Source organism: Papilio machaon, chromosome 26 (assembly GCF_912999745.1).
Source record: "Papilio machaon chromosome 26, ilPapMach1.1, whole genome shotgun sequence".
In the NCBI taxonomy this organism is placed as follows: Eukaryota; Metazoa; Arthropoda; class Insecta; order Lepidoptera; family Papilionidae; genus Papilio; species Papilio machaon.
In genome coordinates, this window is record NC_060011.1 from 765,901 (window position 1) to 1,054,258 (window position 288,358).

Here is a 288,358-nt window from a genome sequence, read left to right on the forward strand (position 1 = left end):
ATGTCGTAATTTCTGTTGTAGTCGTAGAGCCTAACATCGATAATCCCAAGCCGCCATTAAGTTTGAACCTTATAATACCATAAAGTTTCGTAACGGAGTTTGTACGGCAGCCATTATTATATCGTTAGAGAGATTATACACATCATTGCAACATGCTGGTCTATAGCTCAGTAACTCAGTTAGGAAATTGTTACTCTTTAAACTGTGTACTGAAACAGTAGAAGCCCACGGTTTTAATTTACTGTAGTAAAATACGATACTAAAACTGTGTTCATCGCAATTAAAAGAAACATCACTATTCAATCTGAAATTGAGAACAAAGCAATGAGTAAATTATAAAAAAAAATTGAAGATAAAGTTTACCAACAAATCATGTAGCGGTCGTAATTTTTAATATACTTATTCAATCACACGAACAGATCGGAAATAAATGTCGCATTTGTTATCAATTTTATGAACAACTAGCGCTCGCTCGCGACTTCGTCAGCGCAGAATTTAAAATAACAGCCTAATAAATGCCGGCGTGCATCAGCTACCTTCCCGTTAAAGTCCCGTCAAAATCGCTAGAGACGTTCCGAAGATTACCCGGAACAAACGCGGCCTAACAGACAAGAGATAGACAAAAAAAAATAGAAATTGGTTATCTATATATATAAAAGAAAGTTGTGTTAGTTACACCATTTATAACTCAAGAACGGCTGAATCGATTTGACTGAAAATTGATGGGGGAGGTAGCTTAGAACCAGGAAACGGACATAGGATAATTTTTACCCCGTTTTCTATTTTTTATTCCGCGCGGACGGAGTCGCGGGTAAAAGCTAGTTTGTTATAAGCTAAGCAAGATTGTCAAGAACCATCATGTGTACGAAATATTTTTTCTTTAGATTTTTCAAACAGACATTCCAATTTTTTTATTATGTACAGATTACCCGGGTAATCCCAAAACAGTATGGAATAAATAAATGCACTTTAAAATTAATTCGATTTGCAAGCTTATAATCCTTACTAATATTATAAATGCGAAAGTAACTCTGTCTGTCTGTCTGTCTGTCTGTCTGTCTCGCTTTCACGCAAAAACTACTGAACCGATTTAAATGAAATTTTGTACACAGATAGTCTAGAGCCTGAGGATGGACATAGGCTATATTTTAACGCGAAAAAGGGGTTGTAAGGGGTTGAAAGTGGGGGTGAAAGTTTGTATGGTATTATCGTCATTTTTACAGGTAGAAGATTGAAACTTATTTTCAAGGCTAATTTGATAAAGATAAATATGAAATTAAATTTTTGGAAAAATTTTACCCCCCCAAGGGTGCTAAATTACAATAGGGGATGAAATTTTGTTTGGCAATATATTCGGTTTTGTTGAATGTTTTCTTTAATATGTTTTGCTATTACCCTTACCAATAATTAGTCTAGAGCCTGAGGAAGGACATAGGGCACATTTTAATGCGAAAAAGGGTTTGCAAGGGGTTGAACGTGGGGGTGAAAGTTTGTATGGAATTATCGTCATTTTTACAGTTGGAAGCTTGAAACTTATTTTTGAGGTTGCTAATTCTATATAAATAAATATGACATTTGAAATTTGTAAAAGTTTTACCCTCAAGGTTGCAATGTAACAAAACGGAATAGGGGATGACAGTTTGTACGGGAAGATGTTTATGTGAATTTTTTGTAAGTTTAATATTTTTTGGCATTTTTATCAGTTTATGTAAAAAAAACAACAACAACATAATTCTCGACCCGTAACCCAGAGGGGTAGGCAGAGACCCAGGACCTACATTTGGCGCGGTCTGGGCACACCTCTTTCTATGTTCTTCTACATACATCAAAGCATAGCACGTTGGTTAAATAAAATAATTAGCTCAAAAAAAATGCTACCCAAAATAGTATTTCACGCGGACGAAGTCGCGGGCACAGCTAGTGAATGCATATAAATAAAAGTGGACCTAGCACGAATTTTTGTGACAACTGCCTTCGTATCGTCATCGTCAATTATGTTAAAAATTGTATGACATTTTTGGTGTACTTTATGACCGATAGGTACACAAATTTTGTGAACAACGTGATGGCGATTGTCACAATTATTCATACTAGGCATATAGTATACTAAATGCGCAGTACATTTCGTTAAATTGAATCTTTATTGAGGTTAATAACTGTATGAGTAATGTACCGTTACAGTCCTGTCTTTTAAAAGACGGGCGCGTTTTGTTTTACCGTCGATTCCATCTGAAGTACAACAATGAGGCACATTTTGGTATGTAACCTTTTATCTTTTAACTCTAATACACATCATTTATACTATAAAATAGAATAATCCAATTGATATTATGAATTTCTATACGCAAATTACAAAAAGTGAGTAACCATTTTTTTGGATAAAATAATAAAAATCAAATTCCATTTTTGCACACATTTAGTTTTAACTGTACAGACGGTCGTTATCTAATATATAAAATTCTCGTGTCACAGTTTTCGTTGCCATACTCCTCCGAAACGGCTTGACCGATTCTCATGAAATTTTGTGAGCATATTCAGTAGGTCTGAGAATCGGCCAACATCTATTTTTCATAACCCCCCCCCCCCATTTAGTTTTTTTAACTGCGCGCGGATGGAGTCGCGGGCGACAGCTTGTATCGTATATTAATTTGTAGAAAACATTATAACTATCTTTAAAACTTAACAGTCCTCAAATTTGCCTACACAAGTTAAAACTGTAAGTACATTCCGACTGTTCAGTTAACACTTACATGGTTGTTTAACTGATTTAAACTAATTTTGCTTTCCGAATTTAAAAAGGCAGTTGACCTAATGTATTTCAAAACTATGTACAGCTCCTGCCTGCCTGCCTCCTGCCTTCTGCCTCCATAAGGAGGCAGGAGCCTTTTGACAGGTTTTTGCAATCAATAAAAAAAATTGAGGAACTCACTATTGTAATTTAGCCTGGAATACGAGTATGTGCAAAAAAGAGTACGGTCTGTAGATGTAAATGTTTAAACACCTTATGAAAATTGTAAATGTAATACTTTCTCTTGTTATTATTATTTGTTCTTTTGTTGTTGTTATTTTCTTGTACATGCAATTGTAATTAGTTTTCTATGGGACTGACATGTTCATAAGAATCAAAGTCCCTATAAAAAAAAGAAAAAAATGTAAATGCCTTTGTTCTAAAAAAAACTACGTAGAGAAAACCATAAACCTATAATTTAATTTTTAAATTAGTCAACATATCTTATAAACTTTATTAATTCCAGATTTATCTATCCATTGTAATATACTTCGTATCAGCATTTCCAAGTCGATCTATCCAAGAATTAGAACAACAATATCTATTTAAATTAAATCGGCCATGGCGTACTCCAGATATACCGTCAGACTTCCCCAGGAAAGGAGAGTATCCTTGCAAAGATGGGATTTGTAAAACGAAGGAACCGTGTGAAGATTGTCAAGGACCGTTACCATTAGATATGGGATGGGATGGATTAAAATTTAATAGATGATTATTGTTTTATTTCAATAACTCCAACCATCTTGTTTGTTGCGGGCTATTTTTTTTTATAAATATAATAGAGTACATTCTAGCGTTAGACACACCAAGGTAATCATCGACGCCCATGACATCTGCAACACTAGGTAATGTTTTTCTTTTAGAAGTATGCAATTTATAACAAAATACGGCCACATAATTTTTCTTTTTTTTTAATTGACAAAAACGGAATACAAAGGTAAAAATTATAATAATTACAAGCGTATTTTTTCTAAACCACAAGATTCAAACAAGTAAATAAAACTTAATAAAAAACAAAAGAAAAACTAAATGTTAGTCGCAAAATTCTTCTATCTATATAATATTAACTATATAACTATAATATTACCTCTATCCGGAACAATTCCCAATGTTGCTATATTATCGAAATAAATTGTAAGTTAATCTAGTTAGCCAGGCCCAAATTTCGAAACTTTACTAGATTTATACCATGTGGTAACTTGCATTATAAAATACCTTAGTCGGACTGTGGCTGTCTGTGAAAAAGGTTGGTGCGCGAAGCCATTTAAAAAAAACTTTCCCGCCATTCATTTGCCGGGCACAAGGACATATGAGTTCTGCCACTACATTATAAAAGATGTGCATAAATATTATTGATGGACTTAAATCAACAAGAACACAGGCGAAAACTTAATCAATGTGTTGAACATAAATATCAACAGGAAAATGACAGGGACATGTTGGTTAATATTTGTGTTGTATTTTTTATCTGTGAGCGTTGGTGACAGAAGATCTGAAGAGGGATATCCCAGAGGACTCATGTCAGTTTGTATGTCCATAACATGATTTATGTTTTAACTTTTCTACCAGCACATTTTTTCTTTTTTAATTAAAAAAACATTCAAATAACGATTGCAATTTTTTTTTTGTTTAGCTAAAGTTATTTTGCTTATTTAAAAGTTTACGATTATTTTGTATACAAGAAACAAACAGAATTTTATCAAATCTATATATATAAAAGAAAGTTGTGTTAGTTACACCATTTATAACTCAAGAACGGCTGAATCGATTTGACTGAAAATTGGTGGGCAGGTAGCTTAGGACCAGGAAAAGGACATAGGATAATTTTTACCCCGTTTTCTATTTTTTATTCCGCGCGGACAGAGTCGCGGGTAAAAGCTAGTTATTTTTATAAAAAAGCTTAGCTTAGAACACAAAATTAAACACACAACCTTGATAGGATATTGCAACCTTTTGACTGACCTTCTAATCCATATGAACTGTTTCCTTAAAAGAATACACATCTCGTAACAAACGACCACGCATTTCATACTATCTTGAACCGGTAAACTACACCACGTACATTCCATTGATGATATGCATTTGTATGTATTCTAGATTGAATGTAGATAAATCTTGAAAATTAAAGATTATATTACTTTTAAAATAAGTAACTGAAAGTTATAAATATCGCTAAATACATTATCTTACTAATTTTATAAATTCAAATGCTTAGATGGATGGATGGAAATGCTCAACAAATCTAGATGAAATTTGACAGAGATGTAGAACATACTCTGGAAGAACACATCGGCTACTTATTAAGTTTTTTTAATTCCTTGCGGACGAAGTCGCGGGCAACAACTAGTAATTAATAATTTGCAATCTTACGATGAATTATCTAATTTGAACTGTGAACTGAACTTGAAATCTGTGAATCATGGCGCGCTTTTGATTTGTAGTTAATTGATAAATAACAAAGATTTTTTTGAAGATTTTATGGCCTTTTTAAAGACCATAGACAATTTAAAGCAACAATTTTTTTTTTAAGCAAATTATATGTTATCAGCCAGCCAGTAATTATGCCCGGCAGCGTACGCGTTTTGAGGCTATGACGACATAGTTAATTAATTCCACTGCATGCTTTCATGTAAAACTGTTCTTGGAAATATTGCCGGCATAAATCTAGTTTTAACTGCATCTCAGTAGCATCTTATGGATTTTAAATAACCTTACATGAGGTTCAGACGATGAGGAGCAAAATGAAATCTATGTATATAAAATCTATCTATCTATTATATTCATTGCAATAACTTCATTTCACGTTACTGATTTTCATTATACTTTCTTTAAATTTATTTTAATTTTAATTATCATACTTATCTAATTTTATTTTATATTAATTTAAATTTAAATTAAATTTATTTTAATTTTAATTATCATACTTATCTAATTTTATTTTATATTAATTTAAATTTAAATTAAATTTATTTTAATTTTAATTATCATACTTATCTAATTTTATTTTATATTAATTTAAATTTTAATTAAATTTACTTTAATTTTAATTATCATACTTATCTAATTTTATTTTATATTAATTTAAATTTAAATTAAATTTATTTTAATATTAATTATCATACTTACCTAATTTTATTTTATATCAATTTAAATTTAAATAAAATTTTTTGATCCCACAGACAAATTATGTTATATAATTTTGTGGGACATAGTTCTATTTTAGGTTTTTATTGTGTTGTAAATAAATAAATAAATAAATAATAAATAAATAAAAGAAAGTCGTGTTAGTTACACTATTTATAACTCAAGAACGGCTGAATCGATTTGACTGAAAATTGGTTGGCAGGTAGCTTAGAACCAGGAAACGGACATAGGATAATTTTTACCCCGTTTTCTATTTTTTATTCCGCGCGGACGGAGTCGCGGGTAAAAGCTAGTAAGGTATAAATTAGCCAATAATTTCTTAAATCAAAAATGGGGGACATTACGACTAACTAAATTAATATAACTTATCTCCCTAGGTCCAGGTTCGACCAAGCCAATTACCATCCCTCGGAGTCAGCTGAAGTACCTGTTCTTCGTGGTGCAAGGCAAAGGCGGGACCAGGCAACGGTATAGTTACTGGAATGCCAAAAAAATAGCCACAGACCCAAGGATAGACTTTAATAGGTGGGGATTTGTTTAGTTTATAAACGTTTTCTTACATTAGGCTCTTAGACAAGCTTTAGACCCTAATCAGTCATAATCAACTGATATAGGATCCCACCCAGGAGCTAGTGGTGACAAGGTTTTAGTCAACCTTAACAGTGGCAGATGCCAGCAACAACAACATCGGTTGCACGAATTGGCCGGCTCGCCCGATGAAATACCACGACCACACAGAAGACAGGCGTGAAGTAGAAGAAATTTCGTTTAGTCTGATGAGAGTGGTGCCGGATGTCTAATTTTAGTCCTCTTTCCCTTCCCACCCCTTTTCCTTTAAGGAAAGGATGGGAAGGGGAGGTGGATCTGATGGAGGTGGAGATGCATGGGAAGGTTAAATATTCTCTTTTTGTGCGTCTCCTCCTTCGTCGATTGAGGATAGGCAACGCATCTACAATTGCAAATGTCTATGGGCAGCGGTCGCTTCGCCATTTCGACGAATTCATGTGGCCGCTTGCTCGTTTGCCACCTTGTAATATACAAAAACCACAATCATGGATTAAGTCTTAAAAATTATTATTTTTTCATTGAAAGCAAATAGTGTCAGAAATATTTCTTCGTATGTGGGAAAGAGAAAAAAATATAATACCGACGTTCGCAACTTATTTCGACTCTTTTGTCTACTAGTATTAATAAGAAAAATATGTTTTCGTTTCAGGAAGACAATTGTTGTGGCTATTGGCTATTTAGACAGTACCAACTTTCCGATCTCTGCGATGTTTGCCAACGAGTACGAGGCGAGGGACTACAACGTTATATTGGTGGACAACCAGAGATTCGCAACTGTACACTATTATCTGTTAGTAATAATTATTTAAAATAAATTATGGCGTATACTGTCTGAAGTTTTTAGCAATTACTAACTTAATCGCTTGCGCATTCGTCCTTTTATGAAATAGTCTTCTAAACACGTTCAATCTTACCGTCTCGCAAGTTATCTTTATTAGTGATGCAACGGATGTCTGTTTCCGTTTCCGCAAGTGCGGAAGTTCCGCGCGCTTTTCAACATCCGTTTCTGCTTCTGTTTCCGCAACTTTTATAACGGAGATAAAACGGAACTTTACGACTTCTGAGAGATCCAATTGCGCGGCGCGAGACGCGCAGTCCGTGCGCGGCCTTTCGGCACTTGTCGCATTTGTTTGTTTACGTACTTTTTCGTTAATTTAAGCGCGTAATATTTTCTGCTGCTGTTTGAAACAATCAGTTTCTCTTGCTGGAGTTAACCAATGGAGATATCCAATGCCTTAATAAATTAAAAACGAATACAAACTGGTTTTACCAAAAAAAAAATTGTAAATATGTTTTTTTCATATTATTTACACTTCTGTTTCCGCTTCCGCTTCTGTTTCCGTTTCTGCTAAAATTTATTTTTGACATCTGTTTCCGTTTCTGGTTCCGCTAAGACACTTCCGTTGCATCACTAATCTTTATTATTTATGTACTTTTTTCTTTCAGAGCCACCCGTCTGATGCGTCCCGTGGGCTTGCATGTCGCCCAAATTCTAGCTCAGCTCACAGAAGCAGGTCTGGATCCATCGAAACTCGAGATCTTGGGCTTCAGTCTAGGAGCACACACAGCCAGTTACATAGCGAAGAACTTTCAATTCTTAACTGGAAAGAACATATCTCGAATTTACGGCTTAGAACCTGCAGGACCTTGCTTTAGAGATTTAAATAAAAACGACAGATTAGACGCTTCAGATGCTGATTTCGTCCAAGTTGTACATACCAAGCTAGTGATGCAACGGAAGTGTCTTACCGGAACCAGAAACGGAAACAGAAGTCAAAAATAAATTTTAGCAGAAACGGAAACGGAAACGGAAGCGGAAACAGAAGTGTAAATAATTAAAAAAAAAAACATATTTACAAAATTTTTTTTGGTAAGAACAGTTTGAATTCGTTTTTAATATATTAAGGCATTGGATATCGGTGTCCTTTAGCCTTCAATATATGTATTTTTACTGTGCTGCAATAAGTTAAAATACGTTTTTTTTTATTTATTTTCAGGAAACAAAATTACACTATTTACAAATTAATGTTCGCCAAACCACTCGTGTTGATAAACGACAAATATATTTCTTTATTAATACGTTCACTGCTGACCACTCGGATTCGAGTGGGCAGACCTATTAGTAGCGGCGCCTCCCCCTCGGATCCGAGCGAGGGGCCCGTTCACTTTGTAGTAGCCAGTAAGCCGCCGGCGTTTGAAGCGAGTCTATGTTGCTTTGTGTGGTCACTCTGGCAATATAGTCAACTAACGAAAAAGAGTATTAGTTTCATTCTTACAGTGTTGTAGTGATTAGTACCACGTTCGTACGGAGGCAAATATACAAATATCTTGTATCACATGAAGCTAAGGCTGAACTTAATGTTATGTATGTATATTTTTTAAATATATGTATGTCCTGTATGTGTGTGTACGTGTGTTTGTATGCGTTTATGTTTATGTGTGTGTGTATACGTGTGTGTATGTGTGGGTGTGTATGAAATGTTAAAAGATCTTGAACCGAGAAGATAAAAGCTGGTTTTGATTAGTATCCTTACATGTTTTACTCAATATTCTGGAATTTGATGAAAAACTTGACTTTGTCAAAATCTTGTAACATATTAGTACACAGAAATGCAATCGTGGAACAAATATCTACATATTAGTGAACTAAACCATTGCCATCCCTAGCGCTCAAATACAAAAAACATTATTAATTTATCTATATGTTCAAACACTCCCAGATATACTAAATAAAAATTCACCATAAAAAGTTTTGGCTCCCAGCTGTTACCTTTTTTTATTTTGTAAACAGTGAATGTGTTAAGTATCAAAAACACCAAATCTAGATTAGAAAAAGATATAATAATTAGGCACTTGACTTGCAATCTGCAGGGCCTGAGTTTGAATCCCGCTATGTAACAATGTGTTTTTCGATTTAGATATTTACATTTATCCGACGTTCCTACGGTGAAGGAAAACATAGTGATGCTGCCTGCACATATCTGAGAAAAAATTTAATGATATGTGTGAAGTGAACTCGCTCTGGGCCAGCGTGGTTGACTATGGCCTAGTCACCCCTAATTTGGGGTAGGCTCCGAGCCCCTCAATGGGGATGTATAGTGAGCTGATGATAATAATGATGATGATATATTACATGGTTATCACTTATTCAAAAGTACATTTAATAACTCGTAAGTATGAAATAGTCACATTTTGCCAGTTGTCAAATTTTATATGGACAACAACTAGACAGTTTACTCCAGCAAGAGAAACTGATTGTTTCAAACAGCAGCAGAAAATATTACGCGCTTAAATTCACGAAAAAGTACGTAAACAAACAAATGCGACAAGTGCCGAAAGGCCGCGCACGGACTGCGCGTCTTGCGCCGCGCATTTGGATCTCTCAGCCGTCGTAAAGTTCCGTTTTATCTCCGTTATAAAAGTTGCGGAAACAGAAGCAGAAACGGATGTTGAAAAGCACGCGGAACTTCCGCACTTGCGGAAACGGAAACAGACATCCGTTGCATCACTAATACCAACATTGACGCATTCGGAATGGCGGCTTCCATGGGCAAGTCTATGACACGGTAATAATAATACCGTGAATGAGAGAGATACAGTTATACACAATTCCTGTGACGTGACAAAGACAGGGATAACTATCTTCCGTCCCTTTCTGCGTACCAGGGTTTGGGCTTTGTTTGGAACAAAGGTTGTCCCCTACAAACAACCTAGGTTGTCCCTAACAAAGTTTGACATTCGTGCTATTTTTCGAAAATTGTGAGTACTTAGTGGCTGTAATTGTGCAAAAATATTTTGATATTACAGTTTTAGTAAGGTAAAGTTTATAAAACATGGTATACTGCTGTAATGTTGGTTGTAAAAGCCGTAGTGAGCGAAAAGAGAAAAACATAACCTTTCACTCGTAAGTACTGAAACTACGCACTTATTCACATGTATTCATACAAAATAAGGAAGAAAATACAAACTAGTTGTTCTTTACAGTCTTTGTAATAACTAATATGTTAAAATACGGGTAAAATCAGCTAAAATAAAATAGTATTTTTCGAACATTATGCGCCCAAACGCAGATGTCATTTGTGTCAAATAATATACTGTAGATCTGGGAAACAAGCGGCCATATTAAACTTCTTTTCAAATTGGTTGGTTATTACCCGTAAAAATAATACCACCATCTTGTTGTAAAAATTACCCTGAATTTAGGGGAAATAAATTATAGTATGTATAATGTATATAAATGAAACAATTCACATTTTTTATACTATTTTCAACAGATTTCAAAAGGAGTTTTTAATTCTGGTATATGCTGTATTTTTAAATATTTGATACTTTCTTATCCCGTTGATTTTAAAGAGTATGCTTTTTAATTTGTCCCATGTAAATTTTGTTTCTTAGAAATTACAATCAAAATAGTTTAATATTAAGTAGTTTTACATGTAGTGTTCACTGTAATGATATACAGAGTAATTTAAAATTATATGACTATAATATTGGTATGTTTTTTGTAGCTTTTTATGAAGACTTAGGGCTTCGTGCATATCGAAGAAAAATAGGACATCATTTGAATGCTCGTCTAATGGACCTAAGACTGAAGAGATGCCGCGCTTTGTTGAAGCGGTACGCGGGAAAAAAATATCGGGAAATTCTTTTTTTGGAGTCACTCAAGACATCCTTGATTAAGGCAGCCGCCGATATTGACATGGACCTCGTTCGTGCTGTGATAGACGACTGGCCGAGCAGATTGAAGGCCTGTATTCAAAATCACGGATGTCATTTTGAATAAACTTTAGTGTCATAAGAATCTATGTTTTGTTAAGTTCATTTTGGTATATAAATGGTCACATAATGAATAAACTTGTTTCAATTATTTTATATTAAACATGTAACAGAATTTATGACCTGACTAAGTATTACTAAAAAAATCTGTTTATGTAATCTTAGTCACATAAACAAAAATTACGCATTGTTTTTTATATTTATTACGTTTATTAATTACAATTTAATTGGGAATATATAAATTGGTATATATTAAATTATATCGTAATTATTCATTTTCGGGACAAAACAAATAACTGGTAACCCCAATCCTTTTACATATATATAGGTATAGTCTATAGTACTCTCTATCTGTCCCTTACGGGTGAACGCGCATGCCATATCTATATAATTCTTCATCTGAGTCCATGGGCCATGTCGACTTCTACGTCAATGGTGGGGAGTACCAACCTTCAGACTTGAATTTATTTCCTTGCACGGGAACTTGAAGTCATTTTAAAGTGCTCCCACTTTGGCTGTCAGCTTTAAAGAATCCAACGAGATTTATAGCAATCAAATGCGATAGTATTCAACAGGCTAGAGACGCGAAATGCTACGACAGAGTCCCCTTGGAAACGAACTTTATGGGGCCGAAGGTCGATGTGACCAAGCATGGGATATTTTACCTATCGACTAGTAAATATTTTCCATTTTATTTGGGAAAGAACGGACTAAAAGAAGAGTATGCCTCGTGGAGGACGATAAGTGATATTAATGATAGTGTTGGAACAGAGGTTTTTGTTTAACATTAAATATAATTATTTCATAAAAAAAATGATTTATTTGTTCGTTTTATTTGTTCTCTATCATTTTACAATCATACTGTAATGTCTGATCATGTTTCGTTCGTGTCGTCCATTCTTGTGTCGTGAAAAGGTTTTTAGCTTGATTTTTACATTTAAAAATAAAATTCACTTTTTTATTCATACTTTATAAAACTTTTGGATTGATTTTAATTTTTTTTCAATTTAAAATTAAATTTTAAGGAATTGGCTAAAAGCTCGGTTTCCATAGCTAAAAGTGAAAAAAGTAGAAGTTGTCGCAATGACGCAAAGCCTGACATAAGCGAAAAACCTTGACGATCTTTCTTCAATTCAATCTTTCAAAATGGTGCTTATATCTCGCGGGTTTCTTTCTAAATTAAATCAATTATAACTAAAATGTCGTACAATTGAAAACAGTATTGAATAGAATTTTATTTACGGACTGTGCTTAAAAAATTTGCGGTTTACGTTTTCGTTTCGTGAATTTTTGGTGAAAAAAATCGACATCGGTGTACCAAATCAATCAATCTATGATGTTCAAAATCTTGTTATTTTAGGCGTCTTACGTAAGTATAATTATTTTTTTATTATTACACGTGTTCATTATATATAACATAGTATTAAAACTTGATTCATTTAAAGATTTGGTTCGTTCAAAGTCTTGATAAGTCGTCATCGCATTTGCGCTGCCTATCGTGGTTTTAAAATCAGTTTTACGCTTAATTACGATAATTGACTGATGGTGCGTTTATGAAACCTGTTTCCTAGAACATATAATGTAAAGTATCCACTATGTGAAAAATTATTTATGAAATAGTACATTTAGATCTGTTTATTTATATTTTATGTTGCCGATAAAGTTGGCAAACAAAACATTCGGATGATACAACAATTATAATATACAAGTATGCTGACTAATTAATATTCAGAGTGTGTTTATACAAAAAATATTCAATAACCTTGACTGTTTTATTAACATGTACTTTATAATATGTATAAATTCAATTAAAATGTAGGAAACATTTTATATTGTTTTAAACCAATATTAAAAAGTTGTTACGTTTATAACTTTAAAAATTAAATAGTATATATAGTATCAGTTTCACTTATTTTTATTTAATTCTAGCTGTTGCCTGTAACTCTGTCCGCGTGACATAAAAAAAAACATTATAAATAGCCTACATGTTCTTGCAGACTATTTTCCAAATTCATAAAGATACGTTGAGCTGTTCCGTTGATACCTTCAAACAAACATCCATCCATCTAAACATTCGCATTTATAATATTAGTAAGATAAGTAAAGTAAAATTATAAGTGTCTCTTATCAATACATATAAATAAAATAGTAGCATCTATATGTAGTATAAAAAATCTATAAATTACACTTGATCTATATTTCTAATAATGAAAAACCAATTTTTACAAATTTTCATCTATCTATATCTGTCTGTATGGCCACATTTAATCTGGACAATATACAGAAAGGCTGAACTAATTTAGATAGGACTGATGCATGATAATACAGGTTACTTTTTTAAATTCTGTATTGACAAAGTCACTAAAAAACATTTAGTATAAAATAAAACAATTGAATGTGAAATAGAATAATTACTTTATAATTCTCTTAAGAATTAATGGCATATTTACTAATATCAATATTTCTTTGTATTTAAAATATAATAATGAATAATTAGATCTTTAATGGAGGTATAAATATCACCAGTAAAATAAATTCTAACAGCGGTAGATCCGCAACAACAATGTTTGTTGGGTGCACGAATGGGCCTCGCTCGGTGAAATACTACGAAGGGGACACACAGGAAGGAGAAATATCCTCTTTCTGTGTGTCCCCTTCTCGTGTTGATTAAAGTTAGGTGTTAAAGAATAGCAAAAAGATTTTATACAATATTCAAACCGAAAACCTAATGATATATTTTTTCTATTATTTACTTTTGATATCAATACATAGTATAAAACAAAGTCGCTTTCGCTGTATGTCCGTATGTATGCTTAGATCTTTAAAACTACGCAACGGATTTTGACGCGGTTTTTTTTAATAGATAGAGTGATTCTCAAGGAAGGTTTGTATGTATAATAAATGCATAATATAGTAGAGAAACACTGATAAATTTAAAGTTTTCTAATGTGATGTCGTAAATAAGCACGTTTTTTTGCGCTTATATTGCAAACGCTGGCTGAACCCTACGAGATAGACCAAAATAATGTACTACAGTATTGTTCACCTTAAAAAGTTCAACAAAAAAGTCCGCGATGGTATATGTCTATCTCTTAGGGATAACCCAGCATAACCATTTTTATTCTTTTACGAAGTGATTTTAAACAATACAGCATTAATCCTTATCCATTTAAGTACCTTAAATAAATTGTGCATTTATTCTGTAGTAGGTATATTTTGCATTGCACCCGTGCGAAGCCGGGGCGGGTCGCTAGTATGTCAATAAAAATATCTAGTCAAAATTTGGATCCAGGACGAAAAAGTTGTTTTCATTATATTCATTTTATAGTTATCACAACAGTAGGCAAGGCACCTGCATTTGCAGATGTCTATGGGCAACAGTCGCCTCGCTGTTTCGGCGAATCCAGTTGACTGTTTGCTTGTTTGCCACCTTTTGATATATAAAAAAAATTAGAATAAAAGGACACAATATTTCCCTTAATCTTATACAAACTAACAATAGTTTATATCTTTTAATTTAGAAATGAACTTGTATTTTTGATTCTAAAAAAATTTATTCATCAACTCCCTGTCCTTATATCACTCTATGTTCGAGCACCAAGTTTTCTTCCTCCAGATTTATTCACTGTCTTTTCATTTGTCGCTTCCTAAATCAACAAAATGTTTCACACAATCCATCTATATGTTCCTAGGCCTATAATAAACCAGAACAATTATTTCACATATTGAAAATCAACAGCCTGGGTCGCTAAGTGACAAGTAAATAAGTTTTTCATTGTCTGTTTGGACAAAGATAGAGAAACATAGGAAAAGAATATTTCTATTTGAACCTTGTTAGTTAATTCAAAGAGTATCACTATTAAGCTATATGCTGTTGTTTTTTTTTTTGTCAAGTAACTAGCTGTCGCCAGTGACTCTGTTTGCGCTGAATTATAAAAGAAAATATGTAGCCTCTGTGTTCTTCCAGACTATGTTCTATATATGTGCCAAATTTCATCAAGATCTATTGGACCATTTCGAAGATACCTTCAAACAAACATCCATCCATCCATCTAAACTTTCGCATTTATAGTATTAGTATGATTATTTAGTAGTGGTAAACCCTGACTTCACTAACTTATTTAATTTACATGTCACTCATTAGGGTAATGTATTTTGCACATACATAATTTTGTTTTTATGTGTGTGAGTTTGTATTTTATAAATTTCATTGTGACTGCCTTGAGTCTAAACAACTGAACCGATTTTGAAGAATGAAGTGCCATTTAATTTTTCTTCTTCCACAGAGCGTCATAGGGTATAATGACTTTGGCTCAAAACATGTATTGTGGATATAGGAAGTAAAATTCTATATTACAAGTTCTAATCTCATTAATTGCAACTTTTTTTACATTGCTTAATTTTTCATCAATTTTTTGAGTATATTCTAAAATAACATGAGGGTTTTTATTTAGTTTTAATTGAAATTATAAAATCCTTGTTTGAGCAGCCAATAGAAGGCGCTCTCAATTTGATTTATTTATAATTAATTTTTTTTCCGTTCTTATCAGTGGAACGTTGTCCATACTTCCCTAGAATAAATCAAACTGTGCAAAAAATCCATGCCTAACCATATGTTATCATTACTCAAACACCTACATCTATCTATCTCTGTTAATTTCAAAGGGAATGTATGGATTGAAAATAATCACAAGTTTTTCAACAGTGGAAACCCACAGCGATACTCAGATGTGTTGCTTTAATTTTACATTCAATCAGCTACTAATAAAGATATCAAATAAACAAACAGGTGGGCTTTAGACGTGGCGCTTGATCAACTATATCTAGAAATAAATAACGCGCCAGCTGACAATGACTACGCGTCACACATGTCAAATACTCCGCTTGTCAGTGGTGGAATGTCAGAGGAGAGATTATTTATTTCCGAATGGAATTTATGTTTAATCTCTTATTAACTAAACATCTATATATATAAAAGAAAGTCGTGTTAGTTACACTATTTATAACTCAAGAAAGGCTGAATCGTTTTGACTGAAAATTGGTGGACAGATAGCTTAGAAACAGGAAACGGACATAGGATAATTTTTACCCCGTTTTCTATTTTTTATTCCGCGCGGACGGAGTCGCGGGTAAAAGCTAGTATGTAATAAAAAGTTCTACCCTTTGTTCAAATATTAAGTACATGTAAAAATGTATATACATGATATACTAGCTTTAGTCCGCGACGTCTGTGCAGAATAAAAAAAAAGATTATTTCATGTGTTATTCGAGACTATGTTCTATATCTGTGCCAAATTTCAGTAAGATCTGTTGAGCCGTTGCGGAGTTATCAAATGAATACGTCAATAATACGTATCCTACGGGAACCTCCGGTTTATGTCCTTTCTGACTATTCTACATCTGTGCAATATTTCATCCAGATCCTTGCTGGAAATAGTTTCTAACATCCATCTAAACATTCGCATATATATTAGTAAGATAGGATATGTCGCATACAGTCGTCTTTATAAGCCACCTCTGTCGAATAGCTTAAGGCTACTAAGAGTTATTACCCAGTCAATAATATTAAAAAAAACATTATTAATAATCAGTTTAAACTACAACGTCACAAGAATAAACATAAGCTCGAAAAACTTCAGCCAGTCAGGTAAAAACGTAACATAACACTCGAATTTGTACATAATCTGTGAAGCAAGTAAAGCGTGTAAACTGTTTCTGAACTGACACAAGTAATCGTATTAACTTAGCGATGGCGTAACTTTGCCTCCAAGCCAACACATCACCTTGTGATACCTGACTCATACACATAACAGTAGGTTTACATTGCAACACATGGACAAAATCGTATCCCTTTTATTCTCTTTGAAAAATCAAAGATAAATATTAACTTCTTATCCCAATCTTTTTGTCCAATGTTCTTTTCCCTACGAAAGGCCGATATAATATGTCCTACATTCCATACATTTTTATTCTTTGAGTTCATTCCCTTACACGTATTCTTTCATACTTATAATTCTATGAGTTTGTTTAATTTGGTGTCGAAGGCTTCATTTTAGTTCTATTTCACATCCCACCCTTTTCTTATAAGGAAAGGACGAAAGGCCAGTGGATTTGACGGGGGACGGGACGCATAGGTAAGGGAAAATATTCTCTTACTACATATTCAATTGCGGATGTCTATGGGTTGTGGGCGCTTCGCTATTTCAGCCAATCGGGTGGCCTCTTGTTCGTTTCCCACCTTATAATAAAAAAAATGATTTATTTGATATTGAATTCTGTTAAGTCCTCTCTTCAATCTGCATTATGCATAGATTTACTCTCCGAGGCGTTGTGGCTACTTATGATTTAAACGTCGCTCAGAAAGCCTGATTTATTACAGTCCGCCATCTTGGACTGTATAATGTATTCTGTGATAGAGATCTGGCTCGAAGGACCAACACGATAAATAAAAATCTTTTATATCTTAGTGGTAAGAAAAATTAATAACAATATAGAATTCAAGAGTCATTTTTCTTCTAACGTTTTACTTCTTTTCTTTAGTAATTTTTGTTTTTCTAAACCAGGGATCCCCAAACTATTTTGGACAAGTGACCCCTTTTCCAATATAAACTGTTACCACAGACCCCCATGGCCAAATTATCTACTTTTAATATCAATTATTATTATTAATTCTGACTTAGGTAAATAGAAGAAGACAGAGTGAGAATTAGCAATGCTTTAAGTTCGATATCGACCCCTTGTTCTAAACAAAGTAACTAGCAACATATCCATATATATATTTTCATAAGTAAAATTTGTTTACAGTGTTTAGTTCTTGGTTTGGAATGAAGTACATATTGACATCGTTAGTATCATACCAAAGTGTTATTACATAGTTTAAATGAGATTATCTTAATTACATTACAAATCTGCAATTACTAAATACAGCACTCTTCTTAAATTGCATAAAATTGATATGTTACAATATTTTGTACGAAAATGGAACTTATGGTGTTGTGATAAGGTATATTATCATTATCTATCTGTTTCGCGTGACACACGCAACTATTAGGTGAGTTTTGCAATAAAGTGCTGAGCTGTCCGGGTTCTGTTTTTAGCTATGTTTTATGATCAACTATGACTACGAATTTGGAGACTTGCTGTCCAATGTCAGAGAGAAAAGATGGAAGATTGGAGATTGTGAATCTGTCAAGGTTTCAATAATAGAGGTTTTAATAAATCTATGGTTGGTATCATCGTCAATTTTCTTTAAACGATAGTTGTGAGAAAACTTTTTTTTATGTTATAAAGATCCGTGTCAGAAAAAAAAACACCAGGTCAAGAATTTCTCCTGCCAGTACCTGCATTTTTTTATTGTTTTCTTAATTTTTTCTTTCAATATACCTGATCTACCGTTGTTTACATTATTCACCATCATCATCATCACCTCCCTGGCCTACACAAGGTTTTATAAACTTTATAATTTTGGCTTAAGTTTTTACGGCCGGACCCTTGTCGCCAACACTACATTGGAGTAATTTACATTACTATTGAGAGTAAAATAAACCACACGAATTCAACCTAGATTTTCGAACCAATGCGGAGATGATAATATTACTTTTTCTAATGTAAATTCGACTTTGTGTGAGTCAGAAATATCTCGTAAGGGCAAATCGCCAACACTGCAATGCGAAAATCTTTCGCTCGTTACTTATAAAAGAAACAAATATAATGATTCAGAAATTTCAAAATAGCTTGGAAACTATTTCAAATATAAAAACGATAAAAAGCATAAAAATGCAGTCAAACCTAGATAAGCGAGAGACCAATGTACTCCAATGTTATTCTTGCGTGTAGAAATTTTTCTGTAATCTAAGTTTTGATGGAGGTCGTTTTCATTACCTGACAATGACTATTTATTTTTTATATAAAGCAAACGGCCACCTGAATTCGCCGAAATAGCGAGGCGACCGTTGCCCATAGACATCCGCAAATGCAGATGCGTTGCCTACCTTTAATCAGCGGAGAAGAGGACGCACAAAAAGATGATATTTCCCCTTCCTATGCGTCCCCTCTTCCACCAAATCCACGTCCGTTTTCTATTAGGAAAGGATGGGAAGGGAAAAAGGACTAAAATTAGGCCTCCGGCACCGACTCTGGCTTGTGGAGCGTATCCACAGGTTCGACTGTATAATATAGGAAAAAAAGTCTTTTTTAAAAATTATGCTACAAATTAATTAAAGTTATTTAATTATCGATTACTTGTGACTAAATTACTAAAATTGACCTACTAACTCTTAATTGGTTACGAATTGCGTCTAAATTTGCTAGCCCGCCAAAACACTTATGACATCACGTATCCTTGCACAGACTATACAGGCCGTATTACCTCAGCGTCTCTAATTACGTCTTATCTTAAGGCATCTGATGTAATACTGGCCAAATACAATCATCAATGCTCATTATGTGCGTCTAAAATCTAAATTTTAAATTTAGAACACTTTTGTCATAATAATAAACCATAGATATTTTTAATTTTTTTATGAAAGAAGAAATCAAACGTAACTGAGCTGATATATTTTGCCACTTTATAGAAAAGTCCTTGTTAAAATAATATAGGTATATTTGCATTGGTTTTAATTTACTTTAACTGTAAAAAAATCGTACAAATGTTGATTTCAATGACTAGGGCCGCTAAAAGACGCAGCAAGATGACGGAGCAAATCAGTTGCCTTGTAATTATTGTCTATACTGACTGAATACACGACGCGCGTCGAGGAACCAACGTCGTATGTATGGAGCGCGCAACGCGTTCTAGCGACGCAACCATAAAATTTAGTTTTGACGATTTCTATTGCCTTGTGGATGAAGAGCCTAACGATTCCATATTTAATTCTTAATCTATATATATAAAAGAAAGTCGTGTTAGTTACACTATTTATAACTCAAGAACGGCTGAATCGATTTGACTGAAAATTGGTGAGCAGGTAGCTTAGAACCAGGAAACGGACATAGGATTTTACCCCGTTTTCTATTTTTTATTCCGCGCGGACGGAGTCGCCGGTAAAAGCTAGTGTTTTATAAATCGAAAATAAAAGAAATTCAATTATACAAAGTAATGTACATTTTTCACATAAACAGCGGGTTACAAAAAGTTATTAAAATTTTTTTTTTTTAGTATCAAAGTTAATAACACCTTTAGCAGCTCTAGTTTATTAAAACACGCCACCAAATTACCTGCAATGCGTCTGTTAACCTCAATATTATGATTAACATTCATTTTGAAAGATTAATTCAAAATGTTTATTAAAGGAAATTATATACTTTATTTTAAAAATTCAAATGATAACGTAAAATTATTGTGGGTTTTCAACACGTATAAAACATAGCAGTTATACGCAAATTCGCCATCGCGGAATTTAAAAAAAATCTAGTAATAAATATAGCCTAATTGACACTAATAACTTCAATCATCAAAATCTGTACTCACATAAAACTTACTTAAAGTTATAAATGCGGAAGTTTAAATAGATGGATGATTATTAGAAGATATCTCCAGAACGGTTGCATGGATCTCTCATGGAATAATCTAGAAGTACGCATAGGCTTCTAATATATTTTTTTTAATTCTACGCGAATGGTGACAGCTAGTATTAATAAAAAAGTTACCCTTCTTTCATTCTTTGCTTACCCCATAATGTTAGGAAAATAAATCAGTACATTATCACTTTAGAGGTATATGATTACAAAACACTTCGATAGAGCATTTTATCAATAAATGATAAGACAAACGATCGCTTCTTTTGAATTCTTGCAGTTGCTAGATATGTGTCAAGGTGCGCGCGCTTTTTGACGTTTTATTTTTTTAATTTTCGTAAGTGCGAAGACAATCGTCGTGCCAGTGTTTTTTAAATGTTTTTAAATTTAATTAAAAAAAAGTTTAAAATGCATTTTGGTGTGTTAGTAGATTAATAAATTAGTGGATTTTGATGCGATGTAATTATGTGTACGAATGAGTGCGTTCGTTTAGTTTTTTAGTGAAATTTTTATTGTTAATTTTGCTTCAAAAATGAAACTGAAAAACCCATTTCGACTCTTATCTTTGAGTATGTAATTTTGTAATAACCTACAATGTGTATTGTGTGTTAAGTGCCACAAACTCTGTTAGCCTAAAAATGTTCCCACCGTTGGCCTCGAACCTAACCTAATTTGTTATGTTTAGTTAGTGGTGACTACTCCATAGTCAACCACGCTGGTAGTGCGGGTTGACTTCACACATAACTTTGAATTTCTCTTCAGATATGTGCAGGTTACATCACGATGTTTTCCTTCACCGTAAGAACATCGGATAAATGTACATATGTACACAGTTACGACTTAGGGACCTTCAAGAAAAGAGCGTATACCTTCCTTAAAGGCCGGCAACGCATCTGCGATTCCTGTGGCGTTGCGGATGTTCATGGGCTTCGGATCAAATAACTTTCGGTCCATTGCTCGTTTGCCCCCTTCTCTTATAAAAAAAATAAAAAACACATTGTTGTATGACGGGATTCGAACCAAGGAACTGCAAATTACAAATCACATGCTTAAACCCTGAGCCACCGATGCTTGATGTTAAGTTTCAACGCCTTGATCAACGCCTTGATCAACGCATTGAATATGTTCACAAAATATGTTCAGGTTGTGTTTGTTCACAACAATGTTTCTGACTAAACGTACTTCTTGTTAACTGTTGATGAAAGGTAATTTTTATAATCCCATCATAATTGATACAATCCGCAAATGAATCATATCGCTGATAATGTTATCAAATGTTTACTGATAAATTTACCTTATCATTATTCTAATTTAATTTTAATTAAATCGTAAATTACTTTTATAGTATAACATATTACTAGGCAAATATACAAAGAAAATATTTGTATGTTTGTGAAGTATAAAGTATGACTGTTTTATCTACAACTAGCTGTCGCCCGTGACTCTGTTCGCGCGGTATTAAAAAAAGCGTAATAAGTAGCCTATGTGTTTTTCCAGACTATGTTCTACATCTGTGCCAAATTTCATCAAAATCCGGTGAGCCGTTCCGGAGATACCTTCAACCAAACATCCATCTAAACATTCACATTTATAATATTAATAAGATTGTTTTGCACTTTTGCACACACATGACTTATTAATAAACAATAGAGTCCTTAACACAAATGTTACTCTTAGTATCTGTTTCCACTAGGACGCAAGCTATTAGCAGTTACGATCACAACAGTGGAAATTTAACAAATAGTGGTTACCGCTTTGTGCAAAAAGGCACTTACGTTGCATGTTTAATTGTTACAGGTGAGATAAGATGGGTGCTGGGAGGCTGTAGTGTGAGAGAAATGTCCAACCTGTCGAGCGCGAAGCACGCGCCAACAGAGCCCGCGCAACTAGAGACCAAAAGTTAGTATGAAGATTTAATTATCTAGCCTTATTGCAAATATCTTTAAAAAGGTAGAGATGTATTTTTCTCTGCTTTAAATAATTAGAAATTATTTAAAAAAAATTCCAATCGAATGTATTCTCACTCGTCAAAACATACCAGCGAAAAAAATTACCCTGCTGTCTATGAGCGAAATATGAGCAAAGAGATTTATTACCTTTCATTATAAAGATAATCCTTTAAGGATTGGAACAAGTTGCCGGCGGCAGTTTTTCCGTCCAAGTATGACGTGGGGACCTTCAAGAGTAGAGTGAATAGGCATCTATAAAGCTAGCGCGTACCATCTTTAGACCATATCATCACTTCATCAGGTCGTTTAACAGTTGTAGACGCCAGCAACAATATCTGTTGCACGAATTGGTCAGCTCGCCCGGTGAAATACCACGACCATGCAGAAGACAGGCGTGAAGAAGGAAGCAATTGCGCGTACAGTCTGATGAGTGTGGTGCCGGAGTCCTAATTTTAGACCTCTTCCACTTCACAATATTTTCTTATTAGGAAAAAATGAGAGGGGGAAGTGGATTTGGCGTAAGAGGGGACGCATAGGAAGAGGTAATGTAGTCTTTCTGTGCGTCCCCTTCTCCGTTGATTAAAGGTAGGCAACGCATCTGCATTTGCGGATGTCCATGGGCAACGGTCGCCTCGCTATTTCGGCGAATTCAGGTGACCGTTTGCTCGTTTGCCACCTTTTCATACAAAAAAAAAGGTGGGATCGTGATGAAGTGCTAACTTGTTCAAAATAAAAAAGCCGAACCTGTACTGATGTCATTAAGAAAGAGGTAAAACCAGCATTTTCCTCAAATTATAAACCTTGATTGTATACAATATCTTTCCTGCAAAGAAATTTCCTTATCGGTGACAATGGACAGTCAAGGTATTGGAATAACTGAGAAGTAAAATACGTGACATCGGAATACAGGAAATTTCTAGATTATTCGATCATTTATCTCTCCAATAACTTACTTCGCTGGCGCAGCGACCCAAAGTGGGTCTTGGCCTCCGACACAAGAGATCGCCAGAGTCGCCTCTCCTGTGCCTTCTCCTGCCAGACCATCGCTTGTAGCTTCAGTAGGTCTAGCTTTCAATACGTTCTCTACTAAAAATATAAATTAACTAGTTGTCTCCCGCGACTCTGTGCGCGCGGAATTATTTTATTTTTATTTATTTATTTAACCTTTTTTATTCCAATATTTGGACCCCTTTTTGAGTGTATCCTCCAACCTTTTCCACCTGCCCTATCATAACTTAATTAGTAGCCTATGTGTTCTTCCAGACTATGTTCTACATCTGTCTAAATTTTCATCTAGATCCGTTGAGTCGTTCCGGAGATACCTTCAAACAAACATCGACCGGAACGGCTAAACGGAATGAAAATTCGTTCAATATTTTTTCAAGTTTATCTCAGTTAGACAGTCAAGGAAAGAGGATTTTAGTTCATACATTCTTTTTAATTTCCGTAGCGGGCGACATCTAGTCTGTTATATAATAACTAAATAGTCCCACAAAATAGCAATTCGCATGCGCTTTTGGCATCGATTAATGGTAATGTCTAGATATTTGCATATTTCGACTGTGCACAAGTTAATTTCAACAGTTTATATCTACGTTGTCTATATACAATTATGTATTACATACATTAAGTTTGTAAATCGAATCTAAAGTACCGATAGCTTAGTAGTTAAGGGTACCAACTGGATCACATGAGGTCATAAGTTCGAATCTCACGAACCAATAGTACAAGTGTTTGGAACAAGCAAAAACAAGTTCCTATTAAATTATATTAATCAAAAATAATTAAGATAATTAATTATGAGATAAAGCTAAAGGAAATTCAATACTAGCTCTATATTATTTTTCAAGGTTACAAACTTGATAAATAATATCAATCTACCCGCATAACAGGAATATGATTTACTACATACCGGATAACTAGTCGTAATATTTCCTCAATAGACTTCCGATAGTACATATTGATAAGCGAGTTTTTTTTTTAACTCGTATACAGAATAAAAATTATCTCTGAATATAACAGAGAATTAAATCAAATGAAAGCACTAGATTTTTAAGCATCGCTCGAGTCATTTAAGCAATGGACCGTCACAATTAAATGGATAGATATGTGAAAAGAGCATCCTGTATATCCTATCTTCACTCTCAGAATAACTATGTTCACAAACAAACAAATAATGAGATTGAATGTAGATAGCTACAAAGGTAGAGAAGGACCGAAGAAAGTATGAAATTCAAATATGACAGCTGGTAAAAATGAATGAAAGAGTTGTACATAAAAAAGAGAAGGCTGGTGTTTGAAAAAAAAAAAAATAAGTAAATATGTATATATATATATATTATATATATATATATATAATATTATAAAAAGTAAGTTGTTTCCCAGGGTCTCGTCGTCGCGCTGGTGGTAGGGCAGCGGCGCTCCGGCGGGCGCCTTCCGATTCAGACTGCTCGGGCGAGACCGCCTCGTTGTCCGCGGACAGTGCGGAGCGCGCGCCCCGGGCTCCGCCCCAGCCCACGCGTCAGACTAAAACTAGAGGGTAAGTAACAAAACAAAACGGTAATCCTGTCAACAAATTTAATCAATCAAACCTTATTGCTGTAAATAGCATTGTTAAGTGGACCCCTTAGTGTAGATTTATATAAAAGAAATCGACATTAAGGGTTCGTACATAACCAGTTAACAACTTGAATGTTGTTGTACTACTGTATTATAATCGTATTTAGGGAAATAAAAATAAGTTATAATGTTTCACAGAAGTCGTAGACGCGGTAGCGAGTGGGAGGTACTAGAAGGTCTCAAAGACGGACAGCGGTTTGAAAAGCGGCCCGAAGTCTTCAACGGCTATCTTCACAAGAAGAGGAAATGGCCACTGAAAGGATGGCACAAGGTATAGACCTGTATAATAGCAATTGGATAACTTATCTTACTTCTTATTTTTTAAATGCGAATGTTTAGATGTATGGATGGATGTTTGTTTGAAGTTGTATCTCCGGAACGGCTTAACGGAAAAAAAGGATTAGACTTTACTAAGGAGAGATGTATAGGAAGTACTTGTATACAAATATCCTATAGGCAACAGTCACTTGTCTATTTTAGCAAAATGAGGTGATCGTTTGCCACCTGAAACATCTGATCCTGGAATATAATCTACTACTTTTGACAGTGGTAGAACTTTCTAACAATAATATTCTTCTGGTGAAATACTACAACCACACAGAAAACAGGCGTCAATTAGAAGCAATTCCGCGTAGTCTTAGTGCGTGTCGCAGACCTAATTTTAGTCCACATTCCCTTCCTACCCTTTGCTTATAAGGAAATCATCTAAATGGGAAGTAAATTTGACGTAGGAGAGAACGCTTAGGAAGGAGAAATATCCTATTTCTGTGTTTCCTTCATTGATCAAAGGTAGGGAACGCGTCTGAAATTGTAGATCCATAGGCAGTGGTCACTTCGCTTTTCGGCGAATTCTAGTGGCAGCATGCTGGTTTGCCACCTTATTAAAAAAATGGTAGATTCAAGTCAATATTATCTTTTCAGCGTTTCTTCGTAGTAGACGGTGGTATTTTAGTATACGCGCGGTCGCCGTCAGATGTGGCGCGCGGCAGGTTGCACGGCTCAGTAGATGTTGGTCTGTCTGTCATATCGGCGAAGGCACGACGACGTCGTATTGATATTGACGCTGATGAGTTCATTTACCACCTCAGAGCTAAAACTCCTGACGTCTTCAGGACCTGGTTGAACGTTCTTAAGGCACATAGGCAAGTGAAAAAATCAACTAAACGCGTATTTTTTTGTCCAATTACAATTTGACTTCAATTTTTTGTTTTTTTTTGCAAAAATTGTTTATACATGTCTTAAATTTCAAACTAGCTGAAACTGTTTTTCAAAGCTAAAATCAAAATAATCTCATACCTAACATACCGAAGTTTCAACTGTCTAGTGATGTAGGGACAAACATTCTATTTTTTATATAGATAAATGTATATTTCAGGTTGTATCGTCAACATTTATTGACTTTTGGTGCTAGAGAATCTGTTCCTAAAATCCATGCGCCTTTAGAAGACCTGCCTACTGAGACTTCGTCACGTAAGTGGTCATTTTATCCATTAATTTTTTTTCAGAGATTTTCAACCTTATTAATGAATGAATAAGGTTAATTTTGATGTAATGAGCATGCTGTTGATTGAATATCCAATAAAAAACTTAATAAATGTACATTATTAAAAGCACTTAGTGATTCTGAAGAAATACCTTAATAATTGTGATATATCAAACCTTTTTTTCTATAGATTGTATTTAGTTTTTTATTATTTTTTTAAGAACACCTACAACTGTATTAATTATGGCCACTAGTTAATTTTTGTAATATCAATTTTAATTTTGCCACAATAAATCTTTTACAAATCACAGATTGGTTAGCAAGGAAAAGAACAAGGACTATATGTTCTTCAAGTGACGGCGATCAAATCGATTCTTTAACATCATCCATACTGTCAAATTTGATCCCACCCAAAGCTATACCATCCAATACTTCACTCGTACACAAAACTGGTATTAAAAACAAAGAAATAACATCACTAAAATGTATTTACTCAAGAAAGAAAACCAATTCAATGGATAAAAGAATAGTTTGCTGTTTCAAACGTGTTGCAAATTCAAAAGAATTAACTAATAACAAAATTAAGGAAGCGAACATAAGTTGTATTAATGACGGAAACTCTGATGACGCACAAAACAATCCAGAAGAAATGCTCATGCATACCACAAACCTAGACGTTAAATCACCTTACCTAGAATCTTTAATGAGTATGGAATCACTATATTTACCAAAACAGAAATCGAATTCTAGTTACAGAAAAACAATACCTAATTTCCAAATAATTTACAAAAGGAACGAAGAAAATAAACTCGCCAAAACATCTAAAGATGCAAACATAGTTAAAAATGAACCAATAGTATTTTGTTTTACACATAAACATCGATCTTGTAGAACTAGTGCCAAGGCCCCGCTTTTAAAACGCAGCAGAAAATCTACTAATATGGTTAAATACAGAAACGTATTAACCGAACCACCTCTCAAACAACCATTGAATAAAAGAATGCTTCTCGGAAAATATAAACTAAAAATTTCCCGACACTCAGATGCTAGACCGGCGAGAGTAATACTTTTGAATCAAAACCATAATGAAGCTAGTAACGAGAACAATACAAATATAAAAAAAGACGAAATCGTCGATACTGAATTTAATAAAATAACTGAAAAACTAGTCGAAACTGTATTTGAAAATTATAACAAATTTGAAAATTATAGATCCGAAGATCATATAAGAAGCTTCATCAACCGAGTTATAGCGGAAATATATTGTTTCAGCTGCGAACAGATCGATGATCATCCAGTTAAAGCATTATTCAAATGTCTTCTAGAATACTGGATACAGAAAAGTTCGTTTCCACATTTAAAAGAAACAGTTAAAGCGGTTAAATCTATAAGTAAACCATCAAACTATTATTTTACTAAAGACCAAAAGACATCAAGTCTATGCGTCAAGAATCAAAGCAAAGAAACGCAGTGCCACGATTGCTATGACACTTTACGAAAGAAAAAGTCTAAACATTCAATAATCTCCAATCCAATCGGTTTGGTAAAACTGCCTAAAACGGAAAGCTTTAACAAAGAACAAAAGATTCTGGAGTTGGAAAGAATGATAAAGAACACTGTTTATTACTGTGACAACACACGTACAGAGCCTAGAGAAAGCAAACAAGACGATATACAAATAACAAAAATTTTAATCGAAAACATTGGCAAAGACAACTCAAACCAATCAACAAATAAATTCAATAAAATGGCTAATGAAGGTGAATTAATAGAGTTACAAAAAGTAATAAACTATTTACTAAGTGAAACCTCACTTCCAGTAGATATGGCAAGAGAGATTTTCAAAGCATATTTAAATATTCTTAAAAATGAGAGTGTCGATGAAATGTCCAGCAGTTTATCTATGGATATTCCCAAAAATATCGAACCTAAGTCCTATAATTGCGACGTTCTAACTGATTGCGTACAAAAACATATATCTAAAAACATAATGACTCAAAGTTTTCAAGATAACATATCGTTTAAAGATCACTTATCCCTTACTAATGTTAGTGAAATACATTTATATAATGTTCTAAATAAAATAACATTTAAATCTGACAATGTTAAAATACCATGGGATCGTAACACGCAAAAGGAAAAGATAAAAGAAGCTATGCTAGAATATAGACAATTTAAAGATCCAGAATCCACATTTAAAATTCAACCTGATACAAATGAAGTTAATAACAAAAGCAGAGTTTTATATCTCTCACAATATAATCTAGGACATATTACGACGGACAATGTCCCGCTGGTAAAAGAGAGGATGTCAATTGCATTCAAAGTAGACAATAACGCAGAAGCAGCAATTTCTAAACCAGACTATGTTTTACAGAACAGCGATGATCCATGTAAAAATATTCCACAACCTTTACTTCCAATATTCGATTATAAAACTGATTCTGACAGATTATTTTCTACAATCATCGATCCTAAAATAAATTACTATAAATATCCTTATATGGATTTTAATTACAATACACATGAAAACATAAGTATCAAACCTTTTTGCAGTAGTGAAACTTTATCTAATGAATGGTTTAAGAAAATATACGAGAAAAGATGGGAAATTAATGATATGGCGTATGTTATAAGTGACAATTCTAACATCACTAGATTGTCTTCTGATGTGTTTAAAAAACAATCCAATGTCTTAACTCTTGTTGAAAAAGAGGATGATTTGCCAAATACTTCAAAGAATACAGATGAAGTAGTTAAGGATTTTAAAGAAAAAGTTAATGTTAATTCTGCTGACAAAAAAGAAGATTTGCATTCTTTAAAAAGTAAATTGTCAGATATTATTGATGAAGAATTTAAAAAGTTATTATTGAATAAATTGAGCAGACTTTCGGAAACTATACCACCTTTGCATGAAGATATTTACAAATTATATCACAAAATTTTGGACAAAATAGATATTACAGATACAAAATCCACAGCTAATGTTAAAAATGAAGACAATAATAATAAAAAAACAAAGAAAGATATGGCTATTCAATTCGAAGTAACAAATCCAATCGATGAAGCAATAAAGAAAAATAACGTAACTGTTAACACAACAAGTTTCACAACACTTTTAAAAACAACTAAATTTATGGATGACAAAGCAGAAAATACTCAACTTTCTGATAAGAAATTAGAATTAGAGAATTTAAAAAAAACAACTGAACGTGTTAATAAAAAAGCAGAAGTAAAAGTGACCGTGCTAAAGGAAAAAAGAAGCAAAGCTGTTTCAAATCAAAAATTATATAGACTGAAATGCACACGAGATTTTACAATGAACACACCTATTAAATTAAGAAAGAACGAGAGGAATAAACGTACAAATATAATAGTGACATTAAAAAAGAAATCACCACATAAATTTGATAATAAAGCATTAAAGAATCTAAGAAAAAACTTAATTAATGATAGTCAAAAATCTAAAACATCCAACCCTACCAATGCTCACGAACTGAAGAATAAATTGTCTAAAGATTATAAATTTTACCAGCAATACTTTAATAGTAAATACAAATTTAAAAAGTACAATTCTATTGTAACACCCACAAAATTAATCAGTAATGGAGACCTTAAGACATTGTACCGATGTTCCAGTGATCGATATCATAAATCGGGTTTGTCAACCTAAATTCCTTAATGTAAGAGTATTAAAAACTTTAGTTTAGTCTAGTTAGACTAAAAGTTACATACAGGATGTATTAATATACCAAACATTTTCTTTAGTAGCTTACTGATTACTTTGATTACTTGTCTGAGTACCTAGTTTGTATGTATTTCGTTATAAAAAACCGATAGAATATCAGTTAGTCATAAATTAATTAAGAACGGCTTAACTCATTATGATTGTCGATGTCGGCACCGACTAGTTTCGAATCCGTCGGTGGTCCATCTTTAAGGCGAGATTTAGATAACTTTGCGGTCGCGTCGCGTCTCGCACTGGGTAGACAACACGTCCGAAACTAGTCGGCGCCGACACCGGACAATCATACGTGAGTTAATTCATTTATTATTATGTCTCACGAAAATTTTAATAATTTAATATCTAGTAGTTTATTACATATGAATCACTGGAAGTATTTTGTACAATTATTAAAAATGTTTTTGGATATATAGCACGTTATCCTGATTATTTAGTAATTTATACCCTTATGTTATTTGTGTGTAGATAATGGTTTTATTGTTTTTCTCCTTGTAATGTTGATTTCGTTTGTAGCATGTACAGTGGCGGTTAAAATTAATGTAAAATCAAATTTTATCTCCAATTAACTATTGAATTGTTCTTAATTATTATAATGTTTTCCTTTCTTTCGATTAGTTCAGTACACAAAACATTTTCGAACCTTTTTAATCCCGGCATTTTATTTGACACCTCTGGTATAAGCCCAAACCACTGATTTCCGATAAATGGATAGGTTACTGCTGTTAAACGTGCCTATTGATGTTACGTGACAGTTAATTCTTTCTATATTATTAGTTAGAATCCACACTACTGTTACTATCAGCACCAAAATTACGAAAATCGAATAGGCACAAAATACCACGTCTCATAACCAGTCCATTAATAGAGATCAGTGGCCTAAACAAATGTCACATACTTTATTGCCCTTTCTAATCTCTTAACATCTATAATCTGCCTTATCTATTATATTTTCTTTTTATGTCATTTCTAAATGATTATTACTTATTACTAGTTCTGACGTAATCGGTCATGTAATATAACAACGGGTGATTTTTTTTAATGGTAAATTTGACCGCCACTGTGAATTCCCCAATATCTTGCAGGGCTGGTTAGCCCGACGGGTGCGCCACTGCGCGGCCCGCAAGCCGGCTTTGTATCCGGCACCCCTGGCGGACGATTGGCTACTTGGATTATAGGTATGGTAGAATAAAAAAAAATGTTTTTCGCTTGTCAAAATGTAAAACCATAAATAGGATCTATTGTCAAAATTACAACACACAAAACGCCTGAGGGATTTTTTTTTGTTATATCTGTCTAGTTTAACCCCCTTTCCTTGTATATTGTATGCATGTTTATGAAATGCTCGTGTTTGCAATTTTAATATTTTATTGGTACTTTTAATGTGTTATTTCAAAAACGTAAATTGAATTAATTTTAAAACAGCCTGTATATTTCAAAAGAATGACGTTTTTCAGACAGCTGCAACGAAGAAAACTTTATCTTAATATCACTTATATTGCGAAATCTATTTTTCTAAAGTTTCTAAGTTTTTTATTATAATCTGTATTCGATGAACGATGTTTCGTGTACAGATTCCGGTGGTCCATTAGAGAATGCATCTCGAGAGCTAGGTCAAGCACAGCTGTCCGTACAACAGCTGCAGAGACTTCTGGATGCGCTTGAAATGCAGCAGCAGGTGCATCATGATACAGATGTGAGTGTATAATCGAATGTAAACCAAACCGAGGCATAAACGCGTCGTGTACGTATTTACAACGGGTGAACACCGCGTGGTTTGATGATGAAAGAAAAAGGAATGGGGAGAAAAACTAACTTTTACTCACCACAGATGTCAGAATTATCAAAAATGACAGTAGCAATAAATATACCACAGATATACAAAACAACACTTTATATACAAAATACTCTGTGGGCGTAGTCATGGCAACGACTTCCGTCAAATTTTACTTGAAAAAATTCAAAAATAAGTTATTTTTTTAAAGACAGAGAGAAAGACTTAGATGGATGGATGGATATAGAATTTGTTTTTTTTTTTTATTTGCACGGTCGGAGTCACAGGCTACAGCTAACTTATATTTTTTACTTGTTTCACTTCAGGTATCACTTGAAGGTGCTTCTCCTAACGTTAAAAAGGACCGACGTAAGTTCGGTTTAAGAAAAAAGAAATCAAACAGTAAATGTGCTTCCGTAGAACTACAGCCTCCACACATTGATCCATCTAACTCTCATATGGTAAGCGAATTTCAACCTTACTGCTATATACTTAAGTAATATTATCATCAGCTCACTATACATTCCCCACTGAGGGTCTTAGAGCCTACCGTAAGTTAGTGGTGACTAGGACATAGTCAACTAGTGCGGGTTGACTTCATACATATCTTTGAATTTCTTTGCAGATTTTGCAGACTTTGGACGTATAGTGAGCTGATGATGATATATGTATGTAACTTAATTTTTTTTCTTTCCAGGCTCTGTCAGCGTTGACAGCGCCCCCTTCCCCAGGTGGTGGAGCCTCCTCCGTCCCCAACTCGGCTGCCTCTTTGCCTATCGGTGAGTCCCCTACATCCCCTCCTACAACGCATTGTGTGTGTTAGTCGCTTCTCTAGGTGTATATGTGCGCATAATAAATTGATATAATAGCTCTAATATTAGATGTCGTTGTTCTAAATTGTATTATTTTTTCTTTTTCCACTGGTATCATTGGATTTATGAATCGTTTTTTATAAACAACTAGCTTTTACCCGCGACTCCGTGCGCGCGGAATAAAAAATAGAAAACGGGGTAAAAATTATCCTATGTCCGTTTCCTGGTTCTAAGCTACCTGTCCACCAATTTTCAGTCAAATCGATTCAGCCGTTCTTGAGTTATAAATAGTGTAACTAACACAACTTTCTTTTATATATATAGATATAGATATTACTGTTTGAAGGATAATTTCTAGGTTAGGCGAATTAATTTCATGTAAATACTTGTATCTTACATCTTACTATCTTACTAATATTATAAATGCGAATGTTTAAATGGATGGATGGATGGATGTTTGTTTGAAGGTATCTCAAGAACGGCTCGACGGATCTTGATGAAATTTGGCATAGATGTAGATTATAGTCTGGAAGAACACTTAGGCTACTTATTAAGGTTTATTTTAATTCCGCATGGACGGAGTCGCGGGCTATAGCTAGTAATGTTATAAAGAGGAAATATTTGTTTTTAAAAATTCTTCCACGGTTGTAAAGCTACACTATCCCCGGGTGACATAGGCTATTTTTATTACTAGATTTTTTTTTATTTCCTCTCAAATTAAGTCGCGAGCAACTGCTAGTATATTATATTTGTTATGCGCATATTTGTTTGTTTGTAAACTATATATGTTTGTTTCTAGTGACAGTGTTGTGTCGTGACAAGTTGAAATACCCTTTGGATAAAGGCACATTTCCCGCTTGACAATGGAAACCTAACTTTATACCAACGTAGTTATTCTGTTTTGATGTGTCTTGTTTTTTTATATTTATTTGTGAATGAATAAATTATTTATTAAAATATAGTTTTGTTTGTCTAGAGTTTAGTATTAAATGTTGTTTTTGACTATGTCTTCTCGAGGATTCTACGAGATTGGTAAGTCTACGTCGGCCATGTTGCAATATGGCGTCGTATACACGTCTCTGTCACACATTGCACGATAGAAAGAGACAGCATGTGCGTTCGATCATGTTTGTAGATGACGTGCGGTAGACAGTTCGCGCTATATCCATCTGTCAGAATACTTTTGTTGCGTCGTTTTTTTTTTAAAAAAGTAAAATTAATATCATTTAAAAAAATGTTGCATGTGAAAAAATATTTTCAAATTCTAATAAATTAAACATTTTTTTTGTAGTCAAATGTCTATTCATTTGTTTTCAAAATTATTTGACAAAAAAAAAACTAATTCGCTTTATTTTGACGGACATCGATTTTACATTATTTAGAAAAAATCATCAGGAAATTAAAAAAAAAAATACAAAAATTCTAATTGAAACTTTTTCTCGTTTTGCCTTCCAGCGTTTCTTTCGACATTTCTGGCCACCACTTTAGTTCGTAAGACTGATTTTTTATTTTATCTTTCTACCCCCATACACGTCTCCCTTTCACGCATGATCGGTCAAGTCACAAGCAAGCGATTTATGTCTTTAATGTCATATATATAAAGTATAAAATCGAAATTTAAAGATGCATTTTAAATTTATTCTTTAAAATAGACATTACTGGCAACACATTCAATAAAAAAATATGATTAATGTCTATTTTAAAAGAATAATATTGCATGTTTATTATTTTAAATTTATTCTTGCGAAAATTGTATTAGGAATTTTACATCTATTTATTTTATATAGGTTAATATTTTTTTAAGAATGCCTGATATTAAATTCACATTTTTAATCAAGCAAAAGTATTAAAATTTCACACTTTAATATATAAATGAGAGCTACATATATCAATTTGTCCTAATTTCTGATTACACGTTGGTTTCTGAGACCCAAAAAAAAAATGGGACCCATCTGCAAGCACTTCCTTTCGATTAAAATATTTTTTATCAAAATCGGACCACCAGGGGCGGAGTTTCGAGGTAACACATATATATTAGGTCCTTACATATGAAATTGGCGTTTTGTATGGGAGGAACAAAAAGTCGAATATTTTTAATATAATATATTTAATTAATCAAAGTATGAACCATTATTTTCTATGCACTTTTGCCATCTCATAGGTAGTTCATTGGTCCCTTTACTAAAAAAACCAGTCGGACGGGAATCAATAAAATCTTTGAAGGCGATTTGGACTGCCCCATCGGAGTTGAATTTTTTCCCTTGCAAGGAGTTATCCAAATTTCGAAAAAAATGGTAATCTGTTGGAGCAAGGTCCGGGGAGTACGGAGGATGTCTTAGACTTTCCAATTGAAGCTCTTCTAATTTAGTAGCCGTCTGTTGCGCAGTGTGTGGTCTAGCGTTGTCGTGAAGCAGCAGTGGCGTGGAGCGATTGACCAGCCTAGGTTGTTTAGCCGCTAGCTTTTCCATCATGGTTTGCAATTGCTGACAATAGACATCAGCCGTAATAGTCTGGCCAGATTTGAGAAAACTGTAATGAACAATACCGGCACTAGTCCACCAAACGCTTACAAGTAACTTTTTTGGGGTTAATTTTCGCTTGGGGCAGGATTTGGCTGGCTGGCCAGGATCCAACCATTGCGCTGAGCGCTTCCGATTATCGTAAAGAACCCATTTTTTATCACAGGTAATGATTCGGTTTAAAATACCTTCATTATTGTGCCGGTTTAGTAATGTAACGCAACAGTCGACGCGCGTTTGCCGGTTTGCTTCAGTCAATTCGTGAGGTACCCACCTTTCAAGCTCTTTAATCTTCCCAATTTGCTTCAAGTGAATTAAAACAGTTTTATCACTAACATCGCAGCCTGCAGCTAACTCGGACGTGGTTTGCGATGGATCCGCTTCCACAATAGCCTTCAACTCTTCATTATCAACTTGAGTCTCAGGCCGTCCACGGGGCTTGTTCTGCAGATCGAAATTTCCAGAACGAAAACGTTGGAACCAAAAACGAACTGTGTTTTCTTTTGCAACACGACCGCCATACACATCATTCACCCTTCGAGTCGTTTCCGCAGCACTAGTGCCACGGCGGAACTCGTACTCGTAAATAATGCGATATTTTAAGTTTTCCATTTTGTAAAATGAGTGACGCAAACAGAAAAAAACAGAAGAAAAAAAACAAATGAATGACGGTCATCGAACCACAAATACATGAGTCTATAGCTGTACAAATTTGAATTTGGAATTCCTTACCAAAGAGGAGAAATTCGTGATTAAAGTGGCCAGTACGAAAAACGCCAATTTCATATGTAAGGACCTAATATAAAAAAATACAGTCAAATTGATAACCTCCTTCTTTTTGAAGTCGGCTAAAAACAAAACACATCGTCATCCATGTCATTATCTTTAACAAAATAGAGGTAATATCTTTTAAAATGGGGAATTTTGGTCTGAGAAACCTACAATTAGGCAGACACTTTGTTATTTTTCACGTCGCTTTGGAAACGCATTTAAAACTTTATTATTATTTTTAATTATTCCTCAAATGTAATGCCTTATTTTGTCAATACTCTGCCATTCAACATATTGAAATAAAGTTATTCGAACCTGCAATTATAGTTTTAAAAGACGGATGCTTAACCACTGAGCCAGCTTCTTTGATATTGACACACTTTTAAATTGTTTACTCCACATCTATAATAATCTTAGTAACTGGGTTATCACTGATAAGACGAGATAATCTCAAGATTTAGTTTATCTCAAATATTCCATACAATTTTGAACTCTAAGTTTATAGTAGTAAATTTGATTTTTCAATAGACAACGGTCAGATTATTTGCAGTATGTTTTTTTGAACGTGAAGGAAGTTTTCATGTTTTCTTATAATAAGTTTGTCTTTTTCACACAGTTGTTATTGAAAAAAGATAGCAAGTTTGGTTAATTTTTCACAGGAATTTCGTAACAGTTATAGTCTATTGCGCAATGAATTCATAAATTTTATTCATTTTAAAAAATTAAAATAAGTAATAATTTTTTTTATAATATTGTGATGATGTAATTTTATTTTTTTAATATATCGTGTGTTTTTTTGAAAATGACATTTGATAGTGGTGTCATAGTGCCCGTAGGAAAGATTGTTTTCAATTATTTAATGAAATTACTAAGAGAATGCGAAATGGATACATGTAAGTTAAATTAAATTAAGTTTAACTTAATATTTCAATAAGAAATAATTAATAAATAACAGTTTATATAAAGTAGATTTTATTAGTACATTTAAATAGTATTTAGGCCTAATTTTAGTCCTCTTTCCCTTCCCACCCTTTTCTTATTAGGAAAGGATGGGAATGGGAAGTGGATTTGGCGGAAGAAGGGACGCATAGGAAGTAGAAATGTCCTCTTTCTGTGTGTCCCCTTCTATGTTGATTAAAGGTAGGCAACTCATCTGCATTTGCGGATGTCTATGGGCAACGGTCGCCTCGCTATTACGGCGGATCTAGGTGGCGTGGCCGTTTACTCGTTTGCCACTTTATGATATAAAAAAAGCATATTTTAAGAATATAGTTATTTATCATAGTTATTTAAAAAACACATTATATTCATCCAGAACATTAATTCTCCCCACATTTAGTATTTAAATTTCGTTTAGTTAGTATATTATGTTTTAAAGCCCATTGTATATATCAAAGTTTAATATCTTATGTACAATATGACTATATTATAGGCGTAGGTTAACAGTAAGGTTCCACTGACGAAATATGTTTCCGCAGTGAGAACCCAGTGTAAAGTAGTACCTAGGTAATCTTGATAGATTTCAACTTCTAGAAAATACTAGAATTACTTATCTAATCGTAAGACTATAGCAATGAAAACCAAATTTAATATTTTTACATATCGTCGTTGGATTATATATGTTGCTGTGTTTTTTTACAGAAACATTTATTAAAAACATGTTGCGATCTAGATTTTTTAATATGGCAATTTACTTGCTACGTTACAATAAGTCGAAACACACTTTTTCAAGATATTTTTTTCACAAACTTTCAGCATTTAAAGTGTTTAAAAATGAACCTTTATGTTGTTTAGCATGTGCGGCAACACGTCCGCAGTCGTTGCCGGGCGCGGAGGCACTGGGCACCACTGGAGGTGCTTCCCTCGCCAGCCTTACTCCTGATCACCAGATCAGAGAAGATTTCACAGTTCTCGCGAAAGACCTGGTTGCCAGCTTGAAGGGGATAGTCGCTACTTTGGTAAGTAATAAGGGCGATTAGGGTGGGGCCCTGATTGTCTTGATCTCGGGAAGACGGCAACATGGTATGGTTCTGTGTTCCCGTAGTTAGGTAATTGCGTTGTGAATGTCAAATTTCATCGAAATGTTTAGAAAATACAGTCGAACCTTGATAAGCGAGAGTTTAAGGAACCGCGATATTTTTTCGCTTGTAGAGGTTTCTTTGAGTTTCTCGCTTGTGGAGGTCGCTCGTCCAGTTCTCGCTTGTACATTTGAATAGCTACATTGATATGTCAGGTTTGCGAGAGAGGCAGACTGCGGGCGGTGGCGGAGGCGGGCGAGAGCGCAGGCGGGGCGAGTCTAGCCGCACTAAGATCAAATCTATCCACAGCTCTTCACCAGAACTCCGGTGAGCCGACACTCACGATACAGATCTTTTTCCACTGACCAACATATTGATATCGAACTCATTTACTTTACATCAGAGATAATATGTGTTTTGTAAATTATAACTCTGTAATCACAGACTTATTAAACACAGATCTGTCTGCATCTTGAATTTAAACAACTGACTTTTTCAGCCAGTGAAATATGTAATAAACAATTTGAATAATTTATTGACAAATTTTATTTCTGTTAGTAGCAATATTCTACCAACGTTTGATACAAAATGCTTCTTGATGTAAATCAGCGATATCTTAAAGTGGGTTTTTAATACTAAAATCCTTGTTTTTCCATGACGAAACCCATGTTTAATACAATAAACCAGGGATCGTGAACCTTAACATATCGACGTATTTTTTCTGAAAGAAATCTTTGATAAATTCATAGACGTGCCGTCAAAAAATGTTGACTTTATTATTACTTGATGTGTCAATTGTGTTCACTCCAAATATAAAACTACACTTCTCACATTTCCGGTAGTGCATTTTATGATTATGTCCAAAATGTTGTGTCTTGTACCATTTGTTCGCAACCCCTGCAATAAACAAATCTCAAAGTACACACTTGACAAGTTTTTGACTATCTATGTGTATCTGTGTGCCTGGTATTTAATTAATGACTGGAGAAGTTTACAACACAGAGCTGCGCTCGCGTCTCTCCCGGATACATGATGCATCAGACCTCGCAGAGATATCCTCTATGGGACATAACTCGGAACAGGTTAGTCGACACAATTTCACCAGAATAAAAAAAAACTTGAGAGGTGTCAAGGGACACCCGGATGGAACGAAGTTCCTTTCGATTAATTAGTGAAGGAACCAATGTTTATTCTATGAATATAAAACTTAAGTATTTTATTTCTATGAATTTTCGTTATATATTGTCACGTCGTTGCCATGGTGAAGTAGCGCTCATTCGTCGTTAACATACTTACTATAGCAAAAAGTGTCGTGACAACTTTTCGTAAGAATTTTTTCCGTCTAGCCCCCTTTCACAACGCGCGATAAGGAACTTCGTTACAAAAACTTAATTAGTAGTAACTTATGTGTTCTTCCAGACTATATTTTACATCTGTGTAAATTTTCATCAAGATCCTTTGAACCATTTCGGAGTTACCTTTCAACAAAGATCCTAATATTTTAAATATATTTTGTAAATGAAGGCTTGTACAAGTTTCTATCTCTCTAACTTGTTAATACATAAAAATGTATGCAGCTGACTGTACCAAGGAACCGCAATTTTTTCTCGCTTATAAAGGTTTCATTAACTTGAGTGTCTCGCTTATGGAGTTCGTCCGTTGGGATTGAACAATGACTGTCTATTATCCAGGTTCGACTGTATTTTAGTGACGAATCAAAGTGTAATTTATTTTAGGAAAAGTTTTTGAAAAATTTTATTTACGAATATCCCGCTGCTGCCTTGCGCCTGTTACCGCGGTCATTTTTTTAAACAAACCTTATTATTAAGTTTTAGTACAGTTATACTTTTTTTTGCTGTTGTTAATTTAATATACAGTCGAACCTGGATAAGAGAGAAAAGCGCAATATTTTTCTCGCTTATAGAGGTTTCTCTAACCTGAGTGTCTCGCTTATGGAGGGCAATGACTCTCGCTCGTAGAGGTTTCACGCTTATGACTCGACTATATATATATATAATATTTATTTATAGAGTATGTCTGTACAGACTCGTCAGTTCCAGCAGTCACTAAGCTACAGTTCCTCCTGTGTATCAGCCTCGGAGTTCTTCGATGCTGAAGAGCATGAGGACTTGAAGCCGGAGATCATTGACGCTGACGAGGTAAGCTGTTCTAGATTTCTGCAAAGTAAACACACCATTATTTATTTTATTGTTTTATATTTAACTAGCTGTGGCCCGCGACTCTGTCCGTGCGGAATAATAAAAAAAAACTTAATAAGTAGCATATTTGTTCTTACAGACTATGGTCTACATCTGTGCCAAATTCCATCAAGATCCGTTTAGTCGTTTCGTTTACCTTCAAACTTCCATCCATCTAAAAATACGCATTTATAATATTAGTATGATTTTTTTACAATTTTAGAGACGTGAGAAGAGTTAATGTATTAAATTCGCCAGTAGTACACACATTAAGACATTACATATATTTAATTTATATACAAAAAATGAAATTGAAGTATCTGTATGTAATAACGAAAAAAATATCATATTTCTTACAAATTAACTGATTACGAAAAACCAATTTTTGGAATTTTACGTCTGTATGTTCGTAAGGGTGCGTTTGTTCCTCGTAATCTCCCGAACGGTTAAACCGATTTCGACAGGACTTTGACGAGAAGATAGCTAATAAAGACGGGCATGTTAAAGGCTAGTTTTTTTCCTAGGTTGTTGAAGTTTTTTAAATAAAATTGTATATATTGTAGGCGGGTGTGATAGAGTTGGATGGCGACTCTTCGTCTGAGGCTGGCTCTCTCAGCAGCGAGGAGGGCTCTGCCAGCTCCGATAACTCTGAGGCCGCCAGTCAGTGTAAATAACATTGTAAACATTATTGCTTTTATATACTATAGCTTATATATTCCACTTTTCATGACCTTTTGGACCCCCCCACCTTTTTTAACTTCACGTGATTATTAGATATAACAAAAAATATTACTAAATAATGATAAAAATGCTTATAAAAGCAAGTAATTAAAAACAAATACTGTATCTCTCTCTCTTCCCATCTTCTATATCTCTTTTTATCTCTCTCTCAATTGACATTATATTTGTTCAGTGGTGACAGCGGAACCAGTCTCCCTCCTGACTACAAACGGCAGCGTGTCAGTGCGGGGGGTGACGGTGGGTGCGGGAGGTGCGGAGGGTGGGTGGTCGCGACGTACCCGGCTGCCCAGCCCGCGTCCCACACCCGGTGGACCCAGCCTCTGGAATCTGCTCTACAAGAACATAGGCAAAGATCTCAGCCAGATCTCAATGCCTGTTACTATCAATGAACCTCTCAATATGCTACAGGTGAGCAGATCTGAAAATTAATAGTGGTAGTGTACGCGTAACAAGGGGAATTCTCTTTTTGTGTGTCCCTTTCTCTGACAATTAAATCTACGGTCAACGGTCGCTTCGCTATTTTGGCGAATTCAAGTATTTCTATTAACTCTTAACTCCAAAAAGATTGAACGTATGTAACTTTTAGTGTTTAACTGGATATTTATAACATTACAAAAAAATGTAGATTTGATTTTTTTACATGTCGCTATTTTGGCGAATGTTATTCCTATTAACTATTTTTTTTCAATATTAAAAGGTAGCAAACGAGCAAGCGGCCACATGAATTCGCCAAAATGGCGAAGCGACCGCTGCCCATAATCATTCGTAATTGCAGATGCATTGCATACCCTCAATCGACGAAGGAGGGGACGCACAAAAAGAGAATTAACCTTCCTATGCATCTCCATCAAATCCACCTCCCCTTCCCTTCTTTAATATGTTTAATATTTTCAGAGGCTGTGCGAAGAGCTAGAATATTCAGAATTACTAGATCTAGCAGCTAACAGTGATAGTGGTGTGGAGCGCATGTCTCTGGTGGCGGCGTTCGCAGTGAGCGCGTACGCAGCCACCGCACACCGCGCCGCCTCTAAACCATTCAACCCACTGCTGGCAGAGACATACGAGTGTGTCAGAGAGGACAAGGGCTTCAGATTTATAGCTGAGCAGGTACAGTCAGGACACTTCGCGGTGTTACACTTACAGAAAATGGACAAAACGAAAAATAACCAGTTCGGTAGCAGTGAGTTCTGCAACGTCAGTGGCTCAGGGGTTAAGCACTTGACTTGCACTCTGCAGGTCCTGAGTTCGAACATGTACCAATGTGTTTTTCGATTTTAGATTTACATATGTACATTTATCCGACGTTCTTACGGTGAAGGAAAACATCGTGATGCAACCTGCACATATCTGAAAAGAAATTCAAAAAAAGTGTGAATTCAACCCGCACTGGGCCTGAGTTGGATATGTCCTAGTCACTCCTAACTTGGGGTAGGCTCCGAGCCCTTCAGTGGGGTCGTAAAGTGAGCTAATGATGAGTTCCGCAAACGAAGACATAATAATAAAAAGCAATTAGTAGTGTACTACTGACGAATTTATTCATATAAAATAGTAAAAAAGATTTATTCCCATATCTAATCAACTAACTTCTACCTAGGTTTCCCACCACCCTCCTATATCTGCGTGTCACGCGGAGTCAGCCCGCTGGAGTTTCTGGCAGGAGGCGCGAATCCGCACCAAGTTCTGGGGCAAGTCCATGGAGTTCCAGCCTGCAGGTCGCGTACACGTGCGTCTGCATACCACCGGAGACCATTACACGTGGAACAAGGTAACTTACTGGATCACTGACCCCCCCAAAGTTGTCAACATGGACCCCCTACTGTTCGTACAAGACACGACAGGGGGTGTAAGATGGTAGGAATTTTAGTTGTGGATCTTCAAATGAGGAGTTAAATTGAAATTTTAAGTAGATGGCGCTAGAGTCAAGGGTGACTGCCTTTTTTTCTTTTTTAATATTGTATTTATTTTATGAACTAGCTTTAAAAAAAACAATAACTTTTTAGAGTTCAATTTGATGGAAGTCGCTGCTATGATTACAGTTTAACCAATAAATTCTACATCTCTGCCAAATTTCAACGAGATCCGTTAGGCTATTCTGGAGATGTGTAATATATATTCATCCTTCCATCCATCCATTTATAATATTACTATAATGTATTTATGTATGTATGTATGTTTAGGTGACGACGTGTGTGCACAATTTGTTCGGAGGACAGCGCTGGGTGGACCAGTACGGTGACATGCACATCGCATGCACCGGCACTGACATCACTTGCAAACTCAACTTCGTCAAGGTAACTATGACAACCAGGTGTTACGTCATCCGTGACGTCACATCACAATAATAAGGACTACTAGTTGTCGCTCGCGACTGCATCCGCACGGAATTAAGAAAAATAATATGCTTATGTGTTCTTCCAGACTATTTTCTACATCTATGCCATATTTCATCTAGATTCCTTCAAATAATAATCCATCCATCTACACATTCGCATTTATAATAGTAAGATGAATGTAGGCTACAATATAGTAATAAATTGGCTTGTATATAGCGTCACAATCCATACACGAACCTTCATCATAGACAAAAAACTTCAAAATACTTTTAGTGACTTTTATTGACATAGTTTTATAACATAAGGTATATATATTTTTTAATTTCACGTTTATCTGTGTCAAAATTTTGCGCTAAGTAACTAAAAAAAGTAAAATGACCGCCATGTATGGATTTTGACTTTCTCTGTTTACTTTTTTGTTTTTGAAATGGAAACTAAATGTACGATATATCATGTAATTTTTCCATTTTATGATTCCGAACCAGGAAACTGACATAGGATAATTTTTACCCCGTTTTCTATTTTCCATTCCGCGCGGACGGAGTCGCGGGTAAAAGCTACTCTATATATACAAAAGAAAGTCGTGTTAGTTACACTATTTATAACTCAAGATCGGTCGAACTGATTTAGCTGAAAATTGATGGGGAGGTAGCTTAGAACTAGGAGACGGACATAGGAACTTTTTTATCTTGGTATGCATTTTTTTATTCCGCGCAGACGAAGTCGCGGGTAAAAGGTAGTATAAGATGTATATTTGTATATTTCAGGCAAGTTCATGGTCGAGCAGCCGTCACGAGGTTCGCGGTGCGGTGTCATGGTCAGGAGGTCGGCTGCGTCTTGCAGGTCGCTGGTCTGAGACCCTCACTGCAGGAGACCCACCCAAGGCCAAGTGTCTCTGGAGACCAGGTACAGTCACCTCCGACCGAGGTACCACATTTACAGAAATAAAGCACTGTTTGTTAAATTAGTAAATAATATATATCAGGGAAAGAAAACGAATCGAATGGTTGTGTGTGTGTGAAGTAGATTTGGCGGAAGAGGGGACGTATAGGAAGGGGAATATCCTCTTTCTATGCGTCCCCTCTTCTGTCGATTAAAGGTAGGCAACGCATCTGCAATTTCGGATGTCTATGGACAATGGTCGCTTCGCTATTTCGGCGAATTAAAGCCGTTTGCTCGTTTGCTAATTTTTGATATAAAAAATATTATTCAAATCAGTAGGGTAAAATATTCCGTCAACTAATTCTCTTTGGAAAAAAATATTAACAATATGTTATACATGTTATACAATATGTTGTTATACAAGTGTAAACACATTGTAGGTGCGATGCCGCCGGAGCACGAGGACTACTACGGGTTCACGAGGTTCGCGATGGAGCTGAACGAGCTGGAGCCTGGCATGAGAGAACTGCTGCCTCACACAGACACCAGGCTCAGGTAACTACAGCACTCATAAATATCTCTTAGTGTTACTTTAATTTAGGAAACAATAGCAGAGGAAAATCAAAATCACACTTTTTGGTCTAAAGTCGAACCTGGATTGGTGAGAGTCCAATGTACCTTAATATTTTTCTCGCTTTAAGTTTCTGAGCCACCGAGAGCGTCGATGGCTCAGGGGTTAAGCACTTGATTTATAATCTGCAGGTCCTGGGTTCGAATCCCGCCATGTACCAATGTGTTTTTCGATTTTCGATTTACATATGTACATTTACCCGACGTTCTTACGGTGAAGGAAAACATCGTGATGATATGTGTGAAGTCAACCAACCCGCACTTGGCCTGAGTTGACTATGTCCTAGTCACCCCTAACTTGGGGTAGGCTCCGAGCCCCTCGGTGGGGACGTATAGTGAGCTGATGATGATTTAAGTTTCTCCGTTATCCAGGTTTGACTGTACTATGTTTAGCTTTGCAAAATTTATGACCACAGCTTACATCGATGTTAATTATGGTCCTTCGAGCAGGATCTTGAGCAGGTTTCCTAAGCGTAGTATACTTTCAGACCGGACCAGCGCGCGCTGGAGGAAGGTGATGTGGAGAGAGCTGAGCAGCTGAAGCACCAGCTGGAGCAGGCGCAGCGTGAACGCCGTCGCGAGGCTCCAGAACACACGCCCGCCTGGTTCCGGTCAGTTTATAATGTGACGGACATTATTGTATACGTTGATGACGTCAGTCGTGACGTCTACAATGTAGATACTACTTACTAATATTATAAATGCGAATGTATGGATGGATGTTTGTTACAAGGTATCTCCAGAACGGTTACAGATCTCTCTGAAATATGACATAGATGAAGAGCATGGTGTAGAAGTCTGGCCTACTAGTTTTTTTTTAACTCCGTGCGGACGAAGTCGTGTGTGACAGCTAATAATTAATATAACATAGACGAAAGATTTGTATTTTTGTATATAACGAATAAGTTCAAAAAATACTGGAACTATTTAAAAAATATTTTGTATTAGAAAGCTATATTATCACTTAGTAACATAGACTATATTTATAACTAACAGTTGTCTGTGATTTCGTCAGTTCAGAAAAAAAAACTAGCCTAAAACATGCCTGCGTACATCAGCTACCTTCCAGTCAAAGTACCATCAAAATCGGTCTAGCCGTTCTGGAGATTACCTGGAACAAACGTCTTACGGACAGACATACAGACTGAAAATTTTATATCAAATATAAAAATTTCTATTTTATTACTATATATTGTTAGGAAGAAAACCGACACAGTCTAGGTCTATCGTCGCAACACTGGACCTATCTATCTAGAACAGGGATCCCAAAACTATTTTAGACAAGTGACCCCCTATTCCAAAATGAACCGTTACCACAGACCCCCCACGGCCAAATTACCTACTTTTAAGGTCAATTATTATCATTAATTCTGACTTAGGCCAATAGAAAAAACAGAGTGAGAATTAGCAATGCTTTAAGTTCAATATCAACCACTTTGGGGATCCCTGATCTAGAATATCAACGCTTAAGTCCTCACTCTACACCTGACACTTGGTTTTAGTAAAAAACAGGCCATTCGTTTTTAAAGTACTATTTTTAATTCCACGTGGATGAAGGGTGAGGGGAGGGGATTTTTTTTATATCAAAAGGTGGCAAACAGTCACCTGAATACGCCAAAATAGCCGCTGCCCATAGACATCCAGAGTTGCAGATGCGTTACCTACCTTTAATCGACAGAGGAGGGAACGCATAGGAAGTGGATATCTCTTTCTGTGCATCTCCCATCAAATTCACTTTTTCTTTCCATCCTTTATAAGAAAAGGGGTGGGAAGAGAAAGAGGACTAAAATTAGTCCTCCGGCACCACACTCATCAGACTGTATGTGGAATTACTTCCACTTGATGCCAGTCTTCTGTGTGGTTGTGGTATTTCACCAGTCGAGGCCCATTTTTGTATCCAACATGTGACATAAGTGACATAGTGTGTTAATATTTTGTTACAGTAAAGTGACGGAAGGGGGCGAGGAAGTTTGGGTGTTCACGGGAGAGTACTGGAAGGCGAGAGACGCTGGCTTCCCTTCACTGCGCGCACCCGCCATCTGGTGACCGCTTCTCTCCATACATGTATGTAACTTTCCATACATGTATAGAATTGTGTACAATCAGGGAATTTAGTGGTATTATATTTGAAAAATAACTATTGTTTGAACATTTCAGACAGTTTTAGATGATGCGGAAAAAATTACTAATAGTACATTTAAATGTGTCTACGTTTTTTTTATATATTAAAAAGTGGCAAAAAAGTCATCTGAATTCGCTGAAATAGCGAAACAACCTCTCATAAACATCTATAATTACAGATGTGATGAAGTAGTATACGCACAGAAAGAGGATATTTACCTCTTCATATGCGTCTCCTCCTCTGCCAAAATCAATTCCCCTTCCCATAATTTTCTTATAAAAAAAGAGTAGGAAGGGAACTTGGCAGTTTTCTGTAATAATATAAACCAAGCATTGGATTTTCTGCATTGAATACTAACTATAGGGATTGCTGTAAATCAAAGGTTTTCTGTAAAAAAATGTATAACACTAGCTGTCGCCCGCGACTTCGTCCGCGTGGTGTTAAAAAAAACATAATAAGTAGTCTATGTGTTCTTCTAGACTATGTTCTACATCTGTACAAAATTTCATCAAGATCCATTGAGCCGTTCTGGAGTCTTCATATATTCATCCATCCATCCAAAACATTCGCATTTATAATATTAGTAAGATTTATTTGATGTTTTTTCTCATTTCAGCGTATACCACCTTGCGAGATACTCTGCTAGCTTCTTAGCTTCGGCACACGATTATAGTCTTTACTGTTTCTTAACTATTCCTTATATTGTATATTACATTAGCTTGAAGATATAAGGACGAGATTTCTGTAACATTGATACGCAGCTTCTTTTCATATTAGGCTTTTTAGGAGTTCCTTTGTGCAGATTTAGTAACAGAAAGCGCAAACTACGTAAATTCGTAATAAATCTACATTAAGGGACTCCCTTAATGGCCATTTAATGAATCTGAGTGTGTCAGGCACTTATTAATTAATATTACATTTAATGTTGATTTATTTTATTAAATCTGTTTAATGTTACTTAAAAATATTAACTAAAAGTTTTGAAGAATAACTAATTATTGTCTGTGGTCATCCTCTATCATGCCTTAATATATATGACGTTGAATAATAAGGCAAATTAAAAGAGGTTTTCTAATATTTTATAACATTTTAAAACATCCTGTAAATCTGTCAATGCAATTTATTTAAACTATGTTTACTGTAATTTTGTCCATAAGCGTCAACATTTTGATGCACTGTCTACCTCATAAACGTAAAAAGCGTAATAAACGTCGTAAAAAAATGTATTTTTCAATTTTGATTATTCAATTTTTTCTTATTTATAATAAACTATTTCTCTTAGTGGAAAAGGGAATTAATAATCTACGATATAAATACAGTGTGTTTATAAATCGCGGCTGTGAAATGTAAAATGTTCATTGGTTTTTTTTTAATGTATTTATTCGTTCTAAACTTTATTTTCCTAAAAAAAAAAAATAGGAAGCAAAAAACAGTATCACTTACAACGTCAAAGACGTTTTGGCACAACAGCCATATTAATGCCAAACGATACAATCGTCACGGAATAGTAAACCATTTCTGACAGCTGTCAAAGTGACATAAGTGACGTTAATCAACAAGTTTTATTTTCTTTGTTTTTTTGTTGCCTTTAACTTTAAAGGCTTTAAAAATGTGTGAATTTATAATATCGAATAGAATAACTAACGGCATTACATAAAGTAATATATCTACTTATCTAGTAATACTTACCATGGGATTCTGAGACAAAAATCTATATATAAAACATATCTCTGTCATTATCTATATATATAAAAGAAAGTGGTGTTAGTTACACTATTTATAACTCAAGATAGGTCGAACTGATTTAGCTGAAAATTGATGGGGAGGTAGCTTAGAACTAGGAGACGGACATAGGAACTTTTTTATTTTATGTGCATTTTTTTTATTCCGCTCGGACGGAGTCGTAATTAAAAACTAGTCTTTAATAAAACAGAGATAACAGTATGTTTTAAATATAGATTTTGTTCTCAGAAACCTACGATTAATGATAATTTAAATGCAAAATTAACGATCATTAAAAATATTGCAACATGCTGTGAAGTGTCAATTCGTAATCTCGGAAGGCTGTTATCATTTTCACTGCACAAAAGCATTAATATGTCGATTTTAGTACTACATGGAGATAAATAAATATAAATTAATGTCTCCTACGAATAAGGGTCAATATACAAATAGACTACTTTTCCATTTTAGTCCTCTTTCCCTTCCCACCCTTCTTATTAGGAAAGGATGGGAAGGGGAAGTGGATTTGGGGGAAGAGGGGACGCATATAAAGGAGAAATATCCTCTGTCTGTGTGTCCCCTTCTCTGTTGATTAAAGGTAGTGATGCAACGGATGTCTGTTTCCGTTTCCGCAAGTGCGGAAGTTCCGCACCCTTTTCAACATCCGTTTCTGTTTCTGTTTCCGCAACTTTTATAACGGAGATAAAACGGAACTTTACGACACCTGAGAGATCCAAATGCGCGTCGCGAGACGCGCAGTCCGCGCGCAGCCTTTCGGCACTTGTCGCATTTGTTTGTTTACGTACTTTTTCGTGATTTTAAGCGCGTAATATTTTCTGCTGCTGTTTGAAGCAATCAGCTTCTCTTGCTGGAGTTGACTGTCTAGTTGTCCATATAAAATTTGACAACTGGCAAAATGTGACTATTTCATACTAACGAGTTATTAAATGTGCTTTTGAATAAGTGATAACCATGCAATATATCATCATCATTATTATCATCACCTCACTATACATCCCCACTGAGGGGCTCGGAGCCTACCCCAAATTTGGGGTGATTAGGCCATAGTCAATCACACAGGCCCAGAGCGGGTTGACTTCACACATATCATTGAAATTTTTCTCAAATATGTGCAGGCAGCATCACTATGTTTTCCTTCATCGTAAAAACGTCGGATAAATGTACATATCTAAATCGAAAAACACATTGGTACATGGCGGGATTCGAACCCAGGACCTGCAGATTGCAAGTCAAGTGCCACGAGCCACCGACGCCTAATAATTATATCTTTTTCTAATCTAGATTTGGTGTATTTGATACTTAGCACATTCACTGTTTACAAAATAAAAAAAGGTAACAGCTGAGAGCCAAAACTTTTTATGGTAAATTTTTATTTAGTATCTGGGAATGTTTGAACATATAGACAGATTAATAATGTTATTATAATTATTTTAAAAAAAAAACACATTTTTTGCATTTGAGCACTAGGGATCATCATTTTGAGCACTAGGGATGGCAATGGTTTAGTTCACTAATATGTAGATATTTGTTCCACTATTGCATTTCTATGTACTAATATGTTACAAGATTTTGACAAAGTCAAGTTTTTCATCAAATTCCAGAATATTGAGTAAAACATGTAAGGATACTAATCAAAACCAGCTTTTATCTTCTCGGTTCAAGATCTTGTAACATTTCATACACACCCACACATACACACATGTGTCATAGCATTGTCACTACATTATTCCCACAACAAGAAGAGCTGGACTACGAAATACCCGCAAACGCCGCCGAAGTCCCTGCGATCACGAACGAGGAATTCGTAGGCGCCTACAACGCAATAAAGAATAAGAAGGCGCCGGGTATGGATCGCATCCCTAACGTAGCTCTGAAGGCGGCAATGAAGGGAGAGCAAAATGGGTTTCAGGAGGTATTTAACAGTGGTCAGCAGTGAATGTATTAATAAAAAAATATATTTGTTGTTTTACAACACGAGTGGTTTGGCGAACATTAATTTTTAAATAGTGTAATTTTGTTTCCTGAAAATAAATTAAAAAAAAACACGTATTTTAACTTATTGAAGCACAGTAAAAATACATACATTGAAGGCTAAAGGACACCGATATCCAATGCCTTAATAAATTAAAAACGAATACAAACTGACTTTCGAAAAAAAAATTTTTTTGTAAATATGTTTTTTTTATTTTTTACACTTCTGTTTCCGCATCCGTTTCCGTTTCCGTTTCTGCTAAAATTTATTTTTGACATCTGTTTCCGTTTCTGGTTCCGGTAAGACACTTCCGTTGCATCACTAATTAAAGGTAGGCAACGCATCTGCATTTGCGGATGTCTATGGGCAACGGTCGCCTCGCTATTGCGGCGAATCCTGCCCGTTTGCTTGTTTGCCATCTTAATATAATAAAAAATATAGGAAAATAAGCCGCATAGACCTTTTTACTTTAGCAATAAAATACACATTTACATTCTGTAAATGTGTATTTGTGTTCAGTACATGTTAAGTAAACTAAGAGGTAGATTTTAACATAAAAAAGTTAAAATCATCAATTAGTTACTTTGGCCCTTACATAGGACACATTGATATAACAGTAGGTCTCCACTGCGGATTCATCGGCCGTGTATTTCTGACAAAATCTCCATTGACATATTGTCATCTCGTGTTTTGACAAAAATGACAAGGATGACAATATGTTCTATACAGAGATGTGAAGGCTGTTTATATGACTGGCAGTGGAAACTAACCTTAAACAGCTATAAAGCTTAACTATCTAATAATAATAGTACAAATTAATAGTGTTGAAATTAGAAATATTAACATGCCATAAATACAGGATGTTCCTTTTTATGAGTTTTTAATTTCACAATATTCGTAGGATAATGTGCCTTATGTACTATGTTTCAAAGGTTAATATAGATTAGCTAGCAATTAAAACTCCATGTAGTACTGTGGATTTCCACTGCAGTTATAATTGTATTAATATTGTTGTCTCTTTTTTTCAAAGTGAATGAAAGAGACAGTAATATAGTACAAAAATCAGTGCAGTTTTAAGGTAACTTTGCTTGCTACGTCTCAACGCTTTCGATATAAATTTCTTCTCTATATAAATATAAGATATATTCGATGTTGTTGATAGTTGAAGGTAGTATTTATTAATGTGGATTTTCATTGATGAAATTTATAGAAAAACATAAATAAATTCCTTAAAAATAACTGAGATTTAATTTATGGTTTTGTAATCGTGTTTCCGCAGTGGAAACGCACGCTTAGTTTTGTATATAGTGTGGTTTTTATTGTTTGTAATATTGACGCTTCATTGACAATTTTTATCAGCCTGTATATATCTTGCTCTCTTTTTCATTTGTGGATTTTATTATCTCCTAATTCTTGAACTCTTTTTTTTATATTTGTTAAAAAACTTTTTTTTATAACTGTCATTGTTTAACTGACAGAATATTTAAACCTTGAGTTTTAACTGTGCAGTTAAAACTGAAGGTGTACAGCGGACTTTACTACAGTCCTGTAAGTGTTCAGATAAGTTTTTTTTATTAAAAATAAAATATTTAAAAAACTAACATGACATTTTTTGAACATTTTTAATATGTTAGTTATCACATTTTTTTTTCTAATTTTTTAAGCATAATGAAAGCTTAAAAAGCTTAGATTTTTTCGTTATTTGTTTGTTCTAGTCAGACTTGTGAAAGTATGATTTTTAGAACTGGCGTAATAATTTTTTTTAGTAATGTCAATTGGTATATTTCATTTTATTTGTTTTTTTTTTTTATCCTTTCACTGTAGTGAAGCTACACTATCCCTGGATGACATAGGGTATGTTTTTTTAGTTTTTTTTTTAAATCCGCGCGGACAAAGTCCCTGGTAACTGCTAGTTGTTTTATATAATTAGTGTATTTTTAGTGCTAATTATAGTGGATTATTTGTAAAAAAAAAAGATTTTTGCGATAAAATTTGACAATGAAGCGTTGCATTCCTTTTTGTACAAGTACGGGTTTTTTTTTGGTTGTTTTTTTTTTATAGTAACCTAAATCTTTAAAATATAATAATGTCATTTAAAGACAATAAGCATGTTTCTTGTATAATATTATTATTAATGTTACTGTTGTGGATAAAAAATATTGATATAAAAAAATTGCAGCTTGTATATTTAAAATTTAAAAAAAAACATCACAATGCTATCATATCTGGCCTATTTTGAAAGCAATATTAAAGGTTGCAAAGTTTCGTTTAATATAGGTGTTTTTTTTTAAATGAAATAAAGACAAAATCACACCTCGTAATATGTTGGCATTCCAACTATTTACAAATGTTATATTTCTTTTATTTTTTTTATGAATTTGTTTTTTAATTGTTTAATAAGTTTTATAATGCAATTGTGTTTGATTGAATCAAATTATATTTTTAATGTTTTAATTTTGTTAGCTTTGGCTGTGTGATCAAGATACCTTTGCCCGCTTAGCGAAAAAAAATGCAACTGTCATTAATGTCAAATGTTGTTTTTTTTTTACTATTTTTATTTAGTTATTTAATGCAATGTAATCTTGGATATCATGTACAATTAATTCAATGCTTTTTTTAAAGTACTTAACTGTTGTAATTTTAATATTGCCAATTATTTAATACAATTTTTACTGGTGCGTTGTTTTTTTTTTTATTGTATAAAATTTTTAAGCTGTGAATTCCAGTTTTAACGTAATTCGATTGGTATTGTTAAGATTTTTAATTAACTTTTATTATAGTTATGGGTATAGGAATTATTGGTGATATTTGTAAAAATATTTTCAACGTATTTTTATCTAATGCTGTAAAAGTGCCTTTATAACATTTGTTTTTATGTCCAAGAGAAAATTAATAGGCTCTAAATAAAAATGGTTTAATTTTATATAAATAAACATACACACATGGTAACTAACGAGAGTAAATACATATGTTTTTTTTTTTTGCTTTTTACAATAAAAAAAAACCTGTGCCCTTTTTAATATCATTTCTATTAATCAATTTAGCATTATCATATTCAAATCAGTACAAATAAAATATAAAATAATGCTTAGTAACCACTTTAAGGAAATTTAAACTTTTTTTTTTTACAAATGTGATTTTAATAATTTTCGTCTATATTCCAACTTATTTTAGAGTCGTATAATTTTTACAATGTTATAAGGGCGTTTGCTTCTACATATATGAGGGCCTAGTACAAATATTTTCAGTACGTAATTCCGTAACGTCATCTACAAAATATGTCAAAATTTGTATGAGACGATACCATGGCAATTGTCAAAAATATTCGTGCTAGGACCTTAATTTAACAAATCGATTTGTCAAAACAAAAAGTCACAAAAGCAATAAATAATTATCATTGAATCAATCTATGTAGTGTTGATAAATGACAAATCAGTTACGAGTTATTAATTAATTAACATTTTTCAATAAATTTACAATAAAAAAGTGTCCTTTATACATCTAAAATGATGTTCCATTTTCGAAAACAGCACATTTTTTTTAAATGTCAAATGTCATTTATTAACACTGCCAAGCCAAATAACCTAATTAAACTGACTTACTAAAATAATTTTAAGGAAAGTTATATACAATATAAAATGTCTTATTTATTAATAAAGGCTTCTCAATAAGTAACTATAGGCTAACGCGACAGCAAGTTACCGTGCTATTAAAATTTTGTTATGTGGTTTTGTTTACTAGCTGCATATAAGAAAATAATAAAGAAAAAATCAAGTTAATTGACTTTTATTTACTGAAATACCATTTTTATATTACCCGTTTTGGTTGAGTAATAAATAAATCTTAAGATATTCTTAAAGAAAGTTCACAACCAATGGGAAATTCAACTATGTTAAACACACTTCATTTAACTTTTTTGGCGAAGTGTTTCCGTGTAGACATGACAGACTCGTTATGTCATTCATATCAACTAATACCAAAATAATCGTGTGTAAAAAATATGATTTCATAATTTTCTTTTACATTTTTGAATTTAACTCTTTTGTAATTTTTACATGGTAAGCAAAATATAACATTCTCTTTGGTAAGCAAATGTTAAATAAGTATTATTGTAAAACGGAACGTAGACGTACGTTCAGAAATCTTTAGTCTTTGCTTTACAATAAAATTAATGTTTTTATAGAATTTAAATTAAGTAACAGTTTTATCATAATTGTGTGTGAAGAAAATAGAAACACATTTTTTTTAATATCTATCAATTTTAAAAACACACTATAAAGAACTTAAAACATATAAAAAAAAATTCTCCAAGTTTCAGAACGCATTTTATCAAACAATGATTTGGCAAGTTGATTAGAAATAAAGAAAGAAAGAAAGGATAGTGCTAACAGCAGTTTTTCAATAATTCTAAAGTTTTAAAACTCTTTTTATACCATTTTTTTACATTACTAAAAGTACAAAAACTAAATGTTACGTAATTCGATAAAGTGATACTTCAATTCAAACAGGTAAACAGTTTGAACTTAGCGCTCTAGATTACACGTTATTTTTATCTTATTTGTTTTGTATATTGTCATTATTAATATTTATGTAAGCTATCATGTTAATACTTAATATATTTCCTAAGTTAGTTACAACAGTTAGGTTTTATCCATTGAAGTATGCAGGTAACTGACCTAAATTTATTAGTCACATAATTTTTTTTATGTTATTTTTTACGTGTAGGGTATTATATAAACATAAATAACGCATGTTACACTTACAAGGTTGCAGAACCTCAATACTATAATATTTTGTCAATAATTATAAACATTCGTAATTTAACAATGTATAGGTTAGTTTTTAATAGAAAATTAAATTGGTTGTTAATCAAAGAAACTCTTTTCCGACTCATAAATCAGTCAAATTAAAGTTATACACTAACATCTAACATAAACACATTATTTGTAATATATTTATAGAATAGTATCTAATAAAAGTAGGTTTCCACAACTCCATGACTGGTGCAAATAGCCTGTATTTAATATGTTCCAGTCTGCAGAATGTCATCTGCGGCAGTAAATGTGAAGTTCCACTACGGGCTGACAACATCAGACCCGGATACACATCCAGTGCTGATTGTGGGCCAGGCGACACATTTGAATACATTAACATGGCAAGATGTACGGTGTAAACTTGAACCTAGAGTTACTGAAGAGGTATGAATGATTTTTTTTAATTTCTGATTTACTAGCCCGCAACTTCTTCCGTGCAGAATTTAACAAAAAAAAATAATTAGTAGCCTATGTGTTCTTCCAGACTGTTATAGATCTATGCCAAATTTCATCAAGATCCATTGAGCCGTTCCGAAGATCCGAAGAAGAAACAAACATCCATCCATCAAGCCATCCATCATCCGCAAGGGCGGCCTTATCGCTTATAGCGATAAGGCCGCCCTTGCGATGTTAATTAGTATTTAGTAATTTTTCTGTATAATTTGTATTAGCAATAAGAGTTAATAAATAAATAAAATAAATCCATCCATCCATCTAAACATTTGCATTTATAATATTAGTAACATAGATATTTCAAGTGCTTCATTTCTTCAGCCTATGCCAGTTTGTCGACAACTCTCTATAATTGATAGCAGTAATCTTCAAAGTATAATTAATTTAAGTTTAAATACATCGGGAGTAAAGATACACTGAAGTGTCTTTTTGTATTGACAAAGAATTAAATTCACTTCCCACTTATGATTGAATACTAATAAATGAGCTGTAATTCAGCTCATATCTATGTTGCTAAGTCAAGTTTTTTTGTTAATTTCATTGTAAGCATGAAATGGATAGGAAATAAATGTCCTTGACTGTACATATTATAAAAGTCATTGTAACTCTTATGTTTTAGTTGCAGTGACATTTGTCATATTGTCTCTGTTTTATTCAAAGAGACCGTGAAGTATCTAACAGACAGCAGTATCTTCCGTTATTTTTAGCCGACTTCAAAAAGAAGGAGGTTATTAATCCGAGTTTCTTGCTTATGGAGGTTGTCCTTTAGTACCAGACTATACATATCAGGTTCAAATGTATATATCGACGCTGGAAAGCATAAACGCTGTAACCCCGAAAGTATGAACTTTACAGGAGAGCCAAAAAATGATAACTCGTGAGCTGATACGCCTACAAGCATGCGGTATTTAGTAATGTTGTGTAGTTTGTGCTAACCTATAATAAAATCATTATCGTTTGATAACTGTTGAAATTATTAAAGTGTGAAAAACATTTCGCGATTTCAAGGGTTACAGCGTTTATGCTTTCCAGCGTCGATATGTCACTGGAATTTAAACTTACAGAGAACAAAACTAACAATTTATATTCAGGTATGGCAGCGAGGACTAACAGTAGTATCTGGTGGTGATTCTTGCGAGCTGTGGCCGCGTGGAGCATCACTTGCCGCACTACCCGCAAGGCGCTCCCGTCACGCTGCGCCCTCTAGAGGACACGCTCTCTCCAAGATTGTAAAGAACGGACAGCGTGGTAATGTTAGCGAGGAATTTGTTGTGGTAAGTTAATAGACTTGAAGATACTGAATCTGGTGTATAAATGTGTGCTTGTGTACAATCTAGAAACCAGTTTCTTTTTTTTTTCATCTCACGTGGGTTGCACAAGGTTTTATAAACCTTAAAGTTTAGACTTAAGTTTTTGCGGCCGGTCGCCTGCCTGTCGTCAACTCTAACTTGGGAAAAAAAAAACCCTACTTGGGAATAAATCTTGGGTCTTAAAATTAAATATAAAAAACTAGTTTCTTCTATAGTTAAAAAAAGTAAAATAAAACACACTTTATTAACCAAAAACAAAGCCAATTACAATTACAAAGGATATCAAAAAAAAAGGAATCGGAAATATACTTAGTAAGTTCTGTTATTAACTAACACTATTATTTAGTTGGTATGTCGCAAACAAGACGTACTAGCTAGTGCGGTGGCGATCGCCCGTGCTGTGCCTCAGTACTCTGCTCGTACTGACTCCGCCCCGCTGGGCTCCGCACCCGCACCTCCTGAGCGCAGAGACCTTACTGTCGAGATTGTACTGGTCGCTGATGAGAAACGTGGTAAGTTAATACTAGGATATATATAATACTCAAATGTCCTTATTCGAACAACCAAAATATCGATAATCCGTACCCTAATCCATTAGGTCAATGTTTCTCAAAGTGTGATCCGTATAGATTTTCTTATGGGTTCATGAAAATACCGATTGGAACCGAATGTATCCATACGTAAAAGAATTACCAATACTAGAGTCTAGAATAATCAAACCTAGACTCTGACAAATACTCCACTTCCTAAAAGGTTTCCGAAGCCAAAAAATTTAAGAACTGCGTTATGTTTTTGGCGATATTTTTTGTAACAGTGGTAGAGTCCGTAACAGTATTAGATACTGCACAAATGGTCACTTCAAGTGACACACAGAATACACACTTCAAGTGTAAAGTGCGCACTTGCAGGGCCAAAAATAATGCCAAATTGTAGTCCTTGTTCCCCTTATTACCAATTTCTTATAAAGATGTGAAGGGAAAGTGGATTTGACAGGTGAAAGAAATATCCTAGCATCTGCTATTAACTTTCAACAGAAGTCTGGTCATTAAATTGTTTAAACTTTCGTGAGACATCATAATTTATTAATAAAGAAACGGCTTTACTCACGTTTGATCGTCCGGTGACGGCACCGACTAGTTTCGGAGCCATCGTGGATCCTCGAAAAAACACTCGCCCTGAAGATGGACCCCCGATGGGTCCGAAACTAGTCGGGGCCGTCACCGGACGATCACACGTGAGTTAAGCCGTTTCTTAATTAATTAAGAAGTCTGGTCTTTATCTATTTTAGCTATATAAAGTGACTGTTTGTTTGTTTGTCACCAATTTATATTTTAGAAGGTGAATCCGATGAGGAAGAGATGGGTGTTGTAGATTCTGTACTGCAAGAGAGAAGTCTGAGTGATGGTGAAGTGCGTACACTGCAGCGGTTGGCAGACATGACCCGTCTCGCAGCTCGTATCACTGATACACCTGCTAACATCATGAATGTAGACAATATTATTGAGGTAAGTGCACTGATCTCTGATAAATGGATTGTAGACTGGTGGAATACCATAACCACACAGAAGACTGGTGTTATGTGGAAGTAATTCTGTTTAGTTTGATGAGTGTGAGTGCCGGAGGGTTAATTTTAGTACTCTTTCCCATTTCTTATTATGAAAGGATGAGGAGGGGACGCATATGAAAGGGAATAGTTCTTTCCTCTGTCGATTAAAGGTATGGGCAATGGTCAATTTGCTATTTTGGTGAATTCAAATGGCCGATTGCTCGTTTGCAAAATTTTGACCAAAAAATATACTTGTATACTTGACAAAAACAATACTCTCAGTAGCTTAGCCTTTAAACTTAAGATAATTTGATGGTTTTGAAAAAAAAATAGATTATTTTTGACTGAACATTGAATTATTTGACAGGAGGCATTTGCAGTTGCCAAATCCCTGAATATAGCTGAACCAACAGTGATCAGGGGTGAGGAGCTGCTCGCCAGGGGTATGGGCGGACTGTATGGGGTAGGGCGTGCGGCAGCGCAGCCCCCAGCCCTGGTCTGCTTGTCGTACCGAGCGCCCGGGGCGTCACAATCCGTGGCATGGGTCGGCAAGGGCATCGTATATGACACCGGAGGCCTCAGTATTAAGGCAAGGGTATGTTTTATTATTGTCATGTCTGCTTGTTTAGAGTCCTTTTTCACTAATGATTGCTATCTTTATGTATTATTTTCACTGGGAATGTTTCTATTGACTACAATGTGAGCTCCGGTTATATGTCAGTTACTTACCATTGGTTTCTGAGACCAAAATCTCTGTAAGTAATATAGTCAAAGATAATAATAATAAATAACTGCTTTATTGTAACACTCATATATACAATTATGTGGAAGCCTTGGTTCCTGAACTAGGGCAAAGCTATGTGTTTCAGGAGACAATCCCTTTCCCCCCCCCCTATCATTAAATTGATTTTACATTTAGTGACAAAAGAAAAGAAAAAGTAAGCATTTAAAAATAAAAAAACTAAATTATGACGAAAACCAATGACAGGTATATTATCTTGGACAAAATAGATATAAAAGTATGTTTTAAATAGAGATTTTGGTCTCAGAAATCCACGGTTAGTGGAAAATGTGACTAAAAATTATTTGTAACCACTGACTGTTGGTTTATTTTATAGCTTATTTATTCAGTTTTCTTTTTAAATTGTGAAACAAGAAAATGAGAATGGGTTTATGTGAGAAACAGACAAAGTGTAAACCAATAGCTGCAAAGATGGATAGTTGTCATGGTAACGGCAATTCTCAGCTAATGACGAAGGTCTTTGTTGTCATTTGAATATTTGAATTTAGATATTTGCTATTGAAAGTTTTACGCAATCTATATATACAAAAGAAAGTGGTGTTAGTTACACTATTTATAACTCAAGATCGGTCGAACTGATTTAGTTGAAAATTGACGGTGAGGTAGCTTAGTACTAGGAGACGGACATAGGAACTTTTTTTTTATCTTGTGTGCATTTTTTTATTCCGCGCGGACGAAGTCGCGGGTAACAGCTAGTTATATTATAAAGTATGTTTATATTTTAACTAAACATATATATTGAGAAGTAAAAGGTTAGCGTGGTATGGACATGTTATGAGGAGGGAAGAATCGCATGTGGCAAAGAGAACGTTAAGTATGAGTGTGGAGGTACACCGGTAGAGGTAGACATAGGAAGAGATGGATGGATTGCGTGAAAGATGACATGATCAAGAAGAGGGTGACAGAGATGACGGCAGACAGATTCATTTGGAGAACGGAAACTTGGTGCACCGACCTTACTTAGGACATGGTCAAGGAGATGATGATGATATAATTTCAGAGTTCAATGGTTGGTATGAAGGGTGATTGTGGTGGAGCTGCAGGGGCTTTGGGTGCATTTGCTGCTTTCGTAGCGGAGCAACCAAATATAAACATACATTGTGTACTTTGCCTCGCTGAAAATGCAGTCGGACCTAATGCCACAAGGTATCTATGTAAAAATATTGATTGATAACTGTATATAATTTAATATAAAATCTATATTTTTTTTCAGACTATGTTCTATATTTATGCCAAATTTCATCGACATTTGTTGAGTGGTTCCGGAGATAACTTCAAATAAACATCCATCCATTTAAATTAAACTTTAGCTTTTATAATATTACTAGCCAGACGACCGTGTCTCCGTTCGCGCGGAATTAAAAAAAAACTTAATGTGTAGACTATGTTTTCTTCCAGACTATGTTCTACATCTATGATAAATTTCATCAAGATTTATTGAGTAGTTGCGGAGATATCTTCAAACAAACATATATCTAAACATTCGCATTTATAATATTTTTAAGATTAATTTATATTTACTAAAGATTGTACTATTATCTTAAAAATATTATAAATGCGAATGTTTAGATATATGTTTGTTTGAAGATATCTCCGGAACTACTCAACGGATATAGATGAAATTTGACACAGATGTAGAACTTAGTCTGGAAAAAAACGTAGTCTACTTATTAAGGTTTTTTTATAATTCCGCGCAGACGGAGACGCGGTCGTCTAGCTATATTATAAATGCTAAAGTTTAGTTCAGTTGCACGTTTATTTGAAGTTATCACCGGAATGGCTGAACAGATCTTGAAGAAATTTAGCACAGATGTAGAACATAGGAAGAAAACATAGACTAGCTAGATTTATTTTTCAATTCTGTGCTGCTATATATTATATATACAACAATAATATAACTGTCTATATCAGTAATTGTCAAATTTATTTCTTTCACCGCCCCCTTTGTAAATCAATTATATTTCAGAGCCCGCTAATTTTTATTCAGCCCTAAAACATAAAAACCACAAATTCATTACTTTAATTAATTTCAATGCCCCCCATTTTTGGGCACCTTATCGCCCCCTCCTAGGTTTCAAACGCCCTCAAGAGGCGTTATCGCCCACTTTGGGAAACACTGGTTTATATGAAGATATACAACTATAGATGACAAGTATACATAAAAAAAATGTTTTTTTTGTCATTTTCAAGATGACAACTGTATACATTGAATGTTACAGACCAGATGACATCCACCGCCTGTACTCGGGACGTACTGTTGAAATTAATAATACAGATGCTGAAGGTAACATAATTTATTTAAATATACATCAAGCTACGACATAAAAGAGACAAACAGAGATAATAAAAGTAGCATTGCGGCTGAATTCGCCGAAATAGCGAATCTATACCCATAGATAACCGCAATTCAGATGCATTGGTTATCTCTAAACAATGGAGGGGATGCACAGAAATAGAATATTTCCCCTTCCTATGTGTCCTATCTTCTGTCAAATCTTCCCCTTTCCATCCTTTCCATAAAGGGTGGGAAAGGGAAAGACTAAAATTAGACCTTAAATACTACACTCATCAGACTGTACGTGGAATTACTTCTACTTGATTCCTGTCTTCTGTGTGGTCGTGGTATTTCACCAGATGATCATCCACTGTTAAATGTTGTAACTGAGGTTTGTGATCTCTGTCTACCTCTCTGAGTTATTAGCGTGAGTTATCTTGATGTACAGGTCGTCTAGTACTAAGTGATGGAGTGGTGTACGCACAGAGAGACCTTAAAGCTGATATTATTGTGGACATCGCCACTTTAACTGGAGCTCAGGTTAGTTTATAATATGCGATTTTTTTTTATCTTAGTCCCCACCCCCTTAGATAATCCCCCTTCTCTCTGATCAGTATTTTAATACATCAGCTCATTATACATCCCCACTGAAGGGTTCGGAGCCTATCCTAAGTTAGAGGTGACTAGGACATATTCAACGCAGGCTCATTGCGGGTTGACTTCACACATATCATTGAATTTCGTCTCAGATATGTGCAGCATCACGATGTTTTCCTTCATCGTAAGAACATCGGATAAATGTACATATGTAAATTGAAAAACACATTGGTATATGACAGGAATTGAACCCAGAACCTGTAAATTGCAAATCAAGTGCTTAACTAAACGGAAGAATAACACCATCTAGCTTATTTTGTTAACAAATTATGTTTACATAACTCTGGTAGTTAATAGTTATATAATGTTTTTCTTGTTAAATTAAGACGGGATATATAGAATGTATTCTACGTGGCTAAATTGTATGCAACTTTAATTGTATCACTGAACTGTGCAGTGCCAATACAAACATTATATGTTTAATGGTACCAAGTATACAATATATAAATGTAAAAATGTAATAAGTTGAAAAATAATAAAAAAAAAAAAAAAAAAAAAACTGAAACACTGATGCTCTCATCTTTCATTAAATCAATCCGCAATAGGCCAGGACTAAGATCTGGTCACATAAATTAATTAAGAAACGGCTTAACTCACGTTTGATCATCCGGTGACGGCACCGACTAGTTTCGGACCCTTCGGGGGTCCATCTTCAGGGCGAGTGTTTAATCCGAGGACTTCGATTGCGAGACGCGACGCGACCGCGAAGTCCTCGGATTAAACACTCGCCCTGAAGATGGACCCCCGAAGGGTCCGAAACTAGTCGGTGCCGTCACCGGACGATCAAACGTGAGTTAAGTCGTTTCTTAATTAATTATGATGTCTCACGAAAGTTTAAACAATTTAATCTAGTCACATATTGGAGACGGATGACCTGATGACTGAAGTATCTTCCAGGGTACAGCAACTGGGAAGTATCATGCTGCGATAGTATCCAACTGTGGACGTTTAGAGCATCGGTGTGTGGTTGCTGGTCTCCGATGTGGGGAACTGGCACACCCGCTGCCATACGCACCAGAGCTACACTTCCCGGAGTTCACCAGTGTTGTTGCTGATATGAAGAACAGTGTTGCGGTATGTTACATTATTATTATTTATTTATTTATCTATATATATAAAAGAAAGTCGTGTTAGTTACACTATTTATAACTCAAGAAAGGCTGAATCGATTTGACTGAAAATTGGTGGGCAGGTAGCTTAGAACCAGGAAACGGACATAGGATAATTTTTACCCCGTTTTCTATTTTTTATTATTCCGCGCGGACGGAGTCGCGGGTAAAAGCTAGTTTACAATACATGATAACCTAAAATAGAACTATGTCCTACAAAATTATATAAAACTAGCTTTTACCCGCGACTCCGTCCGCGCGGAATAATAAAAAATAGAAAACGGGGTAAAAATTATCCTATGTCCGTTTCCTGGTTCTAAGCTACCTGCCCACCAATTTTCAGTCAAATCGATTCAGCCTTTCTTGAGTTATAAATAGTGTAACTAACACGACTTTCTTTTATATATATAGATTTGACTGTGGGATCAAAAAATTTAATTTAATTTATTTAATTTTACATGTCAATGGAAATAGAAACGGAGAGGTGTGTCTGGACTATGTCAAATTGAAATCCATGATCTCTGTCTACCCCTTTTTAGTTATGGGTGTGATTATATAATACAATTATACTTTATTGTGCACTATCATGGAGTTAGAAAGAAAGTACATCAGGAATTTAACACAACTTTGACAGACAACCTTTGGGTAGAAATTAAACTAAGTAAACCAAATCGGTTTCCATACGAACAGTGAAAAGAAATAAAAATAATAACAATACTAAAATTAATAAAAAATATTAAAAAAATAGATTTAAACTAGCTGTCGCCCGCGACTCCGTCCTCGCGAAATTGAAAAAAAAAACTTAAGTAAATATAACGTGAAATACAGTTTTAGAATTTATTTTCTAAGAAATAGAACACAGCGCCATCTATTGGTTGTATTTGCAACCTAAATTTTATCGATGAATCAACGTACACCGCCATCTATGAGAACTTTATAAAACTAAACAGTAAATAAACATTTGCTTCAGAAACAATTAATTGATACATTTTATTCGTTTACATTCACGACATAAGCGAATAATTGAAATGATAACTATCATATACAGTAAGTTAGACCAAAATACAGGTACATGTGAGATTTGATTGAAATTGGTTCAGTAGTTTTGGAGTTTATTGGCAACATACATCGTGACACAAGATTTATATATATATATAATACAAAATTTCGATAATTTTATATTATAGGTATTTATATTTACCTATAATATAGTTGATCATGTTATAGCCAAATTAGAACTGCAGATAGTGAACTTTGACATGTTTTTTAAACGATTCAATACTTTTACTGCATCAAATAGAGAGAGATAAAGGGTTCCATAACTTCACAGAGTACACAGTGAACGATTTTGAGTATGTCACTGACAAATTAGTTACTGATTGAGTTCTCAGAAGTCATCAGTAATAAAAATTATATTATAACGTTCACAGGATCGTAATAACGCGCAACCATCTTGTGCTGGTCTCTTTGTGTTGTCACATCTCGGCTTTGATTTCCGCGGAGGCTGGCTACATATAGATATGGCTGCGCCTGCGCACTCTGTAAGTAATCCCACACAACATATATACACCTAAAACCTAATTTTCAACACTAAAAAATTACTAGTTATAGTAAAACATTAATAATATTTTTATTTTACATTATTAACGTCGGTGGCTCAGAGGTTAAGCACTTTACTTGCAATCTGCAGGTCATGGGTTCGAATCCCGCCATGTACTAATGTGTTTTTCTCGATTTACATATGTACATTTATCTGACATTCTTAAGATGAAGGAAAACATTATGATGCTGCACATATCTGAGAAGAAATTCAATGATATGTGTGAAGTCAACTCGCACTGGGCCTGAATTGACTATATCCTAGTCAGCTCTAACTTAGGGTAGGCTCCGAGCCCCTCAGTGGGGATTTATAGTGAGCTGATGATGATGATGATTAATAATATTAATTTTTCAGGGTGAACGAGCTACAGGTTATGGAGTTGCGCTTCTAAATGTACTATTCGGAGCTCACTCCTCCAGCCGACTGCTGCGTGCTCTCGCTCCACCTGCGCAATGACGTCACACACCCCCCACACCCCCAACACCCCCAACACTGACCCACTGGTGACAAATGTCACGTCACAATACTATGTCATGTCAAAAATTCCCTAACATTTAAAATAAACTAACACCCCATTATAAAACACCATTAACAACGACCCCCTAAACTCGCATCCCTAATTTTTCATCATTTATACCCACCCCCTGCTCACCTTACCATCATTAAACAAACATACAGTCATACAGATCTAAATCCTTGTTGAATTATGTCACCACCATGTGAGACAAGAACCCCCAAACAACCCTTAAATATAACTTAAACTTTGTCTTAACATTAGGCCTTTTAAAATTGTAAGCAATAAATTAGAATAAAGTTATATCAAGAAAATTAATCAAAACTAAACTAAAAAAAACTAAAAACTTTAAAATTAAACTAAATTTGAAATCATTTGCCTTTAAAATAGTATTTTCAAGATTTTTTTTTTTTTTCATTTTTATAGACTGGAAATATAAAGTTGAAATAATATAATTAAGTATAAAATGTCTAATAATTAAATAATAAATCATAATAAAATATATTATAAAAGTACAATTATTTTGAAGTTATTTTAAATAACAACAAGGGTTTTAAAGTATTCTTTCATTGGAGTTCATATAAAGTTTTGAAGACCTGCTAAAAAAAAAAGCAAATATTATAGGATTTTTATCAAAATAGTTTTTAAGAGAAATAACATTTTTTACTTAGAGATAGGAAAGAAAACAATTTTTTGCCCAAAAAAAAAATTAATATCACTAATTTTTTTTTTATGTTTAATATAGTTGATAATAAAAAAAAAAGATTTTTTTGAACTTATACTAAGTTGAACCTTTAGTTGTAGTTATCTAAAAAAACGTTTTTTTTTTCTTTAAACAATTTAAGGATTTTTTTTTCATCGTACAATAATCCAAAATAAAGGCATAATGAATTGTTTTCTTCAAGAGTAATTTTTTTAACTCTTTTTTTATTCATCTATATGCATTTTTCACTTTTTTGTGCATTTTAACATATTGTACATTTTTTTCAAGTTTTCTTGTATTTTTTTTATTATTTTTAATGATATACGAAAACACAACCATGTGTTCAATAGAGCCAAATGTATTAAACATGTTAGAGTTCATTTCTTTAGCATTTTAGTAAAAAATTGTATCAAAAATTTTGAATTCAATAATGTATTTCGGCTTTTAATATTTTATTTCTTAATAAAATAACATTTTCAGTAATTTGTATTTTTTTTTACCTCAAATCTATGTTACTAATTGTTGGGAATTATAGGGAGTTGAAATGAAAGAACGAATAAATTTGGTTATTTGCGTTTATGGGTCAGTTCACCGATAATTATGTTGGATAATAACACTATTCAATGTATATAAAAGCAGATAAAATCCAAACTTTCCTTGTATACAATACAATGTAAAATTCCGACTTGGTCATCAAAATCTGAATAGACAAAAAATAAATGCACCCAACGCGCCTTATACATGGCAACATTACAACTTTTTGGCAAAAACCTCGTATTAACAAAGAATATAGCGCCTTAACATGTAATTTTAGTGATAAAATTAATCCATAAATAAATTCTGTTCGACCTTACATTGTTAAAAAAATAAATTAACCTTCGTAGTAAAAAGGTATTACTTTCGAATTATATTAACTATTATGACTGAAAGATTAATATAAAAAGCACTACTTAGATAAAAATGCTTAAAAACAAAGCGCGTACAAATTACTTATTGCTCTACGCTGGCAAATGGCGCTGTCGCACCCGATATGTAGTAAAAAAATATTATAGCAACACTAAAAAATTTGGAAGAGACTACAGTTTTTATATAATACATACGCTATTTCATGACTTTAAAACAAATCAGTTGATCGCAAACTTCTTAGTCGACGAACATACGATCTTCAGAAATGAATAAGAAATTGTATTGTCTAAAATCGTTTTATTGAAATGGTAAGGCGCAGACGATATTCGATTGTGCAATTCATAAATCCCTGACTCCGGTGCCGTAGTTTGCGCCGCCCGCCCTGTTCAGTGCGTCCTTGAATTGATCGATGTCTATTTCAGCTTGGCTCTCCAACTGCAACTCGACTGCAAAATTCTGAAAGAAAATACGAGAAATAATTAAATACTTACTCACTACAGAATATTGACTCCTAATTTTTTTATGTGAAGTAAATAGTGCATGAAACGAAACGTTCTTGGCTAACGGTAAAACGATTGACAGCTGACAATTGTCATCTGTCACGCAAGTTGAACGTTTTCAAACGTAAACAATTTGAATTCGATGAAAGTAAATAACATAAAATGAAAGAATTACTAAACAAAGTGCCGTGTAGAAAAAACCAACTAAATACTTTATTAGATTTGTTCGGAGAATATGACGAACCGCTACCATATTCTATATTTATCAGCGGAAGTATGGCGACCGGAAAAACTTTGTGCCTGACCAATATATTGGATTATTTATGTTATAAACAGATAACCATAGATTGTATTGAATGTTATTCACCTAAAATAATCTTCGAGACGATACTTGCTGGTCTACAAGACGAAGATGTTGAAATAAAATGTGAGTCATTGTCTGACCTTACGAATTGTTTGAACAAGTTTGGTGACGATAAAATGACTTATGAACCTATCATTATCATCTTCGATCGAGCTGAAAGACTGAGGACAATGGATCAGACATTAATGTGTACATTTTTACGTCTGCGCGAATTCTGTAATCTCAATATATGCACTGTTTTTGTAACGCATTTAGCCTACGACAACTTTTACTTTAAAATAGGCGCTCTAGAGCCGATACAGATATTCTTTCCTAATTACACAAGAGATGAATTATTCAAAATCATTATTTCAAATCATAAAACATTCATAGATGAAATGTTAAGGCAACATAATATAGTAGAGGACATATTAATTGAACTTAATGAGAAACAATTATTTGCAAACTTTTTAAATGCATTTCTCAGTGTATTCTACAGACCTTGTCGAGATTTGATAGAATTACAGCACATGGCACAAATAAATTTCATCAAATACTGTGAACCAATAATAAGAGAAGAAATCAAAGCTAGTGATGTAGACAGACTTTGGCGACACATAACTCCTGTACTAAAATCAAGCTTAGCACACTTATATCTTAGAATCAGCGATGGCAAACCTGTTTCACCTAGCAAAGAAAACAAAACTGAGCTACAAAAACTCTACAACTTTGAGAATTCATTAAAAGAGGAACTGATGTCAACAAAAACATTTGCACAAAGTTTCGAACTCCCTTATTATGCCAAATTTCTTCTAATAGCTGCATATCTCGCTAGTTACAATCCTCCGAAAGAAGACAAACGCTTATTTATGAAGAATCATGGGAAACAACGAAAAAGATTACAACAGGTCAAAGCTAAAGCAAAAATAACTGAGAAATTGACTACTCAGCTCGGGCCTAAAGTTTTTACGCTGGATAGACTGTTAGCAATATTCTATGCTATTCTAGAAGAAAAGATAGGTCTAACGAGTAATTTATTAGCTCAAATAGCAACACTTGTAGAATTAAAATTGATTGCGGGAAGTAAGGAGATAGATTTAGACACAGCAAAGTACAAATGCATTGTTGGATATGATTTTATTAACGCTGTAGCACAAACTGTTGATTTTAATGTTAGCAAATATTTATATGATCTTATATAAATTAACAAAGACTTGAAAACTGTGAGAGGAAAAGATAAGAAAAGGTTAATCTACAGTTTAGTTGAAATCAATAGAAAGCAGGTCGTGCATTTTAATATGTTTGTTACATTTAAAAAAAACTATATATGTCTTACAGTGTGAGAAAAGTTGAGTATTTTTGTTACATAACATTTACGCTATTTATTTTATATTTTCTTAATAAACATTGAAAAAAAAAATGGCTTTTATTTTTATACATTTCTGTAATTAGCTTTAGATTTTTATTTGGTTATGGAACACAATAGTTGAATGGTAGGATTCGTACCTACGACCGTAAGATCAGATGCTCCCTTAACCATTATGCCCTTAATATAAATCCAGTCCAGCGGTCTAATCCTTGCTGAAAATCAACTGTAAAATTGTAAGACTGAAATGCACTGTGTGACAGTACACATTTCCAGTTTTAAACGTTGATTCCGTTCGCTGGACTGGAATAATCTAAACCGGGCATTAGGGTATAGGCACTTAAGTGTACAGCTATGTGCAAGGTACTTACGGATATGATGTCTTTGACGATAGCCTTGTCGGTGGACATCTTGGCGCGGTTAATGACCGACACGTTAGGCCCCACCCACGCCACGAACATGAACTTGCGCCGCTTCGACATCTCATCACCCATTTGCAACCTAAACATTCAATAAAATAAACAATTACCTGACTTAAAACTAACGAACCGTAGTTTATGTGAAAGTACCCTTATTTTAAATTACAGTCGAACCTGGATAAGCGAGAATCTCCATTCGCGAGAAACTGAGGATAGAGAGTAACGTCTCAAAATGATAAAAATATCGCAATCTCTTAGACTCTCTTTTATCCAGGTTGTACTGTACAAGAAAGCGACGACAAGAACATTGTAATCCCAACGTAAATTTCATCAATGTGCTTCCAATTTAACCAACGTTAAAATCATCACCGAACTATAGAAAGATCTAATTAGTCGTTTAAAACCACCACAACTCATTCCATCACCCACTTTCTGGCCATGCCTTGGTATGACTTGAGAGCAGGATCCAAGGGTTCGACCGCTACGCCCATTTGGGTTACCTGAGATATCCGAAGGCGCGTTCATCGTCAGCGAACTGTTTGCGGAACTCGGTGAAATCACTGCCGCGCGCCGAGCACACGATGCGGGAGCCCTCGAATTTGAACACCGCCCTAGCAACAAACACTACAATTAGACCCCTTTTCCCCCGAAGCTACTAGTTTTAGTGGAATAGGCATTTAACTCACCACTCTGTGGGCGTGCCATCGGAGCGCACGTCCTCGTACGCTGCGCGTATCGTATCCCGGTCTAGGCCGGTTGTCATGGCGACCTGGTGGACAAGAGAAGGCTTAACATTTCTATAATATTAATTACCTAACTATCATGATCCTAAAATTGAATGATTATTGCTGTCAGAAGAGCTTACAGGAAGCTCTATTGAAGTTTCTTACACTTTAACTTCAACAGGTGCAACTTAATTTTATCGATAGTAAAAACTACCTTTGAGGATGAAGAAACCTCAGAATGACAAGATTCAACATCCTGTACGTCATCACTGGGACAAGAAATGTCTTCCTTTCCCTCTTTTACGATAGCGTATAGTTCATCTATACGTTTCTTCAGAACACATACATCGCTTTTGATATTCCTCTTATCCGTGGATTTCTCCTCCAGTGAGCTAATTTTCTCGGAAAACTGAGATACGATACTTCGTAATTCCTCCATATTCTGATTGAGAACTTCGAATTTTGTTAAAATATTGTTTTGATTATTGGACAATTTTGCTATATGATCTTTGAGTGTTTGAAAATTACCCTCCACATGGTCAGACTGGCCATTCGTATTCATATTAGTTAAATTTCACGGAAATCTTAGAATAAATTAAACTTTGTACATGATTCAAACAATACTTTACAATTCCGAGGTTTTAAGACACAATATTTTTTATTTCATTGTTGATTTTGACGTTTATTACTTTTTTTTGATAATTAAGTCAAAATCTTGCCAGATTTTAATGGAAAGATCGTTTTGACGAAGGTTTTATCTACAGAGTAATGAAAAATAAAAAGGTTTACCAGTTGAAACTTTACACGCACCACATGAAAATTTATGGACATAACTTTGCCTACCCTATTAGCATTTAAAGCGCGATGTTACGCCTTTTTTCTTTAAAGAAACTCATACAAAAACATTAGTATTGTGTAATTTGTGTAGCACCTATTTGAAAAAAAGGGATCATAATTGTTTAGGAAGCGAGAACTCAGAAATTAATAAAACAAAAGTTCAGAGATCCAAAGCAGTTTATTTGTTTTCTACTCTACATGAAAGGAATGCAAATAAGCTGAACTGTCGCCTCCCCGTACAGTGGAGAGTAAACAGGTGGAAGTCATTACAGCACGCCGCCGCGAAGACGGAGCACCAAGTGAAGAGTAGACTCCTTCTGGATGTTGTAATCGGAGAGTGTACGACCATCCTCCAGTTGTTTGCCGGCGAAGATAAGACGTTGCTGGTCTGGGGGGATACCTTCTTTGTCTTGGATCTTGGCTTTAACATTTTCAATTGTGTCTGAGGGTTCAACTTCGAGGGTAATAGTCTTGCCAGTCAAGGTCTTGACGAAGATCTGCATACCACCACGGAGACGGAGTACCAAGTGAAGTGTGGATTCCTTCTGGATGTTATAGTCAGAGAGTGTTCGACCATCCTCTAACTGTTTGCCGGCAAAGATCAATCTCTGCTGGTCTGGAGGGATACCTTCTTTGTCTTGGATTTTAGCCTTAACGTTCTCAATGGTGTCTGAAGGTTCCACTTCAAGTGTGATCGTCTTTCCTGTTAAGGTCTTGACGAAGATCTGCATACCACCACGGAGACGGAGTACCAAGTGAAGTGTAGACTCTTTCTGAATGTTGTAGTCAGACAATGTGCGTCCGTCTTCCAACTGTTTGCCGGCGAAGATGAGACGTTGCTGGTCTGGGGGGATACCTTCCTTATCTTGGATCTTGGCTTTAACATTTTCAATTGTGTCTGAGGGTTCAACTTCGAGGGTAATAGTCTTGCCAGTCAAGGTCTTGACGAAGATCTGCATACCACCACGGAGACGGAGTACCAAGTGAAGTGTGGATTCCTTCTGGATGTTATAGTCAGAGAGTGTTCGACCATCCTCTAACTGTTTGCCGGCAAAGATCAATCTCTGCTGGTCTGGAGGGATACCTTCTTTGTCTTGGATTTTAGCCTTAACGTTCTCAATGGTGTCTGAAGGTTCCACTTCAAGTGTGATCGTCTTTCCTGTTAAGGTCTTGACGAAGATCTGCATACCACCACGGAGACGGAGTACCAAGTGGAGTGTCGACTCTTTTTGAATGTTATAGTCTGATAGTGTACGACCATCCTCCAACTGTTTGCCGGCGAAGATGAGACGTTGCTGGTCTGGTGGGATACCTTCTTTGTCTTGGATCTTGGCTTTAACATTTTCAATAGTGTCTGAGGGTTCAACTTCGAGGGTAATAGTCTTGCCAGTCAACGTCTTGACGAAGATCTGCATACCACCACGGAGACGGAGTACCAAGTGAAGTGTGGATTCCTTCTGGATGTTATAGTCAGAGAGTGTTCGACCATCCTCTAACTGTTTGCCGGCAAAGATCAATCTCTGCTGGTCTGGAGGGATACCTTCTTTGTCTTGGATTTTAGCCTTAACGTTCTCAATGGTGTCTGAAGGTTCCACTTCAAGTGTGATCGTCTTTCCTGTTAAGGTCTTGACGAAGATCTGCATACCACCACGGAGACGGAGTACCAAGTGAAGTGTAGACTCTTTCTGAATGTTGTAGTCAGACAATGTGCGTCCGTCTTCCAACTGTTTGCCGGCGAAGATGAGACGTTGCTGGTCTGGGGGGATACCTTCCTTATCTTGGATCTTGGCTTTAACATTCTCAATTGTGTCAGAAGGCTCTACCTCCAAAGTGATGGTCTTGCCCGTCAAGGTCTTCACAAAAATCTGCATACCACCACGGAGACGGAGTACCAAGTGAAGTGTGGATTCCTTTTGGATGTTGTAGTCAGAGAGTGTACGACCATCCTCCAACTGTTTGCCGGCGAAGATGAGACGTTGCTGGTCTGGGGGGATACCTTCTTTGTCTTGGATTTTAGCTTTAACGTTCTCGATAGTGTCTGAGGGTTCAACTTCAAGGGTGATGGTCTTTCCTGTTAAAGTCTTGACGAAGATCTGCATACCACCACGAAGACGGAGTACCAAATGTAGCGTGGATTCCTTTTGGATGTTATAGTCAGAGAGTGTACGACCATCTTCCAACTGTTTGCCGGCGAAGATGAGACGTTGCTGGTCTGGTGGGATACCTTCCTTATCTTGGATCTTGGCCTTTACATTCTCAATGGTATCTGAGGGTTCTACTTCTAATGTGATAGTCTTGCCAGTCAGGGTTTTGACGAAGATCTGCATACCGCCTCGCAAACGTAATACCAAGTGAAGAGTAGATTCTTTCTGGATGTTGTAGTCAGAGAGTGTACGACCATCCTCTAGTTGTTTGCCGGCAAAGATCAATCTCTGTTGGTCTGGGGGGATACCTTCTTTATCCTGGATTTTGGCTTTGACATTCTCAATGGTATCTGAAGGTTCAACCTCCAATGTAATGGTCTTGCCAGTCAAAGTCTTCACAAAAATTTGCATGCCTCCTCTCAAACGAAGCACTAAGTGAAGTGTCGATTCCTTCTGAATATTGTAGTCCGAAAGTGTGCGACCATCTTCGAGCTGCTTACCCGCAAAGATAAGACGTTGCTGATCTGGGGGAATACCTTCCTTGTCTTGAATTTTGGCTTTTACATTCTCAATTGTGTCTGATGGCTCCACCTCTAGTGTGATAGTTTTGCCCGTTAGTGTTTTAACAAAAATCTGCATTCCTCCTCTTAGACGGAGCACTAAGTGAAGGGTAGATTCCTTCTGGATGTTGTAGTCTGACAGTGTTCGTCCATCCTCAAGTTGTTTACCCGCAAAGATCAATCTCTGCTGGTCTGGGGGGATACCCTCTTTGTCTTGGATTTTGGCCTTGACATTTTCAATTGTGTCCGAAGGTTCAACTTCTAATGTGATGGTCTTGCCAGTCAAGGTCTTGACAAAGATCTGCATACCACCTCGGAGACGGAGTACTAAATGCAGGGTAGACTCTTTCTGAATGTTGTAGTCAGACAATGTGCGTCCATCTTCCAGCTGTTTGCCAGCAAAGATCAATCTCTGCTGGTCTGGAGGGATGCCCTCTTTGTCTTGGATTTTGGCCTTGACATTTTCAATTGTGTCCGAGGGTTCAACTTCTAATGTGATGGTCTTGCCAGTCAAGGTCTTGACAAAGATCTGCATACCACCTCGGAGGCGGAGTACTAAATGCAGGGTTGACTCTTTCTGAATGTTGTAGTCAGACAATGTGCGTCCGTCTTCCAGCTGTTTGCCGGCGAAGATCAATCTCTGCTGGTCTGGGGGGATGCCCTCTTTGTCTTGGATCTTGGCCTTAACATTTTCAATTGTGTCCGAAGGCTCCACCTCTAAGGTGATGGTCTTGCCCGTCAAGGTCTTCACGAAAATCTGCATCTTGTAATTGTAATCTGTAAACAAATGAACGATTCTTTTAAATATTTTCATTATAGAAAATACTTATAAAAATAACCAAGGCTTTCAGCTGATATTGGGTTAGTACTTACGAAATATGAATAAATACTGACCAATTAAAGTAAATTACGTTTCTTTGATGCTAATTTTATTTAATTTTGCAACATTTTCTAACTATAAGGGAAAAGAAGTAATTTGGGTTACAGATGTGTCATTGATCATTGAATCATTAAAAATTCTTGTAATATCTTGTAGAATTTTTTTACAATTCAATATACCAGACGGAGAATTCAAAGTATTTTCTTACATCAATCGTTAAAAAGAGAGTAATACTGCAGTGTAAAACGCAAACAATGACTTTCCATAACACAGAACGAACAAAAGAAAGATGGCGGATCAAGTGAGGTTCATATGTTAGATATTGTAATAATCTGATTAATCTAAGTATGTTTGAAATTAATTTCAGATATTATTTATTCAATTACATACCTTGAATTTAAAATATAAAGAAAGAATTTGAATTCAGTAACTAATATTTTACCATTATTTTATAATTGAAGACAAAGAAATGAGATTTTTAAGTGACTAACACTGGATTTTATTAAATTATTAGTTGATATTCGCGTTTACATTTTGAAATTTATTCGGAAACAGAGTTATTTCATCAGAAAAAGCGATCAATACCTTGAACCACGTCAAACAAGATGGCGCACAATGAATTCAAATGCGCAATAACATTTTCTAACCCAAATTACTTTAATAATAGTAAAATACAACAGGACTTACCTTTTCACTAGAATTTATCCAATAACTAAAATTTCTAAATATTAATCAGCAACTTTTAAAAATTATACAATGATCACAAACGATGTCTGTCACACGTCTTGTTCCTTTTTCAATTCTCTCGTAAATGCAAGTGCGGGAGGAGGACGGACGCTTTTATACAGCACAAAAATGCGTCGATCAATACGTTGTCCGACACGACGAACCCCGATCAAAGCCGATCAACTCTATCCTTTTCTCGCTCGATCACTAGGAAAATGAGCGAGGCAGTTATATTGGAATGTTCTAGATTCAACACGAAGTTCTCCTTTGTGACGCACTGTGGATATGTAATGTTCATGAAACCAAAACAAAATATTTTTCTATATTGTTTTTATTTTATTTTATAGATATATTACTCATAAATCACGATAGATTAGAAATAACGTTTACTTAAATGTAATTATTTCTTACGGTTACATTTTATCTAATTATATTAGCGTACAATGAGAATCTTAAGTTATTCTTATTTAAGTTGTAATCTAATTAGTTGAATTAGTACATATAAATCACATTATAAACATGTAACAGTTTATATTTATAGTAGACAAAAGAAACAGCGTAAATCCAAGTTTTACGTAACTTAAAACAATAAAACCTCTTTCAATAACTTATCTGTACACAGTATCGAGAAAACAAACTTGTACCAATAGGTACTGTGAGAGATGTTAGCAGGTGTTAGGGTTCGCGAATTTACATTTTTATTTAATTAAATTAAAGCGCAAATAGACTAGCTTTCATACCGATAACGTGGTAATTCTTTTAATATCTTGTACTGACAACACTTTGGGATGTATGGGATAAACAAATTAACGAGGTGGAAGTGAGAAGGCGGTCAGTTGAACATTCGAATATCGGGCTGTCGAAGAGGAAGGTTGTGTGAGAATAAAAGGAGTGATTTTTAATACCTGAGTTTTCTTCAGTATATTTACTTAATATCAGTATCACATAATTCATTATTACTTAATACCAGTTCAGTTTATATATCAGAAGTGACACGCTAACCAAACTTAAAACGTAAGTACACGCCCATGGCTATTATTATTTAAATTTTGAATTATATTTCTTATCGTGTTACATATGAATAAAAATTATTATTTTACATGAATCTAAAATTTGCTTAATGCTTGTGTTGTAATGTAACCTGTAATTTATATATTACCAATAAAATTGTAATTGTGTAATTGTAATTGTAACCTACTAGGAGTGGGCGATACAAATCGTATACAGATACGGAATCTAGATATTGGTACAATATCCAAAAATCGCTTACTGACTCGTTCGAAATCTATGTGTTACAATCTATATATATAAAAGAAAGTTGTGTTAGTTACACCATTTATAACTCAAGAACGGCTGAATCGATTTGACTGAAAATTGGTGGGCAGGAAGCTTAGAACCAGGAAACGGACATAGGATGATTTTTACCCCGTTTTCTTATTTTTTTTTATTCCGCGCGGACGGAGTCGCGGGAAAAAGCTAGTATCTGATATTTTAGATTCAACGAATACTCGCTCACTCGATTTACCACTACGCGATACGATACGCGTCGGTCGCATGCGAGTGACAGAGCGCGTGAGACACAAATATTACACTAGTTAGAGCAGTACAGCAATACACAATATCAGATTTTTGAACGGATTGTATTATTATTGTTGAATGGACAGACCAAATGTCAACAAAGCTTAGTTTCAAATAAATATTAATCATGGTATCGATATCCATGATTTGTTTAGATTTTGTTTATTTACGCTTGAACTCGAGCGCATTGTTTTAGCAATATTAAATATTCATTATTTAATTGTGTCGGAATAGTTGCCGAAGTAAGTTTCCTTCGCGACTTTTTATTTACGAATTTAAACGCAAGCTCGACCCTGTAGGACTCACTGGTGTTAAAAACCTGACTAAATAAAGCAACAATAATTATCTTACACAAATTCTTCAATTATATTTTAAACTTAAAAATAAATAAAACCGAATACATTTTGTATTGCCCGCCCAACCGTATAACTCAACAATAAATTGATTTGATACTAAAAATGAACCTTTAAAGTAATTAGTATAGAAATAACTTCTAAGAATACGCTATTCGCAATTGGCTCTTCAAAATGATAAATACAGAAATGACCCCTACCTATCCTACTTAGATATATACAATACCGTATTTTTTTCTGGGAATTGTTATTAACCTACCTTCTTTTTCTGCGAGTTTTAAGATCATGGACGAGTCACCAGGACGCTCGAATCGAGACTCCAGTCGGCGTACACTGGAGACACCCAGTCGAGAGGATCGCTGACGTAGGCGAAGCGGCTTAAGTATTCACAATCGGAATCGACACGGAGACGAGCAAAACCTTCTGCTGGGTCGACAGAGGGCACAGATGCTGGAGCAGGAGTTACGCCGAGAGCGTGAGCGACTCCGTGCGACGGAGGACCGTCGTCGATCATCGACACGATGAGTCAGCGAGCGTCGCGAGCCCTCCGGACGTCGGGAAGCCGAGCGTCGAGTGGAGCTACGTGCCAGCGCGCGCCGTGAGCTCTCCAAACGTCGGGAAGCTGAGCGTCGAGTGGAGCTACGTGCCAGCGCGCGCCGTGAGCTCTCCAAACGTCGGGAAGCTGAGCGTCGGGCAGAGCCAGGTGCCGAGCAACATAGCAACGCAGAAGAGAATATAAGGTCACGTAGTCCATCTTTTTCTAACAATGATCTTGTTAACGTTTTAAAATTGATGACAGAGGATCTGTCGTCACAGCCACATAAGCAAAATGCACAGTCGTCTCAAAAGATAGAAACATATTACCTAATTTTGACCCTTCAACTAAAAATCAAGGTATTGATATATGGCTGAAAAAGATCAACGAATGTGCATCCGTATATGGTTGGGACGACAGAACTACTACTCACTTTGCAATGCAGAAACTCCAAGGCCTGGCTAAAATGTGGTACGAAAGCTTAAACTCTATTCTTTTCAGTTGGAACGAATGGCAGGATAAATTGATAAATGCATTTCCTTGCGAACAAAATTATGGCCAGACCTTAGAAGATATGCTAAAAAGAAAGAGTAAATTCAATGAGCCTATTGAGGTTTATTATTATGAAAAGCTTGCTCTCGTGAATCAATGTGATATAGTAGGAAAGCGTGCCGTGGACTGCGTTATTCACGGCTTGTCAGACAGGACTCTTAGATCAGGTGCTTTGGCATTACGTTGCAATCACCCTGACCAACTTTTGCAGTTCTTAGTGAGCAATAAAGATACTTTTCAGCCTTCAGCGGACCGCGGTCATTTTCGTAATAAACTTTTAGACAGTACACATCAGACTTATAACCAAAACCAAAAACCTAAAGTTATAGCTAGATCGGGTCAGCCTATTGGCTGCTATAATTGCAAGGAAAAGGGGCATAGCTTTTTACATTGTTTAGGACAACCTATATTGAACCTATATTAAAGTGCCAACGATGCAACAAAATCGGTCATACTATAGAAACCTGTTTTAGCAAGTTAGGGGAAAAGCCAACGGATACTAGCGCTACTATTTCAAAAACAATGCGTATAGATTCTGTCGAACAAGATACTAGAAACACAACCTCCAAGTTTATAAAAGAGGTTATTGTTAATGGGGTGCCCCTACAGGGGTTCATAGATTTTGGGAGTGAGGTTACTTTAATTAAGGAGTCGGTAACCATGGAGTTAGGCTTGTTTCATGATAACACGTCGTCTCAAATGAAAGGTTTCGGTAATAGTGTTGTACAATCTCTTGGAGAGTTGTCGCTCGATTTGAGTATAGACGATGTCAACGCCAGAGTTATTTGTAAGGTAGTGTGTGACGACTTTTTGGAGAAGCCTTTGTTAATTAGTCAGACTTATACGGAACTTCCCCATATAGTTGCTCATAAAAATGCTTCGGAATTGAAATTCTTTGATAACTGCGATAAATTACCTTTTTCTGATGTTGAAATTGAAAGTGGAAACTGTTTAAAGGTTCGCGCTTTAGGAGCTGTTAAATTTTGGGGTCCTATTTCGATCAGAGCCAGCGTTGATTCTACCATTAGTGGCAGTATTTTTCTGAGAAATAGTGTAGCAGGAAAACCCAATCAACAATTTTCAGTTTGCGGAGGACTTTATAATGCGACAAATGGTCGTGTAAGTATATTTGTAATTCCCCATGATAATTTCTGCTTAATTCCAAAGGATAGTATCTTTTGTAGAGCTGAAAAGGCCTATTTAGTTAATAGGGTTGTTTTTGAGACACTTGAACAAGTGAGTGATCCTGCTGATAGTAAATTCGATGAAAGTCAGGTTCGCATTTGCCAAAATATACCTGTTGATACCGAGAACCGATTGCTTTGTTTGCTCCGAAAGTACAAGTATTGTTTTGCGTCATCTTTAAGGGATCTAGGTTGTACTAACGTTGCCCAAATGAAAATAGAGCTTAGCAGTCAACGTCCTGTTGTGTACCGCCCGTATCGATTGTCACATCATGAGCGCTCTCAAGTCCGTTCAATGGTAGATGAAATGTTAGAAGCAGGTATAGTGCGCGAATCATCTGATTATGCTAGTCCTATTCTGCTTGTGCGTAAGAAAGATGGGTCCATTAGAATGTGTGTAGATTATCGCATACTATAGCAGGCAAACATCGCCGGAAGAGAAGAATTTCCATTCATATGAATTAGAAACTTTAGCAGTAGTTTGTTCCCTACGAAAGTTTCGAGTTTATTTGCTAGGGAAAGACTTGTAAAATTGTTACAGATTGTAGCGCCTTTCGGTCTACTTTTACTAAACGGGATTTTATTCCTAGGATAGCGCGCTGGTGGCTGCAATTGCAAGAATTTAATTGCACAATTGAATATAGGGCCGGAACAAAAATGGGTCATGTTGACGCGTTATCCCGTAATCCTGTCGTCGATCCCAATGAGGATCAATCTGCTAATCCTCTAACAGTTATGCCTATTTCAAATGAAGCCTGGTTACATACCCTCCAGCTTGGAGATTCAGAACTTAGAAGGATTAGGGATATTTTGGATAGTAATCTAGATCAGAAAGGCTTGCAATATATTGAGGAAAATTATGTGGTCAAGGACAACAAATTATTTCGTTTTGTAGGTGAAGACAAGAAAAATGTGCGCTAGGTAGTACCTAAGGGTGCGAGATGACAATTATGTCGAATGAATCATGACGAAATCGGTTATTTTGTAGTTGAAAAGACTTTGGAGCGATTAAAGAAAAGCTATTGGTTCCCAAAAATGACACGATTCGTTAAAAAAAATTCGTGAGCGCCGGTATAGAATGCGCATACGCTAAAAATAAGCAAAGTGGTAGGAAAAGTTTTCTTCCTATAACAAAAGTGGAGGTACCTTTTCATACACTACATATTGACCATCTCGGACCCTTTGTTAAATCCAAGCGAGGCTTTTCTTACCTATTAGTAGTCGTAGACGCTTTTGCAAAGTTTTGTTTTATCAGACCGGTTCGAAATACGCACACTCAAAATGTAATAAGGGTGCTAGAAGACATATTCAGGGTATTTAGAACTCCTGATCGCCTCGTGAGTGACCGTGGCAGCTGCTTCACGTCACATATGTTCAAAAGATTTTGCCTAGATGTAGGTATTAAACATGTCCTGAATACTGTCTCTAGTCCCCGTGCAAACGGGCAAGTCGAGCGATATAACCGCACAATTCTCGACTCTATGAAGGCTTTCAGCGTAAAAGATGGCGAAAAAGAATGGGACTGTCATTTAGGAAAGATTCAGTGGGGACTAAACAACACTATACAAAAAACGACCCGACGGACACCAGCCGAAGTGATGTTTGGTACCTCTATGAATGTTTCAGCTAACCCTATACTTAATGAGATTTCCAATGAAACCCGCGAATTTACTGATTTACCCACTATACCCCAAGAAGTTAAAAGTAGGACTGACAATGAACAAATTAAGCAAAAACGGTATTATGATAAAAGTAGGAAACCTGCGCACGCATACGCGGAAGGCGACCTTGTAAAAATTACTAAAACGTGCCTTTATAATGAAGGGCAAAGTAAGAAACTCATGCCGTCGTATATCGGGCCTTACCGGGTTACAAAGATCTTGGGTACTGATCGATATGTAGTAGCTCCGGTACCTGGTTTATGCAATACTCAGGGCAAACGTCCAACTACTGTTGCTGCGGATCGCATGATGCCTTGGATCCATATGGCTGCGCTTGATGTAAATGAGAACTCTGAATCTGCTTCCGACACATATAATGATTAGATATACTTAGTTTATATTTTGTTGGCCCTTGAGAGGCATGTAACTACAGAAGGGTTTTATTGTTTCAGATTGGACGCGAGAATCGATTGGTTCGCGTCTGATCAGCTACGAGAAGGCTAACCGTTCCTCTTGCTTAATCGATCGGCTTGAGTGAATGGTTAGTAAAGTATCCCTCTATTAATCGATCATCGACGGATGCGAGAATCGATTGGTTCGCATTCAAACTGCTGTGACAGAGCTACTCGTTCCTCTTGCTTAATCGATCGGCTTGAGCGAATGGTTAGTAAAGTATCCCTCTATTACTCGATCATCGACGGATGCGAGAATCGATTGGTTCGCATTCAAACTGCTGTGACAGAGCTACTCGTTCCTCTTGCTTAATCGATCGGCTTGAGCGAATGGTTAGTAAAGTATCCCTCTATTACTCGATCATCGACGGATGCGAGAATCGATTGGTTCGCATTCAAACTGCTGTGACAGAGCTACTCGTTCCTCTTGCTTAATCGATCGGCTTGAGCGAATGGTTAGTAAAGTATCCCTCTATTAATCGATCATCGACGGATGCGAGAATCGATTGGTTCGCATTCAAACTGCTGTGACAGAGCTACTCGTTCCTCTTGCTTAATCGATCGGCTTGAGCGAATGGTTAGTAAAGTATCCCTCTATTAATCGATCATCGACGGATGCGAGAATCGATTGGTTCGCATTCAAACTGCTGTGACAGAGCTACTTGTTCCTCTTGCTTAATCGATCGGCTTGAGCGAATGGTTAGTAAAGTATCCCTCGACTAATCGATCGTTGAGGTAATTTTGAAGTTTATCGACTAATCGATAGTCGATCACCAGGTATCCTAATTAATCGATCGTTGGGATCTTAGTTCTTAAGATAAAACACAATTAATCGATCGTTGTGATATGTATCTGACCAATAATTAATTTAAAATCTCAAAAGCAAGTATTTGTTATGATTTCTAAACTATCTCTAATTTGAAGTTGCTTTTTATTTTTTGTTTTTTTAGAAGTATATACATACTTACAAGGCATTTAATTTTGTAAATTCTGTTAGTATCAACAATAGTTAATTTATAAATAATCAACGAAGGAAAGAAAATTTGTGTATAATATTATAATTTATAATACTTCTAAGTAAATAGTCAATATAAACATTTCCAGTGTCAAAATTTTTCTATGTTATTAGCATATAATTCGAATTCATTTTGAAATGTATTTGTGTACATGATTTGTGAAGTTTGTTCAACTAACCGAATTCCGAATGTTAGGGTTCCACCGGGTACCGTATGCGGGGACGCACACGACATCAGGATGGTCGAATGTTAGGGTTCGCGAATTTACATTTTTATTTAATTAAATTAAAGCGCAAATAGACTAGCTTTCATACCGATAACGTGGTAATTCTTTTAATATCTTGTACTGACAACACTTTGGGATGTATGGGATAAACAAATTAACGAGGTGGAAGTGAGAAGGCGGTCAGTTGAACATTCGAATATCGGGCTGTCGAAGAGGAAGGTTGTGTGAGAATAAAAGGAGTGATTTTTAATACCTGAGTTTTCTTCAGTATATTTACTTAATATCAGTATCACATAATTCATTATTACTTAATACCAGTTCAGTTTATACAGGTAACATATTTCTTTAGAAACATACATGAAAATCCAATCGATAAGCAAAAAATTGATTTTTTAAAGTTATTGTCAAATAATAAAATTCAATAATTCTAACGATATTTAGGTATTTTATATAGTCTTCAGTTAACGGTACTTACCGAAGAGATTTTTCGGTGTATTAAAAAAAGCAGTCATAAAACAATTGAGCTTGGTTATTATATTAGTTAGTTTTTATCATTAATTATTTACTTTTTATCATTATTACTAGTTAGTTTTCATTATAACAATTTATTGCATCATATTTATAGGATATTAACATAAATGAGTCATAGATTTTAATTTCCTGTTTAAAACATTGTTATTGTTAAATTTTAACAGTTTTTTTTTATCCCAAGTGAAAGACAAGTAATAATGTTCTCTATATATAATGTTGATAATTCAACTCAATTCTGTAATCCAGAGTTATAGGCAGAGTTTAATAAGCGATTTTCTTCGAGAAGCTTCGATTAAATTGTTTTGCTGTCTACAGGACAATCTTACTTCTTACTATCTTACTGATATTATAAACTAGCTGTTTCCGGCGACTCCGTCCGCGCGGAATTAAAAAAAAAACTTGTAAGTAGCCTATGTGTTCTTCCAGACTATATTCTCCATCTGTGCAAAATTTCATCAAGATCCGTTGAGCCGATCCAGAGATACCTTCAAACAAACATCCATCCATCCATTTAAATATTCGCATTTATAATATTAGTAAGATGTGTAAGTTTGGATGGATGTATGATTGTTAGAAGGTTCCTCTGGAACAGCTGCATGGATTTGGATGAATTTTTGTGTAGATATAGAACACTGTCTAGAAAAAGATGTAGACGCTACTTAATAAGATTTTTTTTTAATTCCGTGCGGTCCGAGTTGCGGGCAAAAACTAGTGAAACATACATACACGTGAGATGTTTTTGCATGTGCAAATACGGAACGTTCACCTTCCCGGTGTTATGGAGGTCATAGACATTGTTTCTAAAAATGAATTTTGCAGCGAAACGGGTTCGTTCAAAGACAAAGGACTTTGTTTTGTAACTATTTTTTTTTTTGAGTTTTATGGCATAGCTTCCTGCTATTAGTTTATAAACAATAACAGCCAATGCCGTATGTAAATAAGAAAAAAAATGTACTTTATTGGAAATAAAGTTTTTTTTTTAAAGTTGTTTGCATGATAGACGCTTATTTATCTATGTAAATTAAATTTAAAGGTTACATTATTTGATAAACATTTATATAAATTGAAATGTAAAACGTCTAGAAAAAAAATATGTACTTTATGCAAATTTGTAATGACTTAGGTATAAATTATCAGCCGATCAGTTTTATTGGCTTATGAAAAATATATAAGATATTTTTATGTATCTAGAAAGTTTAAAATCCGATAAAACATTACATGCTACAAGTTTACAAAAACCTAGCATTTTAACCCTGCAGTTTGTACGGTGTACATAAAAATACAACGTAAATATAATTAACAAGAAGGTTAAATATGGCTGGCTACAAAGTTAGAGGTAGGCCGAAGAAAGTATGGATGGATAGTGTGAAAGAGATTATGCGTAAGAAAAGAGTGAATTGAGATATAACGGCTGATAGAGATGCATAGAAGAGTAGTCGAGTAGTAAAACATAAAGAAAAAACTTGAGAGGTGTCAAGGGACACCCGGATGGAACGAAGTTCCTTTCGATTAATTAGTGAAGGAACCAATGTTTATTCTATGAATAAAAAACTTAAGTCTTCACAAGAAGTACATTTTATTTCTATGAATTTTCGTTATATATTGTCAAGTCGTTGCCATGGTGAAGGAGCGCTCATTCGTCGTTAACATACTTACTATAGCAAAAAGTGTCGTGACAACTTTTCGTAAGAATTTTTTCCGTCTAGCCCCCTTTCACAACGCGCGATAAGGAACTTCGTTCCAAAAAGAAAAATAAACTTAATAAAACTAAACATTCTTTGTTCAAAGTACGTTAATCTAGTTTTTATCGTTTCAACGTGACACGTTATTTATTTATACGAGTTCACTATAAACCGTTAATGCGTAGACAACACGCATTTCTATTATGCGCAGTAAGAATTCTCAGTGAGGAGAAAATAATATTTTTTTCTAGTAGGAAAACAACATTTTTTTATTCAATTTCACAGAATAAACGTCATCGTTGTAACGATGTCTAAGGTCACCTAATGCCTCTTTTGCTGTTTGTTAATTTATTTTACATTGAATTAATTTAATATATTAGAATGATTTAAAATGTAATAATAATTATTATTGTATGATTATTACACTAGATTTATGGAATGACAAAATATAGATTAAGAATATCAAAGATTATTTAAGAATATTAAAAATAGAAATAAGATGAATAAAGATATCAATCTATATATATAAAAGAAAGTCGTGTTAGTTACACTATTTATAACTCAAGAACGGCTGAATCGATTTGACTGAAAATTGGTGGGCAGGTAGCTTAGAACCAGGAAACGGACATAGGATAATTTTTACCCCGTTTTCTATTTTTTATACCGCGCCGACAGAGTCGCGGGTAAAAGCTAGTTAGACATAAAATAAACTTCGCAGTACAGATTTAACGCCTCAGCAGGGCACTGACGCATCCCCACATGATTTACTTTTTGAACTTAAAAACTAGTGGACAAGATTTTTATTTGCGATTTTCTTCAAAATTCAATTTTTGAGGTAATACTTGTAATAAATCACGACGATTTCATCAATTTGGTATGATATTACAAAATAATGCTTATACTTATATCCTTTGCTATTTGCCACCCGTTAGGGACATCCGCCGAATTTGGGACGCCAGTAATGTCTAATAAACAAAATACGCATAATATCAAGAACGGACATATATAAATTTAGATGTAGATGTATCAACTATACCAATGGCCTCGTAAACTCTTCCTTGAATTCAACTATGCGTAGTACAGACTAAAAATAGTCATTTATTACGACCCAGTCTAGCAACGTTATTAAAATCAACAGAATTATAACTGTTATTGGCGAATCCATATAAGTTTGTGTACGTATCCATTACCAAAAGGAGCGATAATTGTGTCAAATGAATATTGTAGGAAAATCTTTCGAGAAAATATGTACTGCAAATATTACTGAGTAATAACAGATTGTAAGAAATATGTCAATACGATTTAATTGATTTTGACGTCATACAACGGTGTTCGACGCAAGTCATGTTTTCTTTTGCCTTTTTTAATGTTGATAGGTATAAAAATAAACATTAAACATTTTAGAAAAAAAAAAAAACTTTTTATCAAGCTACTTAACACGATGAGCTGTCTCTAGTTTAGACCGTGTTAAATTTTTAATCGTGGTTCGTTTTATTTTACTAAATGAGACTGAGAATTAATTTTGTTACTTCTGTTCCGTGAAACTAAATTATACCAAACAAAGTATGAGGTTATCTGTAAAACATGGAAAATGTAGGTTAATTAGTTGTACCGTGGTACGTTCCACTTTTACTTTTTTATCATTAAAATGTTAAACCAAGCATGTCTGTTACTCGATAAAAAGGGTGTCTTGTAGTACAATAAATTGCCGCTAGATGGCGTTATTTCACAATTAGCATACAGAAACATCGCATTCCGTATTGTACTCGCATCTATGTTAGATGTCGTTAGAGACGTTGCAGTTGTCCAAAATAATTTTTTTTTAAAAAATGAAGCAGGTTCGATATACGCATACGAATATTTCTAGTGAAATTAGTTTGAGACGTCGCAATTGAGTGAAAAATTTGTCAAGAAATCGCAGATTAAAAAACAATCACGATCCGTTTGTGCCCGAGAAGCGTGAAAGACTTTGAATTCTCTTTCTTGCATCACTTTCTTTTCAGTGAAAACAAATTAATACGCTATTGTTATAAATTGGACCGTGGCAATGATAATTCTTTCCTATAAATTAATTAAAATTACTTGTTTTTTGTGCTTGTGCTTTTTGATTGTTTATTGGTTTAAATATACGTTTAAGTGCTTCTGAAATCGTACAGAAAAAGGTTATAAAACATAATGACCGTCTATATATTATTATCTTTCATTCGATTTAAAAAAATCGCTCTAAGTAGTGACATCTTTTAGTGAAATCTAGAAATGTTAAAATGAAATTGAAAGGAGAAACTATTAAGAGAATTTTCTTCGGATAGATGGCGTTATTTATAGTTATAAGATCGTTAAAAGTAAAGATTCCTTAAATTAGTTGAAAAGTCATTAATAAATGTTTGCTCGTGAAAATAGCATAATTAATTTTACTTGGAAAATAGTTATCGGAAAACATATGTATTATGATGATTTCGATGAAATTACCTATATGGTTCGTTCCCTCCTTTTATAGTCTAATTAAATTTAGCGAATTCGTCATCCTTAATAAAGCTATGAATTGAGTGTTTCCTTATTAATAATATTGAGAACAATGCGAAAATAATGAATAATTGTTTTCGTAATTAAATAAAGAGCATTCTGCTATATTGCTAGTTTTGATGCCGTGGTTAGGTCTGTATTTTATTAAATAAGGCTAATTTTGTTTCAAAAAAGGTATTTCATAACGATTTAAAATAGGTTGACTAGGCTATATAGTGGAAATGCTGCTATGGAACTATTTTATTTAAAGTCACCAATGGTCGAAGTCATTTGGCAAACGTCAAAATGGCGCCAAATACAATAAACAGCTGTGGTTTACCGGTATTATGGCGGGCGTAGTAGTCATGACTTTTATGAGAAACGGAATTTGCGGTAAAACTATTCAGTGTACCTAGCACGAAAATGTGCGAGAAAATATTCGTAACGTCATCTACAAAATTTGTATTATATTTGTACAGCGGGCGTAAAGTACAAACGACAAATTTTGTACAAGTCTTCTTTGGTTGGATGGATGTTTGCTAGAAGGTATCTCCAGAATGGCTGTATGGATCTCGATGAAATTTGGTTTAGATGTAGAACACAATCTGGTAGAACATGTAGGTTAATAATCCCAGAAATGTGCACGGTTTCCATGGGATACGTTGATTTATAATATACTAGCTTTTCCCGCGACTCCGTCCGCGCGGAATAAAAAAAAAAAAGAAAGAAAACCGGGTAAAAATTATCCTATGTCCTATTCCTGGTTCTAAGCTACCTGCCCACCAATTTTCAGTCAAATCGATTCAGCCGTTCTTGAGTTATAAATGGCGTAACTAACACAACTTTCTTTTATATATATAGATTTACTCGAAAACTCCGTAACGGTTCAACACATCTAATTAACATTTGGCACAGATATAGAACATAGTCTCCAGTTACACATGAGATATATTTCCCCTTTTTATCGAAGCGTTACGAAAACGCAAGTATTCGTGATAGACCCTCTGAAGTTAACACTAAAGATTACGATTTCTGTATAGCGTAGCGGTAAATAACACTATTGTTTAACTGTTGACATATTATTACGTTTGCATTTCTAACTAGCTGTCGCCCGCGACTCCGTTCTCGCGGTATTTAAAAAACTTAATAAGTAGCCTATGTGTTCTTCCAGACTATGATCTACATATGTGCCAAATTTCATCATGATCCGTTGAGCCGTTCCGAAGATACCTTCAAACAAACATCCATCCATTTAAACATTCGCATTTATAAATCTATATCTATATATATAAAAGAAAGTCGTGTTAGTTACACTATTTATAACTCAAGATCGGTCGAACTGATTTGACTGAAAATTGGTGGGGAGGTAACTTAGAACTAGGAGACGGACATAGGAACTTTTTTATCTTTTGTGCATTTTTTTTATTCCGCGCGGACGGATTCGCGGGTAAAAGCTAGTTTATAATATTAGTAAGATATAAAATTCCTAATAAAAAGTGACAGCAGACATGATTTGTCTCAGAAACCAAAAGGAAATGTACATTCTGATTTAATTGAATCGTCTCTCTTGAGCTGGCATTTAATATATGACACATTCAGGAATCATGGCGTTACTTTAGTCACATTGCGGGCAATTCGGGTTAATGCACACTCGTATCCTGTTTATCTTTATCATACCTTGAACTGTACCACACATTAGGGTGTGCTTTTATTGATATACTGAGCGAAAACATGTCTCATGTAAAATCAAACTTCAACATAATAAACAGATAATCTTAAGATTTTTGCTATGTAAATAGCTGTCGCTTGTGACTTTACGCGCGGCATTAAAAAAACTTTATAAGTAGCCTATGTTTTCCCCCAGACTATGTTCTACAACTGTGCCAAATTTCATCAAGATCCGTTGAGCCTTTATTGAGATACCTTCAAGCAAACATCCATCCATCTAAACATTCGCATTTATAATATAATATTAGTAAGATAGCAGTTTCCTGCAGCTACGTCCGCGCGGACTTAAAAAAAAATTAGTAATAAATATAGCCTATATCACAGAAGCATAGCGTAGCTACGCAACAGTAAAAGGTTTTTTTATTCGGTTCAGTAGTTTCGAAGCCTATACAATGCAAATAAACAATACCAGCTAATTCGACATAACAAACACTCAACCTAATGTCGGGCATGATTTCATATGCTATTTAAATCAATATAGAATATTAACTTCTAGCATTAACCATCTATTATTTCTGTTTAAGAGACTTCTTTCCCCCCTTTTTGTGCGGGAAAGGAGAAAGGCGTTCAACTCTGCGAATGCGTCATACGTTTAAATTTATAAACGTGTATTGACCTTGTAGTGTTACCAGGTTACGGGATTTTACCAAATTTATTGCGAGTTTATTATTAATATAGTATTAGCTGTCGTAATCTGGTAATACGTGGAATAAAAGTGATTATCTGTATAATACTATATGGTTCGGATAGTAATTAAAAAATTATACTTTTAAACGTATAAAGTAAACAATATAAAGTAATTCAGTACATGTTGACTAATTCCCAAAACAAGATTGTGTAAAAACACAAAAGTGCTGGCACAAAATTTTAATTGGATCAAGTAACAGCTCAATGTTTTACGTTTGCTTACTTACCTAATTTTACTGTAGCCAAGACACTAAACTGTCTTTAAATATATCATAAAATATGTTATTAAATCATAAATTACTAGCAATTTTCGCAACTTTTAACCGCCAAGATATTCGAAAAATATATTACTAACTCAGCACCTTACGTCTGCAAGTCAAAACCGCGTGATGTATAACTTTTAATTAGTATAATTAAAGATCATTTCACACGGTCCATAAGGATAGCAATTGGGCTATCAGATGCGGGACTAGTGAAACTAGTTTCCATTATTTTAGGGAATTTATTTACCGCATTGGGTAATACTGAGTAAAACTTGCATTTTCTATCCAATGCCTTAAAAAATAAAAAAAATCTTGCATTTTCTCTGTAAAAAAAATGCTTCACAAATCATTAATTGATAAAAAAATGGGACCCATCTGCAAGCACTTCCTTTCGATAAAAATAATTTTTATCAAAATCGGACCACCAGGGGAGGAGTTTCGCGGTAACACATAAAAAAAAATACAGTCGAATTGATAACCTCCTTCTTTTTGAAGTCGGCTAAAAATATCGACAAACGGAACTATACAGTGACTTTACATTACTAACGGAAACTCCGTTATAAAGTATCCGTTAATCTTATTTACTAATCAGTAGCGAGTCATTAATTTGCAGTAATCTATCATAAAACATCAATCCATTACAAGATGCAATGAACTACTGAAATACTTTCATTGCATATTAGTTCCTTACATTGAGATTATTAGATACTTTGATATCATTTTCTATATATCCTAATAAAATAAAGTTTTTTTTTTTTATTTTTTTTATAAGAGAAGGGGGCAAACGAGCGGCGCGAACACCGAAGTGAAAATAAAGTTCATGATATTGCTGCAAGATTTTGTAACTTTACATCAAGATTACAGTTATAGATTTGTTAAAACTTTGTATTCAAAAAAGTCTACTTGGAATTAAAGGTAGCTCAGTCGTGCTAACGTAATTGTATTTAAAAAATTAACCTACTTCTTTGTTTCTGTTAACAAAACAAAGGTTAAGCCGATCTATTTAGTTTTTATCCTAACGAAAAACATTAACCACACCATGTATATTTTAAACATTATTTGTAACTTAAACACCTATTCATTGAATTTTTATTGTACATAAAAAATTATGATTGTTCACCTTTTACCGCTCATTCTCTATACGTCATATTTAAAGTTTTTCTGTGACGACGAATCTGGAATACGTTAACTTACCTGAAAAAAAAAGAAAACATTTTAAAATGTAAAATTAACATTAGATCGACTTGCATACCCATATTATAGGTATAAACTTTAAGGAACAGATAGAATAAGTTTTTTATTGGCACTATAACGCCATCTGTAATAACCAATGCTAAAAACAAAAATGGCGCGTAATATAGAATTCATTCACTTTACTGTGATTTGAACTGTAATCCTTTGGTCTGTACAGATATTACTATATTTACTGGCTTATAGCCGCCTGACTAACATTGTATATACGGGAAATATCGTAATCCGTTTTATCTAATCCGTAATCAATACTTGAAACACATCGCGATCAATGATGCTAGCATCATTAATTGATAAGTATATGTTTTGTGGAAACTTTTTTTATTTATTGCTAAGTACCGGTGACTTTGCGGCAAAATTAAAAGTCTTTATACATGTGGTTCGACAGTAGAAACCAACAGTTAAATAAACACGTAACCAACATTCAAAAAATGCATATGTCTTTCCAAACGACTCGTGTCCTTAACTCTTTAGCATGAAAATATTTATCTCAATGTTAATTCGTACCGAACAACCTTGACTCGGAAAGCTTTAAGTCTGCACATGTAATAATTTATTTACAACATACAGTCACCAAATTGCACGATTCGGTTTGTGATCCAAAATCCGATTAATTGCCTCTTAAAAGGCATTTAATCTTTGACAAGTTTAAATTTTAGATATTTTCCTCCTTCTATTTAATGGTATAATAACATCGTATTAAAATAATATAGTTTTAACAAGACTACAATTTAGCTTTTTATCGTCTTATCTTTTCCCTAAATTGGGAAAAATCTTTATTGTGTCAACACATTGCAATGTCAGCTGACAGAAACAGATTTCACGTTATTATTTTGAAATACAAGATGGCTGCGCGACGAAGAATCCTTTTCATATTTCATATATTTTATTTATGCAATTATAGTCTATATTCCTTTGCAAAACGGTTTAAAATCGTTAGTATAATTAATCAAATGAGAGACAATACTCGTCCGGTTTGGAATGGCACTTTCCAATGCTCCAATGTTTTTCTTTTGCGAAGTGATTTTTAAAAGTAGGTGATAAACAATATCTGAACAGACATTTCAACAATGAATCTACATTTATTTCAGGATTATATTTAACTTTCTATGGAATAATTATTGTAAGCTAGTCATTAATTACCTACAGACTTACATTATGAAGAAGTTATTTTCGCTGAACCGTATTTTGAATTTAGTACCTATGTAAGTTGAATAACGTATTTCAATTTTTTTTACTACAAATTATCGTTTTTTTTTTTTTAATTTATTAAGGCATTGGAAAAAATTATCGTAACTTCGCCCAGATTTGCCATTACAATGTGTTCAAATTTCATTTAATATTAACTAATTTTATTTCTAAAACTGGATCGTCTCGACCATAGAGGATTTACGAGTAAGTAAAATAATTATCTAAAGCATTAGAATCTGTGCATCTGCGTGGGTCGTTACTCCTCACCGCACAAGGAACTGTCTGTCTGACAGACAAAGCGCTGCCTGTTTCGGAGAGGGTATCTGAAAGTGCTTATTTCCGGACAATCTTAATTGTACGGATTCTGTATTGACCTTTTTTTACAGTCAAAATAAAATAAAAATAAAAACGTAATTACAATAACCACTATCTTTATTTATTGGATGTTGTTTAAAGATTGAGTAGTTTACGATAATGGTAGACACCATGTCAAAAGATATGTAACTGAATGCTAGCATATAGACGCTGCGGATTACCACTTTGAGTATTTTTTTAAAATTAATACAGTTGCTATAAAAAAAGTTTTTTTTCGGTCAAACTGCCACGTAACAAGCAATTATTTTAACACTTCTCCACGTCAACGTTACTTAAATGTATTTAAAAATAAAATTCTAAATCAAGCTTTATTTATATTTAGTGCACGAGTTTCCAAAGTAATTATTTACATTATCCCATGAAAGGAACCCATACGTCGGAGATTTTGTTCTAAATATATCGAATACCGACCGTACGCGGCGTTAACGAAGTATTAGGGTGGTAACACCTAAAATAGCAAAAGCAGTGTTGCCAACCGCGCTGCACTCTCTGGGTTCGAGGTCATTGGTGTTCTAATTATGAACTTTCCCTACTATTTTAACGCAAAATTCTATCACTTAGCACCACATGGTAAATTCAAGAACATTATAAATTATATACTAGCTGGCGCCCGGGAATCCGTCCGCGCGGAATTAAAAAAATAACTGTTGTTCTTCCAGATTATGTTCTACATCTGTGACAAATTTCATCAAGATCCGTTTCAGAGATACCTTCAAACAAACATCCATCCATCCATCTATCCAAACATTCGCATTTATAAAATGTATTAGTAAGACTAGCCGTCTCCCGCAACTGTAATTTTTCTTTTAAATATTATCCTATTTATAATATATTTTAAATATTATTTATTATTGGGGGGGTAAGGGGAGCGGTATCAATATCTCATCCGACCCAATTGTCAACCTCACCTGCACGCGCCGGATGGCGACGGAGACCGAATGGTTTCCGTGGTGCCCCCTGCTAATCTACAAACGAGGCTCTGACGACCGATCAATGGCGGTATATCCATATCTCCTATCAGTTTAGTAGATAGAAGAGGCTATAGCAAGCCTTAGGACCTAAATAGTCTTTAAAAAAGTCTAGAGCGAATGGAGGACAAAGACATGGAAGCAAGATTGAAAAATTATCTACCCCAGGAGGGTACCAGCGGTGCTGGAGAATCCCTCCCTGAGAAAATCTCAGGCAGCCCCATGTATTCTGGGGGGGGCACAGTTTTGCGGCCAAACACAAAACTCTCCGGAGTGGCTGACCAGGCTTCGGAGGCGGAGAATGCTACTGGATATAAGAAGCACATGGTTCAACAAACCCTACACAAAAGCTTTTTCAACACGCGCCCTAGGGCAAATTCATTAAACAACCTTAATATTGGACTCCAAATTAGTGAACCCAATACTAGTAGTACAGAAACCATGCCTCCAGAATGGCAAAGAGTTCCTATATTAAGAAATAAGAAAAGACTAAGAACATCGGATTCACCGCCAAAAGAATTTTCTTTAGAGAATAGGTTTAGCTCTCTATCGACTGATGTAGATATGCCCGGCCCTCCAGAAGTCACTAGAAAAAAAGAAAACAAACCACCACCCCTTATATTATATGGTATAGAAGATATAAACAAATTAATTGAAGCCTTTGAGTCTGTAATGGGACGAACGGACTACTCACTAAAAATTATAACCAAAAACCAATTAAGAGTAAATTGCACAACAGTAGAATCTTATAAAAAATTAATGACCTTCGTGCGCCAAAAAGGATTAATAGGACACACATTTACACGTAAAGAAGAGAGACCATATAGAATTGTAATAAAAAATTTACATCACACAACACCCCACGAAGCAATCATAACAGAAATTGAAAAATCAGGCAACAAAGTTAGAGGTGAGATTATTAATGCTAGAATTGGACCAAATAAAAGACCTTCGACAACTTTCTTTGTAAACATTGAACCTGGTGCCAACAATAAAGCAGTTAAAGATATAAGAGTCATATACAATACAATTGTAGCAATTGAAGATCCCAAAAAACGTAAGGTGATAGCTCAATGTACAAAATGTCAACAATATGGTCACACGAAAAATAACTGCTTAAGGCCATATAGATGCGTAAAGTGTGCAGAGGCACATAATACTGCAGACTGCCCTAAAAAAGACAGAAATACTCCAGCAAAATGTGCCCTATGTCTTGGTAGCCATCCAGCTAATTATAAAGGGTGCGAGGTTTATAAAGAAATCCTATCGCGGAAGTATAATGTTAAAAAACCAGAATCTCTCTTGGAATATCAATCAGAAAAAATTCCCAAATTTAAAAGTAAAGACAGCAAACCATCTAATGTAGACGAAAGTGAGTCGATCAGAAAATATTCTACCAACACAAGAACATATAGTGAGGTCCTTAGAAACGAACAACAATGTTATGCTAATTCAACCAAAGTAGTTGAGGAACTACTTATCAAACAATCTGAAAAGATTGATTTACTCCTTCAACAAATAAGCAACCTTATGGGGCTTATGACCAAGCTAGTTGACAAATTACTACAATGAATTATTTAAAAATATGTATCTGGAACATAAATGGTCTCTCGCCTAATATAGATGATGTAAAACTTCTACTTAATATACATAAACTTGATGCATTGCTTATATCGGAGACACACTTTACTGACAGAAGTCTCATAAAAATACCTCAGTATAGCATATATTCTACCAATCATCCAGATGGCACTGCCCACGGTGGTACTGCAATTGTAATAAAAAGTTCCATTAAACATCACCAATTACCTAGTTTTAGAAAAGAACATATACAAGCGACAACAGTTTGCATACAGGACAAAGGTGGCGAATTTAACCTATCATCGATATATTGCCCACCAAAACACAACATTAAAGCGAATCATTTCAAGGAACTCTTCTCAACTTTAGGAAAAAAATTCATTGCTGGTGGCGACTGGAATGCCAAACATTCCCACTGGGGATCTAGACTCATCACCACAAGAGGTAGAGAACTAATGACATGTATATCTACCAACAAGCTCATAACCCTATCGACTGCAGAACCAACGCACTGGCCGACGGACTCAGCTAGGCTACCGGATGTAATCGACTTCTTCGTAGTTGGTGGATTGCCGAAACTATCTTTCAAGATCGAGTCATGCTTAGACGGATCATCCGATCATACTCCTGTTTTACTAACAGCTAGCACTACTGCACTTCAGACTAATAAATATTCGCCACTATATAACTCTTTTACAGACTGGTACTCTTTCCGCGAAATAATAGAGAGGGATATAGAACTAAAAATACCACTCAAAACATCTGAAGATATTGAGAGGGCTGCCAAAAATTTAACAAATATCATACAGTCGGCATGCTGGCGAAGCACGCCCGAAAACCGACCTACAAATGGTAAGTTTAGTATCCCTATCGAAGTGAGAGAAAAAATTCGAGAAAAAAGAAGACTACGACGTGTGTGGCACCAAAGTCGGTGTAGCAATGACAAAAGAGCACTTAACAAAGCTATAGTAGACTTAAAGGAAGCTCTCAAAACCGCAAATAATTCTGTTATGCAGACGTATCTGGAATCTCTTTCTCCAAGTAAGGCTACAAATTACTCTCTATGGAAGGCTCTTAGAGGAATGAACAAGCCACAAAATAGAAAGCCTCCAATAAGGAGTGGCCAAAACACTTGGGCGAGAACAAGTCTCGAGAAGGCTAAAGTCTTCGCAGATCACCTGGCAAAAGTATTTGTGCCGAATATGCCTGAAGTGGGGATGGATGAAACAGACATTGAAACTATATTAAATCAAGATTACCAACTAGACTTACCCATTAAACACATAACACCTAAAGAAATCCGGCGTGAAATACAAAACCTAAAGAATAAAAAAGCCCCAGGGTTCGACTTAATAACAAAAGAAGTTCTAATACAGCTACCGAAGAAAGCTATAATGTACATAACCGCACTCTTTAATTCCATTCTAAGAGTCAAATACTATCCTAAACTCTGGAAAATATCGCAGGTAGTGATGATTCATAAAGAAGGTAAACCTGAAAATGAGGTCTCTTCCTATAGGCCTATTAGTCTGCTCACAGTGCTTTCAAAAGTATTTGAAAAACTTCTCCTCCGAAGATTAATGCCCATACTACACGAAAAACATGTAATACCAGACCATCAGTTTGGTTTCCGACAAGAACATGGAACCATTGAACAAGTACATAGAGTATGCAACAAGATAAGAAAGTCACTAGAAGATAAAGAATACTGCTCATGCGCATTCCTAGACATACAGCAGGCATTTGATAGGGTTTGGCACAGGGGACTGCTATGCAAAATAAAACAATCTTTACCCCATACTTTTTATGAAATCTTAAAATCATATCTTTCCGATAGAATATTTCAAGTCAGAGAAAATGACAGTACGTCCTCATTCCACGATATCCAAGCAGGTGTACCTCAAGGTTCGGTCTTGGGTCCAGTCTTATACACTTTGTACACTGCAGATTTCCCTGAAAGTAATAATTTAACCACAGCAACATATGCGGATGACACAGCTGTCTTGGCCAGTCACAAGGACCCAAAGACTGCTACTGTAATGCTCCAGAATGGACTCGATGAAGTAGACAAATGGTTAAAAAAATGGAGAATAAGAGCCAGTGCTTCAAAATCGGTCCAAGTGACATTTACGCTGCGCCATGAAAACTGCCCAGCAGTTAAACTAGGAGATCAAGAACTTCCACACAGTGACGTCGTCAAATACTTAGGTATTAGACTGGATAAAAAACTCACATGGAGAGCACACATTATAGCAAAAAGAGATCAACTTAACATACAATATCGAAACCTTCAGTGGCTCCTAGGAAGAAGGTCTGTTCTAAGCTTGGATAATAAGCTTCTACTTTATAATGCTGTTCTCAAACCAATATGGACATATGGGATACAAGTTTGGGGTTCTGCAAGTGCTTCAAATTTAAACATCATACAAAGGGTGCAAAACCGTATACTTAAGAACATCTCGAATGCCCCCTGGTTTATTAAAAACTCAGAGGTGCATGACGTACTAAAAGTGAACACCGTCCAGCAGGAGCTCAAAGTGATTGCTGAGCGCTATAAAGCAAGAATTGCAAACCACTATAATCCCCTGGTTGCAACCTTACCTAAATGTGACCACAGAAGGAGGCTTAAAAGGGCCACTATTATGTAACAAACAAGACTCGCTAAGGTCTGTTTAAAAGAAGAAGTTTCTTGATGGAGAAATAATTCTGAAAAATTACTCGTTCCTCATATCTGCTTAAAGTTTTAAAGACTGATTGCAGATGCAGCTTAGAAAAAAAAAAAAAAAAAAAAAAAAAAATATTATCCAGATCCGTTTAGCCGTTCTGAACTTACGTGCTAACATTCAAATATCTTTCGTATTTATAATGTTTAGTAATTTTATCTTACTAATATTATAAATGCGAATGTTTGGATTTGGATGGCTTTATGTTTTTATGAAATTTGACACAGATATAGAACATTGTTTAAAAGAACAGCTAGTTTAGTATGCTTAAAAAAAATGCCATAAAACTTATACAATCTAGTTACTGTCCTCTTTCAGAAACCTGGTAAAAATATACACAAGTATAACATTACAATTAAACATTTTAAAATGTCCTAAATTAAACTTTATAATTAAGAAATAATAATTAAATAACGTTACAAGGATAAAAGCAAATGTTGGTGACATCAATGTCTGAAATAAACAATTTAATCATCGAGGCTATATTGTTTATTGTTTTCACGCTTGCCAGTATATGCTTACAAAATTTACCTTAAAATTTTATAATAACAGGAAAAAATAAAACATGTTGTTACTTGATTTCAAGTTAAGATTTATGTTTAAAATTTACAAGCGATTTGCCATTTTTTTAAAGTATAATAAATGACATAAGGAAAAGGTTAAATGGATGAATTTTTTACTAGTACTAGAGAACGGCAGTTGTATCAATTTTTAATGTAGAAATTCATATAGAATTTACAGGTTATGCAACAAAAATTAAAAAAAAAAACAAAACATATTAACTTTTTAACCGTAACACTATCTAGCAAAGGAAAGTATTTTTATTGTCGAACTGGTTTTAAATGGGTCTATTAAATTTACATCATTATCAATTGAATGTTTCGTTCACCTTTAAAACAACCTCATTTTGGCATCATTCGTTTAAATTTGAAGCAGTTCTTACCAAAAATATATGATATATAGATACGGAGCAAAATACTAAGGCGAGAAAAAATGAGTCTTTTTGCTGAGATAAATTTCTTCAGTGTTGTCATTTACAATACGAAATGACGTTTAAAAAATTGACTCTCGATTAAACGTCAAACTCGTATGAAACACTCCATCTATAGGTTAAATCCTTGTTGAGTTTTCAACCTTATTGATATGACAATGATCTGTACTTGGTTACTCGACTTTGCCTAATAAAGTAATATATCTAAAAAATGTCTAATTAAATGATATGTCAAATTGTCAATGATTGTAAGTGGGTTTCTGAGTCCAAAATATATTGTTTTGTCTGTTTTGTCAAAGATAATGACAGGGATGACGACACGATATGTTGTTACAGCGTTTTTGTTCTTAGAAATCCACGCTAAATCTGGTTAACAATCATCAGCCTGTCCTTATCACTGTATCAATTGGCTCATGATTTGTTCAATACCTGGTTCCAACTTAAACTCTAAACTTAACCATAGCCAAACCGCTCTTTGCGCTAATATTCGTATATTTTTAAATACAGTTTAACTCACTTAACTTCTATTTATCTAATAATTTTCATACAAAACACATTAATAAAATATTCAAATAAGACCGCCATGTATTAAATTTAATTATTAATTCCTCTGTTGATTAGATCTAATTTGGATCAAACCGAAGAATATTTAGTGAGATTGTAAATTCAAATAATTCACAATTTGACGGTGACATACAGATATATCACAGTGTACAAACGCGTCTCCTTCAGAACCACGTCGACCTAACAGTACCAGTACTTATATGGTTATGAAACTCGGACAAGTCCATGTACGTTATATTCAATTATAGTATAGTGTACTTTAAGAAATTTGATACTGGTAAATGTGAATTAATCACATTATGATTAACCTTTAAAACTTTTTTATGGAATATCCAGATGGATACGTATAAAAAGCACTATATTTGGTTACATTCTTCTTCTTCTTCGTACTCTTCATTACTGAAGGTCGTGCTCATCTTGAAGTGCCTTCACTGATGTGTCGACGAGCTTCTTCCACACCGCTCTGTCCGCGGCTTGTCTCATGGCGGTCGGAATGTTAAGTCCCAATATTGTCTGGACTTGGTCAGACCAACGGATAGGCGATCGTCCCCTTGCTCTTTTACCCTCGACTTTCCCTACCACAACCAGTTTGTCCAGATTTGGTTACATTAATTCTTCTAAAAAATTAAAATTAAAAGGAGATTTAGTACCAAGAAAATAAAAGAGAAATTTCTGCATAAATAACCTATGAAAATTGTAAGATTTACGCTAGCTCTCCAATAATAAGTTTTCGAGACCAATATCACCGTTTAAAACATGTTGTTATCTTTGTTTTGTCAAAGATGACAATGATGAAGTTTTATACATAGAATTTGGTTTCAGAAACCAATAATAAAATGGTTACAACTAAATCCTTTGCCTCTATATGCCTCTATGCCGTCAATGAAAACTATTTGATCTTTTACTTGCAACATCGCTCTAACTTTAGTATGTTTAACCCTTAAACCCTACACTGCCTGGCGTACACAGTATTCCTACACAGGGGTGACAAGGCACCCCAAAATAAAATAGTTAGTAAAGTGTAGAAATAAAAACAGTTATAGAAAATTATACTTTTATTTATATATATTGACATTATGAGATCACGAATCAGCCTTAAAATTTTACATTACACATCAATTTGAGCACTTTTGGCATACTTCAACTTGATGTTCCAAGCAAATTGGAATTTTGCACTTGGTGCACCTGGTCTTGCTCTTCCGATCCCTGTTTCTGGGACAGAAACCACAACGCCCCAGTGTGTGACGTTCAGACCCAGAAGAATCGACAGGCATGAGTTGCTTGAGAATCGCAGCGATACTCTCCTTTATATCCCTCTTCAAAGTTGGTGTTTGTAGGCGCATTTTCAAATGTTCATCTATAAGATTCATTCTTTTAGAAAACTCCGACGAAGCTTTATGTCAGGCTTATTATTTGCTTTTGAGCATTTGTAGAGAACCCAAGAGTTAATACCAACTCCATCCAATAACCCATAGAAAATGCATATTGGCCAACGTTTGGTTCTTCTTTGGACAGAGTATTTTTTAGCCATTGCATCGAACACATCCACTTCTCCCTTTGTTTTATCATCAAAATTAATAATTTCTGGAAGCTCAACTTCAATGTTGTTATCTGGGGAATCTATACGTTTATAATAAAATAATTCAACTATAGAAGTAAGCTTAAAAAATAGTTTGGAAAATTTTTAAAAACTTACGTTGTTCCTACACTGGGGTGCTACAGCACCCAACGACACTCGTGCACAAATCTACAACAGCCGGCTGTCGCCGCAACATGGGCCAATCCGTGGCGTGTAACCTCAAAGTAAAATACGCGGAAAGTCAAACACGTGCATTATTAATCAACGAAATAAATAAGAAAAATAAACCTTGTGGGGTGCTGCAGCACCCCGAGTAGGGTTTGAGGGTTAATTAAATTAAGATATAAAAAAGTTTGCTTAATTTTTATTTGCTATAACTGTCAATTAAATAAGCATATTATCGTTGCTTATTGATGCAAAAACACATTTATGGACTTCCCAAAAATGATGCGGTGAAAGGTCACATGCAGTACCACGAAATATTACTAACATTGAAAAATAAAACCTTTCACTATTAAAATACGACACATTTTCCTTTAACTAGTACATTCATCGTATTGAATTAAAAAAACAACTTATCAAGACGTTAAACCATAGCTCGATTGCAGAACAAAAACGTCCATAGACAACGCAAACGTCATTCAAAACTGGCTTCTATTGGTTTGACATAAGGTGCAATAAATTTAGAACAGAAAAGCATAAGCGTGGGTAATTGATTTGATCGGTTTAAAGGCAGCTCTAAAATAAACCTCGTTCGTGCCGGAGCAAAGGCGAGACGTCTGGAGGCAGCATTGTTGACAGTAACACTTTTATTGTATTTACTATTATAAAAAACGTCTTAACTTTCATAAACCGGTTCTTTATCTAAATGGAAAATCAGCAAGCGAATCACGAAGTTAACACCGCTTACCATAGACATCTGAGATACAGATGTGTTGCCAACATTATTAAAAAAATCTACAATATTATGGAAAAGTAGAAATGTGTTAACTAATAATTAAAGATTTGTATTATGAACTATGAATAATAGAAGTTATGACACTTTAGAAATATTTATTTTAAGGCTTAGACGCCAGTGTGTCAGACAGATTAGTATTCAGTGGCATTCAATGTCACGCATTGGTCACTAATCATTAAATGTATTTAAATAAAGATTCATTTGCACGCATGTTTTTCATAGAACTTGCAAGTGTGTCTATGGCAAAAAGCTGATATTTATGTGGTAAACATAGCACATAATTAGTCTAGCCATACTTTAAACTGTCGTGAAAATTGTGAAACTGTTTGATTGTATACTTTTTTGCATAGAATTCTCGGTGAAAAGCCGGTTATTTACCCCGCTTTAGTTCGAAGATGTCATAGTGTAGTTGATAATGTCAACGACATGTTCTCCCTCTTTCTAGCAGCATACTCGATCGTGATCTTTTAAATTTTTTAAAAAAGTTTATAGGCAATTATTGTTCTTATGTAATATCATAATATTGAATAAAATTTTGTTTCATGTAGATACACAAACTTAAAAAAGTCACACGTTATTTTTTCTTGTCTATGGTCTCAGATCCAAGTATGATGAGGCAGACGTAGGTGTGGGGTCATTGACCTCGCAGGCGAGATTTGATTTACTTCTCCGGGTACTCAGTGATTGGGCCAGCGTGTTTGGTGCGATCCCGGATCTAGATCGATAAGATTGTCGTAATCGACATTATTTTCGATTACGATAAGATTGTCGTAATCGACTTTATTTTCGATTACTCGATTAAGAAAACACATCTATTTATCATGTCATCGATCTGATGGAAGGTAATCGAAAAGAAAACATGAACTTCAAATCATAGACAATGTTATTGTTTTTTTAAATTTCTGTTTGTGACGAAGGAATAACTGAGCAATTATTATTCGTTGAAAAAATACATTTGTTACAGTTAATTTTTCTTCTATCTGTCGTAATTTATGACAAAAATACATGTTAAGCATTTTAACCACAGAACGTTTATATTTCCTTTTTAAAACACTACACACAAACAATAGCCCTGCATTTAGCATACGACAAGGAAAACAGGAAAAAACGTAAACACAAAAAGCGGCGACGACGTTCTGAAATTTAAAAAATAAATGTACAGCTTTTTTGTTTATTAAAAAGGCTTCTCGTTTTGGAATGGTTATATAAAAAAGACTCCCTGGAATTAGTTATTTCACCGTTTATTCCACTGTATAAAAATGTTTCTATTAGTAATATAAAATAGAGAAATTGTCCGCTGCTTTAATCCATTCTGTTACTAAAAATAATAACCTAAAATTTGTCTCATCTAAGACTAAAAATTTAAATTTGTCACCAATTAAATTACTTTTTTTCTAGCTAACGGTAGCCCGCGACTCCGTAAGCGAAGATTTTTTAAAACAGTAGCCTATAATTCGCCCGCGTGCATCACCTACCTTCCGTTAAAATCGGCCCAGCCGTTCCGGAGATTACCGGGAACAAACGCGGCCTTGCAGACAGGCATACAGACAAAAACAAAAATAAAAATTTAAAGTTTTTTTATTTAGCATCTACACAAATATATCTGTACGAAGTGTATATTTAATTCGATATAACAAACACTCCAATTTTTGTTAATATATTTAATATTGGCTAAACTGTAATTGAGTCAAAATAAAGTTAGGTTATGTTGAACCATGAAGTCCATCCTTACCATCTCAATTGATCCAATCTATTTTCTTATACATTTGCTTAAATGCAACACTTATATGGAACATACATAAATGCCTTTCGTTGACGTCATCAACCTGTTTACCAAATTAGATTAAATCAAACATGTCTTTATCTAAAGTGCTTTTAAAAACTACAATTGAGTCGCTTTGATTTTATTATTTTTATCTATGTATTCTTATTAAAATGATAACAAAACTCGTTAATTGTCACTTTAGGTTCACGAACGGAACATGAATAACAGAGATACTCCCGAGCGATTTTAAAAAACAGGTTATGACGGATGAAATAAACATTTCCCGCGTAAACGTAACGGGATGTCTATAGAGTTGTAGAGATTGTTGAGTTTTGTCTTTTTAATTTTTAAATGAACACAGACATTCTAAATTCAGACAAGTACACTAATTTTCAATATTAATTGTTGCTTTTATATTTTTTTTTTCGTGATCCTCCGACGTGTTTTGGGTCGGAGACTTTATTTACATTTTTATTTATTACTTATAAATATTAGTACTGAAATCTTCTACTGTTGATTTGTATTACCAAGAGTTACCTGTATAAAACTTTTGTTATCTCTGTCTTTTTCAAAGGAAATTAAAACGATGCAATTTTTTTTAGGACACGTATTTCGATAGTGAAACCACACTGTTACATATGCAATTAACAAAACGTAATCTTACGATATTGCGTAAGAAATAGTCGTATATTTTTTGATGTGAAATGATAAAAAAAACTCTACCTACACAATTTCACGAGATATCCGTTAAAACGTAGGCGACGGAATTTAATTGCGCATATGTTTAACGCAGTTAATTTTTTATGTTCGCCATAAAACCAATACCATGAAGTAAGCACACGACATTCTGTATAATATTTCTTCTCCATAGATACATCTAATATATAAAATTCTCGTGTCACAGTTTTCGTTGTCATACTCCTCCAAAACGGCTTGACTGATTTTGATGAAATTTTTTGTGCTTATCCGGTATCTATGAGAATCGGCCAACATTTATTTTTCATAACCCCCCCCCATTTTTTAACTGCGCGCGGACGGAGTCGCGGGCAACAGCTAGTAATCTATAGATGGAGCGTATAAAATCGGCGATATAATTTTGACGTCTAATCGAGAGTCGATTTCCAAAATTCATTTTGTATTGTAGATCATTGAGGAAAGTTGCTCTAGCAAAAGGCCTCCGGATACCTACAGGTTACATCTATGTTCTTATCTTTTACGCCTAGTATCAAGTCAACAGAGCCAGCATTGACTAAGGCCTAGTCACCCTTAATATGAAGTAGGTTCAATTTCCTCATTGGGAACGCGTATGAGTTGTGTATAAAGTTAGCCTTGAAAAATACAAAAGACAAAGACATTGTATCTCATGTGAGAGAAGGAGAGAGACCAAAATATGTACTGTGAATAAAAAAACCTATAATAAACATAGATTATAACAATAAACATATAATAAAATTAATAAATACTGGCTGAATAAATAAAGAAAACTTAATGAGTAGTCTATTTGTTTTTCCAGACTATGTTCTACATCTGTGCTTTATTTCATCAAGATCCGTTGATCCGTTCTGCTGATAATTTCTAACAAACATCCATCCATACAATCACATTTATCAATTTGGTATCGTAATTTTTTACTGATATCAAAGCTCAAGTCGTGTTTGAATAGTAAATAACTTCTATATTTGATTTGAGAGGTCTGCTTTTTATATTATACTCAGTAATAATGATCGTACCTGTCAATTTTTTAAGTCCGCGCCAAATTAATGTAGATTGTATAAAGACTTTTGCATAATTTTGGCGTCAGACGGTTACTATGTCGTAAGTTGTGAAACCTTGTTATGCAAATTGTATTTTTCGTCCAATTTAATTAAAAAGAAACGCAAGAGTAATTATTGCAGACCTTTCGGTGCCATTTTTTATTTTATTTACTACTAGCTATTTATATTATGCCAGTGTTGAAATAGTTGCAGTTATTCAATCTTATTGTCTTATCTTACTAATTTAGATGAATGAATGGATGGATGTTTGTTTGAAGGTATCTCCAGAACTGATGTACGGATCTCGGTGAAATTTGGCATATTCTAAAACACATAGGCTGTTCTTTATTTTTTTAATTCCGCGCGGTCGGAGTCGCGGGCCACAGCTAGTATTAAATAAGATTATTCGAAATGCAGATGGAATAATTTTAGGCAGGATTTTGTAGAGTCCTTAAAACTTATTTTTAGCAATTTCTTTTTCTTATAAATGGCTAGTAAAAACTCTTGATAACTATAAAAAAAGTCAATTCGGACTTCTCTACGTGCATTTTCTCATCTTCCATTGTGAAATTGAACACTTAATTATGTACGTACTAGCTGTGCCCGCGACTTCGTCCGCGTGAAATACTATTTTGGATAGCATTTTTTTGAGCTAATTATTTTATTTAACCAACGTGCTATGCTTTGATGTATGTAGAAGAACATAGAAAGAGGTGTGCCCGGACCGCGCCAAATGTAGGTCCTGGGTCTCTGCCTACACCTCTGGGTTGCGGGTCGAGAATTATGTTGTTGTTGTTTTTTTACTTAAACTTATAAAAAATGCCAAAAAATATTAAACTTACAAAATATTCACATAAACATCTTCCCATACAAACTTTCATCCCCTATTCTGTTTTGTTACATTGCAACCTTGAGGGTAAAACTTTTACAAATTTCAAATGTCATATTTATTTATATCAAATCAGCAGCCTAAAAAATAAGTTTAAAGCGTCTAACTGTAAAAATGACGATACTTCCATACAAATTTCCACCCTCACTTTCAGCCTCTTATAACCCTTTTTTCGCGTTAAAAAGTAGGCTTTGTCCTTCCTCAGGCTCTAGACTAAATATTGGTAAGGGTAATAGCAAAACATATTAAAGAAAACATTCAACAAAACCGAATATATTGCCAAACAAAATTTCACCCCTATTGTTATTTAGCACCCTTGGGGGTAAAATTTTTCGAAAAATTTAATTTCATATTTATCTTTATCAAATTAGCCTTGAAAATAAGTTTCATTCTTCTACCTGTAGAGATGACGATAATTCCATACAAACTTTCACCCCCACTTTCAACCCCTTACAACCCCCTCTTCGCGTTAAAATGTAGACTACGTCTTTCCTCAGGCTCTAGACTAAATATTGATAAGGGTTACAGCAAAGCATATTAAACAAAACATTCACCAAAACCGAATATATTGCCAAACAAAATTTCATCCCCTATTGTTATTTAGCACCCTTGGGGGTAATTTTTTTACAAAAATTTAATTTCATATTTATTTATATAGAATTAGCAACCTCAAAAATAAGTTTCAAGCTTCCAACTGTAAAAATGACGATAATTCCATACAAACTTTCACCCCCACGTTCAACCCCTTGCAAACCCTTTTTCGCGTTAAAATGTGCCCTATGTCCTTCCTCAGGCTCTAGACTAAATATTGGTAAGGGTAATAGCAAAACATATTAAAGAAAACATTCAACAAAACCGAATATATTGCCAAACAAAATTTCATCCCCTATTGTTATTTAGCACCCTTGGGGGTAAAATTTTTCCAAAAATTTAATTTCATATTTATCTTTATCAAATTAGCCTTGAAAATAAGTTTCAATCTTCTACCTGTAGAAATGACAATAATTCCATACAAACTTTCACCCCCACTTTCTACCCCTTACAACCCCCTTTTCGCGTTAAAATGTAGCCTATGTCCATCCTCAGGCTCTAGACTATCTGTGTACAAAATTTCATTTAAATCGGTTCAGTAGTTTTTGCGTGAAAGCGAGACAGACAGACAGACAGAGTTACTTTCGCATTTATAATATTATAGTAAGGATTCTATGAGCTAGTTGGAATGCGTCTTCTAGCACGCGATTTTCTCACGGAGACAATAAAAGAGCGCGTAATTACACAGATTAAAATGTACAAACTAGTGGCTCTTTATTTGAAAAATAATCTGAGTGAAAAAGAGAAAGTTTTAAAAATATTAAATGAGACATTAAGCACTGCTAATAAAAAAGAAAACACAAGATTATTATTTATGAAAATCAGTGAATACCTCTCTTTATTACCATAGAGAAAATTAATAATTTCTTGTTTACGAGGGAAAAAAGCTAATGCTCAATAGTCAAACAGCCAACATGCGTGTCAACATTTAATTATTAAAAATCTCCTAAAGTATTTGGTAACATTAAAACATTACATTAAAACAAAATAAATATGACAAAAGGCGTTATTCCTGCATAAATCCAGACGGAAATCACATTAGCCTGTGCTCAACGGCACGCCTGCATAGTATATCTACGAAAATGCACCCAGACATTTGTATAGTACACTGCCTCACCCTCCTTTACGTATCAATATAGACGCAGGCAACTTTACTCATACCTATACGTTCATTTTAACACATCTCTTGACTCTCCTTTTCAATTAAAATAAATATCAACTAATGACTGAAAGGTAACGTTTAGCTTCGCTATTTTTAAGTGATAACTTAAGCTTAAATTATTCGTAAAAAAATGTTTGCTTGATGCTCTACTGTAATCCTTAAAAGGAGGAAAATGGACCACTTACTTTTTTAGGGCCATTTTGCACGATGTTTTCGTATTCCAATCCCTCCACAGACATATTTCTCACAATTATTAAAAAAAACCACAGACACTAAAATAAAGGTGTTCGTTTTCTTATTTATTTTTCGATTAAAGCACACGACTTAATTTTCTTATTTTATTGGAGACTGTGGTGTATAGACGTCGCGATAACACTGAGTTAATAGTTTGTGTAAATCACAGTCTCCCTTTAAACTATTTGGTAGAATTAAGCGTTCGAGTCAAAATGTAAGTTGTGCCGCCGGCCGGCGCGAGTGCAACAACCAATACAACACGCCCACACAGCCTCCCTTGCTCCCCAACGAGTGAATACATACACCCGTGGCATGCGTACATATACATAACATAGTACAGATATAGTGCCTAGATGTTAAATGTAAGGTGCAGTTCACATACGACGATTTCGATTTATTTTATTTTACATTCCGTTTTATCTTATAAAATGTTGCTATGAAATGTGTTATTTACACGTTTTCATCGAATTTTCCTACACGTTAAAATATAAATGCTTGCTCTACGCTTAAAACGAAAAGCAAAAGTTTGCATCTATTATATCAATTTTCTAGTATGATCCTGATTAAAACAAACGTGTATTTATTTAATAACGGTTTTTATGATTTAAATCGGGAAAATTTAATTTTATAAAAGTGTGGAATGAACTTAGAAAAGTTATAAAATTATCTTAGACGAGTTCTAAAAATATTTTTAAAAACATTTTCAACGAAAAATTTAATCTTGAAACGAAACGTAGTATTATCGAAACTGACATTTCCGAATTATATTGCCAGCTTCGAAGTTTAACCAAAACTGATGGTAATTTTTGGAAACAGGATTTTTTTTATTTAATAAATAAGATTTCATGTTATCTTGTCACAAGTCCGTAACACGGAAAACTTTAAATACTTATTGAATGTATTCGTAATCGAAAATGAGGAATACCAAATAGGTAAAATTTTATATTCATTTTTAAAAAATGCTTGATTTTCTTTTAGTATTAAATACACTTACAATTGCAGTGAGTCTTTTATCGTTTTAAGTAATCAGTTTCAAGCTTCTGGGGAAAAAATCAAATCGCAGATTCTGTTCAACAGCTTTGGCAACCTTCTTTGCAAATATTGATTTTCCTCGCGCTCAGCAATTTGTCAACAAATAAAATACCGTGAGGTTTTATATTTTATGATAACTTAACCATAACAATAAATGAATAAGTATTAATTGACAATATAATTTTAAGTGAACTGAAAATGTGCGAAGAATTAAAGTTACTGAAACAAGGGGCAGAGGCCAAATTGTTCATATGCAAATACCTCGGAAAACCGACTTTGATCAAAGAAAGATTTAAGAAAAACTATCGTCATCCTGATTTAGATTCTACGATTACAAAAGAAAGGATTAAAAACGAAGCACGATCAATATTAAGATGTATTTTAGCGGAAGTTAAAACACCGGCATTGTATTTGGTAGATTTCGATAGACGACGAATTTATATGGAGTATATGGAAACCAGTATTACGGTAAAAGACTTTATTATAAACGTAGTAAAGAATGTAGAAGAAAACGAGGATATTTTAAACTTCATTGCCAAAGTAATCGCTGAATCTGTGCGAAAAATGCACGATAATAACATCATACACGGCGATTTGACGACTTCTAATATGTTGTTAGTCGAGATAACACCGACTAAAGTTAAAGATGATGCTAAATGGTTAAACCACGAAAATCTGGAGTTGGTGATGATTGACTTTGGCCTATCTTACATAGATTCTAGTGCAGAAGACAAGGGTGTTGATTTGTACGTTTTAGAAAGAGCTTTTATAAGTACACATAATAATTATCCGAAACTGTTTGATAAATTTCTGGAATACTATAAAAGTTACAGTAAGAATAATGTCAAAGAAATATTGAGTAAGTTTGAAGAAGTGAGAGCGAGGGGCAGAAAGAGAACAATGGTAGGGTAAAACAGAAGACTAGTTTCATAGGACATATATTTTATTAGTAGGTATCCATTTTTGTATGCAACATATCTGCATATCTACAGTAAATGAGTATCACCTTTTTTTTTTTTAAATTTTATGACCCGCTAACATACAGTAACATAGACAAAGGTCTAACCATAGACCTATAGAGGTCACATCTTATTTGGAAATGAGTGTCATTCATAAACTATACTCTAAGGAATATATAGAATCATCATCAATCTGCCCTTATCCCTATGGAGGGTCCGCACAGTATGTACTCCTTCATACATCTCTATCAGCTGTCATATCTGAATTTACCCCCTTCTTACACATATCCTCTTTCACACAATCTATCCATACTTTCTTTGGTCTTCCTCTACCTTTTTAGCCATCCACATTCAATCTCATTATTTTTTTGTTTATATGAACATCATCTCTCCACATAACAGACTTTAAAATTATGGTTAATCAACATCTATAAGTATATATATAAAAGAAAGTCGTGTTAGTAATACTATGTATAACTCAAGAACGGCTGAATCGATTTGACTGAAAATGGTGGGCAGGTAGCTTAGAACCAGGAAACGGACATAGGATAATTTTTACCCCGTTTTCTATTTTTTATTCCGCGCGGACGAAGTCGCGGGTAAAAGCTAGTAGATAATAAATTTCCACTTCTGCAGTACATTATTATTGTATAATAAGTATGTCCTTTTATCCCCATTAATCAATATTAGTGAACATTTTAATATGTAGTATACTACAATGTAAAAGTTATGTTATTTTATTAGATAAAGAAGTATATTTGGTCTTATAAGACTTTAATCATTCTTGTTAGAAATAAGATAATTATTATTGTGCATTTACCAATGTATGTTTTAATAAAGTATACCTTTGAAAGGTTTTTAAGTTATTGTTTAATTTTAAATATTTATATACCCAATCCTAGTAATAAATGTAATTCCAAGTTGTTGCAAGGTAAATAATTGTTTTTTTTATATTTTGAACAGTTTTGAATAAAACAAAACATCATAGTCCCTTTTTAAAAAAGAAAATAATATCTTGATATTTAGGTTAATTAATTCTTATCTTACCTACCTTTTTTTTTAATTAATAATATTTTGGTAATAAGAATGATCTTTAATGAGTCTTAATAAGTTGCTCGATTAAAGAAATGTTGGAGCTGTAAAAAATGTTATATGAAGTTTTGTATACTTATGGGCAACTCGGGAATTTCTAGTGCTACAAACATTTTAAAATTTTGTTTTCTACACATTATTAGCTTAGATCATTGAACTTGGGAATTCCAAGAGAGAACTAAGCTATTTACCTAAAATCATCAAAATTCTTCCCTGAAAATTCAAATTCCATTAATGTCAGAAAATGTGATGCCTTTGCCTTTTATAAAATTAAAAAACGCATCTATCAGTCATCTGTCATTGGCATTGCGGATAACCTCAAAAAACTGTTTACAATTTATTGTATTTATGAAATAGAATTTACTTAAAATGAAGCTACCTATAAGTCAGTTATCACAGTTTATTATACGACAAAGTAATAAGAAAGCATTTTTGTCTATAAGTAAGTTGATCAGTTGATATTGTATTACAAGAATTTTATAAAGAAAAAAATAACAAATGTATTAATTTTAATTTTTAAAGGATGTTTAAGTACACAAGAAGCTACAGAGCGTCGGCATCGTCTCTTCACTTTAGAAAAGAAGCGGCAATTAGAACTAGTTGGTCGAATAGAAAAAATTGAAGTAAAATACAAGGGTTTACCAAAAGAATGCACATTGGTTATGAATAAAGACATTTCTACACCATACGATTGTGCTAAACGTACGTAATTGTAAATAATTATATTGTAAAAAACTTTCAATTCATGCAACGTAACATTATAACTTTTATCTAACTTTTAAGCCAAGTTAGATAAAAGTTACAATATTTCTGCAGTAAATAACATTAGGAATAAAACCTTTGTGGTATAATACTTATACTAAATAAATTAATAATATATGGTATTCCAGATCTTGGAGAATGGCATATGGAGAGCAGTGCTTTGGCCTTATTGGATAGTTCTGTACACTGGGACATGCATAGACCTCTATCAGAGAGTTGTACACTGGAAGTAAGTAACAGCTGTAGTACTACTAACTTATTTGGCTTTGTAAAACACCTGCAGTAGTTATTTCTGTGAGAAATTATAAATGGTATAGAAATTACACGCAAGACATGATTAGAGTCTTAGTTATACTTTAGCCCAGTGATTGTCAAACTTATTTCTTTCACCGCCACCTTTGAAAATCAATTATATTTCAGAGCGCCCCTAATTTTTATTCAGCTCTAAAACTTAAAAACCACAATTTCACTACTTTAATTAATTTCAATGCCTCCCATTTTTTGGGCCTCTTATCATCCCCTCCTAGGTTTCAAACGCCTCCAAGGGGGCGTTATCGCCCACTTTGGGAAACACTGCTTTAGCCTATTGATTCAGCTAAATTTGTCACATTATAGATTTAACAACAATTCTTGTAGGTAACAAAATTTACATATTAAATAGTATCATTTATAGGCAGTTTTATTACTGACATGTCGATTCTCTTTTTCACTTGTTTAAAAAAAATATATAATGTTTATTCCATTCAGTTTCAGACATTTAACATAGCAGAGCCTCAGCAAGTGAACAAGGCATTCTGGCGTACTTGTTCATTAGTGCTGGGAGCCTGTGCATCTGTTGCATTTAAGGATAATGTTACAGTAAAATTGCACAGCTTTCCGGGTCCCGATAGTGAGTATATCTAAGAATTTACATACATCATATAAAATAGCTATAAAATACAACTGCAACTACTTCATGCATACTTAGGTATAAAAGGCAAGAGAGGTGTCTCAGAATTTGATGACCAATGCACCATTTTTTTTCTTGTAAACAAAGCAAATTATCTTACTAATAAATGCAAATCTTTGAATGTATGGGTGGATGTTTGTTAGAAGGTATCTGCAGAACAGCTCAATAGATGTAGGCCATAGTCTGGGAGAAAACATAGGCTACTAAGTTCTTTTTTTATTTCGGATGGAGTCACAAGCAACAGCAAATATTCAATAAAGTTCATAAAAATCATAATTGTTTCTCCACCAGTTCGCAGTGGTTCATTTATCTACGATGTAGATCTTCCCACATTACCTGATTGGCAACCAACACAACAAGAACTTCATACATTAAGTGCGGAGTATGTTAAATTAACGAGAAGAAATGATTTGATAGAAAGACTAGAAGTGGGAGAGGCGTTAGCATTAGAGATGTTTTCGGATAATGAACATAAAACCAAACAGATACCAGATATAGCTAAGGCTAATGGTGAGTTTTTTTATATACAGTCAATTCTGGATAAGCAAAAAACCTTTACAAGCGAGAGTCATTATCAGGTACCAAAGGACTACCTCCTTAAACGAGACACTTGAGTTAGAGAGAAATTTCTATGAGCGAGAAAAACATCGCAATCCTTTAGATTCTGACTTATCTAGGTTCGACTGTAATTAAATATTGCTTTATATATATATCTTTATTTTTTATTCTAACTTAATTATTTTTCTATGTAATATACAGGTAAAGTGACACTATATAGGGTGGGCAATCATGTGGATATATCTAAAGGGCCTTTAATAAGTAGCACGGGACAGATTGGTAAAGTTACTGTCTCTTCAGTACACAAACTTTTGGGTAAGTTGATACAGGATGTTTTTAAATTCTCCCTTATCCAGTTACAACTTAGGGACCTTCAAGAAAAGAGCGTATACCTTCCTTAAAGGCCGGTAATGCATCTGCGATTCCTCTGGCGTTGCGGATGTCCATGGACGTCGGATCAAATAACTTTCAGTCCCTTGCTCGTTTGCCCCCTTCTCCTATAAAAAAAACACAGTTACACTACCACGGCTTGAGACTAACCTAACCTAACTTACTAGCCTAACATGAGTAGGCCTTAGTCAACATTGACCCAGTGCGGGTTACTTAAAACACACACATATTAATTTCTTCATAGATATGTGCAGGTTGCATTTGTATCTTTCTTTACTATAGAAGATAATTTGAGTTTAATTTTTTATGATTATTTATATTTAACCAGGATCATCGGAGAGTGATGTAAAGCAGTTGTATCGTTTCCAAGGTGTGGCGTTGCCGACTGGCGCCATATTGAATCATTTCGCCTTCTCTATACTGACGGATCGTGCAAAGAAATTGGTAAGGCTTTAAAACTTGATGATTTTTTTTTCACTATTTGTAGGCAAGTAACATAATGTTATATAATATGCAAAGTGTGAATGGATAGTTATCTGTGGTTCTGACAGCACTATAATGTTAACAACCAGGTTAAAAAGAAACATTTGATAAAAAATATTGTAAAATTTATTAACTTAGTGGACGTCATTCAATCCTAAAATATTTTTTCTATATTAGCTAAGCTAAGAAGGCGAAGTATTTTTTTTTTATTTTATATTATTGTTTTTTTTTTTCAGAATTCAGCGAGATCACCAATAAATCCATTTGGGGAAGGGAGGGATTTTACTCCACAGAGTATGAAAGCGCAAGCTTGAAATTATTATGTCAAATGTATAGGCTTTCAATCTGTAGCTGTCTCGCTCACTCTCATAGATTACTAATACGACTATCTCTTCCTTGCAAGTAAGAAGTAGCATTGGTCAATTTTTCATCATTGCATTTTTGGCGTAAAATTTATAAATGATAAAATTGTGGTGTAACTCAATTAAAACTTTAATTATTATCAAAAAGCCTATACATCAACAAAAATTTAGTTTTTGTTTAGGATTTTAGATCTAGGTTTATATAAATAAAGCAATAAGATATATTTCACCGTTTTTTTATTATGTATTTGACATTTGTCGGTGGCTCAGAGGTCAAACACCTTTTGATTTGTAATCTGCAGGTCCTAAGTTCGAATCTCGTCATGTACCAAAGTGTTTTTAGATTTATATATGTACATTTACTGACGTTCTTACGGTGTAAGAACACATTGTAATGCAACCTGCATATATCAGCAAAAATAAATTTCACAGATATGTGTACTGCGGAGGGCCGTTTGGACACGTTTAATGGAGGTCTGTGATCTCTGCCTACCCCTCTGGGTTACATGCGTCAGTTATGTGTATGTACAAAAACTTTTCCTATTACATAAATACACTTATTTATTTTTATTGTAACCTAGGGTCCCTCTGCTGTCAAATGTGTAGGATGCTGTCAAATGTATAGGATACTGTCAAATATATTTAATTTTAAATCTCTACATAAATTCAAGAAGTTTTCTGTTTCTTGGGATCAGTAGGGCCTTCCTCATTTTCATTCTGGAATATCGGCTGAGGCTGAGTCTTTTTATAAGCTGGGGCGACCCAGAATGGATTCTCTTCTGCCTCTTTGGCATATTTCAGGATAGCCTCTCTTGGATCCTGTTCATCATCTACTCTCTTACTTAACCCTAGGTTCCTGATCACGAATGAACTCAGTGTACTTCCTGATGCCGCTACCCTTCCACCTTGACCTGATGTGATCGGTAAGTCTGGTCGTCTTGATTTAACAGGATCCAATCTATCCTTTTCCATTCTCTTCTTACTAGTTCTTAGTTTCTCTTGTCTGAATAATGGTAAAGCATGAGGTGTGATAATTTGTTGGGTACTGACGATTCCTACGGATGATTTCTTTCTATGTGTTTTAACTATACACAATTTAGCTCCTCTTAGACTTCTTTTTTGATCGTAATAACATTTTATAGTACCATTTCCACAACCTACAAAGATTTGGTTCAATTTTGCGTGCCATATTGATTTTATAACATGAGATTTGGATACTTCTATACTTGTTACGTGTTTATACGTCTTTGTGTCATAAAATAACAGTCTACCAACATCTTGATTCCTTTGTAAAGATTCTCCGGTGAATATCAAACTATCATCAGGACTAAATCCACAGTCCGTTTGTTCATATCTTGAAAATAGATCGTTGAAGACGTTTAGAGGTTTTTTGAAGTTTCTTAAATCCCATAATTTTAATGTGTCATCGTTTCCTCGACTTGCTAATTGTGTCCCAAGATATGAATAGCAAATGCTTGATATTTCTGTTTGTTTTTGATGTGCATCTCTTAGTAATGTTGTGGTATTGACAAAGTTCCGTCTATGGTCCCACATCTGTATGGAACCATCGAAGCATCCGCAAGCAACTGTGTTCCCATCTCTTGAGAATGTGCAAGCGGTAGGATTGGTCCTTAAGCCTCCTTGTTGACGAGGTTTTATGACGGATTTATGTTGTTTCGGGTTCTCTGTCAACCATAGACGGAGTGTGCCATCTTGTGAGCACGTCATGAACTCTTCACGAATGTGCGGATGCCAACAACCACTGTTTAGGGATGCTGTGTGTCCTTTCGTTCTGAAAAATTTAATTTATTTAGTAATTTAACATGTATTACTAAAGTATGTATAATTTTTCTAATCTTACTAATATTATAAATGCGAATGTTGAGATGGATGGATAGGTATCTCCAGAACAGCTCAACAGATCTTGATTATATTTGGCACAGATATAGAACATAGTCTGGAAGAACACATAGGCTACTTATTACGTTTTTTTAATTCCGCGCAGACGGAGTCGGGAGAGCTAGTACAATATAAATAAATTCAATGCTACTAAGGTTTTTTTTTTAGTAATTTAGACAAAATATGAAAGCCATTTCATAGTGTGGGAACTATTTTTTTTAACAGCGTAATAATATAAAAGTAATGTGATAGTAGCAAATAAACGTAACAGTAATTTGATTAAATTTTTACTCACTTTGCCATATCCGTGATATATTGGTCACCCTTCACACATTCTAGCACTTCAAAGCCATCTCTATCAAGGACCTTAGCCTGCGCTGCACCGCTGACTACTAGGATGGAGTCACCAGTTGCCGAGTACTGTAGAGCTTTGATCGGATGATTCTCACAAGGTTGTAGTGTTCTGAAGGAACGCATTGATGAGTCCATACCTGTTGAAAAAAAAATCAATTTAGAAATCTATTTATTTTGTGGAAAACATATTATGTCTAGTAATTTTACTAGTCTACTATTAATTTCATTTCCCAATAAAATAACCATAGTGTATCGAATTAAAAAACTATTCTAATTATATCTTTTTTTTTAACTAAATCTAGTAGAAATCTTACTAATATTATACATGCAAACGTTTGGATGGATGGATGGATGGATGTATGTTTGAAGGTATCTCCAGAACGGCTCAACAGATCGTGATGAAATTTGGCATATATGTTGAGCATAGTCTGGAAGAATACATAGGCTACTAATAAAAGTTTTTTTTAATACCGCGCGGACGGAGACGCGGGCGACATCTAGTCTAAAATAAATAGTAAAAAGTGTACTTGCCAGCAAAATCCCAGAAAGCTACATCATAATCTACTGATCCAGTTGCCAATCGTGCTCCTGAAGGATCCACAGCTAGAGCTACCACTGCTTTACTGCCATGAAGCATTTCCACCTACAATATTTAATATCATTGAATAGTTATTCATTAAATTGAATATTATTCTTACTACTAACCTACCATTGGTTTCTCAGACCAAAATCTCTGTATAAAACATATTGTAATGGGAATTTTCGTCTTAGAAACTCACAATTAATATTACAAATGCGAAAGTTTAGATATATGAATATTGAACATAGTCTGGAAGGACACATAAGCTACTAATGAAGCTTTTATTTAATGCCGCACAGAGTCGCAGGCAACTGCTAGTTTTCATTAAAGTGACTACACAGAACACTGTAGTGGTGTATAATTTTTTTTGTCATAAAATTTGCATGTAAAAGTTAAGATGGGGGCATTCAATGTGTTAAGTAACTAAAAACAGATGAAAGTCTACTTTTGATGCCAAGGGTCTAATAAAGTTAATAAAGTATTTATTTACTTATTTATTGTACCTCATGTGTGTTTGGTATCTTTTTTTCCAAGCTAACATCATCATCATCAGATCCACTCAATTCATCATAACTGTCTTCTTCACTGTTTGATTCATTCCTTTTAGAGGTAGTTTTTACTTTAGAGGTACTCTTTGTATTTCCTTCTAAAATTTCTTTAGGTATTGGTGGTCCTATAAGTTCTTCACTATCGTCTTGCAACCCCGGGGGAACGGGAGGACCGATGTAGCTATCATCTTCACTCTCAGAGTTATTTGATACTTCTTTGTTAGTTTCAGCATCTATTTTATTTTTGGTGACTTCTTGAGCAGTTTTCTTTGCTTGTTCCATCATTTCTTCGACATTAAAGTTCTTTGCTTTCTTCCCAAAGTTTTTAATACCCATAATTTGGTGTACATGTTGATTTTCCAAGTCGTCGGCTATCTCTTCAATTTCTTTTTGCTCTTGAATTGGTATTCTACCAAACGTACCGAATCCCGATGTCGAAGCATCATCTTTTGCTGGTTTGTTTATGTTTAAACTGATTTTACCGAAGGATATTGGTTTTTTATTCATTTTAATCTGAATATTCAAAGTTTAATGTTGTTTAATTGGTTATGTTTGTCTGATAAATACGTTTTGCGTAGTAAATCTTGATATCCTTACAGTAAGTAAAATATGCAAACATTAAGTTCTACTACAGAAATAATTAAAACTATGATAATATGTTATATGCAATAATATATAAATCATAAACATCAATTCCATTTAATGACCATCAATAACAAATCAATAATAACTTTATAAAAATTGATTATGAAATTGACTTTGTCAAATGATGACATGTTAAAATAAAGAGTAGGCAGTGTGAAATTATTTTCACCAAAGTAAAATTAAATACTGAATTTGATTATAAATTAAAGCTAGAGGCTGTGTAACAAAATTAACAAAAATGATTCCTTTATTTTATATTGAAACTTTATTTTAATACAAATGTTGTGTGGCATGTTGTACTTTTGTGTGCTCTTTGAAAGTATAATAAGGACGTACGGACAATTTTTTTTTTGTTTTGCATACAATTCTATTCCTTATTGCGAAACGATTAGTATGGTTTTTAGATATAAAGTTGCTTGAAGTCGGTGGTTATCGACAGATTTTGTAACGTATATGTCAGGCAATAGAATACAAAATAACAAAATAAAGAGCCTTAAGTTTTAAAATAAAATACCAACAAACAACAAATACTCTACTCAGGTCTACTTAACATTCTTAAGCATTGTTAAAATAACTTCATGTACATTTTCAAGAAAGTTATTAAGTAGCAGGTGCCCTGAATTCTTTTGCATTGTACTGACATAGCATTTCTTATTTGGTTTAGCTTAATTAAAATTATTTATGTTCATTCTGTTCAGGGCTGGAGAAGCGACCGCTCGTTCAGGATGTTACTCAAATTGCTCTTGTTTCTCTTTGTTGGGACGGCTCTCGGCTATGTAGATAAACGTGAGTATTAACTTAATATTTTCCTTACTTGACTATATACTTACAAAAAGTATTTAAATACTTTTAATCGGCGTTCTTTTTTTAAAATTATCTTCAATTATTTTTAATTTTCTGCGTATCAAGTTAGTGAAATTTCCGGTTTAATACCTATCTATAATGTGGGTAGATAAAGTAAAATAAAATAAAATTGAAATAAAGTTTAATGAGCCAGTTTACAATCCAATTAATTAAAAAAATAGAGACGATTAAGAATAGAAGAAAAAAAAATTGTGCAAACGAACATTGAAAATAATATTTTTTTTTTCCAGAAAGCCCACCTCAATGGAGTAATGTTTACACTGTGAAAGGCCTTCTGGTGATTCCTTATGCTGAATTACATGAACCATTTTATGCTTGGTAAGAACACTTACTATCTTTATCCAGAGGGGTATGCTAAGATCACAAACTTCCATCCTACTTTTTTTTTAATATTTGGGTTAATTTGTATTCATATTTATCTTACTTCTTATCTCATTATATCTTACTAATATTGCGCTTTTATAATGTTTAGATGGATGGATGTTTGTTTGAAGGTATCTCTGACTCAACGGATCTTGATGAAATTTGGCATACATGTAGAACATAGTCTGAAAGAACACATACGTTGCTAATTAAGTTTTTTTATAAATCCGCGCTGCCGGAGTCGCGGGCGACAGCTAGTGATTTGATAAATTCTTTAAATTCAAATAATAACAAGTTATTTGAAATGAAAATGACTTTAATTTATATAATGTGAATAAATTGGAATGTTGAAATTCCACAGATATAACTGCTCGGTTAAAGTTATTTTTATTATTTTTTAACCTAAAGATTTGTATTTTAATTCTAGTCCAGATAAAAGCAATAGAAATATTTGTTTTTTTTAACAATGATATTAAATGAAGGAATTTGTATATGTAATTAAATTTTCACCAAATGTTTATTTAGGTGTGAAGTTTCAGTTTTTTGTTTAGTGAGTCATACTTTTATATATGAAGATATGAACATATTAAATGGATTCTTACGTCAATATTTTTTCAAATATATTACAATAATTTGCAGTAAGTTATTTATAATCTTTGGTAAATTCAATTCTTGTTACTTAAGTTGACCAAAGGTTGGAAAAAAATACTGACTCATCTTTTAAAACAAATAATTACTTAGCTTGCAAATTTATCTAGATCTAAATAATATATTTAATATCTAGGTTAACAATTTTAATTATGTATACTTTTAGTCATGTTGATTTATGTTAATTTTTCTTTTATTATGAACTGCAATTTTCATAATTTTATAATTTACAATGTTATTTGTGTGGTTTATGATTTGATTTATTCCTTTAATAATATTTTATCTATTATTGGCATTTTTACCTTAAAATATTGTAGTTAAAACAATTTATATTCAAACTAGCAGGTGCTTGCGAATTTGTCACCAAAGAATACAAAAAAAAATAAGGGAATTTAAAATAATATAGCCTATAGCACCCAGGGATAGTGTAGCTCTCAACAGTGGTGATTTTTTTCATATTGTGTCAGTAGTTTTGGATCCTTTTACAAAGAAACAATCAAATCTTTCCTCTTTTTCCAATCTTACTTCTAACTAATATTATAAATGCGCATGTTTAGATGGATATAGCATTGCCAGGCGTCCGGATAAAGACAGGTAGGCTTTTTGATTGTGTGTCCTGCCAAAATAAACGGTTTTCCGGCTTTTGTTAGGCTTTTTACATTTCACAAACGAGAGTGTACCTATTAATACTGAGACAAAATCCTAAATAATATAGGGTCTGACCTTTCTACCCAAATGTCCGGCCAAACTGGCTGGTCTGTCCGGCTAGTAGGTTTGGCGACCTGGCAACCCTAGATGGATAGATGTTTGTTACAAGATATCTCTAGAATGGCTCAACAAATCTTGATGAAATTTGGTATACATGTAGAACATAGTCTGGAATAACAATTAGGTTATTAATTATGTTTTTTTCAATTCCATGCGGAGTCGCTGGAGACAGCCAGTACAATAATAAATTTAGTTGTCTGTCTACAATCTCGCAGTTAGTCTCTTATTGCAAAAGGTCTTAGAAACTTTCTCGTGTTACTCTATCTAGTGTTGGCTTAAGGTCGTTTAAAGGACAATAGACAGGGCAATGCTCTGTCTGTAAGATTATAACTCTATAAACGTTTATTAATTTAGTTAATATATTGACATATTCTGTTAGTTTGTGTTCTAAATAAGTATGTTTATAATTGTGGTTATCTTGGGGTCATAGATACTGTAACGGTTATTTACTCTCATTGGCTAAAGTAAATAGATATACATAAAGCTGTTCTTTGACCTTTACATGTTTATATTTAACTAGTCGCTCATTGGTTCCAATTTGAACGTAATTCATAATGAAATGTATTTTTTTTTTAATTTAAATATCTTTTAGTTCAGATACAAAAGTTTTTACTTCATGTATTAAAACATACCAGGTGGCCAATTTGTTTAGACCATTAATGTACGTTTAACCTTTGTGCTATCTACAAATTACGAACTTCGTGAAATCTTAAATGAAACAGTATTGTTTAGTACACAATTATTATATTTCATAAAAAAGGATAGATAATAAAACAGGAAATATAAAAAAGGAATAAAAGTGATAATTTATATTAGTTTTTTATAATGCTTTGGCAGCCCAAGATTATTGCGCTGCGCAGTGTCCTCGCTCCGCTTCATATGGTATTGGGTCCTGCGCAGCTAGCGTTGCCAGGCGTCCGGATAAAGCCGGACATAGGTAGGTTTTTTGATTGCGTGTCCGGACAAAATAAACGGTGTCCGGGTTGTCCGGCTTTTGTTAGGCTTTTTACATTTCGCAAACGAGAGTGGCCGAGCGCCGGCGACGAGAGTCGACTGACGGTCGTGTCCGGCCATTCTATCCAAATGTCTGGCCAAACTGGCTGGTCTGTCCGGATATTAGGTTTGGCGACCTGGCAACCCTATGCGCAGCGAGTCGCGCGAAGTTAAGAGCCGCCAAGATATTATGAAAAGACTTATAAATTTTTATGTTAGTGGGAGCACTGCGTCTGAGCATCTTCCGCTACGTTATGTTTAACGTATGTTTAGCCTTACTGGCTGTCGCTCGCGACTCTATCCGCGCGGAATTAAATAATTAACCTTAATTAGTACTCAATGTGTTCTTCTAGACTTTGTTCTACGTCCATGCCAAATTTCATTGAGATTTGTTGAGACTATCTGGAGATACCTTCTAACAAACAACCACACTTTCGCATTTATAATATTTGCAAGATTAGTAAGCCTATGACGGATTGAACTAATAGTCGCGATCGACCAGTTGCCCTCCTCTGATATACACAATATTTGTTAATTTATTAGGTAGGCAAAATTTGTTACATTTTGCGTAATCTTTATGTTACCGCAGAACTTAACTGCATGTGACAGTGATATGAATACATATTGACATCCCTTTCGTTCTCATTTATAAAACAGAGACAACAAGCGTCACTTTCGTGGGGTTTGATAACAATTTTCGCGTGAACATTCATCTTTGGTCTATCCAAAGATAATTAAATGGATAGCCATATGTTTCGATACAGGTTTGTTCACAGTGTGAACTCATCGTTCGATCAACACATTGTTTGACGGACGGACAATTTCAAAGAATTCTCAGTATTTAATAGGTTTGTTGACATACAATACAAAACATCCTTTATTCCTGTTTATGAACCGTTGTTATGAAAACTATAGAATTCACAGGTGCGAAGAAAAATTGCATAAAAATGTGTTGTGAACTCTATTAATAGGTTAAGTCAGCTTCAGTTGGGTTATGAAAAATCAATTTTTTTGCAAAAATATCTTCGTTGCAGGCACGATGGTAAAAATGGCAAATCTCGTATCGACTACTACGGCGGTATGGTTAAGACATATCAATTGTCATCCTCTGTCTACCCGAAATATGGCACTTCTATAAAGGTGAGGATATTTTTTTATAAAACAAAAGGCAGCAAACAAGTAAGCAGCCACCTGAATACGTCGAAATAGCTAAGCTACTGCTAGCAGTAGATATCTGCAATTGCAGATGCGTTGACCATTAATCGACAGAGGAGGGGACGCACAGAAAAACGAGATATCTTCTTCCTATTTCCGATAAATTCACTTCACCTTCCCATCCTGTCCTTATAATAAAAAGGTTCGGAAGGGAAAGAATAAGTAAATGTTTCAATTTCATGATATTCTACAGGTTGGATCACAAACAGAGGTAGATCCCGCAACAACAATATTTGTTGGGTGCACGAATTGGCCGGATCGACCGGCAATATCACGACCACACAGAAGACAGGCGTGAAGTGGAAGTAATTCCGCGTTTCGTCTGATGAATGTGGTGCAGGAGGCCTAAAATTAGTCCTCTTTCCCTTTCCACCCTTTTCTGTTCAGGAAAGGATGGGAAGGGGAAGTGGATTTAGTGGAACAGAGGACGCATAGGAAGGAGAAATATATTCTTTCTGTGCGTCCCCTTCTCCGTTGATTAAAGGTAGGCAACGCATCTGCATTTGCGGATGTCTATGGGCAACGGTCACCTCGCTATTGCGGCGAATCTAGGTGGCCGTTTGCTCGTTTGCCACCTTATTATATAAAAAAAAAAACCTGGACCTAGGTTACAAATTCAGTGTATAACCACTACGCCACCGATGGTCTTAGCTCTTAGTATATTCTTCTCTTGCAGGTGGCTCCTGTGACAACAGAGAAAGAGTTGAACAAAGAAACATGTCTTCAAGTGAATGGTACAGAAGATCAGAATGTCAACATTCAATCAGTACTTCCTGATATGACGGACTTTAAGTTTGTTGGTAAGGAAATTTGATTACAGTTTCACTCAGAGTTCAATTGTCCTTTAAGCAGTGTTTTAGTGAAGATTTATAGAACTGAATCTATGCTAAGGAGTAGCTTTTAGTGATCATTCAATTGCGGCTTTAATTACTTATTATCATGTACTAGCGGTCGCCCGCAACTTTATCAAGGCAGATAAGAAATAAAAGTAGCCTATAACATGACAGACGAATGCATCATGTGTACGGAATATGTTTTTTTTTAGATAGTACATACAGCTATTCCAATTTAATTAATATATATAAATATTTATTCAGGTACAGAGACAATGCAAGACGCGGATACATCTAAATGGCGTATGGTACAAACTATAGGTGACAAAGTGAACAAATATACAATGTGGGTTAAATATAAGAAGAGCCTTCGTGGTGATCCATTGCCCATTCCGGTTAGGTAATACATCTGTATATATCGTTATGATATTAAGGGGCTGATGGGCTGTGGAAGCGTGGGTGTGAATTGATTGAATTTGTTAGTGGAGGAAATTTCTATTCTGTATTTTTCATTTATCTATTACTCATTTTTGGACTTGTGGTTTGACTTTTAATACAAGGTCAAATATTTTACAGTCTACTGTTTATTTTAACGGAATTCAAATGAAATTTTTGAGAGAAACTTTTACAGAATTTTTAATATCTCCATCCTTTTCCCATTTCAAGATCCCTCCCTGCAATACCACGTTGAAGTTATTCCAACTATAGTCTAATGATTGTGCGTGTTGGAAGACTCATTTTACTCCTCTTTCCCTTGTCTTGTTTCTTATGGAAAGCATGGGGAGGGGAAATGGTTTTGACGGAGGAGAGGACTCATATGAAAGGGAAATATGGTATTTTTTTGTGTCTCCTCAGATGATTACAGATAGGTAAAGGATCTGTAATTGTGGATGTCTATAAGCCACTATTCATTTAGCCGCTTGCTAATTTGCTACCTAAGGAAAAAAAAATTGTAATTTTTTTGGAGATTTTAAAAGTAAATTTCAGTTTATCTTTGGTTTTTTTATATTATAAGGTGACAAAAGAGCTATCCACCTGGTTCACTTAAAATAGCGAAGCGACCATTGTCCATAGACATCCGCAATTACAGATGCGTAGCCTACCTTTAATCAACGGAGAGGACGCACAGAATGGGAATATTTCCCCTTCATATGCGTCCCCTCCTCATCCTTACCTAATAAGAAAAGGGGTGGGAAGTGAAAGAGGACTAAACTTAGGTCTCCGGCACTACACTTATCAGACTGTATTCAGTCTTTTGTGTGGTTGTGGTATTTCACCAGATGATGCCTATTTATAGATGTTGTTGTTGCTGGTGACTACCACTGTTAGAGTGGCTAGTTAAGTTAAGGTGGATTGAAACCATGTATATTTTTGATGTGAAACATCTATAGGCTCACTTGTAAACCGAATTGTTGGCGTGGCGACGCTTGCCGTGGCGACGGGTCGCCACGCTATACTGAGGTATACATATATATATTATCTTTTATGCATATTACTTGTACACACGATGTTTCACATCTGCCAGGCGTCCCATGACGGCTCACATTTTTTTTAATACTGTTTTTCTTTACAGGTATGAAATGAAAGGTTTCAACTCTCTGTTAGGTTCCCACTACGACCATTATTACTTGGACTACAGGGATTATAATGTTGAAGATATTGACCCCAATGTCTTTGACGTTGATCGTAGTGAGTATAACATTGTTATCTCTGTTTTTTATTAATAGAGTGAAAGGGATGGTGATATTTTTTATTGATATGTTGTCATCCTGAACGTTATCTTTGAAAAAATAAAGACGTTGAACAATCTTTATGAATGGAAGGGCTATAAGTAGTGTTATTTTGTGCCTACTTGATTAACGCCATTTTGACGCTGATAGTTGCTGTTGGTATTAGTAGTTAAGATTCGAACTAAGAATATAGATAGTACTAGCAATCGTTCAGGAATCCGTCCGCGCGGAATTTAAAAAAAAAACATAATTATTAGCCAATGTTTTCTTCTAGACTATGTTTTACATCTAAGTAAAATATCAGAGAGATCTGTTTAGCAGTTCTGGAGATTTGTAACAAACATCCATCCATACATCTACATGTTCGCTTTTATAATATTAGTAAGATTAACAGTCAGTAACAAAAACAGACGTTTTCAAGTCGGAATAAAGCAAAATTGTTATTTCCAAGCAAGGACCCTTCCATTTATAAAGATTTAGGATTTATTTTTATAATTTTTTTTGTGGTATAAATAATACTTTATTTGTTTTATTTATAGATATGAAATGCACTTCGTTCCCGGGACCCGGATCTCGTCACTTCGCCACATTCAACCCGATGAAGGAATTCGTGCATCCCGTACACAACGCGCACGTTGACAGCGAGTTTGACAGGTGACAGTGACACTGACACTGACACGTCTGTAGTGTTTTATAATCTTTGACATTTATCATTCAGTCATAGAGTATGCCAAGAAAATCACTTAAAGTTTTTTTTTAATTTTATAGACTTAAAATTACTGATTTGTCAATTGATAATTTAAATTTTTTGAAACTAGCTATAGACCGTGAGTACGTTCACGCGGAATTAAAAAAAAACATAAGCCTATGTTTTCTTCTAGTTTTTGTTTTTACATCCGTGACAAATTTCATCTTTCGATAATTTCATACAAACATCCATCCATCCATCCATCCATCCAAATATATTAGTAAGATAAGAAGATATTAATGATAATTGAGTGTTAAAAATATAATAAGGAAATGCAAAATGTAACTTTTCTTGTTGCAATGTGAACAGGTTCAAGACGAAACACAACAAGAAGTACGCCAGTGAGATAGAACACGTGAAACGTCTAAACATATTCAGACAAAATCTCAGGTAAATATTATTATTACCTATTTTTACATTACACATTCACACGAAAAAAATAATTGTTAATTTCCTTTCAATTGTATTTATTTTATTGTATACTAGCTTTTACCCGCAACTCCGTCCGCGCGGAATAAAAAAGATGCACACAAGATAAGAAAGTGTCCTATGTCCGTCTCCAAGTTCTAAGCTACCTCTCCATCAATTTTCAGCTAAATCAGTTCGACCGATCTTCAGTTATAAATAGTGTAGCTAACACGACTTTCTTTTATATATATAGATTAACTTTTTTTTTTGTATTTTTGATTGGTTTTTTCTTTCCGGTGTATTATCAGATATATTCACTCGAACAATCGTGCACGTCGTGGTTTCACATTAGCTGTGAACCATCTCGCAGATTGGGCGGAGGATGAACTCTCTGCATTAAGAGGCAGGAGATATAGTGGACCTAATCCATTAGGTGAGTGCTAACATCAGCTCACTATACATCCCCACTGAGGGGCTTAGAGCCCTTTTTTTTTTTTTTTTTTTTTTTTTTTTTTTTTTTTTTTTTTTTTTTTTTTTTTTTTTTTTTTAAAGAGGGGAATGCTTTATGCATACGACATGCCCCGGGGGGGACACGAAGTTATGCGAGATTCTCTCCCCTAGTGGGAGCATACCCGCTAAACCACCTCTGTTCCTCCTGCGCATTGGTGACGGGGCTACGGGCACGCTTTCGCACTCCTCCGCGGCCCCGTCTGCGCTAGCCGCCGAAGCAGCTCCACCACTGGGGTGGGTGAACCCACCATCCATCCTTTAGGGGAGGCGCGCCGGAACGATACGCGCCATCCTCCTTGCCCTTCGAAGCGGGTGACAGGTCCCCCCGAACCTGCCACCACGGGGCTATGGAAGCCGGAGAGACGAGGTTTTACCCCCGCCTCCCCAGCCACCATCGGCGGGTCCGATGTCGGGCCCCGCCGTTGACCCTACGGGCCGCGGAGGGGCTGGGTATGCCAGTACCCCTTCGCGGCCCCACCATACACATCCGGCCACGAGGGCTGCAGGGGGCAGGATAAACCAGTACCCACCCGCACCCCCCGCGGCCCCACCTCCTGGCATGCTCCGAAGCGGACCCCACAGTCCGCCTCTGGCAGCCTCCTCCGGGTGGGTCGGCCCTGCACGCTAGACCAGCCCAGTCCGGCCCAAGACAGCCGGTCCTGCACGCTAGGCCGACCCTGGTTCCTCTTAGCTTCACCGTGGGAGGCAGCCACGGTTACTAGAGCCCCACCGCCACGACAAGGCGGGAACCGTTGGTGGGGAGGGGCTTAGAGCCTACCCTAAGTTAGGTGTGACTAGGACATAGTCAATTCAGGCCAAGCGCGAGTTGACTTCACACATATCTTTAACCCTTAATAGCCTGATTTACGGAAGTGATTTTTTTGGAAGTAATATTTTGGAAGTAATATGTCATAGATAAAATAAAACAATAATGACATTTGATTTTTTTTTCATTTCGTTGGAAAGAATAATATACAACAGTAAAATACGTACAGCCAACCTATAAAAAAAACTAATAGTAATGTGAACATTCGGTTTAAAAGGTTGGTATCAAAATTGAAACTCTAGGTTATTAAGGGTTAAATTTTTGATGTAGATGTTTTCTTTCACCGTATATATTGAAGGGAATTGAGAAATACCGTTACCACGGCAACACATTTTTGTCTGTTTCTGGCTTAACTTTTTTTTTGAATTTACTTACTCCCTAAATGTAATGGTGTGAAAATATATATACTAAAGCGTGTCGTAAATATATAACTTTTTATTACAATAAGAATTATAGTCAATGCTGGCCAAGTGCGGGTTGACTTTCTTCTCAGATATGTGCAGTATCACGATGTTTACCTTCATTTTATATTTTGAAGGGAAACTATCGAAGGAAAACTGTCTAGGTTTTTAAATATCACTTTATTGGGAGCTTCAGCTAAAATAAAACTACGTAAATTAGACATAATATAGAAGAAGCATCAAACTCTAGTACACCGGTTATAATGACGTCTACTTCACCAACAATTTCAAATATTCATTAAGTTCTAGTACTCGCTTGGAATTTTATTAGCGTAGAAATTAAAAAAAAATTAGCCTATAACTGGAACTAAATCTACACTAAAGAGTAGCATTTAGTGATCATTCAATAGCGACCTTAATTACTAATTATTATGCATTATCTGTCGCCTGCGACTTCGTTAAGGCAGAAAAAAAACTAGTCTTAAACATGCCCACGTACATCATCAAAATAGGTCCAGCCGTTCCGGAGATTACTTGGAACAAACATCTTGCGAAAAGACATACAGACAGACAGACCAAAAATAAATTGTTTTTCTTTAACAGCAACGTAAATATATTAAATATCAATCCGGTTATAACGACTTTGTATCAGATAAATAAATTCAGTCGTTTTAATCGGTTTAAATGACCGTCATTATAACCGATTGCAGGTCTTCAGTTCCCGTACGGTGAGACGGAGCTGGAGGAGATGAGTGTGAAGTTACCTCCGGAGTTTGACTGGAGATTGTTTGGAGCTGTGACACCTGTTAAAGGTAAATTATGTCTAGTTTTTAATTAATAATCACACTAACTGTTGGTTTCTGAGATCAGGAGGATGTGAGGATCAGGAAACGATGTGAAGGAGGATTTGATGGAGGAGGAGATGCATAGGAACGTTAAATATTGCCTTTTTGTCGTGGATTGAAGGTAGGCAACGTATCTGCAATTGCGAATGTCTATAGGCAGAGGTCGCTTCGCCATTTCGGCGAATTCATGTGGCCGCTTGCTCGTTTGCCACCTAGGTAATATAAAAAAAAAAAGATGGATGTCTTAATAAATCTTGATGAAATTTGGTATACAAGTAGAACGTAGTCTTCTTAAGTTTTTTTTTACATTCCTTGCGAATGGAAACGCAGGCGACAGCTAGTAATCTATAATAATACAAGCTGTAACCTACGTATCCGTACGCGAAGAATTAAAAAAAAAAACATATTTAGTAACCTATGTCTTCTTTCAGATTATGTTCTACATGTATACCCAATTTCATCAGCATCCATCCATCCATTCAATGTAACACAAAATCTTAGTAATCATTGAATATTTTTAGATTATCCTTATTTATGGATTAGTATGATTGTGTAGACCAGTCAGTGTGCGGGTCGTGCTGGTCCTTCGGTACTGTGGGTGCAGTAGAGGGAGCTCTGTTCCTGCACAATGGTGGACATCTCGTGAGGCTCTCGCAGCAGACCCTCATCGACTGCTCATGGGGGTATGAATTTAACATATAACTCCCAACTCAATATACATCCCTACTGAAGGGCTCGGAGCCTACCCTAAGTTAGGTGTGACTATAATCCGGTCGCAGAGCACGAAGAATTTCGTACAATGACCTCTCTACCTACTGACAGAGGTTACAAACGTTAGTGCGGTTTACATGAATTATTTGAAGGAGAAAGAAAATTTACCAACTTATAAAATATAGTTATTATTATTATATAAATTAATTATTTAGATTTAATAATACAAGTAATGAAAATCTAGACAAGTATCTAATAATAAAAAATCAAAAATCAGAATCTGATTCCTCTGTTTCGGAGTAACTGTTTTCCGAAGACGTCGCGCCTGTCACATTTATTACAAAAGAATCAACAGTTTTGTCAACATTATCATCTAGTCTAGCTAATTTCGATTCCTCTTATTAAAAATTAAACTTATAGTCTCCAATAAAAGGTTTACAATCCCTGAGGACGGCGTCCTTTGTTTATGTGCGAGCGAGACTCATTGTATTTACGCGGGAGTGACAGAGACAGGTAATGCGAATTCAATGTACGAAATTCTTCGTGCTCCGCGACTGGACTATAGACCATAGTCAATGCAGGCACAGTGCAGCTTGACTTCACACATATCATTGAATTTCTTCTCAGATATGTGCAGCATCACGATGTTTTCCTTCACTGTAAGAACGTCAGATAAATGTACATACGTAAATAAACAAGTTTTGTCGATTGAGAACAGCGCCATCTAGTTATCCATACTAACATTACTACATTTAAGTTGAGTACAGCGCCATCTAGTAAACAGCCTTAATAATAATACGAATTTTTCGAAAACAGCGCCATCTATCGAACAATAACACAATTCTATTTTTTATCCTTTTTAATGTTTGTTTTAGTTACGGCAACAATGGCTGCGATGGAGGTGAAGACTTCCGCGCCTATCAGTGGATCATGAAGCATGGTCTGCCCACTGAAGAGGACTACGGAGATTACTTAGGACAGGTACAGCAGTACTCAGAGTTGTTATTTACAGTTGAAAGTGGTAAAGCGAGAATCTAAAGGCTTTGATATTTGTTTTTATATGTTTCTCTTTCTTGATTTTGTCCCTTATGGAGGTCGTTCGGTCGGACAATGATTCTCGCTTAGAGTTTTGTCGCTTCTACAGTTCTCGCTTATCCAGGTTTTGACTGTATAATTAAGTTAGTCTCTTAGTTTAGGTTTTAGTTTTTTTTTTTTTTTTTATTTAAAGTTATTGTTTATGTTTAAAATTAAAACTATTATTATAAAATTAATTTAATTTTATTCTAAATACATATTTAAAGACTAGTTTCCATAACTGTAATATTTTTTACTATAAATAAAACTAGCTGTCGCCCGCGACTCCGTCCGCGCGCAGTGAATAAGCTTATATGACACGTTCGTAGATTTACCATAGCAGGGCCATCTATTGATTACTTACTCAACCCAGTCGAAAGGTATCGACATCTGTTAGAATCATTTGGAGTTAACAGATAATTGTGACTGTCAAATAATAACAGACAAATAATTAGCAATAAATTAAAATTGCGACTATAATTTGAGATTTAAACTATCCTATCTCTCAAGTTGGATCGAACTGCACATGGTGTGCGAATTTTATTATAATCGGTTAAGTAGTTTAGGAGTCCATTGAGGACAAACATTGTGACATGAGATTTATATATATTAAGATAGTTTAACCGAAATATAATATATTTTATTTTAAACATAATAAAAATCAATTTTAATTAATAAATATTTAATATTTCAGGATGGTTATTGTCACGTTGATAATGTGACTTTAGTGACATCAATCAAAGGTTGGGTAAATGTTACAACAAACAATGAGAACGCACTACGTGTAAGTAACAACAATCATCATCATCATCAGCTCACTATACATCCCCACTGAGGGGTTCACAGCCTACCCCAAGTTAGGTGTGACTAGGACATAGTCAATTCAGGCCAAGTGCGGGTTGACTTCACACATATCATTGAATTTCTTCTCAGATATGTGCATCATCACGATGTTTTCCTTCACTGTAAGAACGTCGGATAAATGTACATATGTAAATCGAAAATCGAAAAACACATTGTTACATGACGGGATTTGAACCCAGGACTTGTAAATTGCAAATCAAGTGCTTAACCCCTGAGACACCGACGCTCTTTAACAACATTATACTTGTAATTAACTAATAGTGGGTTTCTGAGACCAAAATTTGAAACATATTAAATCTATTTTGTTGTTTTTTTTTGTTTTCAGTAACCCACGATAAGAAATTGAGAATTTAATATGATTTTGTTATTAATGAAATTTAGGATAATTTACAATTAGCAAAAGAATTGAAATTAAAAAAAAATTCAAGTCGTGTCACTTTTTAAGTAAATTTCGTTACATGATAGAGACGGAAGATGTAAATGTATGGTAGTGAAAGAGAGATAGATACATTTTTGTCATATTGTTAAATAATATGCCTTCTAAGGTACTAGTTGATGTTCGCGACTCCGTCCGGAATTGTTCTTCCAGATTGTGTTTTATATTTATGACAAACTAGCTTTTACCCGCGACTCCGTCCGCGCGGAATAAAAAAAATGCACACAAGATAAAAAAGTTCCTATGTCCATCTCCTAGTTCTAAGCTACCTCCCCATCAATTTTTAGCTAAATTGATTCAGCCGTTCTTGAGTTATAAATAGTGTAACTAACACTACTTTCTGAATATATATCGTGAGGTGAAAGGCTATTTGTTTTAAACGACATTTTTTGCGATATTAACTTATATATATATACAGAATCAGGGAATTTTTCTGATATAGATTTCATCACGATCTGTTGAGTTGTTTTGGAGATATCTTCAAACATACATCTTAATTTTCGCATCTATATATATAAAAGAAAGACATGTTAGTTACACTATTTATAACTCAAGAACGGCTGAATCGATTTGACTGAAAATTGATGGGCAGGTAGCTTAGAACCAGGAATAGGACATAGGATAATTTTTACCCCGTTTTATATTTTTTATTCCTCGCGGATGGAGTCGCGGGTAAAAGCTAGTTTATAATATTAGTAAGATATCTAATTGTTTTTTTTTACAGTTGGCGATATTTAAACATGGACCAATATCAGTTGCTATTGATGCATCCCACAAGAGTTTCAGTTTCTACTCTCATGGTGTTTACTATGAACCTAAATGGTAATATATATATATACTACTAGCTTTTATCCGTGATTCCGTATGTAAGGAATTAAAAAAATAGTAAAAAAAAATGTGATCCGTCATGGGACGCCTGGCAGATGTGAAACATCATGTGTGTACATATATATATACAGTCAAAACCGTTTATGGCGACATCGTTTAGAACAACATACCGGTTAAATTGACCAAAATCAAAGGTCCTGGCTGAATGTTATATACATATCTTTCCTATTAATACCTGTCACCGGTTGTTACAACTATCGGTTTTTACGACTCAATATGAGTAGTCCCTTCGATGTCGTTATAACAGATTTTGACTGTATATAATATATATATATATATATATATATATATATATGTATACCTCAGTATAGCTTGACGACTCGTCGCCACGGCAAGCGTCGCCACGCCAACAATTCGGTTTATAAGTGATCCTATAGATGTTTCACATCAAAACTTATTAAGTATGTGTTGTGTGATTATGTTCTACATCGATGTCAAATTTCATCAAGATCCGTTGATACCTTCTAATAAACATCCATCCATACATCGATACATCTATCCATACATTCAAACATTCGCATTTATAATAAAAAAGCTCAGAAAATATTTATTACATTCATTGTCATAAATTCTTTTCTCATTACTGATTTAATTATACTTTCTTTAAATTTATTTTAATTTTAATTATCATAACTTATTTACTTTTATTTTATATTAATTTAAATTTAAATTTTGGATCTCACAGTCAAATTATTTTATATAATTTTGTGGGACATAGTTCTATTTTAGGTTATCATTGTATTAAAAATAAATAAATAAATAGACAATAATAATAATATTAGTAAGATTACTTAATATTTATTAATAATTTTATTCGACTGGTAATAATTTTTCGAATTCTTTACATTTTGGAAGCAACCATTTTGTTTTTAAATTTACTTTCACAAGATAAATGCATTTTGATGTAATTTTTTTTTTTTTTTACAGTAAAAATAAGATTGATGAATTAGACCACGCTGTCCTGGCGGTGGGTTATGGTGTGTTGAATGGTCAGAAATATTGGTTGGTCAAGAATTCCTGGTCCAATTTGTGGGGCAACGATGGTTATGTACTTATGTCGTCTAGAGATAACAACTGTGGTGTGGAAACTGCACCCACTTATGTACTCATTTAAGATAAATTCAACTCTATCTTATTGTAATAAGGCTTAGATTGCAATGATTGATAGTCGAAGGTTTTTGAGACCAAAAACCTTGTATGAAACAGATTCTATTAGCTAAGTCTTTTTTATTAAATAAATGAGATGAAATATGTTTTTTTTTACAGATATTTTGGTCTCAGAAACCGACAATTAATATTAATTATGAATCTCATATTTTGAATATATTTGTTTTTAAATGTGTTTTTTCTGGTTTGTAATAAGAATAATACCAAGTAGGTTGTAATGTATTTTATTTTGGTAACAGCGCCATCTATTGGGATAGTTTGGAATTGGAGCAATTACTTTAGTTTGGAATTTCTATAATAGATGGCGTTGTAACTAAATTGTAATAAAACATCTGAATGCAATAAACCTTAAAAGTAAATTGATTCTTGTAGTAATCTTAGAGGTATTATTAAATAATTTCGTTATTACAGAAATAGTTTGATTTTCAAGTTCCAACTATTATTATAAGCTTTTTTTTTCCTTGTTCATGACAAAAGTATTTGAACATTAGTTTTTAGGAAGTAAATGTGTTTTTATACTTTGTTTTGGTAAACACTGGCTGTGTAGTGAATAAAGTTTAAAACGGAATTTGTGTTTTATTTGTATTATGAAGTTTTTCATTTTATTGTTAAAGCAATCTTACTGCTTACTAATATAAATGCGAATGTATAGATAGATGGATGGATGGATGTTTGTTTGAAGATATCTCCGAAACGGTTCAACGGATCTCGATGAAAATTGACACACATATTGAACATAATCTGGAAGAACACATAGGTTACTAATTACGTTTTTTTTTTATTCCGCGCGGACGGAGTCGCGGGAAATAGCTAGTACATTTAATAAAAAAAAAAACTCAATCAGATATGCGATTTCACTGTTATATTTTGTCATCTAGACTTATCGTTGGTTTCTAAGACCAAAATCCCTATAAAACATTGTTATCTTTGTTTTATCACAAACTTTTTCTTCCAGACTATGTTCCACATCTATACCAAATTTCAGACGTTCTGGATATACCTTCTAACAAACATCCATCCATCCATCTAAACACATCTATCTTATATATATAAAAGAAAGTCGTGTTAGTTACACCATTTATAACTCAAGAACGGCTGGATCGGTTTGACTGAAAATTGGTGGGCAGGTAGCTTAGAACCAGGAAACGGACATAGGATAATTTTTAACCCGTTTTCTATTTTTTATTCCGCGCGGACGGAGTCGCGAGTAAAAGCTAGTTTATAATATTAGTAAGATAATGACAGGGATGATCGTGCACTAAGCAGCAATTTATACAACTCTGCGATAGAAAAATATTTTGTAAAAACCAAGCGTTATTTTAAATTATATTTTCACTTCGACATTGGAGTTCCAGGGTTAAAAAAATATAGAGTTCATGTTACAATGGTTTATTATAGAGATTCAATGGAATTTGAAGTTGTTTGTATGAGTCTAGTGAGGGGGGACCCACACACACATTCCTCCTGTTGCTATCGTCTCACCGGGGCACTCATCTTGGTATATACCTTTTTGGTACTGAATAAAAATAATTATATTAAAATTCCTATGATACGGAATAGAATTCAAGATAAACAATTGTAAAAAAAAATACTTCAAAATACAGAACAAGAGACAGTGCGATAGATTTAGTATTAAAAATAACTCATGTTGTTGGGTGCCGCTGTACGATGACTTTGAATGGAAATAGAAAGAAATTTTATGATAGATCCCGCAATAATAATATTTGTAGGGGTCCACGATTGGGACTCGAACGGTACAATACCACGACCACACAGAAGACGGGCGTCAAGTGGAAGGAATTCCGCGCTTCGACTAATGAGTAGTGCCGGAGGCTTAATTTTCGTCCGCGTTGCCTTCACACCCTTCTAATATATAAAATTCTCGTGTCACAGTTTTCGTTCCCGTACTCCTCCGAAACGGCTTGACCGATTCTCATGAAATTTTGTGAGCATATTCAGTAGGTCTGAGAATCGGACATCTATTTTTCATAACCCCCCCATTTTTTAACTGCGCGCGGACGGAGTCGTGGGCGACAGCTAGTTTTCTTATAAGAAAATGATAGAAGGGTAAGTGAAATTTCCTCTTTCTGTGCATTTAATTCTTCCATGATTCAGGCAACGCATTTGTCATTGCAGATGTCTATGAGCAGCTTTTTAGGCGTATTCAGGTGGCCGCTTGATCTTTTGCCAACTTACAAAATAATAATTACTTTCCTGGCATAGACTGCTACGTCTCACTGGTGCCAGTTACTGTTTTTATTATGCCAGTTATATGCCAGTGCTGAATTTGAACGCTACTGTCCTATTGTAAACCAGACATTAGTTTGTTTAAATTTCTTACCGTCCAAAAACTCCAGAAAGGATAATCTGGCAGCCATTTTCTTTTCGGCGTTGTCGTTTTACGATTTGCATTAAGATAATATCCTTTATGACCGAAATTAGTTTCCTCAGATAAATCGTGACGTAGTATTTTCTTATTTATTTTTTCTTTTTGATTTGTTGAACTTTTATTCAATCCCAATGTGTTGTACAGATTTTTCACATAATTTGCTATATTTCTATATTTTTTCTTATAAGAATTTAATTTCTTATATTTTGTATTCATCCAGTTTATTAATTTAAAAGCGTACGGATTGTTCGTTTGATTTTTTGTATTTATAAAAAAATCTTTTGAATTATCACTTCTATGGATGGTATATTTTTTATCTGTATTTTTGTGAAACCTGATTAACGGCTTGTAGTATGTCCAATCTAAATTGTGTCCGAAATTTGTTTTCTTGCCGTGCGGTATAATACTTTTCACTAATACTTTGTTTAAAACTTTATTAAACGTATTTAAATCCTCAATTTTATCAATATCATTACTATTTCTTTCGTTAATTAAAATCTTTGCTTTTTCATCACTTTTTACAACAGTATGTGGTAATTTTTTTAGTTTTTCATCTAAATATTTTATCAATTTCTTCGCAATTTTCATATCATATGGATCTTTTATTCTTTCTATTTCTAGATTTGAAATTAAACGTGCCATAGATAATATAAAAACAACACATAATATTGCATGAAAGTCTTTTTGTGTGAACATTTCTATAACTAATGTATGGAGAATGTATGTTTTAAAATGAGTTCTTTAATTTTAAAAATAAATTAAGCGTGTAATTTAATTAACTTAAAGATTAATAGATAAATGGAAAAAGTTATGCTACATAAATGGTACCTACTCTGTGATGGTACACGCGACTTCGTGCTCGTAAAAAACTGTCTTCGGGTACCATTTTAATTATTTAGGCTAATTATTTTACTCAGCAGCATAAAAAATATTTTTAAGCTTCTAACTGTAAAAATTACGATACTTCCATACAAATTTCCACCCCAACTTATAACCCTTATTACCCTTTTTTCGCGTTAAAAAGTAGCATACGACCTTTCTCAGGCTCAAGACAATATATGTACTAAATAACATTAAATTCGGTTCAGTAGTTTTGGCGTGAAAGCGAGACAGACATACAGAGTTACTTTCGTATTTATAATATTAAGTAAGCATATCAACTCTATGATGGTACATATAGGAACTATAAATAAACAATATTAAAACGACGCTATGCTTAAAGCAAGTTGGTTGACTTTACACATATCTTTGAATTTCTTCACAGTATGTGCAGCATTACGATGTTTTCTTCACCGTAAGAACGTCGGGTAATGTACATAATAAGTAAATCGAAACCCGAAAAACACAACGGTACGTGGCGGGATTCGAACCCATGACCTGCAGATTGCAAGACAAGTGCTTAACCACTAAGCCACCAACGCTCCAATTTATAGTACTATTTTATTATTATGTTATGTATTGATAGGTAAGCAGAATTTAAATCCATCCATCCATTCAGCCTCGTTACGCCCACTGCTGGGCATAGGCCTCCCACAAAGATCGCCACGAGGATCGGTCCTGTGCAACCCGCATCCAGGATACTCCCGCAACCTTGACCAGATCATCGGTCCATCTTGCGGGAGGCCTGCCCACGCTGCGTCGACCTGTACGTGGCCGCCATTCCAGTACTTTGCGGCCCCATCGGCCGTCCGTTCTGGGGCAATATGGCCGGCCCATCGCCACCTAAGGTTTACAATTCTTCAAGCAATGCCGGTTACTTTGGTTCTGGTTGAATTTATATAATAGACATTTATTGGCAGCCAATATTTAAATATTAAAAAAACAAAGGAACAGTAACACAAATCCGTGATTCTAATTACCATGAGTTTCTAATGATAAAAATACGCTGTAACCCGTCTGAAAAACCATAAACAATACGTCAAACTGACGGCGGAAATTATCTTATAATGAACTAGCTTTTACCCGCGACTCCGTCCGCGCGGAATAAAAAATAGAAAACAGGGTAAAAATTATCCTATGTCCGTTTCCTGGTTCTAAGCTACCTGGCCACCAATTTTCAGTCAAATCAATTCAGCCGTTCTTGAGTTATAAATAGTGTAACTAACACGACTTTCTTTTATATATGTAGATAGATATATTCTGAGAAATAAATAGAAATAAAACGAAAATAATACTTTAAAGTATATTTATTCTTTGGCAATTTATTTAATATCTCCGATAAGAATTCCCTGCCTAAATTCATTTCTATGTTATCAACGTGTGCAGAACTGTGGAATGGATCCAAATCAAAATAAGTTTGTGGTCTATTCGTTATTTTCTTGTTTCTGGGTTTTTGATTTTGTTTTTTTAATTTATCCACGTATTCTTTCATGTTGCACCATTTGCAAGTATCGGGATTTAATTTTAAATATTTACGCGCGACCGCCATCTTGATTTTTGTGTCATTTGACGTTATTGGTGTTGGTATAATTAATAATATAGATATAGTTGCACAAATGTGGATAAACATCTGAAAAATATTTTTAGGTTATAAAAAACAACAGAAGACAGTCGTTTTTAGATAATTAAAAGATTTTCATAAATACAGTCATACCTTTTTAACCATTTACGGATTTACTGGAAAGAAATCTGCGGTGAAGTTGATTTTTTGCGTTAATGTAAGCTTTAAAATTGTAAAGTTTATGAAATTAAAACTGTTCGTGCATGAAATTGATTTTTAATACTGTATTTTACTTAATAAAATTTTTATTATTAAATCAAAGAGCAAAATTACATTTCACTACAAGCTGTCGTGCATAACCATATCCGAAACACGTGTACAAAAATATATATAGTCATCCCTCTCACTCTATTAGAAAAGAACAGAGATAATAATATGTTTTTATACAGATGTTATTTCAAATCTTCGAATTCACAAGAAATGTGCAAAATGGCGGAAATAATAATGTTTTGTCAGGTGTATGAATGCGCTGTTCAGTTTGTCGTGAAATATACAATCGAAGATATCTTAAGATAGAAATATATGACAGGGAAGACATGACATATTGAAGTAATCAGAAAATAAGGACGCTCTCTAAATATTACGGTCTTCAAAAGCTAACGCGTACCTTTTGACAGAATCCGTAGAAATTCCTCTATAAAAACATATTGTTATTTTTTTATATTGAAAAAGTTAGCGCTTGACAACGATTCCACCCGATGGGGTGATGATGTGGTCTAAAGATGGTACGCGTTAGCTTTGTAAATGCCTATTCACTCTACTCTTGAAGGCCCCCACATCGTACTTGGACGGAAAAACTGACGCCGGCAACTTATTCCAATCCTTAGCAGTACGCACAAGGAACGATGATTCAAACTTTTTCGTTCAAACGCGCGGCACGTCCACTACATAAGGATAGATTCCAGCCGTATGTCTGAACGTCCGATGGTAGAATGGTGATGGTGGAATTATATCGTGTAATTATACAGTAATTGTGTAATCTTTGTTTTGTTTAAGAGTTGGTTTCAGAAACCAACGATAAGTATAGAATGTATTTGTAGTTAGCATAGTGCAATGTAAACTTGCTGTATAACAAATGTACGTGTCCAGGGTAGTTTGTTAACGGGGGCTCGTTAACGAAGTCGCGTCGAGACGCCGGGGAGCGCGTGACGTAGGGTCCAAGTCACATGATAATGACAACAAAAAAACTTTATAAGATTGAATATTTTTGTCGCCTATATGACATTATCAGGTCACATTCCAAAATATTTAATATTTATCTATGAGAAGTGTTTTTTTTAAGAAAAACTTTTCACCGAATAATTGAGATTGCTCACTGCAGAAGCTACTTAAAAGCACATTCTTGTCTCAATTTTTTAAGAGATAATAAGAGTAATGACTCGGGTTTCTGTTTATATGTTTCGGTAGTAGACATTGATGTTCTCACTAGCTATTTTTAATTTGAATTTTATAAATTTCTTTGTGCCTATTTGCATAATTACCCGTTCTTACATCTATGTACATTCAAGGGTATTTTGCTGGGTAATGCCAGTCCAATTTCAGAAGTGGACATCTGATAGAGAAGAATAGGATTAAATTAATCTTACTAATATTATAAACTAGCTTCTACCCGCGACTCCGTCCGCGCGGAATAAAAAATAGAAAACGGGGTAAAAATTATCCTATGTCCGTTTCCTAGTTCTAAGCTACATGCCCACCAATATTCAGTCAAATCGATTCAGCCGTTCTTGAGTTATAAATAGTGTAACTAACACGACTTTCTTTTATATATATAGATGCGAAAGTTTACATGAATGAATGTTTGTTAGAAAATATCTCTGGTAAGGCCTAATGGTTTTGATGAAATTTGGCACAGATGTAGAGCAAAGTCTTCAAGAACACATAGGCTACAAATTTTTTAGTTACGCGCGGACGACGTTGCGGGTCGATAGCTAGTAATTAAATAAATAGAACTTGACATTACTTGACAAACCGCTCATCGCTTATGTCTTGTTCGTTGCGAAGTGAAGTAACGTAGTAGCCTATTGTCTTAGTTTGCAGTAGGAGTACATCTTGCTGTCAGCTCAGTGTTCTTAAGAAACATTCAACACAATTAAAAGTATGGCGCGAATTCTTTAGTTTATGTCATTTATGAACATTTGTACAGTTTAATTAAGACAATATAGAGTTTTGTGACACACACACACACACATAGAGTAGGATAAGGACAAGGGGCCGCTGAACTTTTTTTATCATCACCCCTCCTATATACAGTGCAACCTCGATATAACAAATCGGAGGGGAACAAGAAAATATTCGTAATATCAAGCAATTCGTTGAACTGAGGTTTGTTATGTTGAGGTTAGATTGGTCTAAAATTCGTTATAAAGAGGTAAAAGACACATTCCTCTACGTCTTTGAACTCGCATGATTTTAATCTTTTACTGTTTACATTCAAACCACTTTCTACTGAAAATTTATCTTTAAATTTTAAAATTGTAGCCAATGTACTTGCGGGAATCGCGAACTTATTAGCTATGTCTAATTTTTTCGTCATGGGATTTTGGTCAACATAATTAATGATGTTTCGCTTTTCTGCGACCGATAAGGAACACCTTTTACGTTTCTGAGCCATTTTAACTTAAATCTTTAACAATAGTGACGAGCAGAGGTGTTTACATTACTTTCCATCAAAACAACAATGATTACTGTACAAACAAAAGCGTGTCGAAACATGTCGAGACATGAATCACATTATAAGATTAAGAGTTATATTATTGGTGGAAACTTTATATAAAGGTTTTGGGTTGGCAAAATTCGTTAATTAGAGGTATGAATACTTTTTCTTGATAGTTGAAAATTCGTTATAAAGAGGTTGTACGCAAAGAATGTTCGCAATGTAAAGGTATATTTTGTATTGACTCTTATGGACAATTCAAGGGGATTATGAAAAATTTGTTAAATCGAGGAAATCGTTATATTGAGGTACGTTATATTAAGGTTGCACTGTATTTTATCAAAATCTCTATGGACTCCCCGTAAAGTTAATTAAAAAAAGAAAATTTGTATATTACAACAAAAATAAAAATCTATTACATAATTTAATGACTAGCTATTTAGTGACTCCGTCCGTTTGCTAAAAAAAAATGTGTTATTCCAGACTATGATCTACATCTATGCTAAATTTCATCGAGATCCGTTGAGCCGTTCTTGAGATATCTTCAAACAAACATCCATCCATCCACCTTTATAATATTAGTAAGATTATAAGACATTAACGTTAAGGTAATCGTAATTTCTCCATTTTGTTGTTAAAAATATTTCCATATAGATTTTCAGTGTTAATTGTTGAATTTAAAAATAATAAAACATACAAAATAAGGTAAGTGTGATTTGCGTATTAAGGACTGTTTTTTCTTCGAACCACAGTCGCCTGGCTCAGATCGATTTCTTCCAAGTAGTCGCATAGAGATCTATGTAGACCACTTTGTCTACCTCGGATTTAACATTTTACTCTATTTAGTTGGTTGTTAATTACAGTACATTTTAAATTGTTATAGTTATAGTTTATAGTTTTTTAAATTGCGCGCGAACGGAGTCGCGAGAGAGCTAGTTTCTATCTAAATTTTTCTTGTTGTGACGCATACTTCTTAGTATATATGGTCTTGGATTTTACTAACTTAATCGCTATAAGTTTTTCTAAAACTAATCTAACTAATACAAAGAAATAATAAAGAACTGTTAAGTTGATTACTGTTTAAATTGCGTTGTAAATAGAAAGTTAAATGAAGAAGTATTTTATCAGTTGGCTAACGTAGCAGAGTCAGGAAGCGGTGCAGCGGCCAATTGACTGCAGAGATGTTGGTGCAAGACATACGTTGAAGCGGGTTGTTATATTATTATTTTTAATCCGAAAATAAAAATATTTGTAAAACTACTTTATTTTTTACTTTATCAATCTTATACATATAAAAGAAAGTCGTGTTAGTTACACTATTTATAACCCAAGAACGGCAGAATCGATTTGACAGAAAATTGGTGGGCAGATAGCTTAGAACCAGGAAACGGACATAGGATAGTTTTTACCGCGTTTTCTATTTTTAATTCCACGCGGACGGAGTCGCGGGTAAAAGCTAGTAAATAATAATCTTTGAATGACCACTCAAATACTCGCAATTGATATTTTTTGAAAAACTAATTGACAAAAACCTGCTCCAAACGACATATCTGTCACCTATTAAGAAAATTTGTGACAATCGCCTTCGTATTATCATCAAAAATAATGTCAAAATTATTATGAGACTTTTGTAGAACTTTACGCTCGATTGGTGCACAATATTTAATACTAATTTTGCCGAAAACGATAAGATGTCGACTGTTAAAAATATTCGTGCTAGACCCACTGATTTTTCGATTGTTTTACAGATCGGATTAAATTAGAAACAAATGAATTAAAAATGCTATCTTTGTTTAGCGAGAAGTTTGAAATTGATTTTAACGTACGGCTTTTTAATTACTAAAGCAGTGTACTCGTAGTAACTTGAACCAATTCCTTCATAACTGAAGGCGTGAATTTGCCGTTCAATTAGATGTCTCGCTTCGCCTCATTGTCTTTGCGACGTTAACACTCGAACTCGAGATGGCTTGTGGTAGTCATTGTTTCTGATTTATGAAAATTACTCTTTAAATCTTTCTACGAGTTTTAGATTTAATTTACTAACTCGAATGACTCAGGAGGGTAATATTTTTCATGCGTAAATTTTTGATATGTTTTTACTTAATTGGACAGTTTTATGAAGGTTTGTAAGCAAAACTGTACACTGTACTGATAGTTCTTTTACCTACACAAATACTATTTAACTGAACAGTCCGACAGTCCAGTAAAAACTGTGCAGTTAAAACTGTAGGTGTGTAGTAGGTTTTAACAACTGAATCGATTTAGATAGATAGATCGTTTATTATTATTTTAAGGTATTGAGCAGCAAGACAACAGTGTTATGGCAACTGATTAAATATGTAGACGGTTATGTTAACACTGTCTTAAAATTTGTGTTATAACGCATCGTTATTCCTGTGTTTTTCAATGACAATGATAGGAATAAATAGACATTTTAAACAAGCGTTTTGATGCAGTAAGAGATAAAAATTTTTAATATCTAAAAGAAAGTCGTGTTAGTTACACTATTTATAACTCAAGATCGGTCGAACTGATTTAGCTGAAAATTGATGGGAAGGTAGCTTAGAACTAGGAGACGGACATAGGAACTTTTTTATCTTGTGTGCATTTTTTATTCCGCGAGGACGAAGTCGCGGGAAAAAGCTAGTCACGGATAAAATAATAATAGAATAGACAATTTGATTTCAGTTTTTGTACTCATAGATATAATTAAATCAAGTTGTATATTAATTAAAATTGTAACTGATAAAAGAAAACATATAAATGAATGGATAAACGAATCAACGAAACAGTTCAAACAATTCGTTTTCTACAAAGCCGTATTGAGATATTGTAATTGGTTTAAAATTGGGCTGTTTCATTTTTTTTCCAATTACCCGTATGTAAAAATGTATTAAATCCGTTATCGTTTCCGTTTCATTGTTTGTAATAAATAAAACATTGTTGTCTCTCTTTTGTTAAAGGGTATGAAAGGGATAACAGAAGTCTGTTCTATTAATCTATGGCTAGTTGCAAAAAAGAAACATGTCAAATACAAGCAACCATATAAATTGCCATCATAACAAGGGGCTTGCGAAGACAGACAGCATAATAATGGATCATATTTTATCCTAAGCGGCTCGTTAAAGGGCAAAGGCATCGTCATTTTGGAGCCAAGATAAAAAGTAACAGATTATGTATACGTTTTCAAACATTTAAGGTTATTTTATTTAAATATTAATATTGCATTGCATTATAGATTTTGTAAATACTGTAGATTAAAAAATTTAGAAATAAATAAATTTTAACTATTTTTTTTTGAAAACCAAGTTTGGCTTTTACAAGTTCGTTTAAATGAGATCAATGGAAAAATGCACTTTAATAAGTTTAATTTATTACTCTGCCTAGTCTCAATTTAGTGTGAGAAAAATCTATATACATAATAAAATTGGAGTGTCTGTATGCATAAAATATTGTAAAAATTATTACATTTCATACTTATGATATATTTGGGTTGCTGTAACGAAAAAAAAATTTGTATGTCTATTTGTTTTCAAGTCCGTTTTTGTTCTGGGTAATCTCCGAAACCGCTGGACCAACTTTGACAGGACTTTGACAGGAAGCTAACTGATGCATGTGGTCATGTTTTAGGCTAATTTTTTCTGCGCTGACGAAGTCGCGGGCAATAGGTAGTTACTTAATAAAAATGTTGCTACAAAATAATTTTAAGGTTTAATTAATTAATTAATTAATTATAATGGTAAAAGGCTAAGAGATCGTAAAAAAGTCAGTTTTACGGTTTAGCTTTATGAATCAACTAGCTGTTGCCCGCGACTCCGTCTGCGTGGAATTAAAAAAAACGTAATAAGAAGTCTATGTGGTCTTCCAGACTATGTTCTACATCTGTGCCAAATGTCATCAAGATCCGTTGAGCCGTTCCGGAGATACTTTCAAACAAACATCAACCCATCCATCCATCTAAACATTCGAATTTATAATATTAGTAAGATAAAGAGATGCGGTGGATTCATTAACCCTTTTTCTATCCAATTAGGTTAATAAAATAATCGTTACTTGAAACTGATTTTTGTGTGACTTCAATTTGTACGATTTCAATTGCATTTTTTAAAAAACTAAATCAAAATACTAAAAAAGATTATTTTGTGTATATTTTTTTAGTACATAATTTGACAAAATTTCATAATATCGCTAGTGAGTATAAATAAGAAATGTTTTCAATTTTAAATTGACATACCTTTATCTCGGAAAAAAAAAAAAAAATATTCGTATCCTCGTTCTATGTTGTAACAGAAATGTACAGTTATGTTAACCGTTAACATTAAAAAAAGAAACAATCTATGGTCAATAACTGCGACTAATACAATGCTATAAAGAGTACTTTACACATGCATCGATGTTACTAATGCACTATGGTTTATTCAACATTGTTTTAGGTTTGTATGAACGTAAATTCCTATGTTAGTCTAGAGACAAAACGACTGCATCGATTCTATCGATCGTGATGTTATTCAGTTCGTGTTTATCTACAGAGTGTCATAACAAGGCAACAAGATTATTCAAAGGAAGCAATTTCGCGTTTCGTCTGATGAGTGTGGTGCCGGAGGCTTTTGTCCTCTTTCCTTTCCCACTTTAATCTTATTAGGAAAGGAATGGGAAGTGGATTTGGTAGAAGAAGGGATGCATAGGAAGGGGAAATGTCCTTTTTCTGTCCCCTTCTCTGTTGTTTAAAGGTAGGCAACGCATCTGCATTTGGAGATGTCTATGGGCAACGGTCGCCTCGCTGTATCAGTGAATCCATGTGGCCGTTTGCTCGTTTGCCACCATATGATATAATTCCCATAAAATAGGAATAACAGCTACAAGGTTAAATTCAAAGTAAGTTTTTCTCAGTCTGTTTAAAACAATACGATTGGAAATATAGATATGGTTAAATAAAGTCTTTTACGAATATTTTAAAGTTTTAATAAACAATATTTAAAACAAAAAGTGTGTAATACTCTTTAGAATCTTTGATGCGTTTCGTTGAACTTGGAATACATACGTCGATGACTCCTATGTAGACTATCGTAAGTCCCAATTTAGCGGTTTACACCTTGTTTTATGATTTTTAAAATTAACTTGTTAAATACAAATCTTATTTCTTACTAATATTACATATGCGAATGTTTAGATGGATGGACGGATCAACGGGAGGATGGATGGATGTTTGTTGGATGTTATCTCCGGGACGGCACATCGGATCTTGATGAACTTTGGCACAGATGTAGAACATAGTCTGGAAGAACACATAGCACTATTTTTTTAATTGCACGCGGGCAGATTTTCGGGCGACAGCTAGTTTCTATTAAAATATGGAAGTAACGTTAAAAATAAGAACTATAGAATTTGGTTGTCTATTATTTTTTCATGTTTAATGCGTCGTAATCATATCACCCCTAACTTGGGTAGGCTCGGAGCCCCTCGGTGGGGACGTATGCTGATGATGAAGATGATGAATCATATTAATGTTTAAAGTTTTGTCTTGTAAAATTTGCTTTTTATACGTACGATAATTTACGTAGGAGCCATCGATTCATAATTTATAACAACACCATACCATGATCTAGACCTTAGTTCTGATAAAGTCGTCGCTATGGACAGAATAGAATTCAGTGTAAACGGCAGACAATACTCTGGTAAATAAGTTTGGTAAAAATGGGAGGGGACATAGGGAGGAGAAATATTCTCTTTCTGTGCATCTCCTCCTCAGTCAATTAGAGGTAGGCAAGGCATTTGAAATTGTGGATGTCCATGGGCAGCGGCCGCTTAGCTATTTCGATGAATTCAGGTGACTCGATTGTCACCTTATGATATAAAAATATATATGTTTTATACAAAGAATTTGTTCTGAGTGACCCACGGTTAAACATGTTTACTCCAGTTGGTGCTGATGTAGATTCTGACGTCTCTCTCAACGACTACCTTCGCAATGTACTCAATCTACGCGGCACTAAGTACATGTGTCAAGAGGGTGGTTGTGGCGCCTGCATTGTCGCTGTTACCACCGTTGATCAATTTGGTAACAAGAGGACGTTCTCTGTTAATTCTGTAAGTACTAACTATATGATAATGCCCACTCTCCGTAGGAAAATTACAGGTAATTATTCCCTTTTGATTTATAATTAATTATATTTATTTAATAAAAGATGGTAAACAAGCAAGCATAGATTTCTCTAAAAGATTGAAGTGTCCGTTGACTGCATCTGCAACAAGTTTAAAATTTCCAGATGCGTTGTCTACCTTCAATGTACAGGAGGAAACGCACTCCTGCTCCACCAAATTCATCCTCTTCCTATCCTTTCCTTAATAGGAAAGGGTGGGAAGGGGAAGATTAGAATTGGCAATACATTCATTATACGAAACGCGATATTATAGCGCGTTTGAATCATATCTTCTGTGTGTTATTGCACCAGTAGAGCAGGCCATTCTTGCTAAGCAGACTTTATAATTAAAAGTGTTCATGTTGTTCAGTGCTTAGTATCAATAACATCGTGCGAAGGATGGGAGGTAACGACAGTGGAAGGTATCGGTGGCAGGGGACGTTACCATCGCGTGCAGAAGACGTTGGCGGAGTACAACGGCAGTCAATGCGGGTACTGCAGTCCTGGATGGGTTATGAGTATGTACAGGTAATGTTCCATATCATTCTGAGTCGACATCCTTGTATTTGATATTGGAATAGACTAGTGCAGCTAACTCTGTTCAGTTTTAAAAAAACATAATTAGTAAATCTTCCAGACTATGTTCTAAATTTATAGCAGCGATATCTGTTTAGCTGTTCTGGAGATACCTTCTAACAAACATCCATCCGAGACATCTAGACTTTTTCATTTATAATAATAATAACATTGGCCAAAGTTACTGAAAATTATTGATGAGGAAAGTTTTTAAGAATTTGATTCAGTTTTATGTGTCTTTAAGTGTTAAAAAATACATTATTTTTTATTACAGTTTACTAGAAGCAAATAATTATAAACTGACCAAAGATGAAATAGAGAAATCATTCGGTAGCAACACATGTCGTTGTACAGGATATCGACCTATTCTTGATGCTTTCAAGAGTTTTGCCAAAGATGTGCCTGACATTGAAGACTTAAGTCTTTGTAAAGACAAAGCTTGTAGCAGTAAATATGATGATTGGTGTTTTATAGAAGAAAAAACTATTGAAGATAAAATAAAACAGATTAATCTAAAAGATGGTAACGTTTGGTACAGAGTATATAAAATAGAAGATGTATTTGAAGTAATTAAAACTAAAGGAACGAATCCTTATATGCTAATCAATGGTAACACAGGAAAAGGTAAGGAAAGATTTATTTAACTGGTCTTAAACTAATAAAAACTAATGTTGTAGACATATAGTCAAACAAATCTGGCCGGACGACGAAGGTGCTGCTATCGCGGTCACAAAATATACAAAACCTACTTAGACACAGAAAATGCTATAAAAAATACAAAACAACTAGGGTACACGAAAATGTATAGCTGCGTCGCTCACTCTAGAATAAATTATTATTATTATCACTCGCTTACACAATAAAATGGCGGCGATTTGCGTCTCTGGTTCTCTGTGAAGGTACAACAAGGATCTTGTGATACTTTTGACATTGACAGAGTGGCGCTAGAGAGCTATTATAATTTAATTTTACTTATTCCCACCGGGTCAGATATCCTCATCAGTCTAAATAACACATATTGAAAAAAAAAACATGGGACCCATCTGCAAGCACTTCCTTTCGATTAAAATATTTTTTATCAAAATCGGACCACCAGGGGCGAAGTTTCGCGGTAACACACATAAAAAAAATACAGCCGAATTGATAACCTCCTTCTTTTTGAAGTCGGCTAAAAATACAAATACACCTCACTCGTTGAACTTGGGTCAGCCGTTTAGACTACAGAAGGTAACTATGGGATTGAAATCCATTTAAAAACAAACATTTCTGTGAAAAATCTATCTTATCATTCAGGTATTAAGTAGTGAGTGAGAGGAGTAATTTTTTGTATATTTTTTAACATAACAGAAGTCACAGTTAGAAATTAAAGACACAAATAAAATTATGTATAAGTACTTGTTACAGGTGTTTTTCCGATTTTAAGATATCCAAAAATATTAATTGATATAAGTTCAATAGACGAACTGAAAACTTATTACATAGATCAAAACCTTGTAATTGGTGCTGGTATGTCTATAACAAATGTTATGGATCTGTTCAAAGAAATATCAGAGAAGAAAGAAGAATTTAAATATTTAAAGAAAATGTATGAACATTTAGAATTAGTTGCTCATATACCCGTAAGAAATGTAAGCTCCATCTATTCTCTCTTCTCAACTAAAACTTTAACCATTAAGGCCTTTTGTACACAACGCAATGTAAATCGTGGAAATTAATATTGTATGGTTGCTTCGCGACAATCGCGTTGCGCGCTCCGTTCAACGTTGAATCGTCGACGCGAGTCTCTTCGGTACAGGCAGCCTACATGTCAATTGTTTAGATGTTCTCCGCCATCTTGAAATTTGCAGCAAATTTTCTCACGAAATTCTTAAAAAACAAATTACTAGCGACTGTATTTTGCAATGTCAGATAGAAATTTAGATGTTTAGCGATTAATATGGCCAGTTTACGACGATCTACATTGCCTTGTGTACGAAGGGTGTTATTTTAAACCAGCGGTCGACCGCGACTTCGTCAAGCCAAAAAATAAATAGCCTAAAATAGCTTTTTCTCAAACTAAACAATCCTTTAAACAGTTATTAAAAATTGTAGATTTTACTTATTGACAAGTTTTTAAATTTTCAGATCGGAACTGTTGGAGGTAATTTAATGTTAAAGCATAAACATCCGATATTTCCTTCAGATATTTTTCTACTATTTGAAGCTGTCAGTGCAACAATTGCAATTAGTAAGTAGTTTAATTAAATCATCCATCCAGTGATATTTGGGAAGGCCAACTGGGCTCCGATCACTCTGTCATCTCACGTATGCGCGTAGATAAAGATCTTCAGAAGCTACAGGTCCGGGACTCGGTCGGGACGGCGCGGGATCGGGAGAAAGTGGAGACTTTGGTTGTCGGAGGCCAAGGCCCACTTCATGTCACTGCGTCACCCTAAATAACTAAAAACTTGTATAGATTTTTTTGTAAAATTTAGTTATAATTTAATTGCACGTTTGAACTTTTTCTTTAAGATTGTCTTTATTACAGGAAACGACAAAGAGATAGTTGAAATGGATCTACAAAAATTTCTATCCACAGATATGAGTGGAAAGATTTTGACAGAAATAAAATTACCGCCATTGTCATCGAATTATCATTTCGTATCTTTTAAGGTATTATTTATTCCTTTTTATAAAAAAAAATATTAGAAAAATTGTAACATGTGTTAGAGTTATTTTTTTCTAAAGCCTTTCATAGACATTTTTGTTTTGCACATTCAACTATTTCAGATCATGCCGCGATCACAAAATGCGCCTGCGCAAATCAATGCAGCATTTCTTTACGAATTAGACAGAGTCAAAGAGACAGTGCTATCTTCGACTATAGTAATTGGAGGTCTATCAGTTAAATTTGTTCACGCACAAAAAACTGAAGATTACTTGCGCGGAAAGAAATTATTCACAAATGAAACATTGCAAGCAGCGTTGAGAGTACTCGAGAAAGAAATCATCGTGAAAGAAATGAAGGGATATTCAAAAGCAGAATATAGAAAGAAATGTGCTTTGGGATTATTTTATAAGGTAAGGAAAGGTAATCAAATTTTTAACTGTTTTTTATAAGATACGAGTACTTAATGATTCCAAAATTAAAATGTTATTGTTGAAATTATGTACAAAATAAAGCCATTTACTTTATTGTTTTTGTTAGTTTATAAATAACTAGCTTTTACCCGCGACTCCGTCCGCGCGAAATAAAAAATAGAAAACGGGATCAAAATTATCCTATGTCCGTTTCCTGGTTCTAAGCTACCTGCCCACCAATTTTCAGTCAAATCGATTCAGCCGTTCTTGAGTTATAAATGGTGTAACTAACACGACTTTCTTTTATATATATACTAGCTTTTACCCGCGACTCCGTCCGCGCGGAATAAAAAATAGAAAATGGGATAAAAATTATCCTATGTCCTATTCCTGGTTCTAAGCTACATGCTCACCAATTTTCAGTCAAATCGATTCAGCCGTTCTTGAGTTATAAATGGTGTAACTAACACAACTTTCTTTTATATATATAGATATATATATAAAAGAAAGTCGTGTTAGTTACACCAGTCACCATCACCACCACCAGTCGTGTTAGATTTTAATAACCAACTAAAGTGGCCCCAATTTTTGTCAAACAATAAAATTTTCACCTTTTTGTTGATCAATTTTTTAAAGTTTTTTTTGTAAGTTTTTTTTAAATATGATAAGGTAGCGAATGAGCAAGCGGCCATTTGTATTCGCAAAAATAGCAAAGTGGCCGCTGCTCACAGACTTCCGCAATTGCAGATGTGTTGCTTATCTTTACTCGACGGAAGAGAGAACTTACAGAAAGGGTATATTTCCCCTTCTTATGCGTCCACTCGTCTATCAAATCTACTTCCCTTTTTCATTCTTTCCTTATAAGAAAAGGGCGGAAAGGGAAAGAGGTGTAAAGTGAGACCACGGGCACGCGGTTTTATCTCTGAAAACGTGTTTCTTTTTAAAGGGATTACTAACGCTAATAGCTGAAGACAAATTGAAACCAAGGTATCGTTCAGGTGCTATAGATTTAAGAAAATCACGTCCAGTATCAAAAGGTTCCGAAGTATACGATACGAATCCCATTCTTTGGCCCCTGAATGAACCAATGCCGAAGTTAGAATCACTTGTACAATGTTCTGGGGAAGCTTTGTACTGTAATGATGTTGTGACTGAATCAAATGAATTGTTCTGTGCGTTTGTTACTGCTGATGTTTGTGGAGGAGAGATTGAAAGTATTGATGCAAGTGAAGCTTTGGTAAGTGTTTTAATGTCCACTTTAATAGCTACATTTGTTATACTCATTGTCTACTTTGTATGATGCATTATAAAGCGAAGTCCTTGGCTCCTTAAATACAGATGAACCTAGTTAAGGAGCCAAGGCGATGCTAATGTTGTTATCATTTAAGTATGCATTAAAGAATCTTTATTATAATGTAATTAGAATTGTTTCTAAAAAGAGTCCTATACTGTATTTCTCATATTAAATTTCCATTAAGGCACTCTTAGTGACTGTTATCTACTCTGAGTGTGGAAGTAGAACATATTTTTTATTTCATTATTTTTTTAGCAATAAATTATTTTTATATTTGCTATTTCATTATGTTCTAAATAAATACGTTTACAGAAATTACCCGGAGTGTTATCATTCTATACTGCAAAAGACATACCCGGTAAAAATTCTTTTCTTCCAAAAAAAGTACCAGGAATTCTGATCACAGAAGAAATTCTGTGTGACAAGAAAGTCCAGTATTACGATCAACCTATAGGTATAATAGTCGCGGAATCAGAGAAACTTGCAAATCGAGCTGCTAGATTAGTTAAAGCAAAATACAAGGATATTAAATTTCAGCCAGTACTAACAATTGCTGATGCGCTTGCTAGAGAACCTGATCGTATTTCATTATTAATGTTCTATCCGGCAAGAGGTAGAGGTTTAAATATAAAAAAGGTTATCAAAGGAAAACAGAGTATTTACTGGCAGTATCATTATCACATGGAGACTCAGACTTGTGTAACGAAGTGCACTGAAGATGGCATTGACGTGTATCCAGCTAGTCAATGGCCTAATCAAATTCACATTGCTATTTCTGAAATGCTTAAGATAGAACAAAACAGGTAAACACTAGATTATGATATATCTTTTAAAGTAACACTGTTCAATCCAGCTCGCTGAAGAATTCCAGTTCTTTCAGTTTTGTAACTTACTGTGTAAGCATTTTTCTGCTACCTGTGTTTCTGTCACCGAAAAACGAAATATTAGATTTGTTTCTTAATTTATTCCTTTGTCTTTCATTCCAGGATTAATATTACAATACCTCGTTGCGGAGGTTCTTATGGTGCTAAAATAACTCGTAACGGACTTGTGGCGTGCGCATGTGCTCTGGTCACACATCTTAGACGTCGCGCTTGTCGCTTTGTCATGAGTATAGATGCTAATATGAAGGTCATGGGAAAACGGTTGCCGTACACATTGGAATATGAGGTGACTGGTACAAAAACCAATACCAAATTACGACTGTTACTTAATAAAAAACTTAACTTATTATATCTTATGACAATCATAGAAAGAATACGAATCGATTGACACCTAACTCGATAAAATCGGTTCAGGTTACAGGCGGTCAAATTCATACATAAAACACCTCACCCTCCTTTGTCTGTAATATCTCTTGTGCCTTATCTAAATCGTCTATATCGTGTAAATTAATTTCATACCAATGAATTACAGAGTACCTTCTTCCACGTTTCACAAACTTTCAGATGGGTGTTGACAAAGCAGGTGAAATCCAATACGTGGAATATAAGCTTTATGAAGACCACGGGTACATTGTTAGTGATACTGTTACATTGTTTGGTATCGCTGCGATCAAGAACTGCTACAACAACACCAGATGGCAGTACAAATTGTATACTGTCACCACTGATACTGCTTCCAATACTTATGCCAGGTCACCAGGTATTTATGCTTATATATTCATCATCTTCCAGTCCTAATATCAATCTATGTGGATTTGTTCTCTAGATCAATCTATCAATCATTTTAACCGTCACACCCTTCTTAACCACCCAATTCTTCCAACTCTTTCTAGGCCTTCCACCACCGATGTAATTACCTTTCCCCATTTATAAGTATTTAAAGTTCTCAGTTATCAGTCTTAGTATAGACACAACTGTCCTAAAAATTTGACGACTAAGCCCGATAAATTGATTTCTTTTATTTAAGGTGCATTGGAAACTATAGCCATGACAGAGCATTTAATGGAGAGAATATCTTACGAACTAGATTTAGATCCAATACAAGTACGATTGAAGAATCTAAATCCTTTACTAAGCGATGTTGTAGACATTGTTAATACTCTGGTCGATGAAAGCGAATACGAGAAACGTAAAGAAGAAATACTGGTATTCAATAAAAATAATCGTTGGAAGAAACGAGGTCTAAGAGTTGCTATGATGAGTTGGCCAGCTGGAACTATCATGGACTATCATATACTTATCACAGTTTATCACGGTGATGGAACTGTAGTTGTAAAACATGGTGGTATTGAAATAGGTCAAGGTATTAATACGAAAGTCGCTCAAGCGGTGGCATATACACTAAAAATATCTATAAACAAAATTAAAGTAAAATCGTATGACGTAATATCCAATCCAAATAGTTCTACGACCGGTAGCAGTAGAACAACACATGCGATATGCTTCGGAGCTATCAAATGTTGTCAAATAATTTTAGATAGATTATCTACAATACGAGATACATTGAAAAATCCCATTTGGGAAATTTTGATCCAAGCTGCGTTTACAGCTGGTATTAATCTTCAAGCTAGTTATAGAGTAACACCGAACGATGAAGAAATTCACAGGTCTGCTGGTGCTGTTGTCACTGAAGTTGAATTGGATATTCTAACAGGAGAACATGAAATTTTGAGAGTAGACATAATTGAGGATGTTGGATTGAGTTTGAATCCAGAAATCGACGTTGGTCAGGTTATATAATTATTTTGTGTATAATTAGTTATATGAATTATTTTCGATTTGATTAGTGAAATCAAAGATGTGTTTTGTATTTACTTACTAAGAACTAATCTACAGAAATGAACAGAAACTGATACCTTGTCAAATATCGATAAATATGCTTTTTTATTAGCATTGTTCAGAATTATATTCGGCCTCATTAAACAGTTTCTGAATAAAGCAGCTTCGAAGTAATTTAATGATGTCCTTACGTTTAGCATTCAAGGATTCCGAGATAATGTATTTTGCTATTCCAGATTGAAGGAGCGTTTGTTATGGGCATTGGTTACTGGACGTGTGAACAACAAATTTACGATGAGAAAACCGGAGAATTACTGACTACTCGTTCTTGGAATTATCATGTGCCGTTAGCTAAGGATATACCAATTGACTTTAGAGTCAAGTTACGAAGAAATTCCATCAATCCTATAGGCACTTTGGGGGCAAGAGGTTTGTTGTATGATTTTGGTAAGATTGGTTACTCTAGAACTACCTATATAGTTTTCGTTTGTAATTTAAAAAAAAAAGTGGAACTATAGCAAAGCGACCTTTTGTTTTTGCTAAAATAGCGAAGTGACCGTCGGCCATGGACATCTACAACAAGACGATGCGTTGCCTACCTGTAATAGACATGTACAGAAATATGATATTTCCTCTTCCTATTCATAATCTTTACCACCAACTACACTTCCCCTTCTCATCCTTATCTTGTTAGAAAAGGACTGGAATTGGAAAACATTCATCAAAATTCAGTCTGGTGAGTGCGTGTGAGATCTAATTTTAGTCGCTGTTCCCTTCCTACCCTTTTCTTATAAGGTAATGATGGGAAGGGTTGGCGAAGAAGGACCACATAAGAAGAGAAAATATCAGTACGTCCCCTGATCCGATCAAAGGTAAGCAACGCAGCTGCAATTGTAGATGTCTATGGCCAGCGGTTGCTTCGCTATTTCAGCGAATTCTTCCTTGTTTCATCTTGTAATATAACAAAAAAAAATTTGCATTTGGGTCGTGTTTTCTGTGTAATCGTTGTGTTACACCGGGCGAGAGGTTCTGAATCTAATGCTGCTGTGGACTCTACCATAATTCTGTTATTCTTCTCCGAAGGAAGGTGTAGTTTTTTTATTACTGCTTATTTAATTAGACCATGATATTTTCAGCTGTAGGCGAGCCTCCGATGTGTCTTGCAGTGAGCGTTGCCTTTGCCTTGCGCGAAGCCATTGCTGCTTCGCGGGCGGACACTGGCTACTCTAAGAATGAGTGGTTTGATATTGGTGTGTTGTTATTTTATTTTTATTGATTTATAATTTCATTGCGATTCAGGTGAATTTCGTTTTTAATTATTTTTTATATAAGCTTTTTTTAAATAGTATTTTTTTCTTTTGTATTTTTAGACGGACCTTACACTTTGGAAACGAATTGTTTGAAGTCAGATGTTAACCTGGACGAATTCTTGTTCTACTGATCGTTTAAATTTTAAATATAAAAAAACTTTCTGAAAATGTTTTTTTATTTAATTTTATTTAACTTTTAACCTAACAACACACAATATCCCAACACTTATAAAGTCCTCAATTTATTGTGTTGTACCGGGAAAGTGCCTATAGTTAATTTAATTAAATATTGTTTGGCTTTAACCTGTGGCAGATTGCCAGCAGAGCAGCTGCCTTTTGCGGTACAATATTAAAACACGTGCTCTCTTCGTTATGGAGTATGGCCAGAAGATGAGCTTGATAACACTCTATGTAATTTTAAGTCATAATGTAATTTTAATCTTACTAATATTATAAATGCGAATGGATGTATATAGATGGATGTTTGTTTGAAGGTATCTCCGGAACGGGTGAACGGATTTTGATGAAATTTGCCGCAGATGTAGAACATAGTCTGGAAGAAGAAATATATATGTATATATATGTATATGCTTATTATGTTTTTTTTAAAATTTCGCGCGGACGGAATCGCGGGCGACAGCTAGTAAATAATACTTGTAAGGATATGCACTATTGGTTAACAATCATTACAATTGCGGTGATTGGGAAAAAAGCATATTTTCTAATACATAATCAATAATTCATTAAGGAAATGGATTTCCTTTAGTAATTTGCTGGTTTATTTTAATAACTACTTTTAAATACGATGTAGTGGGTTCGAATCCGACATTCGATTTACATATTTACGTTAGCATTAAGTGTCTAAGTATGGAATTAATGTTTTTTATATACTCATAAACTACCGTTCCATCTTTTTCCAATTGCGTTCATTTGTAATGTAAAATCAATTGAAAACAGTCAATTTTAAAATTCATTCAAAGTGAGATAAGGGTTTTTTTTTAAATATTTTTATTGGACAATGGATAGAATAGAGTTTACTGTGAACAAGAAAAAATATACCGGTGAGTATTAATTTTATTTATTTAAGCTTTGTATACAATGTAACTTTTGTAACATAACATTAGAAATGCGGTGACGTACTGGTGGGCTAACTCCGAAAGAGTTCTCTTACAGCATAACATAAATAGACGATGTTTAGTGGGTAATAGCTATGTTAGCTATATTATTAGTGGGTTATATCTATTATTTTTACTAATTATTAAGAAATTGTTATTAAACACATGTTTCATTGTGCATGGTTAATATATTCCATTAGTGGGATTAGCAGGAATATTTGTGAATCACCTTCGTAACTTCATCGATAATTATGTCAAATTTAGTATGAGATTTTTGGTGCACTTTAAAAACCGATATGAGGCGCTGCATAATTTTTAATACGTTGTTGACGATGCAATGGCGATTATCACAAATATTCTTGTTAGGCCTACTGATATGACAGTGAAGATTCAGGTATGTAACGCACCATTGATGACTATATATAGTCAATACTGAGCCAATATTTGACTAAGGTCAAGTCCAGGGCTGGTTAACTAAAGGCACTCGTGTCATCATTTCGGTGAAATACCACGACCACACAGAAGACAGGCGTGTAGTGGAAGCAATTCCGCGTTCCGTGTGATAAGGGACTCATAAGAAGGAGAAATTTACTCTTTCTGTGCGCCCTCTTCTATGTTGATTAAAGATAGGCAACACATTTGCATTTGCGGATGTCTATGGGCAGGAGTTGCTTCGCTATTTTGGCGAAACCAGGAGGCCGTTTGCTTGTTTGCCTGCTTTTGATATAAAAAATCATTGGCAAATAACACAATTTTTTTGGACAAGCTATCATAAATTTAACTTTTCACTACGAAAAACAATGTAAAGTTTTGATTTATTATATAAGGAGCGAATACGTGTGATACACTTAGAAAAGATCCGAATAAGATAAAAAGATAATGTAAAATCCAGAAAAACAGATAATGCACCTTTAGTCAACTATAGAGTTCGAAATATTCTGATTGATCTGATATTATTATAAAATTAAAATTGCAGTGGGCCATGAAGTAGACTCAGATGTGACAATAAACGACTATCTCCGTAAACATCTCAACTTGAACGGCACCAAGTACATGTGTCAGCAGGGGACCTGCGGTGCTTGTATTGTTAATGTTACCAACAACGACATTTATGGACATCGACGGACATTTTCTGTTAACTCTGTAAGTACACTAAGAACCCTATTCTTGAATATTATTTAACAAGTTCAATGCCACATCGCCTGGAGAGTTCTCATGCAAGAAAACTGTAGCATGGAAAGTGTTAAATTGTAATAATTGAAGAAAATTTTCTGGATTTTAAAACCTCCGAAAAATTACATGTTATTACTTTTTTCATTTTGGAAATTGATGTTGCTATTATGGGGTCAAATATTGTTGGGAGTAAGGTCGTTAAAAATGGGTTTAATACTAAAACCCGAACCCGTACCCTAAACTGACTAGCATTCATGCGTAGAAATACCGAAGAAGATTGCCAATATCTCACCCGATGGCAGACCGAAATCTCTGCCTTTTCTCCCTCTCTGCCAGTGGGGTACTGGGTAAAAAACGTGAGTTGGTCGTTGTTGTTTAACATTTCAATTATGTTGTAGTGTTTGGTCTCTATAACTCAATGTGATGGTTGGGATATCACGACTATAGAAGGTGTTGGTGACCGTCAAGGTTATCATCCAATACAGAAGACTCTAGCGGAATACAACGGCACACAATGCGGCTACTGTAGTCCTAGTTGGGTCATGAGTATGTACAGGTACTGATGAATTAGTTTTGTCTTTGTCAGGTATCCAGAAATAAGTATTCGGTTGATAAAAAATATTGTATATAGTGGGTAGATTATTAAATTCAGTCGATACGTAACTGTTGTTTGATTGAGACATCCCGTACTTAAAATAATATTTAACATGGCGCAGTCGGTAGGATGCGAGAAATTTTAAGTTTAATTAGTGTGTAAACGTTTTCTTATTCTGAAAAAGTGAAAAACAAAAAGTTTTTATGAAGTGCAGTGTTATTATATAAAAATGAATAACGCATTACAGCCGCCACCGCCATTTTGCTTCGACAATGATTTAGCAAACGTTACGACGGGTAATATCAGCCGAGAATGGAGCAGATGGAAAAATAGATTTTTAATATACATGAAGGCGATAAAGTTGGACAAGGAAACAGCGGATGTGCAAATAAATGTGCTGCTTCATGTCATCGGCGAAAAATGTCAAGAGATATTTGAACAATTTAACGAACAATTTAGTACGGCGGAGCGGTTACTGGCAAGGTTCGACAGTTACTTCAGCGGAAAAAAGAATTTAACTATTGAGAGACAAAAATTTTTTGGACGGAGTCAAGTTGATTGTGAATCAATAGAACAATATATAAATGAGTTGAGTAAACTATCATTGTCCTGTGAGTTTCAAGGCTTGCGTGAAGATCTAGTAAAAGACAGACTAATATATGGTATCAAAGACGACGGCCTACGGGAACGGCTGTTGAGGGAGCAGGATCTCACTCTTAAGAAAACCGTGGAGATCTGCAAGTTAACAGAAATGTCGCGGGCCCAGGCTAGCTTTATAAAGCGGGACAATTCATTACGCGAGCAAGTGAACGCCGAAGAAAACGTTCATACAGTGCAGCGGGCCAGCCCTACGAGCGGCTATGTGTGTACGTGTGCGTGCGGCGGCAGCAGATCGGCGCGGCCGGCACACGGCGAGCGCGCCCCCGCGCCCGGCCGGCAGCGCGGCGGCGGCGGCGAGCGCGCGGTGACGTCATCGCGGCGGTCGGCGCGACCGGCGGCGCGACCGGCGCAGTGGCAGCGCGGCGTGTGCAACCGCTGCGGCACTGCGCACTCAAAGTTCGAGTGCCCGGCGTATGGAAAGATATGTAGAAATTGTAATAGATTAAATCATTTTGAAAAAATGTGCCGGGCGGGTCGCGTTCATGCCGTGCAGGAGGACTCTTCGGACCGGGTATGTCAAAATTCCTTATTTTTAAAAAATAGTGATTGGGTGGTGGAAGTATCGATAAATAATTACACTTTAAAAATAAAACTGGACACGGGAGCGGACGTGAATGTTTTGCCTAGCAAGTTTTTACGAAAAATAGGTATAAATAAACAAAATATTATTCCAACTTGTACTAAGTTATTAGGTTACTCGGGCACATCGATAGAAGTTCTAGGGAAATGCAGCTTAAAAGTGAAATATAAAAATAATGAATACATATTGAAGTTTATTGTCGCAAATGTAAACTCCGTGCCTATTTTAGGACTTCAGTCGTGTGAAGAGTTAAATGTAGTTCACCGTGTTTTAGCAGTTAATACGCAGTTTAATGATAGCATTCTAGACGAGTTTGAGGATGTTTTTCAAGGAATGGGCTGTCTACCAGGAGAATATAGAATACATTTAAAAGATAATATTACTCCTGTTATACACGCACCTCGTAAATTACCAATTGCTTTAAGGGATAGCGTAAAACAAAAGTTGGACGAATTAGTTGATCAAGGTGTTATTGCTAAAGTTGAGGGTCCGACGGATTGGGTTAACAGTATGACCGTTGTCAAAAAGCCGGACGGAGACATACGTATTTGTTTGGATCCAAAAGATTTAAATAAAGCCATAAAACGTGAACATTTTAAATTACCAACGCTAGATGAAATTACATCGAGGCTATCTGGTGCAAATTTTTTTAGTACTCTAGACGCTAAGCAATCATTTTTTCAAGTCAAGTTACACGATAGTTCAACAAGTTTATGCACTTTTAATACTGCGTTTGGAAGATATAAATTTTTGAGAATGCCGTTTGGAATTTCTTCCGCTTCCGAAATTTTTCATAAGAAACTGTACGAATTCTTCGACGACATAGATGGCGTTATTTTGTTTGTCGACGATCTATTAGTGTTTGGTCCGACGCGGCAAGTGCACGACGACCGACTACGGCGCGTACTTCAGAGGTGTAGGGAAATTAACATAAAATTGAATAAAAAAAAGTGCAAGATAGGGCTGACAGAACTAAAATATTTAGGACACAAAATTTCGCGAAACGGTATTTCACCCGACGACTCCCACACTACGGCTGTACAAAATATGCCCACACCAAAAAATGTTAAAGATTTAGAAAGATTCTTGGGTCTCATAAATTATGTAGGAAATTTCATATCGAATTTGTCGGAAAAAACGCATTTGCTTAGGGAGCTTTTAAAGAAAAATATAGAATGGCTTTGGGACGAGCGACATGAGAAATGTTTTAACAATCTAAAAACATGTTTAGTCAGTCCGCCGGTGTTAAGATATTACAGCTTAGAACATCCGGTGACTGTGTCGGTGGACGCCAGTAAACACGGCTTAGGCGCTTGCCTCATGCAGGACGGCGCTCCCGTCTGCTATGCGTCTAAGTCATTGACGGAAACCGAACAGCGATACGCACAAATCGAAAAGGAATTGTACGCTTGCGTATTCGCTTGCGAAAAGTTTTACGCGTATATCTACGGTCGTGACGATGTCGTTATAGAAACGGACCATAAGCCTCTTGTAAGCATAATACAAAAACCGATAGCGGAGGCACCAGCTCGCTTACAGCGAATGTTGTTAAGGTTGCAACCGTTTTCTTTTAAATTAATATATAAGCCAGGTAAGTACTTGTATGTAGCAGACACGCTTTCCCGCGCGGTGGCGTCGACGCCAGCGGTAGCGGGCGAGGGCGCGCGCGAACACTGGGCGATGCGCGCGCAGGTGTGTGCCGTCGCCGTCAGCAATCCCCTTACGGACTCGCATTTTTTAGAACTTCAGCGTAATACAAAGTTAGATAAAGAAATGCAGTCATTAATTAAGATAATTAGAAAAGGATGGCCGGATCATAAGAGCAAAGTAGAATGTTTGCTGAGACCGTACTGGGATTGTAGGGACGAGCTTACCGTTGCGTTTGACATGGTTTGGAAAGGCGCAAAAATAGTAATACCGAAATGTATGCGTAAAGAAATGCTGCTTAAAATCCATGCGGGGCACCTAGGTGCTGAAAAATGTAAAAATAGGGCTCGTGAGATTATGTATTGGCCCAGCATGAATTCTCAAATTTCAGATATGATTTCGCACTGTCAGGCGTGTCTCACCTACAGGAAACAAAATGTCAAAGAAAGTCTAATTCCTCACGAAATACCCAGCAGAGCATGGTCTAAATTAGGAGTGGATATTTTTCATTTTGCGAATAGGCCATTCTTAATTGTTGTGGATTATTACAGTAAATATATAGAAGTAAATAAGTTGAATACCACGACCTCCTTGGAGGTCATCGATAATTTAAAAAATATTTTTAGTAGGCAGGGCATTCCGGAAATATTAATGTCGGACAATGGCCCTGAATTTAATTCACACCAATTTAAATGTTTTGAGACAGATTGGAAGTTCAGGCATGTCACGTCCTCGCCCCGCTATCCACAGTCTAACGGCCAGGTAGAACGAGCTGTACAGACAGTAAAAAACATACTCAAAAAGACACATTACGACCAAACAGATTTCCGTTTAGCTCTTTTAGAATATTTGAACAGTCCAATTAGTGCTAAATTAGCTTCTCCAGCTCAACTTCTAAACAATCGTAGTTTAAGAGGCATTTTACCGCGAGCCCCGGTATTTTTGGAACCAAAACTTGTTAATAAAAACTTAGTAAAAGAACATTTACATAGCCGGCAAATTTATCAAAAACACTATTACGATAAAAGAAGTAAAAAATTGAAGGAATTAAAGCAAGGAGACAAAGTTAAAGTATTTACAAATGGGATGTGGTCAAATGGCGTAATAATAAAAAATATTAACCCACGATCTTATCAAATTAAAATGTGTACAGGTCGTGTAATTAGAAGAAACCGTAGGCATATTGTAAAAGATAGCGAATATCGCAGTGAGTCATACGCGTCGCCGTACGATGACGATGAATTCAATGTTCGTTGCGAAACACAAGCGGCGCGCGCCCGTGTTCAGGATCTCTCCACCCAATCATTGATGGGTACAAATCGTGAAAGCAACAACTTATATGTTACGAAATTTGGCAGGACAGTGAGGCCTCCTGATCGGTTCGGGTACCCTTGAGGAACTGGTGAGATAAAAAAAAAAAAAAAAAAAAAAAACTGTTCCGAAGGTGAATTATGTATGCTTAGTATTTCTTGTTATTACTATTTTATTTTCTATGTGATTAGTATTTTTAAGACTGTATTTTTTTTTTGTTCTTTGCATTGTATTAAATTTTTAATGGTGTGAAAATTTTGTTTTACGTTCTCATTATTATACTATATTGTTACAGTTTTCTATCTCTTTCATTAATATTATATAGCTTATATATCAAGTTAGGTAGAATGTTACAATATTTTAAGAAGGGGGATGGTTGGTTAATTGTAAGTGTTTCTTTTATTTTATTTTTTTTTGTATAAGTTTTTTTCATGTTACGCATACACATGTTTAAAAGAAGGGGGATGTCAGGTATCCAGAAATAAGTATTCGGTTGATAAAAAATATTGTATATAGTGGGTAGATTATTAAATTCAGTCGATACGTAACTGTTGTTTGATTGAGACATCCCGTACTTAAAATAATATTTAACAGTCTTCCACAAATTCACTAATTCCCTATCCGTACCTAATTCCTCAGAAAGAATAGGCTCAATAGGTTTTCGTTCTCTAGATCGATGTATCATTCATCATATAGTCATCATATCCTTATTAATGGTACCTTTCCAGCAAACCAACCCAAATCGATCGAATCGAAGCAAAGCTTACCCATATCGATGCATCCCTTTAAATTCATTTTTAAAGTTAAATAATTCGATTATGGATTAAGAAATGACGCATTTTACAGTTTACTTGAAGAAAATAATTATAAATTAACTAAATACCAAATAGAAGATTCTTTTGGCAGCAATACATGCAGATGTACAGGATACAGACCAATACTTGATGCTTTCAAAAGTTTTGCCCACGATGCTCCTGAACCAAACCTCACTGACATCGAAGATTTGAAAATTTGCAGTGATAAAGATAAATGTGAACTAACACTTGATAATAACTGGTGTTTATTACATAAAGAGAATATTGCTCGTAAGAATAAAAAAATACTTTTAAAAGATGATAGAATCTGGTACAGGGTTAATGAAATACGAGATATATTTGAAGTGTTTAGTACTGAAGGAACAAACTCTTATATGCTAGTTAATGGAAATACTGGACGAGGTAAGTTAAAATAAATTTGAAATATCAAAAACCTAAAGAGTGAATAATAAAACATTTGTTACAGGAGCGGTACCAGTTTTTGCCTTTCCTAAAGTCTTAATAGATATAAGTGCTGTTGAAGAATTGAAGACATTTTACATAGATCAGAATTTAGTAATCGGTGCAGGAATAACATTGAGAGATTTGATGGATCTTTTCAAAAATATATCAGAAAGAGAACAGCATTTTCAACATTTAAAGAAGTTATACGAGCATTTAAATTTAGTAGCACATATACCAGTAAGAAATGTAAGTTTTAAGAAATATTAAAATATCGGAACTTATTAAATACTATATTTAGTGGTAAAACTGAGATTATATTTCAGATAGGATCAGTAGCTGGTAATTTGATGCTCAAACATAGAGAACTGACGTTTTCATCGGATGTATTTTTGTTACTTGAAACGATAGGTGCAACTCTAACAATTGGTAAGAAGAAATAAATAAATACTGAAAGGAATAAATGAATGTAAACATCAAACGAAAACTTTCTAAATAATAGAAGATAAAACTTCATATAATGTACAAATAACTTTCAAAATTTCTTTTTATCTTTTTTTTTATTTTGGTTCTATAAAACTAATTTTTTATTCTTATTTCTTTTTTTTTTAAGTTTCTGCTATATCAATAGATGAAGTAACACCAGAGACTTTTCTAAAAATGGATATGACTGGTAGAATAATCACACAGATCAAAATACCTCCACTGTCTCACAATTATGAGTTTGTTTCTTTTAAGGTATGCAATCTTTTTAAAGTATATTCCTTGTATTTAGCTGAATTTTACGTAAAGTTTGTCTTGAACATTTTTTTATCACACATAGGGTATCTAATGACGAATATGAATTTATAATTTCACAAAATTATCACAGGTTATGCCTCGATCTCAAAATGCTCATGCTCAAGTCAACGCAGCTTTTCTTTACGAACTAGAAGTGGATCATGAAACAGTAAAATCTGCGAGAATAGTCTATGGCGGTCTCTCTGGTAAATTCATACATGCAGTGCAAACTGAGAACTGTCTGATTGGGAAGAAATTATTTACAAATGAAACATTGCAACTGGCGCTTGAAGTTTTAGAAGGTGAAATTATTGTAGAAGAGATTCGTGACTATCTGTCACCGGAATATCGAAAAAAATGTGCCCTTGGATTGTTTTATAAAGTAAGATTTTTTTTATCTTTTTCCATTACATTATACTTATCTGATCAACAAAAGAAAAATATCGAAATTATTAATTTTTAGGGTTTGATGAACCTAATTCCGGAAAATAGATTAGAACCCCGATATAGATCCGGTAGAAAGGATCTGAGAAAAACCAGACCTCTATCCTCAGGGAAGCAAGAATATGATACAAATCCCAGTCTTTGGCCACTGAACGAGCCAATGCCCAAAGTAGAAGCACTTATACAATGCGCAGGTGAATCTGTTTATGTTAATGACACTCCAACGTTACCAAGAGAAGTTTTCTGTGCGTTCGTTCCTTCTGAAGTCAGTGTTGGTGAAATTGAAAGCATCGATCCGTCCATTGCATTAGTAAGTATTAACTTAGTTAACAACAATTTCAATTTATTGATTTGAAATCTAGTAAATGAAGAATGAAAATTAAACTAATGTATGTAATAGGTAACATAAAATTTACAAATTATTGTAAATTTTATGTTACTTATGCTCTCAAAATAGTAAAGTTAGCTGATTGTCCTTGATAAACCAGTGTTTCTTTAGTTTTTGTGTGCATTTGATGGTAGTGATCAAGCGACAAAAGCTTAACGTTTTATTATATTTTCATGGTTAATGTTTTTGTTGGTGTTTTTAGAAGTAATTTTATAGTTTACTAGCTACCCATATAAATAATAATATACCATAAAACATAGTAAGCATCCATCCAGATGGATATTCATCAAAACTTTCGAATTTATAATATTATTAAAATTATTTCCAAGTAGAGTTGGCAACAGGCTGCAAAAATCCCTGATCTGCTGTGCTGACTGATAAATAATTTTAAACACTGATTTAATTTTTAGAAACTATCTGGCGTTATAGCATTTCTCTCTGCAAAAGATATCCCCGGATCAAATAACTTTATACCTCTCAACATTGAAGGTGGAATGGCTCCTGAAGAGGTACTCTGCGAACGTGATGTTAAATATTACAACCAACCAATAGGTATTATTATAGCTAAATCAGAGAAGGTAGCTAACAGAGCTGCTTTGTTGGTCAAAGCAAAATATAAAAACGTAAAACAACAACCAGTATATACAATAAGGGAAGTATTAGATAGAGAGCCTGAAAGGGTAATGGTTTTCATAGTCTACCCTGCTAGAGACAGAGGATTGAATGTGCAAAGGGTTATGAAAGGATCCAATAATATATTCGATCAATATCATTACCACATGGAAACGCAGTCGTGTGTCACCAAGCCTAGTGAGGATGGCATTGATGTGGTCGCTGCAACACAATGGCCTGATCAGGTACACGCAGCTATTTCACAGGTCTTGAATATTCCACAAAACAGGTACGAGTTTTATTTGTAAATTTTGTACTAACTTTTGCAAAATTTCTAGAGGCGATCAGTGATCTTCGTGGAAGTGATACATAAAAAGTGTGTAGCAAAAAGTTGCTTACAAATGGAATGAATATCGTAAAATAATTTATTATTAACCGTTAACTTATTTGCAGAAATCAAATTGCAAATTTACAACTGAATGTTAATTTTTTATGTGTACTTAAATGTATTTGGTCAGTAAAAATATTCATTAACTTGTGATGTTTTTTCTGTTTCTAGAATTAATTTAAAGACACTACGTCTTGGGGGTGGGTTCGGTGCTAAAATATCTCGCAACTGCTTGATTGCCTGCGCCTGTGCACTCGTTACATACTTAACAAACCGACCCTGCAGATTTGTAATGTCTATGCAAGCCAATACAAGGATCATTGGAAAAAGAAATCCGAGTACGCTGGACTACGAGGTATTGTTACCATTACGCTTTTTACATCTGTGATAAGAATAGAGAGAAAAGAAATTATGGATATGAAAAAATAAAGATTTTCACTTTCGTATCTTGTACATCTTATACAAAGAGTGTCGATGGCTCAGGGGTTAAGCACTTGACTAGCAATCTGTAGGTCCTGGGTTCGAATCCCGCCATGTACTAATGTATTTTTCGAGTTTCGATTTACATATGTACATTTACCCGACGTTCTTACGGTGAAGGAAAACATCGTGATGAACATATCTGAGAAGAAATTCATTAATATGTATGAAATCAACCAACCTGCACTGGGCCAGCGTGGTTGACTATGGCCTAGTCACCCCTTTATTAGGGTAGGCTCCGAGCCCCTCAGGGGGGACGTATAGTGAGCTGATGATGATGATATTGTACATTTTGACAATACAAAATTATAAAAAGTTTAAATTCTAAAATAAATGTTAACTTTCAGCTTGGAGTGAGCGATGCCGGAGAAATACAATATTTAGAATATCATTTGTATTTAGACAATGGATATGTTGTTAGTGACAATATCATATTGTATAGCATTTCTGCTGTAAAGAACTGCTATGACAACAGAAGATGGTCTTATAAGTTATTTAACGTTACTACTGACACTGCATCTAATACATTTGCTAGATCTCCAGGTATAGTTGTTTATTCTAGTTAGTCTAAGACTAGTAATTTTTACAAATCAATGATTTTTTTTTCCTACATTGTCCAATCGAATCTTGAACTTCATACAAAATTATTTTTTAGGTGCATTTGAAGCTATAGCCATGACGGAGCATATAATGGAACGTATATCTTACGAACTAGATAGAGATCCTTTAGAAGTGCGTTTGAAAAATTTGAATCCACAATATTCAGATCTAGCTGAAATTGTTGCGATGTTAGTAGAAGAAAGTGAATATAATAAACGGAAAGAAGAAGTACAGGCTTTTAATAAATTGAATCGTTGGAAGAAACGAGGTCTTCGAGTAGCACTAATTAGTTGGCCTGCTTCTACTGTAATGGATTTTCCTGTTAGTCTAACAGTCTATCATGCTGATGGTTCAGTAGTGGTAAGACATGGAGGGATAGAAATGGGTCAAGGTATCAATACTAAAGTAACTCAAACAGTTGCCTACGTTCTACAAATACCTATAAATAAGGTTAAAGTAAAACCAACAGAAGTGTCAGTTGCACCAAATTCCTACATCAGTGGTGGTAGTCGAACAACTCACGCTATTTGCTTTGGTGCTACCAAATGTTGTCAACTCATTCTTGATAGATTATCTACAGTCAGAGATAGTCTGAATAATCCTACATGGGAATTGCTGGTACAGACTGCGTATATGCGTGGTATAAATTTGCAAACAAGTTACAGAGTAACGCCGAATGATGAAGAAACCTTCAGGATGCCAGCTGCTGTTGTTACAGAAGTAGAACTAGATATATTAACAGGTGAACATGATATTTTAAGAGTAGATATTCTGCAAGATGCTGGCTTGAGTATAAATCCTCAAATAGATATTGGACAGGTAACCGAGAAAATTTTCTATATTTACGTATCATCTCCCATACTACCTACCTACTCTGTGAAAAATCGGCGCACCACGTTTTTTAAAACTTCAGTCGTCACTTCCTTCATTATTTGCCATTCACATAATCCATCTATGTATTCCTTCCTTACCAATATGCCTCTTCACATTTATATTTAAAATACTAATTATCACATTTTAACTTACCGTTCTTTTAACCTTTGCTACTAACCTTTTAACCTTTTGCTACTAAATTTATCTGTCTCTGGTCTAATATGTCTTTCGTGTACCTGTGAAATATTATCAAATTATTAGAAATATTAATTTTGTGATAATATGCTGATGTACTTTTTTACGTTTAGATTGAGGGTGCATTCGTGATGGGTTTAGGATACTGGACGTGTGAGCATTTGATTTACGACAAAAAGACCGGAGAGCTGCTCACTGATCGAGCGTGGAACTACCACGTGCCTCTCGCTAAAGACATACCTATTGACTTCAGAGTCAAACTACGCCCAAATTCATTTAATCCAATTGGTGTCCTCGGAGCTAGAAGTAAGTTTACGTCATTTTATTGTAAATTTATCCGTATTTTTCATGATTTTATAGGATTGTAGAATTACCATTAAAAACCTTTTCACTACTAGCTGGTCTTTAGTGAATTTCAAAACATGAAATCCTTTACTTTTCGTGAACGATTTCATGTTGTAAAAGAATCATAATGTACGTTTGTATTCTAGCTATTACGGAACCGCCAAGTTGTCTAGCGGTGAGCGTGGCATTTGCTTTGAGAGCTGCTATAGTCTCATCGCGAGAAGAAACAGGGTTTTCCAGAACGGAATGGTTTCAAATTGGTAAGGTGTATTTTAAACTATTTAAACTTTTCAGATACATTATTTTAAATTAATTCATGTCTCCTACACTTATGTATGGCTAATTCGCTTTCGGTACCGACTAATTTTAGACCTGTAGGCAGTTCTTAAGCGTGAGCGATTACTGAACTGGTTTGAAGGGTACTCAACAATTCGGTGCTGACAACAGACTGAGTGTAGCTGTTTTCAATCTATTGTAATTAAGTATTTTTTTTTTACAGATGGACCTTATACATTGGAGACGAATGTTTTGAATGCGAAAGTTAATTTGAAAGAATTTCTATTTAATTAATTTTCATGATGTCATTCTAAGAAAATTTATTTTTGATATCTCTCGGGAAAGAAATTTAGTTTTTATAATAAGGAAAATATTATTTTAATATGTTTGAAAAATTTAATAAATCGGAGATAAATGCTCGGTTATTACTTTTATCGTTGTCTCTGTTTTGCCAAAGGGAATGAAAAAGACGACAATATGTGTTAAAGCTGCAGTTTTTAGGTTAGAATAGAATATAAAAGTTGAAATTACTACGACATTAATAGGAATCGAATAAAAAGTGTTTCCCTCAGTTGAAGATAGAAATGTTCAGAAAATACGATTACAGACTTCACTATCTACAGTTCGTTTAAAATAAATAGACATAATTTAACGACTAAGATTTGAATTAAATAAAGTCTACTATTCAATATTTAAGCAATATATTTAGCCCTCGTTTAAATATAAAAAGTAACGTGTGGCTAACAAGGAAAGAAATCGTCTTTTAAGAAAACAACATAAAATATATAAAAGGTAAGTAAAACACTTTTAACAGAAGAATGTTTAATACCTGCAAAAACAATTTTAACCCTTTCTTTTTTCTTTTCAAAAAGAGTGAGTTTATAAAATGTTTTTACACAAATGTTTCTGCAGTCAAAACCCAAGGAATATTATTATAATAAACAATTTTAATTTAAAATAAAACAAGCTATACTTTCGTAATGAGGTACTATTAGTTTTTAAAAATGGCCCTAATAATATAATACGGCGTTGAAATGGCGCACTTAACAACGAAGCATTTGCCTGAGAAATTATGATGGTTTTTAAAAAAGCTTCGTGTTTAAGAAAACATTTTTCTTAAGTTAATGTAGCTCATTTAATAATCTTTTAATTTTAATCCTATTTTATATAATTGATATTTTATAATAGCTATCGCCTGCGATTTTGTTTACGTGGAATTAATTGAAAAAAAAAATCCTGAGTACTCTATGTGCTAATCCAGTCTGTGATCCATACCTGAACTAAATTTCTATTCCAAGTCGCTAATCAAAAAATCTAAACTATATGGAAGTGAAAATAAATTTAACAGTGGTACACACCAGCAATAACAACATCTGTTGCACGAATTAGTCGGTGAAATACCACGACCACACAGAAGACAGGCGTCAAGTGGAAGTAAATCCGCGTACAGTCTGATGACTGTGGTGCCGGAGGCTTAATTTTAGTCCTCATCCCCTTCCCACCCTTTTCTTACAAAGTAAAGGATGGGAATGGCATTATGGCAAGGATTTGTCGGAGGAGGGTCACGAAGTAAAGGGAAATATTCTCTATCTGTGCGTCCCCTTCTCCGTTGTTTTAAGGTAGGTAACGCATCTGCAATTGCGAATGTCTATGCGGTCGCTTCGCTATTTCAGCGAATCTGATGGTCGCTTGCTCTTTGTCACCTTACATAAAAAAACCTTTGATGTGTCACGAGAATGAAACGTATTTTTACTATACATTTTGATACATTTTGACGATTGTACTAGCGATAGTGACAGATAGCAGATCCATTAATAGTTAATTAGTTTAATTAGGTGGTAATCAAGATTAATTTAAACTTTCACATTAATAACATTACTCGTAGTAAGACAATATCTTAAGCGATCAAATTGAAACATTGTATTTGATTTGTATATATAAGTAAATAGAAAATTTTCTTTTATTAAACAATATTGTGTTTACTCAGAATAAGCCTTAAGTAATATTTGAAGATGTTTCTTGTCAAATTGTTGAAATGCGAGACTCTGGCTTGAGTAAAGTTTACTTTCACTTAACAGAAATACGGCTTTCTTTAAATCCCGTAATACTCCAATTACGACAGACAGAAGCGAATTATTTCATTTGTTTTTTAATACTAGCCGTCGCCCGCGATTCCGTCCGCTTGGAATTGAAAAAAAAACTTATTAAGTAGCCTACGTGTTCTTCCAGACTATGTTTTACATGTATGGCAAATTTCATCGAGATCCGTTAAGCCGTTCCAGAGATACCTTCAAACAAACATCCATCCATCTAAACATTCGCATTTATAATATTAGTAAGGTAAAGTAGCATTGAATTCGATTTAAATTTAAAAACATTGTTTCCAGTACAACATTTATAGATAACTAAAGTTAAGGGATGTTCTGTCAAAAGGGTGGATTGTCTACATATTATACGTTACAAGGGTTGACTGAAGGAATCTACTAACGGAATACGATTTATTGTTAGGGTACGTACTGTCTAAACTATTTGAGAAATTAACAAATACCCGATTTCGTTAAAAACGATGTTTTAAAGGTACACTTCAGAGCAAAAACAACGAACAGGCGTCATGCACAACTTATGACTAAAAATTTTATTAACTCTCTCGCTCTCTCAAAAAAAGCATAGACTCATAAAATTGCAGCATTAAATTTTAAAAGAATCATTGTTCCTTACACATATTACTAAAATTGAAATTCTCAGCTTTGTTCTTAATATTGTAAAACTCACTGTCGCCCGCGACTCTATCTGCGGAGAATTAAAAGTCGATTTACGGACGATAATTTTACGTGATAACGTTTTAAAAAAACATTGATGAAAAATTGCATACTTTTATGAATTGATTTGAATAAGAAGACAGCATCAAAAGTCTATCACTTAGACCTTTGCCTCTCTATTGCTTGTTCAGCGCTCTCGCTTGCACACTTGGCTCATGCAGAACATGACAATCAGTCATGGTTTTTCGTGCGTGCAGCCAGCATTCATAGATTTTTAAGACGTTATCACGACAAAAACTTATGTCTATTGAACTATTCCAAATTTAATTTAGATCCATTTAGCCGATCTAGTGTTAAGTTACAAAAAATATTCACCCATCCAACTTTCGCATTTATAATATTAACAATAATAAAACGTATAAGTAACAAGCCTTTTTTTGAAGTCCGTTAAAAATAGCCAATTTAAAAACAATCTAAACTTTGCACTCGTTTTTGTGGACGGAGTTAAAGCGGATAGTTTTAAATAACCATCACTCGGGTAACGAATAAAAACGTACACAGAGCACTCCGTCAGTCGTGGCTCTGCGCTTGACAGACAAAAGATTTTTACAATAAAACTGTTCCAATTTACTCTGGTGCCAATACTGTTTTGTTTATTTGAACCTAGTGGAACTAGCACGAATATTTGTGATAATGACCATCGTATCGTCATCGACAAAATTTATATTAAAATTTATACAGCGCCGAACGGATGAATTGTACACCAAAAATCTCCTACTAATCTTACTAATGTTATACTATGTTTGTTACAAGATATGTACAGAATGGTTGCATAGATCTCGATGTAGAACATAGTCTGGTAGATCACATAAGTAACTAAGTTTTTTATCTCCGCGCGGACGCAGTCTCGGACGGCAGCTACTAATCACATAATAGGCGATGACGATATGAAAGCGATGCTCACAAATATTCGTACTAAGGCCTCTTTTATTGAAAGCATTTTCATACTGTTATTGAACTAAAACTTTTATTACTTTAATTGTTAATATAAATACCTTAACGAAAGTAAAATAAGTGCATCTTTCAGAAAAAAAAATCAATACTTATTTGTCCTATGTGCTCCTAAAATACTGCACAAATTTTGATGCAATTTGGTACTCAAGTATGCTGTCTAAAAAGTATAAATTTAAACTATGAATGGACTCTACTTAAACGTCCCTGATATGGTCAAATTAACAAGATTTTTACTGTTATATTCTACTGTCTTTACACTGGTATAAAACATACTGTCCTTTTAATTAAAAATAAAACAAAGACAACATCTTATCTATATATATATATAACGGCCGGGGTGGCTCGCTATCAGAATTATTATTGATTGAGATCACTTGTGGGCGGCTATGGGTAATATCGGATTCAAGGAATACACTACTTATCACTTCTCAACTCGTTATAATTGATTCACAGGCTCATGTACAACAAACAATGCTTTAGCTACGAACCATATTTCCAGAATGACTAATGTCAGACGCGCATCGTACAAGAAGTCTCTTCGAACACAGCTCGTGTTCTAATTTCGATTTATTAAAGTTGATTTCTTCTTCTGATTGCGACATATAAAAGAAAGTCGTGTTAGTTACACCATTTATAACTCAAGAACGGCTGAATCGATTTGACTGAAATTTGGTGGGCAGGTAGCTTAGAACCAGGCAACGGACATAGGACAATTTTTATCCCGGTATCTATTTTTTACTCCGCGCGGACGGAGTCGCGGGTAAAAGCATTTAAATAAGCATGTCACATCAGTGGAATTTCACTTTAAAATAAAATTATTATTGAAAAAAATATTTAATTATGTTGACAAGGTGTTACATTAATTACGTAACGCAATCGATCACTTAACTTTAGTCGTGCGGTGTTCGTCACGTTCTTATTGCAATCAATCCATCTTCCATACAAGAATGTCCGCCTTTACAAATGCCTGTGATGAATACAGATAAATTAATATATTAGTGGGCTTTGGTTTATATATGGGGTTGCTTTGGAGCTATCTGATGATAAAAAAGTTCTATAACAAAATACTGTCGTTCTCCTATCATCAATTTCATCATCAGGTCACTATACATTCCCACTGAGGGGCTCGGAGCCTACCCTAAGTTAGGGATAAATAGGCCATAGTCAACTACGCTAGCTCAGTGAGGGTTGACTTCACTCATGTCTTTGAATTACGATATGTGTAAGTTGCATCACGATGTTTTTTCTTCACTGTAAGAACGTCAGATTAATGTACATATAGACGCTATAGACAAAAAATGATAACTCGTGAGCTGATACGCCTACAAGCATGCGGTATTTAACAATGTTGTGTAGTTTGTGCTAACCTATAATAAAATCATTATCGTTTGATAATGGTTGAAATTATTAACGTGTGAAAAACATATTCGCGATTTCAAGGGTTACAGCGTTTATGCTTTCCAGCGTCGATATGTACATCGAAAACCGAATAACACATTGGTATAAGGTTGGATTTGAACCCCGGACCTGTAGGTTGCAAGTCAAGTACTTAAGCTCTAAGCCACCGACGCTAGAGAACATCAATTTACTTTCACAACACAAATTTTGCACACAATTGTGGATATAAAAAATTATCGTATATAGATATAAAAAGTAAATTGAAAAATATAAGAACTATAAGTGTTTTAATCTATAGAAATAAAATATTAAACTGTAATAAGACGAGGAGATTTAAACGTGTCGTTTAGTAAAAGATCAACGTATGAAGGATTTACGTTACAGCCATTCTTAAATAGACAATTAAAATTCAGATTACGCAACAAATCCAATTTGCGTAAAATTGGAATCGTGGCTCGTGAACGGAAACGCTAACTGATTTCTCAAGAGAATGCGCACAAAATTAAAATTGACATTTTTGGTACATCATAAAGGAATAAATAAAAAGTTTTGGACTTTTAACAAAGTCTAGTGATTAGTAAAAAAAGAACAATAAATCCAACTGACACCATGACTAAATATACATAGTTTCAATGGAATGAACTTGTAACAATTAAAAAATTCAATACTCAAGTAGTTAATTTATTAAAAACAATTAAATCAAATGACCTTATTATAGAATTTTTGAATTTGTAAGGGCGTTGGTGGCTGAGGGGTTAAGCACTTGACTTGTAATCTGCAGGTCCTGGGTTCGAATCCCGTCATGTACCAATGTGTTTTTCTCGATTTACATATGTACATTTATCTGACGTTCTTAAGGTGAAGGAAAACATCGTGTCAACCTGCACATATCTGAGAAGAAATTCAAAGATATATGTGAAGTCAACCTGCACTGCGCCAGCGTTGACTATGGCCCAGTGACCCTAACATGGGGTAGGCTCCGAGCCTCTCAGTGGGGATGTATAGTGAGCTGATGATGATAGAATTGTTGAAATCCACTAAATATAATGTTTTTTTATAGGGACTTTGGTTCTTATGAACACGTCAGTCCCATAGAAAACTACTTACAACATAATTACAAATACATGTACAAGACAATAACAACAACAAAAACATATAATATTAACAAGAGAAAGTATTTACAAATTTTATAAGGTCTTTAACACTGCGGACTCCGTCTTCTAGGTCCGACAATGTTTGGGGCAAAGCATACCGAAGTCTGCCAACGTTAACTATAAATTTGCCTCCATGTTATTCGATCAAAAATCCTTATTATTCGAGTTCTAAGATCTTTATAGCATACAAAGACGTAATTAATATGGTACATTAGTTAGAAGCTGAAAGAGGGATAGTAAGAGTATGTTAGTCCCAACGCATTAAAACACCCCTCATAAAGCGTAATGGTTATTTGGAATCGTGATTTTCCTTCTGTGTTTTAATTGATTTTGCCTTCTTGAAATTGAAAAAAAAAATGGGGGGGGGGGTTATGAAAAATAGATGTTGGCCGATTCTCAGACCTACTGAATATGCTCACAAAATTTCATGAGAATCGGTCAAGCCGTTTCGGAGGAGTACGGGAACGAAAACTGTGACACGAGAATTTTATATATTAGATATATCGTAGAATATTATCGTGTCATCTTTGTGAAGTAGCTTAAAGAATTTAAGTTGTAAAGTTAAACAAAAGTTGAAGAATTCGGTTAAAACTTTCGTTGAAAATAATAGACGATGAAACTTCCGAAGTGTCATAAAGATGGTACAAAATTGCTTAACACTTCTGAATGGCGTTCACTTGAAGAAGTTGTAGGAATTTATAATTAAAAGCCTTCTCTTATGTTGAATATTTTTGAGGATGATTTATGAAGTAGTATTATAAATGTAAATATTTATTTAAAATATATTTATAGGTATTTACATAAGTTGTAACTATGTACATTTTTTTTTAAACTGGGTCACGTTTCCTTCACTTATTTTATATAATCCACGATTTCAAAACACAATTGTTGTTTTGAATTCCTTGTATTATTTTACGTAGATGTATTTACTTAGTACCAGTACAAATTTAAAGAGAGTCTTTATTGAGTTTAAACAGTATCAAGATAGAGCCCGGGTGAGATTACCCACGCGGTGATATATCCTACAGCCACTCTAATGTTAATCTCAGATTGCGACTTGTAACTTAATCTTAAAAAGGGAAAGAATAATTTGAATTAAATCTTTTATTTTTTAAATTTAATTTATTAGTCTTTTTTCTTTAGAATATGTAAAGAGATATCTATATTTTTATGCGTTTCTACACTATTATGAAAATTAAATATATTTATTTGTGACGTATACACTAAAAAACTACTGCACCGATTACAAAAACAATCGGTGCAGTAGTTTTTTACACTTACACTATTACAATGCTTCTTTCACCCTGAGTAACGTAGGGTAATTGTAACTCTTCAAAATACTATATTACCCCAATCCGAATCAATATATCACTAAGGAAGATCCTTTATTATATATTAGAGTAGATTTTGTTTAAGAATCTACTCTAAAATATTGTTTTAAAATCTACTCTAAATGATTGTAAGTATCCATTTGGAGTGTCTATGGCCGTAATAATAACAAAAGATAAGGTCTTAAACATGGTTTTAACATTCAATCCGTTTTTCCTTTGTTTCTTAGAGGCATCGTTAGATAACTGAACACAAAAGGCACCGATCGCGGAAGACGCCAACTAAATTTCGTCTTGTATAATTTAACGACGGTTTAAATAAATACCGCTCACTAACTCCACCCTAATTCAGCAATTGAGATAAATTTCGTGTAATTCAAGAGATACCCCACAAATGTAGAGTTTGTAGAGATCGTTTTTTTTTTGATGGAATGATTTATTTTGTGTTACTGTTAAATAAAAGCCTTAATAGTAATCCTTAGTTCTTTAATATAATAGAAGGGGAGATAGACTGGACGAAAATAGACAAATAAAAAAAGAAGGAGATTTGACATGAAGACAACGTATAAATTATAATAATTAAATTTTTTTTACAATTTTTTTGTTATTGAGGTTTGAAAATTTCTAATATATTTAATGAAATGTGTTACATATTTCGTAATCTCTCTTTGCATATATAAAATATTATATTTTTCAAATTAGATTACAAGATATACTTTGCGTCTAATCCGTCTATTGAATTTTCATATCTCGTAGCTTTGATGGCTGCTACGCTGTGACGTTATTAATTTATCTTAGCGAGGGAAGTTCTACGAAGTACTACGAGCTGCTACGAACGCTAGTTTAAGCCTATTTAATGTAAATATAAAAAAGAGATAATTTAATTTTATACTAGTTCATATAAAAATCATAAATCTTACTAATATTATAAATGCAAATGTTTTGATGAATGGATGTTACAACATAGTCTTGAAGAATTCCGCGCGACGGAGTCGCGGGCGACAGCTAGTTTACAATGATAAACGTCCTCATGTAGAACTATAGTGTAATTCCGACATTGTTAAAGTTCAAATAGAATTCTAAATGAGAGGCTTAATTGAATTACCAATAACGATCTAAAAGGACATAACCCGACTATAGAAATAGGTTATCTAGCGCTTGATTTTATAGTGCGGTTATAACGCGTTTTGTGGTGGACGGGTTATTCACGTTCCTTTAACATATAGGTAATAAGGGTTATAAAATGCACCCCAAAGAGCTAAAGTTAGGGTTAAAATATATGAAAAAATATTGAGGTATTTATCTTACTAATATTATAAATGCGAAAGGTTAGATGGATGAATGTTTGTTCGAAGGTATCTCCGGAATGGCTGAATGGATCTTGATGTTATTTGGCACAGATGTAGAACATAGTCTGGAAGAACACATAGGCTTTTTATTATTTATTTTTAATTCCCCGCGGACAAATTCTCTGGCAATAGCTTACTTTTTATAAATAAAAATGTAACTGGAATTTGTTAGGTACATTTAAATAACTTCACTTTTCGATCTATCATAAATCTTTGAAGAAGTATACTTTTCGTTCAGAAATTATTTTTATAAAAATTTTTAGAACTTTAAAATTCATATTAAAATAAATATTTAAATCTTGTTTACCGAATCTATATATTTTTTAGATTATTCAGCAATGGCGTTGAGAATATAAAGCGTGTGAATGCTGTCGCCTGCGACTCTGCCCACGCTCAGTTAAAAAAACTTAATAGGAGTATGAAAAATAGATAGTAGCCTATTCTCAGACCTACTGGATATGTTTATAAAATTTCATAATAATCGGTCAAGCCGTTTCAGAGGAGTATGGTAACAAACATTGTGACACGATTTTTTTTTTATATAAGATAGCTGTCGCCCGCGACTCCGTCAGCGTGCAGTTAAAAAAGCTTAATACGGGTATGAAAAATAGATGTTGGCCGATTCTCAGACCTACTGAATATGCTCACAAAATTTCATGAGAATCGGTCAAGCCGTTTCGGAGGAGTACGGGAACGAAAACTGTGACACGAGAATTTTATATATAAGATATACGAAATCCCAAGAATAATAACTTACAAATATTTTCTTATTATTTTTTGTGTGAGTAAAACTAAATTATAATTGATTGCTATTCGAATACGTAGTATTTCCTTTTCCAATATTTCAGGAAAATTATTATTTAGCTTTCAGGAGGTGAGCGTACACAAATAAATCTTTCTGCAACTTCTTTTGTAATGGACTTTCATAGAAAATATTGACCAAACAATTTTCCTTCATATTTAATTTTCTTTATAAACATAACCTCACTAGTTCTGAAATAATGGATGGAAAAGATAAGTCATTAATAAAAGACTACTCGTGTTCTATGTTTTTGCTTGCTGTGGTCACGTCGGTCGGTCATTTTTATGCCAATTATTCATCTTTAATTTCTAACTTCATTAGTTTAAAAGGTTAACTAATCTATATATATAAAAGAAAGTCGTGTTAGTTACACTCAAGAACGGCTGAATCGATTTGACTGAAAATTGGTGGGCAGGTAGCTTAGAACCAGGAAAAGGACATGGAATAATATTTACCCCGTTTTCTATTTTTTATTCCGCGCGGACAGAGTCGCGGGTAAAAGCTAGTAATTAATAAAAAAAAAATATATATTCCTGTAGCAAAAACGCCTGAATTCGTTTTGGAGAGCAAGGTCTCATTCGAGTCGTATTCTTGGTGGAGTGTGTTCGCGCCAATTCGCCGTTTCACAACGCCTACCATTTTACGACGAGCAACGGCGTAATTTTAGGATTACCGTCTAGAATTAAGAATTTTGTTAATCCAAATTAATTTTTAACTACGTGATTCTGTTCGCTGTTATCGATCAACTCGCATTATACGTCTCTTCCCTCTCTGGCAAAAATTTGTTTTATTCCGTATAAAACTCACTAACTTTTACATGGTCAGCTTCGAGCCAAATTATATATTGTTAATAACCAGTGGAGTAAATAATTTCGTCGATTTCTACGGCTTTTACGAAGATCTTGAAGAAGACATTAGTTCGTACAGAGGTCGTGTGAAGGACATCTTGAGAACAAAGAAACGGACAAACATACTCAGCACCGCACAGTGTTTAATGGAAGTTTATTAATATTTTGATTATTTGTGTAGTGTTGTTTAGTTTACTTTAAGATTATTTTTGTAAATTTTCAGATTTTTGCCTTTTTCCATATACAATGACCGAGGAGAGGGAATTAATTAAAAAGCGAGCGAGTTATAAAGGTCGCCTAACTGTATTTAGTAATTACATCAGCGATTTAAAGGAGCCTTTAACTTCGTCCCAGGTTAGCGAATTGAAGACCCGCGTAAGTAAAATTGATATTTTATATACAAACTACGATGAGGTCCAACTACGTTTAGAGTGTTTAGCCGACGATATTGACAGTCAAATTAGTGAACGTACCGATTTCGAGTCAATTTATTTTAAAATTGTTGCAAAGGCGCAAGACTTAATAATGCGTCATGACAATAGTGAGCAAGACAATAGCGCACTAAGTTCCAGTAGTCCACAACGCAACAATAATATCGTTAAATTGCCTACTATACAGCTACCTAAGTTTAGTGGTTCATATGACAATTGGCTTGAGTTTAGAGACACTTTTTGTAGCTTAATACACTCGAACGATAGTATAGATAATATAAATAAGTTTCATTATCTTCGCGCATCGCTCGAAGGGACAGCCGCTGTGGTTATTCAATCTATTGAATTTTCAGCCGGTAATTACTTAATTGCTTGGAATTTGTTATGCGACCGGTTTGATAACAAAAGGCTATTGATACAGAATCATGTTGCTGCAATATTTAACATCGAGACAATTACAAAGGAGTCGAATTATATTTTAAAGCGTACAATTGATACGATAAATAAAAATGTTAGGGCTTTAGAATCGTTAGGAGAACCTGTAAGTTACTGGGATACGTTATTAATATACATAATTAGTCATAAATTAGATTCAAAAACGTATCGTGAGTGGGAGGAATATAAAGGTAGGTTGGACTGTAATACTGCCATTTCATTTCAATTATTTCTAACATTTCTTCGAAATCGTGCAGACCTTTTAGAAACTTTGGAACTATCTCGTTGTTCTCAACCTGCACAAAAGAGGACAAGCAATATTAAGAGTATGGTGTCGATTGCACAATGTCCAAAAATTCAAAATAATGAGAAGCCTTCGTTACAGTTATGTCCTAATTGTAAATGCGAACATAAATTAAGCAATTGTCCTAAGTTTTTAGAACTTAATTACGAACAGCGTTTGGAACTTTTACCCAAATTAAAGGTTTGTTTCAATTGTTTGCGGTCAGGTCACTATGCAAACAGTTGTAGAACTACGGGTTGTAAAATATGTAAAAAGCGACATAATGTTCTAATTCACATTCCAGATCTGAAGTATAAGCCAACAACTAATGTATGTTCTAACACTGAGGACCGCTCCGCACTCTCCCCTGCAAACCCGACACAAAGCAGTGACGAGCCCTCTGGTAATGTCACGTTGTCTGCTCAACTTTCAACCTACTTGCCCAACAGAACGCAGGTACTCTTAGCCACTTCCCTTATAAAAATTATCGACGACCGCGGCGGCGAGCGTCTCGCCCGCGCTGTTCTCGACAGCGGCAGCACTTCATGCCTTATTAGTGAACGATTGAAACAATCGTTAAATTTACCTACAATTAAGGTAAACGAGTCACTTCTGGGTATAAATAATTCAAAATCGCATATAGGCGAAATGTGTTGTTTACCCCTTAAATCGTTAAATGAAAACTTTTCGACAAAGATTTTCTGTTTTGTTTTGCCGAATATAACTGACGATGTGCCCAGTCAGCAAATAGTTTTAAAAGACTTAAATTTACCTAGCAACCTCTGTTTAGCGGATCCCAACTTCCACACTCCATCTTCGGTGGATTTAATTATTGGTGCGGATGTTTTCTGGGATTTATTAGGGCTACGTAAAATTAGTTTAGGAGCCGGGAAACCCGTGCTATTTGAATCTAGTCTAGGGTGGCTAGTTTCAGGCCCTTTGTGTAATAGTGGCCAAGCGCGCTCGACTTCTGACTTTAAGTCTTATTTCGTGTCGGTAAAATCAAATAATAATGTTTCTTCGTGCAATGATTCCAGTGATGACATTCAAACCCTGTTAACGCGGTTTTGGCGCCTCGAGGAGGTCAGCCCTCAGTCTTCATCTTTCTCCGAAGAAGAGAAAATGTGCGAAGAACATTTTATCAAAAATACATCTCGTCAAGCAGACGGTCGGTTCTGTGTCAGGTTGCCACTGACGCAGTCACCTGATGTATTAGGCGGCTCGCTGCAGCGCGCCAAGCATTGTTTACTTTCTCTAGAGAGAAAATTCAAAGGACAATCCGAATTTAAAAATAATTATATTAATTTTATGTCTGAGTACCTATCATTAGGTCATATGTCTGAATGCTCATTTGATTCACAGAGACAAGCTTACTATATTCCACATCACGGAGTAATTCGTCAGAGTAGCTCAACGACTAAACTCAGAGTTGTTTTCAACGCGAGCAGTCCCACTACTTCAGGTATTTCATTTAATGACCTTCAGTTAGTAGGGCCTATCGTTCAGGATGATCTCTTGTCAATTCTTATTAGATTCCGACTTTACAAGTACGTGATATCCGCAGATGTCGAGAAGATGTATCGACAGATCGTTGTACATCCTGATGATCGACATCTGCAAAGAATTGTCTGGAGAGAAGATCCATCCGAGCCTCTGCGGACGTACGAGTTGAACACGGTCACGTATGGCACCGCCAGCGCCCCCTACCTCGCCACTAGGTGTTTAAAACAAATCGGTTTAGAGTGCAATGACGCCAACATTTCCGAAGTCATCATGCACGATTTCTATGTTGACGATTTATTAACCGGTGGCGATTCTATTCAGGAAGTGCTGGACATACGTGACAAAGTGTCAAAGGAGCTCGCGTCCGCAGGTATGCATCTCCGCAAATGGAAATCGAATGAACCTCAAGTGATTTTAAAGTCCGATGACCCCTCATTAAATTTAAACATTGGGTCCACGGAGCCTTGTAAAACATTAGGTCTCAGTTGGCTTATCGAATCAGATGATTTGCATTTTTCTACAAATAATATTAAATTAAATAAATTAACTAAGCGAGGATTACTTTCAGTCATTTCACAAATATTCGACCCGCTTGGTCTCTTAGCTCCCTGCATTATTTCCATGAAAATATTAATGCAAAAATTATGGCTTCTTAAACTTTCGTGGGACGACCCACTGCCTATAGAAATTATTAAATCGTGGCAAATAATTGCAGACAGCTTGCCTCTGTTAAGTTCTTTGCGTATTCCTCGTCTTGTACTTTGCAATAGTTACGACTCGATTGATTTGCATATTTTTTGTGACGCATCGCAATCTGCCTACGGCGCTTGTTTATACGTTCGTAGTTCAAGTAATAATGTTGTTTTGGTGCGGTTGTTTTCAGCAAAAAGTCGTGTGGCGCCTATAAAGCCCACCACGATCCCGAGACTCGAGCTGTGCGCTGCGCTCGTCGGAGTGCGCCTATACGAAAAGGTGTTACGTTCTCTACGAGTGCAAGTAAGATCAGTTACTTTTTGGACAGACTCCACTATCGTCTTAGGCTGGTTAAGAATGTTGCCAAGTAAATTACAACCGTTTGTGCGTAACCGCGCAGCCGAAATATTAGATAAAACTAGCTCACACGTTTGGCGTCATGTTCCCACTGAATTGAACCCGGCAGATTATGTCTCACGCGGTGTCACTATTGAAAAGATACGCGATCTCGACATGTGGTGGTCAGGCCCTCAGTTCCTGAAGAATGATATTTCTTCTTGGCCGAAAAATGTAACGGCAAATGAGTATTTACCTGAAACGCGTACTGAAATTACTTTAATTAATAATTACTCTAATAGACCTTTAATCAATTTCGAACGTTTTTCTAATTTTGTAAGATTACAACGCACCATGGCGTATGTATTAAGATTCATTAATATTTGTAAGAAACAGCGTCCACCAACACAATTTCTAACCAATGATGAACTTCAAAGTTCTTTAATTGTTTTATTAAAATTATCACAAATCGAGTCATTCAATGAATACAATATTTTATTGCAGAATAAGCGCTTGCCCGCAAAGAATCATCTCTTAAAATTTAATCTGTTTTAGACAATAACAAAGTAATGCGTGTCGGCGGTCGCTTAGATAATTCATTGTTTTCTTATGAAAAGAAACATCCTATTTTATTACAGTCCACTCATCATTTAACAAAAATACTATTTAAATATATGCATGTAAAACTTCTACATGCTGGCCCTCGTTTATTATTGACTTCAATTAGAGAAACTTACTGGCCAATCGGTGGTCTAAATTTAGCTAAACGAACTTTTCGTAATTGTCATTTATGTTGTAGATTTAAAGGAAAGGTAGTGAATCCTATCATGGGTAACCTGCCGCAGCGACGTGTGACCGCGAGTGGCTATCCTTTCGAGACAGTTGGCATCGACTACGCCGGACCTATCATGTCAGCCAGTCGACAAGGACGCGGCTGTAAACTTGTCAAAGTTTATATTATTGTTTTCGTGTGTTTCGCTACTAAGGCCATGCACATTGAGTTAGTAGGTGATTTGACAAGTAATAATTTTATGTCGGCTCTTCGTCGATTTATGTTACGTCGCGGCAAACCTAAACACATTTATTCCGATAACGGGACCTCATTCGTAGGTGCGTATAATGAAATCGGTCGTTTTATTAAAAGTTGTAACAATTCGCTGCCTGGTGACCTAGCTCCTGAAGGTATTAATTTCCATTTCCTACCTCCTCACGCCCCTCATTTCGGTGGTCTATGGGAGGCAGGCGTTAAATCTGTAAAGTTCCATCTTAAACGAATTCTTGGTAATTGTAACCTCACATACGAGGAATTAAACACTGTGCTGGTCCAAATTGAGGCAGTTCTCAACTCACGTCCACTAACGCCGCTCTCAGCAGATCCTAGCGACCTACTTCCGTTGACGCCGGGACACTTCCTCATCGGCCGCCCTCTCACCGCGCTGCCGACTGACTGCTACGAGCAACACGTCACAGGAACACTGAGCCGATACCAACATTTGGAGCAACTCCGCCAACATTTTTGGCGCAGATGGAGCAAAGAGTATATATCGGAACTTCAGTTGAGGACGAAATGGCGCTCTGATCTAAACCCTTTACAGGAAGGTGTCCTCGTCATCCTGAAGGAGGACAATCTACCGCCGCTGAAATGGCGGCTGGGTCGAGTCGTGGCAGTCCATCCCGGAGCGGACGGAGTATCCCGTGTGGCTGACGTGCGGACTGCGACAGGAGTCGTACGCCGCGCTTTTAGCAAGATCTGCCCGCTGCCTCAAGACGACATCTAGTTTTGTTGAAGGACGAGCCTTCAACGCCCGGGGGCATGTTCGCGCCAATTCGCCGTTTCACAACGCCTACCATTTTACGACGAGCAACGGCGTAATTTTAGGATTACCGTCTAGAATTAAGAATTTTGTTAATCCAAATTAATTTTTAACTACGTGATTCTGTTCGCTGTTATCGATCAACTCGCATTATACGTCTCTTCCCTCTCTGGCAAAAATTTGTTTTATTCCGTATAAAACTCACTAACTTTTACAGAGTGTCATAGTTGTATGGGTTCGATTTTTTCGCAAAACCACGGCCAGCGCGTATTTTCCGCGTGAGCATGTCTCGGATTTACTCCAGCTAGTCCAACTCTTCAATGAAACTCAATAACCTTTTGATGTTGTTTGTAATAAATGTTTCTTTTTCATTATAAATAACTTAATGTACTACTTCTCAATATAAATTTGACTTGTGTCAAATTTCACTTTCATCTGTACACGCAATTTTCATAAAAATGGTTACAGAGTTTTCGTTCGTATTAACAAGATATCGATATGTGTTATATTTCGTGCTATAAAATACGTATAACTAATTTATTTCAATGCAATGAAACATCATCAGCTCACTATACATACCCACCAAGGGGCTCCGAGCCTATCCTAAGTTAGGGGTGACTAGACCACAGTCAACCTCGCTGGTCCAGTTCAGGATGACTTCACACATATCATTGAACTTCTCAGATATTGCATCACGATGTTTTCCTTCACCCTAATAACATCGGTAAAATTTACATATGTAAATCGAAAAATACATTGGTACATGGCGGGATTGGAACTCAGGACCTGCAGAATGCAAGTCAAGTGCTTAACCCCTGATCTACCGACGCTGTTACTATAACGTGCTATAAAATACGTATAACTAATTTCGTTCAATGCAATAAAATGTTAATTTTTATTGCATCGTCGTTGCTATCAATTTCTCTGGTAATATATGTATATTTTTTATTGATGTAACAAATCAAAACGTATTCGTATTTTATTATGTTTTTCAACAATAAAATTGCATGAAATTACTATTAATAATGCGTTGTATTTTATTAAAATAGTATAACTTTATTTATTTTATACAAATAGTAGACAATGTGTTTTTTCCGACAAATGAACGACATCTATGCAGCCGTTCTTGAGATATTTTCTAACATCCATTCATCTAAGCTTACGAATCTATATCTTAATATATATAAATCTCGTGTCACAATGTTTGTCCTCAATGGACTCCTAAACCACTTAACCGATTATAATAAAATTCGCACACCATGTGCAGTTCGATCCAACTTGAGAGATAGGATAGTTTAAATCTTAAATTATAGTCGCAATTTTAATTTATTGCTAATTATTTGTCTGTTATTATTTGACAGTCACAATTATCTGTTAACTCCAAATGATTCTAACAGATGTCGATACCTTTCGACTGGGTTGAGTAAGTAATCAATAGATGGCGCTGCTATAGTAAATCTACGAACGTGTCATATAAGCTTATTAACTGCGCGCGGACGGAGTCGCGGGCGACAGCTAGTATAATATATGAAGTCGGCTAAAAAGAAAGTCGTGTTAGTTACACTATTTATAACACAAGATCGGTCGAAATGATTTAGCTGAAAATTGACGGGGAGGTAGCTTAGAACTAGGAGACGGACATAGGAACTTTTTTTATCTTGTGTACATTTGTTTTATTCCGCGCGGACGAAGTCGCGGGTAAAAGCTAGTTTATAATATTAGTAAGATGTGCGAAATAATATTATCTATAATAATAGTATAAAGAGAGAAATTGAATTTATTGTTTGTTTTTTTTTTGCATTGAATAGGCTCCGAAAATAGTGAATCAATTTTAAAAAATTCTTTCACTGTTGGTAAGCTACATTATACCGGAGTGACATAGGCTATATTTATAACTCGATTGATTTTTAATTCCTTTTTGCCAACAGCTGGTTATATTATGAACGCGTGATGACTCACAAGAGGGTAATGTTCTTTGCGCGTATGTAAGTTTGTTTATGTATGTCGGTTTGTTTGTATGCCTAAACGATTGAATCGGTTTTGACAATTACGTGACATTTGATTGACATTCTTTTGAGTGTCAAATGGTCAAGACAAAGCGTCATTTGGGTTTATTGACCTTTTGAAATTATTAACACTATTTCTTATACCACACAGCTGTATATAACCGCACTTTATAATTTTGTTATTGTGAAATGTAATACAATAATTCCTTACACGTGTTGTCTTTCAATATTTACATATTGTTTGGAAAAATCCCTTACAATATGTGAGCCATGAATAAAAGAAAGGGTCAAATTCGAGGGTACGTTTTATGTCTTACTGTAATTTAATATAACACGAATGTTTATATAAAATTTCATTTGTAATGTATTTATTTCTTCACGTAATAATCGAATAGAAAATAGCAAGAGGTAAATATTCATAATCCTTAAACATTTTAACGATTTATTTAAAGGGACAAATGGAAAATTTATTTTCAACTAACGGTCGCCACCTACATCGTCAGTGCAGAATTAAAAAATGTAGACTAAAACATGGTTGCGTGTGTCAGCTACCTTCCCGTCAAAGTCCTGACAAAATAGGTCCAGCCGTTCCAGATATTACCTGGAACAAATGTAGCCTAATTGATAGACAAAAAGACTAAAAATTTTTTTTCATTACCAGCAACGGTAATAAATCATGTGAACGTTTTTTCAATACTACAGACTCTGCAATTTATTCATATGTATATTTCATTTTATACAGTGCTTTTATTATTGTTTAGTCACTTATTACGTAACGTTTATAAAACTGTTTTTAGATTATAAATAACCGACTTACTTTATCCCTCTTATATTAGGACATGAATAGGAATGGAATGACGTCACATCCGTCAAAATTGGTTCACTTGTATAAGCTGCAGTCGGTCACAATGGTATTGAAATGCATAAACTCACATGCATACCGCACCTTTATAGATACAGGGATTAAAAAAAAGTATAGCGAAATACCATTTAACGAGGCTGTTACTAGATAACTAAAACCGTTTCGTAGTTTAATACCTTGTATATAAAAAAAAAATCGCAGCACAATTTAATAGTTGTGTGGCAATGGTCCTTTACAAACTGAATTTACATCCACAAATAATATTCGGAACGTAATAAATATTTATTTATCGTTGTTAATACATAAACTTTTGTGTCATGAATGGTTTAGTTTCAAAATATCAGTACATATTATTTATGTGATAGTTTTTCATCTGGACTTTTGCCACTTATGGCCGATTTAAGGCCAATTAAAGGCAGGCTGCCTGTAGCCAGTTCTACATGTAATAGTTTTTATTACTTTTAAATAATATAATCTACAATTGAAAATTCTAAACGTTTTTCTTGTAGACCATTTCAAAATTTTGCGTGGATTTAAAAAAAAGAAAAAAGAAAGTAGTCTATATATATGCCCGCAAAAGTCCATCCGTTTCGGAGATCATTAAGAAAATACGGATTTGCGGACAGACAGACAAAATCTCAAAAGCTAGATTTACGTCGAAAACAACGTCCAATTTTATCAATTGTATAGATCACCGTTTCATACGGATGATTCTGATTTAATTAATATTATTACTTTTTTCAAGACATTAATGTAAGCAAAGTCGCGGGCTAAAGTTAGTATGTACAAAGGAATGTAAAAGTTAGTGAGTTTTATACGGAATAAAACAAATTTTTGCCAGAGAGGGAAGAGACGTGTAATGCGAGTTGATCGATAACAGCGAACAGAATGACAGAGTTAAAAATTAATTTATATTAACAAATCTTAATTCTATGACGGTGATCCTAAAATTACGCCGTTGCTCATCGTAAAATGGCAGGCGCATATCCCAAGGGCGAATTGGCGCGAACATGCCCCCGGGCGTTGAAGGCTCGTCCTTCAACAGAACTAGATGTCGTCTTGAGGCAGCGGGCAGATCTTGCTAAAAGCGCGGCGTACGACTCCTGTCGCAGTCCGCACGTCAGCCACACGGGATACTCCGTCCGCTCCGGGATGGACTGCCACGACTCGACCCAGCCGCCATTTCAGCGGCGGTAGATTGTCCTCTTTCAGGATGACGAGGACACCTTCCTGTAAAGGGTTTAGATCGGAGCGCCATTTCGTCCTCAACTGAAGTTCCGATATATACTCTTTGCTCCATCTGCGCCAAAAATGTTGGCGGAGTTGCTCCAAATGTTGGTATCGGCTCAGTGTTCCTGTGACGTGTCGCTCGTAGCAGTCAGTCGGCAGCGCGGTGATTGGGCGGCCGATGAGGAAGTGTCCCGGCGTCAATGGAAGCAGGTCGCTAGGATCTGCTGAGAGCGGCGTTAGCGGACGTGAGTTGAGAACTGCCTCAATTTGGACCAGCACAGTGTTTAATTCCTCGTATGTGAGGTTACAATTACCAAGAATTCGTTTAAGATGGAACTTTACAGATTTAACGCCTGCCTCCCATAGACCACCGAAATGAGGGGCGTGAGGAGGTAGGAAATGGAAATTAATACCTTCAGGAGCTAGGTCACCAGGCAGCGAATTGTTACAACTTTTAATAAAACGACCGATTTCATTATACGCACCTACGAATGAGGTCCCGTTATCGGAATAAATGTGTTTAGGTTTGCCGCGACGTGACATAAATCGACGAAGAGCCGACATAAAATTATTACTTGTCAAATCACCTACTAACTCAATGTGCATGGCCTTAGTAGCGAAACACACGAAAACAATAATATATACTTTGACAAGTTTACAGCCGCGTCCTTGTCGACTGGCTGACATGATAGGTCCGGCGTAGTCGATGCCAACGGTCTCGAAGGGATAGCCACTCGCGGTCACACGTCGCTGCGGCAGGTTACCCATGATAGGATTCACTACCTTTCCCTTAAATCTACAACATAAATGACAATTACGAAAAGTTCGTTTAGCTAAATTTAGACCACCGATTGGCCAATAAGTTTATCTAATTGACGTCAATAATAAACGAGGGCCAGCATGTAAAAATTTAACATGCATATATTTAAAAAGTATTTTTGTTAAATGATGAGTGGACTGTAATAAAATAGGATGTTTCTTTTCATAAGAAAACAATGAATTATCTAAGCGACCGCCGACACGCATTAATTTGTTATTGTCTAAAAACGGATTAAATTTCAATAGATGGTTCTTTGCGGGCAAGCGCTTATTCTGCAATAAAATATTGTATTCATTGAATGACTCGATTTGTGATAATTTTAATAAAACAATTAAAGAATTTTGAAGTTCATCATTGGTTAGAAATTGTGTTGGTGGACGCTGTTTCTTACAAATATTAATGAATCTTAATACATACGCCATGGTGCGTTGTAATCTTACAAAATTAGAAAAACGTTCGAAATTGATTAAAGGTCTATTAGAGTAATTATTAATTAAAGTAATTTTAGTACGCGTTTCAGGTAATCGCTCATTTGACGTAACATTTTTTGGCCAAGAAGACATATCATTCTTCAGAAACTGAGGGCCTGACCACCACATGTCGAGATCGCGTATCTTATCAATCGTGACACCGCGTGAGACATAATCTGCCGGGTTCAATTCAGTGGGAACATGACGCCAAACGTGTGAGCTAGTTTTATCTAGTATCTCGGCTACGCGGTTACGCACAAACGGTTGTAATTTACTCGGCAACATTCTTAACCAGCTTAAGACGATAGTGGAGTCTGTCCAAAAAGTTACTGATCTTACTTGCACTCGTAGAGAACGTAACACCTTTTCGTATAGGCGCACTCCGACGAGCGCAGCGCACAGCTCAAGTCTCGGGATCGTGGTGGGCTTGATAGGCGCCACACGACTTTTTGCTGAAAGCAACCGCACCAAAACAACATTATTATTTGTGCTACGAACGTATAAACAAGCACCGTAAGCAGATTGCGATGCGTCACAAAATATATGTAAATCAATCGAGTCATAACTATTGCAAAGTACAAGACGAGGAATACGCAAAGAACTTAACAAAGGCAAGCTGTCTGCAATTATTTTCCACGATTTAATAATTTCTATAGGCAGTGGATCGTCCCACGAAAGTTTAAGAAGCCATAATTTCTGTATTAATATTTTCATAGAAATAATGCAGGGAGCTAAGAGACCTAGCGGGTCGAATATTTGTGAAACGACTGAAAGTAGTCCTCGCTTAGTTAATTTATTTAATTTAATATTATTTGTAGAAAAATGCAAATCATCTGATTCGATAAGCCAACTGAGACCTAATGTTTTACAAGGCTCCGTGGACCCAATGTTTAAATTTAATGAGGGGTCATCGGACTTTAAAATCACTCGAGGTTCATTCGATTTCCATTTGCGGAGATGCATACCTGCGGACGCGAGCTCCTTTGACACTTTGTCACGTATGTCCAGCACTTCCTGAATAGAATCGCCACCGGTTAATAAATCGTCAACATAGAAATCGTGCATGATGACTTCGGAAATGTTGGCGTCATTGCACTCTAAACCGATTTGTTTTAAACACCTAGTGGCGAGGTAGGGGGCGCTGGCGGTACCATACGTGACCGTGTTCAACTCGTACGTCCGCAGAGGCTCAGATGGATCTTCTCTCCAGACAATTCTTTGAAGATGTCGATCATCAGGATGTACAACGATCTGTCTATACATCTTCTCGACATCTGCGGATATCACGTACTTGTAAAGTCGGAATCTAATAAGAATTGACAAGAGATCATCCTGAACGATAGGCCCTACTAATTGAAGGTCATTAAATGAAATACCTGAAGTAGTGGGACTGCTCGCGTTGAAAACAACTCTGAGTTTGGTCGTTGAGCTACTCTGACGAATTACTCCGTGATGTGGGATATAGTAAGCTTGTTTCTGTGAATCAAATGAACATTCGGACATATGACCTAATGATAGGTACTCAGACATAAAATTAATATAATTATTTTTAAATTCAGATTGCCCTTTGAATTTTCTCTCTAGAGAAAGTAAACAATGCTTGGCGCGCTGCAGCGAGCCGCCTAATACATCAGGTGACTGCGTCAGTGGCAACCTGACACAGAACCGACCGTCTGCCTGACGAGATGTATTTTTGATAAAATGTTCTTCGCACATTTTCTCTTCTTCGGAGAAAGATGAAGACTGAGGGCTGACCTCCTCGAGGCGCCAAAACCGCGTTAACAGGGTTTGAATGTCATCACTGGAATCATTGCACGAAGAAACTTTATTATTTGATTTTACCGACACGAAATAAGACTTAAAGTCAGAAGTCGAGCGCGCTTGGCCACTATTACACAAAGGGCCTGAAACTAGCCACCCTAGACTAGATTCAAATAGCACGGGTTTCCCGGCTCCTAAACTAATTTTACGTAGCCCTAATAAATCCCAGAAAACATCCGCACCAATAATTAAATCCACCGAAGATGGAGTGTGGAAGTTGGGATCCGCTAAACAGAGGTTGCTAGGTAAATTTAAGTCTTTTAAAACTATTTGCTGACTGGGCACATCGTCAGTTATATTCGGCAAAACAAAACAGAAAATCTTTGTCGAAAAGTTTTCATTTAACGACTTAATGGGTAAACAACACATTTCGCCTATATGCGATTTTGAATTATTAATACCCAAAAGTGACTCGTTTACCTTAATTGTAGGTAAATTTAACGATTGTTTCAATCGTTCACTAATAAGGCATGAAGTGCTGCCGCTGTCGAGAACAGCGCGGGCGAGACGCTCGCCGCCGCGGTCGTCGATAATTTTTATAAGGGAAGTGGCTAAGAGTACCTGCGTTCTGTTGGGCAAGTAGGTTGAAAGTTGAGCAGACAACGTGACATTACCAGAGGGCTCGTCACTGCTTTGTGTCGGGTTTGCAGGGGAGAGTGCGGAGCGGTCCTCAGTGTTAGAACATACATTAGTTGTTGGCTTATACTTCAGATCTGGAATGTGAATTAGAACATTATGTCGCTTTTTACATATTTTACAACCCGTAGTTCTACAACTGTTTGCATAGTGACCTGACCGCAAACAATTGAAACAAACCTTTAATTTGGGTAAAAGTTCCAAACGCTGTTCGTAATTAAGTTCTAAAAACTTAGGACAATTGCTTAATTTATGTTCGCATTTACAATTAGGACATAACTGTAACGAAGGCTTCTCATTATTTTGAATTTTTGGACATTGTGCAATCGACACCATACTCTTAATATTGCTTGTCCTCTTTTGTGCAGGTTGAGAACAACGAGATAGTTCCAAAGTTTCTAAAAGGTCTGCACGATTTCGAAGAAATGTTAGAAATAATTGAAATGAAATGGCAGTATTACAGTCCAACCTACCTTTATATTCCTCCCACTCACGATACGTTTTTGAATCTAATTTATGACTAATTATGTATATTAATAACGTATCCCAGTAACTTACAGGTTCTCCTAACGATTCTAAAGCCCTAACATTTTTATTTATCGTATCAATTGTACGCTTTAAAATATAATTCGACTCCTTTGTAATTGTCTCGATGTTAAATATTGCAGCAACATGATTCTGTATCAATAGCCTTTTGTTATCAAACCGGTCGCATAACAAATTCCAAGCAATTAAGTAATTACCGGCTGAAAATTCAATAGATTGAATAACCACAGCGGCTGTCCCTTCGAGCGATGCGCGAAGATAATGAAACTTATTTATATTATCTATACTATCGTTCGAGTGTATTAAGCTACAAAAAGTGTCTCTAAACTCAAGCCAATTATCATATGAACCACTAAACTTAGGTAGCTGTATAGTAGGCAATTTAACGATATTATTGTTGCGCTGTGAACTACTGCAACTTAGTGCGCTATTGTTTTGCTCACTATTGTCATGACGCATTATTAAGTCTTGCGCCTTTGCAACAATTTTAAAATAAATTGACTCGAAATCGGTACGTTCGCTAATTTGACTGTCAATATCGTCGGCTAAACACTCTAAACGTAGTTGGACCTCATCGTAGTTTGTATATAAAATATCAATTTTACTTACGCGGGTCTTCAATTCGCTAACCTGGGACGAAGTTAAAGGCTCCTTTAAATCGCTGATGTAATTACTAAATACAGTTAGGCGACCTTTATAACTCGCTCGCTTTTTAATTAATTCCCTCTCCTCGGTCATTGTATATGGAAAAAGGCAAAAATCTGAAAATTTACAAAAATAATCTTAAAGTAAACTAAACAACACTACACAAATAAACAAAATACTAATAAACTTCCATTAAACACTGTGCGGTGCTGAGTATGTTTGTCCGTTTCTTTGTTCTCAAGATGTCCTTCACATGACCTCCGGACGAACTAATGTCTTCTTCAAGATCTTCGTAAAATCCGTAGAAATCGACGAAATTATTTACTCCACTGGTTATTAACAATATGTAATCCGGCTCGAAGGACCATGTAAAAGTTAGTGAGTTTTATACGGAATAAAACAAATTTTTGCCAGAGAGGGAAGAGACGTGTAATGCGAGTTGATCGATAACAGCGAACAGAATGACAGAGTTAAAAATTAATTTATATTAACAAATCTTAATTCTATGACGGTGATCCTAAAATTACGCCGTTGCTCATCGTAAAATGGCAGGCGCATATCCCAAGGGCGAATTGGCGCGAACAGGAATGTAATATAACTGTGGACGTCACTCGATGAGACCATTTCCGTTTGTCCGCGTTTCGTTGAAGTTTCATCGGACTTTGTCACGTCTTTTTATACACAAAGAACGTGTCGTGTTGTACAATATTACTATCACGACTCTTAGTTCTTATGGGTCTACAGTAGAACAATCAATTTGGTTTCAAAATATTTATAGAAAAATTCTAACGACTACTGTATAGTGCTATATGAAGAGCCCTTTTATATACTTAACAGTGGTAGATCCCGCAACAATAATATTTGTTGGTTGCACGAATAGGTCGGGTCCACCGGTGAAATACCACGATCACAGAAGACAGGCGTGAAGTAGAAGAAATTCCGCTTACAGTCTGATGAATGTGCGTGTCGAAGGTCTAATTTTACTCCTTTTTTTGTGACTGAGCAGTCACTGTTTGCCTTTAGGAGGCATTAACAATTTCACCGGGCTTGAGGTGGCCGGGCGCAGATGGCGCTTAGCCTAAACCTCAATTTTAGTCCACGGTTTTATTATTTAAAGAAATGATGTGAACATGAAGTGGATTTAGCGAAGGAAGGGGAAATAATCTGTTTCTGTGCGTCCCTCCGTTGATTAAACGGCAACGCATCTGCAATGCAATGCAATTGCAGATGTCCATGGGCAGCGGTCGCTTCACTATTTCGGCTAATTAAAGTGGCAGCTTGCTTGTTTGTAACCTTACAATATTAAAAAAAACTTAAGTATATATTTTTATAAAGTATAAACTAGAGTTTGGCTATGATCCTATTTCATGTTAAGTGACGATGTCTTTGAAAGGTGGCGTTTGTGTAGTAAGTGACTATTCATTCCAGTAGTCCAGTGTTGTCAGTGATGGCTTATAATTCGTTTTAGTTCTATACTAACGTACTCACAGTTAACGATTATGAGTGAGTGAATGAAAGGAACAATTTTTCAATTTGTTCAATTTATATGGCAAACGTGAGAAACCGTTTTGAGCTAATTTATGAGATCATTTTCATGAAAGCTTTACTTTTTCTACCTTTCCACATAAAAGTTGTTTTTCTTTCAAGTATCCATCACTAATGGGCGGTAGGCTATTCATTGTTTTATTAAGCTCGTCGCCCACTACATGCTAATATTAAGCTATAACATTTTACTTTGTTGACAGCTCTCAAATTAATAGAATAAATAAGATTTAAAATAATACTGGAATTAATTAAATATTACAGTAAAGAGAGAGACTGTTGGTAGATAGTAGTAGCCGATTCTCAGATCAGTTGAATACGCATATAAATTTTCATAAAAATCGGCCATCTACTGGATAATGCAACTTAGATGCCAAACCGCCATCTATTAGGATTTTAAAGAACTAATCGATAAATACGTACTAAAGTCGTAAAACAAATCTTTAATTTGCCATAAATATAGAGATTAATAATTCAGATAAAAACTACTCTATCTCTCAGGTTGGACCAAATTACAGATGTTTACAAAATTTGATAAGAATTGGTTCAGTATTTTCGGAGTTTATCGTGAACATAAATCGTGACACGAAATTTGTTTTCTGGGGATATATTGAAGCTAAGCTATGCTATGAAGCTATGTACAAAGATTTAATTGTTCGTTTGTTTCTTAGAAACTCGAAAACTAGTGAACCGATTTAAAAAAATTATTGACTGACTTTTTTTTTTCATTATTATTAAGTATTTTCATTAATCCACATATCCATCGAAAGCGAATCTTTGTCAATGATATCTGTGCTAGTAAATTTTATATCTTTAACATAATTAAACTCTATTTAATAATATACATTTCCACTAAGGAGGGAAGTTTTGTTAGCTCAGTAGCATTTTTATATCTATTCTTCTAGTGTGCGACAGTTTTACCACAAATTATGTAAAGTGCGCCATTCCAGCTGAGTTGATAAACATGCGGTCGTTACCTGGTTACGCCCCGCGTCTTGCCTCGTCAACGGAAATTCACTGTTATTTGTAAAGGCTGGGTACTTTATGAATATAGGGTGTTGTTTGAAACTCTACAATGTTGTCTCGTCTGTCGTCTTTAGCTTAATAAACTATGGTCATGCTTAATAAGTTTAAATAAAAACCAACACAAACATTTACAGATCGTCTCAGAAATTAGAATCAAGATAGTAGTTATCTTACTAATATTATAAACAAGCTTTTACCCGTGACTCCGTCCGCGCGGAATAAAAAAAAAATGCACACAAGATAAAAAAGTTCCTATGTCCGTCTCCTAGTTCTAAGCTACCTCCCCATCAATTTTCAGCTAAATCAGTTCGACCGATCTTGAGTTATAAATAGTGTAACTAACACGACTTTCTTTTATATATATACTAGCTTTTTCCCGCGACTCCGTCCGCGCGGAATAAAAAATAGAAAACGGGGTAAAAATTATCCTATGTCCGTTTCCTGGTTCTAAGCTACCTGCCCACCAATTTTCAGCCAAATCGATTCAGCCGTTCTTGAGTTATAAATAGTGTAACTAACACGACTTTCCTTTATATATATATAGAGAAAGAAAGGGAAATGGATGGATGGATGTGTGTTAGAAGGTATCAGAACGGCTGTTTTCTGTTCGAACGCTTGTTTGGAAGAACATACAGACTAACTATAATCTCTGAATTGAGTACACTTCCCGTGGGACTTGTTTGATTTACATATTCACTCGATAGCTCCTCAACAGCTAAACACATCTTATTCAAATTTGGCACAGATATAACACACTCGAATTATGCATGAGATACTTTTCACTCTTTTTTTTTATTCTGCGAAGACGAAAGCTAATGCCTTTGATCGGGACTTAGGCTGAAATTTATAGTCGGTACTCGGACTTAGCTCCGACTTGACTTAGGTTTATCTTATGGCAAACTCATCTAAGCATTTGCTTAAAGCTATCTCAGATTCGAATTTATAGTCGTTCTGGGCTGAGATTTTGTCAGTGTTGCCAATTTAGCGTATTTTATGCAAAATTTGGCAGAATTTTAGTACGTTTAACACATTTTTCTTCATTTAGCATATATCGTTATTTTTATTACCATATTAACTTTTATAGGTATAAATAAAATTTAAAAATGAACATGATGCATTTTAGACGTATTCAAGAAATCACAAGGTAATCATTATATATTTTTTAATATAATTTAGTTCGGCATTCATAACAACGAGTATAGCAGATCCACTTTAATAGGCCACATTTAATACTTGGTGGACTTTTTAAAAAGATAGTATATTTAGGCATATTATAACAGGTTTTAAGCACATTTTGAAGTAGCCGAGGTGGCAACAGTGATTTTGCTAAGCAACAGAGTTTTACAAAGTTTCTATTCGCACATTATCTTCTTGGTACTTCTCAGTATTTAGAAAAACTATATTTAAAATACATGATCCATATATCATTTAACTTATTAATATAATCGAATAGTTGTATTTATTTATAATTTGCTATCGAAATTAAAAGCAAAACGACGAAATTAACATTTTTAAATTAACACTTTTGTAAAATTATGGTTAGGTATACGGTAGAAAGGAACGAGATTATTTGACTTGTCAAAGTAAATGACAACGTCAAACCCATAACCTATTTAATTTTGTTATTGTTGAGGTTACTAGAGATCCATTTTATGCATTTCTTCTGGATTTTGGTTTATCTACCTGGACATACAAAGATTCTATCCTTTGACGTTTACCCTGGACTCGCATTCTTACGGGCTTTCCATACTTTATCTTTCATTTGGATTTGGCTAACGAACTAACAAAGATTTTCGAATGGATTTTATTGAACGGACAAATTGGATATTGTCTCGAATAGATAAAATTAACAAGCTTGGAACATCGCATCAACAGGTAAATATGATCAGTACCGGCAATAAGTAATATTATATTTATTTTTCTGTTAATAAAAATAATCATGTATACTTTAGAAGAAACCTTTTTCTTTGGTATTATTTTTTGTACTAATTTTCTTCTTTCTGTTGTAGACTGTTTGTGGATATTTTCCAGGCTTAAGCCAATCTACACTGTACATCATCATAAATAAAGTTTCAAGAAAATTGAGTCAACTTCTACCGCAATTTATACGTTTCCCTATCCACCTACATACGCAAATTGGAATAATCGGGTAGCACTAACAACCTGCATGGCCTGAACAATATTCTTAATAAATATATATGTATATTAATAAATATATTTCTTCTTAAATGTTCAGAATATGGTTTTTGTTTGTTTATTTTATCGTAGCAATCCATGTCGTAAGCAAAATCGAAATTCTTTGAAGCGAGAAAGAAGTATTTGTAAGAGTAGGCAGGTACAAAATCCTTGGAAACGGAGTGGTCATCAGGTGAATCCAAAATATATAAAAAAGGTTCAAAGCACGCACATACTCCGAAACAACCATAACAATGACAAATCCATATTGATATAATACCAAATGCCTATTAGTAAACTCCTTCGAAATCTTAGAACAGTGGTAAACACCAGCAACAACAATATCTTTTGCACGAATGGGTCGGCTCGCCCGGTGAAATACCACGACCACACAGAAGACAGGCGGAAATGGAAGTAATTCCATGTTTCGTCTGATGAATGGGCGTATCTGAGGCCTATGTTTAGTCCTCTTCATTATTCCACCCTTTTCTTATAAGGAAATTATGGGAAGGGGAAGCGGATTTGACGAAGGAGTGGACGCCTAGGAAGGGGAAAAAAAAATTCTGTCCCTCCATCGATTAAATGTAGGCAACGTATCTGCAATTACGTATGTCCATAAGCGGCGGTGGCTTCGCTATTTCAACGAATTTAAATGGTCACCTGCTCATTTGACACCTTATCGTATAAAAAAGTGAAGTCGAGAAACGTGTAAGATTTCGCTAAGTCAACGATTTTGGTGACTTAGCATTTGCTAAGCAAACGTCTAAGGTAAACTTAGCATATGACTATAAATTTCAAACTCGTAAGATGAGTCTAAGCAAAGTCCAAGTACCGACTATAAATTTCAGCCTTAGTCTGTCTACATAGTCACGTACTAAAGTGAAGATGTAAAATAACGTCATCTTACTCGTACTTCTTATACGAGTACTACTAATTATAAATGCAAATATTTGCATGGATAGATGTTTGTTTAAATATATATTCAGAACTGCTCGACGGATCTCGATTAAATTTGGCATAGATGAAGAAAGTATGGAAGAACACATACGATACTTATTAAGTTTTTTTTTATTTCGCGAGGACGCAGTCGCGGGCGATAACTAGTCTATAATAATACTACAATATGTTGAGTTTATACAACTTCATAATCTTTAAATGATTGTTTTATATCCGTACTATTTCTTCGACATGTTATTTAACTTGAATTCGTGTTAAAATATGATGTCACAAAAAATGCGATCTCACGTCCTAAAGTCGTAAAGCAACCTCTATAAAATAGTCCTTTGGTAGGGATCGGAAATGTCCACGCCGGGTTTCTTTCCTTTTATTGTTTTCATTTGCGTTGTGCTAACTTTAACGTCAACATTTTGTAGGCAAACGTCTTATACCTTCCTTATATCAATAGAACATACAGAATATTGATGTCTGTTTTAAATTAATTTGTAAATTTTGTAAACAAAAGGTACGTTGAAATATTTACTTAAACAACGCAAAGAAAAAACAAATTGCCAATGTAAATAACTAAACATCTTTCGAGTAATAATTGTACATCTATATTTATTTATATATGTACATTTATCAAACGTTCTTACGGTGAAGGAAAACATCGTGATGCTGCACATATCTGAGAAGAAATTAATGATATGTGAGAAGTCGACCAACCCGCACTTGGCCAGCCTGGTTGATTATGGCCTAGTCACCTATGACTTGGCTCCGAGCTCTTTAGTGGGGACGTATAATGAGATGTTTATGATTAATAAGTGTACATTTGATAACGACCGCGGCTTCAACCCCCTCCATTAGATTACTATCACTTACACAAGTCTAGAATTTCGTTGGAATGGTTACAATTAAAAATAAGTAAATTTCATACAGTCTGCTAATAAACTATAAAATTTAACTTGAAAAAAGAAGCGTATAAATTTTTATATCATCTTTTAGTGAATATTTAATCTAATCTGTATTGAAAATAGATTAGATTAAATCTTCACTAAGGGATTACTAAATTAACAATTAACCCTTTAAATGAGGTAGTATCTGCCAGTCTAAATAAAAGCGACTGTTGTTTTTAATACCGAGAATTTACGAAGTTTTCGTTCATTCCAAGCTTTGTTTTAATTAAATCTCAGAGTTTCCCTTTATTTTCTTTTGTGGTATTTCTCAAGGACATTTAAGGGGAAATTAGATTTGTTTTTCAGCTCTTTCCGTCATTCAACTGTTTTTGTGTTTTTCTTAAACGTCCTGATAATTCAGGAACGACAGGAATAATAGAAAGAGTGGTCGCAGTTTGAAATCAACTTTCATGGTATTAAAACGATAGCTTGGTCGTTTAAAAATAACACATTCTCAGGGGCAATATAAGAAATTTCTTACCGTTTTTTTCATATCTACAAAAGCAGAAAAATGTATATTCAAAATAATGTTCTAATGTTTTCATTATACTGTGATACATATTATGCTTGGAAAAGACGTGTGAAACTAGTAACCACAGATACCTTGGCTAACAGGATGGCGATTTTAACCAACTTTTTCTCTATGAAAATTAGTTTGGAAATATATAAATAATATGTTTAAATTCTATATGTAACTTTTTAACGACGATATTGAAATCAATTTCAAGTAAGCTAAAATCTTCTGCGAGGTTCAAATGACAAAAGTTAAATAGCCGGATTTGAACCTATGACCATAAGAAGTCCGTTCCTCTAACCGTTAGGATCCATATCACTGATCCTTGTATTATGTTATGTAAATCAAGGAAGCTAATTTGTTCAAAAATTCCATCAAACTTTCGTTAAAGTTTAATTTGATCTTAAATCGTAGTTATCAAAAGTAATTTAGACTTTTTTATATCAAATTAATACGTTAATATTGCATACAAATGTGTTACAACATAATAATTTGTATGGACCTCTTACATTATTCATATATTTTGTATGTATTATATTGTACTTAGAGTTCGTATCATGTCAGATCATACATAAATATTTGCGTGAAATGTAAAGCTTTGTACGCAATGTTTAACAGGACGGTAGGCTAGTGATGCAGAGCAATAGACAATGCAGTACTACTATTGTAGGTCTTTAGGTCCTTCGTACACGAGGCTACGTAAATCTTCGAAACCTCGCGATTTTACTCGCTAAGTGACTTACGCAATCCAATTTCACAGACATTCATCCAAAGGTACGAGTTGCCGACATTTTGTCTTTTCGTCGCCAAGCCGTCGTAAAAGCTGCTCTGAATTGGGGAGTAAATGTGTACAAGACATTTAGTAAATTCGTGTTATTCGTGTAGTCGCTATACCTGTAGGCGACTCGCGACGACGATTCAACGTAGTGTGTACGGAGCGCGAGCAAAGAATCCACTGCTCTGCCACACTGTCCTAGTGTGTAAAAGTGTAAGACTTTGAGAACGCTTCGAGTAGAACACTTAGTGGCTTTAGTGATGTGTGTAATGAAAGCCTCATTTCAGTATTATAAGGCCGGAAGTCATCTCGTACTTTGTAATTTATACGAGTAACTTAACTTCAACTTACATGATTTCATGTCTTCACCATTTACATGTTTGTTTTTAAATTATTTATGTAGTTATTTATTAAATACACACTAAAAAACATTGGTCTGGTGGTTCCAGAGATTACACGGTAATAAAAGCTGTCTTGCGGACAGACAGACAAAATATAAACAAAATTTTTTTTTTTTCAGTAACGCAAAAATTTCATGTCAACGAAATATGATTTTTTATGTCATACAGACACTCCAATTTTATTTATTTATATATATGTGTTAACATATTTTATTGAGTTTTTCTGTGGTGTTATGTTGTGGTGCAAAATACTTCCAATGTTAATAAAGTAAATCGCTATCTTGAACATCTAGTGATTTGTTAAAACTACAAATATGTATTAAAAAAACTTTTATTGGGTTTTATTTAAAGAACATTTCTACATTTAAATAAATAAACAAATCTATAAGTATAATAAATAAATCTTACTAATATTATAAATACGAATGTTAAGATGGATGGATGGATGGATGGATGGATGGATGTTTGTTTGAAGGTATCTCCAGAAGGGCTATGGATCTGATGAAAATTGGCACTGATGTAGAATGTAACCTGGAAGAACACATAGGCTACTTATTAAGTTTATTTTCAGACAGACAGAGTCGCGGGCGACAGCTAGTTATGTATAAAAATTAAGAATTGTAATAATACAGTTTTAGTGTAATTTTAATCTTATTTCGTTATAATTTGGCCACGACAAATAGAGGTCCGTGATCTCTGCCTACCCCTCTGGGTTACAGGCGTGAGTTGTGTTCGTTATAATTATGTAAATGTCTTACGTGCATACATTGAGTTAATTTAAACATAATAAGTGAGTCACGTCGCCGCCAGAGGTCGCTAACCTAATATTTGTCTTGTAAACGTTGTCTAATTAAATAGCTTTTATAGATAAATCAAACAAGTAGACAAACCATTTTTTAATCAAAAAAAACAATGAACCCGCCTGACCCTTATGACACCTTATGACACTTCGGAAAAGAGTACATTGACACCTAATGCAAGCGCCTAATGGTTTAAAATAGAGACATATACTGGACTATTTTCGTGATCATAGTTTTTTTTATATCATAAGGTGGCAAACGAGTGGCCACCTGAATTCGCCGAAATAGAGAAGCAACCACTGCTCGTAGATATCTAAAATTGCAGATGCTTTGCCTACCTTTAATCGACGAAAAAGGAGACGCACAGAAATAGTATATTTCCCCTTCCTATGCATCTCTTCCTCCGTTAAATTCACTTATAAGTAAGGGGTGGGAAGGGAAAGAGGACTAAAATTAGGCCTCCGGCACGCACACTTGTAGGACGAATCGCGAAATTGCTTTCACTTCACGCCTGTCTTCTGTGTGGTCGTGATATTGCACTGGGCGAGTCGGTATATTCGTAGATTTTGTTATTGCTGTTACAGTATGTTTAACTTAGTAGAAATGTTAACCTACATTAAATAGACTACAAGTTACAATGGCATATACATAGAATTGTACCCGCGGAAAGTATTGCCTTACTGTGAGTTGGGTTATAATTAATTTAACACTACGAATGCTGAAGTGTTGAATAATTTCAACCATTTCAGTCCGCACCTGTGCTCAAATTAAGTTGGACCAGTGTCGTTGAACTGTTTAATATTAACTTTGTGTAATAAAAGTTATAGAACAAAGCTTTCGTTAAACGTATTTAGAAGTTCATGATTAAAGGGATTTTGTTACGAGCGGGTAAACAAAATTTAAACGAGAAACATGTTCGAGGAAATGGTTTTTCAGTTTCGCTCTAAAATCTATTTGAAATAAAAGATGTTTGCTGTAAGTGCAAAGCAGCTACATACGCTTGATTTTAATTTAGAAGCACATTAGTGCAAGACATACTTATTACGTTATTAACAAGTTAAAGTTATGTTCGGATTAATTAAAAATAATCAACAGCCACCCCAAAGTCTTCAATTGTTATTTACAACACCTGAGTTTATTAATCAATTCACATTAATAATTAATTAATAATAATTAAATTTAATTAATGTTAATTAACTTTGGTTAATATTAATTAATACTAAATCTAATAAAAATCCCTAAGTGACCTCCAAATAACTTTGAAAATGCTATTTAATCTACACTAAGTGACGCTAACCACTTATATGTCTGTGCGTCAATTTATGCATGTTTGCATTAAAAGGTACAACGTAAGGTTAATAAAAGCGTGTTAAAAAACGAGGCCCTTCAGGAATTCAAATTTATTTTTTCGCTACGAGATGGGCACTTAGGGGAAAAGGGCAAAAAATCTAATTTGAAACGTCGACCTTTGTAAACAGAAGCAGAGCCTTTCGCATCGCGGGTTCTTCTAAATATCGAATTACTTCGCAACTGGTTTTTTTTAGCTTTGACCCACAATTTTATTGGTTAACTAGCGGACCCTCGATTTCCTTAACGCAGAATTCAAAAAAAGTAACTTATAATATACTCGCGTGCATCACCTATCTTCCTGTTACAGTCCCGTCTGAATTGGTCCAGCTGTTCTGGTTATAACACGGAACAAACGCGGCTTTGTGGACAGACATACAGGATGACTTAAAATTTTAAAATTGGTTTGTCGTTATCACCAACATATACATACATACATACATCCTGTGTAAGAATTATGACATTTTTTTCCAGATTACAAATGTTAATATTTTGAAGATGAATGGATACTTAGTTATAACTAAAACTAAAACAAAACAAGTACAATAACTCAAACTCGTGATTCAGTGGAGTAAGCAGAGATGACGATCTTTCATTTGGCGAGGTCTTGTCTCACCATTCCCCCAAGTTCTTCATTACCGGAAGCTCATATAACCTTTTTAAATATGTCATGGTCTAATCGGCATAAATCTAGAACGTCTTATAACCAACATTGTCGCAATCATATTAATTAAAAAAAAAAAATCTTCTGACAGTTAAGATAATATATATATATATAAAAGAAAGTCGTGTTAGTTACACCATTTATAACTCAAGAACGGCTGAATCGATTTGACTGAAAATTGGTGGGCAGGTAGCTTAGAACCAGGAAACGGACATAGGATAATTTTTACCCCGTTTTCTATTTTTTATTCCGCGCGGACGGAGTCGCGGGTAAAAGCTAGTTTATAATATTAGTAAGATTATTGTTTGAAGAAAGAAAAAAAGAAGATAGAAACTGAAGTCGCTTCCAGGAAAGAGTAGTTTAGTCGTAGTCACTTAGACTGCAGTACTCTCGTGCCTTAAACTATTCATTAAAGCTTAATGCAAAGTAAATGTCTGATAGCACATTTAAGCTGTTAATACCATTCTATTTTATCACCTAAAACAAGGCGCCGTAACCGCACTATAAAACCAAGCTTTGGATACCTATTTGAATACACGGCTTATGTCCTCTTACATCGTTATTGGTAATTCAATTAAGACCCCTCGTTTACAATTCTATTTGAATTTAAACACACATATAATAGAAAGCCCAATGAAACTATAAAAGGTTAAACCTTCGTTAAACTAAACCAACAATTCACGCCCTTTAATCCCAAATGGGTAGGCTGACATTATAAATTTTCTTTTAACGCGATCCTTGCACATCAATATTGCTTTGTCTAAATTCTAATCAGAGCGAAGGAACAGAACCCATTTAATAAAAAATAAAGAAGATTTCGTTATATTTGAATTTTGTTAAAATACTTTATAAGTATCTAAGTCAAATTTCATCGAGATCCGTTGAGTCTTTCTGGAGATACCTTCTAACAAACATCCAACCATCAATCCATCCATCCATCTATACATTCAAACATTCGTATCTATATATCATGTATATAAAAGAAAGTCGTGCTAGTTACACTATTTCGGAACTCAAGATCGGTCGAACTGATTTAGCTAAAAATTGATGGGGAGGTAGCTTAGAACTAGGAGACGGACATATGAACTTTTTTATCTTGTGTGCATTTTTTTTTATTCCGCGCGGACGAAGTCGCGGCTAAATGTTAGTTAACAATATTAGTAAGCTTCAAAAGTTTTAACATTTTTTTTAAATTTCATATTACAAATATGACCATAATGTAAAAAGCTCCGTGAGCCCTACCTGCACCGTTTTTTGCTTATTTAAATATAGATGTCTGACTTCCTACATTATGACACTCCAAAGAAGATTACCAATCAAATGCCACCCTCTTTCCAAAATAGATCTAGCCGGTTAGGCTACAGGGGAACATTGGATCTGACATTTATATTTTTATATCTAATATAAAAAATTATCGTGTCACAGTTTTCGTCACCGTACTCCTCCGAAACGGCTTGACCGATTCTCATGAAATTTTGTGAGCATATTCAGTAGGTCTGGTCTGAGAATCGGCCAACATCTATTTTTCATTTTGTTTCTTTTTTTTTTTTAACTGCGCGCGGAAGGAGTCGCGGGCGACCGCTACTTTTTATATATGTACATACATACGTAAAAATAGTACTTACATACATATATAGTTTTTAGTTAATAAAAAAATATATAAGTTCATACTAAACAATATTAAATGTCTCATATTATTAATGAAGATCTTACAAAGCAGTTTGCTGTTATAAAGTGAATATTGTTAATTCTACTTGAACAATTTTGATCGATTTAGTTTGTACTAAAATTTTGGTTTAGAACAACGTCAGTCTGTTGTAGTGCGGAAGTTTGCGAGTTGATAATAAGCTGTATACGAAGTTTGTCGGTGATTTAGCATCCGTTAAACTATTAGTTATTGATAAATAAGTACATAATGTACTTTGCAAGCTCATGTTGGTGTTATTTTGTAGATACAAATGCTTATTTGGTAAAATGGTTTAATTATATTGTACTAGCGACCCGCCCCGGCTTCGCACGGGTGCAATGCAAAATATACCTACTACAGAATGTCCTTATACACAACGTTCACAGCGTTCACATTAGAAACCTTTAAATTTATCAGTGTTTCTCTACTATATTATGCATTTATTATACATACAAACCTTCCTTAAGAATCACTCTATCTATTAAAAAAAACCGCGTCAAAATCCGTTGCGTAGTTTTAAAGATCTAAGCATACATACGGACATACAGCGAAAGCGACTTTGTTTTATACTATGTATTGATTAACAAAGAAAATAACTGATTAATATAAATTACGCAAGAACCTAAAAAAACTTTAAAAATATAATATAAAAACTTAAATATATAATTAAAAGGAGTTTCTTTAGGCAAGGTTCGGAAGATACTGGCAGCGTTCCCACTTTGAATAGCTAGACTAATTCTTTGTCCGAGGTAGCTGCCAGCTCCTCGATCTCCTGTGATGTCGACTAACCTTTTTGCTATTTCCTTAAAAAGCCTTCTAGCGCTAGGATCCCACAGACCAAGGGTCTCGACACCCCATGAGAAAAATTATATACATTTTGTAAAATGTCCGCACTGTGCAATATTGCCACTTTATTATATAAAAAAAAAATGCTGGTTTTCATGAACTTCAAATAGATATACAAAATACCCTTTCTATGCCCACCTTCATCAAATCCCCTTCCCATTTATAAGAAAGTATGGGAAGGAAAAGTGGACTAAAATTAGGTCTTCGGAATGGACACTCGAAACGTGGAATTACTTCCACTGCATAGTATTGCACCGGGCGAGTGACCCATTTGTGAAACAGATGTTGTTACTGGCGTCTACCACTGCTGTTTTCTCAGTGACAAGTGACATCTTTGTTCTGACAACTGTAATTCTCAGATAACCTTTTGTACCGACAAAATTGTCTTGTATAAGTTAACTTTCGTATCGATTGTGTATAATGTAACGTGTATTGTGGGTTGCTATGGCAGTGATTTTTGTTGATTGTCAAAGTAGAGAAATGGAAATAGAGGTTTTAAAACTGAACTGTTTGTTTATTTCTTAACAATTGGTGTCAGGTGTGGGGTAGCCGTGGACCCTTGTAAAGTTAAGACAATCCAGGAATGGCCAAAACCAAACAACATCCTTGAACTTCGAAGCTTCCTTGGATTGTGTACGTACTACCGTCGTTACGTTAAGGGATTTGCCAGTATTTCTAAACCACTTACAAAGTTGACAGAAGGACAAAGACGTTTTTCCTGGGATGATGAATGTCAGGAATCATTTGAAAAATTGAAGAAAGTTTTAGTTAATGCACCCGTTCTAGGATACCCATTGCCAGAGGGTCAGTTTGTTTTGGACACCGATGCTAGCAATGTGGGGCTGGGTGCCATTTTGTCTCAGAACCAACATGGGCAGGAAAAGGTTATTGGTTATTTTAGCAAGACTCTATCCAAGCCGGAGCGTAATTATTGTGTAACTCGTAGGGAGCTTCTTGCGGTAGTAAAAGGGGTGGAACACTTTTATAAATATCTATATGGACGAAAGTTTCTGCTGAGAACCGACCATGCTGCTTTAAGGTGGTTATTACAGTTTAAAAACCCTGAAGGGCAAGTGGCACGATGGATAGAGAGGTTACAGGAATTCGATTTTGCGATAGAACACCGTGCTGGGACTGCTCACAAGAATGCCGATGCTTTGTCAAGAAGACCTTGCTCGGAGCTCTGCAAGCATTGCCAGAGAGTTGAGGAAAAAGAGGCCACTATGTGTAGAACCACTGTAGTCGATGACACCTGGCAGAGGGAAAAATTAAGATCTGACCAGGAAAAGGACGAAGATTTAGGTTTGATCATTGCGTGGAAGATGCAAGGTATAAGACCATCGTGGCAAGAGGTGGCACGACACTCTCCGGCAGTTAAGTCTTATTGGGCTCAATGGGATTCTCTAGTATTGCACGATGGAGTTTTGAAAAGAATTGTCACAGCGGCTAACGGATCTGTGGACAGGTTACAAATTGTAATTCCCAGGAGTAGACGCATTGAAGTAATGGAAGAAGTCCATGACGGAGTTACCGGGGGCCATATGGGAGTTACAAGGACGATAGGAAAGTTGCGGGAACGTTATTATTGGATACAGAGTCAAAATGACGTGAAGGAGTGGTGTAAGAAATGCTCGATTTGTGCTGCTAGTAATGGGCCACGGAAACGTCCCAGGGCGCCCATGCGTCAATACAATGTTGGCGCTCCTTTCGAAAGGATTGCTATTGACGTGGCCGGTCCATTTCCAGAGTCTGATCAAGGAAATAAATATATCGTTGTCGTTATGGACTATTTTAGTAAATGGGCGGAGGCATATGCACTGCCAAGTCAAGAAGCAGTTACTATTGCTGACGTGCTAATCAAGGAGTGGATATGTCGCTTTGGTGTTCCCATGGAGTTACATTCGGACCAAGGGAGGAACTTTGAATCTACAGTATTCCAGAATATTTGTGACACGTTGAAAATTCGTAAAACAAGAACTACAGCACTACACCCCCAGTCTGATGGCATGGTGGAACGAATGAATAGGACTATTAATAGACACCTCGCGAAGGTAGTTTCTGACCACCAGAAGGATTGGGACCAATACCTTCATTTATTCCTGTTGGCATATCGCTCAGCTGTACATGAATCTACAGGCCAGAGTCCAGCGAGCATTATAATGGGAAGGGAGCTTCGTTTGCCGTGTGATTTAAGGTTTGGGTGCCCACCTGGGGAAGATATAGCAGGAGAAAGCTACGTAAGCGAGCTACGCCGGAGAATGGAAGATATACACCAAAGGGTTCGCATAAACATCCAGAGCGCCAGTGATAAGATGAAGGAATATTATGACGTCAGAGCCGAGGAAGGAGGCTTTCGACCGGGAGATCTCGTATGGCTCTATAATCCTCAGCGTAGACGAGGCTTATCGCCTAAGCTGCAGAACTCATGGGAAGGACCCTATGAGATTTTAGGGCGTATTAATGATACTTGTTACAGAATTCAAAAGTCGCCGCGTGGGAAACCGAGGATAGTTCACTTTAACCGCTTAGCGCCGTATGCAGGGAACCATGAGGAATAGGAAAATTGAAGTTTAGTGGAAGGCAGAACTATGCAGCACTTGAAGACCTTTCGGGGCGAAATGTCTCTAGGAGGGGGGCAATGTAACGTGTATTGTGGGTTGCTATGGCAGTGATTTTTGTTGATTGTCAAAGTAGAGAAATGGAAATAGAGGTTTTAAAACTGAACTGTTTGTTTATTTCTTAACAATACTTAGTTAGTGTATTACTTAGTAGTTATACTTAGTTAGTGGATGGTCCAATGTTTTATATTTTGTCATGATTGTAACGTATTTTTTAATTTACAATAACAATTGAAATGTGTAAGCGGGAGCGCACTCGCATAATATAAAATCAAGCGACAATAGCCTAATGTTCAGGAATTCGGATCGCCGATCTTTTGGTGGTTAGTTCGGTGTTCATTGGACTATTGTAGTAAACCATGTCCTAGTACAAGCTTAGAGCTTATTTGGAATGGTTACAACAAATGTGTGCAATAATATTATTGTAACTTTTTTATTATACTTGTAAAGTGTAAGTAATGTGTAAAATTGTGTTTATAGCGTATAACCATCTCAAAGGCCGGCAACGCATCTGTGATTCCTGTGGTATTGCGGATGTCCATGGGCGTCGATGAACACCTTGGTGTTCTCGCTGCTCGTTTGCCCCCCTTCTCTTATAAAAAAAAAATATAATGAAAAAAAGGCAAAATTATTTTTATCTTTGAATAGCAGCAGTTACTCGCGAGTACAAATTTACTCTAGTTTGGTTGAATTCACTCTTACAGTTGGTTTCTGAACCAATATCTCAGTGTGAAACATATCGTCATTCCTGCCATTATCTTTGACAAAGCAAAGAAAACAATATGTTTTAAACGGAGATTTTGTTCTCAGAAACCCACGGTTAGAAATACATTGTAAATTAACCATTGTATTTGTTTATGACAGAAGAATGTTTGGTCAATTAGTAATTTCTGAAGTTTGTTATACGGATTTAATCTGTTATAATATTAACGAAGTTGTCGTAAAACTTGCGAGTGCTCGTAAAAGTGAAATGTTCAAATTATTTACGGTGGCAACAAGGTGCGCTGTATGTATTGTTTTAATAGCTTTTTTACTACAGTTTTGGATTGAGAAAAGTTAATAAGAAATTATTTTTATGATCTTACTAATATTATAAATGCAAATGTTTAGATGGATGGATGTTTGTTTGAAGGTATCACCAGAACGGCTCAACAGATGTCGATGAAATTTGGAATAGATGTAGAACATAGACTGGAAAACATTTAAGGTAGTAATTAAGTTAGTTTCAATTCCAAGCAGACGTTTAATCGTTTAATATAGATGTGCTTTTATTTGGGATAGAAAATTAACGAAAATCCCTTATAATAAGGGTGCTATGCAGTGTGTGAATTATATTAAAGTTAGCAAACAGTGTTGGCTGTACAAAAGCTTTTGTAACCCGCCATGTTACCCTAGTTATGCGACGGTTAACGAAGCTCGTAAAATATCATCAGTTTGTTATAATAGAGGGCCTAGCACGAATATTTACGATACAAACTATCGTAACGCATCGACAAAATATCTCAAATTTTGTATGACATTTGTTGGTGCATTTATTTTAATATAAATTTTGTACATAACGATACGAAAACATGCGGACATACATCTGCACTGAGGGGTTCGGAGCCTACCCTAACTTAGTGGTGACCAGACCATAGTCAACCACGCTGGCCAAGTCCGGGTTGGTTGACTTCTCACATATCATTGAATTGAATCTTCACAGATATGTGCAGGTTGCATCAAGATGTTTTCCTTCACCGTAAGAACGTCGGATAAATGTACATATGTAAACCGAAACTCGAAAAACACATTGGTACATGGCGGGATTCGAACCCAGGACGTGCAGAGCAAGTCAAGTGCTTAACTCCGAGCCACCGACGCTCCAGAAAACGCCCGAGAAATATTCATGCTAAAATAGTGATACCCAGCATGCGTGGTAATGAAAAAATAAAAATAACGTTGAAAGTTTAACAACATATCAAATGTCATAGTGCTCAGAACTTCCTATTATGTTTCATGGAAATCTTGGGGATGATTAGGGTTAAAATATATTAAATTCATTTATATGGATAAATGTTAAGCAAATTAAAGCAAATATCAAAATTAAAGGGCCTAACTATAATTTTAAATAGTTCCCTTTGCGTTCTGGAAAGTATTGCAACACGTTGCCGGCGTCAGTTTTTTCGTCCAAGTATGACGTGGGGGCCTTCAAGAGTAGCAATAGTGAATATGCATTTAAAAAACTTGTATGTATCTTTCGGTCGCATCATCACTTTACATCAGTTGGAATCGTTATTAAATGCTGGCTTGTTCAATATAAAACCCCTTTCATCGCACTCTGATATTAGACATTATCAAAGTACTTAAACCAGAAGCTGTTTTGGAGACACATATTTAAAGGTGAAACTTACTCTTTTTGAGCTGCGGTCAAAGAGTTAAAATTTATGTTTAAACAAACAGTGTACAACTTGTATTATTGAAGTAATACATGTAATAAAAATGTATACATGTATCTTTCGTCTCGAATACGTTGTCTCCCTTGAGACTTGCATTCATTTTAAGCCTTTCTATTTTTTTATGTTGGAAAATTTTCTTTCACTTTACACGGACGGACGCCGAATAAAAGCGAGGGTCCCAGGGGTGGCGTTGTTTGAACCATCTATGTACGTGAATGAGTTCTTACGGTATTCTTTTGAAAGTTCACAAAGAAATTTAAAATGCCATCAGTGCTGAACTGTCAAGCTTGCAAAGCGGAACAGATAAAACAATTCGGTATATTAAAGACGTTGTGAAATGAAGCGTCATTAAGCGATTCATAACAGTGGTAGATTCCGTAACAACAATATTTGTTGGGTGCACGAATGGACCGGGTCGACCAGTGAAATACCACGACCACACAGAAGACAGGCGTGAAGTGAAAACAATTCCGCGTTTCGTCTGATGAGTGTGGTGCTAGAGGGCTAATTTTAGTTCTCTTCACCTTTCCACTCTTTTCTTATGAGGAAAGGATAGGAAGGGAATCGGGATTTAATGGAGGAGGGGACGTATAGGAAGGGGAAATATCCTATTTCTGTGCGTTCCTCCGTTGATTTAAGGCAGGCAACGCATCTGCAATTACGAGTGTATATAGGCAGCGGTCACCTCGCTATTACAGCGAATTCTTTTAATATAAAAGATATTTATTGAAAAATAAAATGTACTCTAGTCTACTCCACTCTACTCTACTTTACTTACGTTATAAACTATGTGTGTAGCTATTTAAAGTACTAAAAACAAATAACTGCAAATAAATACGTTGAAACAATTGAAACTTGTCTCGAATTTAAAATTGATTTGATGCAGTACGTTTCAGTTTTCGGTACGATTTCGAGTTTTATGACCACTTGAGATTTTAATATTGCGAAAAGTTTGCACATTGTCGACTACTGTTGTTTAAATTTCGCAAATAAAGAGTTATAAATAATATTGTTTGTTTCATTTTATTTAGAATCTTAAAAATAATCAGATAAAATATTAGGTGCATCAAAACATCATTTGATGAAATAAATTTATTCAAAATAAAATAAATGTATATGTAAATAGAAACATCACTATACTAAAAGCAAAAATAAAAAGGGGTCTGTTAATGTTAATATTAAATAGTAGTAATAGTAATAATAGTAGTTGCAAACGCGCCATACTCCGAGCCGCCAATTTAATCTGGTAGGATTATATTATTATGCGACTAAAGCGGCGAAGGGGTCTGAAGTGCGGGGAGGATGCGCCTGCACACTGTGCGGGGTGTCGGGGTCACTCGCCCAAAAGTTCTTACAGCGGACGGCCGTCCGTTGTAACCGAAGAGGAAAGTTCCAGAAGTCAAGGTATTCTCATCAACATTTATGGTGACCCCGACGTGATCGACGGCAGAAAGTGACCCCTTCGTCGCAATGGACAAACAAAAGTAAATCAATTTACATCGCGAAGGGACGAAACGGTAACGACGATTCAAACAGCCAAAGGAACATCGACGACGCGAGCCATAAAGGGAAGTGGTCTTTTTTCTAAATTTTAACACGCGTTTTAACAAGTGTTTTATTTGTGCAAATAATTTATTTTCTTGCTTTAGGCAAAAAATATCGTAACATCGTAGTATTGGAATATTCTAACCAGACGTAATTCTTTTCCTACCTTCGTATTAAAAAATATTTTAGAAGAAGTTTCTAGACTTTCCATTGTTACGACGCATTTTTCTACCTTCCTTTTTTTATAAATTAAAGTGCATAAATTGCCGAATCGATTAATTAATTTCCAAATTCGTAAGTTGATTTCCGAAATGTCACATTTTCCAAAAGCAAATAACAATTAGTCCATTTAAAAGTTTATATTACTTATTTGAATACTAAATAATTCGTACTAATTGCACTTTGTATTGCTGTTTATTTCGTCGTAAAGCGTACCTAACCAAACTATTTTTTTTGCTAGTCGATCTCTATTCCTTTAAAGTCCACAAAGGTCAACTCAATTTAAATTTTATTTGACGGACAATTCCAGGCTTCGCTGCCTGCGCACCGCCTTTTGAAATCACCGGAGTTCGGGCTGCGCTGGTGCAGCTGCTGCAGAGCTGCTGCTGGTTGCAGGTCGAGCCGCTGCGTAACATATACGCGCGGCCAGCACGGTTTGGGATTTTATTTATTTCCGTTCTGTTCACCTTTTATTTTTTTTATTATTGTTTCCAAAATATTTAAATTACAATGGCAGAAGATTTAAGAACGTTAATTTCAAGTCGGTCAAAAATAAGAGCAAGAATAACTATTTATCAAAATTATTTGGAACCAATGAAACTCATAGAACCAAAAAAAATTACTGCGGTTATGTGTTCGGAATTGCAATTAAGATTAGAAAGATTTAGAAATTTATTTGATTTGTTTGATGATGTTCAAAATAAAATAGAAACACTTAGCGATGATAATTTAGAAATTCAAATTAAAGAAAGAGAAAAAATAGAAAATTCCTTTTGTAGTCTAATTGCAACAACACAGCTGATTATAGATAGTACATCTAATGCTAATCGTTCATGCAGCCATGAAGGCTCAGTTCAGAGTTCTTGTGTTCATAACAATTTAAATATTAAACTGCCGACTATTAATTTACCAGTGTTTGATGGAAACTATTTACAATGGTTAGAATTTAGAGACACTTTTGATTCTCTTATTAACCAAGTAGGCATGATTCCCCAAATAAATAAATTCCATTACTTGCGTAATTCTCTAAAGGGAGCCGCTGCTGTTGTAATACAGTCAATTGAGTTTTCCGGAGACAATTATAAGTTAGCATGGGATCTTCTTTGTGATCGGTACAACAACCAAAGAATTTTAGTAAACAATCATTTAAAGGCCTTATTTCAATTTGAACCTTTACCAAAAGAATCCTACAAAGCTATAAGATTTATGATTGATACATATTCAAAAAATTTAAAGTCGTTAAATAATTTAAAGGAGCCTACTGAGTCTTGGGACACTTTAGTAATTTATATCATGACTTCAAAATTAGATAGTGTCACAGCTCGCAAATGGGAGGAAAGTAGGGGTGAGTCAACTACTTCTCCCACGCTCAAAGATTTTTTCCAATTCTTGAGGAACCGTGCAGACTTTCTGGAAACTGTACAATTTAAGGGTGATGTCTCCAAACTTGAAAGACAAATTCCAAAGGAAAATAAATATACTAAGTCGTTTGTAAGTTCATCTTCTGGCGTTGCTTATAATAAATCATGTATTTTATGCAAACAAAGTCATCTTCTCTATGAATGTGATAAATTCAAAGGGATGACCCTAGAAGATAGATTTAAAGAAGTTACTAAGTTTAGATTATGTCTAAATTGTTTCCGTCAAGGTCATCATCATTCTCAATGTAAATTGGGGCCTTGTAGAATTTGTAAGAAAAAACATAATTCATTGTTACACAGATATAATCCAAATAATAATCCAAATAGTAAGAATACAAAAAATAATTTACCGAATATTAATAATAGTAACTTACCTTCAAATTCATCCAATGAGTATCCTAATACTTCTAGTTCTGTTTCAACTCCAGTTTCATTATCTACCAGGATATCAAATCAAGTGTTACTTTGTACCGCTGAAGTAGAAATCATTGATTCTAAAACAAATAAAACTTACCTTGGCAAGGCTCTTCTTGACAGTGGTAGTCAATCATCTTTTCTCACTGAAAGTGCCAAAAATAAAATGAATTTATCATGTTCTAATAAAAACCAAATATTAATTTCTGGTATTAATGATACTGTAAGCAAAGTTTCTGAATCATGTAATATTACAATAAAGTCTAGATCTAGCCCATTTACTATAGATGTGTCATGTTTTATTATACCACAAATAACTAGTGTTCTTCCTAGTGTAGAAGTAGATACAACTAAAATTAACTTACCGTCCAATATTACTTTAGCTGATCCAAACTTTTTCCGTCCTTCTGAAATACATATTCTGTTAGGTGCAGATGTGTTTTGGGATATCGTTGAGTCCAATCTAATTAAAACGGGGCGAAACAAACCCACTCTCCAAAGTTCAAAGTTGGGCTGGCTCGTTGCTGGTCCAACCGGCTCAACACAACTATCAGCTAATGTTAAGTGTAACTTTTCTCAAGAGATTAGACAATCTCTTGCCAAATTTTGGGAAATGGAAGAAATATCCTCCCACTCTAATGTTTTATCCAAAGATGAGGAATTATGTGAATCTCATTTTATACAAACTACTAAAAGATTACCAAATGGTAGATTCTCTGTAACAATTCCTTTATCTGAAAAACCTGAAGATGCTTTAGGTGATTCATATGCCATTGCTAAAAGGCGTTTTACAAATTTAGAAAGAAAATTGACCAAATTGTCTAATGTTAAAAAAGACTATGCTGATTTTATTCATGAGTATGAAAGGTTAGGTCATTTAACAGAAATTCAAAGTCCAAAATTCGGTTACTATTTACCACATCACGCTGTTATACGTGAACAGAGTGAAAGCACAAAATTAAGAGTGGTCTTCGATGCCTCCTGTAAAACCTCATCCGGCAAATCATTTAATGATATACAATTAGTTGGACCAGTAGTGCAAGATGATTTGCTTTCGATTCTTTTACGTTTTCGCCAAAATACTTATGTTGTTACAGGAGACATTGAAAAGATGTACCGCCAAATTCTTGTTGATGAGTCTCAGCGCCATCTTCAGCTTATTCTCTGGAGAGATGAGGAAAATCAGCCTTTAAAAACATTACAACTAAAGACAGTGACCTATGGGACAGCTTCGGCACCCTTCTTAAGTACCCGATGCTTAGTGCAACTCGGTAAAGAGTGTTCTGATTTGGCAGTAGCAGAAGTTTTAAAACATGACTTCTACGTTGATGATTTGAACACTGGGTCCGATTCAAAGGTACAATTAGAACATATATTAACAGGTGTTATCCAAACATTAAATAAGGCTTGTTTTCCTCTCCGAAAATTTCGTACAAATGCACCAGACATTTTTGATAATTTAAATATTACATATGAAACCAAAGATTTTTCTAAACAAGCAACCGTATTAGGTCTTAATTGGTCTCCGGACAAAGATATATTACAATTTTCTACAAGTAAAGATGTAAATACAAAAATAACTAAAAGAACAATCTTATCCAAATCTTGTAAAATCTTTGATCCTTTAGGTTTACTTTCAGCTTGCACTATAATTCCTAAAATTATTCTTCAACAACTTTGGCAACTAAAATTAGACTGGGATGAAGTGATTCCAGTAGATATAAACAAGGCTTGGACTGATTTTGAGTCACATATTGGAAATATTGCTAATATTGAAATACCAAGGCATGTTTTATGTCCATCTCCAATTTCTATAGAAGTTCATTGTTTTACAGATGCATCTCAAGTTGCATATAGTGCCTGTATTTATTTAAAATCCATAGACAAATTCGGAAATTGTTCAGTAAATTTACTCTGTGCAAAGGCTAGAGTAGCTCCTTTAAAACCAGAACTAACTATTCCTCGTTTAGAATTGATGGGCGCTTTATTAGGTGCTAGATTGTACAATAAAGTCAATAATTCACTTAGAGTCAAAATAAATAAATCAGTATTTTGGACTGATTCAACAATAGTGTTGGGGTGGATACAAACTAAACCTAAAACGTTAAAATTATTTGTTTGTAATCGAATTCAAGAAATACGCGATTTAACAAAAAATGATTGCTCTTGGAGACACGTCCCTACTACTGAGAACCCTGCAGATTTATCATCTCGGGGAGTTAGCACTCAAGTACTCAGCAATAGTGAGCTTTGGTGGAACGGTCCCAAGTTTCTATCCAAAGATGAAGTTGATTGGCCTCCAACTAAATTTGAATTAAATTTACCTGAAACAAAGGTTGCATGTAGTGTACAGATTCAACAAAGTGTAATACCATTTCAACATTATTCCAAATTGTCTAAATTACAAAGAGTAACTGCATATGTGTTTCGTTTTATAAAAAATTGTAAAGTTATTCCTTCAGCACGTCAGACTGGTGAACTTACAACCGATGAAGTACAAAATTCGTTAATAATTTTAGCAAAATTGTCCCAAAGAGAATCTTTTCCAAACGACATTCATACTTTAAAAAATACAAATTCATTAAATCGTAAGTCAAATATAGTGTCACTTAACCCTTTTTTAGATAAGGAAGGAGTTCTCCGTGTTGGAGGACGTATTAAAAATGCATCTCATTGTCCATACAGTCAGATTCATCCAATCTTGATCAATTCCAAACATCATTTTACCAAACTTCTTTTTATGCATGAGCATAATCGACTACTTCATTGTGGTCCCCAACAATTATTAAGTTCAGTGCGTGAACAATTTTGGCCCACAGGTGGCCGTGTATTAGCTAAAACTACTGTAAACAAATGTATAACTTGTACAAAATTAAAAGCAAAACCATTGCAACAAATAATGGGTGACTTACCTCAATTTAGAGTGACTCCTGCTGCTCCATTTGAGAACTGTGGTGCTGACTTTGCAGGGCCCTTTTCAATCATAAATCGCAAAGGTCGCGGTGCTAAATCATCTAAATGTTATTTATGTTTATTCGTTTGTCTTTCAACGAAGGCAATACACCTAGAGGTCGTTAGTGATTTAACAACTAATGCTTTTATACTTTGTCTCCGTCGGTTTATTTCACGCCGTGGAAAACCCAAATTGATTTGTTGCGACAATGGTAAAAATTTTGTAGGCGCAAAAGGTGAACTGAACAGAATGACCCAAGCCTGTAACCAGTCAGTTAGCGAATTTGCGCGGGAAGAAGGTATCACCTTTAAGTTCATCCCGCCTTATGCCCCGAACTTTGGTGGTATTTGGGAGGCAGGTGTAAAGGCAGCAAAATTCCATTTACAAAGAATTGCTGGTAATACCAATTTAACATTTGAAGAATTATCTACGTTATTTTCCCAAATAGAGGCAATTTTAAACTCGCGTCCTTTGACCCCTTTGTCAGCTGATCCATCGGATCTAAATCCACTTACGCCAGGCCACTTCCTGATTGGACGATCGCTAACGTCGCTTCCCTCACCTGTGACGGAGAGGATTACTCTTAATCGCTACCAGCTTCTAGAACAATTGCGACAACATTTTTGGAAACGTTGGAGTACTGAATATTTATCTGAGCTGCAAAGAAGAGTCAAGTGGCAAACTCACAACAAGCAATATAAGGTCGGTGATCTCGTCGTTATCAAGGAAGACAACATGCCACCTATGAAATGGATCGTCGGTCGCATTAAGCAACTGCATCCTGGAGCTGACGGTGTCTGCAGAGTTGTGGATGTCCAAACAACAAAAGGAATTCTACGACGGGCTATAATGAAAATATGCCCATTATTAACCCAAGAAACTATTGAAAGTTAAACTTTCAATGGGGGGGAGTATGTTAATGTTAATATTAAATAGTAGTAATAGTAATAATAGTAGTTGCAAACGCGCCATACTCCGAGCCGCCAATTTAATCTGGTAGGATTATATTATTATGCGACTAAAGCGGCGAAGGGGTCTGAAGTGCGGGGAGGATGCGCCTGCACACTGTGCGGGGTGTCGGGGTCACTCGCCCAAAAGTTCTTACAGCGGACGGCCGTCCGTTGTAACCGAAGAGGAAAGTTCCAGAAGTCAAGGTATTCTCATCAACAGGTCATTAAATTAAAAGAGCTAATCCCGTGTGCTTTTTGTGTTACTTCCACTCACATTTATAATAACATTGAGGTGTTTTTAACTTGAAAGTTAATACATATTTATGACGTCAGAAAATGTTTACAGTCGAGGACGTTTATTTCCTACCCATTTCTATGAATTTCTCAGCGATCACAATGCAATTAGGTCAAAAGCTTATCACAGCTACATATAGGCTTAATTAAATCTCTTATGGTGACAGTTATACGACATTCAATCCTAAGTAGGAAATATTATTTAATTTTTTGACTTCATATTTCTTATTGATGGTAAGTGGTTAAAACATATTACCATATTACCGTCTTACAGTGGTAGATCCCGCAACAACTATATTTGTTGGGTGCACGAATTGGCCTCGCTCAGTGAAATACCACGACCACACAGAAGACTGGCGTGAAGTGGAAGCAATTTCGCGTTTCATTTGATGAGTGTGGTACCGGAGGCCTAATTTTAGTCCTCTTTCCCTTCCCACCCTTTTCTTATTAGAAAAGTATGGGAAGGGAAATTGGATTTGGCGGAAGAGGGGACGTATAGGAAGGAGAAATATCCTCTTTCTGTGCGTCCCCTTCTCCGTTGATTAAAGGTAGGCAACGCATCTGCATTTACGGATGTCTATGGGCAACGGTCGCCTCGCTATTGCGGCGAATCCAGGTGGCTGTTTGCTCGTTTACAACCTTATGATATAAAAAAAATCTTTATCTATTTTAAGAGAAAAGAATGAGACGGATAATATGATTTTATATCTGTTAGTAATAGAAATCATGTCATTAAAGCATTTGAAATCTATTGTCCTCATATAAATGGTGTCAAATGTAGCCTAATGGTTTTAACTGCGCCCCTAATGTGAAATGTAATTAGTTCTATCAGCTTTCATTATCACACTCTACATTATGTCATCAAAAACTATATTTCAAGTCTTTTCACGTCACAAAATAGGTTCCTTATCATTTGACATATCTTTTATTTTAATTCGAATGCTAAATCATACTAAAATTATAATTGCGAATGTTTAGATGAATGGATGGATGTATGAATGTTTGGTTGTTGGATCTAGATGAAATTTGGTACAGATATAGAACATAGTCTGGAAGAACACATAGGCTACGTCTTATGTTTTTTTTTTAATGCCGCGAGGACGGAGTCGCGGGCGAAAGCTAGTTAAATGTATGTGTTAAAAGTAAGAAATAAGAAAGTTTTTATCTCGATGGCTGGCAATCCACAACCGTGCGGTTTTCACGTAGCTTTCTATTTCTACCGCGTACCGTCGCGTTGTGGAATGGTCTGACCTCGGCGGTATTTCCAAACCGCTACGACTTAGGGTCCTTCAAGAAGCGAGCGTATCACCATCTCAAAGGCTGGCAACGCATCTGCGATTCCTCTGGTATTGCAGATGTCCATGGACGTCGATGAACATCTTGGTGTTCCAACTGCTCCTTTCTCTTATATAAAAAAAGTTTTTTTCACGACTATAATTTGTGTACTAATGTTATTACTAAAAAAAATTAAGGTAAGCTAGTTAAGATGAAATTTACTTTAAATCGTTTTTATTACATAACTGTAAGTTGATAGAAATGGGAATTTTTAAAAGTGTACCGTAAGTGTGCGTTCCGGAAACCTAATTTTAGTCCACGTTTCCTTCCCACCCTTATCTTATAAGAATGGGTTGGGAAGGGGAAATAGATTTGATGGAAGAGCAAGAGGATTTATTTTCTTTTTCCGATTCGATTAAAGGTTGGCAGCGCATCTGGAATTGCGGTTGTCTATGGGCAGCGATCGCTTTTTAGGCGTATTCAGGTGGCCATTTGTCACCTTATAATATTAAAAAAAAACAATGGCCGGGGCGGATCTTTGGTATAAAATAGAAGAATTATAAACTCAGAGAAGTGGAATATCATTTATTAAAGGTTAACTGAGCACTTGCCATTTCAGCCACAATTTCACTTCACGAAAACACCCTAAGGGTGGATAATGAAATTGCACATGCAAATTAAATGGCGTGGGTAAACGGAGGTTGCAAGTTCGTACGACAAATTAAAGTTAATTAATAATGTTGTTTTTCTAACGATTTAAATATTTATGCATATTAAAGTAAAGTCTTTTAATACTTCTTACTTTTTTATTTGATTACTAGCTGTCGCCTGCGACTTCGTCTGCGCGGAATTAAAAAAAAAAACTTAATAAGGTGCGTATGTGTTCTTCCATACACTATATTCTACATCTGTATCAAATTTGATCAAGATCCGTTAAGCCGATCCGGAGATACCTTCAAACAAACATCCATCCATCCATCCATCTCAACATGCGCATTTATAATATTAGTTAGATATAATTAAATGAACATAAAATCAATTCGTTTCTCAAAGTTAATACTTCTATTGAATTTATTTCTTAGCTTTGACAGCTGCTACGAAATGGTTTAATTAATTCGTCGTAGCTGAAGCGAGTCTACGAAGCGTAGCGTAAGCGATTAAAATTTAATTACTTCTCTATTCTCATATAAAATCTTTTAACATAATTCTAGTCTACATTCATTTTGTTTACGAGAGAAACAGAAATAATTTCGTATCATTTTTTTTTAATTTAATAATTTTTGTGAGTAAAACTTCATATGAACCCGTGAATTTCCCCTAGATAAATAAAATAACAATTTAAAAAAATCCCTATTGACATAAGACATATATTTTTATATAATAATACATAAAAATGAAATCACAGCTACATCACGTATATTACATTGACCACCGCCATATTCACGTAACGTAACGGAAATCGTAGCACTGAATGTGTTGAAACCTCAGCGTCATATATATTATCTGTGGGGCGATGCTAGCGCCATTTTTAATTAATATTCCCTGATTGGCTCAGGGAATAAGTGCTTCAAGCGAACTTGTTAATTACAATCATTTATTAAATTCAATTATTTGTTTTAAAGGGAATTTTTAATAATAACTTTAATATCTGACATATTTTATTTTATCGTACAATAAAGGGTGACATACACGGACCGAATAGTCTAAATAATTGTTACTCTATAACCAACTTCCTATGCCCTCGAATTTGTCCGCATGAAATACTGTCATTGGGTAGCCTTTTTCATGACTTAGGCTAATTATTTTACTTAAAATTATAAAATATTACAACAAAACATATTAAACCTAACATATTCCCATACAAACTTATGCCCCCCATTGTTATTTTGTACTTAACATTGAATGACATATTTTTTAATATCAAATAAACAGCCTTAAAAATAAGTTTCAAGCTTCTACCTGAAAAATTACGATACTTCCATACAAATTTCCACCCCAATTTCAATCCTTTATAAATCATTTTCGCATTAAAAAGTAGGCAATGTCCTTTCTCAGGCTCTAGACTATTTGTGTACCAAATTTCATTTGAATCGGTTCAGTAGTTTTCACGCGAAAGTGAGACAGACAGAGTTACTTTGGCATTTATAATATTAAAGGATAATAGTATTATTTTGATATATATAATACATGTATGTATTAAATATTTTTTCAATTATAAACGCCTATAGCCTAAAAGGATTAACCGAAAACCAAAAGTGTAGTGTCATTTAATTTCTATACTTCTCAGGGAAGCTATTGAGATGCATTTTTTTAAATATTTAAAAATAAATATTTATGAAAAAATTCTGCATAATTTTGTTTTTAAGAACAAAGTACCCATGTCTTATTTTAACGTGAGCGTTTTGTAATTTAAAGTTGATTTCGGTATTTTATAAATCCGAAAGCGGGAGAAGGAAAATATTTTTTTATTAAAAATTCTAACAAGTGTTAAGAATTTAATTGGAAGATTTCGTGCATATTTTCCTTTACTTTAATTTACCAAATTTATGGAAAATTTTATAAATAATTTTGTCGGAAAAATAATGATTAAATATTTAGGAAAATTAATATAATAATGAAGACAAATATATTGAAAATATTATAATTTGGTATTTAAGAAAATAAGTATTTTTTAATTCTTTTTTATAGTTAATCAGATAAAAATCTGCTTTCATTTATTATTTTATAACAAAGAGTAAAAAATAAACACAGCGTTTTTGTATCTTACTAATATTATAAATGCGAATGTTTAGATGAATGGATGTTTGAAGGTATCCCCTTAACGCAGTGATTGTCAAACTTATTTCTTTCACCGCCCCCTTTGAAAATCAATTATATTTCAGCGCCCCCATTTTTTATTCAACCCTATAACTTATAAACCACAATTTCATTACTTTAATTAATTTCAACGCCCCCATTTTTTTTGGGCCCCTTAACACCCCCTTCTAGGTTTCAAATGCCCCCAAGGGGGCGTTATCGTCCACTTTGAGAAACACTGCCTTTACGGTTCAACGGATCTTGATAAAATTTTGCATAGATGTAGAACATAGTCTGGAAGAACAGATAGGCTACTTATTAAGTTTTTTTTAATGCCGCGCGAACAGGGTCGCGGGCGATAGCTAGTTATTTAATAAAACATGAATAACACCAGGACAGCTTTAAATTTTGGTAGAATAATTCATGAGGCGTGTTTAAGAGGAATTTCTGAGTGTAATTCTCGTAATTTACATTTCCTTCAAAACTGACGATGTTGATGCAAAGTGAATATTAAATATTTTGATTATTATCGAAAAGTCGGTTTAATCTTACTAATATTATAAATGCGAATGTTTAGATGAATGTTTGTTTGAAGGTATCTCCGGAACGGCTCAAACAGATCTTAATGAAATTTGGCACAGATGTAGAACAAGTCATAGGCTACTTATTATGTGTTATTTTAATTCTGCGCGAACAGAGTCGCGGGCGACAGCTAGTTTAAACATAAACAATACTTCATACTTGAACTTTATGATTTAAATACTCTCCTTATAATATTAATACTTTACATTTAATACTAGGTTATGCTCGCGACTTCGTTTGCGTGGAATGAAAAGAAACAAACTTTATGAGTAGTCTATATGTTCTTCCAGACTCTATATTTATACCTTTCATCGAGATCCGTTGATCCGTCCTGGAAATACCTTCTAACAAACATTCATCCATCTAAACATTCGCATTTATAATATAAGTAAGATTAATTAATATGTTTTATTTCTTTCACGCGTCATATATAAGATCTTGACCTTGAAATTATCGTAACATGGTTTCAAAATTTGTTGATTACTAAATTATTATATGGATTTAAATGGATTATGCGATTTTTTATTAATATTATATTACTTATCTATTCATTTGCATTGTATAGGCTCCGAAACTACTGAAACGATTTGGAAAATACATTAATTTTTGGCCAGCTACACAATCCCTTGGTGATATAGATTACATTTAGATCTTTTTTTATTCCCACACCTTTTAATTTGTTGACATATCTTCTATATATCTATATATATAAAAGAAAGTCGTGTTAGTTACACTATTTATAACTCAAGAACCGCTGAATCGATTTGAATGAAAATTGGTGGGCAGGTAGCTTAGAACCAGGAAACGGATATAGGATAATTTTTACCCTGTTTTCTTTCTATTTTTTTATTCCGCGCGGACGGAGTCGCGGGTAAAAGTTATATTATGTTAGGAAGAAATAACCTTTATTAACTAAACTTACAGTACAACTGTACACGACCATCGACTATCTATTCTCCCTTTATCATCTTGGGAAGAGGGGATGGCTGAAAACCAGCTCGACACTGTATCCTTACCAGTGTTGGCGAAGCTGAGCCACCCCCTTTTGTCATCACTGAATATTGTAAATTATTGTGTTTTAAAATTTTGTTAATTTCTATGGCAATAAAAAGTTATTATTATCACATATTTATTTATTGTCTAATTTTATATATTTTTCTTAATAAAAACTAAAACAATATTAAAAAAATATAAAAAATCTAGATACGTCGGCAAAGGAGCCTTGGTCCCAAGCTACCGGCGGTTAGGCCTCCAGAGACAGAAACTTACGATACGTGCCGTGCTCGGGAGTACCGCCTTCTGTGCCTGGCCCTTCACCCACTTACCGACCGAGAGCCTCTCTAGGTGGTGATCGAGGCTCTTCGCAATTAATTCGTTCACGGATAGCACTATCGGTACGATAATTGTTGACTCCATATGCCACATGGCTGTATTCTCGTGCGCGAGATCCAAATATTTTGACATCTTGTCTGTCTCTGCCTTCACGAGATTACGGTCATGGGGAATACTTACGTCAACAATTATCGTACGTCTCGCAGATCGATCTATTATCACGATATCAGGCTTATTGGCTACAATAGTCCTATCCGTGATAATTGATCGATTATTATTATTATTATTAATTTGAATAAATTCCAAATCACGTTTTACAATACCTTCTATGTTATATATAATCTTAACTTGTAAGGAATGATAAGAACTAGAATATATTAGACCATTTCGACCCTTCCGACAAAACCTTACTATCAAGTTTAGTCGAACAATCTTTATACATGATCTTAAATTATTGCTTTGCCCTACAAAGTTAATGTTACTGCAGATTATCTTTAACGTTATGTTTCATTATATAAAAACATTTCGGAACTGAAAGATACTAAAGATGGCTCCTACGAATACTGTTGTAAGTAAAAAAATCCAGTTTTTTAAATGAGCCACTTTAGTGTACATAAATAACATATTTTGCTATAATAAAACTATTTCCCATTTCAAATGAGATTATTTAAAGTTATTAAACTTTGATTTGACGGATAACTTTTATTGTAAACTGAGAAAAGTACGAAAGGTAATTTTGCTTAAAAATATAGTTACTACATTTTGCATAGGACTCGTATCTAAGATAAACCCTACGCATACGTATGACGTAGGCAGAAAACTTTGCTGTTAGTGATGGAAGAAAACATTTGACTGTGTCTATCGATTTTTTAATTGCATATAAACTTTTGAATAAATAATGAATTTTCCCGAATTTGAAATTTTAATGCGACTCTCGAAAGGTTTCGATTCTGTTTACGAAAGGTTCCTTCTTTAAATTTGACTTTCTCTGTTGTTTCTATGTTTTCTATGCAGTAGAAATCATTTTACAATTTTAGCAGAACTAAGTATTCTCTTGTGCGATTTTAAAATAAAGAATGTTCTCAATTTTACCGTGGCATGTACAAAACGAAATCCAATTTATGTAGAAATTAAACAACGCTTGCTAACGTTGCCGGGATTTTAGCGAGTGCTCCATTACGTGTTACGTGACAAATTATATTCAGATTCCGCAAATTGAAATGCTATTGAAATTAAAGCTTACGCTAACGCTTACGTAATAGACAAGGCTATTTAAATATAAATATATAGTGTATATATAGTGTAAATGTAAATATATAGTGAGTTGATATAATATTTTTTTTGAGAATAAAGTGCTTTTATCTATGAATGGTTTCAAACTGTGTTAGTCGATCGCTTAAAGTTTTCTCTACCTGCTTCGCAATGAGTGTATTTCTGCCAAAATAGCATTAAAAATTACTAAAAAGAAAAGCGACTTCAAAAGAAACATTCTCAAATAAAATGCATTAACAAAATAATATTTTTGAATAAATTTGAAAAACCAAAAAAACTCTTCTTTCTCGTAGTATTTCTATATTGTACAATTATTATTTTGGAGACGGTGTCGGCCGAGTTCTTGTTTCCGATCTAGATTGTAATACATACCTTTATATAATTAAGATACTTAAAATATGTGGTTGCACTTAAAAGCTTATTTGTAACCACACCTGCGTCATATGCAATGAGCTTTTGTTGTAAAACTTTGATGTAAACTAAAATTTATGCCTTGAATTTTAAAGCTGTAATACTTTCAGACGATCAAAAACTTAGTAATAAGCTTATTTGTATTAATTTATGTACAAAGTATTTGTACTGTTGATACAGTTTTGTTTTACGAAATTTCGTTACATGAGGGAGAAAGAAGATACCGCAAGATAAAGGATAAGAGAGAGACGTGAACATATTAATAACAGAAAAACTCGTTCAGATAAACATAATGTCGTCTCATCTAATATATAAAATCTCGTGTCACAGTTTTCGTTCCCGTACTCCTCCGAAACGGCTTGACCGATTCTCATGAAATTTTGTGAGCATATTCAGTAGGTCTGAGAATCGGCCAACATCTATTTTTCATAACCCCCCCCCCCATTTAGTTTTTTTTTTAACTGCGCGCGGATGGAGTCGCGGGCGACAGCTAGTTTTATGTAATAGGAAAGAAAGGGATCACTATATGATTTTATTCATGTATTTCGGTAGTAACACAGTACACTGAATTGAAATGCATGAGTATATTCTATATTTGGTAGCAACTTCATTTATCATGAAGAAGCCTGGCTGCAGTCACGCTGACAGCTTCAGCCGCGGTAATCTCGTGTACTATAAATACGTTTATCACCTATGAGTGGACAGCATAGAATATATATAAGTAGAGGGTATTTAAAACTATAGGATGTTTGTTTTTTCCATTTTCATTAAAAAAACTATCGACTTTTCTAACAGATTTTTCTCTGGAGTAATCAAAAGTAAAATCAGGGATGTTTATTTTTTGTCAAAAAAACTCTTTTAGTTTTAAAAGACTCGTTTACTTTATATTCATTGCAATGTATAACGTTAATTGTTACAAATTATTTTTAAATAAATAGAAACTAACTACACGGAATTTGATAACTTAACTTAAAGTTTAGCGGCCAAAGTTGTGATCTTCGTTACATTGTTGGTAGACTTAAGTTCGTTTGGACTTTCAAAGTTGATAGTTTGAGTTGTATTTTACACCTCGGCGGCAAACTTCATAACTATGTGTTAATCGTTTATTAATTAACGAGATGAACGGCTCCAAGATTTTTAATGCTGAGTCACGTAACATCTGCATTAAAACAGTATTACAAGAATAAACTATGGCGTACTTTTAACCGTTACTTACCATCAGGTAGGATCGTTGTCAAGTGGTTGTTTACTCTCTGTAAAAATGCCATCCCTTTCATTTTCTTTGAAAAGAAAACAGATGGCAAAATCACATTTTATTTTTGTTATAACTTTATTGATTTATACCCTTATAATATACTTATAGAGCTTCTTTTGTTTTTTGTAATGTTGAGCAACTAACCGTTTTCACTGCCGAAACATTTATATAAAAGCTACAGTTGTCGTAGATTTTAATGTAAATAACACTCCAAATTAAACTAAACAATAATCGTGAGCTATTTACGATTTTTTTTGGTTTAAATTTTTCCTTGTTTTCTTAACCCTTTCTTAATTCTGTTTGCGTTTTTCTTGTTATGTTTATCTTTATTTAAAAGGTTTATTTTGTTTTTTTTTCATTATATTTTGGAAGTTTATAAACATAAATATTAGCTTTAAAACATAGTATTTTTTAATTTATATGTCACGGATAAATTGAAAAAATAATATTTGCTATTCATCCATTACTGTTCGGTACAGTTGCACTGTAGTTCGCTACTTTTGAATTTCGCGGTTTTAATTGTTAGAGAAGGTAGGTCGACTCATTTTTATTCTCCCGCACAAGCGGGTAGTTGGAAATCCCTCTCCGCTACGGACGGGCGCAGGGCCTGCGGGGGGCTTGTGAGGGGAAGAAGTGAGTCGACAGAGAGCTCATCGAGTCAGCATAAAAGGTGGTCGGCAGTTGGATAGCTCATCGGACGTGTCTTATATTTAGCGTACAGGGTCGCTAAGTTTACGGTTCCGCGTTCGGTTCGGTAAAGGACGCGTCTATAGGGCGCTTACGGGAAGCGGTGCATCGGGTGCATCAGGAGTGCAGCATTGCTGGCGCCTTTAGACTGTATGACTGTGACTTTTTTGACTCGACTGACACCGACAGAGTGACCAGGCACCTACAGGCGGTGAACGGGGCATCGAGTAGGTGAGTGCCAGTTCATACATTTACATTATTTACGCCAGGCCTTGTGATACGTAGTTTAAGGCAGGTTGTGCCGCGGGACCCGAACCCGTCGTGTACGGCACAATTCGATGGTAGCAGAGCGTGGTTAGGTTAACACGTAGGTTATAACCGCGTGGTTATATTCGGGTTACGTGTTTTTCGGGTACGTATTTGCATTGCTTGGCGAAATATTGTAACGTCCTTCTCGCGCGGAATATAACGGAATATAACGGAATACAACGGAATACAGAATATTATAACATATTACGTCGTACAATATTAGGTTTTTAATCGAGTCGTTTACGTTAAATTCTTTATTGTACGATTGCTACGTAATATTAATCGGCCATTAGGGTTCCGTTTATTGATTTCTTATACTTTTATATTTTGATTTAGTAATTTCAATCGGTTCTTTCTAGCATATTTAAATTAGGGCTTTTTTACGTAACGGTTTTTTTTGTAGTTTATGTTACGGTGCATAATATAATTTGGTGATTTTTTAATTTGTTTTTTTTTTTTTTTATATTACGGTTAATAATTTAATTTAGTATTTTTTTTCGTTTGGTAGTTTTTATGTTACCGTCGATAATTTAAGTTGGTCGGTTTTCATTACGGTTGTTTTTTTTTGTTTTGTTTTTTTTTATTAGGTAATTCTTTGTAACGGGTTTCATACATTTGGTTAAGGCGAGAATTATCTACCCACCATTTAGATTTTTTTTTTCCTTTAACGACCATTTGTAGTAAGCGGTTTCTGGAAGCATCGATAATTTTCTACCTTCGATTTTTTTTTTTTTTTTGAAATTTCATTTTATTAATCATGGCCGGCAAATATACCGCTAGGATAACAGGTGTGCTGAGATGGCTCGGCTCAGCGGTTTTGAATATTTCTAGGCCGGACCGTGCGCAGGCCCTTATGGCTAGATACCAGGTTTTAGACGATCAAATGGCGGATCTATATGCGGCGTACCGTGGCATTCTAGAGTTAGGTTTAGAAGCGGATGCCATGGCGAAGATTAATGCTGACATTGATCAGGCCGACGACCTGGCTGATCAAATTATTCAGGCTGTTGGTTGCCTTAAGGGGTCAAGCGCTGCTGACGCGCGCGTTACTGCGGAGTCGGAGGCGTCACCAGCGCTCATGAGTAGATTGCCGCTGCTCGATTTGCCACAATTTAACGGTGACTTGGAACAGTGGGTTGCTTTTAACAATTTATTTGAAAGCATTGTTCACAGTCGTAGGGATTTGACCCCTGCTCAGAAGCTTGCCTATTTGTTGGCGTCGTTAACGGGAGAGGCCAAGGGCCTCGTCCAACATTTAGGTCTTGTTGACGGTAATTATGAAATCGCCCGTGACTTACTCAATCGTAGGTATCAGAATGTTCGGCGATTAGCGGATAGTCACGTTGCTGCCATCCTAGGCCTACCTAGGATTTCGGTTACGCAGTCGTTGCGCACACGGCTTCTTAACCCGTTGTTAATAGCGGTCAACGGTCTCAAGGGTTTGGATTTACCTGTGTCCACGTGGTCGTTTTTATTATTACACATAATTCTTTCCAAATTACCTTACGATTTACAACATAGATTTGAACTGCAATACGGCGGGGACTCCGCCACTCATCTTCCCAGCTTTGACAACCTAATTTTATTCCTGGAGGATGAGTGTCGTCGATCGGAGAATGTCCCCCCTCCCCCTTCGGGGCCTCCCGTAGTTGCTCCTAGAGCGAGGCCCGCGGGTAACGAACACCGTCCACCGGTTTGGGCGCGTAATAGGCCACGGATGTTTAACGCAGCTGTACGGCAGGCACAGGATATTCACTGCAGTTATTGTCGGGATACAGGACACGGTGTTACGGGTTGCCCCAAGTTCCGGGAACTACGTTGGCAAGCTCGGCGCGGTATTGCTCGCCAACGGTTTTGGTGTTATTGCTGCTTGGGGAACCACCTTGTCTCGCACTGCCAGTCCACTCGTGCGTGCGGTCAGTGTGGAGGTAGGCATCATCTCCTGCTGTGTGGGAACCGCAACGGCTCGCACTCGCCAAACACTCGGGGACTTGTAACTTCCCCTGTTCGTAGTAAAAATGCAGGGGAGCAGTGGTCTGGAGCTATGCAGCGGACATCAGGTCGCCGTGATGTTAGGTCTCCACCACGGCTTAGGGCAAACAGCGGACGGCAATGTGTTCAGGGTTCACCAACGAGCACGGGCGGGGGGGCGCGTGACTCCTGCAGCGCCCCTCAAGCTGCGGCAGAGGAGCCTTGTACGGGCGGCGCTCGCTCGCCACTTCACTTCATGGACTGGCCTCGGTTGGAGCGACGCCGGCCGCATCAATCGGAACATCAGGTGGTAAGTGATCAGGATCGGATTTCCTCACCGCGACTTATTAACAATCATTCTCCGGAACGTTAATTCGTTCCTGTCTATTCCATCGCAATGCATCTCATCGCTTAGTACGGTTTCACTGTCCACCGCTCAGGTTCGCGTCGGTTCTCTTCGGAGTAAATAGGTAACCACGCGCGCGGTTTTGGACTCGGGTTCATAGGGATGCATTGTTTAAATACGGTCGGTGGAACATTTACGGTCGCGGATCGACCGGGTACGGATTACGGATTTATTCGCGGGTAAAGCGAATTGGATTGTTACATAGATTTTATTAGGCCACTTGGTGGTAAAGCGAGCAGTGGCAACTCTCCCCCAGCTCGTTTAATTTGTGGTTTCGAATTTCGGTTTTAGACGCAGCCAGATATCGTCTGGCTGGGGCGGGGGACTGTTCGGTACAGTTGCACTGTAGTTCGCTACTTTTGAATTTCGCGGTTTTAATTGTTAGAGAAGGTAGGTCGACTCATTTTTATTCTCCCGCACAAGCGGGTAGTTGGAAATCCCTCTCCGCTACGGACGGGCGCAGGGCCTGCGGGGGGCTTGTGCGGGGAAGAAGTGAGTCGACAGAGAGCTCATCGAGTCAGCATAAAAGGTGGTCGGCAGTTGGATAGCTCATCGGACGTGTCTTATATTTAGCGTACAGGGTCGCTAAGTTTACGGTTCCGCGTTCGGTTCGGTAAAGGACGCGTCTATAGGGCGCTTACGGGAAGCGGTGCATCGGGTGCATCAGGAGTGCAGCATTGCTGGCGCCTTTAGACTGTATGACTGTGACTTTTTTGACTCGACTGACACCGACAGAGTGACCAGGCACCTACAGGCGGTGAACGGGGCATCGAGTAGGTGAGTGCCAGTTCATACATTTACATTATTTACGCCAGGCCTTGTGATACGTAGTTTAAGGCAGGTTGTGCCGCGGGACCCGAACCCGTCGTGTACGGCACAATTACTGTATGTCTATTTTAATTTCATCAAATTCCCTTGTTACTAAATATGATTAAAAAAAATTGTCTTCATTTCAGTCACGTTTCAGCAGTAAAATGTCAAAAGAAACATCTAATCGTAGAAATCCTTAGTCGTATATTGTCGCGGTATCATTGCCTTTTACCGTGAAACTGATTTTGATACAGCTTTTATCCGAGACTTTGCTCGTGCGGAATAAAAAAAAACTTAGTTGTGTGCTATACCAGACAACATTCTATCTCTTTGTCAAATTTCAACCAGACCCGTTAAGCCGTTTTGGTGTTACCTGTACCTGCAAACATTCATCCATCTATCTAAACTTTCGCTTTCATTACTTTAGAAATATCGACTTATTTTAGTTTAACCCGTATTGGCAACCAAAGACTTTTATTCTAAGACATAAATTCTGTTTTTGGAGGGGAATAGTATTTATTTATAAGCGCAATGGCCATTTTTTCCCGTTCATCGACACCCGCCTATTATGTACAGTCATGTTGAATAAAAAATCTAATAATTATTAATAAAATAAAAATTATTTTATTAACAAACAAATAAATATAAGCTGTTTATGTTATAACGACCTCACATATTTGGAATTTGGTTCGTTCTGTTGCATAAAGAATCAAAATGTAATAATTAATTTTCAATTAAACTTTTGTAAATGATTGTACACGTTTCAATTGGAATCGGTCTAATAGGAAAATGATTTCCCAATCGACCGAGCAATCTGGAAAAAATCCAATTGGCCAATTGATCGGTCGATTGATCGGTAACAGCTATACAAATTACAACTTTATTAATAAAACAAAAATTCTTTCAAATTAACATCAGCTTTCAAAACATTTTTTTCCAGAGTAAATGGTCCATCTGAAAACCAAAACAAATTATTTGAAATCATCATCATCAGCCTTTGTCTACCCAATGCTGAACATAGGTCTTCTCAAATGTTTTACACAGTAAGCGGCCAGTTATTTTCAATGCCAAACATATTTTTAAAAATCATATACAGTCAAACACGGATAAGCGAGAAACCTCTAAAAGCAAGAATCAGTGTTCGATTCCGATGGACGACCTTCATATACCAGAAACTTAGGTTAGAGAGAAAGCTCTAAAAGCGAGAAAAATATCGCGTTCCTAATGGACTCTCTCTTATCCAGGTTCAACTATACTTTTATAATTTTTTGATAACCACTTCTAATTATGACAGTAAAACAGTGCCGCTATTGGGTAAAGATGCTTGCCCGGACAGAGTGGTTGCGCATCGAGTGCGCCGAACTACCGTAAAAAAGTTTCGCTTCAAAGCTTCCCTTTCAAAAAATAAAGGGAAATGGTACTTTTAAATCTATTCTCGCTTTATCTAGATGTCAGAAAAATGTAAGTAATTTTTATACCATAGTATACTTACCAAGGTGAAACCATTCAGTCCTAGGATATCCGGTTTCTTCTCGCGATGAAACTATAGCAGCTCTCAAAGCAAACGCCACGCTCACCGCTAGACACATCGGCGGCTCTGTTGTTGCTGGAAAATTAACGACATATCTATCACAAAAGTGATCAGGAATAATCGAGCAAATAACCACCAAAAAAGTTATACCACAACACAGGCCCGCAACTAAAAGGGATAAGCAGTGCTTACGGACTAGATATTTGATACTATCACACCTCTCAAGAGTTATATGCTTTATTTTAGGCCGGCAAAGAATTTGCACCTCTTTTGATATTATTGCGCAGTGATCGCTTAAAACCCAGTGCATGCTGTCAATTTTCACATAAGCCTTTTAGAAAACAGTTAAATTACCTAAAAATCACAATATATATTTTTAGTTATTATACGAATATGTCTTACTTCTAGCTCCCAGAACACCAACGGGATTAAATGAATTTGGGCGGAGTTTGACTCTGAAGTCAATGGGTATGTCTTTAGCGAGAGGCACGTGGTAGTTCCACGCGCGATCAGTGAGCAGCTCTCCGGTCTTTTTGTCGTAAATCAAATGCTCACATGTCCAGTATCCAGTCGCCATCATAAATGCTCCCTCGATCTGATGAAAGAAAAATATTTCGTTATGTCAAGACGGAATATAATTTAAAAGTAGTGAGACAAAATAATTTCTTAGTTTATTTACCTGTCCAATATCTATTTCTGGATTTATACTAAATCCAGCATCTTGCAAGATATCTACTCTTGAAATATCATGTTCTCCTGTTAATATATCAAGTTCCACTTCTACTACGACTGCCCCTGGCACTCTAAAAATTTCTTCATCATTGGGGGTAACTCTGTAACTTGTTTGTAGATTTATACCACGTAAGTATGCAGTTTGTATTAGTAATTCCCAAGTAGGATCATTCAATGTCTCCCTGACTGTAGATAATCTGTCTAGAAGAAGTTGGCAACATTTGGTAACACCAAAGCAAACAGCGTGTGTTGTTCGACTTCCACCAGTGATAATGGTATTAGGAGTTGCAGAAACTTCTGTTGGTTTAATCTTAACTTTATGTAAAGGTATTTGTAGTACGTAAGCTACTGTTTGAGCTACTTTCGTGTTAATACCCTGACCCATATCTATACCCCCATGTCTTATAACTACAGAACCGTCACCGTGGTACACTGTTAGTTGAACATGAAAGTCCATCACAGTTGAAGCAGGCCAACTCATCATAGCAACACGAAGTCCTCGTTTCTTCCAACGATTCAATTTGTTAAAAGCATTTACTTCTTCTTTCCGTTTATTATATTCACTTTCTTCAACTAACATCGCAACAATTTCAGCTAGATCTGAATATTGTGGATTCAAATTCTTCAAACGCACTTCTAAAGGATCTCTATCCAGTTCGTAAGATATACGTTCCATTATATGCTCCGTCATGGCTATTGCTTCAAGTTCACCTACAAAAAATTGTATTTCAAATAAGTTTAATTGTACTGAAATTAGTTAATTGACCCCTCTTCATTCATTCTTTTAAATGATTCTTGTCATATATTATTTTTTTCTGGAATGCCCGTACTATGCTAATATGCCTCTCATTAATCTAATCTGGTGCTTTCAAACTTCTTTTAATTTACCCGTTTCTCGTCTGATTCATTGATTATGAAAGAAAATTTATGCCAGAACATTCTACTATATTTTGGCCGCAAACGATTCGCACCGAAGAGCTTCTAGAACACTGTCGAGAATCATCGGTCAGATTTGCCACTCTCTCCGTCGGGATCCTATTCATATTCCTTGGGAAGCTCTGCAGTGGGAGTGGGAGCAAGAAAACGGGGTCGGCCGAAATAAACGTGCTGGCGATTAATTTAGGCTGAAAAGAGAACACGCGGTCTGACATGTTCCGAGACCAAGCGCAGAGCCCATAATAGAGAGATACTGTGGACGCCCTCTGCCGTATTACGGGGACTTAGGATGATAAGCCAAGTACAAAAACTGAGTGAATAATACCTGGAGATCTGGCATACGTATTAGAAGCGGTATCAGTAGTGACGTTGAATAACTTATAAGACCATCTTCTGTTGTCATAGCAATTCTTTACCGCTGAGATACCAAATAACAGGATAGGGTCACCAACAATGCAACCATTGTCTGAGTACAAGTGATATTCCAAATACTGTACTTCCCCAGTATCACTTACACCAACCTGAAAAGTGTCTTTTGGTTTAAATTAAGAAAACTTTCGTAGTTAACGTAGTTTCGTAGTTTAAATGGACTATTTCGAGATGTTCAAAGTTTTTCAAAATAATTATGTGTTGTAGACATATTTTCGTCTTATACATTTTCTTGAATAGAACAGAAAGACAACATTTTAATAGTTTTGTTCAAGGGTTCCAAGGGTTATTGTAGTAGAAATTTCGTTATGAGATGGTTATTTTTGGAAGAAGATTGAGACATCTGAACCAATTACAATTTTAAGTGTCATGTAGCTTCACAATCACAATTTAAAATTGTAATATTAATTTAAAAGTCAATAATAGAAAAAAATAATCGTAATATAATACAAACAGTTAGTATGGACAATGATATTGTTAAAATCAATTTTACCTCATAATCCACCATACAAGGATTCCGTTTACCAATAATTCTTGTATTGGCCTGCATAGACATTATGAAGCGGCAAGGTCGGTTGGTCAAGTATGTGGTGAGAGCGCACGCGCAGGCGATAAGACAGTTGCGAGACAATTTAGCACCGTACGCACCGCCCAGACGTGGTACTGTCAGATTAATTCTGAAAAGAATTGCTCATATGTCATCAATGTTGTTGATAAAGATTGTTGTTACTACAGGACCGATTCGGAAACAAGGATTTTAGGAAATTCATTTTATTTATATTTAGTCAGTTCCAGGTAGATCACTAAGCATCTTTAGAAACTTAGCTGTAACTAAATATAAAATTTACAAACTAAAGTCGTACCTGCTTTGTTCGATATTCAACACCTGTGATATTGCGACGTGTACCTGATCAGGCCATTGTGTTGCAGCGACCACATCAATGCCGTCCTCACTGGGCTTGGTGACACACGACTGCGTCTCCATGTGGTAATGATATTGATCGAATATATCATTGGATCCTTTCATAATCCTTTGCACATTCAATCCTCTGTCCCTAGCAGGGTAGACTATAAAAACTGTTACCCGTTCAGGCTCTCTGTCTAATACTTCCCTTATTGTAAAAACTGGTTGTTTTTTTACGTTCTTGTACTTTGCTTTGACCAACAAAGCAGCTCTGTTAGCTATCTTCTCTGTTTCAGCTACGATGATTCCTATTGGTTGATTGTAATACTTAACATTTCGTTCACAGAGAATTTCTTCGGGAACCAACGCACCTTCAATATTGAGAGGCACAAAGTTATTTGATCCAGGGATATCTTTTGCCGATAGGAATGCTAGAACGCCGGATAGTTTCTAAAAATTCAATTACTGTTAAAAAATATTTAATATAGCAAGTATTGTATTTCGTTTCGATAAAAAGCCCTCCTTAATTTAGTTAACAGAGTCATGTCAAATTCCATAAACGATAGTCACATTAACATTTGACTATTTTTTTTTAAATATTTTGTGAACATATTTAAACATAGAGTAAGTGATATTTAAAAAAAGGGTAGCTATGTTATATCGTTATGTGAGAAACAAAAATATTTCGGAAGTTTTTACGTAAATTGTTATTTGTCCATGGTTTAAGATTTTGTTTAGAATCCGGTAAGTATAAATAGTAAACACTACTTTTAGAGAATTTTTCCGTTTTCTGTCTTCAAAGTTTCACTTACAAATTCTGACATTTTCCGGTAATCCAAAAATAGAGGTTAACTTTATGTTATTAACGTAGTTAATATATACTTACTAATGCAATGGACGGATCGATGCTTTCAATTTCACCAACACAGATTTCAGAAGGAACGAACGCACAGAAAACTTCTCTTGGTAACGTTGGAGTGTCATTAACATAAACAGATTCACCTGCGCATTGTATAAGTGCTTCTACTTTGGGCATTGGCTCGTTCAGTGGCCAAAGACTAGGGTTTGTATCATATTCTTGCTTCCCTGAGGAAAGAGGTCTGGTTTTCCTTAAATCCTTTTTACCCGATCGATATTTAGGATTTAATTTTGTTTCGGGAATTAAAGAAAGTAAACCCTGAAAAATATAAATTTTTAATTAAAACTAATTATTAACTAATTAATTAAGGTTGAGGGAAAATATCTGAAAGTTAGCAACGTGACAATAATATTTTGAAACTCTTTGCCATCAAAGAATAAGTAACTAAGGTCGAAGAGAAAGGAACAAAATAGATTACTATGTTTAACAACAAAATCACATATGACCTCACAATGTAGCAAAGTACTCTAACTAGATATATTAAAAAAGTTCCTTATTACCTTATAAAATAAACCAAGAGCACATTTCTTTCTATACTCCGGTGACAAATACTCTCGAATTTCTTCCACTATCAATTCTTTGTTCAAAACTTCAAGCGCCAGTTGCAATGTTTCATTTGTGAATAATTTCTTCCCAATCAGACAGTTCTCAGTTTGAACTGCATGTATGAATTTACCAGAGAGACCGCCATATCCTATTCTCGCAGATTTTACTGTTTCATGATCCACTTCTAGTTCGTAAAGAAACGCTGCGTTGACTTGAGCATGAGCATTTTGAGATCGAGGCATAACCTGCGATAATTTTGTGAAATTATAAATTCATATTCGTTATTATATTCGTATTCATATATGTAATTAAAAATGTTCAAGACATGCTTTACGTAAAATTCAGCTAAATACAAGGAATATACTTTAAAAAGATTGCATACCTTGAAAGATACAAGCTCATAATTGTGAGACAGTGGGGGTATTTTGATTTGTGTGATTATTCTACCAGTCATATCCATTTTTAGAAAAGTCTCTGGTGTTACTTCATCTATTGATATAGCAGAAACTTTAAAAAAAGAAATAAGAAATTATTTATAAAGTTTTCGTTTGCTGTTTCCGTTTATTTACTCCTTTCAGTATTTATTTATTTCTACTTACCAATAGTTAGAGTTGCACCTATCGTTTCAAGTAACAAAAACACATCCGAAGAAAATGTAAGTTCTCTATGTTTGAGCATCAAATTACCAGCTACTGATCCTATCTGAAATATTATCTCAGTTTTACCACTAAATAAAGTATTTAATAAGTTCCGATACGGCCGAAGCGTCGGTGGCTCAGGGGTTAAGCACTTGACTTGCAATCTGCAGGTCCAGGGTTCGAATCCCGCCATGTACCAATGTGTTTTTCGATTTTAGATTTACATATGTACATTTATCCGACGTTATTACGGTGAAGGAAAACATCGTGATGCAACCTGCACATATCTGAGAAGAAATTCAATGATATGTGTGAAGTCAACCAACACGCACTTGGCCAGCGTGGTTGACTATGGCCTAGTCACCCCTAACTTGGGGTAGGCTCCGAGCCCCTCAGTGGGGACGCATAGTGAGCTGATGATGATGATGATGATGATGATGATGATGATGATACTTTAAAAATTCTTAAAACTTACATTTCTTACTGGTATATGTGCTACTAAATTTAAATGCTCGTATAACTTCTTTAAATATTGAAAGTGCTCTTCTCTCTCTGATATATTTTTGAAAAGATCCATTAAATCTCTCAATGTTATTCCTGCACCGATCACTAAATTCTGATCTATGTAAAACGTCTTCAATTCTTCAACAAAACTTATATCTATTAAGACTTTAGGAAAGGCAAAAACTGGTACCGCTCCTGTAACAAATGTTTTATTATTCACTCTTTTAGTTTTTGATATTTCAAATTTATTTTAACTTACCTCGTCCAGTATTTCCATTAACTAGCATGTAAGAGTTTGTTCCTTCAGTACTAAACACTTCAAATATATCTCGTATTTCATTAACTCTGTACCAGATTCTATCATCTTTTAAAAGTATTTTTTTATTCTTACGAGCAATGTTCTCTTTATGTAATAAACACCAGTTATTATCAAGTGATAGTTCACATTTATCTTTATCACTGCAAATTTTCAAATCTTCGATGTCAGTGAGGTTTGGTTCAGGAGCATCGTGAGCAAAACTTTTGAAAGCATCAAGTATTGGTCTGTATCCTGTACATCTGCATGTATTGCTGCCAAAAGAATCTTCTATTTGACTTTGAGTCAGTTTATAATTATTTTCCTCGAGTAAACTGCAAAAATATACGAGTTTTTTTTAATTGTATGTATGTCAATTCCAATGTTAAGTCCTGTAGTCTAAACGGCTGAACAGAATTCAAAGACTGAGTTGTCATCCGATTGGTATTTTCCCTCTAAATGTTATAAGTATAATGAACTGGATTTTTTTTTTATTTAATTATAACTAAGTCTTTTAAAAGGTGAATTACCTATACATGCTCATAACCCAAGCAGGACTGCAGTAACCACATTGTGTGCCGTTGTACTTCGCCAGGGTTTTCTGTACAGGGTGATAATTTTGCCTGTCGCCGACACCTTCTATAGTGGTTATATCCCATCCATCGCATTGTGTTATAGATACCAAACACTAAAATTATAAACAGGATGTTTTAAATGTCGAAAATACTATAAAAATCTATCATCGATCGTTGTCTGTATATAATGAGATGTAGATTTTTAAGGTAGGGAAGTAAGTTAATAATTCCATAATTGTTTTTGGATTGATACAAAAGCATGGACCTTGAAATTTAAATTGTAAGGATTAAGAACTAAATAATTAGTTGCTAAGGCGGATTGCAGCACTCAGTATAGTGATTTGAGTACTAAGGGAGAACCATGAAGTAAATTTCTCGTATTAAATGTTCATTAAAGGAGATCGCTTAGCGAGTGTGAGTACGGCAGTAAATATAACTTACAGAGTTAACAGAGAAGGTCCGTCGATGTCCATAAATGTCGTTGTTGGTAACATTAACAATACAAGCGCCGCAGGTTCCCTGCTGGCACATATACTTGGTGCCGCGCAAGTTAAGCTGATTACGGAGATAGTCGTTTATTGTCACATCTGAGTCTACTTCATGGCCCACTGCAATTAAATTCAAAAAAACTAATATACAGAAAAATAAATAACGACGTCAAGATCCTGAATGTTAATTGTACAAACAAATTAAAATTGACATAAATAAAAAAGAGGAAGGGTTAGATGGAAGACAAATAAGCGTCAGGGAAGTGGGAAAAAAATTAAATGGACACAAAAGGGAATGCAAGTGACAGAACATGTGTTTAAAAGAAATAAACAAATTTAAGTACTCACCAGAACATTTTTTCTTGTTAACGGTAAATTCTATTCTATCCATATTTAAAGGATTTTAATTTAAAATACAAGCGATTCGTGCGATTCTAGATTGTCTAATAATGCGAGTGTTGCATTGTTACAAAAAGTTATTGTTTTTAATAAATGTTTTTAAAGTACAATGTTTTGCCTAATCCGGATGAAACCAATAACAATTTAAACGATCGCTTTAAGGTTAAGAGCTAATACACACTAGCGATTTATTATATTATACGTATATACACTTTTTTTTTCAGTAGGGAATGCTTTATACATACTTTGCGTTCAGGGGGGAATGTGGCTATTATGTGAGATTCGCTTCCGTATGGGAAGAATATCCACGAAACCCTTCTGTTCTTCCTACGCATGGTGGCGGGGCTACGAGCACGCTTTCGCTTCCGTCCACAACTCTATTTTAATTGACTTCCTGTAGGTATGTAGCAAGCTGTTGTCAAAAAAATTAAAGATTTAATTCGAATCCTAACCAGATGTGACAGGTAGTTTTTTTTTGTTTGGTTCATTAGTTTTATTGCAGATTATAGGTCAAGTGGACCCTGGACCACCGAAGCTCTCTCTAGAACATTTGAATACTTTAATACAGATATTTTTATCGGTCGTGTGAATAGGTATTAATAAATGTTGGAATTTTCCGTACACTTATGTTTTTATCGGTCGTGTGAATAGGTATTAATAAATGTGGGAATTTTCCGTACACTTATTAACTGTAGTTACTCAACGCTCTAAATTAGTTTCCCTTGTTTAATGAATAATTATGTTTATGAAATTAAATTACATGTTTTTAACACCTCTGATGTAACTTTTAAACACAGCTACACAACTCCAATTTTATGTAATGTTTTACTTTCATTTGACAATATAGTTTTAACTGAACAGTTGATGTGTTTAGCTGGCTTTATGATAGACTATCTGTCGCCCACGACTCCGTCAGCGCGTAGTTAAAAAAAACATAATTAGTAGCCTGTGTGTTCTTTCAAACTATGTTCTAACCGTTCTAGAGATACCTTCTATCAAACATCCATCCATGAATTCGCATTTATAATATTACTAGCTTTTACCCGCGACTCCGTCCGCGCGGAATAAAAAATAGAAAACGGGGTAAAAATTATCCTATGTCCGTTTCCTGGTTCTAAGCTACCTGCCCATAAATTTTCAGCTAAATCAGTTCGATCGATCTTGAGTTATAAATAGTGTAACTAACACGACTTTCTTTTATATATATAGATTTTCAACATAGTTTTTCAACTGAACTTTCCTATTACATTCAAGAGCCCTTTCGTATATTTACTCGTTGTAAAAAAAATCTTTTAGTTCGCAAGCGTTGTGAATACAAGGTTCATCCAACTCTCAAGGACCATCTTTTATGTTCCCTACGTGATTTACGAATGACATTTTCTTGAATAAAGAATTGTTTTTATAAGTTGAGTAGAATAGTTGTGCCGCACTTAAATGTTTTCCGTTGGGCATCTGCCCGGTTCATCCCTCTGGTTTACCGATCAATTGACCTATTGGATTTTTTTGGGATTCCATGGATTCGCCAAAATTTGATATGCCAATTATGATAAAAAAACCCACTAATCCAATGGGAAACACCACCTTAAGTTAAAGCAGACTCTTAGCATAGATTTTATATAATAAAGTTACTTTAAAGTCTTGTTTAAATTATCATTTAATGGACTGTGGGAGGTAATTTTTTTTAAAACGTTAAAGAATACCTTTTACCTTTTAAGTTAAATGAGAAAAGTTTCAACGGTATGCGAATGGTTTTAAAGTAAGTTATCACGTACTTACTTTTCGATATAACTCGTTAAGAAGTTAGAGAAAGGAGTTATTCTATTTATAATAATTTTATCTTTGTATGTATAATTTCGTGTTCTCATTGCCGAAACATTTGTACATACAAAACACAAACACATTAGTGTTTTTCTTTTCAACCAGAATAAGATATATGTTTTTTTTTTCATTTATCTTGTATTTCGTGAGTGAACTCATTTTAATAAATCTTTCCGACATTTCAAAATTTCCAAGCTGAATGTTACATTTCTTTTGCCTTTTCGCGTTTTCTTAAAAAAAAAAGTTAAATGGGCCCAACGTATGCACATCCTTCCACAATATGCCGCCTTCCGAATCCATCGACATCCCGCCGGCGCCGTTTGCACTAAGTTTTTTTTTATTTATTTTATTGCAGAGAATTTTTTTATCGGGATTTTTCAAACATGAATTTACAAAATATTTTCTCTAAGATTTTGAAAAACAAATTAGTAACTGTTAACACAAATTATGTTACGTTATATAAAATTCTCATGTCACAATAGTTATTATACTCCTCCGAAACGACTTGACCGATTATGAAATTTTGTATGCATACTCAGTAGGTCTGATCTATTTTTTTCATACCCCTAATACAGAACATAGTCTGAAAGAACACATCGGCTACTTATTAAGTTTTTTTTTAAACTGCGTGCGAAGTCGGGGCAACAACTAGTATTACTTTAATAAAATAGTTTGTTAGCCCTAACGAAATAACGTAGCGAACCTTGTATCGCATGGGTCAAAATTTAAATTTCGAATTAGTATTCGAGTACACACGATGTTTTTAAAACCTCTCTCGTTTACGCCCGCAGTTAAATTTGCATGTTAAATTATGTCGCTCTCTTGGCGAACGTTTTGTATAGGTTGTAACTTTGTTATTAATCCTAAAGATGAGGTGGGCGAAATGTCTTTTGGGTTGCTATATACTATTGTAAATTATGTATATACAAATGCAATTTATATGCACATTACCACTAACACCGGCACAAAATATTTTCTTAAGAAATTGTTTTTTTTAAACTTGAATTGGTGATATTTTCTATACAGTCGAACCTGGATAAGCGAAAGTCGAAGGTATCGTGATATTCTTCTCGCTTATGTAGGTTGTTAGATAGGACCGGACAATGACTCTCGCTTACAGAGTTTTCTCGCTTATTAAGGTTTAAGTGTATATGAATTACATTGTGACATATAGTAAAATCAAAAAAAAGTAAGTAGGTGTTGGATAATCTTTCCAAATGTTATACCTGGTTGGTGACAAGCAGGTGACCGATCGTAAAAACTTAAGCCAAAACGTTAAGGTTTATAAAACTATGTGTGCCGAACCTACGTGTGTGGAAAAAGGGTAGGGATGTGATGTGTCCTAGAGTAAAATACCAAAAATTTTAAAAGACTCAATATTAATTAAAAAATTAACTAATATTTTAGTGTAAACTAAACATTTGAGGACATTTGAAATACAATATTATACCTTCAAGAGAATGTTATTACATTTCTCAAAGTTATAGATATAATATAATGTTTATACGTACTTTAGTTTATACAAACCTTCTGAAGCGAGACTTCTATTGAGCGAAGTAAATTGCTCGAGACTCAGGTGTTACTAAGTACACATTCATCGTGTTTCGGCAACGAGGAAAATGGATTCCACTGAACCTTTGAGTTTTGACATAAAACATACTTATGTTAATTTATACCTTTCATAAATAAATTAAATGTCGCGAGCAAGCGGCCACCTGAATTCGCCGAAACAGCAAAGCGACCGCTGCACATAGACATCGTCAATTTCAGATGCGTTGCCTCTAATCGAACAACCAATAGATAGACAATATTACCCCTTAAATGCATTCCCTCCTTTGTCAAATCAACTTTCCTTCCCATCCTTTCCTTATAAGAAAAATAATCGGCTTGTTATAATACTATTTGTTAATGAAAGAACCATAAAACCTGAATGTACCCATTAGGGAAAACAAGACGAATCGAATGGCACCTTACATTTTAAAATAGGTTAATTTTTCATATAAAATTATTCATAAAAATCTGCATAAATAGAAACATATTTACATAAGAAAAACATTATCCTACTGAGTCTAATAATAATATATTCAATTGATTTATTTTTCTATTGTTTATTTAATTTTATTACAGCACGATCATCGATTGAGTACGATTCAAATCGATTTTTTTGATAAGAGTGACCTGTCAATGTCACTGGCGGAACGTCAAACAAGTGAGGCGTGAGGCGTCCATCTTGAAATATTCTACTATAGAGCGTCACAAAGGTTATAATTAAAATCAAATTTAATCGTTGTTAAGATTGCATCTAACTGTTAGTTAGTTGATACTGGTAGATTATAGAGTTACCAAAGAAGTGTGATACGAGTTTATTTCTGGGAATATTTGCATCTTAATATGGATTTAATCGATGACGATATTGATTTGCCGATGTATGTAAATAAAATTTTCTCGATGCTTTTTCGTCTATATCGCAGACGATCTTATCTATATAACGTAAATGAATTCAAGTGAGATCTCGCGTTATCAAAGCCAAATAAAGTTGGTTATTTTTCTGAAGAGGGTTGCCAATACACACGCGAAACTGTTATGTCAGAACGTGAACGGAAATATTAATATTTGGTGTTGCTATACTATTTTAGTTTGCGTATTTTTGGGCTAACAATAGTGTTGCCAGTTTTACGTTTTATTATTTTTTTTTTTACATTATGACCTACTTTGTTAAGTTATAATTACAAGATTACAAACTGAGATACAGTCTTGGTGTGTAATTTATAAATCTTTATCTTACTAAAATTATAAATAAGAATGTTTTGATGTATAGATGAATTATCGATGAATGGATGTTTGGTAGAAGGTATTTCAAGAACAGCTGCATGGAACTCGCTATAATTTGGCATAGATGTAGAACATAACCTTAAAGAACACATAAGCCACTAATTAAGTTTTTTTGTAAATTCCGCGCGGACGGATACGCGGGTGACAGCGAGTTATTGTATATTTTTTTCAACATTTTATTATTATAAGACACCATTTAGTATGTTTAGTTATTAATATAGTCACGTAAATATACGGACGTAACTTTCTCTCTTAGTAAAGCGTTAAGCTGAGTCAAAGGAGTTGATAAATTAAGGGGAAAGTTGCGTGAAGCTCGAGTCAGCGGTTTTGTTCTCAGCTCGTGGGAATTCATTATCTACAAGTTATACGACTATGCTATCGTCACAAGGACTTTCTAGGCGTTACGAGTGTATTTTGATAAGTTATATGTACTTTAATATATGTTTACATGTATGTATATAAATAATGCTGAATAAAAATAACACGCTGGCTGATACAATCTTTTTCGAAGTGTACCTTTTCGACTACCTATAATTTTTATCAAAATCGGAGCACCATGGGCGGAGCTTCGCAGTAACACACATAAAAAAAAAAACAATTATAATCTTTTTAAAGTCTTCTGAAAAAAAAAAGAAGCGAATGATAGATATAAAATTCATAAGAATTATATAAATTCTAACGAACGATTCAACTGGCAAAGGCAATAGGTATGCTTTGTGTTACAATTTATGGTTGAATCGTTCAGAGCTATTCCAAGTATTTCCGTTACGCCGTTTCTAAACACAACATAAAGGGAACGGAGATTTGGCGTACATCCAAACTTTGATACACCTATCCCGGTTCAACCAAACTTGTGTATATTGCTTATTGTTTGGATGATAGAAAACATCAAGTACCCAGCACTTTTTTTTGAATACGCCGAAATAGCGAAGCGACCGCTGCCCATGGACATCCGCAATTGCAGATGCGTTACCTACATTTAATCAACAGGAGAAGATGTACAGAAAGAAGATCCCCTTCCTATGCGTCCCCACGACCATCAAATCCATTACCTCATCTCATACCTTCCTTACAAGAAAACAGTAGGAAGCAAAATGGGACTAAAATTAGACCTCACTTAATATGTTGTGGAATAAAGAAAAAGGAAACGAGAAAAGAATTTAAATAAAAAAAAATATATTATACTTAATAATATTTAATTTCTTCTCTGCGTATTAAAAGATAAATCTGCAATATTACCTTTTTTACTACACTTAATATTACCTTTCTTTTTTATTTTATTTGCATCGGTATTTCACCAATGAAGGTAATTTACCTAAATATGTCTTGAAAGTGCAACTTATTTTTGTAATCAATTTAATTTTAGTCATTTTTTAGTTTATATAGCTTCGTGTAGTTGTGACCAAATTTTGTTTAAAATTTGTGAACATACTATTGCGTTATTAAGCTATGTACATGTTCAATAGTTTCTTTGACGTAGAATTATATTTAGTTAGAAAATCGACTCGCAATAAAATACGCAGCTACATAAATTGTCACTATTGCCAGGTGGGGCGTTATATTTTTTTTATTGGAAAATCTTTTCCCTATAAATTGCAATCATTCGCTCTCGAGTGACGTGGAGTGATGGATTTTTTTTATTCGTTATTGGTTTACGCTTCGGAATTTATTTATAGACGTTAAATTTTTCCTTTAATTTTTTACCTTTTTTTTCATAATAATGAAGTATTTTTTTTATTTAGTATTTCCATTTAAGTCCACAAAAAATCGATTAAAAAGTAGATTACTGAACTGAAATATTTCGTAATACGTTAGCCATGTTGTGTAGGCGTCACCAAGTCTAGTATATACATAAGTCATTTGCGGTATAACGTTGAATCGCGTTAGTAACTCGTTAAGTTACCATTAAATTCTTACGCCTAGTTTACGGACCTTCCTCACTTATACTAGCTGAATATTACTGTACAGAAAATTAACTGTTCAATTTAATTATAGTTTACAGCTGTTGGTTATGACGTTATTAATTATCAACACAACTCACACCCGCACCCAGTGACGTGACTGGAAATAGCTGTTCAAATTATATAAGATTTTAACTGGCTGTCACAATCTAATAAAACCTTTTTGGTGTTTAGCTTAGGCTTAGAAGGGTGATGTTTTTAAATCAAAAAAGTATTCTAATGGTTTTGTATTTTTATTGCCATTGAAAGGGTTAACACCTAATCCAGTATAGTAATACACTTTTATCTAGTACTCACAAAGCCGGGTCTGAATCTAGTCCGTGCGGACACATGACAATCTTTATTTGTAAGTAGCTGTTTTTAACAAGTAGGTTATGGGATTTAAATTCTTGTTTGCTTATGTATATTGATATAATTTTTCTTTTATTTATCATAAGGTGGCAAATGAAAAATGCTCATAGACCATAGGCCATTATCTGGTCTGGTCTGGTCTTATCCCACTCACAAGTTTTTACAAACTTTAAAGACTACTGCCCATAGACATCAACTGTCTTTTATTATTTAACTAGCTTTTACCCGCGACTCCGTCCGCGCGGAATAAAAAATAGAAAACGGAGTAAAAATTATCCTATGTCCGTTTTCTGGTTCTAAGCTACCTGCCCACCAATTTTCAGTCAAATCGATTCAGCCGTTCTTGAGTTATAAATAGTGTAACTAACACGACTTTCTTTTATATATATATAGATAATAATTATGTTATTATTTTACATTACAGTGTATCAGCGTAGCATATTTGTTTTGCATCGTTGTTTGTGTTGTAGCCATCTACAAAGGGCGATAGTTCCTGGCGAGAACTGGACAGGCGTGATTCTGCATTCAATTTGTGCGTCAACTGAAACATATGGCATGTACTGATATCACTGAACTCTGTAAATGGACAGGCTATGAACCGTGGTATTTTGTGCCTATTTGATCTTCGCCATCTTGGCCCTGATGTTGTGGAGATTCAAACTAATAATAGAGATAGTATAGAATTAACTGCCAGTAACATTAAAAGGTTCGTTAGAGTCGAAACGATGTAAAACATGTGATTCTTAAGCAATGGCCTATCCATTTATTGAGATCAACGACGGAAATTTATTTTGTAGCTTGAATATAACTTATAAGTTTGATGACAAGTTATCTATAGAACGGTGGAATGGATCTCAATGAAATTTGGCATTGATGTAGAACATAGTCTTGAAGAATAAATAGGCTACAAATTAATTTATTTTCCGAGCGGACAGAGTCGTGGGCGATAGCTTGTTATTCTATAATAACGTTTCAAGAACGTTAAAACAAATTAAATTTACTATTAAAGCACTTCAACCTTTTAAAAGTTAATATAATTTTGCGAGTTTCAAGTAAGAGAACAGAAATGAGTATATTAAAAAGGAGTCTACGAAATGTTAAACAGCTATGAAACTTTTTCTTATTATTGTTTTTTAATTTGCAATTTTGAAATAAATATTAATGTTAGGCTGTACAAGTTGAAGATATCAAGAGTTGCGTGGAAACTTTCTCCTCCTTTGTGCAGCGAATGAAGTTTTTCAAGCATTTAAAACGTTAACTAGTTCGCTTTGAGATATTTTTATTATTCATAAAGACTTGTAGAGTTTTTTTTTTATGTATGTCTATATTTACATATATATTTATATATTATATATCTTCTTAGCTTAACTGTATATGTAAATGTAAACAATATATTTTGGATTATAAAATATTTTTATTATTTTCAATTAAAAAAATCCTTGCCAGATCAAACACACGGATTACATTAGACTTCCATTGACAAACCATTTCGTCAAACCAAAAAAAAAAAATTCAACTCTATTTCTTCAAAGACATTGAGAGATATAAGATTGTCTTGCACGAGTACCTGTAGTGGAAACCTATCTTAAATATTTATCTGTTATAGAACATTAGTTATCATGGGTTTCTGAGACCAAAACAACGTTTGAAATTTGTGAGACATGCAAGAAGCCAGAAGATGTCCAACACTTGCTGTTGGAGTGTGAGCGAAACAGACGGGATCGCGAGCTGTTGTTTGCAGAGCTAAAAGTTAATCCCATTGATGTTGGTTTGATTTTTACAATTTTGTCAGACCCGACTTCAATTGCGGCGATGCGATTATGCCAGCTCGTTTATTAAAAAGAAAATAGGGACTATGGGATTGGCATGTCCTCAAAGGACAAAAATCCTAAAAAAAAAAAGATTAAAAAAAAAAACGTTAAAAAACAAAACGAGTAAAAAAAAAAAGAAATATTTCGTTATATCTATTTTGTCAAAGATAATGTCAGGGATGACAGTATTTGTTATACAGAAATGGTTGTCTCAGAAGCAGTAAGTCTAGCAAGTTCAATATAATTTAATTAAGGTTCAATTCTGTCATCTCCATTGTTAGAATTAATTAAAGGTTGCACGTAGCAGTTGCTAGTTGCAATAGTATGACTAACGACAGTTTAGTTTATTAACGAGATGAAAGATACAGTAAAAGCGATTTTAACGACATCAAAAGGACCGAAATTCGAGTTACTGATAGTATTTCTAACTAACAATGAATTGTTTATAAGATAGATCATGGCGGCAAACAAGCAAGTTAATGCGAATCGTCTATTTGGTCAGTAGAGGCATAGTAACTACTAGTCAGCTGTTTAGATTTGCTCCGCCATCTTGAAAATTGCAGCAACTTTTCGCACGATGTTCATGACAAACAGGTTGCGAGCGACTGTCTTTGATGATGACATATAGAAATGTCGGCGACGCGCGTTAAGTGCGACTTAGATCGTCGGTTTTAGAAGATTTTTTTTTTGTACGAAGGGCCTAAGTGTTCGTGGTGTTTCACCAGTGGTACAGTCACTCGGGCAACAGATGCTGTAGCTGACGTCTACCACTGTTAAAGGGTAGAAAGATAAAGATGAGATCTCTTAAATGTAAACTTATGTAAATGTATGTGTTTTAAAAGAAAATCATTTAAACATATTACATGTTATATTTTTAATCTTACTTATCTCAGATGGATGGATGGATGGACGAATGTTTGTTTGAAGATATCTAGGATCAGCTCAACGGATCTTGATGAAATTTCGCACAGATGTAGAACATAGTCTGGAAGAACACATGTGCTACTTATTAAGTTTTTTTATTTAATTCCACGCGAAGGGAGTCGCGGGCAACTGCTTGTTTTAAATAACAGTAAAAGATGAATGGAAAATTCCAGAATACATTATAATAACTGCATATTGTTAAAATAAAGTAGAAAAATAATCTTTACATTTTTGTTCTCCGCTTGCACTAGGAATTTTGGCTTAAAACCAAAAGCGGTAAAGTTGCATCAGGTAAAGTTATGAGCAATAGGCAAGTAAGCAAAATTCTCTAAGTACAAAGTTAAAGCTATTTTCTTTACGTAACTAGTAATTACTTAAGAAAAACTAGATATTACCCCGGAGAAGTAAACGAATTAAATGACAACTCACAATTCAAAATCAGTCAAGACAATAGAAGTACATCTTACTAATATTATAAATGCGAATTATATTATACATATCTTATATACTCACAAACATATACAAGCTTTGCCTTTTTTGGTATGGGGGGGGAATCTTTAAAAGATACTCTACCTTTTCGGGGGAAAGACATTGTTATATGAGATTTCTACTCACTAAAACTAAATGCACCGATATCTAGTACAATGCTTCTGACCCCAAGAAGATACTTTCTTGTGCCTTCAAACAATTTGACGTTTCCAAAAGAAAAAAAATACAAGATTTGTGTACTGTAATTTAAAATTAAGGCAGTTTGTTAATTTTCTTTTTAATTTTAGGTAAAAATAAAAAAATGCTTAAAACTATATTTTTGAAATAAAAACTAACAAAAATAAAGTTATTCATAAAGAAAAATTTAATTTAACCTCCTTGAAGAGAGCTAAGAAAGTCGTCGTAACGATATAAGCCATGCCCGGGGCATTTACCACTTCAAAGACACGACGCGCGTTTAATTAATTCAGAAGACAAAGTCTAGTTAAACTTTTGTTTCTAAAATGTAACTGAGTATTGTTGTCTCGTTTTTATTTTGCTCGTTATATTTAATTTTATGATTTAAGTCATTTATTCCTGTATTTGTTAAAAAAAATATTCATTTATCATCATCACTGAGGAGCTCTGAGTCTAACCTAAGTTATGAGTGATTAGGACATAGTCAACGCTGGCCCAGTACGGGTTGATTTAGTACATATAATTGAATTTCTAAACGATTTTGAATTTTTACATTTATTCCTTTGTTAGTTAAACCGTCACTTTCCATTGTTAAAACTGTTAAAAAACGAAGACAAGAGAGGGATGATCAGATGTTTCTGAACATGTGTTTCAACGGAGCAAACTGATGGTAAAACAATTCACTTCGCAGTGTATCTAGGGGCTTTACGCGTGGCAGGCTCATTAGCAGTTTTAGAAACGAAATTTTAATTCCAAAATCAAGTGAAGTAATCATTTAAAACTAAAAACTAATCATAAACCAGCAAAAGGAATTTCTACGTTCTGAAAACAAGTTTTAAAATGTTTGGTTTAATTTGTGATCATTTAATAAATAGACGAAAATTTCATCGGCACTAATAATTTTTTTTTGTTATAAACAGAATATAGTATAAAGGTTTCTTGATTTCGCTGATATGCTAGCAGTTTTTTAAATTAGATACAAATCTTTATTAACTACTAGCTTTTACCCGCGACTCCGTCCGCGTGGAATAAAAAGAATGCACAAAAGATAAAAAAGTTCCTATGTCCTTCTCCTAGTTCTAAGCTACCTCCCAATCAATTTTCAGCTAAATCAGTTCGACCGATCTTAAGTTATAAATATAAATAGTGTAACTAACACGACTTTCTTTTATATATATAGATTTTAAGTACATAAAAACAATTGAAGCCCGACTTACTCAACAGATAATCAATAATAGTAATCAGATAATAACAACCGATCAAATCGAGGTTCGGCCTTCTCTTGCACCCTTAAATCGGAATACTAAACAGTGGCACTTGAGCCCAGTCGTTCCATGGAGCGTCCGTCAAAGCAATCTAAGAGCTCGGCGGCCTTCGACTCCAGTTATAATACTGAAGTAACAGCCTGAGCCGAGGCACGTGAGGGAATCCTCAAGCATAGTTTTTCTTAAACGAGGCTAAAGTCAGTCTTCTCCCGGCCACCTAAAGTCCGGTGCCAATGCCTCTTTAAGGCAAAAAGTGGCCAGTCACAAAAAAGCTAGTGTAAACGAATCGAATGATATCTCACTCGTCAAAATTGGTTCAGCGGTTTAGCCTACAGACGGTCACAATGGAATTTACATTGCGAAAAATATTACCCTTGTCAGTTGGGTAAAAAGTTCAATAACGTACACAAAAGTAAAGGAGAACAAATGTGCAAACAATACACGTTTAATAACACAGTGTCGAACAAATACAACATTCTGTTTCAATCTCCAATAACACAGATCGGAAACATGTTCCCAGTTGAAACAAGAAAACTTTAGAATCCTCGTACAATGTGCAGCACAGTTTACTGTATCTGTGAAGTTTCATTCATAGACGATAATGTAAAAGTTTTGTGGAATACTGTATCAGAAGTGTTGTTATGTTTACGATATATTGTCAATCTTTTCGACGGTTATACGATACAATGTGTTCTGTGCCTTGTTCATCATTCATTTTACTTTAAAACTAGTAAATAACTTTTTTTTGGTGGTTAATTAATATTAGCTATTAGAATTAAAAAAAATGAGAAACTTTGAATGATTGTTTGCATTGAATATGCTCCGAAATAAAAAAAATCTTTCACTTTTGGCAAGCTACACTATCCCTGGGTGACATGGCTATATTCATCTAATATATAAAATTCTCGTGTCACAGTTTTCGTTCCCGTACTCCTCCGAAACGGCTTGACCGATTCTCATGAAATTTTGTGAGCATATTCAGTAGGTCTGAGAATCGGCCAACATCTATTTTTCATTTTTTTTCTTTTTTTTTAACTGCGGGCGGACGGAGTCGCGGGCGACAGCTAGTTACTAGATATTTTTTTAAACCCGCACGGACAAGTCGTGGGCAATTGCTAATATATTGCAAAATTGAGTTGAAATATTACTGAGAAATAAAGCACGTCAATTTGTGATCAGAGTTATATCTGAAATTGACTTACAAATTCTTCAGTGAAAAGGAAATGAATGTCAAAGACAAACTCTCCTTCGAATTTCGAAATAAGATTTTGTACGACAAATTTTGCTCAATATATTCTTTATAAGTTTTTTATACATACTGAAATAATCACTAAATTATAAACATATTAGGTATCGCCCGCGACTCCGTCCATGCGGAAATAAAAGAACTTAATTAGTAGACTATGTGTTCTTCTAGACCATGTTCTAAATCGTTGCCAAATTTCAGCGAGATCTATGCAGCCGTTCTGGAGATACCTTCTAGCAAACATTTATCCAACCAAATAGCCAAACATTTCAATTTATAGTATTACTAGCTGTCGCCCGCACTTACCTCCACGCGGAATTTAAAAAAAACTTAAGTAGCCTATGTGTTCTTCCAGATTATGTTCTACATGTCTGCCAAATTTCATCTATATCCGTTGAGTCGTTCCGGATATACCTTCAAACAAACATGAATCCATCCATTCATCCAAACGTTCGCATTTATAATATTAGTAAGATAAGATTGTCAAGGTTTTTTTTAAAGTTTTAAATCTACTTGTGTTAGTGTTATGAGAGTGAATACGCACTGTTACGTGATACAAGATCTTGTTAACTGAAAGGTTTTCTTCCGATCTTCAATTGTTATTTTTATTATTAACTTTCGACGTTCAATTAATACATTTTTCCCATCTCTGTAACATCGTTAATTTTTACATAGACATGTAGACATACAGACGTAATCAGTACATATAAATAAAATTGGTGTGTCGGTTTGTAATATCGAAAAAATTATCATATTTCGTACAAATGATGCATTCGCGTAGCTGATTACGAAAAACTAATTTATGAAATTAACGTTTGTCTGTATGTCTGTCCGCAAGGCCGTATTTGTTCAGGGTAATCTCTGAAACGGCTGGTCCGATTTTGACGGGACTTTCATAGGAAGAAAGCTGATGCATGCGGGCATGTTATAGGCTACCTGTTTTTCTGCTATGACGAAGTCGCGGGCAACGGCTAGTGTAACCATAAAAATAAATACGCTCTTTCGTTACATTTATAGCTCGTAAGGTAGCCAGTTTCATGCTTTAATAGAATTCCAATAATAGTGTTTGTGTTACAACATAATCTTGGACTTTTTCTGTTTGAGATGTTGGTACACTTTTATCAGTTTAGCTGTTTTTTTTTTTAATTGAAGGTTTAAATTATGTTATTTGTAATGATTTAATTTATAGTGTAAGATAAATTATTGTTCATTAAATTAAATTAAATTAAAATCATTCCATAGAATTGCTTCATTAGAGAGATTTTGAAATGTTATATGTCATCGAGTTTTATTTTATTTCACAGTATTAAAAAAATTCTTTAATTGACTTTTTTTCATTTTAAATATAATACATTTGTATCAAAGTAGGTTAGTCGACATCACAGGAGACCGAAGATCTGGTAGCTACCACGGACAAAGAATTAGTCTAGCTATTCAAAGGGGGAACGCTGCTAGTATCTTCGGAACCTTGCCTAATGGGACTCCTTTTAATAATGTATTTTATATTTTATTTAGGTTCTAGCGTAATTTATATTAATCAGTTATTTTCTTTGTTAATACTATTAAAAAAATCAAAGTAGGACGGATTTTCTATTATTAAATACTAGCTTTTACTCGCGACTCCGTCCGCGCGGAATAAAAAATAGAAAACGGGGTAAAAATTATCTTATGTCCGTTTCCTGGTTCTAAGCTACCTGCCCACCAATTTTCAGTCAAATCGATTCAGCCGTTCTTGAGTTATAAATAGTGTAACTAACACGACTTTCTTTTATATATAGGTATAGATTAGGTCCACCTTTTAAATTTTTATATTCGATTCGTATCTAGGTTAAGAGAAGAATCGTAGTTGCTGTAGTAAAATATTTCATAGTCAATACTTTGGTCTACAAAAGTATTTCTTTTAGGTTAACTCTTTGACATAAAATTTTTACAACTTCGTATATTTAAGAATACTATTTTATGAGCTATTAGTACAACATTTTGTCTTAAAAATGTATAGAAAAATATTTTTCTTAGCACATTTTTGTTTAAGTCACCTTTCAACTAGAGCATTTTTATATGAGACTAGCTTTTACCCGCGACTCCGTCCGCGCGGAATAAAAAAAAAAAAAAAAAAGAAAACGGGGTAAAAATTATCCTATGTCCTATTCCTGGTTCTAAGCTACCTGCTCACCAATTTTCAGTCAAATCGATTCAGCCGTTCTTGAGTTATAAATGGTGTAACTAACACAACTTTCTTTTATATATATAAGATTACAGAAGTTTTAGCGTTCTAAATATAAATTGAAGCATTAAAAATAATAATAATTTAAGATGCTAGAAGATTATTTCAAAAATATATAAAGTAAGAAATAAATCTTTTAAAAACACAGCTGCTTCTATCTTATTTATCTATATATATAAAAGAAAGTTGTGTTAGTTACACCATTTATAACTCAAGAACGGCTGAATAGATTTGACTGAAATTTGGTGGGCAAGTAGCTTAGAACCAGGAAAAGGACATAGGATAATTTTTACCCCGTTTTCAATTTTTTTTATTCCGCGCGGACGGAGTCGCGGGTAAAAGCTAGTATTATTATATTTCTCTCTCTTTTATGCAACAAAAAATGTATCTTTCATCTCTCTCATGTAACGAAACGTTACCGTGACGCATAGCTTCACTCTTGATTTTTTTTGCAAATTATCGATTAATCGTGGGTTTCTGACAACAAAATAACAACAAGACTTGTTTAAAACATATCGTTCTTCCTCTTATATCTATTATCTGTGACAAAAGGAGATACAGTATTTTTAATAGAAGAACTTTGGTTTTAAAAACCAACGATAAGAAATTTAACTTCAATAAATGTTAATTTATTAGAACACTATCTCTCGCCCGCGACTCCGTCCGCTGGGAATTAAACAAAAATTTAATAAATAGCTTCTTTTTTCTTCCAGACTATGTTCTACATCTATGCCAAATTTCAGTCGTTCCGGAGATACCTTCTAACAAACATTCATCCATCCATTAACATCCGCATTTATAATGTTAATAAAATAATTCAGATTCATACAAATCCTGACATAGATTAAAAATGCAACATGTAAACGATTTTATCTTTTAACGCATGATGTACATTTTTGTTGCCAAGTCCTTTAAAAATAAAGGCTACTCTTTGTAGCTTCCTCTGTTGACAGTCTGTTATACATATTTTTACCCCGTTTTCAATTTTTTTTATTCCGCGCGGACGGAGTCGCGGGTAAAAGCTAGTATTATTATATTTCTCTCTCTTTTATGCAATAAAAAATGTATCTTTCATCTCTCTCATGTAACGAAACGTTACCGTGACGCATAGCTTCACTCTTGATTTTTTTTGCAAATTATCGATTAATCGTGGGTTTCTGACAACAAAATAACAACAAGACTTGTTTAAAACATATCGTTCTTCCTCTTATATCTATTATCTGTGACAAAAAGAGATACAGTATTTTTAATAGAAGAACTTTGGTTTTAAAAACCAACGATAAGAAATTTAACTTCAATAAATGTTAATTTATTAGAACACTATCTCTCGCCCGCGACTCCGTCCGCTGGGAATTAAACAAAAATTTAATAAATAGCTTCTTTTTTCTTCCAGACTATGTTCTACATCTATGCCAAATTTCAGTCGTTCCGGAGATACCTTCTAACAAACATTCATCCATCCATTAACATCCGCATTTATAATGTTAATAAAATAATTCAGATTCATACAAATCCTGACATAGATTAAAAATGCAACATGTAAACGATTTTATCTTTTAACGCATGATGTACATTTTTGTTGCCAAGTCCTTTAAAAATAAAGGCTACTCTTTGTAGCTTCCTCTGTTGACAGTCTGTTATACATACTCTTGTTCCAAATTAAATCCGCTATAGTAAACAGTGGGTCTAACACGAAAATTTGTGACAAATACCGTATCGTAATGGACAAAATTTATATTAGTATAAGTACACCAAAAATCTCATACTAATTTTCACATATTTGGCGAGGACGATACGAAAGCGGTTGTCGCAATTATTCATACTAGGTCCACAGATTCCACATTTTATCGACAAAAAAAAAACTTTTTCTCAAGTAATTATAATACACCACTAGCTGTTGCCCGAGAATCTGTCGGCGCGTAATTAATAAAAAAAAACATACATAAATATGGATTAAAAATATTAAAAACTAGCTGTCGCCCGCAACTCCGACCGTTAAGGATTAAATAATAGCTTTATTAACAACCTATGTGTTCTTCCAGACTACATCTATGCCAAATTTCATTAAGATCCCTTGAGTCGTTCTGGAGATCAAACATCCAACCATCTAGACATTCGAATTTATAATATTAGTAAAATAACGAATTATTCTGTAACTTATATATTTATTGATTTAATAGTCAAATTAAATATATTAAAATATTATGTCACAACTAGAAACTTCAGAATCAATGATAGAGGAAAACCAAATCCTGAATCTTGTCATTATTATAAATAACTTACTGAATTCCGATCATTTTGTGTCGTCTGCTTCGGTGCTGCATTCAACATTTTTCAGAAGGTGCCAGAAAGAGATGCAGAGATCATTCTCTGTTCTTCCCGTTTCAGAAGTGTACCGTATGTATTTTCAGAATTTCTGTTCCAGTCGCAATCCAACCGTGGTAAGAAGCGGACGTGTTTATGTCGTTCGAAATTCAAACACGCGAGTTTTAAATATCGAAAACGGCAGTTAAAGGTCTAATAAAATTAACTGTATCGTGAATAGTGATTTTAGAAGTGTGTAAAGTGTGAAAGTTTTTTTTGTTACGAAGTGTTACACTTGATGTTTTGACTTTGTAGTTTGTGCCAGATTATTTTAGATGAAAATAACCTTAGAATATTTTCGGTCGAGGACGTTAAACTAACACTATTTCTTGGACGGTTTAGAAATTATGTGATCAATTTTAATTCTATTGCAAAACTATTTGAGGTAAGATTAGCAAATAATTTTTTTCTTACATTGATTATTATTACTTAACTTATAACTAATTTAAATGTTATTTTTTACAATATTTTCATTCTTTTTGTTACCAGAAAGACTGAGTAGAGTCAACATAAAAAGCTTTAAATGGTTTAAAGTGGCCAAATTAGCTATCGATTTTTTTTTTGGTGAAAAAACACAATATATTTATTCCGAGACGTGAAAATTTATGGAAAAAAAGTGTAAATGACAAATGTATTCGAAGTGGCCATGGTAGAGACCGGCGTATGTTAAATAGTATATTAGAAAATTCTGACAGAAATATTAAGAGGTTAGGTTTCTCGGGAAGACGACAGTATGGTGTTGTCTTGTGTTGCCGAATTTTGCGAAGGCGTGATGGAGTATTTCGTCTCGGGGTCGTGCAGAAGTGTTGAGGGTCTCGGTGCATTCCTTTGGAGATGCCGCAACCATCGCAGTCGCACTTGAGGATGACCATCGCGGGAGGATTAGGAATTGTCTTTACATTTGGCTTGTTTTAGATTGTCTTTTGTTTCACGCCTTTAACCGTTTTATTGCCAACAAATTAAATTTTTAATTAACTGGATGAACTCGTTAAAATAGTTTTAAAATCTTGATATTGAAAATAATTGCAAGCAAAAATTTTCATTAACCTTGAAATATTTTTTATTTTTAGGTTTTTAAAACATTAACATTTTATACATTGGAAACAGCAGCACGGCAGCCAAAAAACTTTTATTGCGTTGTTAAAATACATATTTAAAACTATTTACATCTTAATCTAATATTTGCTATATCTCGTTGTTAACACTTCGACTTCCCGCGCGATTCTCTTCTTTTCTCATTTATCATTTTTTAATAGAAAAAGGCAAAGGTCATAGTAGACAGTATGCCACCTCTTTGGAAGAATACAAACTTCTTGTCTATGAAATGGGATACAAAGTTCTTCATTAAAAGATCGTTCTCTGGCTCCCTCGTCTCATCAAGTTTTATCAAAATCTTTCTAGCGATTTAAGATCTCGACGGGTACATATAAAATTATATATAGAATTATATTTAACACTAGCTGTTGCCCGCGACTTCGTCCGCGCGGAATTAAAAATAAATTTTATTTGTAGTTTATGTGTCCTTCCAGACTTTACTCAACATCCGTTGAGCCTTTCCGGAGATACTCTCAAACATCCATCCATGCATCTAAACATTCGCATTTATAATATTAGTAAGATTTAGAGATTTTAGGAAATAAAATTATCTATGTTTAACAATTTTAACGATAAAACAGTTGTTTAAATTATTAATGTAAATGATTTTAAAATGTATTCTATTGAAGTGACGTGAAATGGTTATAATAGCGTTGGTTGGTTCTTTGAAGTAGTTTACTTGTTATGAAGTCACAGCCGCCATTTTGGAGAGCATCTCCGACTTTAATGGACGTGCTATTAAAGTCGCTGTAATTTAGTGGCGTCTTTAAAAACACGACCACCATTTAAATGTATGACTGAATAAGATGTACTTGATTCTAGCGAGTAAAAATATGATGTCATCATCTTTGTAAAAGAGAGAATAATGGCATCAAAACAAATGCCACGATGTTTTTATCTTTATGTCCTTTATTATGTCTGTCTTAAATACTTTCTATTATATAGTTCTTACTTAATTATTTTTCTGTATTTAATACGAGGGAAAACCGTAACATTTTAAATTAAAAAATACCAGAAATTTTAATCTGCTATCGGCTCTTTAACTAGAGTAAAACATTCGAACAACTTTACAGGAATAACGACAAAAATAATTCGATTTGTCATTAATTCCTAATTTGAAAAACTTTGGACAAAATATATAGCTATCCTTGTCTTTCTTTTTGTAAAAATTGAGAAGACAATAAGTTCTTGTACTTAGGAAATTCACTGTTAGGAGAGGTACAAATCAGAGTGCTCTCGTTTCGCTCTAGTTGCGGCAATTTGGAATATTAAAAAAAAGAGTTATTGCGACATTTCTGAGAAAAGTATATTGTACTCTTCCAGTTGCCTTTTGTATGAAAGGAAGATGTCTTAAATTATTTCATTTTATTGTTATTTGCCCTAACATTGCGAACGGGAAAAAATTTATCTTTTTTTCTTTTACATCTCAAAAATAAATTTAATATACATGTTTAGATATATAGTCGCACCTAGATTAGCGAGAAACCTGCATAAACGAGAAACTTTTCTTAATTTTTTTATTTAGTTATTTAAGAGGCTTTGTCGCAATGACCATAACGCCCCATAAGCCTTCCAATTAATACACATTACATCTAATCATCTACATTGTTTCTTAAACATATGTTGGTCAACTTAAACATCATCCTGGCATCGTCAAAAGACGGATAAGCCTGGATAGTAAGCGAGAAACTTGGGTAAGACAGAAACGTCTGTTAGCGAGAATATCACTGTCCCTGGGACTCTCGCTTCAATTGTAGTTAACTCAGCCCGTCCTTTTTTATTTTTAACATTTCCATTAGTCGTCACATCTGAATTAACTCTCTTAACGGTTCACATATAATGGTGTTTCGGACATACTTACCTATTTCAGCTCTATTGAAATTATTTTATCTTCAACTTTCTTGACTTGCAATCTACAGGTTCTGGGTTCGAATCCCGCCATGTGTTTTCGATTTTCAATTTATTTACCCGACGTTCTAACGATGAAGGATAATATCTTGATATTAGTACTACTAGTTAGCTATACGTCTCCAAAGAGGTACTCGGAGCCTACCCTAAGTTTAGGTCGACATACGATGTATAAAGACAACCAACCTGCACTGGGTCAGCGTAGTAGATTTTGGACTAGTCACTCCTAACTTGGGTAAGTTAAAAGCCCCTCGGTGGGGACGTATAGTGAGCTGATGATGAAATAGATAAATAAGAAGAAATAAATCTCGTCAATAAATGGCAAAAGAAATTTTAAACTTAATAGATTACATCAAACGAAATTTTACATAAACTGAGCGGAAAAAAATGTTACGGAGTTAATTTCCTTTGAAAATAAGCGTTTCGGAAGTTATTAGGTTTTTGTTCTGAAATAGCTTGGGGATGCTTCGCCCCTTCTGTGATTGAAAAGGACTCCTTTTCTATCTTAAAATTGCCTGAAATCTGAGAGAGAAAAACAATACCCGTGCCATTGTATTTTTCCTCAAATAAATATATCAATTCAAGATTTTTATACGTTTCGTTTCTCGTTTTTATTATTTCATTCTTTCCTCTACACAATGAAATATAACGAAAAAGTTTGTATACATTTTTGTAACAAAAAACCGTACATTTGAAAATATGAATAAATTTTGATGTTTCACTTTATTTTATTAAAAAGAAATATGTGTCAAAAGTTAATAAATTTTATTTCAAATTGTAACTTCAATTGTTTAATTAAAATTGATGTTTATTTTAATATTTTGTACAAAAGTGGTTAATGCGATATGCTTTTGTTCCAGTTCGTTTCGATAAATTTTAAAATATCAACTTTTGAAAACCATTCGACAGATTTGCTTTCGGCTTTCGGCGACATTCGGCTTTTTTTATTTATTTTGATTTTGTGATTTTTTTTTGATAATTTAACGACACTAAAGGTTTTATTTATCGGTCGTATACATTGTGATCTTCAATTATTTTTCCGTAATTTTCCTATTTTTTGAAAACATTGCTTTTAATTCGACCAAAGAGGTTGCATGTATTTTACAAAATATTTCCGACTCACCATGGAGGTTTCGTATTATTATATTCAAAACTATTTTTGATTGTTTGGAAAGATGCAAAAGTTTAATTTCCTACATGTTTCTGAAAACATAATCTAATATTACGTTCTATTTAATTAAAATTTTAATTGACATTATTAATTTTTTTTTTACAAAAAAGAAGCTGTTTGTGAAAATACAATCGAAGTCGCATTGGGCCTTAAATATTATATTTAATTTCCTATAGTAGAGAAGAGTAATTAAAACGTTTACCATCGAATTGAAATGCTTTCACGTTTATTGGATCTGTGCACGTTCTTAATAAAGCCTGCGTCTGAAATATTCAGAGGTAAAGCCTTGCTGTAATTGATGCGGCTTGAGAGAGCCATTATTGAAATACGTATTAAGTAATCTGAAGCATTTGTTTTTTTATATACTACTAGCTTCCGCCCGCGACTCCGTCCGAGCGAAATTAATGTGTTCTTCCAGATTGTGGTCTCTATCTATGCCAAATTTCATCAAGATCCGATGAGCCATTTTGGAGGTACCTTCAAACAAACAACCATCCATCCATCTAAATATTTATAATATTAAGTAAGTAAGGTAGGTGCAAGCATCCACCCTAATTCGCCGAAAAAGCGAAGCGACCGCTGCCCATAGTCATCAGCAATTGGAGATGCGTTGTTTACCACCTTAGCTGCGGCAAGTAAAATCGTAAACCTTCGTCTGGTGCGGCGGCGGGCCAAAGTGTGCCCCCAATGATTTTTCCGCCAGTGCGTGGCAGGCCTTTCTCGACCCACCAGCATAAGGTTAGATTAAATCGCTATAACTTTGCGAAAACATAATATAGGTGTGTACTTTTTGGACTGTTAGAAAAACCTTGAACCCACCTTCTTTAAAGTTGATTCGCCCCGGGATCTGCCAAACAGGAAATGAGAAATGAACCAGGGAAAGTGGCGGGTCGATATCGACCAGCACCGCACTAGAAAGTATTTTTAGTAGTGATGGAAAGACAAAAATAAGGAGATATCGAAAATAAAATAGAAGTGTAGAAAAGAAATGAAAAATAGTTTATTTAATTATTTATTTATGCTTGTCTTTAAAACATTTCGCACAAAGATTTTGTGTGCACATCCTATTTTTTTTTCTTGAAGGAAAATATCTATTTTTTTCTTGAAGGAAAATATCTATTTTTTTTCTTGAAGGAAAATATTTCCTCACTGCTGTCACTATCACTTTTATCTGCCTCGCGAATTAGTTTATTTTACAAAATTATTGTATTTTTCTTTTGTTTCCTGCCATCGTGCGTCGTTAATTTTACGAAAAGAAAAAACGCGACGTACAGTTCAGTGAGATGGCTCAACACTAACTAGCGAAGCGGGGCGCTCCGTGCGGTATCGGGTCGCCAACCGCCTGTTGGGACGGCGGGCCGCGATAGACCCCTGCCGCACCGAGTTGATATTTTTGACCGTCAGTGCGTGGTAGGCCGATAAGGGCCTGCCGTGATTTTTTATGAGATAATCGTTCCGCACCAGGGAGAGGGACATAGTTTTCTTCGTCCGCACCAGCAGAAATTCCGCGGCAGGTCGATCTAGGCCTGATCCGCAGTGAACGTGTTAACTTTAATCGACAGAGAAGTTGCACAGATAAAGAATACTTCTCCATCCTATGCGAACCTTTCTCCTTTCAAATCATCAAATCTAATTCCCCTTCCCATCTTTTCCTTATAAGAAAACTAATTACGATTCACTACGTGGTATCGGCTTAGTATATACTCTTCCATAAATCTCTATCAGCCGTCATATTTGAATGCACTCCCTTCTTATGCAAATCCTTCTTTTACGCCATACATACTTTCCTTGGTCTTCTTCGATCCTTGTATTCATTAAAAATCATTATTGTACGACATTCGATCCCATTTAAATCCTTGACTGTACATTATTTCTGAAGAATTTCAAACTTAGAGCTATAAATCGTTCAGTATCGGTTTAACAAACAAAGAGGCGTCAGTTTACAATGACGAACTCTGTAATTAAACATTCTGTTATCTTGATTAAAGACTCCCATTGTTAAGTCAGTGATAGTGATAGTGTTGCAAATTAAGAAATATGATTTCCAAATTTCAAATTGTACTTCATTCAATAATTTTAGGTACATCGTTTATATTGTGACATTGTAATTTTATATCTGGCAGGTTTTAGTACACGTTAATGAACAAGTTGCGACTTGAAATCTTAAAATAGCGAAGTGATCTTTGCCTATAGAAGTATGCAAGATTAATAGTTGCACAAGCGTTATCTACAACACAAAGGTTTGTAGAATAAATATATTTTTCTCTGGTGAAATACCGCACAGAAGACAGCCGTGAAGTGGAAGCAATTCCGAGTTTCGTCTGACGAGTGTGCGTGCCGTAGGCCTAATTTTACAGTACTCCAAGATCCTCCCCACCATTTTCTTATAAGAAAAATCATGGGAAGGGGAAATTGATTTTGCGGAGGAGGGGAAGCATATGAAAGGAAATATCCTTTTTCTGTGCGTCCACACCACTATTGTTTAAAGGTAGGCAATGCATCTGCAATTTCAATAGTACAGCGGTTGCTTCGCTATTTAGGCGTATTCAGATGGCTGCACGCGCTTTTGCCACCTATAATATAAACAAAAAGTTACGATTCATAATAACAAACTTTAGGGCGAACGTAACTGGAGTGCATTGAAATGGATTTAATTTTAAAGTACTATGTGAATAGTTCTAGAAATGTAAATGTTAAGATAGGTTTCCACTGTGTGCGAGACGAAATTTAACCATCTAAAGTTACCGATGATCTGATCCGTATCTGCTACGATGGACGCTAACTTGTTTGTCATGTCAAAGACGAAACTTTTTTTTTTACAATACAATAATATTAGACTTTTGTTAATTTATTAAGATATCTTTAAATCATTCCAAGTAAACTATAGAATTGTGCTAGGATTAAGTTTACGACGAATGTCGGATGACGAGATAAGAACCCACGTTCACATGCTTGGTGCACGCTATTAGTTCTTGAAAACTGCTCCGCCAGGTCGGTATGCATGTATGTGTCACACACCGTGGAAACCAGCCTTTATAGAATTTGGGTTTGAGCCAGAATGGAATAGTCCTCGCCGTGAGAATTTAGTTTATTATTAAGATTTAATATCGTTGACCGTTGTGTAAATGTTGGAAGGGGAGTGGATCTTTACTACAGCCTGGCGAGTGGCCATTAGTTAGTTTAAGTTCTATCGCCAAATATTCTCAGATCTTACACTTTAAAATGGTTTAGAGTTTAGACATTGTAGTGAATTTAAGTCTTTTGATGGTAACGAAATTAAAAAAAGGCAATGAGACTTCTAAAAATTTGAAAGTAGTCTTGGAAAATAATTTTATTTACAGTAATAATTTTAATCTTACTATTTTTTTATATTATAAGGCGGCAAATAAGCAAGCGGTCACCTAAATTCGCATCTTAATGTTAATTACAGAGATAAAAAGTCATTATTGAAACAGATTTTTTTTATTTCCGGTATTATAATTTTTCCTTCATAGCACAGAATACGCCCGGAATACATGAATGAAAATTAAATACAATGTAGCTATAAAAATTACCTTTGTTTTGGTATCTAAAAGATTCTTGTACAATAATTATTGATGAAGTTATTAAAGACATTCGGTTTTTTTTGCTTCTCCTGAAAAATTTGATTTTTCCTATTACGGGGTTATACGATGGGGGCGTCGGTATGTATTACTTGAAGTCAGATTAATCGTAGGTTTCTGAGACCAAAATAGTCGTTTAAAACATATTATTATCTCTGTTACATTAAAGATAATGACAGGGATGAACAGATGTTTTATACACATATTTTGGTCTCAGAAACCAATGGTGAAACATCCAATGTTATCTATCAATATTAGTTCAATAACTTTGATGAACTATTGGCAAACTGCAACCATTACTTTGGCCTCTTCCCTTTCCCTGTTACCCCCTCCTTCCCTTTCCTGCCCCTCCAGTGGTCGTAACTTTAAAGCACATTTCACTTAGTAACAGAACAGTAATGAATAAACGATGGCACGCTCTAAAGTTACGATAAACAGATACTTTTCAACTTCTTTAGAATAAAAATCAATGTTTTGTATTTTTGTTATGCGTTCCCAAACTTTTTAAACTTTGTTAGGGTGTTCTGAAATAACTACAGAGTGTTTCTTGACATCTTAAAGGGATAAAAACTTTTATTTATTATTATTTTTTTTACTTTAATTAACTAAAAAAACATTTAATACCTAAATGCTTTATTTCATCATTTAGTTTTGAAGAATAAAAGAGGAACAGAAACAATTTTATTCTTACCTCTTACTAATATTATAAATGCGAATGTTTTGATGAATGGATGAATGGCTCAACAGATTTTGGTGAAATTTGACATAGATGAAGAGTGAAGACCATAGTCTGGAAGAACACGTAAGCTATTAATAAAGATTTTTTATTTTCAAATTAATTGCCAAACCAATCAAAATATATAAACTAAGAGTGACATAGTTTCGAATTCATAACATTTTCTCGTCAACTGTTGGTTAATTTAGATTTATTTGTAAGCAAGCCTCGCATTTAAACTCAACAGATGGCGCTGTCATTCATGTCATAGTTTAAATAGCTATTAGAATCATATAAGATTACAAATTAAAAAGAAATATGACTTTCTCACGTACAATTCTCATATCAGTATTCAAACTGGCAGAGGTTTCATTTCGGCAGAGTTTTAGGTATCGCACACGCGTATCCGGTCGGGCCGGATATCCGGCCTCTGCGAATGAAACCCGTGCTTGAAAACGGACCAAAGCTATGATCAAAGGTTAACCGGTGACGTAGATACTTGGACAATTTCCTACACAATGAATAAGATCACGTCTGAGTTCACAAGAACTCCGTAGGTTTTGATTCTCATGCGAGTGTCGCAAATTTGCGAAAATTTATATCATAAACGGTTGTATTTTTTTATTGCGTTGGCTTAGAAGTTCAAGTGTTCTTTAGAAAAAGGATCTTGACAGACAGACAGACGGACGGACAAGAAATTAATCCTATAAGGGTACAGATTTTTCCTTTCGAGATACGGAACCCTAAAAATGTAGTAATTTTCAACAACCGAAACAAAACACTGCACGAAACTACATTATAATCTGTGGTTTTTTAAGGATCATACAAAATATGTTTTTAAACAACTGTTGGCAGTGCAAACTCAGGCTATCATTAATAACTTAACATTTAAAGCAGAAATGCTTATCGCATGACGTTTTTCACGTTAACCAAAGGTTTAGGAAGAGGGTGGATCTGTGAAATCATAAAATGCCTTTTATAGTTTCCTGTTCCGAAGCGTCGGACTGAATGTTGTCAATAAAAAAGATAAAACCGGAAATGGCGCCGCAGCGACCTTCCAATGCCGATGTTTTTACCTGCGATTTACGTACCAGGATTATCTGTGATTACGTCACGTCTTTTTTGTTTTTTATTGCAGTTAATACTTTTTACTTATAAACTAATTTCGAATACGGCATGTCTATTTAAAAGTGGTCAACATTTTTCGTAACTGTCACGTTCAAAAAGATTTTAACCTTTTTGAACGTGACAAGTTTGAATTTGATGAAGCTCTCATCAAATATCTCAAATATGGACGAATAATTCAAACAAGAACATGTTCTATTAAATAATTTAATAAACACAGTAAAGTTTGTAATGTACATTGTACAACGGTACAGGGCGCTATACCGTTGTCAATATTACTATGTGTAAACTTTCAATTTTGTTGTCAATCTAATGAAAGATCGTGTTATTTACTTAAGTTAGTTATGTCTGGGGGTCTAGCACGAACATTTGCGAGAAAGTATTCGTAATGTCGATAAAATTTGTATGAGATTTGTTTTGTACTTAACTCTCTATAGGCGCTGAACAAATGTCATTCAAATATTTGTCGATGTTGATTCGGTGTGTTCCACCAGAGATCCAGGAGCTCTGCCAGTGGCACTAGAGAATGGCCACCGAGGGGGTTTTAGTAAACCCCCCACTTAACCTCGCTTCTCCCCAGAACCAGGGTATCTTTTAAGATTTCCCCCAGATACCAAAAAACATCTTTGTATACAAAAGCAGTATCTGTGCTTAAAATAATTAATGTTTTTATATTAATTTCGTAGCAAGACAGAGCTTATCGTTTTCCCGAATGAACAGTTGAACGATTTCATTATCTTCAATTTATAAACTCGAATAACAATTGGATTATCTTAATGATTGAAGATAAAGAAATTGATTATTATTAAATAGAGACTGTTTTAACATTTAAAAATATCTTTTTTTAAAAGGACATTAAGTATAACAATTAAATTTTATTGACAAGAACAACAAATACAAAGACTTACCCACGTAAGATATGTAGAGACTACGGACTTTCATTTGATGCGGTCCTGACACTTCGCGCCACTTCCACATTCAAACATTTATGCTCTTTTTTTCGAATGAGCAAGCGGCCACCCGAATACGCCGAAAGGTTGAAGCGACTGCAGTCCATGGACAGAAGAGGAGATATTTCGCCTTCCTATGCGTCTCTCCTCCATCATATCCACTTGCCTTTCCCAACATTACCTTATAATAAAAGGGTGGGAAGGAAAAGATTAAAATTAGACATCTTAAAAACACCCTTTCTTAATATGTTGTCACCAATTTAGTCGGTACTGCTTCATTTCTTCCAGACTATGTTCTACATCTGTACCAAATTTTATCAAGATCCGTTGAGCTGTTCCGGAGATAACTTCATACATACATCTATCCATCCATTCATCTAAACATTCACATTTATAATATTAGTAAGACGTGTGATAATAAATTAATTTTTTCTTACTCGCAGCATATTATTTCAGGTTCTTCACGTGTATTATATATAAATAAATGAACCTATGTATAAATTACATTATGTACTAAAACATATTTACATTTATAACAAGACATCCAAATAAGTTTTGTAATGAAAGAAAATGACGATCCTGTTTTTTGTGTTAAAAATTTCGAATCAAAAGTATTTATATTTTTATTCAACTCTTTGTTTGATTATTTTTCTATCAAAAGCAATGCGTATTAACTAAAAATAAATTCGAATAACCTTTTGTTATATTTTGTAGCCTTTATTTTTAATGACAAAAGTCTGTATTTTATATGAAAAAAAAAATGTTTTATGTTACAATACATTTTGGAGATTCGCTTCGAAACAAAGGGATATTCTTTACCATGTCCTTTTAATAAAGACTTTTGTGTATTTAAGTAATTGAAGATTTTTTACGTGAACATTGAGTGACATTTTTCATATTTATATTACCCTGATTCTGTAAAGGCATGCTTTGGTGGTTTGGGCATGTTTAAAGGGACGGACTTACCGTCGGTTTCTGAGATACAAATCTCTGTATAAAACATATCCTTGTTTGTATTTGACAAAACAGAGATACCATGTGTTTTAAACGGGGATTTGGTCTCAGAAATCCACGATTATAGCGACCAAATTAATTTACGAACGGTTAGAAAAACTGAAAGCTCTAAGTAGGTGGCGTTAGGCATCAAGAGTGGGAAGTTATCTGTCAATGTTTTCATACGTCATTCTAATGATTTTTTAAATATGTTCCTTTTTTATTTATCTGTCTGTTAAAAAAAAAATTCTTATTTTTGAATTTACTGAAATGTATCTAAAGTCGTTGCTATGACTACAGACAATAGAGTACTTTGTATTTAAAATAAAATGTTTCGTATATCTGTGATATATTTAATGATTCTGTCACACTCTTGATCATGCTGCCATCTATCGTGAATAAAAGAAAATGATCTCCCCATTAAGGGCTGTATTAAAAGCATTCGAAACTGACGAGCTTGTGTCTAAATGTATGAATAAAGATCGTAATCTCTGCCTACCTTTGTGAGTCAAGGGCGTAATTATGGAAGGAGTTATTTTCTATAACGCGTTCAATTATCCTCATTTGGTGGAATTTTTAATATAACGATGCCATGACTCAAACACTTAAAAAGATCTCATTAAAAATATGTTATCTTTAAAAGTGAAATAGAAAAAAAAAACATTTTTCCCGCTCTCATCAAATGTGTCAACGACTCCTTTCAGCAAGGAGTAAAAAGAATAAAACCAGGTTATCATTTGATAGAGAAAAATGTGCTCCAAGCAAACAACAGTCTCCAATTAAAAACAATAATGAAATCAGGCGGTGTAACTATTTATCCTAGAAGTCGCTTATTGTTCGAAATTCTACCATTCAAGTTCGAAATATATTTGATTTTTTATCCATACTTTAACCTTGTCAAATTCCACATTCATCCAGTTTGGGAAAATTCTTTAAAAAGTGGTACAAAATTTTCTCTTTACGTATTTAAAATGATTCTTGGGCTAATGTTAACTATCTCGTTTGTAATCGTTATCCAACTCACGTAGGGTCAACGTACCAGTTTTTCGTTCTCCATAAAGTAATTCCTTCATATCAGTCGCCACTCCCTTCTTAATCATATAGCCTTTCACAAAATCTATACGTTCCTAAGTTAGCTTCACCAATGTACCCTTGCACCTTGCGCTTTAAAGTTCACCTTGTAAGTAATCATGTCTCTTAGCACATTCGTACTAATATTGTATCCTTTTGCCGCGTTCTGTACACAAAACGTTAAATCGTCCACGCGAGTCGTCTATTAGTTCAATACAGATTCCATGTCAATTGTATTTTGCTATCTTCAAAATCGCCATTGCAGCGACTTTTCTTAAAAATCAGATTGCAAGCGACAGACTTTAACTATAACAGATAAAAATGATGATAACGCGCTGTGTACGAACATCTCTAAAATTGTATTGCGTAAGTCGCTTAGCGACTGAGGTTGACGTTGTCTTGTGTACGAATAGCCTTAAAGTATAATCCGGATTTAACCGAGCATTTTCTACAAAAGCAAACCTCACTTTTGTTGAAGGAAATGCTTGGTAAATAGTAAATCCACACTTTACTAGATGTAGAACACAAAGAATAAGCCATCCAGACTGTCAATTCGCACAATTTCTGCTCTCGACTCACTCTCGGCATTGTGTGGAAAATCTTCGGTCACAATTTTCAGAAGGCTATTACCGCTAACGAATGGGAAGTGAACGCTATTCTTTTCAGCGGAAAACTTTCGTCTTATACTTTCCTGACACTAACACAATGTTTGTTTTACTTTGTATTTAGTAGAAAAATACTATTTTATAAGGTAGACAAGGAGTAAGTGGCCACCTGAATACGCCAAAGTGATCGCTGCTTATACATACATACACACAATTGTAGGATTATTTAGTGTGCAAGCGAGGGCACGAAAGAAGCGATAGAAAGACACGATCGTCCTAAAGGTGAATATACATTAGATTATTTTCTCAAGCATTTCTATGTAATGTAACATTTTAACGAATGATATGATACAGATAAAAGCATAGTTTCCAAAGCACGTCTGGTTCGTGAAAGGGTGATAAAGAACAACATATCATTGAGCGGCTCCTTGTTTTGTTACAAGTAAATGCTCTAGTCTATACCCACCTTAGGCGTTCGGCTTTACATCAATCTGCTTACTGATCAAATCACATTTAGTTTTAACAAAGTGTCATATTTCAATGAAGATAAATAATCATGTTAACCATACTTAAGGTTAAGTAAAAAAAAATCCAACTGATTCTCTCTAATAAAGTAACGCCATCTATTGGTTGTATTTTAAACAAAGATTTGAAAATTTAAAATTTTAACCAATTCAACTGTAATGTGTTTTTTCACATTTGTATTAATTTAGTTTTAGTTTTGTTTTTCATAACGCCATACATATATTAATAACTAGCTGTCATAAATTAAAAAAGAACGTAATAAGTAGCTTACGTGTTCTTCCAGACTATGACTATTATTCATTTCATCGAGATACATTGAGCTGTTCCGGAGATACCTTCAAAACATCCATCCATCTAAACATTCACATTTATAATATTAGTAAGATAGGTTAAAATTAACATAATCCCATCCAGAATCTCATTTGAATCATTCCTGTCATAATTTTTTTCCCATAATATTATTGTGGCGGGACAAATGTTTCGTAATTCTACGACATTTTTATACCCTTATGTCCTCAAGGATAAATTTTGTTCTACCCTCATTTAAGGACACATTTAAAGCTACGAAAGCGAGGGATTATTTAAAAAAGAAACGCGTTGACGTTTTTCATAATTCTTTGTAAAAAAATCGCGTGTAATACAGAAAACAAGTTAGTTTTTTTTATAGAATAACGAATATTAGTTATTTTACTTACTCTATTTATTTTAGTTTGGTTTTGATAAATGTAGAGACGTCAAAATTTGACTTTATTTTTTCTTATGTTTGTCTATTATTCAACGATATTAAGAACATATTGACTTCTAATTATTGCCAACCTTCAAAAGATAGCACTTGAAGAAATAGAACCTACTTTAGGTACGAAAAATATGATGTCAAATATAATCATCAGCCTGCATTTTCCCTACGTAGAGACTGCTTAAAATTACGTACTCTTCCATAGATCTCTATCAGCAAACATTTTTTTTTTATATGAGAAGGGGGCAAACGAGCGGCGCGAACACCGAAGTGATCATCGACGCCCATGGACATCCGCAACACTACGAGAATTGCAGATGCGTTGCCGGCCTTTAAGAAAGATATATGCTCGCTTCTTGAAGGACCCTAAGTCGTAGTGGTTTGGAAATACCGCCGAGGACATACCATTCCACAACACGGCCATATCTCAATTCACTCCATTTTTACGCATATCCTCTACGACGTATATTATATGTTATTTAAAACTTAATTGTACCTTTTTCTGAGTAACATAATGTTACCTGTAATTTCAGTACTAATACACAACATTAGAATTGTTCTCACGAGACTAATTCAGCTAATTTAGTAGCCAACGGCTTTAGATACAACATTTAAACTTTAAATTGCTTTCCACATGCTTACTCGTATGTTTATTTGATAATTAAACGAGCAAAATAATTATAAAGTGTTGAATATACGATAGGTAAAAGAAAAAGAACAGCTGTCGCTTGCGACTTCGGCCGCGTGGAATTAAAAAAATATTTTTTTTAATTCCGCGCGGACGTTGTAAGTTGTGGAGTTGACGCCTATGTGTTCTTCCAGATTATGTTCTCCATCTGTGCTAAATTTGAGCAAGATCTGTTGACCCGTTCCGAAGATACCTTCTAACAAACATCCTTCAAGAGTATAAGTGGCGCAGTTGTAATATTCTAACCGCACCGGACCGAAGGTTATCCCCGCCATGTATCACACGCTTGTAACAGTTTATACTAGAAAAATATTAATAATCTTTCAAAGGATTATTTCATATTTTGTTTGGACTATCGCAATATAAAGAAGTCGAATAAATAATTTAATATTGACAGAAAATATACGACGCCACAAATAAAAACCACAATCAAATAATATTTTTTAAATATTACTTAGTATGAAGCGGGAAACAATTTTTCTCGATATTTTTTATTACAGAAATGATATTAAAATACATTTTTTTCTAATTTTTATATATGAAGAAAGTTGTCATTATTTTTCTATAGGACGCGACATTGCGAAAGTTTAGATAATGCTTTAAGTTCTAATTGTAATTTAACTATTTAAATTGATAAGGGGCAAAACATGTAACGAAACAACATTAAAACACACAAGAGAGAAATAAAGCAATAATGTAATAAAAAAAAACTTTAAATAAACAAAAATATGGAGTTGTTTGTGTTGGAGAAAACGCGTATAAAGTAGTAACATTCGCGGCAAAAGTTTGTAACGTAAATAATAGTCGGAAAAAGAAGATATTCAGAAAGTTTACCGGCACACCACAATACTCCGCATATTTTATTGCCCAAGAAAAGATTCGCTAAAGCTTTCTTTATAAAAGAATATAAAAACGTTTTGTATTAATTTGAATTGTAAAGTTTTTTCATGTTCAATCTTCCATAATTTAAGACTAACCATTGCAATTAATTACATATGTATATTTGCAGCTATAAAAGCATCAGGCGTTGTAACATTTATTAGCATAATTACATTGAACTCTATCTTGAAATATTGGAGAAAAAAATGGCGATAAATGATTTATAGTGAATACTAAAAATAAAAAGGCACTTACTAAATTATGAGACGAAAAAGGACTATAGTTCGAAGCTATTTGTGAAGGATAATATTAATCGAGTCCTTTTTCCCCTTGGAATATAAAAGGAAGGGTTCTTAGGAGTAGGGTCTTTTCTATTATACCCAAAAACGATTCACTTTTACGTACTATGAATATCACGAATCACTACATTATGTTAAACTTTATTATTCAAAATATAATACAAGAGATGAAAAGATAGTAATGATTGAAGTCATGGGTATTCACTGTAGAAACACCTGTAAAATATATCACCATCCCTTTCATTACACTTAAAAGAAATAGAGATAAAAGTATGTTTTCGCACCCACATTGAGATATGTCTTTTGATTTTTTTATATAAAACTAGCTGTCGCCCGCGACTCCGTCTGCGCGCAGTTAAAAAAAAAACTTAATAGGGGTACGAAAAATAGATGTTGGCCGATTCTCAGACCTACTCAATATGCTCACAAAATTTCATGAGAATCGGTCAAGCCGTTTCGGAGGAGTACGGGAACGAACATTGTGACACGAGAATTTCATATATAAGACTAGTTGTCGCCTGAGACACGGTTCACGGAACACGGAAAAAAACTTAATAAGTAGTCTATGTGTTCTTCCAGACTATGCTCTACGTCTATGCCAAATTTTAATATCAGTTTAGCTGTTTTGGAAATACCTTCAAATAAACATCCATCCATCTAAAAATTCGCATTTATAACATTTTACTATGATTATAAAGCCTTTACTTTCAGTAGTATGCGGAAATTACAAAACAAAGTTCGGTTCAATTGCGTAAAAGTTACTTCTAAAATTTTATTACAGACTTTGCTCTCATCTTTCAGGATCTCCAAACTTTTTGAAGTAGCGAGTTGTAATCACTTTCAACAACATCTGATGTCGACATTCAAAGAGTTCATAAAACAAAATTATGAACAACTTGTTTTATTTATATGCTTAATATTTAAGTCAATGGAGTTAACCACACAATTTAACGCATGCTCACTTTGTTGAATGTTGTTACCTCTTGTAACTGTTGAAGAGTGAGTTTTTTTTTTATATTACAAGGTGGAAAACGAGCAAGCGGCCACATGAATTCGCCGAAATGGCGAAGCGATCGCTGCCCATAGACATTCGCAATTGCATCTGCAATAGCGGGTCGATGGAGGAGACGCACAAAAAGAGAATATTTAACCTTCCTATGCATCTCCTTCTCCATCAAATCCACCTCCCCTTCCCATCCCCACCAAGGGTGGGAAGGGGAAGGATAAAAATTAGGCCTCCGGCACCACACTCATCAGTCGAAACGCGGAATTACTTCCACTTCACGCCTGTCTTCTGTGTGGTCGTGGTATTTCACCGGGCGAGCCGGCTAATTCGTGCAACTGATGTTGTTGTTGCTGACGTCTACCACTGTTAAGATCTCCTTCGTTTTGTATTTTCCCTCAGAGTGTCATAGACATAGGTTTTTAGTTAATAAAATGTGTTAAATTTATTAATACAAGTCCGTGATTGAGAGCGCGCGTGACACATGAAACGTTAATGCGCCTTGACCGGCGTCCGAAGCGTGCCAACTGATACGAGGCCGGACATAGCGACTAAGGTCATATATTATGTTGCCAAGTCAATTCAAATGAACGAATCCACGTTTCCCTTTTAAGTGATAAGAAAATTAAACAAGAAGTTCAATTGACTGTAGCCCTGTTACTCCGGGGACTATGATTCGAATCTAATAATTTAAAGGCATTTGTTTAGGCTACAGACGGATAAAGGACAAACATATCTTACTTATATTATAAATGTGAATGTTTGGATGGATGGATGGATGTTTGTTTGAAGGTATCTCAAGAAAGGCTCATCGGATCTCGATGAAATCATAGTCTGGAAGAGCACATAGGCTACTTATTGTGTTTTTTTAATTGCGCCTTTACCTAAAAAGTAATTAAAAAATCAATAAGTAGCCTATATGTTCTTCCACACTATGATCTACATCTATGCAAAATTTCTTCGAGATCAGTTGAGCTGTTCTGGAGATAAATTCAAGCATCCATCCATCCATCCAATCATTCGCATTTTTATTAGTAAGTTGTCAACCGGTGACAGTGTAACTTCCCGACAGTGTAATAATTGCCAAATCGGTTCAGTAATTTCGAAACCTATTCAACGGAAACAAACAAACAATCAAATCTTTTCTGTTTATATAATAATATTAGTATAGTACTAGCTTTTACCCGCGACTCCGTCCGCGCGGAATAAAAAATAGAAAACGGGGTAAAAATTATCCTATGTCCTTTTCCTGGTTCTAAGCTACCTGCCCACCAATTTTCAGTCAAATCGATTCAGCCGTTCTTGAGTTATAAATAGTGTAACTAACACGACTTTCTTTTATATATATAGAGATATAATATTTAAGATAGTTGATTACATTAAATATATAATATTATATTACGTTAGTGATAACGATAAAGATATAAATATTACATTGAAAGGATATTTAATGTTTATACTTGAGATAAAAGCTGAATCCTTACGGGTCATTCGATCTTAAAGGTTGTTCTTAATATATGTACATCTAGACAAATTCCTAGGAAGCTATAAAGTTGCGTCGTTCATTTCTATTGCGGTCAATATCAGTATTGGAAAGCCGTCTAGCGCAGTGCAAGCAATATTCAAAAATAACGCTCTTTTACAATATTCCAACAAAATATTAAATGATTTGTAAGACTGTTATCGTACATTCCTACAGTTTGGAATACAAGGTAGATGTGTGAAAATAAATAAAACATGTTTTTGTGCTCAATAATATTACATTTCTTACTAATATTGTAAATGCGAATGTTTGTATGGACGGATGGATGTTTGTTAGAAGGTATCTCTAGAACGGCTGTAAGGATCTCGCTGAAAGTTGGCATAGATGTAGAACATAATCTGGTGTAAGCTAATAATTAAGTTTTTTTTAATCCCGAACGGAGTCACGGCGTCCAACTAGTATATTATATAGGTGAAATATTTAATGATTTGTTTGTTTGCATTGATTTGAAAAATTCTTTTACTGTTGGGAAGCTATTCTGTCGGGTGACATAGGCTATATTTATTAATAGATTTTTTTAATCCCGCGCGGATGAAGTCGCGTTCAACTGCTAGTCGTTATTATAAAATATGTTCGTCTTTTTGTTTTTATGTGAGTCTTTATCAAATTGTAATACGTACTGATTCTCTTCAAATTCCATCAACATTGAAAAAAAATTAAAGGTTTCACTTTGTCCATGCGGTGATATTAATCTTCTCAAAAAAATGTTTCAGTTAATATGATTTTATCCATTTTTCTTTACAAGGAAAAGAAATAACAAAAACACCGATCAAAAGAACATTTTTTCTTTTGAAAATATTCCATAATTCATCTTTTTTTTACCTTATATTTAGTACGACACATACTATATCTTGTTTTATTTTATATAAAAAAAGAAAAGCACAAAATATTTTCTATTCTCGTTTCAGTCTTTCAATGCATCTTACAAAGACATGGCGCTTTCAATGCCCTCTAGTGATAATAAGAAACACTTTCACATGAAAATATATTCAGAGATTTTTCAATAGCTTGAAACTTTGAAGAAATTTTTCAATACTACTTTATTGATATTCAACATTTTAAAGGTATACATTAAAGAAGATTTTTATTGGTTTAAATAAACTTGATTTAGAATAAACTTCAAAATATTGCAAATAATAATTTACGTTTTCACCGCTAAAAAATAAACACAAAACCTTTTTTATTTATATATAAAAAAGGCTATAGCTTATACCCGCGACTCCGTCCGCGCGGAATAAAAAATAGAAAACGGGGTAAAAATTATCCTATGTCCGTTTCCTGGTTCTAAGCTACCTGCCCACCAATTTTCAGTCAAATCGATTCAGCCGTTCTTGAGTTATAAATAGTGTAACTAACACGACTTTCTTTTATATATATAGACTAGCTTTTACCCGCGACTCCGTCCGCGCGGAATAAAAAAATAGAAAACGGGGTAAAAATTATCCTATGTCCGTTTCCTGGTTCTAAGCTATCTGCCCACCAATTTTCCGTCAAATCGATTCAGCCGTTCTTGAGTTATAAATAGTGTAACTAACACGACTTTCTTTTATATATATAGACATAGATTTTTTTTCAATGAAAATGTTATATAGGTATATACTGAAGTACTTTCTTACCTTAACATCAATATAAATATTTCGTCTTAAACCACGAAATAATTTTTCATGTTAGTTAAGTTAAATATTTGACTTATAAGACCAAAGAAAAGATAAGTCAAATTTACTTTATCTCCATCAAATATAAGTAAGGAGGTCTCTAGAGTCCGCTTCAATGTAAGTTACGGTCCTCTACAAGGATTTAGCTCAGGGCATATTGATTATCTTTTACACAAACACGTTCACACTAAAAAAATATTATTTGGGTTCGTTTATACTTCGTTCCATGGGTTTATTGGATATATTTATTAGAACAAATATATAACCTACTAATATTATAAATATACTAGCTGTCGCCCGCGACTCCGTCCGCGCGCAGTTAAAAAAAAACTAAATGGGGGGGTATGAAAAATAGATGTTGGCCGATTCTCAGACCTACTCAATATGCTCACAAAATTCCATGAGAATCGGTCAAGCCGTTTCGGAGGAGTTTAACCACAAACACCGCGACACGAGAATTTTATATATTAGATATTTGTATCCATATCCATCCATCCATCCATCCAAATTTAGATAGATGGATGTTTGTTTGAAGGTATCTCCGGGACCGCCCAACAGATCTTGATGAAATTTAGCACAGATGTAGAACATAGTCTGGAAGGATAGATAGGCTATTTATAAAGTTTTTTTGTGTGACAAGAGTCGTGACCAAGAACTACTTTAATATAAAACAAGATGTATGATATAACTAGCTGTTGCCCGCGACTTGGTTCGCATGAAATTACACGCGTACGCATAAACTTTCGCATTTATAATATTACTAAGATATGTGTGCAAAAATTACCCCCAAATAAAAATCTCTGTCTATTCCTATCGAATAAGACTGTGAAAGATTTCTATAGTATACTAGTTGACGCCCGCGACACCGTCTGCGCGCATTTAAACCAATACTTAATATGGTTAATGAAAAATAGATAGAAGCCGATTCTGAAACCTACTGAATGTGCATATAAAATTTTATAAAAATCGGTCAAGCCGTTTCGTAGGAGTATAGTAACTAAAATTGTGACACGAGAATTTTATATGTATACTAGGTATCGCACCCGACTCCGTCCGCGCGCAGTTAAAAAAACTTAATAGCGGTATGAAAAATAGATGTTGGCCGATTCTCAGACCTACTGAATATGCTCACAAAATTTCATGAGAATCGGTCAAGCCGTTTCGGAGGAGTTTAACCACAAACACCGCGACACGAGAATTTTATATATTAGATGAGATGAGATTAACAAATATTTATTTGTTTTAACTAATTAATATGTTTTAGTACTACAAGTAATTTTTTTATCATATCTTTTTTTTAAAGGTCCGAGTATCTTGTAAGATACTATCTTTAGAATACAACAGATAAAGTATTGGAAAAAAGATCTCAAATGAGGCAAATATTTTTATTACTTCTGAGTTTACTATTATCAATCCAAAATCTATATATATAAAAGAAAGTCGTGTTAGTTACACTATTTATAACTCAAGAACGTCTGAATCGATTTGATTGAAAATTGGTGGGCAGGTAGCTTAGAACCAGGAAAAGGACATAGGATAATTTTTACCCCGTTTTCTATTTTTTTATTCCGCGCAGACGGAGTCGCGGGTAAAAGCTAGTAATTAATAAAATCCAATCACATCATCATCAGCTCACTATACGTCCCCACTGAGGGGCTCGGAGCCTACCCCAAGTTTGGGGTGACTAGGCCATAGTCAACCACGCTGGCCCAGTGCGGGTTGACTTCACACATATCATTGAATTTCTTCTCAGATATGTGTAGGTTGCATCACGATGTTTTCCTTCACTGTAAGAACGTCGGATAAATGTACATATGTAAATCGAGAGTCGAAAAACACATTGGTACATGGCGGGATTCGAACTCAGGACCTGCAGATTGCAAGTCAACTGCTTAACCCCTGAGACACCGACGCTCTATCCAATCACGATTCCTTTTAATTTAATAAATTACTAATCAAAATACATCTCTATTAAATTAGCCACAGACGAAAGAAGACAAAAAATATCTTTTAATTATGAATTTAAAAACAAGTGGCAATTTAAATAACAGAGAGTATTTGAAACGAACGATCATTAAAATGCTTTGAGTTAAAGAAAAGAAGCAAAAGTATAAGTGAAATTTTACTCCATTGTACTTTATAAAGTACCATCAACTTTTTATAGACGTTTAGAGTCATTTTATTATATACTAGCTGTCGCCCACGACTCCGTCCGCGCGGAATTAAAAAAAACTTAATAAGTAGCCTATGTGTCCTCCCAGACTATGTTCTATACCTGGGCCAAATTTCATCAAGATCCATTTAGCCGTTCCGGACATACCTTCAAACAAACATACATCCATCCATCTAAACACTCGTATTTAATTTATTTTTAGATAGTAATGGTTGCCCTTTTTACAATTTTGTCTGTTATTCCAGCAAGAAGATGGAAAGGAACATTAGTTTGCTCTCAAAGTCATCTTAAAGGGCCTATCACGAATATTCGTGAGAACGTTTTCGTAACGTAATCGAAAAAAACACCAACAAATCTCATACAATTTTTCCGATGTCTTAACGAATACGTTCTCGCAATTGTCAAGAAAATATTCGTGATAGACCCTCAGTTGTCACTCCCTTCTTAACTAGGTCACCGTTCACGCTATCGTTCCATCTCTTATATTTCTACTGATGAACCCGTGTACTTTTTAAATACATTACATAAATATAAATTGACTCATCATCGTTTATTTTTTAAATACGAGGTAGATCATAAAGACGTAGATTTTTAACTATGATTTTTTTATATCAAAAGGTGGCTAACGAGCAAACGGCCACCTGGATTCGCCGAAATAGCGAGGCGACAGTTGCCCATAGACATCCACAAATGCAGATGCGTTGCCTACTTTTAATCAACGAACAAGGGGACGTACAGAAATAGGATATTTCTTCCAGTTTTCGGCCAAATCCACTTCACCTTTCTGTCCTTTCGTAATAAGAAAAGGATGGGAAAGGAAAGATGACTATAAATAGGCCTCCGGCACCACACTCGTTAGACGAGACGCGGAATTGCTTTCACTTGACGCCTGTCTTCTGTGTGGTCGTGGTATTTCAACGGTCCATTCCTGCACCAAACAAATATTGTTGTTGCGGGCTTTACCACTGTTAAAGTACGTCATGTAAAAATACTTTTACATGAAGTATTCGGAGTGCTATTGGAATCGGGCATCTGGCCAACAGCTGACGTGCCCCGTCTAGACAAACCAGACACTTGGAATAATAAACAATTTTATAGTTTGAACTGTCCTTAAACTAAATTTAATGTCTTCTAACAGTTCTTAAATAGTTCTCAAACAATGTCGTAAAATAGAATATAGTCTTTTGCCTATTATAATAAAGATTATGGATACTTACTGATACCTTGTGCCTTGTGCTCGCTTCGTACACGCCACATTGAATCTTTGACGCAACTATATTATAGTATATTCGGTCAGTACAGACGTAGGGTATCAGAGTAAATCTACACAGATATGTAGTTGATATGTTAATTGTATAGATTTGTTCGCTAT

The 288,358-nt window shown here is 34.8% G+C and overlaps 19 protein-coding genes and 1 long non-coding RNA gene across 26 annotated transcripts; 13 read left to right on the top strand and 7 right to left on the bottom strand.

Moving 5' to 3' along the window:
- Positions 1-4,021: 4,021 nt before the first annotated feature.
- On the top strand, positions 4,022-12,060 carry LOC106717773 (pancreatic lipase-related protein 2). The gene is given in 6 exon segments (XM_045684341.1): positions 4,022-4,316; positions 6,310-6,457; positions 7,149-7,289; positions 7,946-8,221; positions 9,530-9,548; positions 11,680-12,060. Coding segments are annotated over 6 exon segments (1,068 nt in total). The 5' UTR covers positions 4,022-4,213.
- A 9,251-nt stretch (positions 12,061-21,311) lies between these two features.
- LOC106717772 (oxysterol-binding protein-related protein 6) lies at positions 21,312-48,277 on the top strand. The gene is made up of 25 exons (XM_045684502.1): positions 21,312-21,360; positions 22,589-22,690; positions 25,126-25,279; positions 25,498-25,630; positions 26,281-26,501; positions 26,735-26,829; positions 31,670-31,762; positions 32,159-32,280; positions 32,685-32,819; positions 33,056-33,137; positions 34,626-34,661; positions 38,255-38,418; positions 38,694-38,805; positions 39,469-39,560; positions 40,524-40,637; positions 41,240-41,342; positions 41,590-41,825; positions 42,312-42,524; positions 43,012-43,182; positions 43,595-43,708; positions 44,518-44,656; positions 45,073-45,187; positions 45,751-45,873; positions 47,206-47,326; positions 48,001-48,277. Exons 1-24 carry the CDS (start codon positions 21,324-21,326, stop codon positions 47,306-47,308), a joined length of 3,009 nt encoding a protein of 1,002 aa, XP_045540458.1. The 5' UTR covers positions 21,312-21,323; the 3' UTR covers positions 47,309-47,326; positions 48,001-48,277.
- A 7,227-nt stretch (positions 48,278-55,504) lies between these two features.
- Positions 55,505-66,503, top strand: LOC106717771 (probable aminopeptidase NPEPL1). Of its 3 annotated transcripts, none has more exons than XM_045684418.1 (12): positions 55,505-55,607; positions 56,134-56,297; positions 57,458-57,640; positions 58,023-58,188; positions 59,012-59,181; positions 59,590-59,817; positions 61,025-61,170; positions 62,244-62,308; positions 62,748-62,839; positions 63,854-64,030; positions 65,496-65,606; positions 66,020-66,503. In XM_045684418.1, the coding sequence occupies exons 2-12, from the start codon at positions 56,142-56,144 to the stop codon at positions 66,119-66,121; spliced, it is 1,596 nt and encodes a 531-aa protein (XP_045540374.1). In that variant the 5' UTR covers positions 55,505-55,607; positions 56,134-56,141; the 3' UTR covers positions 66,122-66,503. The 3 variants fall into 3 exon arrangements, with proteins under 3 accessions (XP_045540374.1, XP_045540372.1, XP_045540373.1); XM_045684416.1 differs by lacking the exon at positions 55,505-55,607 and adding an exon at positions 55,630-55,766; XM_045684417.1 differs by lacking the exon at positions 55,505-55,607 and adding an exon at positions 55,630-55,766 and having other exon boundaries at positions 59,590-59,811.
- A 921-nt stretch (positions 66,504-67,424) lies between these two features.
- Positions 67,425-110,145, bottom strand: LOC106717898 (coactosin-like protein). 3 transcript variants are annotated; one of them, XM_014511851.2, is made up of 5 exons: positions 71,356-71,777; positions 71,103-71,185; positions 70,917-71,027; positions 70,369-70,498; positions 67,425-68,244 (listed from the first exon to the last, which is right to left on the bottom strand). In XM_014511851.2, the coding sequence occupies exons 1-5, from the start codon at positions 71,701-71,703 to the stop codon at positions 68,128-68,130; spliced, it is 789 nt and encodes a 262-aa protein (XP_014367337.1). In that variant the 5' UTR covers positions 71,704-71,777; the 3' UTR covers positions 67,425-68,127. The 3 variants fall into 3 exon arrangements, with proteins under 3 accessions (XP_014367337.1, XP_014367338.1, XP_014367339.1); XM_014511852.2 differs by having other exon boundaries at positions 71,488-71,764; XM_014511853.2 differs by lacking the exon at positions 71,356-71,777 and adding an exon at positions 109,766-110,145 and having other exon boundaries at positions 67,426-68,244.
- LOC106717896 (origin recognition complex subunit 5) lies at positions 68,255-69,933 on the top strand. Its single transcript, XM_014511849.2, has one exon. The coding sequence runs from the start codon at positions 68,451-68,453 to the stop codon at positions 69,831-69,833; it is 1,383 nt and encodes a 460-aa protein (XP_014367335.2). The 5' UTR covers positions 68,255-68,450; the 3' UTR covers positions 69,834-69,933.
- On the bottom strand, positions 72,138-76,390 carry LOC106717897 (polyubiquitin-C-like). The gene is made up of 2 exons (XM_045684606.1): positions 76,250-76,390; positions 72,138-75,459 (listed from the first exon to the last, which is right to left on the bottom strand). Exon 2 carries the CDS (start codon positions 75,443-75,445, stop codon positions 72,245-72,247), a length of 3,201 nt encoding a protein of 1,066 aa, XP_045540562.1. The 5' UTR covers positions 75,446-75,459; positions 76,250-76,390; the 3' UTR covers positions 72,138-72,244.
- On the top strand, positions 76,968-83,570 carry LOC123722521. Of its 3 annotated transcripts, none has more exons than XM_045684607.1 (2): positions 76,968-77,302; positions 78,495-83,570. In XM_045684607.1, exon 2 carries the CDS (start codon positions 79,829-79,831, stop codon positions 80,906-80,908), a length of 1,080 nt encoding a protein of 359 aa, XP_045540563.1. In that variant the 5' UTR covers positions 76,968-77,302; positions 78,495-79,828; the 3' UTR covers positions 80,909-83,570. The 3 variants fall into 3 exon arrangements, with proteins under 3 accessions (XP_045540563.1, XP_045540565.1, XP_045540564.1); XM_045684609.1 differs by having other exon boundaries at positions 78,502-83,570; XM_045684608.1 differs by lacking the exon at positions 76,968-77,302 and adding an exon at positions 77,714-78,108.
- A 762-nt stretch (positions 110,146-110,907) lies between the features above and the next one.
- On the top strand, positions 110,908-112,058 carry LOC106717858 (EKC/KEOPS complex subunit TP53RK). The gene has a single exon (XM_014511788.2). The coding sequence runs from the start codon at positions 111,045-111,047 to the stop codon at positions 111,756-111,758; it is 714 nt and encodes a 237-aa protein (XP_014367274.2). The 5' UTR covers positions 110,908-111,044; the 3' UTR covers positions 111,759-112,058.
- A 1,134-nt stretch (positions 112,059-113,192) lies between these two features.
- On the top strand, positions 113,193-116,477 carry LOC106717770 (39S ribosomal protein L39, mitochondrial). The gene is made up of 8 exons (XM_045684548.1): positions 113,193-113,339; positions 113,420-113,599; positions 113,788-113,888; positions 114,407-114,548; positions 114,900-115,118; positions 115,368-115,481; positions 115,885-116,000; positions 116,276-116,477. Exons 1-8 carry the CDS (start codon positions 113,267-113,269, stop codon positions 116,351-116,353), a joined length of 1,023 nt encoding a protein of 340 aa, XP_045540504.1. The 5' UTR covers positions 113,193-113,266; the 3' UTR covers positions 116,354-116,477.
- A 186-nt stretch (positions 116,478-116,663) lies between these two features.
- On the bottom strand, positions 116,664-120,397 carry LOC106717768 (gastrulation defective protein 1 homolog). Its single transcript, XM_045684403.1, has 4 exons — positions 119,738-120,397; positions 119,186-119,297; positions 118,596-118,791; positions 116,664-118,193 (listed from the first exon to the last, which is right to left on the bottom strand). The coding sequence occupies exons 1-4, from the start codon at positions 120,287-120,289 to the stop codon at positions 117,068-117,070; spliced, it is 1,986 nt and encodes a 661-aa protein (XP_045540359.1). The 5' UTR covers positions 120,290-120,397; the 3' UTR covers positions 116,664-117,067.
- A 345-nt stretch (positions 120,398-120,742) lies between these two features.
- LOC106717767 (digestive cysteine proteinase 1) lies at positions 120,743-136,745 on the top strand. The gene is made up of 16 exons (XM_045684404.1): positions 120,743-121,038; positions 121,126-121,213; positions 121,522-121,609; positions 125,098-125,203; positions 125,955-126,078; positions 126,376-126,511; positions 127,685-127,800; positions 128,381-128,495; positions 128,899-128,979; positions 129,306-129,430; positions 131,445-131,546; positions 132,136-132,262; positions 133,166-133,271; positions 134,059-134,148; positions 135,389-135,486; positions 136,480-136,745. Exons 2-16 carry the CDS (start codon positions 121,153-121,155, stop codon positions 136,664-136,666), a joined length of 1,662 nt encoding a protein of 553 aa, XP_045540360.1. The 5' UTR covers positions 120,743-121,038; positions 121,126-121,152; the 3' UTR covers positions 136,667-136,745.
- A 13,142-nt stretch (positions 136,746-149,887) lies between these two features.
- Positions 149,888-154,720, top strand: LOC106707574 (probable aldehyde oxidase 4). Its single transcript, XM_045684342.1, has 9 exons — positions 149,888-149,939; positions 150,185-150,351; positions 150,775-150,932; positions 151,255-151,604; positions 152,385-152,608; positions 153,105-153,207; positions 153,508-153,632; positions 153,750-154,050; positions 154,710-154,720. The coding sequence occupies exons 1-9, from the start codon at positions 149,897-149,899 to the stop codon at positions 154,718-154,720; spliced, it is 1,482 nt and encodes a 493-aa protein (XP_045540298.1). The 5' UTR covers positions 149,888-149,896.
- A 264-nt stretch (positions 154,721-154,984) lies between these two features.
- Positions 154,985-159,498, top strand: LOC106717766 (xanthine dehydrogenase/oxidase-like). The gene is made up of 8 exons (XM_045684343.1): positions 154,985-155,277; positions 155,647-156,137; positions 156,321-156,504; positions 156,783-156,978; positions 157,246-158,009; positions 158,294-158,486; positions 159,194-159,307; positions 159,428-159,498. The coding sequence occupies exons 1-8, from the start codon at positions 155,128-155,130 to the stop codon at positions 159,496-159,498; spliced, it is 2,163 nt and encodes a 720-aa protein (XP_045540299.1). The 5' UTR covers positions 154,985-155,127.
- Positions 159,499-160,385: 887 nt separating this feature from the next.
- On the top strand, positions 160,386-167,679 carry LOC106717765 (aldehyde oxidase 2-like). The gene is made up of 4 exons (XM_014511677.2): positions 160,386-160,428; positions 161,459-161,625; positions 162,054-162,211; positions 167,295-167,679. The coding sequence occupies exons 1-4, from the start codon at positions 160,386-160,388 to the stop codon at positions 167,677-167,679; spliced, it is 753 nt and encodes a 250-aa protein (XP_014367163.2).
- A 240-nt stretch (positions 167,680-167,919) lies between these two features.
- LOC123722514 lies at positions 167,920-168,642 on the top strand. The gene is made up of 4 exons (XR_006756499.1): positions 167,920-167,953; positions 168,031-168,133; positions 168,318-168,442; positions 168,576-168,642. It is a non-coding gene; the product is annotated as an uncharacterized LOC123722514 (long non-coding RNA).
- A 19,603-nt stretch (positions 168,643-188,245) lies between these two features.
- LOC123722486 lies at positions 188,246-189,443 on the top strand. Its single transcript, XM_045684344.1, has one exon. It carries the CDS (start codon positions 188,246-188,248, stop codon positions 189,194-189,196), a length of 951 nt encoding a protein of 316 aa, XP_045540300.1. The 3' UTR covers positions 189,197-189,443.
- A 3,635-nt stretch (positions 189,444-193,078) lies between these two features.
- LOC106712787 lies at positions 193,079-195,050 on the bottom strand. Its single transcript, XM_045684489.1, has 2 exons — positions 194,960-195,050; positions 193,079-194,126 (listed from the first exon to the last, which is right to left on the bottom strand). Exon 2 carries the CDS (start codon positions 194,096-194,098, stop codon positions 193,148-193,150), a length of 951 nt encoding a protein of 316 aa, XP_045540445.1. The 5' UTR covers positions 194,099-194,126; positions 194,960-195,050; the 3' UTR covers positions 193,079-193,147.
- Positions 194,851-198,082, bottom strand: LOC123722487. Its single transcript, XM_045684345.1, has 6 exons — positions 198,067-198,082; positions 197,551-197,823; positions 195,997-197,154; positions 195,586-195,894; positions 194,960-195,072; positions 194,851-194,862 (listed from the first exon to the last, which is right to left on the bottom strand). The coding sequence occupies exons 1-6, from the start codon at positions 198,080-198,082 to the stop codon at positions 194,851-194,853; spliced, it is 1,881 nt and encodes a 626-aa protein (XP_045540301.1).
- Positions 198,083-238,441: 40,359 nt separating this feature from the next.
- On the bottom strand, positions 238,442-243,248 carry LOC106717831 (xanthine dehydrogenase/oxidase). The gene is made up of 9 exons (XM_045684346.1): positions 243,237-243,248; positions 242,384-242,874; positions 242,014-242,197; positions 241,417-241,612; positions 240,103-240,866; positions 239,826-240,018; positions 239,385-239,498; positions 238,787-238,846; positions 238,442-238,455 (listed from the first exon to the last, which is right to left on the bottom strand). The coding sequence occupies exons 1-9, from the start codon at positions 243,246-243,248 to the stop codon at positions 238,442-238,444; spliced, it is 2,028 nt and encodes a 675-aa protein (XP_045540302.1).
- A 174-nt stretch (positions 243,249-243,422) lies between these two features.
- LOC123722488 (aldehyde oxidase 1-like) lies at positions 243,423-246,819 on the bottom strand. The gene is made up of 9 exons (XM_045684347.1): positions 246,738-246,819; positions 246,343-246,509; positions 245,857-246,014; positions 245,291-245,661; positions 245,003-245,226; positions 244,489-244,591; positions 244,272-244,396; positions 243,896-244,134; positions 243,423-243,426 (listed from the first exon to the last, which is right to left on the bottom strand). The coding sequence occupies exons 1-9, from the start codon at positions 246,778-246,780 to the stop codon at positions 243,423-243,425; spliced, it is 1,434 nt and encodes a 477-aa protein (XP_045540303.1). The 5' UTR covers positions 246,781-246,819.
- Between the last annotated feature and the right edge of the window lie 41,539 nt (positions 246,820-288,358).

Excerpts from the sequence above, each read along its gene's own strand:
- LOC106717768 (XM_045684403.1), bottom strand. The coding sequence starts at position 120,289 with ATGAATAAAAAACCAATATCCTTCGGTAAAATCAGTTTAAACATAAAC. Across the intron at positions 119,298-119,737 it reads AGATACCAAACACACATGAG|GTGGAAATGCTTCATGGCAG; the intron begins GTACAATAAATA and ends TAAATATTGTAG. Across the intron at positions 118,194-118,595 it reads TATATCACGGATATGGCAAA|AACGAAAGGACACACAGCAT; the intron begins GTGAGTAAAAAT and ends TAAATTTTTCAG.
- LOC123722487 (XM_045684345.1), bottom strand. Across the intron at positions 197,155-197,550 it reads TGAGTGGGAGGAATATAAAG|ATCTGAAGTATAAGCCAACA; the intron begins GTAGGTTGGACT and ends TTCACATTCCAG. Across the intron at positions 195,895-195,996 it reads GAGCAGTCCCACTACTTCAG|ATGTCGAGAAGATGTATAGA; the intron begins GTATTTCATTTA and ends TGATATCCGCAG.
- LOC106717767 (XM_045684404.1), top strand. The coding sequence starts at position 121,153 with ATGTTACTCAAATTGCTCTTGTTTCTCTTTGTTGGGACGGCTCTCGGC. Across the intron at positions 132,263-133,165 it reads CTCATCGACTGCTCATGGGG|TTACGGCAACAATGGCTGCG; the intron begins GTATGAATTTAA and ends TGTTTGTTTTAG. Across the intron at positions 135,487-136,479 it reads GTTTACTATGAACCTAAATG|TAAAAATAAGATTGATGAAT; the intron begins GTAATATATATA and ends TTTTTTTTACAG.
- LOC106717771 (XM_045684416.1), top strand. The coding sequence starts at position 55,700 with ATGTTAATACTTAATATATTTCCTAAGTTAGTTACAACAGTTAGGTTT. Across the intron at positions 56,298-57,457 it reads AACCTAGAGTTACTGAAGAG|GTATGGCAGCGAGGACTAAC; the intron begins GTATGAATGATT and ends ATTTATATTCAG. Across the intron at positions 59,182-59,589 it reads ATGTAGACAATATTATTGAG|GAGGCATTTGCAGTTGCCAA; the intron begins GTAAGTGCACTG and ends ATTATTTGACAG.
- LOC106717897 (XM_045684606.1), bottom strand. The coding sequence starts at position 75,445 with ATGCAGATTTTCGTGAAGACCTTGACGGGCAAGACCATCACCTTAGAG.
- LOC123722486 (XM_045684344.1), top strand. The coding sequence starts at position 188,246 with ATGGGTAACCTGCCGCAGCGACGTGTGACCGCGAGTGGCTATCCTTTC.
- LOC106712787 (XM_045684489.1), bottom strand. The coding sequence starts at position 194,098 with ATGGGTAACCTGCCGCAGCGACGTGTGACCGCGAGTGGCTATCCCTTC.
- LOC106717858 (XM_014511788.2), top strand. The coding sequence starts at position 111,045 with ATGTGCGAAGAATTAAAGTTACTGAAACAAGGGGCAGAGGCCAAATTG.
- LOC123722488 (XM_045684347.1), bottom strand. The coding sequence starts at position 246,780 with ATGGATAGAATAGAATTTACCGTTAACAAGAAAAAATGTTCTG. Across the intron at positions 246,015-246,342 it reads GGACCTTCTCTGTTAACTCT|TGTTTGGTATCTATAACACA; the intron begins GTAAGTTATATT and ends TTATAATTTTAG. Across the intron at positions 244,135-244,271 it reads ATGAGCTTGTATCTTTCAAG|GTTATGCCTCGATCTCAAAA; the intron begins GTATGCAATCTT and ends AAATTATCGCAG.
- LOC123722521 (XM_045684607.1), top strand. The coding sequence starts at position 79,829 with ATGCGTATAGATTCTGTCGAACAAGATACTAGAAACACAACCTCCAAG.
- LOC106717772 (XM_045684502.1), top strand. The coding sequence starts at position 21,324 with ATGAAACTGAAAAACCCATTTCGACTCTTATCTTTGA. Across the intron at positions 41,826-42,311 it reads AACCTCTCAATATGCTACAG|AGGCTGTGCGAAGAGCTAGA; the intron begins GTGAGCAGATCT and ends TAATATTTTCAG. Across the intron at positions 44,657-45,072 it reads CAAGTGTCTCTGGAGACCAG|GTGCGATGCCGCCGGAGCAC; the intron begins GTACAGTCACCT and ends AACACATTGTAG.
- LOC106717898 (XM_014511851.2), bottom strand. The coding sequence starts at position 71,703 with ATGAATACGAATGGCCAGTCTGACCATGTGGAGGGTAATTTTCAAACA. Across the intron at positions 70,499-70,916 it reads CGCGCCTTCGGATATCTCAG|GTTGCAAATGGGTGATGAGA; the intron begins GTAACCCAAATG and ends TTGAATGTTTAG. Across the intron at positions 68,245-70,368 it reads TCGTCAAAGACATCATATCC|AATTTTGCAGTCGAGTTGCA; the intron begins GTAAGTACCTTG and ends ATTTTCTTTCAG.
- LOC106707574 (XM_045684342.1), top strand. The coding sequence starts at position 149,897 with ATGGACAGAATAGAATTCAGTGTAAACGGCAGACAATACTCTG. Across the intron at positions 151,605-152,384 it reads CAATGGTAACACAGGAAAAG|GTGTTTTTCCGATTTTAAGA; the intron begins GTAAGGAAAGAT and ends TACTTGTTACAG. Across the intron at positions 153,633-153,749 it reads ATCATTTCGTATCTTTTAAG|ATCATGCCGCGATCACAAAA; the intron begins GTATTATTTATT and ends CAACTATTTCAG.
- LOC106717770 (XM_045684548.1), top strand. The coding sequence starts at position 113,267 with ATGAAGCTACCTATAAGTCAGTTATCACAGTTTATTATACGACAAAGT. Across the intron at positions 113,340-113,419 it reads GAAAGCATTTTTGTCTATAA|GATGTTTAAGTACACAAGAA; the intron begins GTAAGTTGATCA and ends TAATTTTTAAAG. Across the intron at positions 113,889-114,406 it reads CAGAGAGTTGTACACTGGAA|TTTCAGACATTTAACATAGC; the intron begins GTAAGTAACAGC and ends TATTCCATTCAG.
- LOC106717896 (XM_014511849.2), top strand. The coding sequence starts at position 68,451 with ATGAAAGAATTACTAAACAAAGTGCCGTGTAGAAAAAACCAACTAAAT.
- LOC106717831 (XM_045684346.1), bottom strand. Across the intron at positions 240,867-241,416 it reads TACGTATGCCAGATCTCCAG|GTGAACTTGAAGCAATAGCC; the intron begins GTATTATTCACT and ends AATTTTTTGTAG. Across the intron at positions 239,499-239,825 it reads TGGTGTTCTGGGAGCTAGAA|CAACAACAGAGCCGCCGATG; the intron begins GTAAGACATATT and ends TTAATTTTCCAG.
- LOC106717766 (XM_045684343.1), top strand. The coding sequence starts at position 155,128 with ATGCCGAAGTTAGAATCACTTGTACAATGTTCTGGGGAAGCTTTGTAC. Across the intron at positions 158,010-158,293 it reads CAGAAATCGACGTTGGTCAG|ATTGAAGGAGCGTTTGTTAT; the intron begins GTTATATAATTA and ends TTGCTATTCCAG. Across the intron at positions 159,308-159,427 it reads GAATGAGTGGTTTGATATTG|ACGGACCTTACACTTTGGAA; the intron begins GTGTGTTGTTAT and ends TTGTATTTTTAG.
- LOC106717765 (XM_014511677.2), top strand. The coding sequence starts at position 160,386 with ATGGATAGAATAGAGTTTACTGTGAACAAGAAAAAATATACCG. Across the intron at positions 161,626-162,053 it reads GGACATTTTCTGTTAACTCT|TGTTTGGTCTCTATAACTCA; the intron begins GTAAGTACACTA and ends ATTATGTTGTAG. Across the intron at positions 162,212-167,294 it reads TGGGTCATGAGTATGTACAG|TTTACTTGAAGAAAATAATT; the intron begins GTACTGATGAAT and ends CGCATTTTACAG.